The sequence below is a fragment of the Ovis aries genome, chromosome 1 (genome assembly GCF_016772045.2).
Source record: "Ovis aries strain OAR_USU_Benz2616 breed Rambouillet chromosome 1, ARS-UI_Ramb_v3.0, whole genome shotgun sequence".
NCBI lineage: Eukaryota > Metazoa > Chordata > Mammalia > Artiodactyla > Bovidae > Ovis > Ovis aries.
In genome coordinates this window covers 67,162,210-67,450,567 of record NC_056054.1, presented here as the reverse complement: position 1 = coordinate 67,450,567, position 288,358 = coordinate 67,162,210, and the positions used below count along the sequence as shown (strand labels likewise).

Here is a 288,358-nt window from a genome sequence, read left to right as displayed (position 1 = left end):
GTAAATATGACTGCAGCTGGAAAATAATTTTCTAGGAAGGCATTTGGCAAAACATTTTGCTTCCAACTATTGCTATCTCTGGGCTTCCCCAATAGTTCACCTGGTAAATAATCCTCCTGCAATGCAGGAGATGCAGGAGATGCAGGTTGGATCCATCAGTAGGAAGATCCCCTGGAGGAGGAAATGGCAACCCACTCCAGTATTCTTGCCCGAAAAATCTCACAGACAGAGGAGCCTGGTGGGCTACAGTCCAAAGGGTCACAAAGAGTCACTGAGCACACACACATCGTTTTATTGCACCCTTTACTTCTTGTGAACCTCAGGGAACACTTAGTGGTTTGGTTCCCCATGAATGACAGTCAGAAGACAGCGCCTCCACGCTCAAGCAGAGGGCAGTTTCCTCAAGCCCCCGGAGGTCGGTACAGAGACCCGAGATATGGTTGTTCACACCTCGTCTTGGAGAGAAGAAAACCTGTGGTCAGGGGTCTGGTTACACAGCAGCTTGGGTGGTGTTAAACTGGTCATTCACGCAGACACCTCCTTTACAGAACAAGCGGGTGCAGTAGCGGTTGAGAGGAATGAGCAGCACAGAGAGGATGAGGAGGCTGAGGTTCTGGTCTTGAATCTGTTACTAAATAGCCATGTGATGTTAAGTAAGCCATTTTAGCTCAACTAAATCTGGAGCCTTGTAGGCTGCAGTCCATGGGGTTGCTAAGAGTCGGGCACGACTGAGCAACTTCACTTTCACTTTTCACTTTCATGCATTGGAGAAGGAAATGGCAACCCACTCCAGTGTTCTTGTCTGGAGAATCCCAGGGACGACGGAGCCTGGTGGGCTGCCGTCTATGGGGTTGCACAGAGTCAGACACGACTGAAGTGACTTAGCAGCAGCAGCAGCATACATCTGCAGTGAGGGGTTTTGGATGTATGACCTCAAGTAGTCATACTGAGGTTCTAGTAGTAGCTTCTTCAGATTATATCTCCTTAGCCCTAATAAAAATATATTTCAAGGCTGAAGGTTTGAAGTTAAAGAAATAATGATCTCTTCATAGTCTGTTCTTTATGTTTGTGTTTCCACTGCTGCTTTGCAAATAGATTCATCAGTACCATCTTTCTAGGTTCCACATACATACATTAATATACGATATTTGTCTTTCTCTTTCTGATTTACTTCGCTCTGCATAATAGGCTCTAGGTTCATCCACCTCATTAGAATTGACTCAATGTGTTTTTATAGCAGAGTAATATTCCATTGTGTATATGTACCACAACATCTTTATCCATTCATCTGTTGATGGACATCTAGGTTGCTTCCATGTCCTAGGTATAGTAAATAGTGCTGTGATGAACACTGCAGAGGTGAGAGGGAGGTTCAAGCAGGAGGGGACATATGTATACCTATGACTGATTCATGTTGATATATGGCAGAAAACAGTATAATATTGTAAAGCAACTATCCTCCATTTGAAAATAAATAAATTTTTAAAAAGAAATAGTGATCTCTCTTTAAGCAACACAAAATCAAATTGTTTGATTCACAGTGGGAACTCTGTAGGTTGTAACCACTCTATTGTAGTTAAACAAAAAGTTGTACCTATTTGGCAGGGTTGTCAAGAGAAAAGTATGAGTTAATAAATGTAAAGTGCTATTGGAAGAAAAGTTATGACCAACCTAGATAGCATATTCAAAAGCAGAGACATTACTTTGCCGACTAAGGTCCGTCTAGTCAAGGCTATGGTTTTTTCAGTAGCCATGTATGGATGTGAGAGTTGGACTGTGAAGAAGGCTGAGCACCGAAGAATTGATGCTTTTGAACTGTGGTGTTGGAGAAGACTCTTGAGAGTCTCTTGGACTGCAGGGAGATCCAACCAGTCCATTCTGAAGGAGATCAACCCTGGGATTTCTTTGGAAGGAATGATACTAAAGCTGAAACTCCAGTACTTTAACCACCTCATGTGAAGAGTTGACTCACTGGAAAAGACACTTTGATGCTGGGAGGGATTGGGGGCAGGAGGAAAAGGGGACAACTGAGGATGAGATGGCTGGATGGCATCACTGACTCGATGGACACGAGTCTGAGTGAACTCCGGGAGTTGGTGATGGACAGGGAGGCCTGGGTGCTGCGATTCATGGGGTCGCAAAGAGTTGGACACGACTGAGCGACTGAACTGAACTGAACTGAAATGAGACTATAGTAAGTAAATTCTGGATATTATTAACACATTTTCAAATGTAATCTCTTAGAGCAGCAAAACAGCCTTAGGACAGATCTCTGAAGACCTGGGTTCTAGATCCAGGTCTGAAATTAACTCACTATATGACCTTCCACAAATCGCTTCATCTCTCTTTGGGTTAATTTCCTCACACATAAAATGAGACGGCTGGACTATAGTTTCTCTAGGTCCTTTCTAATTGTATGATTCTAATTGTATCATGTTCTTAATTCTACATGAAAGAAAAGTTAAAACTGACATGTATTAAATGGAAATCAAGTCTCTTGTTCCATAAGCATTTACCAAGGCAGTGTTCAAAGATAAATAAAGGACACACACACACAAAATAAAGGACATATTTCACTCTGGGGGAATTCACAAGACACTGAAAGACTAAGTGTTGTGAGTTGGTCTGGACATAGGTTTTGCCACAAAAGAGTAAAAGTTGGAAGCATAGTTTGTGGCCTAGAAAAGCTATACCATAGATTCTGCTTCCAAAAATACATTAATTACAATATACACTGTACAATTCTCTGTGAAAGAGGCAAATCCAGCCTTGGGCATCAGCCACAATGTACACTGGTCAATAGCTTCAAGTCTCTTTCACAATTTTACCTACAGTTGAGTCTTAACTGTCTTGTTTTTCAGTTGCTCAGTCATGTCCAACTCTTTGCAACCCCATGGACTGTAGCACACCAGGCTTCCCTGTCCTTCACCATCTCCCAGAGCTTGCTCAAACTCATGTCCATTGAATCAGTGATGCCACCCTCCATCATGTCCTCTGTCATCCCCTTCTCCTACTACCTTCAATCTTTCCCAGCATCAGGGTCTTTTCTAATCATTCAGCTCTTCGCATCAGGTGGCCAAAGTGTTGGAGCTTCAGTTCAGCATCAGTCCTTCTAATGAATATTCAGGATTGATTTCCTTTATGAGTGACAGGTTTGATCTCCATGCAGTCCAAGAGATCCTCAAGAGTCTTCTCCAACACCACAGTTCAAAAGCATTAATTCTTTCGTGCTCAGCTTTCTTTACGGTCCAACTTTCACATCCATACTTGACTACTGGAAAAACCACAGCTTGGACTATATGGACCTTTGTTGGCAAAGTAATGTCTCTGTTTTTTAATATGCTGTCCAGGTTTTTCATAGCTTTTCTTCCAAGGAGCAAGCGTCTTCTAATTTCATGGCTGCAGTCACCATCTGCAGTGATTTTGAAGACCAAAAAAATAAAGTCACCACTGTTTCCCCATCTATTTCCTATGAAGTGATGGGACCAGATGCCATGATCTTCATTTTCTGAATGTTGAGCTTTAAGCCAACTTTTTCACTCTCCTCTTTGACTTTCATCAAGAGGCTCCTTAGTTCTTCACTTTCTGCCCAAAGGGTGGTGTCATCTGCATATCTGAGGTTATTGATATTTCTCCCAGCAATCTTGATTCCAGCTTGTGCTTCATCCCACCCAGTGTTTCTCATGATGTACTCTGCATAGAAGTTAAATAAGCAGGATGACAATATACAGCCTTGACGTACTCCTTTTCCTATTTGGAACCAGTCTGTTGTTCCATGTCCAGTTCTAACTGTTGCTTCCTGACCTGCATACAGGTTTCTCAAGACACAGGTAAGGTGGTCTGGTATTCCCATCTCCTTCAGAATTTTCCACAGTTTATAGTGATCCACACAGTCAAAGGCTTTGGCATAGTCAAGAAAGCAGAAATCGATGTTTTCCTGAAACTCTTGCTTTTTTGATGATCCAGCGGATGTTGGCAATTTGATCTCTGGTTCCTCTGCCTTTTCTAAATCCAGCTTGAACATCTGGAAGTTCACGGATCACATACTGTTGAAGCCTGGCTTGGAGAATTTTGAGCATTACTTTACTAGCATTTGAGATGAGTGCAATTGTGCTTTGGTTGAGCATTCTTTGACATTGCCTTTCTTTGGGATTGGAATGAAAACTGACCTTTTCCAGTCCTGTGGCCACTGCTGAGTTTTCCAAATTTGCTGACATATTGAATGCAGCACTTTCACAGCATCCTCCTTCAGGATTTGAAACAGCTCAACTGGAATTCCATCACCTCCACTAACTTTGTTCGTAGTGATGCTTTCTAAGGCCCACTTGACTTCACATTCCAGGATGTCTGGCTCTAGGTGAGTGTGAGTGATCACACCATCATGATTATCTTGGTCATAAAGATCTTTTTTGTGCAGTTCTTCTGTGTATTCTTGCCACCTCTTCTTAATATCTTCTGTTTCTGTTAGGTCCATCTCATTTCTTTCCTTTATCGAGCCCATCTTTGCATGAAATGTTCCCTTGGTATCTCTAATTTTCTTGAAGAGATCTCTAGTCTTTCCCATTCTGTTGTTTTCCTCTATTTCTTTGCATTGATCACTGAGGAAGGCTTTCTTATCTCTCCTTGCTATTCTTTGGAACTCTGCATTCAGATGCTTATATCTTTCCTTTTCTCCTTTGCTTTTCACTTCTCTTCTTTTCACAGCTATTTGTAAGGCCTCCTCAGAGAGCCATTTTGCTTTTTTGCATTTCTTTTTCTTGGGGATGTCTTGATCCCTGTCTCCTGTACAGTGTCATGAACCTCCATCCATAATTCATCAGGCACTCTGTCTATCAGGGCTAGTCCCTTAAATCTATTTCTCACTTCCACTTCCACTGTTTAGTCATAAGGGATTTGATTTAGGTCATACCTGAATGGTCTAGTGGTTTTCCCTACTTTCTTCAATTTAAGTCTGAATTTGGCAATAAGGAGTTCATGATCTGAGCCACAGTCCCCTCCCAGTCTTATTTTTGCTGACTGTATAGAGCTTCTCCATCTTTGGCTGCAAAGAATATAATCAATCTGATTTCAGTGTTGACCATCTGGTGATGTCCATGTGTAGAGTCTTCTCTTGTGTTGTTGGAAGACGGTGTTTGCTATGACCAGTGCATTCTCTTGGCAAAACTCTATTAGCCTTTGCCCTGCTTCATTCCGTACTCCAAGGCCAAATTTGCCTGTTACTTCAGGTGTTTCTTGACTTCCTACTTTTGCATTCCAGTCCCAGACTTGGATTACTGTAATATTAAATGGTTTGCCTCAGAAACAAACAGAGATCATTCTGTCATTTTTGCGATTGCACCCAAGTACTGCATTTTGGACTCTTGTTGACTATGAGGGCTACTCCATTTCTTTTAAGGGATTCTTGCCCAGAGTAGTAGATTCAATGGTCATCTGAATTGAATTTGCCTATTCCAGTCCATTTTAGTTCACTGATTCCTAAAATGTCAATGCTCACACTTGCCATCTCCTGTTTGACCACTTCCAATTTGCCTTGATTCATGGACCTAACATTCCCTGTTCCTATGCAATATTGTTCTTTATAGCATCAGACTTTACTTTTACCACCAGATACATCCACAACTGGGTGTTGGTTCTGCTTTAGTTCAGCCTCTTCATTAGCATAGTGGGCACCTACCAACCTGGGACTTCCCATGTAGCTCAGTCAGTAAAGAATCTGCCTGCAGTGTAGGAGACCCAGGTTTGATCCCTGGGTTGGGAAGATCCCCTGGAGAAGGAAATGGCAACCCACCCCAGTATCCTTGCCTGGAAAATCCCATGGACAGAAGAGCCTGGTGGACTGCAGTCCATTGGGTCACAAAGAGTCAGGCATGACTGAGCGACTAACTAACTAAGTAACCAATCTGGGGAGTTCATCTTTCAGTGTTATATCTTTTTGCCTTTTCATACTGTTCATGGGGTTCTCAAGGCACTAAGGCTAGAGTGGTTTGCCACTCCCTTCTTCAGTGGACCACATTTTGTCAGAACTCTCCACCATGACCTGTCCATCTTGGGTGGCCCTACACGGCATGGCTCCTGGTTTCATTGAGTTAGACAAGGTTGTGATCCATGTGATCAGTTTGGTTAGTTTTCTGTAGCTGTAGTTTTCATTCTGTCTGCCCTCTGATGGATGAGGATCAGAGGCTTGTGGAAGCTTCCTGGTGGGAGTGACTGTGGTGGTGGTTTAGTCACTCAGTTGTGTCTGACTCTTTGCCATCCCATGAACTGTAGGCCACCAGGCTCCTCTGTCCATGGGATTCTCCAGGCAAGAATACTGGAGTGGATTGCCATTTCCCTCTCCAGGGGGATCTTCCCAACCCAGGGACTGAACCTGGGTCTCCTGCATTGCAGGCAGATTCTTTACCAACTGAGGTACATGGAAGGGACCTGCTATGGGCAAAACTGGGTCTTGCTCTGGTGGGCAGGGCCATGTTCAGTAAATCTTTAACCCAATTTTCTGCTGATGGGTGGGGCTGTATTCCCTCCCTGTAGTTTGGCCTAAGGCCAAATATGTAGAGGTAATGAGTGGTAAGTCAACCTCCTTCAAAAGGACTTAACTGTCTACTGTTACCAAACTCCCTCTGCTAATTCAGAAATCCAATCCAATACAAAACTCAAATAAGTCAGTGTCGTTAGAGTATTGAGCCACAGGCTATGGCAAGTACAGTTATTATGTGCTAAATGCGAGGGACTGTTAAATGCTTTATAGTTATTATCTTCTTTGGTCCTCAGCGCAAAATATGATTTGGGTATTTTTATTCCGAATTACACATGGGAAAACTGTGACATGGATAGGTTAAGTAGCAGAACAGCTGTGAAGAGGTATAGTCACAATTCAAACAGGAATTTGAATTGATTCTAATATCTAAGTTCCTTCATACTATATTTTGCTTAATTTTGTATACATGTTACTAGGAAATATTACCAACAACATATATGTGCCTATTGTTCACACTTGAGACTTTGTGGGACACTGAAAGTCAGGCCCTGTGCTCTGCATGGGGAAAGTGGACATGAATGAAGCCTTGCTCCTGGGTAAATGTGAAGCTAGTAAAGAATGAAGCCTAATCAGATCACCTGGGTTCAAATCCTAACTCTACTTCTAAATGGTGTGCAAACCTTGGGAAAGTCAGCTAATGTCGTGCTACCTCAATTTTCCTGCATTTAAAATACAATAAGAGTTCCTACCACAGAGGGTTGTCAGGTGGAATCATGGGACAGGTATATAGTGCCCAGAGACAGTTAGCAGAGTGTCCAGAAAATGATGAACACACGATAATATTAGCTAATCTGATTATCACTGACACTATGAGCAAGCAGGGCTCCTGGGAGGTAATCACAAAGCCTGACTTCACTGTTCCTTTAAAATTCTTGCAGAGGTGAAAGGACTGCCAATGGTCCTGGGTAAAGTCTCAGACATTATCACATTTCTGAAGATTCCCAAGTAATAAAAAGAGTATTCAGATTGTTCTAACTCATTAATGTGGCTGTGGCTCCAGTGCTCTGCTGCTGCTGCTGCTGCTAAGTCATTTCAGTCGTGTCCGACTCTGTGCGACCTCAGAGACGGCAGCCTACCAGGCTCCCCTGTCCCTGGGATTCTCCAGGCAAGAACACTGGAGTGGGTTGCCATTTCCTTCTCCAATGGGTGAAAGTGAAAAGTGAAAGTGAAGTCGCTCAGTCGTGTCCGACTCTTTGCGACCCCATGGACTGCAGGCTACCAGGCTCCTCCATCCACGGGGTTCTCCAGGCAAGAAAGAGCACTGGAGTGGTGTGCCATCACCTTCTCCAGGCTCCAGTGCTCGGTTGTCTCTCAATCCTTGTGAGCCCATGGACTATAGCCTGCCAGGCTTCCCTGTCCATGAGATTCTCCAGGCAAGAATACTTGAGTGGGTTGCCATGCCCTCCTCCAGGGAATCTTCTGAACCCAGGGATTGAACCAGCATCTCCTGCGTCTCCTGCTTGGCAGGCAGAGTCTCACTACTAGTGCCATGCGGGAGTCCCCAGTGAAATCATTAATAACTATCTTAATTCAGAAATCAGAATGTCCAGTCCCATGTAAGAAGTACAGCCTCTCAAAAACCACCACAATATTGTAAAGTAATTAGCCTCCAATTAAAATAAATAAATAAATTATTTTTTAAAGTACAACCTAGATGTCCATCAGCAGATGAATGGATAAAAAAGCTGTGGTACATATACACAATGGAGTATTACTCAGCCGTTAAAAAGAATACATTTGAATCAGTTCTGATGAGATGGATAAAACCGGAGCCGATTATACAGAGTGAAGTAAGCCAGAAAGAAAAACACCAATACAGTATACTAACACATATATATGGAATTTAGAAAGATGGCAATGATGACCCTGTATGCAAGACAGCAAAAAAGACACAGATGTGTATAGCGGACTTCTGGACTCAGAGGGAGAGGGAGAGGGTGGGATGATTTGGGAGAATGGCATTGAAACATTGTATACTATCATGTAAGAATCAAATCACCAGTCTATGTCCAATGCAGGATACAGCACGCTTGGGGCTGGTGCACGGGGATGACCCAGAGGGATGTTGTGGGGAGGGAGGTGGGAGGGGGGTTCATGTTTGGGATCGCATGTACACCCGTGGTGGATTCATGTCAATGTATGACAAAACCAATACAGTATTGTAAAGTAAAATAAAGTAAAATAAATAAATAAATAAAAATAAAGTACAGCCTCTAACCTGGTTTAATGTGAGAATGTTTCTGGGAGCGCTCTGCTGAAGGCTGACTGCGTTTAGGGAGAAAGACAGGCCTCACCCTTGCCCTCTTCTCCACGGTGCCCTCTCCCATTTTCAGCATTTCTACTTCTCCCCAGGTTGTCACTAGGTTTTCCACCCTGTCAGAGGCGAAAAACAAAGTGAGAAGGAGGAGAGGCAGAGGGCAGAAAGTTTTTATTTTTGACTGATTCTCTTTAGGGACAGTTTCTCACCTTTGGGGACAAACTTGCTTTTGGGTGTTTAAAGATGACCTTTTCTCTCTTAACAATGTCACAGATTCTTCAATATTCTTAGGAATATTAGACTGCTCTTCCTCTGACAAGGGTAAGGTAAATTTTGGCCTCTGACTGACCGCTTCCTTTCTTCATGGCTCTCTTGCAGGGGAACCTTCAGGCAGCAATCTTGGGAAAGATTTAAAGTAATGACTTCAGGGACATCCATGGCTGTCCAGTGGTTAAGACTCTGCTTCCAATGCAGGAGACGTGGGTTCAGTCACTGCTCAGAGAACTAGTATTGCACATGCTGTGTGGCAAAGGCAGAAAAATGAAAAAATTTAAACAAAATAAAATGATGACTCCAGACACAGCTCACATTTGCTCCAAGGGAACTCTTGACTCTCCCCAGCAGTCTCTAGGAGTGGCTCCTTGCTCCTGACACCAGAGCATCTGGCCAGCCAGCTTTTTGTTGTTGTTGTTCAGTCGCTCAGTCATGTCCAACTCTTTGCAACCCCACGGACAGCAGTACACCAGGCTTCCATGTCCTTCTCAAACTCATGTCCATTGAGTCAATGACACCATCCAACCATCTCATCTTCTGTCACCCTCTTCTCCTCCTGCCCTCAGTCTTTCCCAGCATCAGGGTCTTTTCCAGTGTGTCAGTTCCTCACATCAGGTGGCCAGACTATTAGAGCTTTAGCTTCAGCATCAGTCCTGATGCTGATTTCCTTTAGGAAGGTTGATTTCCTTTAGGACTAACTGATATGATCTCCTTGCTGTTCAAGGGACACTCAAGAGTCTTCTTCAGTGCAACAGTTCGAAAGCATCAAATTCTTTGGTCTTTTATAATTTCCAGGCAAGACTCAATGAACCACTCTGTCTCCCTAACAGCCAGGGACACATCTCCATTAGTCCTTTTGAAACCCTTCTTCTGAAGGAAGCATTCTCCATGCTCCTCTTGGTAGGGAGGGAAGACTCAGAGCACAGCTCTTGCAAAAGAAATCCCCCTCAAAAACCTCTTCACAATGTTACTCTCTTGATCCTTTAATATCATAGTGTGGGTGGGGTTTTTTTTTTTTAGTGAACTCATGGAAACTTGCATGAGAAACTCATGGAAATTTGCCTCTTTTGATGTTATCTCACTTTGAAATTTCATACTTATTGCATTCTTGTGCCTCAAACAAAACTCTCGATTTCATATTGTTACATTTTAATTTATCATTTTTAGTGAAATATAAAGCAACTATCATATACTGCGGTAAGTGGTATAATACAAGTATAATCTTTATGGTAATATAGAAGACAGATACATTTTATCCAGAGTTGGGAGTAGATGTCAGACATGGAAGTCTTCATGAGGGAATGACTTTCGAATTGAGCCTTTAAGGATTTATTTACTCATCTAGCAAATATTTATTGAGTTTGTATATGTTCCAAGCAGTATTCTAGTTGCTTGGGATTTATCAGTGAACAAAACAAAGATCCCCACACTCATGGAGCTTACATTCTAGTAGAAGAATGGGAGAATGGACAACAGACATAATAGATAAACTATATAACTTGATTTAAAAAGTGATAAATGCTATGAGGGAAAAAGAAAAAGCAGGACTAGAAAAGCCCATGAAACAGAAAAGAAAAAGGACCTTCTAAGGGGAAAAACAGTATGAACAAAAGACCTGGACGTATAAGAGGAATGGCATAATGAAATAATTGAAGACAGTGTGGAGTCTAGAACAACATCAGAGATACTCAGGGCAGATCCTTCCGCCAGCTCATCTCAATGTGACCATTAACACTGAGTACCAGTTATCTGCACACTGCCCCCTCCTTCCTCCTGGAACCAGGAGAGTTTTTCCTTTGTACTTATCCCCATGGACCCATATCTAATGCCTAAAAAGAGAGGAAGTACAAGTAGAAGAACTGGGGGGGAAACTGTTTTAATTTATTTAAGATTCTATAAGATAGTGGGCTGAAGAGGCTTTGGTGCTTCTCCAGCAACAAGAAAAAAAAGATCAAGCACATGCTCCATAGCAAGTATAGTGCTGGTGTTATAGATATGGTAATATGCAAGGCAGAGATGCTCCTTGTCTGTGTAACAAAGCAAAATGTAGAGGGAGAAGCAAGCCCCACAGCTCCGCATGGGGTCAGCATGACTGGCACACAGAAGGGCGACTAAGACCCACTGCTCAGGTGCCCAGTGGTGACACCACCTGGTGACAGACAGCGCAGCTCAGCACTAGAAACAAATGAGAGATCTCTGTGCCACCTGCTTCTCAGGCAAGCTAGACAGTAGACAGAGACTGAAAGGTTAAAAAAAAAAAAAAAAGTTTTTAATGGAGAGGACTACAAGGACTGCAATAGTGAGTCAGGTTACAAACCAAAGAAATATAAGTTCTATATAAGTTCTATTTCCCACACTTACCCCAGATCAATCTGACTAAAGAAAACCAGCCAACAGTAGCAACAAGGACTGTGGACTCTGCTTTTATAGACTGAAGCCATTACAGCAACTGCATCTTGAAAATGCTGCTGTTGTAGACCTTTCTTTTTTTTTTTTTTCTTTAGATACAAATCATTGTCTTCAGAATAGAGTTAGCTCTCAGGCTAAAACTCCCCCTTAAATATCTAACCCGAAGCCTTCTACTGACATAGCACAGGACCTTCACCAGTAAATGGTTTCCCTGTTGGCTCACACGGTAATCTGCCTGCAATGCAGCGACCCAGGTTCGATCCCTGGGTTGGGAAGATCCCCTGAAGAAGGGGATGACAACCCACTCCAGTATTCTTACCTAGAGAATCCCACAGACTGAGGAGCCTGGTGGGCTACAGTCCATATGGTCAGAAAGAGTCAGACACGACTGAGCGACTAACACTTCACCAGTAAGTAAGTTCTTGACTCCCTTCCTTAAAAAAGTTGACAATCACCTTGGAGACAGGCTCCCCCAATGTAAAGGTTCGGATTCATTTGCTACTCAAAGACAGCAACTTAAGAAACAAGCTATGTTCTCCGACTTGAAAGGAGGATGTGGTTTCATTAACAAAAAAAGATTCAAGGAAAAATCAGACAAAAAACCTTTCTTCTCAAGTTAGAGCCTGAGTTGCCTTTGAAAAGTGGGGCTCTGCTGCCCCCTGCCTTCCACTAAAAAAAATGCTGAGGATAGAACTGGAAATCACTAAAGGCCACTAAGCCTGATGGGCTGCCGTCTATGGGGTCGCACAGAGTCGCGATGGCACCCCACTCCAGTACTCTTGCCTGGAAAATCATATGGACGGAGGAGCCTGGTAGGCTGCAGTCCATGGGGTCATTGAGAGTCGGACACGACTGAGTGACTTCCCTTTCACTTTTCACTTTCATACATTGGAGAAGGAAATGGCAACCCACTCAGTGTTCTTGTCTGGAGAATCCCAGGGACGGGGAAGCCTGGTGGGCTGCCATCTATGGGGTTGCACAGAGTCAGACACGACTGAAGCGACTTAGCAGTAGCAGCATCAAAGGACACTTTTTTCTCTTTTTTTTAATTAATTTTTTTATTGGCGTATAATTGCTTTACAATTTCTGTTGTTCAGTTGTTCAGTTGTGTCCAACTCTTTGCGACCACATGGACTGCAGCACGCCAGGCCCCCCTGTCGATCACCATCACCCAGAGCTTGCTCAAACTCATGTCCACTGAGTCAGGGATGCTATCTGACCGACTTGTCCTCCACCGTCCCCTTCTCCTCCTGCCTTTAATCTTTCCCAGCTTCAGGGTCTTTTCTAATGAGTTGGCTTTTCACATCAGTTGGCCAAAGTGTAGGAGTTACTGTACAGCAAAATGAATCAGCTAAATCCCCTTTTTTTGGATTTCCTTCCCATTTAGGTCATCAGAGAGACTGAGTAGGGTTCCCTGTGATACTTTCTCTCACGCGTATATGCATGCATGTACACGTATATGCATGCTAAGTCGCTTCAGTTGTGTTTGACTCTTTGCGACCCCATGGACTGTAGTCCACCAGGCTCCACTGTCCATGAAATCCTCCAGGCAAGAATACTGGAGTGGGTAGCCATTCCCTTCTCCAGGGGATCTTCTCCACCCAGGGATCGAACCCGAATCTCTTTCATCTGCTGTGTTGGCAGGTGTCCCAGGACCACTAGTGTCCCCGGGAAGCCCAACACGTGCACATACCCCAGAACTTAGGGGTTCCGAAAACATCCTCCATCCTCTTAGCACCACTGTTACCTGAACAGAGGCTACCTGCTTGCGGTGATAAGCAGTATGAGGCCCCAGGTAGTGGCAGCTGGCTGAACAGACCTGACTCCCAGCACCTTCCCCTCTGTGCTCTTCCTGCCACAATCCTCTGACTTGAGCTCTTGCTTCAGGATGACTGAGAATCTCCTACCTTCACCAGCCATGCTTCACTCATACCTGGATATCCAACACCTTCAAACCCCAAATGACTAAAACTAGCTACATTTTCCCCTCACAAGTCAACCAACAGGAAGTTGTTTTATTTTTTTTTCAATGAGCTCAATTGTTTTAACAGCACTACTGCTATTGTCACTGAAGTAAAAAAAATCGCACAGTCTTTGACTTTCTTCCTCTCCCTAGGCCCCAGCATCACATGATCTGCAAGCTTGTTCATACCTACTGCTTCTCCATTGTTAGCCTGGTGAGGCTTCACTGGGCCCTTTACTCTGCATCTGGAATGTCCTACTAGCCCTCCATCTAGTCTTCACCTCCTGCCAGCTTTTCTCTACTCCAGTGCACCTTAAAACTGCAGAAGGGTTTATCTTTCTGAAGCGCAGCTTTGCCCATGTCACCCCACTATTTCCCTCTGGCCTGAGAATAAACTGCAAACACTTCACTCTGCATCGAGGCCTTCCAGGATCTGCCACCGTCCGATGCCACTGCCGTGGGCAAGTCCTGCACTGCAGCCACGTGGAGGATAATGCTGGTCCCCAGACAGTCCAAAATTTCCTCTGGGCCTCACTCTGGATGATACCTCTTCCTTCACTGGTTTTCTTCCACCACTTCCATTTCCCCAGTTCTTTACATCCAAGTCATTTGCATCTTTCAAGTTCTAGTTCAAATGCCACTTCTTCCACACAGCCTTCTCTATTTCTTCAGCTAGAACAAAAGCTTTGTCTGAAGTCCAATCACATTCTATCTATTCCTTTCTTCTGTTCAAGTGAGCAAATATTTATTGAGCTCTTACAGTGTAAGGGAATATACAGGCTCTGGGAACACTGAGAGAAACACAAACAGACATGCTCACCATCTTTGTGTATCTTACAGTCTAATATTTATACTTTCCAACTTATATTCTCTTCCTGTCTATATATTTCCCTTCTAGCCTGAAAAATTCATAAATGAGTTTCAATGCTTCAATCTCCCAGACACTTTTTAAGCCTTTCTCACACATAGCACCAAGCAGAGTGTATTACATGTGTTTATTATTCAGTAAGTATTTGAATAAACCAATAAATGTATTAAGGGTACCTAGACAGCTGAATGTTAGGGTCATTATTCACTTCCCAAATTTAAGGAACTGAATAACTCTTAAGCTCAGTTCAGCTCAGTCGCTTTCTCATGTCTGACTCTTTTCCATCCCATGGACTGCAGCACACCAGGCTTCCCTGTCCATTACCAACTCCTGCAGCTTGCTCAAACTCATGTCCATCGAGTCGGTGATGCCATCCAACCATCTCATCCTCTGTCGTCCCCTTCTCCTCCTGCCTTCAATTTTTCCCAGCATGAGGGTCTTTTCCAATGAGTCAGTTCTTTGCATCAGGTGGCCAAAGTATTGGAGTTTCAGCTTCAGCATCAGTCCTTCCAGTGAACATTCACAACTGATTTCCTTTGGGATTGTCTGGTTTGATCTCCTTGCAGTCCAAGTGACTCTCAAGAGTCTTCTCCAACACCACGTTCAAAATCATCAGTTCCTCGGTGCTTATCTTTCTTTATAGTCCAACTCTAACATTTGTACATGACTACTGGAAAAACCATAGCTTTGACTAGATGGACCTTTGTTGGCAGAGTAATGTCTCGGCTTTTTAACATGCTGTCTAGGTTGGTCATAGCTTTTCTTCCAAGGAGTAAGCTTCTTTTAACTTCATGGCTACAGTCACCACCTGCAGTGATTTTGGAGCCAAAAAAAAAAATAGTCTCTGACTGTTTCCATTGTTTCCCCATCTATTTGACATGAAGCAATGAGACCGGATGCCATGATCTTAGTTTTCTGAATGTTGAGTTTAAAGCCAACCTTCTCACTCTCCTCTTTCACTTTCATCAAGATGCTCTTTAGTTCCTCTTTGCTTTCTGCAATAAGGGTGGTGTCATCTGTGTATCTGAGGTTACTGATATTTCTCCTGGCAATCTTGATTTCAGCTTGTGCATATATCTAGCCCAGCATTTCACATGATGTACTCTGCACATAAGTTAAATAAGCATGGTGACAATATACAGCCTTGACATACTCCTTTCCCGATTTGGAACCAGTCTGTTGTTCCATGTCCAGTTCTAACTGTTGCTTCCTGACCTGCATACAGATTTCTCAGGAGGCTGGTAAGGTGGTCTGGTATTCCTATCTCTTGAAGAATTTTCCGCAGTCTGTTGTGATTCACACAGTCAGGGGCTTTGGCATAGTCAATAAAGCAGAAGTAGATGTTTTTCAAGAATCCTCTTGTTTCTCTATGATCGAACAGATGTTGGCAATTTGATCTCTGGTTTCTCTGCCTTTTCTAAATCCAGCTTGACTATCTTGGAATTTCACAGTTCACATACTGTTGAAGCCTGGCTTGGAAATTTTTGAGCATTACTTTGCTAGCGTGTGAGATGAGAACAATTGTGTGGTAGTTTGAGCATTCTTTGGCATTGCCCTTCTTTGGGATTGGAACGAAAATGGACCTTTTCTTTTAGTTTAAATTTATTTAATTGGAGGCTAATTACTTTACAATATTGTATTGGTTTTGCCACACATCAACATGAATCTGCCATGGGTGCACACGTGTTCCCAATCCTGAATCCCCTCCCACCTCCCTCCCCATACCATCTCTCTGGGTTATCCCAGTGCACCAGCCCCAAGCATCCTGTATCCTGCATCAAACCTAGACTGGTGATTCATTTCTTATATGATATTATACATGTTTCAATGTCATTCTCCCAAATCGTCCCACCCTCTTCCTCTCCCACAGAGTCCAAAAGACTGTTCTATACATCTGTGTCTCTTTCGCTGTCTCACAGGGTTATCGTTACCATTTTTCTAAATTCCATATATATGCATTAGTATACTGTATTGGTGTTTTTCTTTCTTGCTTACTGCACTCTGTATAATCAGCTCCAGTTTCATCCACCTCATCAAAACTGATTCAAATGTATTCTTCTTAATGGCTGAGTAATACTCCATTGTGTATATGTACCACAGCTTTTTTATCCATTCATCTGCTGATGGACATCTGAAAATGGACCTTTTCCAGTCTTCAGAATCAGATAGAACTGGCATGAATTACAGCTTTTCTATTTACCAGCTGTGTGTACTGCACTATGATGGATCTGGGGGAATTACTTAACCACTCTGAGCCTCAGTTTTCCTAAGCCAAGTTTGGATGAGGATTAAATAACAATAAATGCAAGGGAACTAACACAGTCCCTAACATGTCCATGTTTGACCAAGTGAGGCTATTACTATAGCTATTTGTTTATTGCTATTGCTTTCCTCTGAATCATAGCATATCAAAACCATTCCCCAAGGCTTGTTGGGAAACTGACTCAACTGTCTTTGCCAGTCATCTTCTTTCTTGCCATCTTCCACTCAGCAGAGCGAGAGATGGCCAGTGATCACTTCTGGCCAAAGAGACATAAGCAGACGTCTGCCAGAGAATTTCCAGAAAGATATTTGCCTTCCCACTAACAGAGATGGATATGTCTGGGAACTGCCTTCCTGCCATCTCTTCTTCCTGCCTTAAATGTAGATAACACATTGCTTGGAGCTGCAGAAGTGTCCTGAGTTGATGAGGGAAAGGCCAGAAGAATCGACAGGCTGACTCAGACAACACTGAGCAGCTGAGCCAACATCAGTAGTTGTCTGACTCCAGATTCCTCATGTGAGAAAAGTAAACCTTTTTTGTTTAAGCCAATGTAAGTCAGCTTTTATCATCTGCAATAAAACACAATCACAACGGATTCAACCTCCCAAAGTACTTTATGATATGTGTAAGAGAACATTATTAAAAGGCAAATTAGAGCTTCCCCAGTGGTCCAGTGGTTGAAAGTCTGCCTTGCAATGCAGAGCACATGAGTTCGATCCCTAGTCCCAGAAGACCCCACATCCTGTGGAGCAAATAAGCCCACAACTATTGAGCCTGTGCTTTAGAGACCAGAAACGGTAACTGCAGATGCCCTCACACCTTAGAGCCTGTGCAACGAAAGAAGCCACCACAATAAGAAGTCGAGCACTGCAACTACAGAGTAGCTCCCGCTCGCCACAACTAGAGGAAGCCCAGGCAGCAATGAAGACCTAGCACAGCCAACAATGATTAAGTAAATAAATCTCTCTCTTTTTAAAGCAAATTAATAATAGCTCTGTTCTTTAAAGACCCTCCGAAGGACAAATACTTTTATCAAAACTCTGTATAGGAGTGTTCTACCTTAAAGTCTAAGCCAGATTAAAATTGAACTAAGAGTCATCCTGAAATCAACTAATCCTGAGGGGAAAAGCTAGAAGGACTCCTCACTAAAATCTGAATTGTCAGGGAAAATTTCAGTGTGATTATCATGTAGATATGTCTCCTGCTCTCGTCTACTCTTCTATGTCTAAACAGAGAACTGTGAGTGAGACTGAAGGGTCTGTGTGAACCTTTGGGTTTCCATTCAGCAAATATTCAACCCCCTCCCCCTTCCCACTGCAGGTGTATTTCCCTGCCCTTTGACTTCGGTCTTAGCCATGTGCCTTGTTTTTTCAATTATATTTTTGAGAATGTGACAAAAGCAGAAGCTTGAAATATAGTAGCATGATTGGATTTCCCTTTTGGCACATCTGCTTTTCATCATGAATGGACTCAGCTGGCCACTGATCCAAAGAGAAGGAGAGATACTAGAAACAGACTGGATCAAATCATCAGCTTGAAGTCAAACCTTGTCCAGCCCAGCCAATATTATATCAAACCAAGCAAAACTGCAGACATGAGAAAAACAAAATGGAAAACAAAACATGGGTATTGCTGTACACCACTGAGTTTAGGGTACATTACTGAACGTTATCATAAAAATAACTGTAAAAAACTATGTCTCCAACAACTCTGTAAGATACAGATGTTCAAGGTTCCTGTTTGGATCACTTTAATAAAGTGGTTTTCAACCAGGAGCAATTTTGCCCCCAGACAGAGAAGCCTGGCGGGCTGCAGTCCATGGGATCACAATGTAAGAGTCAGACATTACAGAGCCACTAAGCACAGCAGAGACGTTTTTTGGGCTTCCCTGATGGCTCAGATGGTAAAGAATCCGTCTGCAATTCAGGAAACCTAGGTCGGGAAGATCCTCTGGAGGACAAACTGGCAACCCAATATTCTTGCCTAGAGAATCCCATGTAGAGAGGAGCCTGGCCGACTACAGTCCATGGAGTTGCAAAGAGTCGGACATGACTGAAGTGACTTAGCAAGTAGCCAGAGACATTTTAGCTTGTAGTAAATTGGGATGGGTAGCATCCAGTGGGTGGATCCCAGGGACACTGCTAAACATCCTACAATGCAAAGGACAGGCTCCCCAACAAGGAATTATCCTGCCCAGACTGTCAGTAGTTTTGAACTTGAGAAACCTTGTCCTAATAAAGTAAAATGCTAATAAGGATGACATATTCTTTCCCATTTTGCCACACACCTCTATTCAGCCAAAAGAACACCTGGGGGGGTGTATGTGTGTGGCAACATTGACTGATTAACTAGTTACATGAATAAATACTTAGTGAATGCCTGTCACCATTCCAGATGCCAAGGAACCAGGGTTGAATTAAAAGAAGCAATTTTTATTTCCATGGACCTTACGTTCTCCTGAAGCAGACAGGTGATAAATAAGTGAAACAGTTTTAGATCTCGTGCTGACATGCACCCATGCTCAGTTGTGTCTGACTCTTTTGCGACCCCATGAACTGTAGCCGGCCAGGCCCCACTCTCCATGGGATTTCCCAGTTAAGAATACTGGAGTGATTGCCATTTCCTTCTCCAGAGGATCTTCCTGATTCAGGAATCAAACCTGCGTCTCCTGTGTCTCCTGATCAGAAGGCAGATTCTTGACCACTGAGCCACCTGGGGAGCTGTGGTTTTAGATCTAATGAGTAGTAAAAGGGTAATGGGATAGAGGATGATTACATGGGAAGACCTCTCTGAGTTTAACGTCATGATGAGGAGACCCAGTCATGCCATGGTTTGGGCAAAGAGCATTCTGGGCAGAGAAAACACTAAACACAATGGCCATGAGACAGAAGCAAGTGTGATATCAGTGGAGCAGAAAGAAGGCCAGTGTACCTGCGGCATACTGGGTAAGGTAGAAGATGAGCTCAGAAAGACCTCTGCAGGATCCCATATTGCTGGCAAGATACCAAACACAGATTCAGATGAAGCCCTCAGAGATGCCATGCCATGGAGAGCTTGGTGTCTGGCGGTGACCACAAGCAGTGTGAGCAAATATTCATGAACACATGGGTAGAATGTTTCCCTGGTATTTGCGGAAAGCTGGAGTCAGGGTGAAGACTTTACACTGAACTAAAGAGAATAAGTTAATAAGCAGGTAAGGGTGAGAGCAGGAGAATTTGAATTATTTTTGTTACCGTAACCCACAGACAGCCAATTGATCCTAATGAAACTTAGGGAGGCATCCGAAACTAGAGGAGAAAGAAAACTATTCTGCACTTTCTTCTCTCACACAACATCTCGTGCTTCCTTGGACTGTGCCTCTTCATTCCTGGCAGGCACTGTGTTCCAAAGACCAGAGCACTGCCTCCTGACTACTTCCCAAAGATAACCCCACGGCTGTTGGCTCCAGATTTCCTCCTCTGGTGATCTGGAGAATGGGAAAAGCTAAAAGAAATCATTTAGGACCTCTTAAGCAGAAGGGAAACCCTGAAAGTCTAGAGGCCAAGTTTATAACGTGCCATGTATCCACAGGTGGTTTCTAGGCACACACAATTTTTTTTTTTTTTTAATGGAAACCAATACTGTCAAATAGACCTAAGTGAGCAGATCACTCCTGAATTGAAACTGCCCCACTTTCAGCCTCGGTAAGACTTCCAAGGATAAGGATTATATCCATTTATTTTTAACTGTATCCTCAGCTCCTAGTACTAGTGTCTGATATCTAATAAGCACTCAGGGTATGTGAGGTGAACAAATAATGCTTCATGGACTTCCCTAGTGGATAGGAATCTGTCTGCTGGTACAGGGGACATGGGTTTGATCCCTGGTCCAGAAGATTCCACATGCTGAGGAGCAAAACAAGCCTGTGTGCCACAACTACTGAGCCCACGATTTAAAGCCCCCAAGCTGCAACTACCGAGTCTGTGTGCTGCAACTAAACCCACATGCCTAGAGCCTGTGCTCCACAAGAGAAGTCACAGCAATGAGAAGGTCATGCACCACAATGAAGAGTAGCCCCACCTCCCCACAACTAGAGAAGGCCCATGCAAAGCAAACAAGATTCAGCCAAAAATTAATAAAATTATTTTTTTTAATGCTCCATGAAAATAGTCTCCAACTTATAAAAGTTAGATAATGCAAAACACAATAAAATAGCTGGATACATCTATTCTCAAAAGGTCTGTATATTTACAGATATATACTTCCAAGAGAAAAATAACTGTAACATTCAGTCATACGACCAGTTCATTTTTTTGAGCACCTACCATATACAATGTATTGTACTAGAAGCTGGAGACAGGGAAAAAAAAAAAGAGTAAGGCACAGATGCTTCTGGGATGCAGAGGCCTACAACACAGAGTGGAGAAAGAAATACCTACACTATGGTTTATTAATGAGTAGAGAGGGAAAAGGTCAAAAAAGCCTACACATGCTCCTTAGAACTGAATCTAAGGCTGCCTTTTTTTTTAATCCTAATATATTTAAGCAAAACATTTATTTAGAGTTCAAATTCCATACCCAGCTGTTTTTAATATATCTAGATCAGTGGTTCTTAACTAGGGAAGATTTTGCCTCCAAAAGGACATTTGCCAATGTCTAGAAACATCTTCAATTGTCACAACTGGCAGTATCCTACTGGAATATATGAAACAGAGGTCAAGCATGTTGCTAAATATTTTATAATGCACAGGACATTATGTTGTGGACAGCCTTCCACAACAAAGAATTATTCTGTCCAAAATGTCAACAGCGCCAAGATTAAGAATCCATGATCTCGAATGAGAGAAGAATTAGGAAGTACCATGGAGATGATGGAATTCCAGCTGAGCTATTTCAAATCCTAAAAGATGATGCTGTGAAAGTGTTGCACTCAATATGCCAGCAAATTTGGATAACTCAACAGTGGCCACAGGACTGGAAAAGGTGTTTTCATTCCAATCCCCCCAAAAAACGGCAATGCCAAAGAATGCTCAGACTACCACAGTTGCATGCATTTCACACACTAGCAAAATAAGGTTCCAAGTAATTCTCCAAGCTAGGCTTCAACAGTTCATGAACTGAGAACTCCCAGATGTCAAGACAGATTTAGAAAAGGCAAAGAAACCAGAGATCAAATTGCCAACATCTGTTGGATCATAGAAAAAGCTACAGAATTCCAGAAAAAATATCTACTTCTGCTTCATTGACTACGCCAAAGCCTTTGACTGCGTGGATCACAACAAACTGTGGTAAATTCTTCAAGAGATAGGAATACCAGATCATCTTACCTGCCTTCTGATAAACCTGTATGCAGGTCAAGAAGCAACAGTTAGAACTTAACATGGGACGACTGGTTCCAAATTGGGAAAGGAAACGTCAAGGCTGTTTATTGTCACCCTTCTTATTTAAATTACATGCAGAGTACATCATGTGAAATGCCAGGCTGGATAAAGCACAAGCTGGAATCAAGACTGCCAGGAGAAATATCAATAACCTCAGATATGTAGATAATACCACTCTTCTCACAGAAAGCGAAGAGGAAATAAAAAGTCTCTTGATGAAAGAGCAGAGTGAAAAAACTGGCAAAAAACTCAACATTCAGAAAACTAAGATCATGGCATCCAGTCCCATCACTCCATGGTAAATAGATAGGGAAATAATGGAGACAGTGACAGACCTTATTTTCTTGGGCTCTAAAATCACTGCAGATGGTGAGTGCAGTCATGAAATTAAAAGATGCTTGCTCCTTGGAAGAAAAGCTATGACAAAACTAGACAGCATATTAAAAAGCAAAGACATTACTTTGCCAACCTAGGCCCATGTAGTCAAAGCTATGGTTTTTCCAGTAGTCATGTACGGATGTGAAAGTTGGACCATAAGGCAAGCTGAGAGCTGAAGCATTGACGCTTTTGAACCGTCGTGTTGGAGAAGACTCTTGAGAGTCCCTTGGGCTGCAAGGAGATCAAATCAGTCAATCCTAAAGGAAATCAGTCCAAAATATTCATTGGAAGGACTGATGCTGAAGCTAAAGCTCCAATACTTTGGCCACTTGATGCAAAGAACTGACTCATTGGAAAAGACCCTGATGCTGGGGAAGATTGAAGGCAGGAGAAGAAGATGACAGAGGATTAGATGGTTGGATGGCATCACCAACTCAATGGACATGAGTTTGAGCAAGCTCTGGGAGATGGTGAAGGACAGGGAAGTTTGGTGTGCGGCAGTCCACAGGTGGCAAAAAGTCACACATAACTGAGGGACTGAACAACAATGACAACAACAATGGAAATAAATATACAAGTAAATCATTTAATCAAAATTTCTCTAATATAATTAATGTGATAATAGGATCATTTAATAGCCAACTCAAATGTAAGTCAATAAAACAATCTATTTTTTTGTAATAACTATGAATAAAGTCTCGAGATATGTACAGTTCAAATATTTATATTAATCAGCCATGTTCCTAGCACTGCGTATCAAACACAAGGTCTTAGGAAAACACTGCTTGATTAGAATTTCAAAGTGAAGAATGTCACACAAACAGAAATTGTGGGTTCTTTTATAGCTTTCAGCTTATAGGATGTAAAAGGCTTAGCACATTCCTTTTGAGTTTAAAATTACATTACATAGTCGTATGTTCAGCATCCTTTAGCTGGATACGTTTGTTCCCTGTAGGAAGTTTATAACTTGTAAAAGGAGTTTTATGCAGAATACAAATTGGGAGTATTACATGACTACCTCTTGAGGACACTGAGTTGTGCAAACAACATCGTTTTATCTGACGTAGTGGCTCTGGATTGGTCTGTCTGTTCACCCCAGGGCTGTCTGGAATTATAGATCAGGGACATCACTGTCATACCCCAGCTGCTGCAGAAAGCTACTGAAAGAGGAGGAGATTTATGAGTATTTTGGTTATACTGAACCAAGGATACAGGAGCTATACAACAGGGAGCCTGGTGCCTCTAAATTGTAGGCATTATGCAAAAAGAAACTGCAGAGTTGGGTGTCAAGGGAGCCCTCCAGGAGCAATAGGACATCTTTGTAAAATCTCTAAAGAATAAATTTAACAGTTATTAAAGAATACCACCCTGTTGTTCCAGGCACTGAACTTTATATCCCGTGAAGAGATACAAGGGATTTACAGGCAAACATCTGTCATTTAACAGTGAGATTGACCTCGGCTCTGACAAGCAATTCAAACCCCAGGTGAGGAGAGTTGTTTAACTCTTTGCGGTGGCTGAGTTTGGAGCTCCAATATTAGCAGGTTAATAATATCCTTGACAGCGGAGGACCTCTGATACTGAAGGAAAAAAATTATGAGGAACAACTATGATTGGTTCTATGAGCCATTTATCATTTCTCTTTATATCAAATTATCAGGTCATAATTAATTTTGCCCAAAGGCCTATGCAAATATTATGGAGAAACAAGTAGATGTGATATAATCTCCAAAACATATGATGAAAGATCAGGACTTGTTTAAAATAAATGTGAAAAAAAACCCAAATTTTTGTATTAATTTTACATAAAGATTTACCAAGCCAATACTTCCTTTTCTTTCTTTTTAAATTAGCAATTTTTTTATTATTTATTTTTTTAATCTTTTGGTCATACCACAGGGCATGTGGGAACTTAGTTCCCTGACCAGGGATCAAACCCAGGTCCCCTGCATTAGTAGCGTGAAGTCTTAACCACTGGACCGCCAGGGAAATCCCTTCTTTTTCTCTTTTATCTCTAAGTAAAAATAAATAAATAAACTCTGACATTTAGGTAACAGTAAGAAAAGTAAAATGTAAATGCTGAAAGCCAGATAAGTACCCCAGACAATACTAGGTGTTAACTTATACTAATTTAATCTTTGCTTCAGTCATACAAGGAAGATAGTAGTGTCTTTATTTTACATATGAGAAAACTGAAGCTTTTCTTAATTTAAATGTTTTTCTCAAGGTAGGCAAAACTAGAACATGGTACCACTGCCACAGGGGTGGGGAACAAAGACAAAAAAAGATCTGCTTCATTCCAAGGCTAAGAAGCTGTGTTTCACTATGCTGCCACAAGAAATTATATTTTTATTTTTGTCAGACACATGAATATTAAACTCATCACTTGAAAGAGAAAACATTAACACTATAAGTTGATTATAAGCTCCCCATAGCTCCACGCTCATGTATCCAGCTGCTTACTTGATATCACCATTTCAATATCCCACAGGGAATACCAACCTATCATGCCCCCAAATTCATTTATCATCCACCTCACCTAAACTTGTTCTTTTTGTATCTCCTATCTCAAGGAACAGTATTAACATGGTTATATCCTTGTTTAGAAAACAAACAAAAAACCAAATAGGTAGAGTTAAAAACTTACTGCTTTCCCAATGGAACTTCCCACTTTACAGTTAACACTATTCTTTCAGACTTTTTTCTGTGCAAACACATTTATGCATTTCTATACAAATATGTGCTTCCCTGGTGGCTCAGTGGTAAAGAATCCACTAGCCAATGCAGGAGACATGGGTTCGATTGTTGGATCGAGAAGATTCCCTGGAGAAGGAAATGGCAACCCACTCCAGTATTCTTGCCTGGAAAATCTCACGGACAGAGGAGCCTGGCAGGTTACCGTTCATGGGGTTGCAGAGTCAGACATGACTTAACAACTAAACACCAACAGCATACAAATATATAGTTTGGAGTTTATATATATATACATACACACACACACACACACACACACACACACACACACACACACGCAGTTTTCCCAAGTACAATTCTAATATATCATTATACTGTAACTTGCTTGTCTTTGGATATCATTCCATGTCAGAATGTACAGGTCTCTCCCATTCTTTCTAAGGACTATCTAGTATTCAACTGTCATGATTGTACTATAATTTAATTACTCCCCTTATTAAATATTTGTCTCCAATTTCTCATTATTACAAATATTGCAAAGACCATTTCTTTAGATATATTTTGCTTCAGTAATTTCCAGACACATTTTCCCTCTCCCCCATAGTTTATCATCTCTGGAACTGGAATGCATTTTACAATTGATGACTTTCTTATGATTGCTGTCAACCAAGTGGCATGTTTTTGACACCTTCTCATAAAAAAGCATCAACCTCAATACATTTTAGATTAGATGTAACAAGTTATCTTTGCATTCATGTGCATTTCAGATTTCAGGAAAATGAATAGCTATTTATGAAGAGGGCTGGATCAAATAATCCGTGCTTTTTAAATTTTGCAAGTTACTTTCAAACTGCCCTCCTAGATAAAGTGAAACAATTTATTCAGTCATCCACCATCTGAAAGAGGGCCCACTTTCCTCATCCAAAGTAGCTATGATATTTGAATATTTATCAACGTAACGGTTGATAAATTGGCGCTCTTTGACTTAGTCTTTGATCGCTTATACATATTGCAAATATTTTCTCCGCTTCTGTCGCTCCTTTCAATGTCGTTCAGGGTGTCTTTCACTCTGCAATAGTTTCTTTCGTGTCCCAAATTTCATGTCAGCATTTTTCTTAATGTCTTCTGGGGTTTATATCTTGCTTAGATTGACCTCCATCCCCAAATTGTGATTTTCCTACATTTTAGCTATGTCTGTTTTATCCATTTGAAATTTATGTATAAAGTGACATAGGTATTTACCTTCCTCCAGTGTGACTGTTCTATACTGCCTGTCTCCAAATCATTCAGTGTACTTTATCTTTTATCCTTGGCTCAAATTGGTATCTTCACTGTATACTATGTATCTACATATTATGTCTATTTCTTTAATCCATTTCATTGATCTACTGATCTATTTATCTTTAATGTATTACTGTAGTTTTGTTGTTCATCTCTAGTAAGAAACATAAGCCAAATTCTCCTCATTGTTGTATTTTCAAGTTTGTTTTTCTTGGTTATTTACTTTGTGTATGAATTTTAATACCAGTTTAAATGGCACATACTGCTAATAGTACACCAACCTCCATTTTCACCTTCCCTATAAAATCTGAATAAAAGGTCCCTGCTTTTTACCAGAAACATAACAATATAAAATATATACAATTCCCCACCTTTTTAACAGGTGTGTTCATGTGGGTGTTTCAAGCAATGGGATTAATGGAAGTAATATTCACATACTGAGGTGTGGGGAAATCACTCTAGCTGATACATAATTTAACTTGAACTTTAGGCTAATCAAAACAGCCAGTTTGTAGTCTATTAAACATGCATTGTACACGTGCTTCAACCATTTAAGAAAAGAATGCATTTAAAAATCAAAATGGAGTAACTATGGTTCAAGCATTCAAAATGGAGCTGGGTGGCCACTGTGGAAAACCCACTGGGGTGGTAAATTCATTAATTCACTTGAAGATAACTGACATCGGGACAATACTGAGCTTTTACCAACAAAAACATTAAATGCTTATTTTTTAGCTGTTTTACATCCTTCATTAAAGTGCAGTTTTCCTCATATGGATCTTATACTTTCCAATTGTTTATTTGTAAATAGTATATATAATACAGATTTTTACTGCAAATAGGATTTTTAAAATTACATTTCAAATTGGCCCTTACCAACCCATAGAAAGCTACAGGCTTTTGTATATTCAACTATTAAACAAAGCTACCTTTCATAATTTCTAATAGCTTTTCACTTGAATCTCTTGGAGGTACTATCTCCACAATCACATTACCTGAAATGACATTGTTGTCTCTCCCTGATATTTCTATCTCTTGTGGTTAAATGATTGTTGTGTAACCAACAGGCTTGATCCTGACTTGAATGTGGACATTTGCTGAAGGTTTTTGGTAGATGTCCTTAGCCAATTAAATTTTTTTTTAATCTATTCCTAGCCTGACAAGACTTAAATCTGCAGGGAGTGTTAAACTTCAGAAAATATTTTTCCAGCATCTGTTGAGATTATCATATGATTTTTTTCCTATTTAATCTGCCTTTTAAAAAAGTCATAGTATTGCATTACATTAACAGATTATTTAGTATTCTTTGGATAAATCCTACTTTCCCATGACCAAGTCTTTCAGACTTAAGTTGTTAATGTTTTTTTCAATGATTACATTTGTTCCTGAGATTGCTTTATAGTTATCTTTGACAGACAACATTCTGGAATAAAAGTAATGCTAGCCTCAGAGACCAAACTCAGAGGTGTTTCAGATTTCTGTATAATCTGGAATAGCTTAAATAAAATGGAAATTCTTGACATTTCCTTTTTATTTTAAAGCAAGCATCACAAGGAAAGTTTTCTGATTTGATTTTTATTGATTGTTATCCACCTGTCAATTTCTACTTTATTATACTGTGGTAATAGAATGGAACCTATATGACTTCTTTGTGGCCTGCTTTATGATTAGTTTTCATAGTATTTGAAAATAAATATAACTATTAAAGTTTTAGAATTTTATGATACAAAACCTGTGTCCTCAACTTTGAACTCTTCATCTAATAATTTTTGAAAGAGCTATGTTCAAATACTTAGCTATGGTAACAAATTTATTTCTGTCAATGGTTTTTTATCACATAATTAACTTGATTTCATGTTATTGAGACATCACTTTGTCAACAAAGGTCCATATAGCCAAAGCTATGATTTTTCCAGTAGTCATGTATGGATGGAAGAGTTGGACCATCAAGGATGAGTGTTGAAGAACTGATGCTTTCTAATTGTGGTGCTGTGGAAAACTCTTGAGAGTCCCTTGGACTTCAAGGAGATCAAACCAATCAATCCTAAAGGGAATCAACCCTGAATATTCACTGGAAAGACTGATGCTGAAGCCAAAGCTCCAATACTTTGGTCACCTGAATTGAAGAGCTGACTCACTGGAAAAGACCCTGAAGCTGGGAAAGACAGAAGACAGGAGGAGGAGGGGGCAAAGAGAAGGAGGAGGGGGCAAAGAGGACGAGATGGTTGGATGGCATCACTGGTTCAGTGGACATGAGTTTGAGCAAACTCTGGGAGACAGTGAAGGACAGGGAAGCCTGGCATGCTGCAGTCCATGGGGTTGCAAAGAGTTAGATACAACTGCACAACTCAACAACATGTTATTGAGTACATAGTATGACAGTTAATTCCCAAATCTTTCCATGTTCTAGAATTTCTAAAATGCATTCATTGTGTACTCTCTCAAAATAAAAGTTTAACTTGATAGAATTCTAAATTGAAAACAATTTGTCTTCATACCTTTAAAAGTAACAGTATCTTTTAGTATCTCGATGTACAGATAACAAGTCTGAGACTAGTGTTATTCTTTCCCCCTTATAAGTTTTCTTCAGATACTTTGAGATTGTCTTTTTATCCTGGAATTACATAAACTTTGTCAAGATTTATTTTTCAAATGTCTCCTTTTCCATTATTTTTTCTCAGTACTTTTTAAAAGGCTTTTTAATATGAGATCAATCTCTCATTAGAACTTTTTTTTACCTGAAAGAAAATTGTTTTACAATGCTGTGTTGGTTTTAGTTACACACCAATGCAGATCAGTCATAATTATGCATATATATCCCTTTCATCTTAAGCAATTAAAATTTTTTTCCAATTTTTTTTTCTGTTCCCACCTTCTGGAACTCATACCCATATACATGCATGAATCATTCATTTAAAAATACTGATCACTTACCAAACACCTGGCACTGTGATGTATGCATAGTGAATTCTCTCTATATATGGCTCCTAAGCTTCCCAGGCGGCCCAATGATAAAGAATTCAACTGTCAATGCAGGAGACTCAGAAGTGGGTTTAACTCCTGGGTCAGCCCATGGACAGAGGAGCCTGGCAGGGTACTGTCCATGGGGTCTCAAAGAGTCAGACAAGACAGCAACTGAGCACACACGGCCTCTAAAGTCATTAAGCTTTATTTTAAATGGATGGTATTTACCTGGATCTTCTATGTCTCTTTACTTTTCTATTTTTCACCTATTTGATTTTATCAGATTCTGTAATTATTTCTTAGGTCAAAATTCTAGGTCAGTAGTTTGATTTTCAGTCATGTTTATTCAACTACTTGGCCTAAAAGAGAAATTTTTATTTTAGCAACTATTTTTTATTTTCAAGTTATTTCCTTTTCATAGCAGTTTGCATTTTTAAAATTAGATCTCACAAATCTCTTTGAAGATTAAAATACGTAACACTGTCCAAGGATTATATATAAAGTTATTATAATTACTAATTATTATTTCATATAATACTAATTATACTTACTCTGAAGTTCTTTTTCCCTCCTGTTTTATTTTCCTAGAAATTATTTTTGCTTGTTAAGATCAGTTCAGTTCAGTTCAGCTCAGTTCAGTCGCTCAGTCGTGTCTGACTCTTTGCGACCCCATGAACTGAAGCCCACCAGGCTCCTCTGTCCTTGGGATTCTCCAGGCAAGAATACTGGAGTGGGTTGCCATTTCCTTCTCCAGGGGATCTTCCCGACCCAGGGATCAAACCCAGGTCTGCCACATTGCAGGCAGACGCTTTAACCTCTGAGCCACCTACTGCCTATCTTTCACATTGCTCTTTCCCTTCAATTTTTATTGCTTCTAGGTTGTTAATATGAAAACCTAGGAATCAGCAAAATTTTTGTAAAGGGCCAGTTAGCAAAGTATTTTAGGCTTTGAGGGGTATCTGTCATGTAGTCCGTTTTTGCTTCCTAAAGCCCTTTAAAAATGCAAAATTCATATGAAAACAGGCAGTGGGAGTCTTACAGACGGTAGTCTGCCAACTACTAGATTTTTCACTATTGTTACCTGGTTTATTTTTATTTCGAGGAAGCTAGCATTCTATATTTGTTGAGAAAGGAGGAAGTCAGAAGGAAAAATGGGAAAGGGACAGCCCCAGGTTTTTGTTTGCTGGTTTTCTAAGTATGAGGAATCAAAGCTCCTTGTGGTATCCACAGAACACATAAGGTGTTGCCACACTTTGATGGCCCTTAGATACAACCTCTAGGAGTCTCCTACATCAGAAGTTTCACTCCATTTAGCAAAAGCAAGCTGTAGCAATGGCTTTCACTTGAAGGATTCTATGAACCAAAGAGCTCTGAGCTTCCCTGTTCTTCACCATCTCCCAGAGCTTGCTCAAACTCATGTCCATTGAGTCAGTGATGCCATCCAACTATCTCATCCTCTGTCAAACCCTTCTCCTCCTGTCTTCAATCTTTCCGAGCAACAGGGTCTTTTCTATTGAGCCAGCTCTTCTCATCAGGTGGCCAATGTATTGGAGTTCAGGTCAACGTATTGGACTGAGCTTCAGCATCAGTCCTTCCAATGAATATTCAGGACTGATTTCCTTTAGGATTGACTGGTTTCATCTCCTTGCAGTCCAACGGACTCTCAAGTCTTCTCCAACACCACAGTTCAAAAGCATTAATTCTTCAGCGCTCAGCTTTCTTTATGGTCCAACTCACACACCCATACACGACTACTGGAAAAATCACAGCTTTGACTAGATGGACCTTTATCAACAAAGTAATGGCTCTGCTTTTTAATATGCTGTCCAGGTTGGTCATAGCTTTTCTTCCAAGGAGCAAGTGTCCTCTAATTTCATGGCTGTACTAACCATCTGCAGTGATTCTGAAGTCCAAGAAAATACTTTCTCACTGTTTCCATTGTTTCTCAGTCTATTTGCCATGAAGTGATGGGACCTAATGCCATGATCTTCACTTTGTGAATGTTGAGTTTTAAGCCAGCTTTTTCACAATCTTCTTTCACTTTCATCAACAGGCTCTTTAGTTCCTCTTCACTTTCTGCGATAAGGGTGGTGTCATCTGTGTATCTGAGGTTATTGGTATTTCTCCCAGCTGTCTTTGTTCCAGCTTGTGCTTCATCCAGCCTGGCATTTCTCATGATATACTCTGCATATAAGCTAAATAAGCAGGGTGACAACATAGAGACTTGACATCTCCTTTCCCAATTTGGAACCAGTCCGTTGTTCCACGTCCAGTTCTAACTGTTGCCTCTTGACCTGTATAGATTTCTTAGAAGGCAGGTAAGGTGATCTGGTATTCCCATCTCTTGAAGAATTCTCCACAGTTTGTTGTGATCCACACAGTCAAAGTCTTTGCCATAGTCAATGAAACAGATGTTTTTCAGGAATTCTCTTGTTCTATGACCCAACAAATGTTGGCAATTTGATCTCTGGTTCCTCTGCCTTTTCTAAATTCAGTTTGAATATCTGGGAGTTCTCAGTTCACATACTGTTGAAGCCTAGCTTGGAGAATTTTTAGCATTACATTGCTAGTGTGCAAAATGAGTGCAATTATGTGGTAGTATGAACATTCTTTGGCACTGCCTTTCTTTGGGATTGGAATGAAAACTGACCTTTTTCAGTCCTATGGCCACTTTTGAGCTTTCAGAATTTGCTGGCATATTGAGTGCAGCACTTTCACAGTATCGTTTTTCAGGATTTGAAATAGCTCAGCTGGAATTCCATCACCTCCACTAGCTTTGTTCATAGTGATGATTCCGAAGGCCCACTTGACTTTGCACTCCAGGATGTCTGGCTCTAGGTGAGTGATCCCATCATCATGATTATCTGGGACATGACTATCTTTTTTGTATGGTTCTCTTGTGTATTCTTGCCACCTCTTCTTAATATCTTCTGCTTCTGTTAGGTCCATACGATTTCTGTCCTTTATTGTGCCCATCTTTGCATGAAATGTTCCTTTGGTATCTCTAATTTTCTTGACGAGATCTCTAGACTTTCCCATTCAACTCTCTTCCTCTATTTCTTTGCATTGATCACTTAGGAAGGCTTTCTTATCTCTCCTTGCTATTCTTTGGAACTCTGCTTCAGATGGGTAAATCTTTCCTTTTCTCATTTTTACCTCAACCTCATTCTTAAGAGAGGACTATGTTACATGATTATATACTACTATAAAATATGATATAAATAAGTATGTTCTACAATAGTGTGATATTGTAAAATACACATAGAATATCCAGATGTTATGATATAGTCAGGTTATAGTCAAATCTTGGCTACTCTAAAATCCACTCCTGTCTTCTGAAGTAGGATCATAAATTCAAATGTTAATGGGGAGAGGCAGTTAATACAAATATGTTAAGATTGATATATAAGGCTGAAGAAACAGAAGAGGAACAAAACACAGAGCCACAGGTGCCACCCTAAAAAGATTTGGATATTAATTACACTGGCTGGTATTGAAAGCCAATGAAGGATTTTTAAGTAGGGGAATAACATAAGAGAAACCTCGTTATATGGAGAAACTACTCCTCCTATTATTATGACTTTATAAAATGCTTCTAAGAAATAATTCAGTAAGAGGAGAAAGAACAACATTTGTAACAGGTCATTCCAATGCTTTCATAAAATATCATGGAGACTCTCTTAAACTTGTAACAGTTTATTAAAGGACAAATGCCCCTGCTTTGATATGAGAGTTTCAGTAAATTCACTAAAATTTCTATAAAAGCACTACAAATATTCTCAAATGCAATCAATGACGACTACCCACAGAATCACCTGGGATACCTCTTAAAAACACACCAATGCCCAAGAATATGACCTAGGACATCTGGGGCACAGGTGCCCCTAAATTCTCACTTTAACAAAAATTAAGAACTACTATCCTTATCTTTCCTCAGAGCAACCTCTTCTAAAATTTAAGGATGAAGCGTCTACTAATGAAAGCTGACAGGTACAGGTTCCAGAAAATGCAAAGTTCTGAAGATATACAAGTTTCATTAAAAAACTAAAAAAAGGCCATCAGAACCGGTGGCAAGAATGATATAAAGTCAGAGATCTAAACAAGGCCTGACTGCCATGATAAGGAGTTTGGATTGTACAGGTACCAGAAAAGCCCCCAGAAAACTAACATTATCTGAATACATTTTTTAAAAGATTATACTTTTGTGTGGAAAACTGAATCCTAACAAGGTAAGAGTAGAAGCAAGATTAGTTAGTAAGCTATTTCAATAGTTCAGGAAGGAGATGATGGTGACTTGAACTGGAGTTGGTAGCAGCTGAGGTGAAGAATGAGCAGATAAATTCAGGAAGTAGAAAACACAGACCTTCTGATAGACTGGAGGCGGTGGTTATTGTTTAGTCACTAAGTCATGCTTGACTCTTTTGCAACCCCATGGACTGTAGCCCACCAGGCTCCTCTGTCCATGGGATTTCCCAGGTAAGGATACTGGACTGGGTTGTCATTTCCTTCAATTCCCTGGATCAGGAAGATCTTCCTGATTCTGATCTGAACCTGCATCTCCTGCTTTGGCAGGCAGATTCTTTACCACTGAGCCACCAGGGAAGCCCAAATGCAGAGTGCATCACACAAAATGCTGGGCTAGGTGAATCGCAAGTTGAAATCAAGACTGCCAGGAAAAGTATCAACTTCAGATATGCATATGATACCACTCTAACGGCAGAAAGTGAAGAGGAACTAAAGAGCCTCTTAATGAAGGTGAAAGAAGAAAGTGAAAAAGCTGGTTTGAAACTCAACATTCAAAAAAGTAAGATCATGGCATCCAGTCCCATCACTTCATGGCAAATAGAAGAGGGAAAACTGGAAGTAGTAACAGACTTTTTTATTTTCTTGGGCTCCAAAACCACTGCAGACGGTGACTGCAGCCATGAAATTAAAAGATCCTCTTTGGAAGGAAAGCTATGACAAACCTAGACAGCATATTAAAAACCAAAGACAGCACTTTGCCAGCAAAGGTCCATATAGTGAAAGCTATAGTTTTTCCAGTAGTCACGTACTGATGCGAGAGTGGACCATGAAGAATGCTAGGAGATGAAGAACTGATGCTTTCAAATTGCAGTGCTGGAGAAGACACTTGAGAGTCCCTCGGACTGCAAGGATTCAAACCAGTCAGTCCTAAAGGAAAACAACACTGAATATTCATTGGAAGGACACTGGAAGTAGACAGTGATAAAAAGAGACTACTACAGGATAGTCCCTAGGCATCTCGTTTAAACAACTGTGTATGCTGTATATAAATTTCTTTGGTTACAGAACTGTATGTTTAGCCTTTTGATAAAGAAAAAAAATAATACTTGGATAACAAGTTAAAAGTGTATTAAAGTGTTACATTTATGTAATATCACAAAAATATTGAAAATATTAACACTAAGGATCACAAAAATTAATCTGCCTGCAAACTAAACTGCCTCTCTACAAATCATCTGAAAAGATATACAAAATTTAAATCTCTGAATTAAACACACACAATATATTTTATTAATACTTTGCAAATAATCTGAATAAATGTTTTTACATGTTTCTGAACAAAATTACTACTTAGATGTTCTTTATCTCTCTTCTAAAATGTTTAGAAGTTGTTACAGAAACTCTTGTTAAACAGAAATCTTTTCAAAAGTTTCACATATCAAATTACCTGGGACCCTTTTTTTTAAAAAAGTACTCTACTGGTACACCAAAAGAATCCAATACAGTCATCCCTCAGTATCTGCAGGGGTTGGTTCTAGGACCCCCAGAGATACCAAAATCCACAGATGCTCAAGTCCCTTATACAGACTGGACATTTTGTTGTTGTTTAGTTGCTAAGTCAAGTCCTGCTCCTTTGAGACCCCATGGACTGCAGCCCACCACTCTCCTTTGTCCATGGGATTATCCAGGCAAGAATATTAGAGTGGGTGGCCATTTCCTTCTCCAGTGGATCTTCTTGACCCAAGGATGGAACCCACATCTCCTGCACTGGCAGGTGGGTTCTTTGCTACTGAACCACTTGAGAAGCCATAAAATGGGCACAGTATTTGCATATAACTTATGTACATTTTTCCCTACACTTTAAATCATCTTTGGGTTACTTATAATACCTAGTAAATGTTATATAAAATGTAAATGCCACATAATTGTTGCCAGTGCTTGGCAAATTCAAGTTTTACTTTTTGGAAATTTCTCAATTTTTTTTTCCCGAATATTTTTGATCTGCAGTGGGTTGAATCTGGAGATACAGAACCTGCGGATACAAAGGACCAGCTACAATTCTAATCTAAAGAGATCTGGTCTCCTTTTATCTTAATCTTTCCCCAAAATTTTAAAATAAGTGAGAAATAGGAAGATCTATCAAATCCGATAACTTTTGAGCACAAAGTCTCTCTGATGTCTCTTTAAGTAAATACAGACTCCTAGATAGGATCTAAATTCCTCTAATCTTCAACTAACCTTCTCTTATTTGACAGCCAATCCCAGCTTAAAGGAGATCAGTCCTGGGTGTTCTTTGGAAGGACTGATGCTGAAGCTGAAACTCCAATACTTTGGCCACCTCATGTGAAGAGCTGACTCATTGGAAAAGACCCTGATGCTGGGAGGGACTGGGGGCAGGAGGAGAAGGGGACGACAGAGGATGAGATGGCTAGATGGCATCACTGACTCAATGGACATGAGTTTGGGTGAACTCCGGGAGTTGGTGATAAGACAGGGAGCCTGGTGTGCTGCGATTCATGGGGTGGCAAAGAGTTGGACACAACTGAGCGACTGAACTGAACTGAATCTAGTCCACTACAATAAGCCCAAATTGACCTTAAAAAAATCTATTTTTAGAAGTCTGTTGTACACAAAAAGAGAGATTATCTGCGAAATCCTACAAATACCCATACATTCACCCACTTACTGCCTTAAAATTACATACCCATATGTTCATCTATCCAATGCCTCAAATTTTTCAGAAGCTAATTTCACTGGAAGAATCCCCCTCCCAAAAGATTCCTTACCAGAGTTAAGATTCAAATAAGAGCAATACTTTTTTCAGTGACACAGTCATCTGAAGATAAGACAATCTATCAATCTATCTTCCCCAGTGGCTCAGCGGTAAAGAATATGCCTGCAATGCAGCAGACCCGGGTTTGATCCCCCGGTCTGGAAGATACCCTGGAGGAGGGCATGGCAAACACTCCAGTATTCCTGCCCAGAGACTCCCATGGACCAAGGAGGTTGGTGGGCTACAGTCCGTGGGGTCACAAAAAGTCAGACATGACTGAAGTGACTGAAGTGACTGAGTACACAGTCTATCAATCTCATCTTCTCTTTTGAGTATGAAGCATACAAGTTATAGAAAGGAGAGAAATATTCAAGAGAGAAATAATTCTTTTTTTAAAAAGTGATTGTTTGCTTCTCGGTTCTTCAGCCAAAAGCAGCCATGACAAAAGAATTAACATCACTATGAAAAATTATTTGTATTCAAATGTATTTCCAAGAAGATTTCAAGATCTGACACAGGCACAGAGAAAATGAGTGAATTAAAACAAGTATAAACAGGTCAGTTACAGGTTGATCTCTAGTTGAATTAGGTTTAAAAATATTTTAATCATACTTTTAAAAAAGTGAAATTTTTTTTTCTTTAATTCAAGTCAATTTAATTATCTTAAAACACTCATATACCAAGATGAACTCATATATTAAGGCAAATTCCAATTTTATATAGTCATTTGATTAATTCTGTTTCATTTTAAATTGCTAGTCCAGGGAGAGAAATTTTGTAAAAAACATTTTATTGCTACAAAGGGAAACATGGTCACAAAAAGCCTTTAAGCGTATCTTAACGCAAATTACTATATTCAATGTCCAATGCAGTAAAAAAATACACAGAGCACAAAATACTTGCCCAACTTATCTCTTCTAGGGTAAGTATTCAAAACATTAATGCACACTTGAATATATACTCCCAAGAGCAGCATTTAAGTTCAAATGATTAGAACAGACATACTAACAATACACATCTGTTATCCTTAATACCAATAAAGTAATAAAAATTAAGCTTAAAAATTATACAAACAATTTCTTGAAACTAAGTTAGGTAGCTATAAAAACTAAACTAAAATAGTCTTACCTTCATTTTATTAAACAAATGCCAAACATTTAGAAATTATATAAAACAAATTGTAATGTGTGGAATGCATGCAACATGGGTGTTAACTCTCATATTTTAAACTACTGAAATTCTTACCCTTTTCCACATTGGGACAAAAATTTAAAGCTTCTTTTAAAACTGACTAATACCTTATATTTAATTTTCTTCTGCTTGGTCAACAGAAAAGCCGACAGGCTCTTCCTTTGCTTCTTCCTCTACTTCCCCTCCCCCCTCCCCCTCCCCCTCTCCTTCCCCTACTGCCCCCACATCCCCCTCTCCTCCTACGTCCCCTCCTTCCTCTGTGTCCCCCACTCCTTCCACTCCTCCGCCTTCCCCTCCTTCCTCTACTTCCTCCACTTCCCCCACTTCCTCCTCTTCTTCCTCCTCTTCCTCCTCTTCTTCCACAGGTTCATCAATCTTTTCCTCTTCTTCCTCATCACCTTCTATTTGTTGATCTTGAGAATGATCTTGAATTTCAAAGGGATTCTCACCCTAAAAACATGAAAAAAAAAAACCTTTTAAGAGCGCATTTTTTAATCAGTGAAATTTTTATTTGCTATATCATTAAAAATAAATACTATTTGAAACTTAATTTCAACTTATATTAAATCTACTTTTTTTGAGTATTTTAAATCTACTTAATATTTTTTGAGTATCTATTTCATACCAATGTGGGTATTTCTGTTCCTGAAGTCAGTACTTTATACTCCATAAAACAAAGCAGATGAAGATTTATATTCTACTTAATTGTATCAGTATTCAATGCACTACTGTTGCAAGTTCTCTTTAAAAAATCAAATGAAAATCAGTACGTTTGAAAACTCAAATGAAAATCAGAAACAAATTAGGTATCATACTTTACTTTTACTTTAAAAAAGATAAATCTGTAATTCACTAAACATTCACAGCTTTAGTATTTTAATTTACTTAAATAATTATGTATCTGGATTATGTCTCATAGAGCATATCAGAAGGCTATATTAATAATATAAGAAATGAAGAGACAATGAAGGTTATTAAAACAGGAAAGTATAAGACTAGTGCTACACTTTAAGATACACTAGGTAGGAAGATACAGGTTGAGTGGCTGTAGCAAAAGAAAAATTATTAGCATTGGGCTACTCTAATACCCCAGGAAATGAAAGGGTAAAAGTGACACCATTGACAGAATGGGTAAATTAAGATGGGGAAAAGAAGCAGGTATATACTATATATAATTTGAATTTAAGATGTCTAAATGTTTAAAGGACAACTATAAATTTGCAGCTCAGAAGAGGAAAGACTTCAAAGTCAGATATTTAGATCTGTGAATTGCTTGCACAGTAAATAGTGAAGCCAGGTCTTAAAAAGGATAGCCTAGGGCAGAGCTGAGAGAATGATGAAAAAAAAACAAATGGCTGAGAATAAAGCCTACTGAAAAAGCTTGTACATGGGGACAGAAGTTGGAAAAGGAATATTTAATGCAGAAACCTAGGATTATAAAATATCATCTAGCAAAACAAAGTTTCAAGAATGAAATAATAGATCAACACTGTTATATGATGCAAATAGGTAACAGTAGAAAACAACTGAAAAAGTTCACCAAAGCTGGTAATAACTAAAGCTAAGGAAAAGTACCTGAGGGATTTATTGTACTATCCCCTTAACTTCTGTATGTTTAAAATAACAAACAATAAAATGTTACAAATTTTTATTTGAAAATTAAATTAAGTCACTGGTAACCTTAGAAAGAACAGTTTCAAAAGTATAATGTAAATGGAAGTTGGACAGCAATGACTGCCCATGAATGAATCTTCATAATTCCCTCTTAAGATGAAACTCCAGTACTTTAGCCACCTCATGAGAAGAGATGACTCATTGGAAAAGACTCTGATGCTGGGAGGGATTGGGGGCAGGAGGAGAAGGGGATGACCGAGGATGAGATGGCTGGATGGCATCACAGACTCGATGGATGTGAGTCTGAGTGAACTCCGGGAGATGGGGACTGAGCGACTGAACTGAACTGAACTGAAGCTCTCAAAACACACTGGCCCAGAGTCCATTACTCTGAGATACTGATTTAATCAAGTACTGAAGCTCTTGCTAAAAGCACAAAATGAAATAATTTCAGACCTAAACCTCTTGAATCAAGTGTCCAGGAAAGAAGTTTGGTAATCTGCATATTTAAGAAGCATTTCAGTTCAGTTCAGTTCAGTCGTTCAGTCCTGTCCGACTCTTTGCAACCCCATGAATCGCAGCATGCCAGGCCTCCCTGTCCATCACCAACTCCTCGAGTTCACTCAGATTCACATCCATCGAGTCAGTGATGCCATCCAGCCATCTCATCCTCAGTCGTACCCTTCTCCTCCTGCCCCCAATCCCTCCCAGCATCAGAGTCTTTTCCAATGAGTCAACTCATCACATGAGGTGGCCAAAGTACTGGAGTTTCAGCTTTAGTTAGCATCAGTCCTTCTAAAGAAATCCCAGGGTTGATCTCCTTCAGAATGGACTGGTTGGATCTCCTTGTAGTCCAAGGGACTCTCAAGAGTCTTCTCCAACACCACAGTTCAAAAGCATCAATTCTTCGGCGCTCAGCCTTCTTCACAGTCCAACTCTCACATTCATACATGACCACTGGAAAAACCATAGCCTTGACTAGATGGACCTTAGTTGGCAAAGTAATATGTCTGCTTTTGAATATACTATCTAGGTTGGTCATAACTTTTCTTCCAAGGAGTAAGTGTCTTTTAATTTCATGGCTGCAGTCACCATCTGCAATGATTTTGGAGCCCCCAAAAATAAAGTCTGACACTGTTTCTACTGTTTCCCCATCAATTTGCCATGAAGTGATGGGACCAGATGCCATGATCTTCGTTTTCTGAATGTTGAGCTTTAAGCCAACTTTTTCGCTCTTCTCTTTCACTTTCATCAAGAGGCTTTTTAGTTCCTCTTCACTTTCTGCCACAAGGGTGGTGTCATCTGCATATCTGAGGTTATTGATATTTCTCCCGGCAATCTTGATTCCAGCTTGTGTTTCTTCCAGTCCAGCGTTTCTCATGATGTACTCTGCATATAATAAGCAGGGTGACAATATACAGCCTTGACGTACTCCTTTTCCTATTTGGAACCAGTCTGTTGTTCCATGTCCAGTTGTAACTATTGCTTCCTGGCCTGCATACAGATTTCTCAAGAGGCAGGTTAAGTGGTCTGGTATTCCCATCTCTTTCAGAATTTTCCAGTTTATTGTGATCCACACAGTCACAGGCTTTGGCATAGTCAATATTTAGAAATATCTTTATCAGAAAAGTTTGAGAAGCCCTAATTCAGAAGGTCTTATAAGGGGCCTGGGTAGCTTTTAATTGATTTTAACTTCACAGGGGATTCTAATCATACACCTCCTATTGGGAAATACTAAAGAGTGAATAATATATAGGAAGTAAAGAGCACAATGCAGGGTAAACCACCTTTTCAAGTATGATGATAAGAGAACAGATAAGAAGGGCTGAAGTCTAGGAAAAGTTGTCATTTTTAGTTTAAGAAACTCATAAACATGTCTCTTTGGGATAAAGTAGTAAGATAATAAATGGGTGGAGTAATCAGATGAAAATAAGGAGGTAACTGATGAAACAAGAACACAGATAAAGCACAAAGAAGAATATTTTCCTTCACATATAACAATGAGAAAAAAAATAAATAATTCTAAAGTAGAAAGCAGAAAAGTTAGAGTTCACATCCAGTGGTCTTCAATCTCCCTAGAGCAAGAGAAGAGATAATAATATGGTAAGTGGAGGAAGTAAATAAAATATGGATATGTGAAGAGTGAAAAGTTTGAAACAGTCACTGCAGGAAGCACATTACATTGATTGATAGCAAGTAAAATTATTGTGAACTGCAGTGAAATCTGGCAAACATAGTACTGGCACAATTCCATGATATTTTTAGCAGGAAAGAGAGTTAGTAAAGCTAACCATAAATGGCAGAGTTGAGAACTAGTAAGCAGTAGAAAAATTAAGAAAAGAGTTTTAGAATGGCAGCACTGCACTGTTATAAGGGCTGACCATGTGTGTCCAGGCCAGAGTGAAGGCAGAACATATATAAGTGGAGAACTGGGAGAAACTGATGAACTGGTTATTTCACAGGACAAAGATTTTAAAAGGTATTTTGTCATTCTAAGCACTTAAAGATCACAGTGTTTTCAAGCCATGACCAGAGCTGATTATGAGCAGAAGTTTTCTGTGGCCTCTAGAACAGCAAGAAACAGAGAAGACAGGACTGCTGGACAAAAAATGCCAGACAAAGAGCATCTCCGAATAATGAGACACCAGTGCTTCTTGAATTTTAACATGCATATAAATCAACTACGATCTTTTTTAAAATGAAGATTCTTATTCAATAGGCCTGGATATGAATTGATATTCTACATGTCTAAAGAGCCTCCAGGGTGATGTCAATGCTGCTGATCCCTGGATCACACAGAGTAACAAGGTTCTAGAAGATTCTCAGTTAAGTTACTTTCTCCACAGTATGCATGAGAGGCAAGATATTCCAACATCTCCCATTCCATGAAGTGACTCTAAAGTGTAGCTTGAAAACTTTACACAGAAATTCTACTTTGTATTCTTTTCTCATTACAAATTACCTTCATACATCATTAGAAACAATTAACCTCTCAAGTTTGTGATATAGCAAGGATAATAAAAATCTAATCTTTCCTAATTTAGCTATGATGCTTTAATGTTTTTGACACCATATCTCCAACAAAATATGATTTCAAACTAGGGCAGTATTCACCTTTTAAAAATGGTGTCAAGAGTGCAGTCAACAGTGCCAAATAGAATAATCAGAAAATAGGGCCTTCTGGAACAAGCGTAAAGAACTGAGATTTATTCGGCTTGGAAGTCATCTGGTTGAAGAATAATATGTAAAGAAGGATCACTGGAATAATATACGGCAAAAATCCTGAGAAGCAGTAGGCCAGGTATACCCACCTAATTGTTCACCTCTGAGTTTCCTAACTGAAGCAAACCTCCTTCCTTCTGGTCTTGTGATGCTATGAGCAGGAGCTTTGTTTCTGAAGCAAAGTATCTGAACTTCCTGCTTCCCATCCAAGTGTTATCTAGGAATGACTTATCCAACTGGCATGCTTAGAAGAAGAAATACCAATTGGATAGCTCATTCCTCTTAGGAATTTCCCTTCACTAGGAACACCCAAAAGAGGGGACAGACAGGATTCACTTGGGCATCAAGACCCTCTTTTGTGTCTTCTAAGCAACGGAAAGGGTGCATTCTAGTCTGCTCTGTAATGTGGTTGACTAAGCGAATCCTACTGCTGTTCAGCTGAAGCAGTCACAGAAGTTGGGGGGAGGTAAGTCTATCTAGGAGTGAAACATTAGAAAGTCCACAATAACTATCTAAGACATATTATCCAAGTCACCCTTTAAAAAAAAAAAAATCAAGGATAAAGCTGACATTTGAGTCTTCTATCAAGATTCTTATGTATCTCTCAAATGAACCAGAGCTAGAAAGGGAATAAGAAAGGAATGGTGTCTTGCTCCCACCCCCAACAAATCCCAACAATTAGGAAAAAAGACATTTTACCTGTATGTATGACATCAAGTAAAATTCTCCTAATTTTGTGCTATATTAAATATCACAGTTATCATGCTATATTTAACTGTTACAACATTACAATATAACCCAGTTTTTGCTCTCAAGCCTTACCTTAATAAAACGTTCATATCGTGCCTTCACTATTGGATTATTTAAAATGCTTGTAGCAGTCAAGACACTCTCTCTTTTTATTTGTTCCTTATAAGCCTATGAAAAACAGAACACACTGAGACACTTGGAAACGATGCCATGAAAAATATTTCCTTAATTAAAATGACTGCATGCTCAAACTCTTAGAATTAAATGACTTTAATTTCTGGCAAATAAAGCTATAGAACAACAAAAGCTATTGTAACTACAATCTAAATGATCTATAAATTAAAACAATGAAGATTCAAAAAGCCAGTGAACTTTAACAAAAAACACCTAGTCACTAAATACTCTTTAAGTCCAGGTCTACTAAACTCTTGCTTTCTCTCCTATCTATTCTGGAGCTACCTTCTCCAGCCCCAGCTATTCCAACTATTAATTTTCATGCGATCAAACGTAAGCCTTTAATACTTGAATTTTTAATTTGCTTTTCAAAAAAATTTCTCACAAAATAAATGTTTTCATTTGAAATAAATTTGACTAAATAAAACTAACCAACATAGGAACAAAATAATACTAACTAACCAACATAGGAACAAAATAATACTAATCAAGAAGAAAATAGTAAAAGTTTCCTAGAATTTCTGAATAAATTCTACTAAAAATGTAAGAATAGAAAGTAACTGGCTTTTTATTTTTCCTAATCATCAAAAAACAAGTCTTTCTTTTTTGTTCTAAAATACATGAATACACACTCATAAAACAATTTTGCACCACCTTTAAAAAATGTTAATAAAAAAAGCAGTTCAATAACAGCTATGATTTCATGAATACATACTATGTGCCAGGTACTACTTTAGATGCCTTTTACATTTTAATTAACCTAATCCTTAATCAATCACAGAAGATTTATCCATCCTCATTTTATAGATAAGGAAACTTAGACAAAGAAAAGTTTATTACTTGCTTAACATATGTATGTACTGAACCAGGATTCACAGAAGTCTTGCTCTGGAGCCCACAATACTATACTTAACCACTATACTACACTGCCTCTCTAAGTATCTTTACAGTAAGACACTCATGAGATTAATTGTATTGTACACAAGTAGGCAGGTGTGAAACAATAGCCTTTAAAGGGCAATAAGAGATCAAATAAATAACTCATTGACTTTATTAAGGTAGATTAAAACTGACCTGCTTTCCTTTGATATGATCAGGAGATTTTAAGTGCTGCTGAACTGAGCTGTGTAAAGCAGGGATATACACACTGCAAGCACTGCAGTGAACAGTCTCTACTTTCATCATGTGATCATCTGCAGTAACACCTACAAAAGAAATGCAACTATTAATAAGAACAGCAATGATTCACATGCTTCTGACGTATCAAGCTTTCACTGTTTCATTTCCATTATGATTTATACCCCTTCTTCCAAAAAAAAAGGATCAGAGTTTAGAGTTATTCTACTGTATCTCATAAATCTGCATAGATTAAAAATGAAAGGATAATTATGTTTTCATACTTTATTCAAGATTCCACATGGTATTCAGTTGCACTGAGCAGCTTCAGAATGCATGTAACAAAACCTGATAAATTCTCTCTTCATTTTTGTTACAAATAGTTTCCTTGTTATGGCTGCTTAGATACACACATCAATTAAAAGTGGACATTTAATTTCTAAATACATGAGGTTTCTAAAGTATCTTTGATATTAATCTCTCATTTGGATATTAATCTCTCATTTTGATATTAATCTCTCATTATGATATTAATTTCTCATTTAAATTCTTTCTTCTCTGCCGGGGTCCAGCCTCAGCAGGGTCCAGGGATACCCTCAGGATGGATGGCATTGGCAAAGAGAGAGAGAGAGACACAGGGAGACCAAGCTTCAGTAAGCGAGGCCCATAACTTTATTTTCAAAAGGGGGTTTTATACCCTTACTTGTACATAGAGGAAAATGAAAGATGCAAGGTCATGCAGTCAGCTCAAACACTGCAGCAGTTTTGCCCTTATCAAAACCAGGATTTTTTTCTGTATGCCTTTCCATAAACAAGGGTCTTATGTTATGTACATTATCTTCTGGCCTGGAGGCCTGTTGACATTTTATGACCTTTTTTTGATAAAGGTTGATCAACCAGAAAACTTGTTCTCCCTTGAAGTGTTTTTTTTCTTTATATTTCTAATCTGTGTCAGCCTCAGAAAGTACTAAACAGAGTTACATTCTCATGGAGCAAAGGTGCAGTGGGTCACAACAAAGAAAGAACTTATTAGCTCAAAGGTCTGATGTGGTTAATACCAAGGCTACTACTTGTTTTTCTTACATTCCAACTACATTAACTAATGCACTCCCGGGCACACAATGGATAAGGAATATGGGAACTTGGCAGCAAGCACTGGCTCAACAACGAAACCCTTCACCAGTATTATTTTAATAAAACTTTTCACCCCTCGAAGGGCTCTATATTTTTAGAATGCTTAGGCTTCCCGTGTCATGGTTGGGATGTTGTGAACAAGCATATGCGTAGTTGCAAGAGTCTGAATAAACCTGCAAAGCAAGCTAGAATGCTAACAGCGGGGTTTGAATTGAAATGCTCCTTTCATGCCCAGGAGACTTATCAACTAGAGCCCTAAGTTTATTTTCTCCAGAGAAAGGTGGTCGGGGATAGCCCCCTGTTAATGTCAGAAGAGTTGGTGAAAGGCATAATATAGTAAACAGTAGACAGATTTTGGTTTGGGGTAGATGCTCGAGCAGGTCCAGGGAACCCCTCGAGTCCTGATCCACCTTGCTTGTCAGGTCTCCTCCACAAACCTTGTCACGGGTGGGATCTCCCATGCTGGCTCCCGGCACTTCTCTACAATCATCATCCGTGTTTTTTCAGCTTGTGAACTTTATCAAGGCTTTCAATAGCTAAGTTAAAGATCTCTCTTGGTAAATGTCACATTGCACTTTAAAATATGTGGGTTATTTTAAAGTATCTTTTGATACTGATTTCTAACATAACTCCACAGTGACAGAACAGACTAGGATTTCAATACATGACATTTTTACACCTTGTTTTATGTTCTTGGCTTCGTTTCAGTGTCTCCCGGTTTACAGTCTACGGGCCGTTTAAAAACTATATGGATAAAAGATTAAAATTATAAACTATAATTACATTATATTTCCTACTCATCTTTTACAACGATTTTCTGAGGCCTGTAAGTTCAACCCCCAAAAATATAATATAAAAATGTTGCTTCTGTAGTAAAATAAGAATTTTCATGCTTATGAATGTGGGTGGGTAGAGACGGGAAAAAGTCAAAATTGGATTCATAAAAGACAAAAATGTATGTTAGATCTTAAAAACGGTGATTGAGAGTTATTACAAGTGAAGGCTACTTTATATGTTTTTAAAACCTATTTTATTTGTTGATTTCTACACATCTCAATAGAAAGAAAATAACAGCTTTGGCTCCCAGGCTTATCTCTGTATCTCTGGTTCCTTGGAACAGTGCCAGCCACATAATAGGACTTTAGTAAATATGTTAAATTAGTAAGTTATATGGCGAAGGCAATGACAACCCACTCCAGTACTCTTGCCTGGAAAATCCCATGGACGGAGGAGCCTGGTAGGCTGCAGTCCATGGGGTCGTGAAGAGTCAGACATGACTGAGCGACTTCACTTTCACTTTTCACTTTCCTGCACTGGAGGAAATGGCAACCCACTCCAGTGTTCTTGTCTGGAGAATTCCAGGGACGGAGGAGCCTGGTAGGCTGCCGTCTATGGGGTCTCAAAGAGTCGGACACAACTGAAGCAACATAGCAGCAGCAGCAGTAGTAGGTTATATGCACGTTCACAGGAATTTTCTTTAAATGCTGCATATGAAAAACTGTTAGGAACACACCAGTTTCCTTAGAATTATATCATTTTTAAAGAATCATGTATTTTTCTATGTTGAGAACAACTGATTTGGCTCTTCCTTGGGCAATTGAATTTATCATGACATTTGATTAAGAAAACAATAGATAACATGCAGCTTCAACTAAATAAAAAGGTCTGCATGATCTTTCACATTTCATTCTTGAAGTAATACTGTAAGGTATTATATGGTGACCATTTGTATCTGCTGGTTCCAACTCTGCAGATTGAACCAACCATGGACAGAAAATATTAAAAAGAAAAAAAAACTTCTAAGAAGTTCCAAAAAATCAAAACTCCACACCAACAATTATTTACATTAAGTATCATAAGTAATCTAGAGATGATATAAGAAATATGGCAGAAACAACACAATATTGTAATTATTCTCCAATCAAAAATAGATAAATTTAAAATAAAATTGAAGAAAATGTCCAAAAAATAAGAGTATATAAGAAGACATACATGGTTTATATGCAAATACTACACACATTTTGTATAAGGGATTTGAGCATGACAGATTTTGGTATCTGCAGGAAGGTCCTAGAACCAACCTCCGTCAGACCCAGAGAGACAGCTGTCTATGCAAAAGAAAGATCTAAGAGAAAATGGAACTTTCCGGGAACTGCAAGTAATTCATTATTGCTGGGGCACAGACTAAAGAAGGAACAAAAGGGAAAAAGAGCAGGGCCAAGATCATGAAGACCTTTGTATGCCATGCCTAGGAATTTGAACTTTATTCTGTGGAGGATGCAGAAGCCACTTTATTACTTAAATTCTTCAAGTAATAAAATCATGTAGTAGAATAAGAGATAAGACTGAAAGGAAGGAAACTAATTAGAAAAATAGAACACATAAAGATTTTAACAAATTCAGTATTTTAAAAAGACATAAAGAAAACAGACTTGGTACGTATTCAAAAGACAGAATCGAGAATCGACTGAACAAAAATACTACAGACACAGTAAAGCAAGTGTAAGTACTAAGATTAACTGCACAGTTCTGGCATTGATGGGGCCACTTCCCAAGATAAATGAAGGAGATACCTGTTAAGTTTTGTCTTGTTTTCTTCATGGGGTGGGGGATACTCAAGGGAAGGATAAATTTTTTTAGTATGTTCAACTTGTGAAGACTGCTAAAGAGAGATGTCAGTAGGCAGCTAGATGTAGGAGACTGGAGTTCAGAAGAGATATCTGTGCTGGAGATAATGATCTATAAGTAATCAACATATAGATGTTGATTTAAATTCTATATATAAATTAATTCATCAGGAAGAAAAATAAAGAGAAATGTTAACAGGACTGACAGAATACTGAAAAATATCAACTTCTAAAACCTTAGTAGAGAAAGAAAACCACAAAGAGTAAAAATGACAAGGGAGTAAAGAGAGGCAGTGAGTACCACAGAAACCAAGGGAGGAAACAGATTTATAAATAACAGTTATCAGTGGAAAATGTTGCCAAATAAAACTGAAGTTGGTGTTGGTGTCCTCCTTCATAGCAGTTTCAGTACACTAATGATAGCAGAAACTTGTCCACTGTGGGTAAAGTAGTAAGTGAGAATGAAGAAACAGAGACAGTGAGGACTATGCTTAAAGAAGGGTGGTTGTTAAAGAGAAAGGCAGGTTTTACAGGAATTAGTGTCTATGTTTTTCTATTTTCTTTAGGTCTTTTTTGTTTGTTTAAGTAAGTGTATAGGCTTCAGAGACAGAATCAAAAGACAAGGAAAGACTGAAACACAGAAGAAAAGAATTCAGGATTTGAGCAGAAGTCTTTAAGGAGATGAGAAGGAATAAGAGAGAGAGGTGACATATACAAGTACAGGCAGCCCTCTGTATCCATGGCTTCTGCATCTACAAATACTGGAAAACCAACTATGGGCCTTGGGTATCTGCATATTCTGATACCTCAAGCAGGTCCTGAAACCTCTCTCTCTCAAATACCTAGGGATGACTGTATCTTCCAGTAGAGGCAAAGCTGATACTTTCTCTATGAAGGAAAGGAAGTGAAAGACCTAAGAGAAGGTAGTGATAAACTTGTAAGCCTGAGAACAGGAATCAAAGGAGTTCATCTCTGATAACACACTCAGACCTACCATATATGACTATGTACTGTATCACTCTAATGGGCATCATTTACAATGAAATAGGTTATGGTATATAAAATATATATGTAAATTTCTAAATCAGTTTGTTAACTTACCTTCCATAACATCCTTTTCTATTATTTTGACTGCCTCTGTTTGATTATTTGTCTGTTGCTTACGAATAGATGTTTTCTTGAATTTATTTACCATACATTCCTAGAAAACAAAATAGAAAGAATCCAAAAAGTTTTTACTGAGTAAGTAGTATAGTATAGGCCCAGCACCATGCTTGGCCTATGAAAAGTAATAGTACCTGGTATATAAAACTGGTGAATGTTTTCAAGGAGCTTACAATCTAATTGAAAGGACTATAATGAAATACCAGGAAACTGCAAAAAGTATTTACTTTTCAAGATGTATTAATATTTTAGGCATATATATAGAGAGAGATCAAAGACAGCTGGAATAGGCAAGAGATCTCAGAGCAAGTGAATACTTAAGTCCTAAATGACAGGAATCAGTTGAACAAAATTACAGAAAGAAATTTAATTAAGCTAACACAATTCTCCAAGGATCACTGTACTTCTAACCTTCTAACAATTCCATCTCTTTTGCCCAAATTAATTTCAAGTACAGTTAGCAGCCCAGCTCCAGCCCTGATCCAAACTACCCTACCCTTCTCCAAGTCACTTCTACTTACACTATCACTCAGGGCTCTTCTACTTAATAGTGTCATCTGTGTGTGTGTGTCTGATTTCCAATTTCTGTTAGTTCACTAAAGGGAATGTCTGTGTCTTCAGTGTCTTCAGGTGCTGTGCCTGCATAGCACCTACTCTTAAGTATTCAAGAAAAACTGTTGACTGATGACCACACTCTGATAAAGGACTCCAAACAAACAGGCTCTCTGGCTCTGAATTCAATTCAGACTTCCATTTATTGAAAGTCACTAAACTGCTCTCAGCATAATCTTTTAGGATAAACACAAATTGGTATATTGAAGCAAAATATGAAGAAAAATACCCAGTACAATACCAGGTGCATAGAAGACTGTTAATAGATGACAGCTGATTTGGTATCAATAAACAGCTGTTAAAGGAATTTTCCTGACACCTCTGTCAGAAACTTCTGTAAAAAACGTAAAATGTACTCTCAAATCACAAATCTACAATCTATGAAAGAGGAATTCACATGTACTTCTAAACTAATTTTAACAAAACCTTTTTTAAGTGAACAGTAAATTGAATTCTTAGAAACATAAAACAGGAGAACTATGGGTAACGATGAAAATCTAAGAAATTCAAATGTCAGATCAAGTGCCTCTCACTTCAAAAATAACTACTTACATGCAAAAACTCCATAACCACTTTATCAAATTTGGTTTGTTTTTGAATATGATCTAACGTTTCCTGATGTGAAGGACTTTCCAGATGGAGTTCAATATCTTTTTCTTCAAATGTTCGAAATTTACAAAATGAACATGTGAATGCCATTCTGTCAAGGGAAAAAAAAGTGTTTGTTTAAATATTACCTTATTTACTTAGAAAGCATTCATAAGACTATCCCAATGAAATCAATTTTACCAGCATAAATGATTTCCTCTCTTCCAAGTAATGGTTGATTTAAATCAAGCTCAAGTCAGGAAAAAAAAAGCATTTAAGTACTTGTCTGGACAACACTGTGATCATACTAATTGGCATTTCTGGACCACACTGGAGTTACTGGGTATGAAAAACAGAATCAGTGGATCTATTTCATCTAATCCTAACTATCCACTTCAAGTCTAGATCAGAAAGCCAAAGCAAACTTCAAGCAGTATCAAGTTCCAAACTTCCACTAACATTACACTCTTCTATCTTCAACCTTCCAAATCACTGAAGTAGAAACAAACGTAGGTAGGACACCAGAAAACCATAATTCACTCTATTAGAGCTCCTAGATGATCAAAAATCAATTCAGGATGACTAACAGGCCTGGACTGGACATATGCACTCATTGAAAAGCTCAAGAGTCACTCCAGAATGAATTTTCCCTTTTCTCCCATTTAATTATTCTTACCTCATATATCCCTGTTACTTCCTTTTCTTCAAATTATGACAATAGTCTCTTAATGGGTTTCTTTATCTTGAGTCTCCATTTTCCACCTAATTCCTTAGAGTACTATTATATTTATTTTCCTGAGTAAGAGTACAGAATCTGAAATCTACTGCTGGGTTTATTTCTTAGCATCTTTATGTGACTTTAGGCAACTTAAATTCCCTGGGCCTTAGTTTTCTAACCTTAACGAGATGGGAACCCTCACAGAGCATCCTCACATTTTGGTCTTCCAAGGGGTTGGGGATATGGAGGCTGTATAGAAGAGGTGGTGATCTTAGAACCAATTCACTATGCATATCAAGGGATGACTGCAAATATCAAAAAGTCAAAATCATTCCTATATATCTTTAATCAATCCTTTTCATTTGACTCTCAGGAATTTTTTCACATCACAGTTAATCTATCTGCCTTTTCTAAGAAACACGTTTAGGTGTTTTTTTTGTTTTATTTGATGCTTAAACATAGTATTTTATTGATTCTAAGACATATTTTTTCTGACCGCATTTCTGAAATCAGTCTGTATCATAAAATTAATGAAACATCACAATCTCTTTTGGCCAGATAGATTATTGCTTGTGCACATAGAAAAACCAGGAATTCTAGCTGTAAAATCTATATAGAGTGATTGTCAGTGGCTTGAAAGTCTCAAGGACAGTGATAAAGCATTCTTTTAGACCTGGAGGAGCAAATCGTTATGGATGAGGTGGACAGTAGCAAACTAAACATATCTGTCAATATCCTTGAGACAGGTATCAAACACAGGCTAACTCTACATAACTATAGAGTAACTGTAATACCAGGTTAAAACACCAACAATAATACATTTTTTAAAAATACACTCTTTTTAAAAATTTGATTTTTAAAATCTTTTAAAATATATAACCTTGTATAAGTTTAGGATGTACAACATAATTTGATATATGTATATATTATGAAATGATGAGCACTATGAGTTTAGTTACTGTCCAGCACCTCACTAGTTGTAATTTTTTTCTTATGATGAGAACCTTGAAGATCTACTCTCTTAGCAATTTCAAATATATAACACAGTATTGTTAACAACAGTCATCATCTGTACAATATGTCCCCAGAACTTATTTATCATTTAATGGAAGTTTGTACCTTTTGGCCACCTTTACTCAATTTTCCCACCCTCAAATCCTAGAAACAGTTTTTTAATGAGTCCAATTTTCTGACTACTAAGCACAAACCTGTATCCATCTCCGTATTTCTCACTGTTTTTTTCTCTCCTGCGTCTTTGTTTCTCTCGCCGAGCTTCAATTCGCCGCTTTTCTTCTTCTTCATTTTTAGGATCAGTTTTTGCTAGGGGATCAGACAAAAAAGTTAAAACTAAAAATCACTTCTCCATTCTCCTTTTCCAGTCCCCAATTCATAAACTACAGACAGATGATTTATTTGGTGGTCATTATCTAAACTGAACTCACCAGAAAAATCAGAGTTTGAGATTACTCAATATTTCTGAAACTTCATTCACATGAATACCTTCATCATAAATTTTGTCTATTTACTTCTCACCTATGTTTATTATTTGCTACATTATTTTTCTCTAGATCCACTCATTTTTTATCTTAAGTAATAATATCCACATTACCTAAAATAATTTTGAATTATCACACCTTGGAAAACATTTGACAAATAACCAGACCTTGCATGAAAGTGGAAAAACAATGAGCACTAGAGACAGCACCTTGGATGCAAAAACTCAATATTATAGCAGCTTTCTTAAAATTTCTTAAAATGAATAAAAGCAGGTTCTTCCTCTTTTTCTCAAAATGTCTTAATGTGAATACACAAAATGTACTATTTTAGCCATTTCAAAGTGTACAACTTAGTGACATTAAGTTTATCACAAGGTCATGCAACCATCACCACTATTTAGTTCCAGAATTTTTTAATCAATCCAAAGAGAAGTCACTAAAGCACTTGGTAAAACTACTAATCTGCTTTCTGTCTCTACAGATTTTCCTATCCTGGATATTGCATATACAAGGAAGGATACAATATGTGGCCTTTTTTGTCTGGTTTCTTTTATTTAGCATAATGTCTTCAAGGCTCTTCCATGTGTTGTACCATGTATCAGTACCTCCATCCTTTTTAAAGCTCAATAATATTTCATTGTGCAAATACATCACATTGCCTTTTCATTCATTCATCTGCTGATGAACATCTGGATTGTTTCAACCTTTTGACAACTGTGAATAATGCTGCTATGAACATTTGTACACAAGTTTTTTGGCTGAATACTTCTTTTCAGTTCTTTTAAGTACATATCTAGAAATGGAATTGAACCACCAAACTGTTCCCCACAACAGCCACACCATTTTATATTTTCATAGTAATGTATAAGGATTCTAATTTCCCCACATTATCATCACTTGTTATTTTCTCTTTTTTTAAGACCATCAACTTCATATGTGATAGGAAGTGATATCTCGTATTAAAGGAAAAAAAGGTTCTTTCTTATAATATAGTTAATTTTAAACTTTAAAAAAAACTCATCTGCCCTCCAACTTTTCCTTTTATTCACTGTTTATCTGTTTGGATTACCTTTGGAAAAATATATAATACAAAATCATGAACACCTGGGGATTCATGAACTTAACAATCAACAAATATTAAGTATCTGCTATGCATACAGCAGGATGTCTCAAAACCATATAAACTCAATACCTTAAAATTCAGTATCTAGATTATTTTTCATCATTTTATAAAAGGTTAAACACACGTTCCTATTTTACTAATCATTTTCAATATCCTCTTTGTTTCTCTCAAACCCTCTATGGAAAAAAATTGGTTGTTATATGACCTTAAACTAGAAGCAATTTCATTTTCCTTTCACATGCTAAAGCTGATACACACTGTACCTCTATCCAAACGACTGAATATGATTCCTGTCCTACTGCATTTCAACAAATCATACAGTCTATATATTACAGCATAGTAAGACTTCTTATTCCTGAACACTCAGCGGTTACCATTCAGAATGCCCACCTCATGCCTGACAGTGAAAACCTGATTTGACTACAGAATTTTGGTTTCATTCTTAAGTTATATACTACACTACTCTCAAGTTTTGTTTAAAATAAAATAAAGAAGTCAAGTCACATGTATCTGCTTTAGTGACAAATAAGTATCTACATCAAACTGTGTAATATTTATTTAACTATACCTGCAAAATATACCTTTGAAATCTATCGGAAGAAGATCAACTGAATTGCCTATTCTGGTAATATTTAGAGTACGCAATTCAGTAAATAACAATCCATCAAGTAACAGTATAAAACTTATTCCTACTAACACACACTCTAATCAGGTTTCCAGAATTCCAGAATATTGTTATTTTTTATTAAATAATATAGATGTCCAATGCAAAGCATGGCAGGAAAGTAGATTTAAAAATAGTATTTAGAGTGCTACTGAGTTTTGGATTATAATTCATAATTTTGAGGAAAAAATCCAATATTTACAATTTCAAATATCATATTTTTGATATGATACATTAAAATGTCTGCAATGTTCTAATTATTTGAAAAAAGTTGTTTTAAATAAGGATAATATAATACAAAGTAATTTTCCATTACAATCACATGGATCTTTACCTGAAGGGTCTCTAGAGTAAGACTTGCCCTGAATAAACCCTGGCTTTGCCAGTTATTTGATCCAGGCAGCAAATTTATCTGTTCTGTTCCTGTTTTTTTCAGCTGTAGAGGGTTTGGTACACTACCTACACCTGAGCAGGCTGATGTGAGAATTACATAAGCAATGTCTGTTATGCCCTTTAACACACTGCTGCCTAGTATGCAGTAAGCATTCAGTTAAGTGCTAGTTTACTAACAGTTATATATACAATCTGTCAAACTGGATACATGTATTAATCCTGAAGCGATTTAAATAGAAATGAAATTCAAAGAACAAAATAAATATACTGTCAGTATCCAAAAATATACAAAAAACATGTTTTAAAGTAGGACTTATCTAGGCCTCCTTGCTTCTTTCCTTCCACTTTCTTTTTTAAATAATTATTTGAAGGCTATCATGACTTGTTTAGCACCTCCAACATCAAAGGAAGTAATAAATTCATCTTAACAATTAATGTATCTTATTTTTTAAACTGGATGCAAGGATGTTTTAAAAATTAGATCACAAAAATTTGAAATATTCATTCATTACAATGATCTTCACCTTGCCCAGTCCCAATAACAGGTAATCCAATGTTAAATCTAAAGAGGAGAGAAATTTTTAATCCCTTGTAATGTCACCTAATTTGGAAAGATAAAATACTTTTCAATCATCAAGGCAAAAATAAAATAAATATAAAAAACAAAACATAATTCAGTGTACAGTCAAAAATGGTAAAGTATCTATACGCATTTGCTATTATGTTTTCACGACGAATGCTGAAAAAGACATTTCCATACCTTTTATTTATGTATATTCTTGACAATCTATTTTGATCAAATGCACTTGATTTCATTTAGAGATATATTACAAAGTTAAATAAAATACAGTAACAGAGAAAGTAACAATAATCCAGCTCAAATGTTTCAGATTAAGACATAATTCATACCATATGAGTCACCCTTTTGAAGTATGTAATCAATGTTTTTCAGAACATTCACAGATATGCACAAACATCACCTTAATCAACTCTAGAACATTTTCATCACCTCACGAAGAAATCTGGTATCCTGTTATTTATTTCTCCTTATACACCCCACAGCCCAAAGCAACCACTAATCTACTTTCTAACCCTATAGATTTCTGTATTCTAGACTTCCAAATGAAAAGAATCATATATGTGGACTTTTGTGACTAGTTTCTTTCATTTTATTAACCTTTCCAAGGTTCATTTAAGTTCTAGCATATATCAGTAGTTCATCTTAAGGCTGGAAAATATTCTACTGTATGGACGAACCACATTTTGTTTAACCATTCACCCACTGATGAGCATCTGGGTTGTTTATACCTCTGGCTACTCTGAATAATGATGTTACGTGTATCTGTACATAAATTTTTGTGTAGACATATGTTTTCATATTTCTTGATACATACCTAACCGTGGAACTACTGAATCATATGGTAATTTGTTTAATCATTTGAGGAACTGTTTTCCAAAGTGCCTGGACCATTTTACATTCCCACCAATGGTATATGAAGATTTCTTCACATCCTTGCTAAGGCCTGTTATTATCTTTTTGATTCTAGTCATTCAGGTAAGTAAAAGTGGTCAATCTCACATGGTCTTGATTTTAGAATCCCAGAGATGGGGGAGCCTGGTGGGCTGCCGTCTATGGGGTCGCACAGTCGGACACGACTGAAGCGACTTAGAAGCAGCAGCAGCAACTAACTATTGAGCACTTTTTCATGGGCTTATTGGCTATCTGTATATCTTTTGGGGGAGAAAATGTCTGTTCAGATGCTTTTTTCAAATGGGCTATTTGTCTTTTTATTGAATTTAAAAATTCTATAAATGTTTTCTCCTTCTCTGTGAACTATCTTTTCACTTTCTTAATGTGTCCTCTGAAGCACAAAAGTTTTTAATTTTGATAAAATCCAGTTTCACTGTTGTTTGGTCAATAAGTTGTGTCCAACTCTTTTGCGACTGTGGACTATTGCCCACCAGGCTCTTTTGTTCATGGAATTTCCCAGGCAAGAATATTGGAGTGGGTTGCCATTTTTCTTCTCCAGGGGAGCTTCCTGACCTAGGGATCAAACCTGTGTCTCCTGCACTGGCAGGCAGATCCTTTACTGCTGAGCCACCAGTGAAGCCCAAAGTCCAATTTACCTGTTTATCATTTGGTTGCTCTTTTAGTGTCCAACAAGTTACTCTTGTTTTCTTCAGAGTTTTATAGTTCTAGCCCTTGCATTTAGGTGCTGTATGTTAGTTTGTGCATGTGGCGATCCAGTTGTTCCAGCAGCGTTTGTGGAATGCTCCTCACTAAATAATTTTGACATCTTGGCTAAAAAAAACCATTTTACCATAGATTTATGAGTTTATCTCTGGACTCTCGATTCTATTCCATTGATCTGTATGTCTGTCCTTGTGCCAGTACCACTCTGTCTTAATTACTGTGGCTTTGCAGTTAAGTTTTGAAATCATGAAGCAGTACTCTTTCTGTTTTCTTCTTTTTTTAGGATTGTTTGGCTATTGTAGGTTCCTTGCAATTCCCTATGAATTTCTGAATCAACTTGTCAATTTTTGCAAATAAGTCAGGTGACATTCTGACAGGAATTGGGCTGAATCAGTAGATCAGTCTGGGGAGTATTACCATCTTAACATTAAGTCTTCTGGTCTGTGAATATTTATTTAGTATCCCATTTATTTAGATCTTTAATTTCTTTTAACAATGTATTATAGTTTTCAAAGTATAAGTTTTGTACTTCTTTTGTTAAATTTATTCCTGAGTATTTACTTCTTGATGCTACCATGAATTGTTTTCTTAATTTCACTTTCAGACTAGCTCTTAATTTTTAACAATGTAAAAATGGAAGTATGATTATCTCTAGGAATAATGTCCAAAAGACAAAAGGCAAATTAATTTTCTAGAACATATAGCTTTTCCTGGCACCAAGGACAATGAAAAATTTCTTGCCTTTGACCTCATGAAAGAGACTCTATGTAATGTAACATACTACTTCCTCAATAATTATCCAACAATAAATATAACACCCAAGAAAGGAATCCAAATCAAAATCATGTGTAAGATCTTTTTAAAAATATAGATGTTCTGGTTCCACCCTAAGTCAAGATTTAGGGAAAAGGAGTGAATCAGGGCATGTGAATTTATAAGTATCTTTTGGTAATTTTGATATCCATGACTACAGATCTAATCTCTACAACTGTAATTATTGTACAATTTGTCTACATAAACATGAAAAAATTATTTAAATGCACTGAGTTAAAAAAAAAATAATGAAAACTGCCTTGAACCACAGCAATTATGTTTTCCAACTTACTGGGTGATTTGCTGAGGCTCATCTTCTCCACGGGTTTTGCTAGCTTGGGCTTCTTGATAAAGGTCCCACCAGGCTTATTAAACGGTTGCATCATTTTTCTCTTTATTCCTCTTGCAGCAGCAACTGTCACATTGGTGGGCTTGTTTTGATAGTCAACAACAATCCCAGGTCTATGAATGCTTCCAAAATCACTCATATGCTGCAAATTTGTGAAATCAAGAAACATTAGCACAATATCCAAAGAAAAAGTCATATATAAATTACATTTTATCTATCTAGAATTTTTCAAATGAAAATTCCTCAGAATGTAACTAAATTTTACAAGTCCACTCTAAATACACTGAAAAATTCTGTAAATTATTACAGGAACTCAAATCCAGTGAATCAGTATTTTTATCTCCACAAGAACAAATATGGCTATTTCCTATTGTTTGATTCTTAGGATTCAAAATTACTTGAGATCATAAACAACATTATGTGCCTGTCAGAATATTACCACTTGTACAACTCTCTGACAACTCCTCTTCAGAGTTCCTAATCGATGTTTTCCCATGAAAAGACCTTAAAAGAAATCTTTACTAAAACCTGGCTTAAAACTAAGATACACAAAGAAGACCATATCTGAAGTTTGAAGTTAAAAAAGATCCAGAAATGATTTAGGATTTCTCCCTGTTGAAAAAGGGATGAGAAGGCGAGATGGAACATTAGTATGAAATAGGAGAGTTAAAGCATAACCATGCATCAACTTCCAAGACACACTTCAGATAAAGAATTGCATCTGGCGTTCCATTCACATTCTTACCTAGAGAAACATATTCTCACCCAGAAGCCCAAGAAGCAAAAGTTTACAGACGAAGAGTCATGCAACCAAACGACTCTTTGTGTCCTTTCTTCTCGTCGTTAACAAAACCCACTATACCAAGAAGCCACATGTTCATACAAATTTACTCTACTAACCTTACTTTTAGAAGATAAAGATTGAGGAGTAATCTGAAGAGAAGGATCCAATGGGAATTGTACAAGTGAAGATTAAAAAGGAAAGACCTATTGGTTCATCTATTTCATTAACAGGAAGAAAGAAAGAAAAGTCGACTTCGACTAGAATGGTGGAAACAAAGTACAGGAATACCTGTTTTTCTATCATGAAAACAAAATTGGCATTTCAAGTGTCTTTGAGGAAAAAATCGTTTGCCTAAAGTAATATACAGCATGGAAAACAGTAAGAGTTTTCCAAATTTTCAAACTGGAGTAGATTTTCAATTTCAAAATCCAAAGCCTATTATCCCAACTATTTTCAATTAATCTACAACCATAAAGCATGGTAGAACAGCAACATACTAGTTGCTTACATTTGTATATTATGCTTAGGAATACCTATCTAACCTTGAATAAATTAAGTGTTTCCAGGTGATTTAAATAGTTACATCAGAAAAATCTTTATTAATTATCCATTAAAGGTGCAATGCATTTTACATAAGTAACGAGTAACTGTTAAAAATGCAAAATTTCTACACAAGTATGACAAACTATGCTGATGTACCAAAGATTAGTGAGCAGTCAAAAATATGTGCCCTACTACGTTTTCTTAATAGCAGCACTTTCCTCTGCAAAGAGAATATTAAGAGCAACTGACTTCCAAAAAAAAAAAAAAAACAATTCTTACATGATGGCAAAAATACAATATTCTTTATAAATCAAACTACATAATAACTCCACAATCTATGTACACTTCCTAGGTAAAATTTCTTGTCAGTCAAGTTACCTAAGAATGTAAAGGCATAACCTTTATACTACATATCCTGAAATTAAATATTTGAAGACTAGCATATTTATTCATTTAAGCAGTAATTTATAAAATATTACTTCCTGGGAAGAAGCCATAGACATGTTTCTACAGGGAGGAAATTATTTCTCAACAGTAAAACTAGTGACAGAGGTAAGACAGAACACCCAGCAAACAGAACATACTGTAAGAGAGTGAGTTAGCAAAATTATACTGACCACAACTCATCTACAATCTACTATACATATCAACTTCCTCACCACGTAAACCTGGCTAAAGTACCCTTAGCTATCACCAACTGTTAGTCTCTCTTGTGTTTAATGTGAAATATGAAGCTTTGAAGAATTTCTATGTGCTGGAGTTTAGCAGCAAAGTATATACGTGTTATCATACATTGCACCTTTAACCTACTCAGAAACTCCAAAAGGGTTCATTACCTTTAAAATAATCCAAGAACTGTCCCACTAGCAAAACTGCTAGTGTTTACAAGGAAAAATGCAACTCCTTTTAACCCCTTTTAGACCAAACCTAATATCCTCACCTTTTTAATAAAGGGAGATTTAGCAAAACTATATGAACAGTCATCTCACACTGCCATGTATTTTCTAAGGTACTGGGAAAACTTTTACAGGCAACCTAAAAATTATGCTTATGACTCAGCTTTTGCTTCAAAATACACTGGGATGAACAGTGTTTATTCTAGTTGAAAACCATGGTCTTGAAAGGGTTTAAAAGAGTGACTAGTGAAAAGAATCTGAAAAGATTCTGTTGTACTTACTCCTCGGCCTCGGCCTCTGCCTGTTGATGGTCCTCCAAAAGCATCATAGTTTCTGCTTCCAAACGTACTTTCAGGATAAGCAGGCGTTCCTCTCCCCCGAGAGCCTACAGGTGCAGGCTTCATATGGGGTGAAGAAAAACTGCTGTAGGAAGAGTAATTCTCTCTTCCTCTGTCCTCCATAAACCCAGGCCTCAATTTTGAACGGGAGTAAGGTGCTTCCCAGCTAGACCCGCCCTGGTTTCTACCTCCGAAAGAGTCAAGGCTATTCCGGTAGGAGCTCTCAAATCGACCACCATAACTACCTCCGAAGCGGCTTTGTTCGGGTTCATTAAAACCATAGCCAGATCTGTACAGATCTCGCCCACCCAGAGAAGACCTGGAGTCGTAAGACTCATAAGGTCCAAACCTGGAAGAGTTGCACAGTGAGGGAAAAAACAAAAGTAAGCTTACTAATGTTAGACAATTCAAAAGACAAATTATCAGATGACATTTATCAACTAAAATTCATTTATACCATACTGGTTTGCAGTTCTACTTTTATTCACACTTGATTAGGGCTGGGCAGTTCAACATGAGACCAGATAGAAAGCTATCTGAGTCAGTGTTTAAATATGAATTGAGTTAAGTAACCTTAGCTTAAATATCTGCTTTTTGGCAGCTATTTTATTAGAAAAGATTTGTCTGTCATTATTTAAGCCCAGCCCTAGTCTTGGAAAAAGTCATTTGTTAAAGTTCACAGACTACTCAAACTTTCTTTGAACCCATCTCTAATACTGTAAAATACAAAATATTTACAACATTTTGTCTTTCAATAGGGACACAAATTGAAGACTACAAAGATGCAGGCTACTTGTGACACAGAAGAGATCCTTTTGCACCCACAATAATCTATATGACAAAACTGCTTCAGTATGTCTACAGCAGTCAAAATTGGGAGAATTATCTGGTTACACAATTTAACAACCTGCTAAACTTTGGTTAACGTTAATAATCAATTCTTAGTCACTTTTCACTTGTATACTAATAAATCTACAAATCTAGAAGAATAAGCACATAAAACAGAACATAAAAGACCACCAATATATACCCTTTGCATATGAATTTTCAAGGCAGATTAGAAAGAATACATTTTATAATGTCTTCAATTATTTGAAAAATTATTCCCTATCTTCAATTATTTGAAAATTATTCCCTATTATCACATGAAATTATCACATAAAGCTACTCTAAAAAAGGGAGCACACAGTCTCCTTAAGGTTTTAATAGAGTCAACAGAAGAAACAAATCATACTTCTCACCAAAGCATGGATTACAAAAGTTGCTTATCTTACAACATAGTTTTATAAAGGCCCACAATTACATGAGATAAATTATAACATCTACATAGTTCACACACATTACATTTACAGTGTAACAGGGCAGCAACTGATAAAGTAAAATATTTAAACGTGTTACATTACTTCAATTATTTATCACTAAATAGAAGGCACTTTACTTCTGAATCCTAGTAACCATATAAAAATCATTCCTCTTTTCAACTACATTTTTCAAAACATCTATCACATAAGCAAAATTGTTGTATCTATTTTCCTGATTTTTCTCTACTATAAACCATAATGGCACACTTAAACAGAAAAAAGGAAAGTAAGCATCATTCAATCCATCTTAAGGAAACCAGATCCTTCAATTTATGAAGAAGGACAATACTTTCAAAAAGTTTCCTAACTAGTTTTACTTATATCAATGTTTAGTAGGAATCTCTGCACCTCCTTGGCCTAAAATGTGGTCAACCCTAAAGCCTAAAGCAGTTCAGCTAGGTTTAAGGTTTACACAGCATCAACAATGAAACATAAGTACAACCAAAACTGTACTGCATTAAAATAAACAAAGATATTGTATTCATTCATGGCTTTAATATAAAGCTCCTAGTCTAGACCACAAGTGTTTCTGGCACAAGTAGAACCTGCCAATAAATAACCTAAACATGATTTAAAGAATATTTTTATTATTACAATACGCTCTTATAACTCACATTAAAACTAAAACAATACGCTCTTGTAACTCACATTAAAACTAAAATTAAAAGAATAACTATCTTAAATGTTTCTTACAAACTGAGTGTTGCTAAACAGGTTCGGTTAACTTCATTTTAGTCAAAGACTGTTTGCTACTCTATAAAGCACTCCACATTAGTAAATACATTTTTGAAAAATCATAAGAAAAAGCTTCACAAATAATATTTCCAATAATATTTTTATATCATTTGTTTAGGGCATTTTGACTGACCAGGAGTTAAAAAAAAAATCACTGCTAAAGACATAAAATCTTACTCTAGCATAATGAAATAATGGTTTTCCTAAAGTAATGTCTGCCAATGATGTTGAGACAGTTTCTATAACCATTAACACCTTTAAACATTTAAGGTGATTATTCAGTTCTAAATATAGTTTAGGTATCATAACATGCCTAAAGAATACTTAAATCATCTAGAATCTTATAATCATCTACTTATTTGGCTAAGTGATGAAGCAATTTACCTGCTACCCCCACCACCACCACTGTGATTGTCCATGCCATATGACTGGTTTAGGTAGGAGTCCATGGATCTTTGACCCCCATAGGATCCATGGCCATAGTCACGATCCATCCCTATAAAGAGTTTAAAAAGAAAAAAAATTAAATGATGCTCACCTTTACTGGCACTCAAAAGAAGAATTTTTAGATAAACATCCTTGAATGCCAGACCTCCGTAAGATCCAGGGCCATAATCACGATCCATTCCTAAAAGATAGTTAATAACAAAAAGTCAGTAAAATACCATTCTCTTCAGGAATCTTTGTATAAAACACAAGATATTCATATCAGTCACCTGAAATGATAATTCATTGTTAACATTAGCTAAATTCACACTAGACACTGAGGGAAAAACCATACAGATTATAATCTAATGAAAAACCAGATCTGCTAATGAAATCTAATTTTTTTTAAAAAGCTATCAACTAAAAAGTTCTACATTAAAATTACCTTCAATTTAGCCAATATTTACACGACAAGGGTACTAACATAGGGTCCTATGTCATATAATCTACTGAAAAATCAGATTTGCCAATAAGACCTGATTAAAAAAAACCTATCAACTAAAAAGTTCTATAGTACAATTATCTTCAATTTAGCCAATATTTACGTGACTTCGGATACTACCATTGGGTCCTTTGTCAGGTGCTACAATAGTACATAGTTAATAATTCCTATTCTCAAGAAAATAAGGTATTTAATAATGTTAAAAGGAAAAAAAATTTATAGTATCGTTTTCTGCATCTGCTGCTGCTGAGTCACTTCAGTCGTGTCCGACTCTGTGCGACCCCATAAACGGCAGCCCACCAGGCTCCCCCGTCCCTGGGATCCTCCAGGCAAAAATACTGGAATGGGTTGCCATTTCCTTCTCCAACGCATGAAAGTGAAAAGTGAAAGTGAAGTCGCTCAGTCGTGTCGGACTCTTCTCGACCCCATGGACTGCAGCCTACCAGGCTCCATGGAATTTTCCAGGCAAGAATACTGGAGTGGGTTGTCACTGCCTTCTCCTTTCTGCATCTAACTCCTCTCAAAACATCTAAAAATCTGAGGCAGCCTCATTTTAAATATGCCCAATTGAAATAGTTCACACAGTAATTGAAATAGATATTTTTAAAAAGTAAAATCAGAGTGAGGCCATTATGTGATACTCTGCATATAAATAATGACTCAAATATTTAAATCCTCAAATACTTTGAATAAAAGGGATGAATGTGAATTCTAGCAATGTAAACACTAAAAAAATTATAGTCAAAGCACTAACTGTATTTAATTACAATTCCTATAATTCCACCTACATCCCCACCTCTGACATAAAAAACAAATACAACAAAAAAGGTAATAAAATGAATTTACTATGATCATAAAATTGAAAAAATTTAAAAACCGTTTACCTTGTATTTCCTATAAAATCCTTTAAAAGTCATTTATCACCCTCTCCAAGTTTTATGTATTAAGAGTATATACAAAGCAAGTACATTTATTTTTATTTTTTTAAAAACACTAAATTTTAATTATAATTACATAAATATTCTGGTCCTAACAACAAAATCTTGCAGCTTTAAACCTGAAAGCAACCTAAATAATCATATTTAACCTTTTCATTTGATAGATTATGGAACCAAAAAGATGAAATGATTTTCCCAAAGTCTATAAATATCCACCACTTTAGCTTCACACTGTTGCTTCTACATGAAACGCTCTATTGCCCAAATAATAGCTTATTGAAATTCTTTAATTTTTTAAAGTCCATTTCAAATACTAACCCTTTTAAGAACACCTTGCTGATGTTGTCTCAATTGATTATTGTCTCTTTCTTTTGAATATCTGCAGAAGTCTGTAGTTTTTACATGGTGTTTATGATACTCTGCCTTATACAGTATTCTGCTATCTGTGGCCTCATTTATCTAATCTTTTTGTTTTTGACTGCACCACGTGGCATGTGAGGTCTTAGTTCCACAACCAGGGATCAAATCCATGCACCCTGCAGTAGATGTGTGTAGTCTTAAGCCACTGGACCTCCAGGAAAGTCCTGTGACCTCACGTTAAATGTACACTAGTCTTGTGGTTAAGGTCTCTTTTTTACTAGTTTTTTATGTACCCCAGGCCTGTAGGTTTCAATAGCCCGTTGACCACTAGTTGCCAGGACCCTTTCAGGGGATCCACAAGGTCAAACTATTTTTATAAACATTATTGATACTAAAACATTTGCCTTTTTCACAGTGATGAAAATTTTTTTTGCACTGAAGATGCAAAACCACTGGTGGGTAAAACAGTTTTTGCTATAGCACAAATCAAGGCAGTGACACCAGACCACACTAGTATTGATAGCTGTATTGCACACCTGCAGTAAAAAAATAAAATACCAAAGATAATAAAAATAATAAAATAATCTTCACTTAAAGAACGTCCTTGATGAAGAAGTGAAAATTTGCAATTTTATTAAATCATGACCTTTGTGTATACTTTACGATATTCTGGATAGTAAAATGGAAAGTATACATAAAACAATTTTGCTGCATATCACTGCATAAAGTTTCATTAAGTGCCATCGTTCTCTTTAGGAAAAGCCACTGAATTAGCCATTTTTTTTACAAGGAATACTGTTTTTACTAAAAGGAAAGACTGACATTCAAAAACTATGGCTTTCAGATTTGAGCATCTGGCAGACACTTTCTCAAAAATGAAGCAGGACTGTCACTTCAAAGAACAATTGATAGTATTTGTTGCCAAAGATAAAATTCAAGCACTCATGTGAAAATTAAAATTTAAAACTTGAGTTTGACAGTTTCCCAATACTTAAAAGGCTTTTCTGATGAAATTGACACTGGTATTACTGAATACAACTTTTTAATTTCTACAATAAAATCTGCCAACTAATACCTGATATTACAGGATTACACATCATAAAAAGATCCATTCAAAGCACAAGGCATACCAATGGATTTTAATGACAAAAAGTTTGTCATACCAATATACAAAAAGTATTAATGAGCTATTCTAAATGTTTTTTGTCTATACTAAGACTTCAAATCAAGTTCATATTAAGACAGCACACCTCAATTCAGACTATCCACACTGAAGGTACTCAACAGTCATACATGGTTAGTGTCTATTAGCGTCTACCACATCAGATAACACAGTTCCAGACTAATAAAAGTCATTGGTCTTTAGAGTTGATAAGTATACAATATAAGTCGCTCATCTCTCTCAAACAGGACAATTTTGACATTAAGATGAAGACTTCAAAATAAAAAGCTTTCCTCTAAAAAGTATTAAAAAGTAATTTTAGAGTTAGGTTCAGTTAGGTACACAAAACAAAAAAACTTAAATTGCTACTTCTGCTAATTTCTATTTTCAGTCAGCAGAGGTTGCCTTTGGATACTAATCCTTCAGTTTTTTGATTCTGTATATTTTTACTTCACTACAGAGTCATAAATTACTAACATTTATTGAACACTCACCTTTTCCCAGGCACTAGAGAGTACACAAAGATTAATAGAGCTCTCTTTACACAGCAATGTCTTTTGGTTTATTGCTCATAGTACTATCACTAATCAGTTAGTTAAAAAGGAGAAGACTAAAAGTCTTTATAGGTACTGCATATAATCAGTGTTGATTATAGGGATAGAGTCTATAAGAGGACCATGACCATTTACATATCTTCCAGGTTATTGAATGAATTTAAAAATCACTTTAAAAATAAAGTTATTAAGACTATAACATATCTTTACTGTTAACAGTAAATGAGAACAAGGATATACTGTACAACACAAGGAATACTGCGGTATTTTATAATAACTATATTATATATAACCTTCAAAAATTGTGAGACACTGTTATACATCTGACATATTTAGCATTCCATCAATTATCCCTGAATAAAATATATATTAAATAAGAAAACTATTCACTCAACATTAATCTGACATATTTTAAATCAAATCTATCCTACTGATTTGATTACACCCTTCTGGCTCTGCTGGTAAAGAATCACAATGCGATAGACCTGGAATCAATCCCTGGGTTGGGAAGATTCCCTGGAGAACGGAAAGGCTACCCACTCCAGTATTCTGGCCTGGAGAATTCCATGCACTACAGTCCATGGGGTTGCAAAGAGTCAGACATGACTGAGTGACTTTCACTTTTCATAAATGATAAGCTCAACAAATGTTACATTCACTTATAATTAAATCACAAGAGGTGTGGAGTAGTATGAAAAAAAAACTGACATGATCAAAATAACTAACAAGTTGTGTAACACTAAGTCGTGAATGAGACCACTTTTTATCACCTCCACACTACTATCAGCCCAGTACAGGCCACCAGCATATCTCACCTACATTACTGCAACAGCCCCCCAGCTGATTTTCCTGTTTTCATTTCTGCAACCTTTCTGTTCATTCTCAAGAAAATAGCTAGAAGAATTCTGTTAAAGTGTAAGTTAAATTATATTCAATGCCCAGTACCTTCCAGTGGCTTCCCAACTTACTCCAAGTAAACAAGCCTTTAGATGATCTATAAGACCTGTATCAGTGGTTCTTAACCATGGGCAATTTTGACCCCCCCGAGGGGGTCAAACAATGAAAACATTGTTGGCTGTCACCAAAATGAGTAATGGGTGCTGCCTGCATCAAATGACAAGAGACCAAGAATGCTCCTAAAACATTCTACAGTGCACAGGACACTCCCCCACAACAAAGAATTACCTAGTCCAAAATGTCGACAGAGACAAAGTGGAGAAATCTTTCCCATTACCTCTTAACTTGATCTATTTCCACTTAATTTCATCATCTGTGATCTCGCCTTATTCACTCCACTCTAGCTATACTAGGTCCCTTGCCGTTCCTAGAGTACAACAGGTATACACCCATTTTTGCATCTACTATTCCCTCTGCCTGGAATGTTCTTCCTCTGTGTCTGTGTTGCTCACACCCTCAATTCTTTAAGGTCTTCACTTTCTATTACTTCTTGTGTGTTAAGCAAATTGTCTTTGACTTTCACTGACTTCTGGCTACACACACCTCCCTATTCTAACCTTGTTTTAAGATCACTCAGCAAAAATCACCTGCTGTAGTCAAGCCCATCTTCCTAAGTCACTCTGAAGCACAATGCACTCAGCCCTACCTGTGTTCCTGCTTTCCCTCTATCAGAAATGCTTTCCCTTTTTGTCTATTTACATAAGAAGAAGGAAATATGGAGACAATGGCATGGCTTGCATCTTCATCTCCCTCAACTCTGTGCTCCAGTTACCCTGTTAGCGATTCTTACCCTTGCTAATCTCTTTAAAATTTTAACACACACACACACACAGCTGTCCTGTGTTATTATTCTCCCAAGCAACTGCTGCAATACAATAAATATTACTTCTTGTTTACTATTTCACCCGACTAGACTGTACACTTCAAAGGCAGGAATATTTGTCCATTTCGTTCACTACTGTATTGCCAGCTCCAATAACACTATCTAATATAAAACACTCAGTAAATTTCTGTTGAATGAAGTCAAATTACATCCCTGAAAATTAAGTTCCTCATTTATAAAATGTAGATAACTCAGGCCTCAGTGTTGTCAAGCAGTGTTCTTTAACCAGAGGTGCATTCTAAAATGATTCAAAGTATCAATAGTTCTTAAAGCTGACACAGTTGGGACCATTTACCCTAAAAATTAAGATTCAAGAGGACTAGAGTATGACCTAAATAGATACATTTTGAAAAAGCTCCACAGGGGAGTCTAACAATCACCCTTAAATGAAAACCACTAATGGAACTAAAATTAAGAGGAAAAAAAAGTCTAACATTTAACTGCTAGAAAAAAAATCTAACTTGAAAAGATACATGCATCCCAATTTTCACAGCAGCATTATTTACAATAGCCAAGATACAGAATAATCTAAGTGTCCATCAATAGATGAATTGATAAAGTTGATGCAATGTGATATATATGTATGCATATACATGGAATACTACTTTTGCCATGAAAAAGAATGGAATCGTGCCATGTGCAACAACATGGACAGGCCTTGAGGGTATATGCTAAGTGAAACAAGTGAAGTAAGAATGATAAAAACTGTATGACTTCATTTACATGTAGAATTTAAAAAAAAATCAAAACAAAACAAAGCAAAAAAATCCAAGCTTGCAGACATAATGAACAGATTGGTGATTGCCAGAGAAGGGGGTGGGAGTCGTTGAAATGGGTGAAGGGAGTTGAAAGGTAACAACTTCCAGTTATAAATAAATCAGGGGGATGTAATATACAGCATAGTGACTATAGTTAATAATAGTGTATTGCATATTTGAAAGTTGCTAAGAAAAGTAAATCTTAAAAGTTCTCATTGCAGGAAACTATATGTGGTGATCAAGGGTTACCAGACTCACTATTGTGATCATTTCACAGCATATATAAATATGGGATCATTATGCTGTATACCTGAAACTAGTATGTTAGATGTCTACTACACCTCAATGTGCCTGTTTTCAAAAGAAGGTCCTAACGTCAGTGACAGAAATATTTTAAGCTTTTTCTTTTTTTCCCCCACAATCCTGTATGTTAAGAAAATAAACTTCTGACCCTCTATGATTCTGTATTTCAAAGTCCTATATTTAGGCATAAACTCAACTCTCTGGAAATCATGGAAATAGTGGAAATCATGGCCTTCTATCATTCCAGATCTCTTTGGTAAAAGTACTAGTCCTGTTCACTCCAGTTTCCAATCCTGGATTCATTGTTATGCATCCCTCTCAATTTTCTACTCACTACTAGGCAGCCTGAAAGTTCTGCTAACTTTCTCAAGAAATGGCTTAATATTTTAAAAATTACTGTCATTACCTCCCAAGGTGTAAAATTCTTACACCTGAATTTATGAAACTTGATAATCTTCCTTCTTGATAATTTTCCAGTTTTCAAAATAACCTACACGTGGATGAAAATTAAACTTCTTTTGGTAACTTTATTATATCACTCTCCTGCTCAAAAATATGTTTTTCAGCACTTAATAAATATTGACTTTTCCTATATGTTTAACCTTTTTAGCTGACATCAGATTTGAAGTTTCTCTAAATTCCTAGAGATGATAAGTAGCAATTAACTGTATGGTAATTATTCTCATGAAATGACACAGTCTTCTTTGTTTAGTAGTACATTTGCTTCAGTTTTATTTTGTGAATAGATTACATTCTGTACAACAGTTGAAAGTTGTATTTTTCTGGCAATCAGGGAATTTAATTCCACTCTCTGGGGTCCTTCATATAATGCTTTTATAACCTCTTGAACTGTTTCATGCTCTTCTTTATGTTCTTATCCGTCTGGCAAAGCCTTAACTCTAATTTAAACTATCAAAACTCTACCCCAATTGTATTCTGCATATGTCATGATTTTATCTAGCTCTTTAGTCACTCTGATGTCATACTTATATTGATAAGGCTTCTTTATATGCTCTAGACAGTTCTTAATATACTAACACGTTTGGACACATTAAAGCAAATGACCTCAAAAACAGGTCAAAATGAATTATGAAAGCAGCAACATAAAACCAAGCCAATAATCCACTTAATCTACATTACTCAATACCAAAGCCTCTAACTCAACAAAAATAACTCAGCTAGTTTCTTATAAGTCATCACTCAATACAGTCAGAGCCTTCTGGAATTAAGAACTCAGAATTCAAATAAAGAGTCAAACTACTCTGAATAGCCCTAAGGTTTTCTGAATCCAAATTTCCTAACTCAAATACTATACATAGTATGACAACATTAACACTAACACATCCAAAGACTAAACAATGACTGAAACAAGGCAGAATTTCCTTCTTACATTGGTACTTTAGATGGGTGACAAAAAAACTGAGATGCATTCCCTTAATGTATTTTAGATCAAATGAAAGAGGATACTCACCATTAAAGCTCTGATAAGTATTTCTGCAAGCAGAGTGTGTATAATCTATGAAGACACATTTAACAGAAAGGAATTAGTGCATTATTAACAAAAATCTTGAATGATATACCCACTTACTAAAAACAAACACAATTTTTAAACTGCCATTAACTCAACTATCTACAAAAACAGGGTGTTAATAATTATATATACTTCATATAGGAAAATATATATCCCTTTCTTTTCACTATCTCCCCAAATGGCAGGTTTATCATCCAAATCATGGCAATGTAAAAATTAGTTAATAAAACCTGATATATAATTAAGGCCAAAAAGGGAGATCTAGTACTGATTTATACAGCATAACAAAAGGGAAGGCTGATAAATTATATATCCAACAATGCAAAAAACAGGGACATGTGAGAATTGATTCTATATATATATATTTTTCCCAATGCACTATTTCTCTTAGCGCTTAATTTGCTCTCTATAAAGATTTCAAGATCTTATTTGAGAAATGCACATTCATGTGTGCATACCTGTGTGTGCTATTTCTAGTCAGGACGTGGCATCATTATCAAAGATCATAATTTCTTTGTCAAAACTAATTTGGCAATTGTTAAATCCTTTAGTTAATTCTACTAACAAATAGGAATTTAATAGAGCAGTCCTTTGGATACAATAGACTCCAACTACACTATACAGGATTAGAGTTCAACATATTGTCAGGCAAATTCCATCCCCCAAATAAAGCAGTAGGGGAAGGGAGGAAGCAGGAGGGAGGGAACATTTTATCAGTGACATTGTTTAGAATTTTATGCTTCACACTGTTTAGAACTGTGGGCAGATGGTGATAATAAAAAGTAAACATCCTAAGACAATGGGTTCCTTCATGGGGGGAGGGGACCATTCCCATCACTCCCTCCTCCCACACTGGTAGTTTCTGCTGCACCTTGGGTGTTGGTACTGTCACCAAAGTTTGGTGTGAACACACAGCAACATATTTTTTAAATTCATTCCCAACTCTGGCATTTCAAATATTCAGTTTAAAGGTAACGATATCAAAATGAGTCAAAGTTCAACTAAAACAAACACTAGAGTGTGCTACTGTTAATATCTGAACTTCCTATTTCAAAGTAACTTAAAAGTATCCACAAAAGGTTATTCCAGTCCCTTTTCATATACTTAGCTTCCCTGGTAGCTCAGACGGTAAAGCCTCTGCCTACAATGAGGGAGACCCAGGTTCGATCCCTGGGTCGCGAAGATCTCCTGGAGAAGGAAATGGCTACCCACTCAGGTAGAGCCTGGAAAATCCCATGGACTGAGGATCCTGGTAGGCTACAGTCCATGGCGTCGCAAAGAGTCGGACACGACTGAGTGACTTCACTTTCATACACTTAGACTTGGCAGCTTTAATTCTTTGTGGCATGAAATCAAATCAAAGATCAAAAGATCATTTAATCAGGCTCAGCATATTCAAAGTTGGTTGGGTTAGAGGCTCACGACTAATTAGTGAAGCCATTTTATTCAGAAACGCCCGGTAACTCAGGAGTAAATTCAGTATATTCACATCCCTTTTCATGTCTCCCTAATGCTGTCATTACGTACTCATCTTACCCTGACACCAATCACTATAAAAGTTGAGCAAGATTTGAAGACAATATGAAGACCAAATTAATTTTATTTCGTGAGCGTATGAAACGGTTTAAAGAACTGGTGTTTAAGAGACGACCGAAAGGTACTGCTCATTTAATTAAACAGCAGTCCATCCCAGGCGGCTGTGTGTAGGTCTGAATTTGAAGGGCACGTGATGCTGTGCCAAAATTTTGACTAACTTAACACAATGTCCAGAGAAAACGCTTTGGTTCACAGAAGCATTTTAAATTTAGGGATTAACGCCCGGACACTCTTTGTTGGCGGATAAACATCCACTTTGCTAACCAGAAATACCTTAACGTTCCATTCTGGATGGAGATCTACTATACTTAATCACTTACAGACGCCCTTTAAACTCATCTTAAAAACTAAGACAACCAAGGAACACGATCATGAACAAGCCTCAGAAAACCCTATCTGGCAAGAAGTAACCTGGAGTTGGGGATTTACTAAAAGGACGATCTGGGTCGCTGCCCACCGGGCGAGCGCGAGCCGCGGCGGGGGAGGCCCGCTCGCCCTCTTGCCCAGAACGGGAAGTTGGAGGCTTCCTGGCAATTTGCTCGCAGCGGGGCGGGGGCCGATCTGGGGACTCCGGAGGCCGCGGCGCTCTGGGAGCCTCCTTCCCCGCGCCGAGGCCGGAGCGGAATTCAGGGTCGCGGGCCGCAGCGGGCGCCGGGCGGGGCGATCCGGGCGCGCGGGTCCCCACCGAGGCCGACTCCAGGCACTGGGCCCGAGGCGGGCAGGCGGGCCGACGGCCTCTAGGCCCGCAGAACAAAGCCCACACGGCCATCTTGAGACGGTAAACAGACCCCGGGGGCAGGCCACCCCGCCTGCCGCCCGCCGCGGTGACCAGCCAGAGGCCGCGCTTACCGTCCTCGAAGTCCATGGCGGAGGCTCGGGGCCGACAGCGTCGGCGGCGCTTGGCTAATCTGTGGCCGGAGAAGAGCACCCGCGACCCGCGGTTCCACACTACGAGTCAGCGCGACCAAGAGCGGCGCTACCGGCCCGGGAGCCGCAGGCCACAGCGAGGCTGGGGGGCGGGCCCGGCCGGCGCTGCCAGCCGCCGCAGCGCAGCCCGCGACTGGCTGGCGCGGGCTGGTGGGCGGGCCCTCGGATGGGGGCGGGAAGCAGGTCCGCGGTCGCGCTCCCAGGTGCTGACCCTCTCGGAGCCGCCAAGGGGCAAGGAAGGTTAAAAAGGAGCCCCAAAGATTGGCCAGGCTCAAGGGAAAGAAAGCCGGGTTTTCCGGAAGGTCGGGCTGAAGCCCGCCATGTTTGATTCTGGCAAGAGCGAAAGGATCTGCTTGGAATACCTTCCCTCTTCCCGAACTAATATACCACGTGCCGACCTTTCCCTTTTTATTGGCTGATAATGACTGATCGGAAAATGTAAAAAAAAAAAGAAAAAAAAAAAAACCCTTATGGAGTTAATGCCGTGGAGATTCAGAAGGCCAGGATATTTTTAGACCTCTGTGAGCAGAGGCCAGGGAGGCCTGGCGTGCTGCAATTCCTGGGGTCGCAAAGAGTCGGACACTACTTAGCGACTGAACTGACTGACTGAGCAGAGAACAGATTGCTAAATAGGGAACAGTTACGAGTGTGATCCAAGACCGACCACGGTCGAGTTCTGAATTTCAAGGTGCAAAATGAAAGTGTTGTAAAAGTTAACAGAGGGAAGATTTTTGGAAGGAGTCGTCCAGATCTTGAAGAACAACCACGGGCAAACACATATCAACATATTTTGGTACATATTAACACTGCATTTGGAGAAGGAAATGGCAACCCACTCCAGTATTCTTGCCTGGAGAATTCCGTGGACAGAGGAGCCTGGCAGGCTACAGTACATAGGGTCACAAAGACTCGGACACGACTGAGCAAGTTATCACTCAGCATTGTATTATTGTCACTTTGGAAATAGTGTTGAGGACAGTGGGCAAAGTCACTCGCCAATAAGACAATGTGGGAAAAGACAACTGTGTGGTCATTCTAATCCTGGAGCAGCGTGAACTCCAGGTTAGATAATATTTTTTCATAGAGCAAATCGTGTCAATGATGAGTTGATCACAGGATAGGAAATCATGAATAAAGCCGTTTGCCCTTCTTTGAAGTCCATTGAGTTTCCAGAACCAAGTGCCAAGAAACAGTCTCTGGAAACATAACTAAAGGAAAAACTCACAGGTATACTAAGGAAGGTGTAAGACTGTAGCCCCAGTGGCGCAGAGGTAAATAATCCACCTGTCAGTGCAGGAATCACAAGCAATGTGGGTTTGATCCCTGGGTTGGGAAGATCCCCTGGAGTAGGAAATGGCAATGCACTGCAGTATTCTTGTCTGGAAAGTTCCATGGACAGAGGAGCCTGGCGGGCTACAGTTCCTGGACACGGCTGAGCACAGCCCCAGATCTGGGTAGGGTACTGTTCCTTCCTCCTCACTTTCCTTCTCCACCCTCACTGATTCACCCAGTTCTCCACCCTTACAGTGTTTTCTTCTTTTTTTCCCTCCTATGCATGTTTTCTACTCACCAGAGCAGAACATGTTGAAAACTGAGCTCATAATTTCCTTCCTCAAACCTGTTCATCTTCTTTTATTCTTTCATCTGTGAATAATGCTGTGTGAGTGGCATCATGAGCAACCACCCACTACTAATGCAGTCAAGACTCAGCCCTCTCCCATTCTCTCATCCTCAATCCATACTGAAGTCGTTCATCTGCTTATTACCTCCTAAAATGTCTTAATAAGTTTGCCCTTGATCTCCAATTCACTGCACTACCTGAGTTAGACTCTCATTATCTTTCTCCTAAACTGTTGCGATGGCTTCCTGAGTAATTTCTCTGCCTTTCCACCTTGACCTTCTCAGGCTCCTCAGGGCCTCAGTGATATAAAGGCAAATCTGAACGCATCATGCATCTCTATCACCGATTCAGTTCAGTTCAGTTCAGTCGCTCAGTCGTGTCCGACTCTTTGCGACCCCATGAATCACAGCACGCCAGGCCTCCCTGTCCATCACCAACTCCCGGAGTTCATTCAGACTCACGTCCATCGAGTTAGTGATGCCATCCAGCCGTCTCATCCTCTGCCGTCCCCTTCTCCTCCTGCCCCTGATCCCTTCCAGTATCAAAGTCTTTTCCAATGAGTCAACTCCTCATGAGGTGGCCAAAGTATTGGAGTTTCAGCTTTAGCATCATTCCTTACAAAGAAATCCCAGGGTTGATCTCCTTCAGAATGGACTGGTTGGATCTCCATGCAGTCCAAGGGACTCTCAAGAGTCTTCTCCAACACCACAGTTCAAAAGCATCAATTCTTCGGCTCTCAGCCTTCTTCACAGTCCAACTCTCACATCCATACATGACTACTGGAAAAACCATAGCCTTGACTAGACGGACCTTAGTCGGCAAAGTAATGTCTCTGCTTTTGAATATGCTATCTAGGTTGGTCATAACTTTTCTTCCAAGGAGTAAGCATCTTTTAATTTCATGGCTGCAATCACCATCTGCAGTGATTTTGGAGCCCCCCAAAAAATAAAGTCTGACACTGTTTCCACTGTTTCCCCATCTATTTCCCATGAAGTGATGGGACCAGATGCCATGATCTTCATTTTCTGAGTGTTGAGCTTTAAGCCAACTTTTTCACTCTCCTCTTTCACTTTCATCAAGAGGCTTTTTAGTTCCTCTTCACTTTCTGCCATAAGGGTGGTGTCATCTGCATATCTGAGGTTATTGATATTTCTCCCGGCAATCTTAATTCCAGCTTGTGCTTCTTCCAGCCCAGCGTTTCTCATGATGTACTCTGCATAGAAGTTAAATAAGCAGGATGACAATATACAGCCTTGATGTACCCCTTTTCCTATTTGAAACCAATCTGTTGTTCCATGTCCAGTTCTAAGTGTTGCTTCCTGACCTGCATATAGGTTTCTCAAGAGGCAGGTCAGGTGGTCTGGTATTCCCATCTCTTTCAGAATTTTCCACAGTTTATTGTGATCCACACAGTCAAAGGCTTTGGCAAAGTCAAGAAAGCAGAAATAGATGTTTATTCTGGAACTCTCTTGCTTTTTCCATGATCCAGCAGGTGTTGGCAATTTGATCTCTGGTTCTTCTGCCTTTTCTAAAACCAGCTTGAACATCAGGAAGTTCATGGTTCATGTATTGCTGAAGCCTGGCTTGGAGAATTTTAAGCATTACTTTACTACCATGTGAGATGAGTGCAATTGTGGGGTAGTTTGAGCATTCTTTGGCATTGCCTTTCTTTGGTATTGGAATGAAAACTGAGCTTTTCCAAGTCCTGTGGCCACTGCTGAGTTTTCCAAATTTGCTGGCATATTGAGTGCAGCACTTTCAAAGCATCCTCTTTCAGGATTTGAAATAGCTCAACTGGAATTTCATCACCTCCACTAGCTTTGTTCATAGTGATGCTTTCTAAAGCCCACTTGACTTCACATTCCAGGATGTCTGGCTCTAGATGAGTGATCACACCATCATGATAATCTGGGTCGTGAAGATCTTTTTTGTACCGTTTTTCTGTGTATTCTTGCCACTTTTTCTTAATATCTTCTGCTTCTTTTAGATCCATACCATTTCTTTCCTTTATTGAGCCCATCTTTGAATGAAATGTTCCCTTGGTATCTCTAATTTTCTTGAAGAGATCTCTAGTCTTTCCCATTCTGTTCTTTTCCTCTATTTCTTTGCATTGATCGCTGAAGAAGGCTTTCTTATCTCTTCTTGCTATTCTTTGCAACTCTGCATTCAGATGCTTTAGGTGAAGTCAAAACTTCTAACATAAAGCACAACTAGCAGGGTCTGGCCTCTGCCTACCCTGCCACCTTCCTGCATTTCTCCATTCTCCTCTCTCCCCTACTCTTTCCCTATTGATTGGCAATTTTAAGCTACATACAGTTCCCAAAACACCCCAATAGTTTTTCATGACTCTGAACTTTTGCTTACGGTTTTCTCTGTGCCACTCAGTCATTTCTGACTCTTTGTGATCCCATGGACTATATAGCCTGCCACCTCCTCTGTCCATTGGCTTTCCCAGGCAAGAATACTGGAGTGGGTTGCCTGCCGTCTCCTCCAGGGGATCTTCCTGACTCAGGGATCAAACCTGCATCTCCTGCTTTGACTGGCAGATTCTTTACCACTGAGCCACCTGGGAAGCCCCCTGGTTAACCCTACTCATGCTCAAAACAGTTCAAAACTTATTTCCTCTAAGAACACTCTCACATCCCACCCTCGCCCCTAGACCAGTGCTTCTCAGATATTAATGTGCATATGATTCACATTCAGTCAGTCTGGGTCAAAGCTGGAGAGTCTGCATTTCTCACAATTTTCCAGGAGATGCTGCTGCTGGCAGTCAAACTGTACTTGGAATAAGAAGCAAGGCCCTGGGCTCTATTAAAAGCCCCTCCTCTAAGTTTCCTGGGACAGGCTCTGCTCTAGCACCTTCTCCTTTGCATCAAATAGTATATCTCTCCATGTTAAAAGCCCTTTGAGATTAGATCCAAGTCTTGTTGGTATCCTAAGTGCCAAGCACATAAGTTTTATGATTAGAACTGAGCTCTCTCTGAGACTTTTAAATTTTTTTCTTGTTCTCAGAGTAAAGAAGTGATTTTATAATTCAAGGTATTCAGGTCTTGGCATGAGTGGAAGAAAATAAATATTGGGTCACTTTGTGAATCGTGCACATGTGTGCGCGTGCACACACACACACACACACACGCATCCCTTATTTCCCTGAAAGAGAAAACTGCCAGGTCAGAAACTCATAACTCCAGGAAATACCAGAAGACATGGATCTTTTCCCTCCTTCCTTCTTCCTTCCCTAATACAAAGCATTCTTGCAGAGGCAGGTGACAATACCTGAGGTACTCCATAATACTCAGGAGACTATCAAGTCATTCCCTAATTCATTTATTTGGGCTTCCCTAGCAATTAGGTGGTAAACAATCGCCTGCCAATGCAGGAGACACAGTTCGATCCCTAGATTGCGAGGAGCCCTAGAGAAGGAAATAGCAACCCACCCCAATACTCATGCCTGGGAAATCCCATGGACAGAGGGGTCTGCATGTTACAATCCATGGTAGCACAAAGAGCTGGACACAACTTAGCAACTAAATGACAACATCACCAATTATTTGTTGTACAAATCTTGGTTAAGCACCAACTGTGTGCCAAACATAGTTTTCCCCATTTGTTATCTCTTTCCTACTCCCCAGAGTCTAGCTAGGCTACCTGGTCTTTTCCGGCTTTGCTAGGCTCAGATTTTTACCCTGAGGGACCAATGTTTTATGCAAAGTCTTACATCATTTCATCATCCATCTATTTTGCAAGAGATACAAGGTTAATAAAGACCAGACCAGCAGAGTCCCTTGGAGAAAAAAAAAAGAGAGAGAGAATAGGGGTTTTTAAATGCAGAGGTTAAAGGATGTGTAGGCTGAGACTAAGGAAAGACTTCAGGGAGAAGGAGGAGATGAGGGGCTGCACCTAAGACTTGATCCTGAGGGAGCTGTCAGAGAAGCCCCACCATCCCACACTCCCCAGAACCTGAGAAGAGCCAGGTGAGTGAACTTCCTGAGAACCCAGGGACCTTTGTTCTTCATCTCCTAACCCTCCACCTACATACCTTCGGCTCCAACAACATAGGATCATCTGCTGTCCCTCATGAGAGTCATGTATTTTCACATTTCTATGCCTTTGCTTATCTTGTTCTCTCTGCATCTATTATGTTTCCTCTCCTCCCCCATTCTAAAGGTTCAGTATCCATGTTCTCTCTTTTTAAATCCCTCCTTCTTAGTAGAATCCCCTTCCCTCTATGTTACCTTAAGAGCAGTTAGTAACATTGAATTTTAGTTGGAATTCGTTAGTTACTTCTTTGTCTAGCTACTTTTTCATACTCTTAGATGTCAGTTCAGTTCAGTCACTAAGCCATGTCTGACTCTGCAACCCCATGGACTGCAGCATGCCAGGCTTCCCTGTCCATCACCAACGCCCAGAGTTTGTTCAAACTCATGTCCAGAGTTGGTGATGCAATCAAAGCATCTCATCCACTGTCATCCCCTTCTCCTCCCACCTTCAGTATTTCCCAGAATTAGGGTCTTTTCCAATGAGTCAGTTCTTCCCATCAGGTGGCCAAAGTATTGGAGTTTCAGCTTCAGCATCAGTCCTTCCAATGAATATTCATGACTGATTTCCTTTAGAATTGACCGGTTTGATCTCCTTGAAGTCCAAGGGACTCTCAAGAGTCTTCTCTATACCACAGTTCAAAAGCATCGATTTTTCAGCACCTCAGCTTTATTTCTAGTCCAGCTCTCACATCCATACATGATTACTGGAAAAACCATAACTTTGACTAGAAAGACCTTTGTTGGCAAAGTAATGTCTCTGCTTTTTAATATACTATCTAGGTTGGTTATAACTTTTCTTCTAAGGAGCAAGCGTCTTTTAATTTCATGGCTGCAATCACCATCTGCAGTGATTTTGGAGCCCCCCAAAATAAAGTCTGACACTGTCTCCATTGTTTCCCCATCTATTTGACATGAAGTGATGGGACTGGATGCCATGATCTTAGTTTTGTGAATGTTGAGCTTTAAACCTACTCTTTCACTCTCATCTTTCATTTCCATCAAGAGGCCATTTAGTTCCTCTTCACTTTCCACCATAAGGGCAGTGTCATCTGCATATCTGAGGTTATTGATATTTCTCCTGGCAATTTTGATTCCAGCTTGTGTTTCGTCCAGCCTGGCATTTCACATGATGTGCTCTGCATATAAGTTAAATAAGCAAGGTGACAATATACAGCCTTGATAAACTCCTTGGTTTGGAACCAAGCTGTTGTTCCACGTCCAGTTCTAACTCTTGTTTCTTGACCTGCATACAGATTTCTCAGGAGGCAGCTAGGGTGGTCTGGTAATCCCATCTCTCGAAAAATTTTCCACAGTTTGTTGTGATCCGCAGAGTCAAAGTCTTTGGCGTAGTCAATCAAGCAGAAGTAGATGTTTTTCTGGAGAAGGCAATGGCAACGCACTCCAGTACTCTTGCCTGGAAAACCCCATGGACGGAGGAGCCTGGTAGGCTGCCGTCTATGGGGTCGCAGAGAGTCGGACACGACTGAAGCGACTTAGCAGCAGCAGCAGCAGCAGATGTTTTTCTGGAACCCTCTTGCTTTTTTGATGATCCAACATATGTTGGCAATTTGATCTCTGGTTCCTCTGCCTTGTTTAAATCCAGCTTGAATATCTGGAAGTTCATGGTTCACTTACTGTTGAAGCCTGGCTTGGCGAATTTTAAGCATTAATTACCTTGCTAGCCTGTGAGATGAGTGCAGTTGTGTAGTAGTCTGAGCATTCTTTGGCATTGCCTTTCTTTGGGATTGGAATGAAAAATGACGTTTTCCAGTCCTATGGCCACTGCTGAGTTTTCCAAATTTGCTGACATATTGAGTGCAGCACTTTCACAGCATCATCTTTCAGGATTTGAAACAGGTGAACTGGAATTCCATCACCTCCACTACCTTTGTTTGTGGTGATGTTTCCTAAGGCCCACTTGACTTTGCACTCCAGGATGTCTGGCACTTTATATTGTATATACATATATATTACATAATATATGTAATATGTGTACATAATATATATATATATATATAATATAAACTTGTTTAATATTCATCATAAATATTTTATAGGCGTGCTTGTGTCCATTGGTGTATGGAGTCAACTTTGTAGGCCCAATGTCATCATCCGGGTTCTCAGGTTAAAAAGAGAGGAGAGGAGTTTGCTAATGTATCATCTGCATCATTGTACATAGTGTGGTCAAAGAAACTACAAATCAAAAGAGGTGATCATGAGTATTTTAGAAATTCCTCACTTTGTTCTATGCTTTTGGCTTTCCTCAGATTAGAAAAACTCCATTCTTTTCATAGGCATTTCCTTCTCCCCAGATGGAGGTAAAATTTTAAATGCAAAAGTGCTTTCAAAATGTGATAATTACCTCCCTTCGCTTGGGTACATATTACATGAAGTTTACATTTCTAGAAAATGAGGTTTATACCCTTACAGAGGCTCAATTAAGCCTCTGAATTATTACTATTCACTTTATCTATTAATGGTCCATCATAAATTTTAATTCCCTAAGTAAGTCAAGAACAAGCTGTCTGTGACATCTGTTTATCTGGCAATCAGTTGCCAGAATTGACTTGGTAGATCTGCCTTGTTGGAAAGGTTTCCTCTTTCTTCCTGGCTGTGCCACACCTGTCTCTCCCAAAACTGTGCATGCCATTTAAGAGGCTGATTTTCGACAGAGCAGGGACAAGGGTCCTTAAGGAGGCAGCTTCTTCTGCTGGAATAGCCAAAGCATGTTAGATCGTGATCCTGCCTAGGATAGACAATGAGCCACTTGAAGGAGGAGATTTCAGCTCGTCTCCAGACCACTGGTACAATACCCCTGGTAGACTCGAAAATGTTTGTGGAATAAATAAAAATGAAACAGACCCACAGTCAAATCCAGAATTTAGATAGCTTCAATTCTACACTAAGGCAACACATATTAATAAAAATACAGACATGCAAAAATCAAACATGCACACATACAATTTAACACCCTTCTTTAGAGTCGTTGAAAAAGTAGTAAAAGTGGTAGTTGCTCAGCTGTGTCTGATTCTTTGTGACCCCATGGACTATAGCCTGCCAGGCTCCTCTGTCCACGGAGTTCTCTAGCCAAGAATACTGGAGTGGATAGCCATTCCCTCCTCCAGAGGATTTTTCCAACCCAAGGATCATACCCAGGTCTCCTGCATTACAGGCAGATTCTTTACCATCTGAGGCACCTAGGACCCAAACACAAAGTTTACGAATAGAAAAAAAAAAAAGGGACAACCCTGAAAGAGCCAGTAGAGGGCACCACACACCAAATATAGTCAAAATTCAGCTGCAGAAAGTCAGCACATGCTCTTCAGGGCTGGTCTGAGTGTTCTAAATAGACATAGAGACTGTTCCTCTGGGCCTGTGCTCTACAGGTACCTGAATTTCTATTTCGGTTTAATTGTGGATATAAATTTCCCTGTTTGCCTCATTTCACTGCATTTCAGTTTTAGAGACGATTTTTGAAGGATGAATCAAGAAAAAGCTTACATTGGTATATTTCAAAACCAAGATACAAAATTGTAGGTGGAATTACAAGAGAAACATCAATATTTCTTAAAAAGACAAAACATGAAAATAAAATGGAAAGAAAAATCCCAAAACATAAACAATGATTCTTTTTGTGATGACTTTTCATATGCACATAGACAAAGATATTTACTCTTCTATCCAAATTTCTTAAGCACTTCTATCATGTAAAACATAAATTTTATACAAGAGGAAATATGTATTAATAATTAGTGTTTTTAATAAATTTTCTCCCTAGCCAAATATTGTATTTGATTCTCATTGTAGATTTAGTTACTGTTGGGGGTAGGAAAAGAAGCAGCTATTTTCCACTGAAGTCAGTAGTCCTCAAGCCTGGCTTTACTCTAGAATAATCTGGGTACTTTTAATAAATTCCATAATCCAGGCCTCACTTTGAAGATTCTGATTTAATGATGAATCTAAAACTGTTATCAATGTTTATTTTCAAGACACTTATAAAAGATGATGTCAGAATCAGTTTTCTGTTTCAGTAACTTGTATTTCTCAAGGAGATGCTGAGTCTAGGAAAAAAATTTTATAGATTGAATAGCCACACATTAACTGATCGATCCCTGTGTGTGAAACTGTATAACAAGTACACCCTGAATCAGGGCTGGTACAGACACATACACATCTTTCAGCTCTAAAATCTGGCTTGGTTCCAGTATTCCCTCTAACTACCCTGCAGCCCTTGGGAGGTAATTAGCTAATGACTGTACAGAGCTTTTAAACTGAAACATGTTGTATAATGCTAAACACAGGAAGCACACAAAGGATTCCACTGTCTGCCAATACTTTTCAACCAGAAGCAGTTGATGTATCTTTCAGAAAGTTTCTCTTGCAACTGAAACCTTCCTAATCTGTTTCTAAACAACAGGAGTTCTTTTTTCAAAAGTGCCTTTCCTACAAATCAAAGACCTAAGAAAATTACCCCTTTGCTCTCTCAGAAGTAAGGTTCCTGCCTCAACAAAACATGATACAGCAGTATGGTTTGTGTGAATGATGTTTAGGCAGTTGATAGGTTTGCTTGGATCATTGAAGGCAAAAGGAACCATACCAGGTAATCTGGTATTAGTCCTGACACCATCCTACACACTGTCTTTGGCTTTAAAGCAAATAATTTGTGCACATGGTAATAAGGTAGTATAAAAAAAATTCCAGTGAAAAACTATAACCTTTTCTTTTCTTGCTTCAGCTCAGTTCAGTTCAGTTGCTCAGTCGTGTCCGACTCTTTGCCACCCCATGTATCACAGCACGCCAGGCCTCCCTGTCCATCACCAACTCCCGGAGTTCACTCAGACTCACGTCCATCGAGTCAGTGATGCCACCCGGCCATCTCACCCTCTGTCGTCCCCTTCTCCTCCTACCTCCAATCCCTCCCAGCATCAGAGTCTTTTCCAATGAGTCAACTCTTCGCATGAGGTGGCCGAAGTACTGGAGCTTCATCTTCAGCATCATTCCCTCCAAAGAACACCCAGGACCAATCTCCTTCAGAATGGATTGGTTGGATCTCCTTGCAGTCCAAGGGACTCTCAGGAGTCCTCCAACACCACAGTTTAAAAGCATCAATTCTTTGGCGCTCAGCTTTCTTCACAGTCCAACTCTCGCATCCATACGTGACCACTGGAAAAACCATAGCCTTGACTAGACGGACCTTTGTTGGCAAAGTAATGTCTCTGCTTTTCAATATGCTATCTAGGTTGGTCATAACTTTTCTTCCAAGGAGCAAGCATCTTTTAATTTCATGGCTGCAGTCACCATCTGCAGTGATTTTGTTAGTTTCAATTCTCTCTACAGAGGAAAACTGGTTTTACCTGGAGTTAGATCACTCAGTCTTTACTTTCGCTGCATTCTTTCTCTCTCTTCTTGGATTACCAACTTTGTGTGTGTGTGTCCAACTCTTTGCGACCCTGTGGACTGTAGCCTGCCAGGCTCCTCTGTCCTTGGGATTCTCCAGGCCAGAGTACTGGAGTGGGTTGCCATGCCCTTCTTCTGGGGATCATCCCAACCCAGGGATCAAATCCATGTCTCCCGTGTATCCTGCACTGACAGGTGGATTCTTTACTTCTGAACAATGGGGAAGGCCACCAACTTTAGTCAATATCAATCAATTTCGCAGTATGAAAATCAGCATGTGTCTTATACTACTCTTCTCTTCACAATGTTTAACAACAGTGATAGTGTTTTATATCCTCTACTGGAACTAAATGTTTACATTTTTAAACAAAGACTCAAATTTCTATTTTTTATAGTGTATCTATGAATTTCCTCTGGTACTATCACTTCATGGCAAATAGATGGAGAAACAATGGAGACAGTGACAAACTTTATTTTCTTGGGCCCCAAAATCACTGCAGATGGTGAGTGCAGCCATGAAATTAAAAGATGCTTGTTCCTTGGAAGAAAAACTATGACAAACCTAGACAGCATATTAAAAACCAGAACCATCATTTTGCTGACAAAGTTCCATATGGTCAAAGCTATAGCTTTTCCAGTAGTCATGTACAGATGTGAGAATTGGACCATAAGGAAGCCTGAGCGCCAAAGAACTGATGCTTTCAAACTGTGGTGTGATTCTTGAGAGTCTCTTGGACTGCAACAAAATCAAACCAATCAATGCTAAAGGAAATCAACCCTGAATATTCATCGGAAGGACTTATCCTGAAGCTGAAGCTCCAATACTCTGGCCACCTGATTGAAGAGTCAAATTATTGGAAAAGACTGAATCTGGGAAAGATTGAGGGCAAGAGGAGAAGCAGGCAACAGAGGATGAGATGGTTGGATGACATCACTGACTCAATGAACCTGAGTTTGAGCAAGCTCTGGGAGACAGTGAAGGACAGAGAAGCCTGGCATGCTGCAGTCCTTGAGGTTGCAAACAGTTGACCATGACTGAGCAACTGAACAACAATAACAAAATGGATTTCCTCTATAAAAATGCAGGTACGAGACTTCCCTGGTGGTCCCAAGTGGTTAACAATCCACTTGCCAGTGCAGGGGACATGGGTTCAATCCCTGATCCAGGAGGATTCTACATGCCATGGGGCAGCTAAGCCCACGCAATGCACTACTGAAGCCTGTGCTCTGCAGCAAGAGAAGCCACCGCAATGAGAAGCTTGTGCACCACAAGGAAGAACAGCCCCTGCTTGCTGCAACTAGAGAAAGCCTGTGCACAGCAACAAAGATCCAGGGCAGCCGTAAGTAAATAATTTCTTCATGCGAGTATTGATCCTCCATCCCGTTCCTCCATTTTTCTTCTCCCTTTTATTTTTGTCAGCAACACTTTACCAACAAAACTGTTAATATTTATAGTCCTTACTTCAACCACAAAAAATTCTTTCTTACTTTATCTATAGGTTGACTTTAGAAGTTAATAGTCTATATTCTTCCTTTCCAAGGGGACGGCATGAAACAGTGGGGGCAAGGGGAAATTTTACATTGGAGAAACCTGGCCAACATTACCTCAAACAGGTCATCAAGGTCAGTAATAGTGATGTCATGTTGATAGTATATACCATTGATGTGATGTGACAGAAATGGCACTTGGCCTTTGTGGTCTTCACTACAAAGCCCATAACCCCAGTCTAATCATAAGAAGAACACAACACAAATCCTAAATGAGGGACATTGTACAAAATACCTGTCCAGTATTTTTCAGACTTGTCAAGGTCATCGAGAGTAAGGAAAGTCTGAGAAACTATTACAGCCACAAGGAGCCTAAGGAGACTTGATGACTAAATGTAATGTGGCATCCTAGATTGGATCTTGGAACAGAAGAAGATGGTAGATCAAAACTAAAGAAATCTGCACAAGATATGGATTTTAGTTAATGATAATGTATCAATACTCATTAATTGTTAACAAATTGATGGTATATAAGATATTTGATAATAGGGGAACTCTGAAGTGTCTTTACAATTTTTCTGTAAATCTAAAACTGTTCTGAAACATAAATTTTATTAAAATATAATAAACAATGGAAGCAAGCCAATATACTGCATATATTTTATTATAATCAGTATAAACATTGTTCAATGTTAATATGCTAGGATGATATTTTCCATGGACCCAATGTTATAACCCTTGGGTCGCTCAAATGAAGCTTATTTCCAGCATCAAGGGCAAATAGATTGCTTTTTCTTACAGTCTATCAACTGCTTAGATTCATGCCTAGTTGCAGTTTACTTCATATGTGGTCTTGACTTTGTTGTTCTGAATTTCCTTACCTCTCAAGTTTCTAATTGTCATTTTATCTTATATATTCTAGACTGGGATTTTCAGCCAATTCAACCATTAATCTTCCCCCTTTCTCTTTTTATCTTTTAGAAATTTGTTGAAATCTCCAGTCCATGAGTTTCTACTGATTTTAAACACCTACTTTGGGGTAGTACTTTTTACTTTTATTTCAGGAGAGTAATGGTGGGAAGTAGGTACATGTAGGCTTACTCTCCTGTCTTTAGAAAGAAACTTACATTTCATACAGTTTCATCAATCCTTACTAAGAGCATACTAGCTAAGCTCTGGCTCAAAGAAATGAAAAGCCTATGGAATGGTACTCTGGCCAATATGCAGTCTTTTAGAAGAAATAAGTAACCTTCCCTTCACAAGATATTTCTAGAAGAATATTGCTATGATCAATCCAGTCCTCTTATATTTGTTTTTAAAGAAACACATGACTGTAGGAAAATGCCAGGGTCTTTTTTTAAGAAGACCCCTAGAAAAAGCACATGCTGCTTTGCATTGTCTTAAATGGGGCAAGCATTACTAAAAGAATTACAGAAGAGACTCACAGCGGTCAAATCCTGAAAGGCATTGGAGATCATCTAGCTCCAATCCAAACCCCTGATTTTTCAGATGAGAACAAGGAGGCCTAATGAAGTTCAGGTACTTACCCAAGGTCACTCATCTAATAAATAGAAGCAACAAGACTAGAAAACGAGTAAGTCTAATCCAAGGAGCTTTCTGACACACCCCTTACCCTGAGTCTTGAATAGCTGTTTTCCGATTGTTTCTCTACGGTCTCCCCACCTCCAACCACATCCTTTCAGGAACTCTAAAAAGAGGTACAGGGAGAAGGGCAGGATGGAGTGGGAGGAGAAGAGGATTACAGCTGGGAAGGGGATCTGTTCCTACTTTTTTCCCAGAAATCTACTTGCCCTGGCTGGGATCAGTGAACAAAACTCTGGGTATATGTTCTTTTCTTACCCCAGAGCTGCCTGGGAGAGAGAAAGTACAAGATGGCATGATCTGGCTCTAACTGTTTTAACAAAATATGTGCTCTAGGCCTGAGAATGAATGATCACTCTCACAGAGGTAATGGGTGTTCTATTTACATAGTACACCATTCTCCCCAAAGTTTTCTTATTGTCTATGTTCCTGCCGATATGAATGACTAAGGGAAGGTCACAATGTTATGACATTTAGTTTGGTAATTAATATGAGGTAAAAGGAATTTTTTCGTACCCTTTCATTTCTTTGATGTTTTTTGATTCAGGAAACTGGAGAGGAGAAAAAAATGTTCATAGTACATTCGAGTGTTTACTTAGTTTTTAAAGCACAAAGTGCTGAGAAAGAGGTCCTACAGCTGTCTGCTGTAACTCTACTCAGACACTTTCCCCCAGGGCAACTCTTAGAGAGGCTCAGGAGGATGGACCTGGAGAGTCTAATAGCAAAGCCATATTGGGCCATCAAAAACCATGACACTGATGTACTATCACCACCCCTCTGAATTCCACAGTGAAAATGCATTGCTCCTCAGTCGGAGCCAGCTCTGTGGGGCACTGAGACCTCACCTCCACATGCCTCCCCTGATTCTCATTAACTTATCTGAAAATGAAGAACAACAGCTGTGACTCAGCAAACTCTCTTATTTATGAGGTACGGCCCTCGTCTCCCATAGCAACTTCTCTTTCCTTCCAGATTCTTGTCTTTTGAGCTGTACCTTGCCAGAGACGTAGAACGGTCAATACTAGAATCTTCTAATTTTTTACTTAAGAATATTAGCAAATGTGACTTCAAAAATTAAGTTTCTACATTGAAAAAATTATTTTTGAGGTTGAAATGAAATATTTGAAAATCTCAAAAGTTTCCCCTCAAAACTAATGAATACCAAAATAAGGATGATGATACAGGTCATTGTCATATATAAAAGCTTTTATATGACATTATATAAAAGCTATTTAAAAATAAAGACTGTATGTTTGAGATGCAATAGCTGGTTATTATAAACCCATAAATAGCATGGAACATTAATGTTCTATGTGTTAAATATTGGCATTAAAAATATTGGGTGACGTATTAGGAAACCAGAGCATAGATTGGGTAGTGAATAATATTAGGGTGCAACAGTTTAGACACACGGTAAAATCAGTGTTATTGATGGTGTACAATACATCTCTTAATGCGCAGAAGGAAACACAGAGAATGAACGAAATGTGGGCAGTAGTCAAGGTATACAGGAACATATCATCTGGGATTTGGATCTGTAGTAAGTTGAACTTGAATTGTTTCTTCATCTATAAAAAGGGAATAAAAATTATGACCAATTCATAGGGTCATGGTTGTATTAAATGAAATAAGCCATTTAGCACAGTGACTGACATAGTAAGTACTCATTATATGTTTTCATTATTGCTCTTGACGTACTTTTGTAGGTTACTCATTGAGGGAAAAAAATAATTCTGATATAAATGTTCATCAGATATCTGATATATTCCCTTTTCCTTGCATTTCTCAAATAAGTCCCTTTTTTCAAAAAAGAATTTAAGATGGCATTTAAATTTCAGAGTCACTACATGAGGGCACCTAAACACAGCAAATTCTGTTACCCAAAGCAATAAGAAAAAGGGATGTTTTGATTAATACAATACTCTAATTAACATAGTTAACCATTTCCAAGGAATTGAAATATTATACGCACTCAGTACCAAAAACAACACTAACCACTATTTAATTTCTCTCACTCTCTCTGTCTCTGATGCTAAAAAAATAATTTGTAATTTGTGAACTTTATGTACAGTTAAAAACTTTTGCTCTTGGACAACACCATTAAGAAAATTTAAAAAGGCAAGCCACAGGCTGGGAGTAAAAAAATTTCTGAAGCACACATCTAACAAAGGACATGTATTTAGAATACATAAGTAACTCTTACAATGAAGTAAGAAGATAACCTAGTTATTTTAAATGGGCAACATATTTCAAGAGTTGCAACATAAAATAAGATCTATAAATGATTAATGCTTGTGAAAAGATACTCAAAACCATTAGAAACCAGAGAAATGCAAATGACGACCATAATGATATACTAAGACACTTCCAGTAGAATGGCTAAAATTAGAAAAAAAAATAACAGGTCAAATATAGGCAAAAATATAGCTAGCTGAAACTCTACCACACTGCTGGTAAGAATCTAAAACGGTACAACCACTTTGAAAAAATTTGCAGTTTTTTTTTTTATAAAGTTCGTACCCTAAAAAAATGAAAACAAATGTCTACACTTGGACTTTTACATAGTTCATATAACTTTATTTATAATATCCAAACATTGGAAGCAATTTGTTCATCAGCAAATAAATGGCTAAGCAGATTGTGGTATATTCATATAATGAAATAATACTCAGCAATATAAAGAAAATAACTCATGATGCAGGCAACTACATGAATGAAACTCAAAAATATTATGCTAAGTGAAAGAAGCCAGATTCAAAAAAATACATAGTACACAAGCCCATCTATATAAAACTCTAGAGAATATAAGCTAATCTATAGCAACAGAAGGCAGAGCAACAATTGCCCAGAGCCAGGGGTAGAGGTAGAATGTGAGGAAGTTTTTTGAGGTGATAGAAGTGCTCCATAGTTTGGTTGTAGTTTTGGTTACATAGGTGGATTCTTTCATAAAAATTCATGGAATTGTCCACTTTTAATGAGTTTATTGTATACAAATTGTATTTCAATAAAGTTAATTTTAGAAAGAAATGTTAATATAGTTTATCTCTAAAAAATAATCAGAGAACTACTAAGATGTCATTGCAGACTTTATAATCACAAAGAAAAGGAAGAAACTAAACATTAATAGATATTTAGTAAAATCAAATGAAACTATAGTATAGGAACTGTGCAAGCATTAAAATATTGAGATAGTGCTGTATTTTTGATATGGACATTTATGACTAGATGTGAAAAGGTAGGCTACGCAACAGTATGCAGAGTATGATCTAATTTCATTTCAGTTCAGTCGCTCAGTCATGTCTGACTCTTTGCTACCCCATGAATCGCAGCATGCCAGGCCTCCCTGTCCATCACCAACTCCTCGAGTTCACTCAGATTCACGTCCATCGAGTCAGTGATGCCATCCAGCCATCTCATCCTCTGTCGTCCCCTTTTCCTCCTGCCCCATCCCTCCCAAAATCAGAGTCTTTTCCAATGAATCAACTCTTCGCATGAGGTGGCTGAAGTACTGGCGTTTCAGCTTTAGCATCATTCTTTCCAAAGAAATCCCAGGGCTGATCTCCTTCAGAATTACATAAATATATTCTATATACACACATGTATTTGTATGTACGAAAATTTCCTAGGGAGTTACACTATTGAGTGTTTTACTAGGAGGTTAACTATGGGATGAGACATTTACAAAGGGATTTTCCACTTTCCCATTTTTCAATGTTGAATCTTTATAGTAAGCTAGTTTTACATGCATAATCAGCAGAAACAATAGTGATACTTCCATTGCGAAAAGCAAAAGGCATTTGGGGATGGCCTGGAACTTTCAGGGCATCGTTATGAACACCAATCATATTGTCTCCTCCAAGTAAGGAAATGCTGGCTAAAGGGGAATTTCTAGTTAACCGGATACCAATAAGCATGGATTTTACTATATGTTTAGGAAGCAAAATATTCTGCTCTGTTCTTCCACCAATAAGCCAAATAAAACATGTCATTGAAATTGTGGAAGGGAAAATATGATGCCCAAACCTGGCAAAGTAAAATGTTTCCATCCTAATCACTTTCCTATTGCTCCAAAGGAATCAATCAGCTATGAGAGCCTCTGCCTCTGCCATCCCTCATGATGACTCGCCCTAACAGCAAAACTGAAAAAGAGCTGAACACTGAGGCACAACTTTCTCTGCCGATCCTTGGACTCCTCTTGAGAAAATGAACATTTTAACAACTCTAAATGCTCAGACAAAACATCCAAGATTCCCCTTACATAACAGACAATGTCACGGCAATCCCGAAAAACACAGCTCAGCATAGCAGTGTTCTCAGAACAGGATTTCAAAACACTACCGTCTTCATGTATCTTCTCAGCTCTGCAATTAAATATATTCTTGCTGCTCCCCATAGTTCCCCAAGTCTAGACACTATAATTATCATGACAATTTCTCCAATGTCCTAATTAACGGAGAATGAAAAACCCTGGAAGAAGAAAGCCAGGACCCCCGATTCAGCAGTCATATCCCCAATGCCAGTGAGGGAATTAGTCAAGTAGAGAACAGAATGATTCATCTGTTTCTTCTCTTCCATATCTCCCCTTGATTATCCTCCCTGTGTTCTTCTCGAAAGAGCATGTCAAAACTTTGCTTCTGCTTTTGCTGCCCCCCTGTATAATCTTCTTACTCCCCGTGGCTTTGCACATACTACAGAATTCCACTGGACCAAAACATTCCACTTTGAGGTATGTTTTGGAAAACTGTCTTTATGACTATCTTATGTGTTTTTTTCAGTATGCTTCAGGACATTTCTTTCTTGACAACCTAAATGTGAGCAACCTGAGCCTACTCAAATAGGGCCCCCAGTGTCCAGTCTAGGACAGAAGGCCCAGGAAAAGAGGCCTCTGTGCAGCTACTCTTCCCCTCTCCTCCTGTGCTCCAGTGGGGCACCTGGTGAGCTCAGCAGCAGATTGCTGTCCTTGGCCCAGCGCCCCGCCCCTCATTCAGCTACCTCCGAAGTGAGTCAGGGAGTTCCAGGAGTGCCCTCATGAGGCTCTGCCAAGGTCAGGGCCATGTTTCACACAAAGAGCCTGATATTTGCCCACAGCCACAGGATGTTTAGTTAGGAGCCGAAATTCCCAGCAGTTCAGTTTTGTTGCCTGAACTGTCCAGCCCTTCTAGGCAACTCACACCCAATATCTCATTACTTCTGCTTACTCACTGCCACCTTTCTCTTTTCAACTCTTTTTTTTTTTTTTAATTTATTTTTACTTATCATTGTATTATGTTTTGGGCTTCCCCGGTGGCTCAGTGGTAAAGAATCCGCCTGTAATGCAGGAGACGCTGGTTCAATCCATGGATCAGGAAGATCCCCTGAAGAAGGGCATGGCAACCCACTCCAGTATTCTTGACTGGAAAATCCCATGGACAGAGGAGCCTGGAGGGCTATAGTCCATGGGGTCACAAAGAGTTAGAGAGGACAGAAGTGACTGAGCACTCACACATGCGGGTTATGTTTTGTCTTTTTTTAACTTTTTATATTGTACTGGGATCTAGCTGATTACCCATGTTACGATAGTTTCAGGTGAACAGCAAAGTGACTCAGCCATAAGCAAACACGTATCCGTTTTTCCCCAAACTCCCCTCCCATACAGGCTGATGCAGAACATTGAGCAGATCAACATTTCTTCTAAAAAAAGGTTCCTGTCTACTTTTCTCTTTGTCTTTAAAGAAAGGTAAAGAGGTTAGTGGCAAAAGGGGGCCATCAGTAGAGGGGAGGAGCGATTCTGAACATGTAGAAGAGGGTTCCTGTGCTCTCGGTTACTCGTTTTACACATATGCACGCACGTGCACACACACACACAAACACACCCATGAGGCACCCAGAGCCTTATGTTTACAAAGCCCTTTCACGTGCACATTATCCTGGTTAAGCCTCCCCACAACCCTATGAAATAGGTTTAAGTATTATCCTGTTTACAGGTAAGGAAACCTAAGTACTGCTGGTCCGGCTAAGTATTCACATGATGAGACTGGACTCAGTCTAAATGCAAGTCCCAGAGTCTATGTTACTAACACATGATTCTGGTATAAACTACCCTGTCCATAGCCCCCCTGGATCAGACAGATTGTATTAGGCTGGTGTCTGTGCGTCTGTAGCCACTGAGTGGACTGAGGTGGGCACCTGGCCTGAGGCAGCCTGTCCATTAGCTGCCCAATGGCTTGTGACGATGCCTTTGGCAAAGAACTCTACCCAAAGGGGCGATGTCAATGAGCAAAGTCATTTGGACTGCTCTTTCTGGCATTTGGATTGAGGAATTGGCCTGTTAATAAAGAGAGAAAAATAGAGCAGACATATCTTGGAAGAAAGGCAGAGAAATCACGAGAGATGGATGGGACAAATCATGAGAGAGACAAAAAGAACAGCCAGTTCCTGTAGCTGACTCGACCCTTGATCAGCTTTCTGGTTCCAGTTTCACATACATGATAAATCCTCTCTTTCCAAGTTGGCCTCCATGTTTCTCTGCTCCTTGAAACCAAGGGAGCCTTTCCACTTTGCACCCTGCACTGATTTTTGCTGTCTTATCCCAAAGCAGTGACCCCTGTCAGGTACCCAAAAGGAGGAGAAGAGGGGAAATTGGGTCCTTCAAATCCCCCTGTTGAAGGTTGCTGTCCTTATGTCCAGACTGTCTGCCGTTCACAAGTCCAGGATCTGGCCAAACAAATAAACTCAGTTCACTGCAGTCTCTCCGGTCCAGCTGGTGAGGCAGGCAACACACAGAACAGATACTGAATCCAGGCTAGTCTGGTTCTTTGAAGATCACCTTCACAGAGATCGACATTTCTGAATCAGAGAAAGTAATCTATGATAAAGTCGATATGTAGCTTTGATGTACAAACTCTGGGATTGTATTCCAGCTGGCAAATAAAAGGGCAGATTTTTTCCAGGACGAAAATCCTTTTGAAATTATACTGCAGAGGAATGCGAGTGCCTTAAAAAATCTGCTTTGTAAATAGCTCCCTGTTAAAAAGATTTAAAAAAAAAAAAAAAAGCTCCCTGTAATTAAAAGACGTAATATTTGGACAAAGGGAAATATCTGGAGGAGTTTTCTATCTTAAAGAAAGAATTCCCTCAGAAGGACACGATTCCCACCTATGGAGATCTTACAAAAGAAGTATAATCTGACGCAATACCTAAAACTTGTTTTTGCACTCTCACCTTTGTATCCTCACTTTTTTTCCCCTACTTTTCCTTCAGCTATTATTTTTTAAAGTTAATCTGCATTGTCTTTATTGTGTTCAGACCTCGGGGTGGAGCCACCACTCCCTGAATACTTTTTGCCTGTTTTAACCTGAAGCCCCGGAATTCCAGAGCCCTAGGTGCTTAAATTGACATTTCAAAAGGCAGCTGGCTCTGCAATCCCAAGTACCATAGTCTAAACTGTGATTCAGCTTGAATCACAGCTTAAACACATTGCAAGGATGTGGTTAGTAGCACAATAAAAAGGAGAAATACCCGAAACACCTTAGTCTGAGAGAATCCCTAGCTTCTCAGAACAGTTAAGTCAGGGCACCGGCAGGGCCAATATAACAGCCTGACTTGAGCCACGAGAGGAAACAGGCCCTTGCTTTACAATTCTGCATCCCTAGCAAGTGACTGGGATTTCCCAGGTGGCTCAGATGGTAAAGAATTTGCCTGCAATGCAGGAGACCTCTGTTCAATCCCTGGATTGGGAAGTTTCCTTTCAGAAAGGAATGGCAACTCACTCCAGTGTTCTTGCCTGTAGAATTCCAAGAACAGAGGAGCCTGGCAGGCTACAGTCCATGGAGTTGCAAAGAGCTGGACACAACTAAGTGACTAACACAAGTACAAGGAAGTGACTGGGGGTTTCCAGGTGGCACTAGTGGGAAAAAACCCACCTGCCAATGTAGGAGACACAGGAGAGGAAGGTTCAGTCCCTGGGTTGGGAAGATTCCCTGGAGAAGGGCATGGCAACTCACTCCAGTATTCCTGCCTGAAGAATCCCATGGACCAAAGAACCTGGCTGGCTATAGTCTGACAAAGAGTCAGACGCAATTGAAGTGACTTAGCAGGCACACATGAAACAGATGACTTTCCTCCCTATACTCACAAGATTGCTGCTGTGCTTCCAGTTCATTCATTTTGATTCAAGGCAAGAAAGAAGAGGACGTGGGGAAAGGGGGAGAAAAAAAAAACAATCTGTCCCTTTTAAAATGTTCTTCGGGAAAGCCCACCCAGTGATGTCTGCTTATTGGCCAGAACTGGACCATGTGACCAACCATTCCTGCAAAGGAGTCTGGGTGAAAACATATTGTGATTTTTATGGCGTTAGTAGTAGAAGGCAATAAGGAAAGAGGCTTTGAATAAGCCAACCTGCAGTGTCTGCCACAGAGTAGCAGGGAAGAGGAAGTGCCCTAAATCACCCACTGAGATAGGAAATTTTCAGGCTTATCCTCTCAAACATACAAGTCCCATTCTAGATGAGAAAGTGTCGAAATGACTCTCCAGTTAGTGCTCAGAGTTCTAGCAAACAATTTGTTTATGACCGGACAGAGAAAATATGCCTTCAGAGAAAGAATCTACAAGGAAGAAGGCATTATCTGAACTGGAGATGGCCTGACTGAAGAGAGCTTTGCATACCTCTGCTCAGATGACGGCTACCTGATTCTTCAAGTCTCAGTAAGTATAGCAATTTCTCCAGAGGCCTACCCTAATTTCTTATACTAAATCATATCATTTAGATTTTTCTAAACGCTCCCAGGTAACCTTGAAGTTATCTCTCATAGTATCTTTCTCTCTCATTTGCAAGGCTTGTTTGAGACCTTTTCCCACTAGACATGGAAGTTTTAAGAGGGTAAAGTCCATATCTCTCTTGTTTGCCAATATTTCCTAAGCACTGAGCACAATGTCTAGCATGCAACAAGTGCTCAATAAAATTGTATTAAATGAAATTAAACTGATTTGGCTCTCCTACAAATATTATGCTCCTTCATAAGTTATCACATTTATGAGTATATAGTTATTTGTGTGGTTATCTGTTTAAAATTTGTTTTCCTCACTAAACTATTAGCCCCACGGGAGTAGTGAATGAGTCAGTTTGGTTCACTGATTTGTTGCCAACATCTTTTATACTACCTGTTATATAGGTGTGGTTTTGGATGTTTAATAAATTGTTGAATGAACAATTAGTTTTGTTAAGAAAGGTAACCTCTCTGACCCTCAGTTTCTTAATCTGTAATGATAACCCCTGTAAATTACCATGATGATTAATGGTATCTACAGGTACCATGCCTGGTATTTGTAGAACTCAAAAGTAATCATTCCTTTCCTCCCCATTTTGAATCCATAGACTGAATCTCTGGGGTTTGCCAGAGGGATGAAAAAGTAGAACAGGGAATTCAAGGAACTTAACTGGGATTTGGGCCTAGTGACTTTAATCTGCAAAAGGTCAGTGAAAGAAATAAGGAGGTGTATTAGTTTGCTAGGACTGCCGACCATAGACTGGGTGACTTAAATGCAGGAATTTATTTTCTCACAGTTCGAGAGGTTAGAATTCCAAGATCAAGGTGTCAGCAGCATTTGTTTCTTCTGAAGCTTCTCTCCTCAGCTTCTTTCTCTGTCTTCACATAGTTTTCTCTGTGTGCGTGTCTCTGACCTAACCTCCTCTTCTCACATGACACCAATTATATTCAACTAGGGCTCCACTCCAGTACTTCTGCCTAGTAAATCCCGTGGAGAGAGGAGCCTGGTAGGCTGCGGTCCATGGGGTCGCTGAGTCAGAGACGACTGAGTGACTTCCCTTTCACTTTTCACTTTCATGCATTGGAGAAGGAAATGGCAACCCACTGCAGTGTTCTTGCCTGGAGAACCCCAGGGACGGGGGAGCCTGGTGGGCTGCAGTCTATGGGGTTGCACAGAGTCGGACACGACTGAAGCAATTTAGCAGCAGCAGCAGTAGCAGGGCTTACCTCAATGACCTCATTTAATTATCAGTTCTAAGACCCTATATGCAAGCACATTCACATTCTGAGGTACTAAGGCTTTGGGCTTTAACATATGTATTTTGGGAGGACACAATTGGTCCATAACAGGGGACACTGGAAAATCTGCTACCACTCTTCTCTCAGTTCATAAAATATCTTAGGCACAACCCTCTGGTGGAGGTTGGTGGTGGTGGTTTAGTCACTAAGTTGTACCCAACTCTTGCGACCCTATGGACTCTAGCCTGCCAGGCTCCTCTGTCCATGGGATTTTCTAGGTAAGAATATGTAATGGGTTGCCATTTCCTTCTCCGGAGGATCCTCCTGACCCAGGGATTGAATCCAGGTCTCCTGCATTAGCAGGCGGATTCTTTACCTCTGAGCCACCAGGGAAGCGCTCTGGTGAAGGATAATAAGCTTTAAAATGCAGGCAGCCTGCTAAAAGAGTGGTCTACTGATCATTCACACCTTAACATGAATTCCTTCATTAAGTAGAATGGTTCCCTACTAACAATAAGAAATCAGCAACACAGGTGAGAGAGGAGGTGCCAGTAATTTTGATTCATGCATCTCTACTAGGAAGGGCAGAACTGGGTGGGAAGCGCAGAGCTGGGGAGTCCTAGGAATAGTGATAAATAAAACTTATTAGACATACACCATGTGTCGTGCTAAGAATTAGTGATGTTAGCCCATTTCTTCTATTTCTTCCTGACGTTAACTCTGTGAAGCAGATGGATTATTATCATCATCTCTTTACAGTGAAGGAAGCTTAGACACAGAATGATGAGGTCAGAACAAGGATCTGAATCCAAGTCTGCTGAGGTCAAAACCTACACTTCTGTCCTTAGACTGGGGAAAATTTTCAGCAGAAGAATATAGGGAACAAGAGAATAGGAGTGCCAAGAAAAGGTAAGAGTAAGTACAGCAAAAACAGGGTTCTCCTGCCTTATGATTTTCCAAAAATAAAAATTATAATTGAATGCATCAATTAGGCCTTTGTACTAGAAGCTGCTTGGGCTGGGAATAGAGGTGTCAAATGCCCTGTGATTTACTGCCCTGCCCCAGGACACTAGCCCAGCTTCACAGGTGCAACTCTTATCTATGCAGGAAGGGCTGGACTCGCTGGGTGTTTCCCATTTTGGACAGCTTGTGGAACAAATCCTATACTTAAATTACTCTGTGAGTCAGGACTTTCTCTAGGGCAGTGTTTCTCCACCCAGTCAGACCCCACACTTCTTTCTTACAATAAATATTTTGTAACATGTCCTTTGTGAACATGGAATTAAATTCTTACCTGATAAAACCCACCTACACATAATTTCAGAAAAAAAATAAAATAACACTCCCTAGGGTGACCAGCAATCCTGATTGGGATTGGGGTTTTCTAGGACACTAGATTTTTAGCACTAAGCCTTGTTTATGATATATAAGAAAAATAAAAGGTGAGGAATTAAAAATAAATTAACGTGCATTAGAAACCTCTGCCTGGACCACGTTACATTAGAAGACATACTGAAGTTGTCATTTGCTTTCACTTACTTACAGTGAATGAATTGAGCAACAAGAGAATGCATTTCCTATGTCTCCGCTAGGTTAGAAATGCTGGATTTTAAGTCTGCTGATAGGAATATCCAATCTCTTACATGTATGCCCATGACAGTTACAAAGGCAGATTGATACAGCTGTGTCATTCCAGTGACTCAAATACCACGAGTAGCAAGCGTTACAGTAGCTATTATAATTTTTCTGAAATGGTGAACATCTCTTGATAAAGTTCCAAATAAAACAGAATATGATATTCCCTCCATTTAGTTGGTGATTGAATTTCTAGTTGCTTCCCCATATCAATAAATTCTCTGACACCACCTGAGTACCTTGCAATTCAGCTCAATTCTGGCACTAACTGAAGTTAGCACAGACCCCACAGGTAAACAGCTCAGTCTGACAACACTGTCCTGACCCCAACTTGAGATGCCAGTTGGAAGTATTGGGTCCCAAGGTTGCAATAGAAGGTCCCAAGTTTACCCATACTTCTGTGTGACTTGGTTGCAAATCAGAGGTTCTCAAGATCCTTTCCTTGGATTAGATCATCTGCTAGAACTGTTCACAGAATTTAGGAAAATACTTATGTTTACTGGTTTACTTTATAATAAAGGATATGATAAAGGATATTGTTGAACATCTAGATGAAGAGATACAGGGCAAGGTGTGTGAGAAGCGGTGTGGAGTATTCCATGCACTCTTGGGGTACATCACTCTACATGGCCCCTTCATGTGTTCACCAGCCTAGATGTTCTCCAAACCCTGTACACTGGGGATTTTTATGGAGGTTTAATCACATGTGTCTCATCACTCATTAATTCAATCTCCATTTTCTCTTCCCTTCTCGAAGGATGGGGGATGTGGTCAAAAGTTCTAAGTCTTTAAACATGGCTCAATCTTTCTAGTGACCAGTCACCATCCTGAAACTATCCAGAAGCCCACCAAGAGTCACCACATTAGAACAAAAGACACTCCTAGGACCTAGGAAATCCTAAAGGATTTGAGAGCTCTGTGTCAGGAATCATCAGGGTCAGTGACCAACTATTAGAACCAAGAATGCTCCTAGTGCTTTTATCATTTAGGAAATTACAAGGGTCTTAGTCCCTTGGACTGCAAGGAGATCCAACCAGTCCATTCTGAAGGAGATCAGCCCTGGGATTTCTTTGGAAGGAATGATGCTAAAGCTGAAACTCCAGTACTTTGGCCACCTCATGCGAAGAGTTGACTCATTGGAAAAGACTCTGATGCTGGGAGTGATTAGGGGCAGGAGGAGAAGGGGACGACAGAGGATGAGATGGCTGGATGGCATCACTGACTCGATGGACGTGGGCTTGAGTAAACTCTGGGAGCTGGTGATGGACAGGGAGCCCTGGTGTGCTGCAATTCATGGGGTCGCAAAGAGTCAGACACGACTGAGAGACTGAACCGAACTGAACTGAACTAGGAGCTCTGTGCCAGGAGCTAAAACCAATTATATATTTGCTATTATTTCATGGCTTCATATGCATTTGTAAATAGAATTAAGTATTAGGTTCAGAGGTTATAAACAGCTTTTCACCACATAAACCTTGATCTGGTAGGACATTTGAGAATTACCCATGATGAGGGATGGTTCTTTGTAGTGTGAGACATCTCACCTATTGAAGCTTGTCTCTCCTCCTTGGTCCCCACCCACTGAATACCAGTAGAGCCCAATCATAAATTTCCAAAAAGCCCTAGTTGAGACCACTTCCCCTAGGGCATCAACACAGAGATGAGGGATCCCCAAGTGCTAACAAAACTGATGACCTACATGTTGTTATTCAGTCGCTAAGTCATATCCAAGTCTTTGTGACCCCAGGAACTGCAGCGTGCCAGCCTTCTCTGTCCTTCACTATCTCCTGGAGTTTGTTCAAACCCATGTCCATTGAGTTGGTGATGCCATTCAACTGTCTCATCCTCTGTTGCCTCCTTCTCCCCCTGCCCTAAATCTTTCCCACCATCAGGGTCTTTTCCAAAGAGTTGCCTCTTCTCATCAGGTGGCCGAATAATTGAAGCTTCAGCATCAGTCCTTCCAATGAATATTCAGGGTTGATTTCCTTTAGTATTGACTGTTTGATCTCTTTGCTGTCCAAAGGACTCTCTAGAGTTTTCTCTAGCACCACAGTTCAAAAGCATCAATTCTTTGGTGCTCAGCCTTCTTTATGGTCCAACTCTCACATTCATACATGACTACCAGAAAAACCATAGCTTTGACTAGACAGATCTTTGTTGGAAAAGTGATGACTCTGCTTTTTAAGGTGCTGTCTAGGTTTGTCATAGCTTTTCTTCCAAGAAGTGGCGATAACAACTTCCTTGTAGGGTATTGTAATTAATTAATATGAAATAACATATGAAAATATCTAACAAGGCCCATAGTAATCAAATCAATGAATGGTAATATTGCAACTTTATTATGGTGCTTGTATATCCCCAAACCTACCCAATTCTGAGAACCAATGAGGCTTTCTATTCCCTCTGCCTGGAATGATCTTTCTCAGTCTGGTTCCTTATTATTGAAGTCTTACCTCAGAATGTCTCTTATTAGAGAAGACTTTCATCACCACCAATCTATAGTAACAGATCCCATCCCTTCTTGTACCCTGTCACATGACCTAGTTTATTTCATTCACAGTGATGATCACAGTGAAATTACCATGTTCACTTGTTTCTCATCTCTTTCTTCCCACTCCAGTATAGATTTGGTCAGACCAGGGACTTGTCTGTCTCACTCACCACTTTATCACCAACATCTAGAGGAGGGCAAGGCTCAAAGCAAAGCCTTCAGTAAATACTGACTGAATGAGTGACCAGTGTAATTGTTAAGCTAACACAGATATGGCTTCAGGTTGAAACTGATCTAGTTGAAAAGACCTTAGAAGTAAAAGGTGGCCCTCAAGATCTTTGGTTTAGTCTCTGGAATCTCCCCTTGATACAGAAGAGGCAAGAAAGGAGAGTCCTTCATAGCATGGACAACTTAAGACCTGATCACATCAAATCAACCTATGAGCAGCTGAGCATAAGGAGTATGGTAAACAACTCCTCACATATTTAGCGTTGGATACTGGATGAACTATGGACGGAGGTTCGTGACATTGTACAGGAGACAGGGATCAAGACCATTCCATTGGAAAAGAAATACAAAAATGCAAAATGGCTGTCTGGGGAGGCCTTACAAATAGCTGTGAAAAGAAGAGAAGCAAAAAGCAAAGGAGAAAAGGAAAGATATAAGCATCTGAATGTAGAGTTCCAAAGAATAGCAAGAAGAGATAAGAAAGCCTTCCTCAGCGATCAGTGCAAAGAAATAGAGGAAAAGAACAGAATGGGAAAGACTAGAGATCTCTTCAAGAAAATTAGAGATATCAAGGGAACATTTTATGCAAAGATGGGCTCGATAAAGGACAGAAATGGGATGGACCTAACAGAAGTAGAAGATATTAAGAAGAGGTGGCAAGAATACACAGAAGAACTGTACAAAAAAGATCTTCATGACCAAGATAATCATGATGGTGTGATCACTCACCTAGAGCCAGACATCCTGGAATGTGAAGTCAAGTGGGCCTTAGAAAGCATCACTACAAACAAAGCTAGGGGAGGTGATGGAATTCCAGTTGAGCTATTTCAAATCCTGAAGGAGGATGCTGTGAAAGTGCTGCACTCAATATGCCAGCAAATTTGGAAAACTCAGCAGTGGCCACAGGACTGGAAAAGGTCAGTTTTCATTCCAATCCCAAAGAAAGGCAATGCCAAAGAATGCTCAAACTACCGCACAATTGCACTCATCTCACACGCTAGTAAAGTAATGCTCAAAATTCTCCAAGCCAGGCTTCAGCAATACGTGAACCGTGAACTTCCAGATGTTCAAGCTGGATTTAGAAAAGGCAGAGGAACCAGAGATCAAATTGCCAACATCCCCTGGATCATCAAAAAAGGAAGAGAGTTCCAGAAAAACATCTATTTCTGCTTTCTTGACTATGCCAAAGCCTTTGACTGTGTGGATCACAACAAACTGGAAAATTCTGAAAGAGATGGGAATACAGACCACCTGACCTGCCTCTTGAAAAATCTATATGCAGGTCAGGAAGCAACAGTTAGAACTGGACATGGAACAGACTGGTTCCAAATAGGAAAAGGAGTACGTCAAGGCTGTATATTGTCACCCTGCTTATTTAACTTCTATGCAGAGTACATCATGAGAAACGCTGAACTGGAAGAAACACAAGCTGGAATCAAGATTGCCAGGAGAAATATCAATAACCTGGGATATGCAGATGATACCAACCTTATGGTAGAAAGTGAAGAGGAGCTAAAAAGCCTCTTGATGAAAGTGAAAGAGGAGAGTGAAAAAGTTGGCTTAAAGCTCAACATTCAGAAAACGAAGATCATGGCATCTGGTCTCATCACTTCATGGGAAATAGATGGGGAAACAGTGGAAACAGGGTCAGACTTTATTTTGAGGGGCTCCAAAATCACTGCAGATGGTGATTGCAGCCATGAAATTAAAAGACGCTTACTCCTTGGAAGGAAAATTATGACCAACCTAGATAGTATATTCAAAAGCAGAGACATTACTTTGCCAACAAAGGTCCATCTAGTCAAGGCTATGGTTTTTCCAGTGTTCATGTATGGATGTGAGAATTGGACTGTCAAGAAAGCTGACTGCTGAAGAACTGATGCTTTTGAACTTTGGTGTTGGAGAAGACTCTTGAGAGTCCCTTGGACTACAAGGAGATCCAACCAGTCCATTCTAAAGGAGATCAGTGCTGGGTGTTCTTTGGAAGGACTGATGCTAAAGCTGAAACTCCAATACTTTGGCCACCTCATGCAAAGAGTTGACTCATTGGAAAGACCCTGATGCTGGGAGGGATCGAGGGCAGGAAGAGGAGGGGGCGACAGAGGATGAGATGTTTGGACGGCATCACCGACTCAATGGACATGAGTTTGAGTGAACTCCGGGAGTTGGTGATGGACAGGGAGGCCTGGCGTGTTGCAGTTCATGGGGTCGCAAAGTGTTGGACACAACTGAGCAACTGAACTGAACTGAACTGAACCTAGGAACATAACATCTTTTCATTCCTTACAGGAATCTGAGTAATTAATGTACAGGGAAGTGAAACAGGAGCAGAACTGGACCAAGGGCTAAGAAGTTGGTACCTAGTTTATGGTAGTGCAATAAGTAAAAAAGTGTTAAAAAGCTGACGGGAAAAGGCATAGGCTGGAAATGCCCATTTAGAGGACCAATTAAAACCCTGAGGCTGCCAGAGGTAAAACAAGCCTGATTTGTCTACCATTAACTTTGACAAACCCCTGGAGAATTGAAATTTATGAACAAATACATAAAAGGGCAGTTTCTATATGCAAATCAAAGAATGGAAATTAACTGTTTCCAGCCGCTCTTATTCTTGGATTTACCCTGAGGTGCTTGGAGGGCCATGTTCTTTCATAATGGTAGGATCTCTGGATCTTTGCAGACTCTGGGCTACCAAAAAGCTACTTCTTCTAGAGAAAAGCCCAACCAAACAGGAAGCTGCTACTTCTGCTGCTAAGTCACTTCAGTCGTGTCCAACTCTGTGGGACCCCATAGACGGCAGCCCACCAGGCTCCCCCGTCCCTGGGGTTCTCCAGGCAAGAACACTGGAGTGGGTTGCCATTTCCTTCTCCAGTGCGTGAAAGTGAAAAGTGAAAGTGAAGTTGCTCAGTTGTGTCTGACTCCTCGCAACCCCATGGACTGCAGCCTACCAGGCTCCTCCGCCCATGGGATTTTCCAGGCAAGAGTATTGGAGTGGGGTGCCATTGCCTTCTCTGAAACAGTAAGCAGGAATTCTTAATCCTCTGCAATTCTGTTTTTATTTTTTTCCCTTAAAGATTTAGATACAGGGAATATTACTATGGGAAAAGACATGGGAATGAACAAGAAGTTTGGAGTCAGGGGGACAAAGATTTGAAATCTACCCACCAATGATTATTAACTAAAACCTTAGACCATTTCCATAACATGCCTGTACTCACTTGTCCATCAGACTCAATACTACTGAGAGAGAGTTCAGATAAGGACTAAAAAAAAAATTGCAAGGTATATAAAATGCTTAGCATACTTTTCAGGGGCTGCACACCAAGGATTTATTTCCTCACCATTTAGTGGGAGGGTGACAATTACCTCTAAGTGAGGGAACATGATGAAGGAAAGCTTCCCACAGCTCAGCTTCCAAAGGAAGATAGAAAAGCAAAGACAAGGGGGAGGATGCAAAAGTGACTAACACAGGAAGAGGTCACAGCTGAGCTATAAAGTAAGCGAAAATTACCTTGGTTCATAATCAGTAAGAGGAGGCCCCAGTAGAGCTTAGTGAGGCTGCTTGGGTTTTATATTCAGAAAACCAGACTTCCTCTCCCAGCTCTGCTGCTTGCTGGGGAGCTGGGGCAAGTCATTTCCCTTCTCACTTCTTATAGGGAAAATGTAGTTAATAATACCTGCCTTTTAGGTTTATTATGAGAATGTACTGAGATGCAAGAGTTCCAGTAAGACTCAAACATAGTAGCTCTTCTCAACCGGTTGAGAGCAGCTGAGTCAGCAACTGATGAGCAGGACTGATGAACAGGAACTTCAGTTACTTAGCATTTCAGTCAGCACAGGTTACATTAGGCTGTGTTACAAGAAGCTCTGTATTTTCAGTGACTTAAATTTTAAGATTTATTTCTTCATTCACCCTACTTTTTATCATAGCCAGAAGCTCTATCCCACACCACTGCATCTTCACTCCAGTTCCCAGGCTAACAGAGCAACCACCAGCAGGAATATGCTGGTGGTTGTGACAGGAAAAAAGATAAAATGGCAAAGCATCCTGACTTTCAAAGCTTCTGCTCAACGTCATCGGTCAAAGCAAGTCACATAGTGATACCTTCAAGTGGGTGGGAAAGTACAACCCATCATATGTCAGGAAGGAAAGAGAAGAGGAATATTTGTGAACAGCCCTAATGACTACCATAGTTAGAAAGCAAAAACTTCAGAAAGATTTAATTATCTCTTTTCCCAAAGAAAGACTTGCCACAAATTAGCTTGTTGAGAATTGGCACGTTTCCAAAGGTATGTTTCTCTTTTCTTGATGAAAATAAATTATCAGCAAATAGTCTTGCTGAGTTGTTGCACTTTTTACAAAATTTTCTGTTGCTATGCCTACCGCTGAATTTAACTGCCCTAAATTAATAGCTATAGTCTTTTTTACTGTAATGGAGAAGACTATCTTTTCTTCACCCATGCATCTCTCTTCTGTCCCATTAATAAAAGTATATCTATATTATACTCTTCCTAATCATGTTTTGAAACCCCAGATTTCTGGTGGCACCAAAAACATGGAACACTATCAGAAACCATGAGTTTGAAACAGTCAGTGTTTGTAGGTGCCTTTCCCACTATGAGTTTGTTCTGTTTTCTTGTGACTCAGAAGTGCAGGAAAATGTTGCTTCCTTTCCAATTTACAATATACAGGTATGTATAAGATCTTTTTTCTGTAGGGAGCCTTCCTAAAACTCGGGAAGTGTATTCGTTTCTTATTGCTGCATAATAAATTACCCCAATACATACTGTGGAAAATTCTGAGAGAGATGGGAATACAGACCACCTGACCTGCCTCTTGAAACATATATGCAGGTCAGGAAGCAACAATTAGAACTGGACATGAAACAAAAAACTGGTTCCAAATAGGAAAAGGAGTACGTCAAAGCTGTATATTGTCACCCTGCTTATTTAACTTCTATGCAGAGTACATCATGAGAAACACTGGACTGGAAGAAGCACAAGCTGGAATCAAGATTGCTGGGAGAAATATCAATAACCTCAGATATGCAGATGACACCACCCTTATGGCAGAAAATGAAGAGGAACTAAAAGCCTCTTGATGAAAGTGAAAGAGGAGAGTGAAAAAGTTGGCTTAAAGCTCAACATTCAGAAAACGAAGATCATGGCATCTGGTCCCATCACTTCATGGCAAATTGACGGGGAAACAGTGGAAACAGTGCCAGAGTTTATTTTTGGGGGCTCCAAAATCACTGCAGATGGTGATTGCAGCCATGAAATTAAAAGACGCTTACTCCTTGGAGGAAAAGTTGTGACCAACCTAGACAGCCTATTCAAAAGTAGAGACATTACTTTGCCGACTAAGGTCCATCTAGTCAAGGCTATGGTTTTTCCAGTGGTCATGTATGGATGTGAGAGTTGGACTGTGAAGAAGGCTGAGCACTGAAGAACTGATGCTTTTGAACTGTGGTGTTGGAGAAGACTCTTGAGAGTCCCTTGGGCTGCAAGGAGATCCAACCAGTCCATTCTAAAGGAGATCAGTGCTGGGTGTTCTTTGGAAGGACTGATGCTAAAGCTGAAACTTCAATATTTTGGCCACCTCATGCAAAGAGTTGACTCGTTGGAGAAGACTCTGATGCTGGGAAGGGATTGGGGGCAGGAGGAGAAGGGGACGACAGAGGATAAGATGGCTGAATGACATCACCAACTCGATGGACATGAGTCTGAGTGAACTCCAGGAGTTGGTGATGGACAGGGAGGCCTGGCATGCTGCAATTCATGAGGTCGCAAAGAGTCAGACACGACTGAGTAACTGACCTGAACTGAATACATAGTGATGTCAGAGAACAATGACATCTATATTTTCACAGTCTCTATGAGTCTGAAATTTTGGAGCAACTTAGTTGGCAGTTTGGGCTAAAAGTCTTTCATGAGGCTGCAATCATCTGAAGACTTGACAGAGGTTGGCTGGTCTGCTTCCAAGATAGCACCAATGACTCACTTCCAAGTTACTTCCAAGACTCACTTATATGGCTAAAAAGTTGGTGGTGGCTCTTAATAGGAGGCCTTAATTCCTTCCTACGTATGGCTTCTCCACATGACCCCCCTGAGCAAGTGATCCAAGGGAGATGAAGACAGAGGCTACCATGTTTTTTACGACTGAAAATCAAAGTCACTCACTGCCACTTCTGCAGTATTCTATTGTGCATACAGGACAGCAGAGAGGGCATTATACACAGGAGCAAATACTGGTAGACAGGAGTCACTGGAGGCTGGCTTGGAGGCTGGCTGCCACAGGAAGCAAGGCAAGCACTCTCTCAATTTACTTGAAGTCCACCACAAATATAAAAATAAAATTACAGGGTAAATGCTATGAAGATAAAGATTTTTTTTTCTACTTGTTTTGTTTATACCTTTAGATATTATCTAACACAATATACTCTCAATAAAGATTTGTATAATGAATGCTTGTGTAAGACAAAAAATTAGGGAAACTTTTTTTTTAAGTGTCTTGGTAAACATTACAAACACTCTATTTTCCTAGTTTCAATTAAGGTAGACAAATGCCTTGCATATGTGATCTGTGGTGCTTATCACAGTATCAATATGAAACATTGAAAGAAGAAAAAATCTCATCAAATCCACTACAAGATGGCTCAAACGCATCAGCTTTTAGAAGCATGATTTCATCAGAGAAACCATGTAGCCCAGTGAATAGATTCTGGGTTAAAATCAGGAAAGCTCAGATGTTGTCTAGGTCCTGCCACTGTCTAGGTCCTGGTACTCTGGGCAAATCACTTCATGTCTCTGGGTCACTGTCTCCTTACTTAATAAGAGCAAAGGTTTGGACTAAATGATATAAAAGATACTTCTAGGATCAACATTCTGACTCTCAGTTCAGTTCAGTTCAGTTCAGTCACTCAGTCATGTCCGATTCTTTGCGACCCCATGAATTGCAGCACGCCAGGCCTCCCTGTCCATCACCAACTCCCGGAGTTCACTCAAACTCATGTCCATCAAGTCGGTGATGCCGTCCAAACATCTCATCCTCTGTCGCCCCCTTCTCCTCCTGCCCTCAATCCCTCCCAGCATCAGAGTCTTCTCCAATGAGTCAACTCTTCCCATGAGGTGGCCAAAGTACTGGAGTTTCAGCTTTAGCATCAGTTCTTCCAAAGAACACCCAGCACTGATCTCCTTTAGAATGGACTGGTTGGATCTCCTTGCAGTCCAAGGGACTCTCAAGAGTCTTCTCCAGCACCACAGTTCAAAAGCATCAATTCTTCAGCACTCAGCTTTCCAAGGAAGGAAACTAAAATCTTTTAATTTCATGGCTGCAGTCACCATCTGTAGTGATTTTGGAGCCCCCAAAAATAAAGTCTGACACTGTTTCCCCATCTATTTCCCATGAAGTGATGGGACCAGATGCCATGATCTTCGTTTTCTGAATGTTGAACTTTGAGCCAACTTTTTCACTCTCCTCTTTCACTTTCATCAATAGGTTTTTTAGTTCCTCTTCACTTTCTGCCATAAGGGTGGTGTCATCTGCATATCTGAGGTTATTGATATTTCTCCCAGCAATCTTGATTCCAGCTTGTGTTTCTTCCAGTCCAGCGTTTCTCATGATGTACTCTGCATAGAAGTTAAATAAGCAGGGTGACAATATACAGCCTTGACGTACTCCTCTTCCTATTTGGAACCAGTCTGTTGTTCCATGTCCAGTTCTAACTGTTGCTTCCTGACCTGCATATAGGTTTCTCAAGAGGCAGGTCTTGCCATCTGGTATTCCCATCTCTTTCAGAATTTTCCAGTTTGTTGTGATCCACACAGTCAAAGGCTTTGGCATAGTCAAGAAAGCAGAAATAGATGTTTTTCTGAAACTCTCTTGCTTTTTCCATGATCCAGCAGATGTTGGCAATTTGACCTCAACTTGAATTTCATCTTACATTTAAAACCAGGCCTTTAAGAAATTATTTCTGGTCAAATGTATTGATTAGATTGTTCTTCCATATGCACCAGGTTTGTCTCCTGGAGGAGGGCATGGCAACCTACTCCAGTATTCTTGCCTGGAAAATGCCATGGACAGAGGAGCCTGGAAGGTTACAGTTCATAGCGTCGCACAGAGTCAAACACTACTGATATGACTTAGCATGCATACATACATGAGGCCAAAATGTATACACAGGTCTGGGTTGGCTTAACGTCTGTAGGATGAGTTAAGTTTATTTGTGTAAAGATTCCAGAAGCCTCCTGGGAAAGAGTTTACTCTAGTGGAAGTGAGAGTTTGGTTTAAAAACAATGTCTTAAGAATTGGAAAGGGAAGGCAATTTTAAAGCAGCCCCATGTTTACCCATCAAATTATTTCCCAGTTCCTGTTTCCTCATGTCTGAGTACCCAAAAGATGGAGCTGGAAATAAAATGGATGCGTTAAAGCCTGCAGTAGTTTGACACAGAGAGTTTTTTCATGTGTCACCTGGAACTGAACACAGGACTCCAAAAGTGGTCTGACCACAAAGGAAGTGAATGTAAACATCCCTTTATCTGGAGCACTCCGAAGTGAGAATTTCATCATGGAAGAGTACATCAGGTCAACCCCTGATTCACAGTGAGTTGACAGTAATCACAACTTCACATTGTGTTGTAGTAACCACATCCTCACTTGAACTTCATATTAAACATGATCTTGCTAGAATCACTCCATTGTTCTTCCGGCCCAGGTCCTGTTGGATCCTGCTTTATGTTGCTTATTCACTGGTGGTATTTCAGTTAGCATCCAAAAACTCCTCACTCTTCCTTCTCCTTGGTCTCCTGCTAGAGCTCCCCATGGCCAGACTCAAACATAAGTCATAGGAGTCTATTGGAAAGTCCACACAAATCAGCCTCTACTGAGAGTAGAATGGAGGGTGGAGAGTGGATCTAGAGAAGCAAGGGCAAGATATCTAGCACAAGTGGTCTTCTACTGGGTCACCCACGAAATGTAGACCATCCGAGGAGCACGAATTTCCATTTTGTACAGCCACTGGAAATTTCCCACTGCATGTGAATCTATTAGTCTGGTAGCTCACACAGTAAAGAGTCTGCCTGCAATGCAGGAGACCCAAGTTTGGTCCCGGGTTGGGAAGATCCCCTGGAGAAGGGAATGGCTATCCACTACAGTGTTCTTGCCTGGAGATATATTCTTACCGTGGACAGAGGAATCTGGCGGGCTATAGTCCATGGGGCCACAAAGAGTCAGACACAACTGACTGACTAACACATTAGTCTGAAACATGCCATCCAAGTGATATATCTTAACCAGGAAAATGCCTGGTGGTGGTGATTTAGTTGCTAAGTCATGTCCAACTCTTGCGACCCCATGGACTGTAGCCTGCCAGGCTCCTCTGTCCATGGGATTCTCCAGGCAAGAATGGTGGAACAGATTGCCATTTCCTTCTCCAGGGGCTCTCCCTGACCCAGGGATCGAACCCAGGTCTCCTGCACGGCAGGCAGATTCTTTACTGACTAAGCTACCAGGGAAGCCCAGGAAAATGCTTAATATACTGGTTTTTTTGCATGTGTTTTATTGAGATACAATTCATACATCACACAATTCTCCCATTTACAGTGTATAAAATAAATAGATTTTGGTATATTCACAGAATTATACAACCATCACAATAATTGATTTTAGAACATTTCTACCACCCCAGAGGAACTCCATATTCAGTATCCTTCACACTTCATACCTCCTCAAACATCTCTGGAGCCTGGAAATCACTAATCTACCTTCTGTCACTATGGATTTGCCTATTCTGGATATTTCATATAAGTGGAATTATACACAATTTTTTAAATGTTTCGCTTCTTTCACCAAGTAGAATATTTTCAAGGCTCATCCATGTTGAGCATGTATCAGTGCTTCATCTCTTTTTTATTGCCAAATGATATTTCACTGTAGAGACAGATCGTGTTCTCTTTACCCATTAATCACTGGATGGATATTTGGGATGTTTGGGACTTTTTGACTGTGTTATATAATGTGGCTATGAATATTCATGTATGAGTTTTTGTGTGGACATAAATTTTCATTTCTCTTGCATATATAACAGAAATATATTTGCTGGGTCATATGGTAACTCTATGTTTGAGCTTCTCAGGAACTTCTAGACCATTTTCCAAAGTGGCTGCACCATTTTATATTCCCATAGGCAGTGTTTGTTTCAATTTCTCCATGTCCTCACCAGCACTCGCTGTTTATCATTTTCACTATAGTTTTCCTAGTGTGTGTGTGAAGTAGTATCTCATTGTAGTTTTGATTTGCAAGTTTGCATAAGATGTTGAATATCTTTTCATGTGTTTGTTAGTCATTGGTGTATCCTTTGCCCATTAAAAGAATTAGATTATATGTCATTTTATTATTGAATTATAAATATTCTTTATAATTTTTTAGATGTATGCCTCTTACTGGATATACATGGTTTGCCAAGTTTTTCTCCCATTCTGTGTGATGTCTTTTCACTTTCTGGATGCTATCCTTTGAAGCACAAGTTTTAAATTTTGATGCTTTCCAATTTATCTATTTTCTTCCTCTGTTGCTTGTGCTCTGGAGTTATATTCTAGTGCCATTTTTGAAAGCTATTTTTTCCTAGCTTCCTGGTCATGTTTCCTTTCCTGCCCTGAATTACTTAGAAGAGTAGAAGCTAATATTTGCTAAGCACTTGCTATGTGCCAGACTTTTGCTAAGAGTTCAGACACCTTGGGTAATGAGCCCAGAGCCTCCTCAACCCAGCCTGTCTGACTGAGGAGCCCATACTCTCAACCACTTCGCTGTCCTCCTGAATGTGTCTTCCTCGTTTCGATGGTGTTTCATTTTTCCAAGGGGAAAGTGGTGTGTCTGCTGTTGGTGTTGGACAAGTTTACTCTGCCCGTGTTCTTTGTTCTCTTCCCTTCTCAGAGGTTAGTCCCCTGCCCTACCCCTTCCAGCACTGCCAGGATCTGAAAACTCTCCAACACACACACACACACACACACACACACACACACACACACACACACACACACACACTTATCCAAAAAGGCAAAACAACCTTTCATGACACAGCATACTTAATGTCTTGATGCCATAACTGCAGTGACTCCCTGACCCCAACTATGCAGAGTCTTCTCTTTGGTTGTGATACTCTAAGGTTTGACATCCCCCCCCTTTCCTACTGTCTCCAATTTGTCTATCAAATCTACTTGCAACAACTTCAGAAACATCTCTCACACTCAGCCTCCCTCTCCTGTTTCATCCTTCTTGCCACTGCATCTGTTCAGATCCTTGTCATCTCTTAGGTGAATGAACTGGACTCTCTTTGCAGTGTTTTCTTCAACCTAATTGAATTGAAATGAATCATCTCTTCATGGTTGTCTTCCCCAGTAGATTATGAGATCACTAAGGTCAGAGACCAAAGAGAATTGATTAGCCTGGAACATAGATTAGAGTCTGCCATCTAAAGGGATTAAATTAGCATTTGTGAAGCAATATTCAGTGTCATACTATGCCTAGTATCTACAAATCCTTTAGGAGGGGGGAAAAAAACCCTTTGTAATAATAACAATTAAATGTTATGTGACCCAGATATCCCATGAACCCTTTCTGTCCAGCTATGTACCTGAACTGCTAGCACTTGTAGGGGGATCAAGACAAAGTAGGCATGTTGTCTTCCATTTTAGGGAGTCACCTGCTGGTCTATAAATTTCTCTTTATTTTAATCATGAAAGAGAGTCTGACCCATGTGTCTCTTAGACCTTATCTCCATCAGGACACACCAAGTGATCAGGGAGTTTGCTGTCTTTCTCAAACCCACCCACACCTGTTTCCCTGAGTCCCCTGAACACTGATGGATTAACCGAGACAGGGTGGAACCTGAGACCCTTTATTGCCAAATACAAAGGAACTATCGTTGTCGTTTCTGTCGTTCAGTCGTTTCTGATTCTGTGACCCCATGGATTGCAGCATTCCAGGCTTCCCTGTCCTCCACTATCTCCTGGAGTTTGCTCAGACTCATATCCATTGAGTCAGTGATGCCATCCAACCATCTCATCCCCTGTTGTCCCCTTCTCCTCTTGCCCTCAATCTTTCCCCACATTAGGGTCATTTGCAGTGAGTCAGCTCTTCGCATCAGGTGGTCAAATTGTTGGAGCTTCAGCTTTAGCATCAGTCCTTCCAATGAATATTCAGGATTGATATCCTTTAGGATTTACTGGTTTGATCTCCTTGCTGTCCAAGGGACTCTCAAGAGTCTTCTCCAGCACCACAATTTGAAAGCAACAATTCTTCAGCTCTCAGCCTTCTTTATGATTCAACTCTCACATCCACACATGATGATTGGAAAAACCACAGCTTTGACTATATGGACCTTTGTTGGCAAAGTGATATCTTTGCTTTTTAATATGCTGACTAGGTATACGGCACCAAAAATACCACAAGCATGGGCAGTTGGGACAAATTATGAAAAATAAGATACAAAAAGACCCAAAACTACCACTTCTGAGGAGCTGGGAGCAAAAACAGGGGACTACACATAAACACAACACCACCAAAGGGGTGGGCAAACCACCTCAGCCACCACTCCTTCCTGAGCCTTGGACTTTCCCCTACCCTCACCCCATAGGATCCAGCTCACCCTACCTGGGGAGTGAGTAAGGCAAGCTGACTTGTTTTCACTCCCCCCTGCTGCAGCAAGAGCTCTAATAAATACTTGCCTGAATTTCTTGTCTGGCTTCTTGTCAATTTCTATTGATTAAGGAGGCCAAGAACCCAGGCCCATAACATAACCAAAAAATGATAAGTTAGGTAAGTACTGTGGGCTTCCCTGGTAGCTCCGTTGGTGAAGAATCCACCTGCAATGCAGGAGACCTCGGTCCAATTGCTGGGTTGGGAAGATTCCCCTAGAGAGGGGATAGGTTACCCACTCCAGTATTCTTGGGCTTCCCTGGTGGCTCAGAGAGTAAAGAATCCACCTGTAATGTGGGAGACCGTGTTCAACCCCTGGGTTGGGAAGATCCCCTGAAGGAGGGCATGGTAACCCACTCCAGTATTCTTGCCTGGAGAACCCCCATGGACAAAGGTGCCTGGTGGGTCCATTGGGTCACAAAGAGTTGGACATGACTGAGCGACTAAGCACAGGTATTACAAAATCATTCCTATTAGGAGAACTAGTAGTTACAATCCTACCTTCATAACCTGCTCCCTACTAGCATCTGGGAATAGGTAGAGATGAGCAGTCGGGACAAGGATTCACAACTGAGGTCTTGGGCAGCTATCCCAAATGGATGCTACGTCACTCTCTAGTTCTCTCTCCTCAGACCCCTTCTATCCTCCTTGTTATGTGCTCCCCTCAAGTTTCCCAGATAACATGTCCATCCTTCTGCCACAGAAAATGGCCCCATTCTGCCCTATTCTCCACTAGAGGAAGTGGCTGCATGTCGCTGCTGTCCCTTCTTTCTAAAGGCAAAAATTAATGCCGTGGGCTTCAGCTGGATGTTGATGGAAGTTTGCTCTGCCTGCAGCTCTCTCTGAAGCGGGAGGAACCTGGGCTGGTTTTGTAGCAGAACACAGACGTACCTTCCCTCTCAGGCAGTGGAGGCCGCTGGTGGGGGGCAAGTTTATTCATGAATTACCTAAGGACAAATATCTCCCCATGGTCAGAATTACTTTTCTTCCAAAGACAATGCCAGTCAGGAACAGAGGAGCAAAGTATTTTTCAGTGTATTAACGTGTTTTGGGCCTGACCCTTTTATTAAAATTTTGGCATTGTTGTGATAAACTAGTTTTTGTTTCCTTCCTGAATCTATTTCATTAGAAAGGTCCTTCATTAGTCGAGTATGTTTACTTCCTAGGATAGAATTTTTTGATCCCTAAGCTCTCCCCAGATGGAGTGGGAGGTGGGAAGGATCTCTGCTTACCCTGCCACAGCAGTAAATAGAAACTTTAAAGTTCATGTGTACAATTGGCAAGATCATTGTAAATGGAATGTTTACGGATTCAGGGCCTTGATCTATAAAGTGTCCTTAAGAAACTGAAGGTTTCGATTTCAAAGGAAACAGTGACGTTCCTAACCAACATGTGTCTTTTTGCCTAGAAGCTAGACTCTCCACTCCTCCCCCTCTACTTCCAGCTCCCTATCTGCAAGATGAAAGGGACCAATCTAAGATTTCTAGAAGATTCTTGGAACCCAGATGTAATTCAATTAACATCTTCTGAATGTCTGCATCTGCTATGTGCAGTACGGTGTGATAAAAATGCAATTTCGTATTATCCAGGGAGGTGTTCCCATGGTTTCTACAATCTCGCTTTGAGAAATCAAGCTAAAACAAAGGCTGACACAAAGAGTATTATTTCTTTTGCTGTGTCTACCTAATGGCAAAGGAAGAAAACATTTGTCCAAAATGATTTAGCCTAAAAACCCTGAGCCCTACCGGGAATTCTTGAGGACTAGGTCACTGAGGTTCAGAGTTTATGGAAAGGCATTCCTTCTTCAGTGCTTTTCTTCAGTACTGACTTCACTTAAACTTTCCAGTGACAAAGAAACCAATTAAAGGAAAAACAACTTTAAAATAAAAAAGGACTTGAACAATAATACTGAATTATTACTGAACCATCCCTCCTATTGGAAATATAATCATATTAGTGGTACTAGAAAAATGTGTTAGAGGCTCAACTGGAGAAAAAAATGTAACTTTTTCTTAAACTCTTTCAAATGACAGAAATCATTTGTAGAAATCCAAAAGGAAGCAATCTTGAAACACTACGGTTTTTACTAGTGGGTCTTCAGAAATACCCTAACTTTCCATCCATCCCTGTTCTAAGAAATCATCTCCTTTCACTGGAAATTCCAGGCTTAGGCAAAAGAGTCCATTAAACTTGCATCATAATTAAAAATATTGTTTGCCAGAGAACTTCCATCATTTATAACACTTATCAGGATAGCTTCTTTTTTAATGATAATTACCAAATTATTCTAAATTCTCAGATACATTTTCCCTTCTACCTCTATTCTAATGTCAGCTTCTAAATGAAATTGCCTCAGCACACTTACAAACAGACACTTTAGAAGGAAGAGTCATTCTTGATAATTTTCTTTTTCTCATTTATCAAAAATACAAGTTTGGGTTTTTCTTGTTGTTTTTAGTTTCGTATCTTAGGAAATGGTGTTACCTGCTACTTATTGATCAAAACATAAGTCTAGTTGACATCCTTGAGATCTCTTTCCGCTATAGCCAATCCATCCATTTGTTCTGCTGGCTCTGCTGTTAAATCATAACCAAAGTCTTCTTCTCTTATCTCTATTGGTCCAAGCCACTGACATCTTGCACAAGGAGTACTACTGTGGTCTCCTAAAACTTCTTCTCCTTCCACTCTTGTTCCTCGAACATTCATTCTTCTCAGTTGGCAGTTTGGTCTTCAAGATCTTAAATTTGATCATGTTACTCCTTGTCCCAGGAAGCCGCATAGGTATTTGATAGATGAATGAATGTTAAAACACATACTACATCTTAGTGATCAGTGAGATGGTGGAATAGAACAAGGTTTTGATTTCTGATTATCTGGATTTGCTGACCTAACTACCAGCCCGAAAAACTATGAGTCAAATCAGTTATTTCAGCATAAATCACTTGCCATGCCCTAAATGAAGGAAGGCAGGAAAGAAAGAGAGAAGGCTGGCCTTGAAAGATGACATGGTAATGAATGAAATGGCACTGCACAGGAATGCCCAGGACAGGCTTGCACAGACAAGGGAAAGAAGATCACATTTGGCTCCTTACATGGTATAGCTCAGTTGGTAAAGAAACTGCCTGTTGATAGTTGATTCACAATGTTGTATTAGTCTGTGTACAGCAAAGTAATTCAGTTACACATACACAAGTGTCTATTCTTTTCCCATTTAGGCTATTACAGAACATTATGGAGCTCAGTATTTCTTATCATTCTGTCTAGAATACATTACCAATTAGTTGGCCATTCAGAAGGAAAAGGTATTTTAACAATATCTGTGTAGTGACAAACCGCAATTCTGGTTTCTTCTTTACTCCAAACTACTGCTGTGCTCACAACAATTCTGATACAAGATGTGTGAGATTTGTGTGCTGGCTTTTCTCATCCCATGAATTCTGTGACATCAGCTGGGTATCCTACAGTTTTATCCAATTTTGACAGTATCACCTGGAGATAGTATCAGAGTCCACAGGTTAAGGCCTCAGTCCCATGAGACCCTACTTCAAATACCAATTGCAAGTTCTAGGTCACCAGGTAACTCACAACTTCTGTTCGACTTGGCTACAAATTGGAGGTTCTCATGATCTCTGGGAGAAGGCAATGGCATCCCACTCCAGTACTCTTCCTGGAAAATCCTGTGGATGGAGGGGCCTGGTAGGCTGCAGTCCCTGGGGTCCCTGCAAGTTGGACACAACTGAGCGGCTTCGCTTTCACTTTTCACTTTCATGCATTGGAGAGGGAAATGGCAACCCACTCCAGTGTTCTTGCCTGGAGAATCCCAGAGACGGGGGAGCCTGGTGGGCTGCCGTCTATGGGGTTGCACAGAGTTGGACACGACTGAAGCGACTTAGCAGCAGCAGCATGATCTCTGCCCTCTTGGATTCAATTATTTGCTGGAATAGCTCGTAGACTTCAGGGGAATACTTAATACATTTACCAGTTTATGAAAAGATATGATAAAGAATACTGATCAACAGCCAGATGAAGAGGTACATAGGGCAAGTTCTGGGAGGATCCTGAGCATAGGGAGCTTCTGTCCCAATGGATTTGGGGTGCATTATCTTCCCTGTAGCTTCCCTTGTAGCTCGGGTGGTAAAGAATCTGCCTGCAGTGCAGGAGACCCGGGTTTGATCCCTGGGTTGGTAAGATCCCCTGAGAAGGAAATGGCAACCCACTCTAGTATCCTTGCCTGGAAAATCTCATGGACAGAGGAACCTGGAGGGCTGCAGTCCAAGGGGTCACAAAGAGTCAGGCACGACTGAGCGACTAACTCTTACTATCTTCCCTGTAGGTGGATGTGTTGATCAACTGGAAGCTCCCCAAACCTGATGCTACTGGGATTTTATGGAGACTTTCTCAAGTACATGTGCATGCTCAGTAGCTCAGCTCTTTGCGGCCCCATGGACTGTAGCCTGCCAGACTTCTCTGCCCATGGAATTTTCCAGGCAAGAATACTGGAGTGGGTTGCCATTCCCTTCTCCAGGGGATCTTCCGGAACCAGGGGTTGAGCCTAGGTCTCCAGCATCACAGGCAGATTCTATACTGTCTGAGCTACCATGGATTAACTCCATTTCCAGCCCTTCTCTCTTCTCTGGAGAATGGAAGGTTGAGCTGAAAATTCCAAACTTCTTACCATGGCTTGGTCTTTCTGGTGATTGGCCCCCATCCAGGAGCCTACCCAGAGCCCACCCAGAGTCATTAGATTAAAAGATGCTCCTATTGGTCTTATCACTTAAGAGTTGATAAGGGATTTAGGAGACCTGTGTCAGGGACCAGAGGCAGAGACCAATATCTTTTCTATTATCATACAATACCCCATGAAGAAAGACAACTTAATGTAATACATGACACTTGATTAGATCCTGGGTCAAAATAAAGCACATTTTAGGGACATTTGGGGAAAGTTTGAGTACAAATTGTCTATTAATTATTGCTGTGTAACCAGTCATTTCAAAACGTGGTGGCTTAACAGACCAATAATCATTTAATTTCTCACACTTTCTTTGCTTAGGCATTTGGGAGTGGGTTGGTTGGACAGATCGGGCTCAGGCTCTATTTTGAGGTTGTATTAAGAGGTTTAACTTGGGTTGCAGGATCCACTTACAAGGTGATTCACTCAAACGGTGTAAGTTAGTGCTGGCAAATTGGCTCCTCTTCATGTGGCTGCTTGGGCATCCTCATTATATGGTAAGTAGCTTCCCCCAGAATGAGCAAGCCAAGAGACCAAGGTGGAAATTGTAATATCCCTAGATTTAGAAATCACAAACCATCACCTCCATCATGTTGTATTCTATCTGTTACAAGAACCAGCCCTGATTCAAAGTATGAGAGAACTGCTACTGCTGCTACTGCTGCTAAGTTGCTTTAGTCGTGTCCGACTCTGTGCGACTCCATAGACGGCAGCCCACCAGGCTCCCCTGTCCCTGGGATTCTCCAGGCAAGAACGCTGGAGTGGGTTGCCATCTCCTTCTCCAATGCATGAAAGTGAAAAGTGAAAGTGAAGTCGCTCAGAATACCGAGAGATGAAGATTGGGTGCCATCTTGGAGGCTGGCTGGTACAGATTTTATATTAGATGAAGCATTATATTAATTTAAATTTCCTGCATATTATCACTGTAATGTCCTTGTTCTTAAGAGAAATGTGCTAAGGTATTTAAGCTGAAATATCAAAATGTGAGCAATTCTCTCTCAAATGGTTGAGCAAAAGTAATCATAAATAAAAACAACTGAAAACACCCTATTTGGGCTTCCCTGGTGGCTCAGTGGTAAAGAATTTGCAGGAAGATGCAGGAGGCACAGGATTGATCCCTGACCTGGGAAGATCCCACGTTCATTTACGAACCACAGAAGACCAACAAACTCTACAACTAGGACTCCTCCTCCCGACCTTGCCCGAGAGCCAGTTGTCAAACTTTTATCAGCACACACACACATTTACACACACACACATACATATGTTTGCACACATACAGATAGAAAGACAGAGACAAAGAGAGAAAAAGAGGGAAGAAACAAACGAGGCAAACAACAAAAACTGGGCAACCTAGGGGAAGAATACATGGGTGGATTCTTACACTATTACACTATTCTTGCAACTTTTCTATAGATTTAAATTTTTTTCAGATAAAAAGCTGGGGAAAAATTAAAAATATAATCAGGGAAGATACATAGAAATATATCATAGATGAAAAAATATTGGTCATTAGTTGATTTAGTTAAGTTGGATGAAGTGCTTTTATGATTTATTATAATATTCTTCCTGCTTTGGTATATTCTTAAAATTTTTCATGATAAAATATTACCAAAGTGTATACAAAACAAATTAATATACAAAGGCAGTTAACCAGCAAGAAACACTGCCAATACATGACAAATGTTGAGGGCAAAAATGTTCATTGAAATCTGCTAATTATGCTTAGGTGAAGCACTAACAAGAGAAAGTACATATTCAAAGGACAAATGTTTGCAAGAAAATCTGAATGTTCAATAATCATAGTAGGGATAGGTTGCCTCTACTTTTATAAGGCCTGAACCTTAATCCTTCATTCTACTTGACTTCTTTTGAGAGTCAAATTGAACAACTGAACATCAGGAATTTTTGTTTTGTACACAGTAAGCAATCAACATCTATGCATTGCATGAATTAAGAGAAGAATGGGTCCCTGTCCTGCTCTCTTTCTAGATAGGTAACTCCATAAACAAGCACGAACACTCTCCCGGCCTAAGACAGAGAGAGACCAGGTAAAGAGAACTGTTGCTCAGTAGCTCAATCATGTCCGACTCTTTGCGACCCAAGGGACTGCAGCACACCAGGCTTCCCTGTCCTTCACATTCTCTTAGAGCTTGCTCAAACTCATGTCCTTTGAGTCAGCGATGTTATCCAACCATCTCATCCTCTGTCATCCCTTCTCCTTCTGCCTTCAATCTTTCCCAAAACAAGGGTCTTTTCTAATAAGTCAGCTCTACACATCAGGTGGCCAAAGTATTGGAGCTTCAGCTTCATCATCAGTCCTTCCAATGAATATTCAGGATTGATTTCTTTTAGGATTGACTGGTTTGATCTCCTTGCAGTTCAAGGGACCCTCAAGAGTCTACTCCAATACCACAGTTTGAAAGTATCAATTCTTTGGCGCTTAGCCCTTTTTAATGGTTCAGCTCTCACATCCATACATGACTACTGGAAAAACCATAGCTTTGACTATATGGAGCTTTGTCAGCAAAGTTTCTGCTCTTTAATATGCTATTTAGGTTTGTCATAAGTTTTCTTCCAAGGGCTGTCTTTTAATTTCATCACTGCAGTCACTGTCTGCAGTGATTCTGAAGCCCAAGAAAATGAAGAGAAAATAATGAGAACCATGGAGAGCCCAATTGGAAGGATGGGTATTACAGGTCCTGAAGAAACTCTCCTTTCCCACAGAGATGGAGCAAGGAGCAAGGAGCAAGTCCTGCTTTAAAGTCATGGGACCTGTATGGTCATACCACACTTGATTTAATGCTTTGTTGTTGCCATTCTGAAATTTTTAAACTGCTATTTATTATTATTCTTTCTTTTTGCCTGAGCTGTGCAGCATGTGGGATTTTCTTTCCCTGATCAGGGATCTAACTCATATCCTCTGCATTGGAAATGGAATCTTAACAGCTTCCATTAGACTGCCAGGGAAGTCCCCATTCTGAAAGTTTTAATCATTTTATCTTTGGACTTGGATTTTGCAAGTCACACTGATGGAACAAGGGAACTTGTATGAGCAGAGGAGAGAGGTATAATATGAGTTTCTACTCTCTCTTGCTATTCTGTTTGCATAAAACATTCTGGATGTCCCATGAGCACAGAGCTCCCACAGATTCTGTGATGCCTGGGAACCCAGCAAGACCAAGGCAAGAATAAGGTAATTGAGTTCCACCTATTGGAAGGGGAGGGAGAGACAGGGCACTCACAGTCTTGAGAGGCCCTGCTGCGTGAAGCAGAACTTGATTTGAATGCAGAAAGAAAGAAATGGTGCTCTAGATATCTAGATATAGAGCAATGGTGCTCCCTGTCTTTATCTATATGTGCATATAGATATCTGTGAAGAAAAATGTTTGCTTGGCGACGGCTGGCTCAATCAATGGACGGACAGTTGGACATACATATTGCAAAGGGAAAGAATAGAGTCTGTGAATATATATATACACACACACATACATATATTGTTACTGTTCAGTCACTCAGTCATGTCCAACTATTTGATACCCCATGGACTGCAGCACACCAGGCTTCCCTGTCCTTCACCATCTCCTGGAGCTTGCTCAAACTCATGTCCATCAATTAGTGATACAATCCAACCATCTCATCCTCTGTTGTTCCCTTCTCCTCCTGCCTTCAATCTTGCCCATCATTAGGGTGTTTTCCAATGAGTTGACTCTTCACATCAGGTGACCAGAGTATTGGAGCTTCAGGTTTAGCATCAGTTCTTCCAGGGAATATTCAGAGTTGATTTCCTTTAGGATTGACTGGTTTGATCTCCTTGCAATCCAAGGGATTTTCAAGAGTCTTTTCCAGCACCAATTCCAAATCATCAGTTCTTCAGTACTCGGCCTTTTTTCATGGTGCTTTAGATGTAAATGTAATTTAAACATTGAGTAAAGAACCCTATGGATCCTTTCTTATTCATGTTACTTCCCTGAATTAGCTAACCACTATCGTGGAAAGCTATGACAGAGAAGGAAAGGGCAGAATGGCAACCCACAGTTTCTTTTCAAGTGTTTGCTTATTCACCGGTAAACTAAAGGTAGAGAGTCGGGAGAATGTGTGTGCATCGACACAGGAAATAAAAGCAGTTGAGCTAGTTTTATGCAGTGTTTCTACTGTTTTATTTAGTAAGCACAAAATCTGTATGTATCTTTGAGCTACAAAATACAAACTGTGTAATTTCACTGTTCTCCATACACATTTAATGCTCTCAAATTTGTATTTAAAATGGACAATGCACAATAAAAAGATGAATGGTAAAATTGATGATAAGAATCTAAAACTTTTTTATTTACTTAGAATGATATTAAATAGCAAATTAAAAATACTGTTAAGTTGAAAGAATGAGTCAGAAAGCATAAAACTTCCTATTTTAAAAATGATCTCTTTCACCCCTAACTTGCTTCTAGCCCCAGTCAGCAAGCGATATCTCAAGGGGCTTTTCTGCAAGGGGACAAGTCTTTCAACACATTTTTAACATACAGAGTTGTATACTTGCTCCATCTGGTATCATTTCCCTGTGATATTAAGATTTGCTTATTAATCAAACCTCTCAGTGGAACAGCCACTCATTGCTTGAGAGGAGATTGTTTTCTGCTCCCTACAGGCTCAAGCCAAGGCTTATCCAGACCAGAACAGCCTGGCAACCGTGAGTTGGACATGTGGCTTTAAAGTTTAACTTTACACAAACAGTGCATGCAGCCCAGGGCAAGGTCCATAAAGACAGGTCCTGACAGCCTTCCCTTTTAGTGCCTTGATGGCTCTGGGTCATCGAGGCCTTTAAGTTTTGGTTTCTACAGGAGGGATTTCGGAGAGAGTGCTGCTTCTCTTGGCCCTGTGGCTTGTAGCCAGTTGGGTAACTGAAATTATTTACTCTTCATGCTCTCCAAGCATGAAGCCCTGAGGAGGGAAATAGAAGAGGCAGAAAGTACCTTTCACCTGAAAGTTTGCATGACAGTTTGCATGAAAGCCTGGGACTTGATGTCAGAAGCTCTGTTCGTCTCAGCTGTGACTTTGGGCAAGGCTCTCTTTCTGTCTATGCCTCAGATTCCTGATTTGCAAGGTGAGAGCAATGATACTGATCCTGGCTGTTTCTTGAAGTTGTTGTGAAAAGTAAAATGGGATAATTTTATCAGAAAGTTATTTTTAACAGCAAAAGCACAACCAAAGTTATAAAAGCATTAAGGATGAAGGGTTCCAGAAAACAGCTTCAAATTAATGTCTTCAATGAACTCAACCAATGTTTATCAAGTTCCCACCATGCTAGGTTCCATTCTAAGTGATGGAGATACATCAGTGAACAAACACTTTTTGTGGAGAATTTGTAGTTTGTTATCCAAAGATAATAACTGTGCAAAAGAGGAAGAGTGGAATTGCAATTTTAAATCAGATCATGTGGCAGTTTGCAATAATTATGAGCACTGACAAATCAGGCTGTCCTGGGTCCGCATCCCCTTGCAATGGACTCTGCCGTTCCTGACTTGCTCATCAGGAGCCCATGCCCTAAGGAGTCGGGAAGCTTCCACTCTTGCCTTTTTGAAATCTTCATGCTGTCGTGTGAGGAAGCCTGGACTAGACCATAAAAGAATAAGATCCTCCATGAAGAGCGAAACCCTGCCTTCAGCAGCACTGAGCCCCAGCTGCACGGGTGAGGCAATTTATATGTTCTGGTCCTATTTGAGCTGCCAGATGATTGCACCTCAGGATTATCCTGATGAACCCAGCTGATCTACACAGTTGAGAGAAATAACAAATCAGTGTTTTTACGAGGAGGCCAGAGAAAGGAGACACTTCTCAGAGAAAGCATCTCTGAGATTAGGTGAAATGTACATAGGAAGAAAAGAAGGAAGAAGCTGTTATGGCCTGAATGTATGTGTCCTCCCCAAATCCCTATGTTGAGGCCCTAACCCTTGTGTGGCTGTACTCAAAGATGGGACCTTTCAGGGCGTATCTGAGGTTAAACCAGGTCATGAGGTTGCATGGAGGAAAGGCCATGCGTGGACATAGCAAGAAGATGGTTGTCTGCGAGCCAGGCAGAGAGTTCTCACCAGAAATCAAATCGGCTCAAATCTTGATGTGTGCTTCTGTCTTCCAGGCCTGTCAGAAAATAAATGTCTGTTGTTTAAACTGTCCTGTCTGGGGTATTCTGTCATGGTAACCCGAGTAGACTAAGACAGAAGCCAGGCAGGTATCTGGGGGAGAGCAGGGCCACAGAAGGAACGGCTGGTGCAAAGGCCCTGATGTGACGGCCCGCTCAAGTGTTGATGCTGAGCACAGGAAATGGGCAGAGCCAGTGGACATGAGATCAGAGAGCAAGGCGTGCAAATCAGCAGACCATTGCAAAGCTTGGCCTTTTACCCTTGGTTAAAAGGAAAGTCTGTGCAGTTTTTTTGGGGGGGTGTGATATGTTTTCAAAGGACATGCATTTCTGAAATATTTGACTTTTATGTAATGATGAACACATGCTACTTTTGTAATCAGAAAAAAAAAGACATTAGAACACTTAGAAGGCTACAGAAGAATAAACAAACAAGTACGAGCTATGTCCTTTAATGCCAACTTATGGGTACAGAGGAAAGAGGGGAGGGAGAAAGAGGAAGAAAATGGTAGGAGGAGAGATTGCAGCTGATTAAAATGCTTGTCTTGCTGTACCACTGCCCTTGGATTCTCTGAGGACCTGTGTGTTCTTTGTCTTCCCACTGGCAATTGCTGCCTGGCAAGAGATGGGGGCAGAAGGTGGGGCAAGAAGAGAAAACAAAGCCTGGGTTGAATTTTTCTTGAGAGGAATCAAGTACATCTGATTATCCCAGCATTGCGCATACTGCCCAGCCTATGGGGTAGGAGCGAGGTTATTTCTTGAAGAAATGAATGAACAAACCTGAGAAGACTCCCTAAATTATTCCCCATTCTCCCCCCTTCTTTGTTGGTAAAACTGAATTATAAAAGGGATCTTTAAAACAAAGAATGGATGTAGTGGAGGGTTGATCTTTAACATAATAAAACAATATATAAGTCCTGTATACTTCATGACTGTTTCTGGTTTTAAAAATGTAATAAATTGGGCTGAACTTTCAGGATCTCAGAGGTTCTCAGATAACTCTTTACATTAAATCATTTATTTCTAAGTGTGGATTGAGACTGGTAGTGTTAAAAGTACAGTCATCAAATATAAAAATAAGTTACACACATACATATGTTGAAATGAATTCTTTAAAGGAAGCAATGACCAGCTATTTGTGATCACAGAGATGATTTTTTCACCCTCTTGAATACATTAGAAAAGGTTGAATAGTTTCAGCCCCAGTGACCAGTCTTAGGTACAAGTTTTAAATTAATGAAAAGAAATACAAAATACTGATCAGCTTAGTGAAGGGTGACAGAATATGCCATCCCCAAATATGCTACTTTGGCCTGAGGATTATTTTGAGCTAAAGGAAACTGAGAAGAAGCAAATACAAGAAAAGTTCTCTGTCCACCCCTATTTGCCTAAAAGCGAGACTACACTTACAAAGGTTCCCTGTCCCTCCTCTCTACTGATAAGGACAGAAGTTAATCCCTGGGGACAACTCTAGACCTCTACCAGCTCAGAGATAGCACCAGATGATCCACACAAGTCTGGCCTAACCTAGCCCTTCTGTCATGGGCTTCCCAGGTGGTTCAGTGGTAAAGAATCTGCCTGCCAATGCAGGGAGATTCGGGTTTGATCCCTGGGTGGGGAAGATCCCCTGGAGGAGGAAACGGCAACCCACTCCAGTATTCTTGCTGGGATAATCCCATGGACAGAGGAGCCTGGTGGGCTAGAGTCCATGGGGTTCCAAAGAGTTGGACATGACTAAGTACGCACGCAGTAGCACACTCGCCCTTATTTATCATTAGATTCCCCATATATTTGCCTTCCCACAATTTGCCACCTTAGGAGCTCAAAGTCTTTTTCCATTGTCCAAGACTGTCGCCTCTCTAAAACTTTATTGTTCTTTTGTTAAAATGCTATATAAGCCCAAGCTCTAACCACTCCTTTGAATTACTCATCTTTAGGTGTATCCATGATGCACTTATTAATAAACTTCTGTTTGATTATCTCTTGTTGATATCTTTTCTCAGTCTGATTTACAGGGCCCTGCCAATGAACTTAAGATAAGTAGAGGGAAAAAACATTTTTTCCTCCCTTATGCTGCTGCTGCTGCTGCTGCTAAGTCGCTTCAGTTGTGTCCCACTCTGTGCAACCCCATAGACGGCAGCCTACCAGGCTCCCCTGTCCCTGGGATTCTCCAGGCAAGAACACTGGAGTGAGTTGCCATTTCCTTCTCCAATGCATGAAAGTGAAAAGTGAAAGTGAAGTTGCTCAGTTGTGTCTGACTCCTAGCAACCACATGGACTGCAGCCTACCAGGCTCCTCCGTCCATGGGATTTTCCAGGGAAGAGTACTGGAGTGGGGTGCCATTGCCTTCTCCGTTCCTCCCTTATACCAGCAACCAATTCCACATCCCCTGTACACATAAAATAGTCAATATGCCTTACAAGGACCCAACAAATTAGCCCAAGACAGAGTTCCTTGCAGCTGTTCTTTGGAAGTCAGTCTTCAGGCCTTTGGCCAGATGGGTCATTGGGTCTGACCCAAGTTTAGAGAACTACTTAGAAACATTCATAACTAACCAAAGAGGGTTCTTATTAATACAAAGTCTGGTTCCTCTGACTTGCTAAGTAAAATAAACAGATTAATAAATGTATGAAAAGCTTCTTGTGAGACATAAAGTCCCCAGTGACTTGTCTTTGTTGGCTTTTGAAAGGAGAGAAAGGCATGATTAGTTCCTACTTGGGAAGTGTCCACTTCCTGAACTCTAGTATAATTCAAATAGCTTTATTTTCCAGATTTTTTTTTTTTTTTTTTGCTTATGGACAGATCCTCCAAGTATTTTAGAAACATTATTAATAAAAACCACTAAAATATATTAAGCATTCAACATGCTAGACATTGTCCTAAGTGCTTAATGTGTGTTAACTCATTGATTCTTCCACACAAATATGCTATGAGATAAATATATCATTAACCCCATTTCACAGATGAGGAAGCAAAAGCACACCCATGTCAAGTAACTTGCCTGTGAGACAGTTCCAGGCGCTTGAACCCTGGCCACTGGGCTGCAGTTTTCCCATTTCAGTGACAAAGAGCAGATCATTGAACTGTTGGCATGAGGCTCTGTCTGAGGCCAAGAAAATTAAACTCACACAATGAGATTTTAGCAACTAAGAAGTCAGTATCAGTAGGGTTAACTGACTCTGTAAGCTTCCCTAAAGCATCTGCAACAGGTCTGATTCACTGCAATTGAGCACACATGTTATTTACTATGTCTTTAGCTCTGGCTGGTGGAAGAACTGAGGCCATACTTAGACTGTGTCATTGGGCTAATTTTATTCTGTAAATAATAGAATAACTGTTTACAATATTTTAGAACATCCCCACCTTTTCCCAGGCCCACAGACTTATTGCTCCAGACACAGAGTTTCTTGGTTGCTACAGACTTGAAATTTAGTCCTAGAAATGACAAGATTCTTCTGCTTGTATTGGTTGTCTGGGAGTTATGTTAGCTCGTAAAAGCTCTACTCACTTTTTACAAGGGGTCCAAGTTATAAAACATACATTAGTGTTTCTTAAATGGCAGTTCATGTTTTGGTGAAAATTTGTTCCATCAAACTGAGCTGACTTTAAGATATAAGAACAAATTTAAATGGATAAGGAAGGCCAAAAAAAAAAAAAATCAAAATACAAATCTGGAGGTGGCAGTTGTAGATACAGGGATATCAGCAGTGGAGTCGCGCGGGAGGGCGGTACCTGCTTTCTTCTCATTAGATTCTTCCATGTGAAACTGGGTTCTTTCTCTACATGGACCACAGATATCCCATTTCTCTTCCAGCCCAGATAGTGGAGTATAGTGACTAACAGAAGAAATCCAGTAAAACTACATGTCAGGAGGATACAGGCACTGGGTGCCTCCTGGGTTAGTAACAGCTTGAGAATCTGGGTCTGAAATGCCAGGCTGCACAGGAAAGTCACATCTGCCCAGAGAGCCTGGCACCTGTTACTGTTTTTGTGCATCCACCTTTCTGGACCTATCGAATGTCTCTTTCTACCACATTTACTCTGCGTCACATAGCCCAGACAGAGCTTTCTCATTTCAGAGTAAATGACCATGAGTAAAGACAGTCATGCCTTGAACATTTAGTGAAGGTAACTAATTCCATTGCCTTGGGTGGAGCGCCCTTTCACAACTGCCAGGCAGCCTAACAGAGGAAAACAAGTCATAACGCTAAGGGCAGATGCTGAGACACATCAAAAACTTTTCTCTAGTACTAAAGAATGAAGGAAAATCCTAGCCTGGGGCAGATTTATGTAACCGGATGTCAACACAGATATCAAAACCTCTTTTGGAATTGCTGACAGAGCCCTAGACATCCGCCGTGTAGTTGGGTGGAAGAGCCGAGCTCTGGTTTGTGACCAGTTATCTGCCACTTACAAGTGGGACCAGAGACAAATCAGCCTCTCTGATACACAGTCTCTTCACCTCCTAAATGGGGATAATGCCTTTGCTGTAGTGGTCTTGTGAGGCTTAAATGAGATCAGGTAAGTCACTGTCTGACTTAGCAGAGCTCCTGTCACCTGCTGGCGAGGTGACCTTGGGCAGATCACCTGTCTTCACCGTTCCTTCATCTCCTGTTACTGTTGTTTAGTTCAGTCACTGTCATGTCTTTGCGACCCCATGGACTGCAGCACGCCAGGCTTCCCTGACGTTCACTACCTCTTGGATTTGCTCGAACTCATGTCCATTGAGTCAGTGATGCCATCCAACCATCTTATTCTCTGTCGCCTCCTTCTCCTCCTGCCCTCAATCTTTTCCTAGCACCAGGGTCTTCTTCATCTCTATCATAGGGATAATCCATACCTCCCAGGTCTGCATGACAAGTAGGCAATAAATCAGAGTGCGTTGTGTTCATCTAGCATAGAATCTGAGCTACGATTATTCCTACTTATGTTGTCCAATCTACTTCCTGTCTTCTTCCACTTTCAGAAATGGAAACTTGAAACACATAATCTCCCAAACAATCTCCTAAAATAACCGCAGTTACTTAGAATTGAGAAGTGGAAGGTAGAAGCCTGATTATGCATCAGCTACTTGTTAGGCAGAGATGAAAGCACTGTCTTCAACTGAATTTCCTGCCGACCGTGATGATAAATTAATAGCGAACTATTTAGGCATTGTTTATCTCTAGGGAGCTCTAGTCATTGTGCTGACACAATCTTCACAACATCCTGGGGAAGAGAGGATGAGTGATTTAATCACCATCTTCAAGAAGATGGAGGGTTATCATCTGGCTGGTGACCAGCTGTTTTCACCACAACCAATGCCAGATAAAGAGCCAGCAGGCTTAAATTGCTGTAAAGATCTGAGTTAAACCCTTCAAGATATGTCTTAAAGAGCGTTCCACTCAGGCAGTACTTCATTTCAAAGTACTGAATCATGAGGCTACTATTTAGTTTTCCAGTGGCAAAGAGAAAAATGTATTTCTTTACAGTATCTACACAGTTTGGCTTAACACCTGGGTGATTCCTTTGGGCAGGTCTACCCTTGAAACTACTCCAGCCAATTTTCATGACAGGCTCCTTGGCAGTTTCCCAGGGACATTCAGAAAAGGCTCTGAGCAGGTTATCCCATGGCTGGGTGAGCTTCAAGCAGCTAAACCAGACCCAGTCTGAAGGTTAAACAATGAAATGGTTTTAGCTACCTGAGCCTGTGAAGGGTGTCCACGTGTTGAGCACGAGTGTGTATGTCACTAGCGTGGCTGTAGGACCTTCAAAACCTCAGGTTCTTGGGAGAATGATATGTAATTAATTATAATTATAAGCAGTCAACTATCACCCTTCCTCTCTCTGGTTGCCATGGTGAATGAAAGGTATGGTTGCCTTTCTTCTTAAGGGACTGATTCAGAAATTGCCTGTTCCACTTTCATTCCCACCTTCTGGGCTAGAATTAAGTCATTTGGCCACATCTAGTCTCAAGTAAGGTTCGGAAATAATTTATTTTACACATATTTTATGTTTCCAGGTGTTCACTGAAAATCCCATGACTAAGGAAGTCGAGAATGTATATTAAGGAAGGCTAATTGTCTCTGTCACAGTTAGGGATAAAAATAATGCTAGCTGAATGTTATTGAGTATTTACTCTCTGCCAGGCAGAGTCCCTTAAATCATTGTCTTCACAAAAAAATGCCATTGGAAGGCATTATTATTTCCAGGCTTCCCAGGTGGCGCTAGAACCCCCCTGCCAATGCAGGAGATGCAAGATGCTCAGGTTCCATCCCTGGGTCGGGAAGATCCCCTGAAGGAGGACATGGTAACTCACTCCAGTATTCTTGCCTGGAGAATCCCATGAACAGAGGAGCCTGGCGGGCTACAATCCAAGGGGTTGCAATACTTGACTCTGAGTCACGACTGAAGCGATTGAGCACACATGGACACACATTATTATTCCTATTTACAGATACAGCAACTGAGGCTTAGAGAGGTTAAGTTACTTGCTATGGTCACACAGCTGAGGCCGAGGCAGGATTCAAATCCAGACACTCTCACTCCAGAGCTTGACATCTTGGGAGTAAAGAAAGAACTAATTATAGAGACAGCAAGCAGGATGGGGGCAGTTTTTATCAGAGGTCCTGCACTGTGGGAGGGTGGTGAGTCACGAGTCAGAGATGAAGCCCTGTAGGATTGACCAAGCAAAACAGCTTGCTCATTTCCACCAGCAACTTGTGGCTTACCTGGGGCAATTTAGCTACTGTATTTCCAGAAGTACGGGACCACTATTCCTCTTTGGAGTTTTAAGACTGGTGAGTTAAGGAGATTTTTCCCCTGATGTTGGTGGTATGACCACCTCCCCAGCCTAGGCCAGACTTGAGGGGCGAGTGCTCTGGCCGTCTGCCTCCTCCCCACCTGCAGACACCGCTCTAAATATCTCATGTGCTGTCCCAGAGGGGCCATAGCTGGCTAGGCCAGATGGGGCCACTTCTTTGTGTCACAGTCACAAGTTAGAGGATGTTTGAAAACTGTTTTCCAGGGTTTTTTTTCTTTCTTCTTTTCATGAAAGGGGCTTTTTGTTAGTACAGTCTTTGTTTAAGGATGATAAAGGGACCATTTTATTAGAATGAATTACTGACGCAAGCGCTGCCAGAGGTCTGAGGGAGAGGACAGCCCTCTGGCTTCACTTCAGCAGGTGAATGAAAACAGCCAGTGGGCGCTGGTCTCAAGGGCACTTGGGAGCTTGCTCCATCAGCAACTTTGAGCTGAGCTGCTGGCTGAAGCTGAGTCCAGGAGAGGCAGTCAGAGAAAGTACTAGCAATAATACTAATAAGTCTTTTTCCTTTGCACATGAAAAATGTCAAACGATCAGGAATGTTGTCCAGGGCTTAGAGAGAATGAACTCTTTCTACCTATTATCAAATTGCTAAGAATCACCTGCAGTGCAGCAGACCCAGGAGATGTGGGTTCAATCCCTGGGTCAGGAAAATCCCCTGGAGGAGGAAATGGCAACCCACTCCAGTATTCTCCCCTGCAGAATCCCATGGACAAAGGAGCCTGGTGGGCTATGGTCCATGGCGTTGCAAAGAGTCAGATGCAACTTATGGACTAAACAACAAATCACTACTACGAATGGGGCCCCAGTAACAGTCTTAGCTCGTCTTTCTGAACCCCTGAAAAAGCCAATCCTCTCTGCTAAGCCAAAACTGAATATTGATGGGGAAAAAGTCAAACAGCTGAAAATAAGCCAGGTTCTCAGGGATTCGCATATACGTGGAACATTTAAAGATACTTCAAAATAATTTTCTTCAAGTGGTGCTCAAGGAACTTTAGAAGATACAAAAATGCTAGTAAGCCAAACTTGTACATTTTAACTTGTGTTTTCCCCATGTCTAGAGCATGCAGTGCCAACATAAATTTGTGAAGACATATGGGTTGATGGTATATTTGGGCCCATAATCTCATCTGCTGTTTTATTGAGACTCCAAGACCCAGTGCATTTAAAATCTGTTGGATGAATCAGCATTTCTTAGGAAGCCTCTTTTAAAATATGCCTATTTGCAAACAGTGGCAAGGAATGCGGCATTTAAATCAATTGACCGTGAACTCTTCAGAGTTCAAGGAAATCATTAAGGGCTGATAAAGTCAATAGCAGTTTGGGTAAGAGCAAAGATACCCCTTGATATTGTTTGAAGGCATGTAATACTAATCAGTTCTAAGTGACTGAACCCCAAGTATTGATAGAGAAACAGGTGCCTAAGGGCAGCTGCCAGTGGTCAAGCTGTGAGAGGGTCAGATTCTGGGTTCCTCCAGGCCTCTCCTCTGACAAGCATGGTGAGCTGGGGGAAGGCTGTCACCTGCGCCTACAAGAACAACATGCACTTTTTAGAGAGGAAGACAAGCTTCCTAGTCCATAAAGCAAGGATCCTAAGATCTGGCCTGTTTATCTCACAAGTGAGGCGTCCTTCTAAAGATGTTGTACCAATTTTGGGTGGTGGCCTTACTCTTTAGGGAGAACAGCGCCCTGCGGGGCTGGTGGGGAAGAAATGTCCAGGAGTGTTGACAGGCAGAGTTTCTAAGTGCAAACTTCCCTGAACCTCCACTTGAACCAAACGTGCTCCCTCCCAGCTGCTATTCATGCACAGATTCTGTATGCCTTCTACATGACAACTATAACCAATTATTTGTATTAGCTGCCTAACTGATATGATCTCACAGTCTGTTATAAACACAAGGCTGTGACTTATTCCAACAGTGAATCCTCAGTTCCTTGAATTTCCAAGGCACAAAGGAGGTACATGATCAATACCAGTGACTATATCAGTGAATGCTGAGAGAAATGGAAGATGCCTGCACCAGAGAGAACTTGCTTATACCAAAACTCAGTCACGGTCCTCTGATTTTCTAAACCTGGCCTTTTATGTTACTCTTCTACCTCAAGTCTTCTAGGAAGAGAGGGAGCAGCCAGGATGCTGACGCTGGGGTCGGTTGCTCACTCAGCCACGGTGGCCACCCTTCTCCTATCAGTGCTAACGCCTCTGAAGGTAAATATTCAGAAGCTATATCGTAGGCAAAGACCACCACCACTTGCAACAGGCCAGCAGCCCCAGAGATCAATTTAGGGAAGGAAAAGCATGCATGCAAGTCCATCTTTGCACATTCTCTGCAAAATCTTTCAAGCCATGCTAAGGTGTGATGAGACAGTATCCGAGTGTACAAAAGCCTATGAAATACCTGCCAACCTATACACAGACAGGTAGCAGGAAATTTTTTTGATTTTCTGAGATCGATTTAACTACTTTCTAAGTTAGATAAAGAAGGAAAAATCATCACCCAAAAAGTACATTCTGCTAGCATTTCCCTGAACATGACCCTTCCTAGCTGCAGACAAACACAGGAAGTACAGCCTGTCATTAAAATGAATAGAAATAGTTTTCCAACTCAGTGAACTACAAATCTTACTTTTTCCCCCACAACAGTGCAAAGGGTAAGTAATTTAATGATATTTGCTTTGAATTTCTGTTATCTTCCAAATGGTGATAAATTGGGAAGATGTTAGTCATTAAAACATTAAAATTTTATTTTGGTTGTAATTAAGTTTATTTTAAACTAACATTTTCTATTTATTGGCAGCTCTATAGTAGTGATAGAAAAGCATATCATATAATAAGAACTCCAGACTGTGAAAAACAACTATTAGTAAGGAGAGAGTTCTTTTTTCTTTGATATTTATTCTTAAAAAACAAACCGAACTCCCTCAACGATCTACACTCTTTTGCTGCATTTCACGCCTTCAAGAGTATACAATCTATAAAATGGGATTCTCAGAAGTGGTAGCACCAGTTAAATATTATAAGAAGTGCTTATTTTAGGTGCTTGAAATTAAAACAAAAAAAGAAATCAGTATTTCAGCAAATCTAAATTTACCTGACGTGCCTTCAGTGGTCTGAATTAAAGCCTTATTATACCAATTAAACAAAGTAAATCAAGACACCTCAAAAAAGGTGGTATAGTAAGAAAATGTCAATTTAATCATTTACTTTAGCAGGCAAGCAATTTGTAAACATTCAGTAGCGGCAGCATCCAAGTTACAAACAATTTAAAAAGAAACCAAGATTAGTGATTATAATTTTTCCTTCCCTTTCCCCAGGAAAAAAGAAAAAGAGAGAAAAGATTTGGAAGTAAATGACTTAAAACACTACAAACGCTGAACATTCAGTTATGTCTTCTATCGGCCTTCTATGCGTCCTCTCTCTGCGTTGTATTTTTAGAGGTGTATCTACTCCTAAAATGCATCATCTTGCAATAACTGGTACGTGAACATCTGCAATCTAGGAAGTGGTTCCTGCACACATATGTGCATGCAGGATCTCAGTTTAAATCCCATTTGCAAAGGGAATATTTATATCTTGATTCAACGCTTCTTTGACTTCGAGGGGAAGGGTGTCAAAAAGGTGATCTTCCACCACAAGCCCACTTTTCTTGAGCAGGCGACACTGGCCCAGCTGGGCTGGCAGGCGGTCCAAGCAGTTCCCCTTTAGCTCCAGCTGGGTGAGCTGTGACAGCTGACCGATCTTCTCTGGGAGGGATGTGATGCAGTTCTGCCCCAGATTCAAAGTCCTCAACTTAACACACTTAAACAGCTGTTTCGGCAGAACGTCCACTTTGTTCCCTGTGATATGCAAATGCTGCAGGTTCTGAAGCAATCCTATTTCTATTGGGATCATGGAAATGTTGTTGTAACTCACATCTAAGCATCTGAGTTTCTGTAAACTAAACACTGCCACCGGTAGGGATTCCAGCTTGTTGTTAGAGAAATAAAGTGACTCCAAGTTTTTGACGTGAGTGATGGAGGGTGGAATGGTGACAATTTTATTATGCCATAGTTTTAAACAAGTAAGTCGTTTTAAATGCTGGAAACTGATGATTTCTTCAATTGTGCGGATGTTATTTGACTTTAAATCCAGTTCCTGTAAGTTAGAGAGGCTGAAAATAGCATGTGGAATTCTCTCTAGCTCACAGTTTTGGAGTTCAAGCTCGGCAACATTCATCATTTTCTTAAGGCTGTTCAGTACCAGGAGTTTAGTGCCGTCATTATGAATGACTAACTTGGTGAGATGTGGGGCCACATCAGTAATGTTGGAGGGGACTTTGGTCAAATTGCTCTTCACGTGGAGGATCTTAAGGTGCCGCAACTCTCGGAGAGATTCGAGGCCTATCATCTTATTGTTTTCAGAGTTCAAATTGCCTATCAAGTACAGTTCGCGAAGGTTTTTGAGCAGATACACCCAGGCAGGAATTTCTGCCACATCAGTGAACTTCACGTGAAGGCATCTCAAGTGATCGCGGAGAAAGCTGAAAGCAGTCTGCTCCACTTTTGCAGGGCAGTGGCACAGGTGAAGCTCTTGGAGATTAGTCATCTGAGAAATCTTAGCAGGAAGTTTAGCTTCTGGAATCAGCTCAAGTTTTAGCACATCCAGGTCTGTGAGGTCAAAGACAGCATCGGGCACGCCTGACAGCATAAACAAATGGAGCTCCTGCTTGTCCTGGGCGTTGCGTGACACGTGCTGCCTCAGTTTTTCAAATGTCCACTCGTGGTTCAAACTAATTTCCCGAAGCTTGTTTTCACTGACTTCTGACAAGAACACCCCAAAACGCTTGGAATAGAGCTGGTCATACTGGTCTACCATGTGGAGAAGGAACGCAAAGTCATTTTTGACATCTGGAATGTCACTGAAACTGCTCTCTTCTCTGACTTTTTCAAAAGAATATTCCTTCAAAGGAATCCTGAATAACCAGAAGAGAGTGTAGAGGCAGATAAAACCATACACACAAATAATGGATATGTAACTGATGAGCAGCTTTTTCAGCATGTACGCCATGTTGTGGGTGCACTCGAACACCTCGTAACCAGTCAGGTGTTCCACTTTGGGCTTGCAGACGTGCTCAAAGCTGATTGCGTTGACAAAGTTTGCTGTGTAGCAGAGAATAAAAATGAATTTGGCCGTTTTGATAACTGTTTGGACCACATAGAGTTTATAGATCAGGTCACTGTCTTCCACGTGAGCACGGAACTTCCGCACTTTCTCGAACAGGGCTTTGGCCTGTTCCCCGTCCTTTTTATCCAGGATAGTCATGCTGGGGACTTCGATCACAGGCTTCTCGGCTGAAAATTTGAACCCAGTCTTGTTGATCATCGGGGTGCTGGCGCTGGGGCTCCCTTCATCACTGCTGGTAGACACATGCTTTGGTAGAGTCTGGGCACCTGTTATTCTTTGCTTGTTTTCCTCCGAGTCTTCACATGCTGTCTCAGACAACGCTTTAGTAGTCCAAGGAGATTCAAAGCACTTTCCTAAGATCGAAACGAAATGCTCTACTTTTGAGCATGTTTTAGGATATTTGAACCAAAAGTTGCTACTGACCATGAGAATAATAGTATGTATAAGAGCAAGGTATGGAAAGTACTTGGAATACCACGGAAGGGCCAGATGGTAACACATCTGATTAATAAATACATATTGCTGGAAATCCAAGTTTGTTTTTCGGCCTGTTGGGTCTTTCTTCTCTTTCTTGGCCTCCTGATTTGGAGCCGTGGAATCTGCATGAGGATATGTGGCTCTGAGAGGTATGTCAGGTGTCACAGCAGATGCGCCAAAGGAAATCTCATTTGTCATCCGCCCATCTTGGTCTTGGTCTGTGGCTGATTCCGTCTTCGGGACGTTGGTGGTAATGTCGGCGTTTCCTGGTGTAGCGTGTGCCTTTGAATTTACAGGAGCTGGCAATACTGGCAAGCAGACCACCTGATCTTTGGTAAGTTGCATGGTTCCTGCAAAGATGGCTACCATCAGCATAACTACAGCCAGGTAATCCATAAACACGTCCCACCATGGTTTCAGGATTCGGTAAGTTGGCTGAATGTCATTAAGTGAAGCAACTTCCGCAAGGGTAAACATTCCTAGAAAACAGGCAAACAAAAGACATTATGACACAGATGCCAATGAAAACATGAAGTGGCAAAATGCTTTCTATTTCTAGCCTCTTCTTCCAGCTTCTCCAATCAGCCAACCTCCCTGGCACTCTACTCCTCCTACAGTTTGCTCTGCCTGGAATACTTCCTCCCCACCTCCCTTCACGAGGCTATCAGTTTATGTTGCCTTTCCCAGGAAGCCCTCCCTGATTCCTAGTCTGGGTGAGGTGCTTCTCTGATGTGCTCTCACACAACTGTGTACCTCTATCCATCACAGCCCTTATTATATTAGTAGAACCAACTGTTTACTTGTCTGATCCTCCCTAAGATTCTAAGTTCCATGGGATAGGGATCGTGTCCATCTTCCTTACTGTTATACAGCCAATGCTTGACACACAGTTGATGCTCAATTAATGAGACATTGTATTAGTTCTTGATCATCACCCTTATCGCCATCATCACAATCATCAAAATTCCTCAAGAACATTTATTCATGGTCTACATATGGCACTGGCAGAAGAGCATTTTATTAAACTTAACTGCCACCACAAGCAACCTGGACCCACACGAGAATAAAAACTATTAGCCAGTCCTCAACATAAACATAGTTAAAGGAACACACAGCAAAGAAGCTGTGGGATCCTTGTAACCACTGACATTTTGCAGCTATCAAAGCTTCAGCGGTGGTTTTCAAGCACCTTGTACTCGGCACAGGTTTTGATCCCAAGAGAGAGAAGAGAAGGCTGATTGAGGAAGAAAATAAAAGATGTAGGGTGGAGAACACAGCAGCAGGGTACTGTAATGTCACACGGACCCCGAATGGTCACCAGCTCTGCCCCATGCATCCTAGCAAGGGTGACAACCCCTGAAAAACCAACACCAGCACACAATGATTCCAGCCTCAGATGGCTCTTCTCTTCTAGCATGCTGCCCATAGCAGCGACTCCCCACCAAGGGTTTTGTGCCCCTGCCATTTCCTTTTTTTTTTCCTGTTGAACTCTGACTACTTCAAGTCCCAGCTCAAGCACTACCTCTTTCTCAAGTTCCTATTGTACCCTGTAAAAATAATCTATTTCCAGTGTTGGCCTCTTCAACTAGCTCTTGAGCTCCTACTGGGTAGAGACTATGTCTTATTCACCCTTGGATCTATCGTGTCCTACTCTCTCCTCTTAAGAGCAAAGAAGGCAGTGAGTAGTGATGATGATGATGTCAAGGAGGATGATAATGATAGCAGCTATCATTTGTCATCTTCCTTCCGTATACCAAGCACCATAGCAGGAGCTTTGTATCTTCACAATCCCCTGCTTCTGTACACAGCACATTCCTGAAAATGAACGTATTAAATTTGAAGCTTTGGGGGCCGAGGGAATGATTCCACTTCCAAAATGCTACACAGTCTGGTAAAATCCACCAGAACTCCTAAAATTAAAAATACAGATAATACTGAAGATATGAGGATGTGGAGCAGTTAGAACTCAAACACTTCTGGTGGGAGTATGAATTTATACAAACATGCTGGGAAATTTTTTTAAATATCTACCCAAACTGAATATATGCACACTCTATGGCCCAGCATTCCCACTACTAAGAATACACCCGTGAGAAATACATATACCCCTCAAAAGACATGAATAAGCAATCACAAGAGCAGTCCACAACACCCCTAAACTGTAGGTTATCCAAACGTCCATCAGCACTAGAACAGAAAAATCAAATGTGGTGCATTTACAAAGTGGAACATTGGGCAGTAATGAGAATGAATGATCTGGTTACATGGGTGTGTTCAGTTTATAAAATGTGATCTATACACTTAGGCTATGTACCTTTTTTGGTATGCATGCTTTAAATTCAATAAGGAGCTTCAAAAAGAAATGGTAAAAGAAGCTGCAGTAGAAACAGCTGCCCTAGGAATGTGCTGGGACACCACACTGAGGCTTTGCCTCATCCCTGTCCCAAGGCACACCCAGGCCAGCTGGGGTCACAGGCCGGGAGAGTAACTTCCTCCAGCAGCCTGCCCTTACTGTCCTCTCCCTGGCCTGAGAGGAAGGCCCTGCTCTCCCTGGGGTAAAATCTGCCACAGAAAAGAGGGTGCAGAGGTATGAATATACAATGTGCAAAAGCGCTGGTTGCTAACTGTTGAACATACACAGATGGACTATAAATGGAGCGTTGCCTGGATTCCATCTAACCTTCACAGCTTTACTCTAAGCTGCCTAAGTGTTACTGCTTTCCTTTGACAAGCAAAGACATAGGCTCTCAGGAGTTAAGTTGTGCAAGTCAAATCATTAGTGGTGGAGTCTGGGCTTAAAATCTGATTTAAGGCCAAACCACCTGTTCTTTCTACCAGATTTGAAGGTCTCTTCTCATGTTTGCAAGCTACTTTTCCATAAAATGTCTCAACTGATTCTCACAATAACCCAGTGAACTAGGCATTACTATTGCCCAAGGATATGAGGAAACCTGAGGCACAAAAATCTTAAGCGACCTTTCTGAGCCACTTAAGTGACAGAGCTAACAGAATCTTTCATCTTGAAATCTCTTTCTCTATCACACTGTTATCCAGTGACTGTGCTCTTGGTTAAGCCTTGGCTGTTGAAGGAAGGACCTTCTCACTGTTGTCCTTGGCTTTGAGGAGACAGAGGAATGAAATTATGTAATCAACACCTTCCCTAGAACAACCTTTCATGACGTTCACTCAGAATTCAAAATAAAACATGCGTCAGGCACCATGGAGGAACAGATAGAAATGGTCCTTCAAGGAGCTCCTGCTCAAATGGTAGATGGCAAGCAGTAAGTGTATTATTATGACATGGTAAGAAAATCACTCTTGCCTGGTTAATGCAAAGTATAGGGGAGGCACAGAACAGGGCAAACTTACAGCCACACTGGGCAAATGGGAGGACTGCAGAGATCTGGTTTTTCAGATGAGACCGGAAGGATGAGAACTTCCATGGGGTTGTGGGGAGTAGAGGAATATAATTTTGGCAGAACAAATAGCAAGTCAATGGCATAGACACATGGGAGAAATTATGTTACAGAAACTATAAGGGATTCTTGTTGTTCAGTCACTAAGTCGTGTCCGACTCTTTGGGACCCTATAAACAGCCAGCACGCCAGGCTTCTCTGTTCTTCACTATCTCCCTGAGTTTGCTCAAACTCATGTCCACTGAGTCAGTGATGCCATCCAACCATCTCATTCTCTGTTGCCCTCTTCTCTTGCCCTCAATCTTTCCCAGCATCAGGGCCTTTCCCAGTCAGCTCTCATCAGGTGGGCAAATAATTGGAGCTTCAGCGTCAGTCCTTCCAATGAATATTCAGGGTTGATTTCCTTTAGGATTCACTGGTTTGATCTCCTTGCTGTCCAAGGGGCTCTCAAGAATCTTCTCTACCACCGCAGTTCAAAAGCATCAACTCTTTGGTGCTAAGCCTTCTTTATGGTGCAGTTCTCACATCTGTACATTCTAATGTTATTCTGTTATTAGTCTAGTATGTCTCTGTATAGATATCACATTTAATGGGTAAGTCAAGAGATGGAAACCAAGGATGGTTTCAATGAAGTTATAAGGAAGTGCCTGGGCCATAGGCAGGAAACCAGTACTTTTTTGCAATGTCGACCATTGACTAGGTCTTATCTTGAACACAGGACTTAATTAATGTGCCCATTCTCCAATTTTACCTACCAAAAACTGGGTGGAAAACTGGAAGTGTTTCAACCACTACCCGAATTAAAGATGCAGTGGCACTTTGAAAATAAAAATTGCTCTTCATATATAGTATACATGAGTGTGTACAAGGTACATTAACTACATATTCATATAACATAGTTTATTAAGTCTCTTATGATCCTCAGGTGACTTTTTTCTAATCTAAAAGTCAAGTTAACGAGGGAAGAGACTGTATCTAGATATCTTGAGGCTTGATCTCCTTAGCCATTAGTCAGAAATGGCTATCAATGGTTATTAGAGGATTTTTTTTGAAAACCTGAAGAAGGCACATTAATAAATACTAATTACATACATGCTTTGGGTTCCCTTCTATATGTCTTCAAGAATTACATTATGAGGAAGTAGATGTCACATTCTAAGACTTCTCTATGGCACATATGAAAATCAGCTTAATATCCTATAAGCAAATATTTCTCATGGATGGTGACAAAGCTTTTTGTACTAAAGTTGAAAGGGGGAAGTTACTGGACTTTGGTTGGACAAAGATGAATCAGAAAATTATAGAGACTGGGTCTACATTATTTTATGATATATGATTCTATTTCTTATCTTACGGCCAATGATAGTAGAATAAACCAACAACTAACAAACAGTCAGATTCAGAAATTAGAAATTATGATGGTTTGACCACCCTGTGACTACACTAAATTAAGCACTGAACTGTACACCTTAAAGGGCTTCCCTGTTGCCTCAGACAGTAAATAACTTGCCTGCAATGTAAGAGACCTGGGTTCGATCCCTGGGTTGGGAAGATCCCCTGGAGAAAGAAATGGTAACCCACTCTAGTATTCTTGCCTGGGAAATTCCATGGACTGAGGAGCCTGGTGGGCTACAGTCCCTGGGGTCACAAAGAGTTGGACATGGCTGAGTGAATATCACTGTACACCTTAAATGGGTAAATTTTATAGTATATGAACTATATCCCAGTAAAACTATTAAAATTTAGAAGCTAAACCTCAATCTTTGTTATTTTACTGCCTAAGCAGCAAACCAACTCTCAACAGAAAAAGGAAAGTGAAAGTAAATAGGAGTATAGCCTCATTGTTGGCTGCTGCTGCTGCTGCTGCTAAGTTGCTTCAGTTGTGTCCGACTCTGTGCGACCCCATAGACGGCAGCCCACCAGGCTCCCCCATTGCTGGGATTCTCTAGGCAAGAACACTGAGTGGGTTGCCATTTCCTTCTCCAATGCATGAAAGTGAAAAGTGGAAGTGGAGCCGCTCAGTCGTGTCTGACCCTCAGCGACCCATGGACTGCAGCCTTCTAGGCTCCTCCGTCCATGGGATTTTCCAGGCAAGAGTACTGGAGTGGGGTGCCATTGCCTTCTCTGCATTGTTGGCTGGACTACATATATTCTAAGTGCAAATATGTTGTTAAATGACTGCTAAGCTATTATGATTGAACAGAATTGGTTCTGGAGAAATATCTTTAGCATTTTACTCATCTTCTCTGAGCATCCATGCCTCACATATAAAATCTTGATATCAACATCTGCCTCTCAGGGTCATGTGGGCCAGGTATTAGAAATGCCTAATTCAGGGTCTGACACAAAGTAAGACCCAAAGACACCAGCTGAATCAGAATGCAGAGCAGAAAGCAAGGCCACCTTAGTCAGTCTTTAATGAAAATGATTAGGCCAAATTTTTGAATTTTGAACTTAGCATGTAGCACTATGTTCACAGAATTCATTCTAAAAAAAAGACAAAATTTTGCATTCAATTTCATTTAGTCATTCAAAAAAATTTCATTTAAAATTATTTATATTGGGAGGTGGCAAATTATCCTAGAAAGAACACAACTTTTATTATCCAAAGAGACCAGGGTTGAAATCCTGCTCTTTTCCCCTGTTAATTAGCATGTAAATGTGGCAGAATTTGCTGGAAAACTTATATTAATGAGATTATTCTTACTAGCATAATAAGAAAAAGTCTAGCATTAAAACAGAAAAATATAATCATCTACCCTTATTAAAAAGAAAAAAGTGGGAGAACAAGATGGCGGAGGAGTAGGTGGACATGGAGTACATCTCTCTCCACGGATACATCAGGAATACACCTTCAGATACAGAAGTGCATGCAGAACATCAGCTGGGAGCGGACAGGAGGACCTGACCAGTGGAAAAGAATATATAGATCCACGCAAAACTCAGTAGGAGGAAGGAACTAGGGGGAAAAACAGGAGTATTAACAGGACTGGACCTACCCTCAGCTGGTGGGGGAACTGAAGCAGGGGTCCGATCCACACAGCAGGGCGATTGTCTGAGTCAGAGGAAAGCCATTTAAGGCTGATATTGAAACAGTTGATCTGTGGCAGCCTAAATGGAATGAGAATCAGACTGTACTTGCTGCAATCATATATATGCCAGGCAGAAACGCAGGTGTCCTGGAAGGGGCAGTGGCTGGGAGCTGGAGTTTAGGGATTGTGGAGCAATCCCAGTGCGAGGGCTGCTGCTGACTGAGGAGAGACCGATCAAGGGGATGTGAGGGAGGAGACCATGGTGGGAAATGCCTGTGGAGGAAAGCCAGGCAGCCATGGAAGCAAGGCGATACTGCTGAGTCATGCGTAGTGGGTGAAACCATTACCATAGCCTCTCTCCCTCCACAGGCCAGCATCAACAGCTGAGCAATAGAGAGGCTGGGGCATCAAACAGCTGACACACTGAATCACAGAGTAGGACCCCACCCAGGGGGCCCCTTTAAGTGCCTGATGTACCGATCTACAGGGTAAAAAGAAAGAACGAACTTTGTGACCTCACAGACTGTAGCCTAACAGGCTCCTCTGTTCATGGGATTTTCTAGGCAAGAATACTGGAGTGGGTTGCCATTTCCTTCTCCAGGAGATCTTCCCAACCCAGGGATTGAACCCAGGTCTCCCACATTGTAGGCAGATGCTTTACTGTCTGAGCCACCAGAGAAGTCTTCAGGATCTACAGGGTGGGGCCCTCTATATGCCTGATGTGCCGAACAGCAGAGAAGGACCCCATGCAAAGGATCCCTCTAAGTGCCTGAACTGGCGGAGCTATGGAGAAAGACTAGCCAAATGGCCTTCTGATCACCAGGTACAAGAGGCTCGGAAAAAAAGACTCTGATAGGGCCATAACTCCTGCCGTGGAGGCAGTTTGTGTCCCTGAACACTTAGCGCCGCCAGGGTCCCTGCAAGCCAAGCAGCTGCACCACCTTCACACTCAACTATCACTGGGGCAGAGCTGCCACAGGCAAAAAACCCCCAAAAACGTCTTGTGTTTATGCATGCAGGCTCGCATCAGTCCTGTCCAACTCTTCGTGACCCTGTAGATTGTGGCCTGCCAGGCTTCTCTGTTAGAGAGGGGGTTCTCCAGGCAAGAATACTGGAGCATATTGGCCAATACTGGTTGCCATACCCTTCTAGAGCACTCTATTTTCTGCTGCTCTAGCCAACCCCCTGAGTACCTGGTGCTGCCAGAACCCCTGCGACCCAAGCAGCCGCACCACTTCCACAGCTGGCCCTCACAGGGGCAAACCTAAGTGCTCCAGGGCAGCCTTAGGAACTAAACCCCAGGGGACAACCCACATGTAAATGTGGAAATAAAACCACAATTGAAACCCAGGGGCAGTGTGGCTAAGGAAGAAGACCCAAAACCTTCCTACAAGCTGTACAAGCTGTAGATTAAAATCACATGATCAACTAAGCAGATTCTGTGTCTATGGAATATATAAAAGGCCATTGAGAGCTCCCACAAAAGAAAACGCACTAGCTCTGATAGCTGTGGACACTGGAGGCAAGAACACACAGATGTAGGACCAGATTAGAATCTGAGCTGTCCAGAAATCAGTAGTGTTGGAGGGCATCCGAGGGAGGTAAGTCTCAGCACAGGAAAGGACTCTGACAGCAGAGGCTCAGGAAAAACATTTATTATTCTTATTTTTTGACTTGTTCTGCAGATTCTTTTGGATTTATTTTTTCTTTTTTTCCCTCTCTCTGTTGTACTTGTCGATTTTATTGGCACTAAGAAATCCAATTAAACTTTTGAGTTTTTTTTTTTCTTTTTCCGCAGTCACATTTTTAATTGTTGTCATAAACCTCTACGTTGGGCTTTTGCAGTTCTGTGGAGTTTTCCTTTTTTTCTTTTCTCCTTTTTAATTTTTTAAACCTATTGTTATTTTTTCTACATTTATTTCTTTGTTTGCTTTTCCTACTGTTCTTTTCCCCTTGCAGTTAATCTTTAACTGATATACATCTTTTTTATCTACATCTGTTTAATTTTGCATATCTATTCTTTCTTTCTTTTCTTTCTCTCCTTTCCTCTCAACATATTTGTTAGTTTTATTTCCATTGCTTTATTCCCCAGTTGGCACCTTGCTTTGTTTTCCAGTTTGTGCTTTAATTAGTTTTGTTCTGGTAGATATAATTTTTGTTTTCCTTTGTTTGCTGGGTCAATCTATTGTACTTAATTCTTGTTGGAGTGTTTTGATTTTGCTTATGGGTGTATATGTATATGTGTTTATTCAGCCACACTTTCTACTGTTGTTATAAACCTCTGCCTCTACACTGGGCTTTTGCAGTTCTGTGGAGTTTTCCTTTTTTCTCCCCCTTTTTCTTTCTTTCTTCATTTTTTTTTCTTTTCTCTTTTTTAAAATTTTAATTTTTAATTTTTTAAACCTATTATATTTTTTTGACATTTATTCCTTCATTTGCCTTTACTACTGTTCTTTTCCCTTGCAGTTAATGTTAAATGTATATAAATCTTCTTCATTTACCTCTATTTAACTTTGCATATCTATTCTTTCTTTCTTTCCTTTCCTCTCAACATATTTGTTAGTTTTGTTTTCACTGCTTTATTCCCCACTTGGCACTTGGCTTTAGTTTTGTTTTCCAATTTGTGCTTAAGTTAGTTTTGTTCTTAACTGGTAAATATAATTTTTGATTTTCTTCGTTCACTGGATCAACCTACTGTACTTTATTTTTGTTGGACTGTTTTCACTTTGCTCATGGGGGTATATGTATATGTGTATATTCCATTATTTTAATTATTATTTACCTGATTTTGCAACTGCCATTTGTCTGGGGTTCATCTTTGGTTTCTCATTTTTGGATATTGGTTTTTCTCTCCCTTAATGCCATAACAAACCACTTGTGGAATCTTGATTCCTGACCAGAGATCAAACTCTGAGCCTTTGGAGTAGGAACACTGACTCCAAGACCCTAGACTACCAGAGAACTAACTCTAGGGAGTATCAAATAGTGAGAACTCACATAAAGGACACCACTTGGATACAAGACCCGGCATCACCCAACCACCAGTAGCACCCTGTGCAGGACACCTCATCTAAACAACAAACAAAACAAAAATACAAACCCAATCATCAACAGACAGGAGTACCACCTCACTCAGCCTTCCCATCAGAGGAAAAACAAAGAAAAACTCAGCACAAATCTCACCCTATACAAAGCTCACACAAACCACTGGACCAACCTTAGGAGGGCAGAAACCAAAAGGAAGAAAGAATTCAACCTTCTTCAAGGAAAGAATTCAACTTTCCTTGAAGCATGGGAAAAGGAGACCTCAAATACAATAACTTAAAAAAAAAAATGAAAAGGCAGAGAAATACTGCACAAATGAAGGAAGAAACTAGAAACACAGAGGTCCAAATAAATGAAGAGGAAATAGGACAGTTACCTGAAAAAGAATTCAGAATAATGATAGTATAGATGATCAAAAACCTTGAAAACAAATAGAGAAAATGCAAGAACCAATTAGCTAAGACCTAAACGAATTAAAGAATAAGCACACAGAGACAACACAATTACAACATGAAACAACACAATTACTGAAATTAAAAATACTCTAAAGGAATCAATAGTAGAATATCTGAAGCAGAAGAACAAATCAATAAGCAGGAAGATAAAATGGTGGAAATAACTTCTGAAGAGCAGAATAAAGTAAAAAGAATGAAAAGAGCTGAGGACAGTCTCAGAGACCTCTGGGACCACATCAAATGCACCAACATTCAAATTATAGGGGTCCCAGAAGAAGAAGAGAAAAAGAAAGGGTATGAGAAAATTTTTGAAGCGATTATAGTTGAAAATTTCCCCAACATGGAAAAGGAAATAGCCAATCAAGTCCAAGAGGCACAAAGAGTCCCATACAGAATAAACCCAAGGAGAAACACGCCAAGACTCATACTAATCAAACTAATAAAGACTAAACACAAAGAAAGAATATTAAAAGCAGCAAGGGAGAAGCAAGAAGTAACATACAAGGGAAACCCCTGATGATTAACAGCTGATCTTTCAGCAGAAGCTCTGCAGGCCAGAAGGGCATGGCAGGATATATTTAAAGTACTGAAAGGGAAAAATCTACAACCAAGATTACAGTACCCAACAATGACCTCATTCAAAATTGATGGAGAAATAAAAAGCTTTTCAGACAAGCAAAAGTTAAAGAGAATTCAGTACCACTAAACTAGCTTTACAACAAATGTTAAACAGACTTATATAGTCAAGAAATACAACAGAAGAAAAAAGATCTACAAAATCAACCCCAAACAATTAGAAAATGGCAATAGGAACACATATATCAGTAGTTACTTTAAATGTACATGGATTAAATGCTCCAACCAAAAGACACAGACTGGTTGAATGGATACAAAAACAAGACTCATATATATGCTGTCTGCAAGAAACCCACTTCAGAACTCAAAACACATAAAGACTGAAAGTGAGAGGATGGAAAAATATATTCCATGCAAATGGGAAGCAAAAAAAAGCTGGAGTAGCAATCCTCATATCAGACAACATAGACCTTAAAATAAAGAAGATTATAAGAGAAAAGGAAGGACACTACATAATGATCAAGGGATCAATCCAAGAGGAAGACATAACAATTGTAAATGTCTATGCACCCAACATAGGAGCAACTCAATACATAAGACAAAACTAAAAGACATAAAACAAGAAACTGACAGTAACATAATAATAGTAGGAGACATTAACACCCCACTCACACCAATGGACAGAGCATCAAAAGAGAAAATCAATAAGGAAACACAAGTCGTAAATAGTACATTAGATGAGACGGATCTCATTGATATCTTCAGGACATTCAATCCAAATACAGAATACACAATCTTCTCAAGTGCATATGGAACATTCTCCAGGACAGACCACATGTTGGGTCACAAATCAAACCTCAGTAAATTTAAGAAAATTGAAACTGTATCAAGCATCTTCTCCGACCACAATGCTATGAGACTAGATATCAATTACAAGAAAAAAACTATAAGAAACACAAACACATGGAGATTAAACAACATGTTTCTAAATAACCAACAGGTTACTGAAGAAATCAAAGGGAAATAAAAAAATTTCTAGAAACAAATGACAATGAAAACATGACAACTCAAAACCTATGGGATGCAGCAAAAGCAGTTCTAAGAGGGAGGTTTATAACAACATAATCCTACCTCAAGAAACGAGAAAAACATCAAATAGACAACCTAACTTTACACCTAAAACAACTGGAAGAAGAAGAAGAAAAAAAAACCCCAAAATTAGTAGAAGGAAAGAAATCAAAGATCTGAACAGAAATAAATGAAAAAGAAATAAAAGAAACAATAGTAAAGATTGATAAAACTAAAAGCTGGTTCTTTGAGAAGACAAGCAAAATTGACAAACCCTTAGCCAGACTCATCAAGAAAAAAAGAGAGAAGAATCAAGTCAACAAAATTAGAAGTGAAAAGGAGAGGTTACAATAGACAATGCAGAAATACAAAGGATTATAAGAGACTATTATGAACAACTATATGGCAATAAAATAGATAACCTGGAAGAAATGGACAGACTCTTAGAAAAGTTCAATCTACCAAGACTGAACCAGGAAGAAATAGAAATTATGAACAACCCAATAACAAGCACCGAAACTGAAATTGTGATCAAAAATCTGCCAAAAATACAAAAGCTTAGGACCAAATGGCTTCGCAGGAGAATTCTATCAAACATTCAGAGAAGAGCTAATGCCTATCCTTATAAAACTCTTTCAAAAAATTGCAGAGGAAGGATCACTTCCAAACTCATTCTACGAGGCCACCATCACCCTGATACCAAAACCAGACAAAGACAACACAAAAAAAGAAAACTACAGGCCAATATCACTGATGAACATAGATGAAAAAATCCTCAACAAAATTTCAGCAGACAGAATTCAGCAACACATCAAAAAGCTCATACACCATGATCAAATTGAGTTCATTCCAGGGATGCAAGGATTCTTCAGTATGCCCAAATCAATCAATGTGATACACCATATTAACAAGTTGAAAGATAAAAACCACATGATCATGTCAATAGATGCAAAAAAAGCCTTTGACAAAATTCAGCACTCATTTGTGATTAAAACTCTTCAAAAAAAGGGCACAGAAGGAACCTACCTCAACATAGTAAAAGCCATATATGATAAGCCTACAGCAAACATAATTCTCAATGGTGAAAAACTGAAAGCATTCCCCCTAAGATCAGGAACAAGACAAGGGTGTCCACTTTTGCAACTATTATTCAACATAGTTCTAGAAGTCCTAGCTACAGCAGTCAGAGAAGAAAAAAGAAATAAAGGAATCCAGATCGGATAAGAAGAAGTAAAGTTCTCATTGTTTACAGATGACATGATACTGTACATAGAAAACTCTAAAGATAGTATCAGAAAATTACTAGAGCTAATCAGTGAATTTAGCAAAGTTGCAGGATACAAAATCAATACACAGAAATCACTTGCATTTCTGTATACTAACAATGAAAAATTAGAAAGAGAAATGAAGGAATCAATTCCATTCATCATTGCAACAAAAAGAACTAAATATCTAGGAGTAAACTTACCTAAGGAGACAAAAGGACTGTACACAGAAAATTATAAGACGCTAATGAAAAAAATCAAAGATGACATAAACAGATGGAGACATATTCCTTGTTCCTGGGTAGGAAGAATGAATACTGTGAAAATGACTATACTACCAAATGCAGTCTACAGATTTAATGCAATCCCTATCAAATTACCAATGGCATTTTTCACAGAACTAGAACAAAAAATTTCACAATTCATATGGAAACACAAAAGACGCCAAATAGCCAAAGCAGTCTTGAGAAAGAATGGAGCTGCAGGAATCAAGCTTCCTGACTTCAGATTATACTACAGAGCTATAGCTATCAAGGCAGCATTGTACTGGCACAAAAACAGAAATATAGACCAATGCAACAAGATAGAAAGCCCAGAAATAAACCCATGCACCTAAGGGTACCTTATTTTTGACAAAGGAGGCAAGAATATACAATGCGGCAAAGATAGCCTCTTCAATAAATGGTGCTGGGAAAACTGGACAGCTACATGTAAAAGAATGAAATTAGAATACTTCCTAACACCATACACAAAGATAAACTCAACATAGATTAAAGACCTAAATGTAAGACCAGAAACTATAAAACTCTTAGAGGAAAACAGGCAGAACACCCAATAACATAAACCAAAGCAAGATCCTCTATGACCCACCTCCTAGAATAATGGAAATAAAAACAAAAGTAAACAAGTGGGACTTGATTAAACTTAAAAGATTTTGCACAGCAAAGGAAACTATAAGCAAGGTGAAAAGACAAACTTCAGAATGGGAGAAAATAATAGCAAATGAAACAACTGACAAAGGATTAACTTCCAAAATATATAAGCAGCTCATATAACTCAATACCAGAAAAACAAACAACCCGATCAAAAAGTGGGAAAAAGACCTCAACAGACATTTCTCCAAAGAAGAAATACAGATGGCTAACAAACACATGAAAAGATGTTCCACATTGTTCACAATTAGAGAAACGCAAATCAAAACTACAATGAGCTATCACCTCACACTGGTCAGAATGGCTCTCATCAAAAAGTCTACAAACAATAAATGCTGGAAAGAGTGTGGAGAAAAGAGAACACTCTTACACTGTTGGTGGGAATGTAAATTGACAGAGCCACTATGGAAGAAGGTATGGGAATTCCTTAAAAAACTAGGACTAAAGCCACCATATGACCCAGCAATCCCAATCCTAGGCATATGCCCTGAGGAAACCAAAATTGAAAGAGACACATGTACCCCATTGTTCACTGCAGCAGTATTTACAATAACTACAACATGGAAGCAACCTAGATGCCCATCAACAGATGAATGGATAAAGAAGTTGTGGTACATATACACAGTGGAATATTACTCAGCCATAAAAAGGAACACATTTGAGTCAGTTCTAATGAGGTAGATGAACCTAGAACCTATTATATCGAGTGAAGTGAGTCAGAAAGAGAAAGATAAACCATATTCTAAGACATATATATGGAATCTAGAAAAATGGTACTGAAGAATTTACTTACAGGGCAACAATGGAGAAACAGACATAGAAAATAGACTTATGGACATGGGGAGAGGGAAGGAGAGTGTGAGATGTATGGAAAGAGTAACATGGAAACTTACATTAGCATACGTAAAATAGACAGCCAACGGGAATTTGATGTATGGCTCAGGAAACTCAAACAGCCGCTCTGTATCAACCTAGAGGGGTGGGATGCGGAGGGAGATGGGAGGCAGTTTCAAAAGGGAGGGGATATATGTATACCTATGGCTGATTCATGTTGAGGTTTGACAGAAAACAGCAAAATTCTGTAAAGCAATTATCTTTCAATACAAAATAAATTTTAAAAAAAGAAAGAGCTTATCAAAATAAGAAAAAAGTCAAATAGCCTTGATATGTCATTTAATTAAAGAGTTTAATGTATGAAGAAGCAAATAGCTTAATTACTCAACCTAATACATATACTTTTCACTTAGGCATGAGTGCACTACCCAATCAAATACCAACTTTCATTTTCTTTCTACAGTGTTCTAGGAGGCTCCCCTTGTGGCTCAGCTGGGATTCATGGTGAGGTTTGATAGAAAACAACAGAATTCTGTAAACCAATTATCCTTCATTTAAAAAATAAATTAATTAGAAAAAAATGAAATTACAAAAAAATAAATAAATAAAAAGTGGGACATGAATAAAAAGAAAAACAATCAGCCTTCTTAGTCAAACTGGGAAAATGGGAGAATACTCGAGACTGGTGAGGATAAAATTCTCAAACCTTTCACTGAAACAAGTCAAAGGAGAACAAATTAAAGTTCACAAGAGGTAATAAACTATCACTATCATTACTAATTACCCTTCTTCAACACCCAATATATACATGTGCATGGACGCACACATACCATACCCAATTCAGATCCCTAAAATTCATACGGTTAAAGAAAATAAATGCTTCAGATACAGAATGAGAAAGAATGATTCAGTTTTTTTTCCAACAGAGCTCTGTTTGACTGGTATGACATAAATGTTGCTTGAAATTTTATTTATTTTATTTTTTAAATTTATTTTTTAATTGAAAGATAATTGCTTTACAGAAATTTGTTGTTTTCTTTACAAAGAATGTTTTCTGTCAAACCATCCCCCTGCCCCATCCCACCCCTCTAGGTTGATACAGAGCCTCTGTTTGAGTTCCCTGAGTCATACAGCAAATTCCCATTGGCTATCTATTTTACATATGGTAATGTAAGTTTCCATGTTACTGTCTCCGCACATCTCACCCTCTCCTCCCCTCTCCCCATGTCCATAAGTCTGTTTTCTATGTCTGTTTCTCCACTGCTGCCCTGCAAATAAATTCTTTGGTACCATCTTTCAAGATTACATAAGTGTTAAGAGATATAGATTATAATGATACGAGATACTCTATAGCTGATATAATTCTATATATAAATAAAACAAATCACTAGTGTTACTCCCTCAAAGATTATGAAAAGAAATTATGCTTTTAAGAATATTTTTCTTCTAATACTACCTTGGATTAGATGCCTCAAAAATAACTGAAAAGAGTATTCAAAAGAAAAAAATTCCAGATTTTTCAGAAAACTTCCTTTATAAACCCTATCAAAATCAGATTCCACATTGGGCAAAACCCATCCATTGAATACCTGAAAGAAGAGGATTAGAGAAAATTCAGAACTTGTGAACTATAAAAAAACTTTACACAAAGCATATTTTAGTATCTACTGGAATTTTTCTCTAGAGTACTGCTATTCACAGAGAAAATTTACTTCAAAGCTCTTAAGCTGAGAAATATAACTCTAAATAGATTTTAGCAGATCTAAAGCAAAATTTTTAAAAAAGTGTTAATACACTGTTGTGAATTGTTTTGCTTTCTCTTTCAGCTTTTAATTCTAAAAGTCAAGGTCCATGTTTGTGATCTTATTCATGAGATCTTATTCATGGAACAATTGAAAAAAAAAAGCCTCTAAACCAATGGCTTTCACATTTTATTCCACACAGCATCGGAGTCTCTTCTACAAGTTATCACTTGTGTTCCCTAAACCACAAACTCAGGCTAAAGGATTTCAGAAATGCTTCAGGACCTACAGGACTCCCTTAATGTACTTTCTACTAGAAGCTTCATTTCATTCAACAAATATTTTTGGAATACATTCTGCATGCTGGATATAAGTCCTAGAGATAAAAAGGGAAATAATCAAGCAGCTGTCCTGCCTGAGAAAGCAGCCTGGAGAAACACAAACAGAAAAAGAAATAATGGAAAAATGGTCTGATTAGCCCCTAAAAAAAAGAGCCAGCAGGACATTAATAACTTATTGACCAGAGACACATTAATACATCTTGTTACCTGATCACTATTGACCAGATATTTCAACATACACTTACATAACAAATTGCCTGCCACAGGCGTCAGCTTGGGCAAAAACCTCCCAGATAATAATGTGCATAAGGGATCCAGAGAAAGCTATCCCAAGTTCAGAACTAAGCGTTTGGTCAAACCTCGATAATCATAACCCCATCCAGTTTACTAGGCAGCCAGTGGGACTCCTAAAGAGAGCTTTATTTGCACTTCCGCTGCTTCTTTCCATCTGTAAGATGGAAACTTAGACCCAAAATGATCTTTTTTCCTTTTAAGGTCACTAACTTTCAATCTTGTTTCTCTAGAGTATGGCTGGCACATGCCTGAAACTGGGCTACGTAAAGTGAACTAGGAGTTCCCTGAAGCCCTAGCAGCTTTCCATGGTGCTGGGAAATCTGCCACATTCTCTTCTAGCTGTGACTGAGACAGAAAGCCCTGATGATGACAAACCCATGGATATCTGCTCTGGATGTGGACACCTAGGAGCCTAGCGGTTTTTAATTCCTGGTTTGGTAATAAGAAACCATCTGAGTACCTCACTCTACTTACTTCAAACACTTCTCAAAGTCAGGAAAAGATATTCAGATGTTGATACAGTGTACCTTGGATAGGATAGGTAACTTATTTAGTTGAAAAAGGCTACTCTGCAGTTTATTAGGTGATCTCAACCATCAGTACTAAAAATATACACAGAATTAAGACAATGGTTGCTCATGGAGACATTTCAGTATACACTCAAACCTTTTAACCTGTGAGCTCCATCTGTCTGTCCAGCTCCCTTTCTTCCTCCATCTGGGTTTGAATCCCTAACCTAAAGGGAGGAGAGTTTCTTTCATCTGCATTCCCCCAGGGGCATGGCACAGGACAGCCACCTGATAAAGGTCTGTAACTGAATGAATCATACAGCCCGTAACAGCATTCTAAGAGGCGGCTCAGAAGGCCCTGAACCTGGGAGCCAATGCTGCCACTATTAATTACAGAGACATAGAAGGTCACTATTAAGGATGCCAAAGTCAAAGTGATCAGCTCTGACAGGCGTTCTTCAATGTCTAGATGGATGGCATGACCCAATTCTTTGGAACAAGTTATTTTGAAGGTAATTCACTCTGATAGACCATCTGCAGGCAGTTTGGTTCATAATTAAACATTTTACAGGAAAACAAAAAGACAAAGGTAAGTCTGGGCACACCCTGAGCAGGACAGAATCTGATTCCTGATGGAGTGTGACAAGTCAGTGTGAACTCTGGGCAGAGGCAAAGGAGCACCAGTTAAACACTCAGCCAGGTGATGTAAAAGGTCAGGAAGGAAGAAGCACAAGAGAGGCAGACTCCCTGAGATAATGAATCTGCCAGAGCCTCAGGCCTTCCTTCTCCTTGTCTTTATGGGAGTTCGCTGTCCTTCCCCACAGGCAATGGACGCAGAAGTTCTGACTGTGTGTGCACAGTTTACTAGGTCAATAAACATTTAAATAAAAAAACTGTGTCACAGCACTAAGCAAGTGCCCAGAACAGAGTAATAAGTGCTTAATAAAATTAGCCTTTGTTATTATTCACTGTATTGAATAAGCTGCTTTATAGAAAGAACCCTATAAAAATATATCTTCGCTACTAGGTGTGAAAAGATTGTCTCTCATGATTACTGATATAAAGAGCTATGGAGGGACTTCCAAGATGATCCAGTGACTAAGACTCTGCATTCCCAATGCAGGGGCCCTGGGTTCGATCCCTGATCAGGGAACTAGATTCCACATGCCACAGTGAATATTGAAGATCCCACGTGCTGCAATTAAGACCCAGCGCAGCTCCCCCAAAAAGAAAGAGAGCTGTGGAATCCATATGTTCTCCACTTAGCTTTGGCTTCCAAATAATTCGGCTAAATTTTATATATGCATTATACACATTAACTCTTAGCCTGAGCTTTTACTTACATTTACTCATACCTCCATCCATTAAAAACACACTGTAAACTCAACTGTTAACATGATGCACATTCCTGGAGAAACCTTAGTGAGAAAATTCAGACCTACTTCCTTTGATAACATAATCTGTGTTATAGTGGAATTCATTATCAACACTAGAAACCATCTTAGAGTTGACTAAAAATTACCCCAAAGGGTTAGCCTTTTAGAGAAATGCAAACAAAGCCTTATTTTAGAATTAGTCGTGATAAACTGATAAGTTTGGCAGAATACCACTTTTTTCCTCTTTCAAAGAAATGCTTTAGTCGTCTTCAGTTTGCTAAATCTTGTTTCTAAGATTTAGTCCTGTTTCTAAGGACTTACCATCTATTTGTGCAGCTCTTGTGAAAATTATAACAATATTTAGAAAAGCAGATAGGTAGGACATTTAACTGGAAAGTCCTTTCACTAGCCAAAATGTGCATGGAGTTCATGCTCCTCTCCTTTGCCCCCAATTATACAAACTAGTGGAGCTTTAACAGAGAGCCACAGTCATGAGGTTATGAAAGTGAAAGTGTTAGCTGCTCAGTCGTGTCCAACTCTTTGCAACCCTGTGGACTGTAGCCTGTCAGGCTATCTCCATGGAATTCTCCAGGCAGGAATGCTAAAGTGGGTTGCCATTCCCTTCTCCAGAGGACCTTCCCAACCCAGGGGTTGAATCTAGATATCCCATATTGCAAGCAGAATCTTTACCATCTGAGCTACTAGGGAAGCCCTATGATGTTATAATATTTATTTCCCCAGTCATAAAAAATTAGTGGAGCTATAAAATGAAATCACAATTGAGTAGCCCACCATCTGTAAAAATCCCTAAATGTTTTGAATTGGGAAGGTACATAGTTACTTTACTTATACATAATCTCTTTAATTATAAAAAAATAATTTCTAATTCTGTATGCTGTAAGTTACCTCAGATGAGATGCTTCTTACCTAGTTAATGTCATGAGCCAAGAGAAGACGTTTTTACATGCCTTTGGGTAAACTAAGAGGATGAACACAATCAGGCCCAAGGCTTTTGGCTCTGCCTGAATGAACTTACGTTTAACCCATCTGGTACCCATTCCTAGAACACCCACTGGGAATTCCAGACTAAAGTATCAACCCGTCTGGTACCCATTCCTAGAACACCCACTGGGAATTCCAGACTAAAGTATCAGATATTGGATGTAAACTAAGGTCTAAATCTTTTAAGTGATAGAATTTATCCTTCTGAGGTATGGTCATTTTGGGAGTGATTAAGTATCATTTCCCTTTCTTTTCTCATGAGAGGCCAGAACAGTAAAAACAAATCATTATAACCAAGAAACAATTGGATCATTTGTGTAATTTACATGCAACACATCAGAACTATAATCATAATGCCTCCTGTCTTGATGGGCCAATATCATGAGGTAGACCGTGTCAGTGTTAAGACCGAGAGTAACTGTCAATCATTCAGCGATTCATTCTCAAACACCAGACATTGTGTTAGGTAATAGGGATTTGTAGTTGAAGATAACTGATCTTACCCATCAGAGACCTTAGGAAACCTCTGTTGTAAGTCATCAAGTCTGTACCATTTATATTTTCAATAAATATTTGGCTTAGGTGATGTGACAGTTGCTGAGAATATATACATCATGGAATAAGATAGATACAGTCCTGTGTTCCTAGAGCTTAAAGGTCTGTTGATGCCTACCTTACGTATTCTGCAAAAGATGAACCATGAACCACTACACCATTCTGTCCACAATTATTTAGGGTAAACAGTCCTAAAAATGACATCAAAGTTAAGTACATGACCATCAAGGAAACTGCCAATAACTCAGACCAACTATAGGCAACAAAAGCAAACATATAATACACTCTCTAAACTGGACAACTCTTGATAGTGACAGATGCTAAACAAGGTGAGATGCCAGGATAGGTATAACTGGGATTTTTCCAAGAAAACCAGAAGTTGTTGTCATCCTAAGTACAGGCCACACGGCTAGAAATACATGATGCCACTTTGTAAGGTTGATGTATAAATAAATCTAGATCTTTTAGTCAAATAATCTGTAGATACATTCTATCTTAGGTATTTCACACTACAGCTAATTCAAAGTAGTTGATGTCTCACAGTAGTCTTTACTGCTTCATGAATGGAGACACCTTTTATCACAGGAGCATGTCACATATTACAATTACTGAGTTGGCCAAAAAGTTAGTTTGAATTTTTCTAAAGACCCAAATGAATTTTCTGGCCGACGTGATATTTTGTAGTAAGAAATCTAGAAACAAAAAAAAATTTTTAAGGGCAGAAATAGTCTGAAACTATCTAAACAGCATTTCTTACACTTTGCCCCAACAGGATATACAAAGAAAATGATAATATTTGTACTGTACAAAGTGGAAAAGTGCTGAAGTTGCTCCTCGCTGGAGTGCCCCGAACTGTGGGCTAAGAGGATTTGTATTTTGACCAACAGGTACTTAGGCTGTTACCTGTGTGCTATGTCATACCAGGTGAGAAGCTGATCCAATGTTGCAACACACTGATAGGGGACGTTTATAGACAGATCTGAGAGTGAAGAATACAAGACGGCAGGACAAACGATAACTCCACTGAGAAAGAGAACTTGTCAACATTACCTTTCAGAAAATGTTTTGAAGATAATGATAAAATGCTACCAAAAGCTGTACTGAATGCAGAAATAAAAATGGAGAGGGTAGAAAGAGAGCCCAAGCCACGAACATTACTTTGTATGTACGCTCATGTTACCAAGTGCCACAAATTTTTACCACAAATGCATTAGTTGAAGTATTAGTTGAAGATATGAGCAGCTGACATCTGCTCTTTTTGTTCATATATTCTTAACTTAGAGAAATACACTTTTTTTGGAAAGGGAAGGAAAAAAAAGTAAAAAGTGTTGAATGAATCCTGTAACTTGTATACTGCAGCTGCTGAAACCTTCCAGATAGATCTAACTGAGCTTTTTAAAAAACCATTCATTTTCTGCCCATTTGACTTTTTAATCAACTTAGTTTTTTTTTTTGTTCCTGTGATAGAGGCAACTAAGTATCTTCCAGAAAAACCATTCTCCCTTTCCACTTTTTGGCAGTAGACCTCAGGCAGCTTAGCTGGGTGCACTCCTGCCCAGCTAGAACATTTCCTAACCTCATCTGCAACCAGCGATGGCCAAGTGACTAAGCAGGGCAAACAGGCTTGGAGAAGTGACTGTGCACTTCCTGGTCACCTCCACAAAGACAAGGCTACTGGACTTGGCCTTCCTTTTCCCCATTCCTGCAGGCTAGGAAACGGGGAACTGGGCACAATCTTAGAACCCACATAATTTCATGGCAGAGCTGTCCTGCCAGCCTTGGGCAGCTGGCACCTGGGCTGTTACATGAGAAGGAAATATGTTATCTTACTTAAGCCATTCTATTTGGGGTCTCTGTTACAGCAATTTAACAGGTAACACAATTAAATTTCAAATTATTAAAAAATACCTCTTAAATAAAAGCATCTAGAAAGATCTGGATAGACTCACTTGTGAGCACTCCACTTTGTTGTTGCCCAGATCACAAAAGTGTGGGGGATTCTGCAGGACAAGGGCTCAGGGAAAGTGTTATCAGATCCAAATTAGAAAGGGACAATAAGGAACCCCTGAAGGGTTTGAACAAGGCGAGCAATGAGATCAGCACTCAAGTTGAGAAAGAGTTCTATCCAGAGTAAGGAAGGGGGACCAGAGGGAGGAAAGACTCAGGAAGGAAATGTATTAGAAAATTTACTAGTCAAGATGATTTCCAGATAAATTCAATTTTCCAGCTTGAAGAGTTTGTCGTCGTTCAGTTGCTCAGTCATGTCTGATTCTTTGTGACCCCATGGAATACAGCTCACCAGGCTTTCCTGTCCTTCACTATCTCCCAGAGTTCACTCAAACTCATGTCCGTTGAGTCAATGATGCCATTCAACCATCTCATTCTCTGTTGTCCCCTTCTCCTGCCCTCAATCTTTCCCAGCATCAGAGTCTTTTCCAATGAATGGGCACCTCACATAAGGTGGCCAAAGTATTGGAGTTTCAGCTTCAGCATCAGTCCTTCCAATGAATATTCAGGGTTGATTTTCTTTAGGATTGACTGATTTGATCTCCGTGCTGTCCAAGGGACACTCAAGAGTCTTCTCCATCACTACAGTTCAAAAGCATCAATTCTTCAGTGCTCAGCCTTATTTATGGTCCAACTCTCACATCCATACATGACTGCTGGAAAAACCACAGCTTTGACTATATAGACCTTTGTCGGCAAAGTGATGTCTCAGCTTTTTAATATGTCTTCTAGGTTTGTCATAGCTTCTCTTCCAAGAAGCAAGCATCTTTTAATTTTATGAAGAATTTCACTGACGAGTTAGAATTGGTATAATATATTTAAGTAGAGATGACTAGCAGTCAGTGGGCCTGCATGTCAAGAGAAGGACCTGGGATGAAATTATATTTTATGATTAATTAGTATATGGTAGATGAGACTACCTTAGCAGAGTCCATTTAGAGCAAAAGGTCAAAGAACATTGGAGATGAATAATATTGAGACAACAGGTAGAAGAAAAGAATTTAGCAAAGGAGTGTGAGAAGAAAGGCTCAGAGAAGGAGGAAGAGAACTCTGTCCTGGAAGCGGAAGGAGGCAAACACTCAGAGAATGAGAAGCAGTATCACTTATCACAAGCTAGTAAGGAAGTTCAGGAGTAGATAAAGAATGACTATTGGATCTGGCAGCTCTGAGTCCCCTGAGACCTCGGCCCAAGCACTCTCCATGAAGTCTGGCCCACTGCAAGCAAGCAGTAAGTGGGAAAGGAACGTTCACCTCTCAAAAGCTGGGGAGAAAAACAACAGGCTGGGAAAACAGCAAGAAGGGGAGGCTGGCTCGATGGAAGCATGTATTTTTTAGGATGACAAGGAACAGGGAGATAGAAGTTAAAAATAACAAAGCAAGAAAGTACAGAGATATTTTCACATGTCTGTTTCTAATTTCAAGCATAAAGTTAAATCATATACAGTAAACACATTTCCACTTGGGAGCTCTCACCCAAGTTGGTAGCATGCTGTTATGACTACATAAGGGTGTCAAGATAAAAGAATTCATAATTCTATGGACATTCTTAAACAGAGTTTGGATATATATTGTTTGCTTTTCCCTTCAGCAAGCTGGTAAACATTAACCTTGCTAACCACCCTATTACTTATCCGGTCATAAAACTCTAAAAGGTCCTTTTTGGGGAAAGTCTAAAGGGAAAAAAAAAAAAAGGTGTCTCACAAAAATAATTCCACAACTCATATAACTCTGAAAGGAAAATACAACCTGTGGACATAGGACTGAGTAGCTCTGTATATGTTCAAGGAAGCCAAACAGTGTCAAGCTTTCTCACCCACTGAAACTCTCTTTGAAGGTCAAGCATTGAAAGAACCCAAGTCAGATTACACTGAAAAGAAGAAGGTGGGAAAATAAATATTTATTATTCCTAAGGAGAGTGTCAGTGACCTAAAGTGGCTTTATTTTCTTCTCCTTTCCCTGGCCACAATATGGAGGGGAAAATATGAGGTGAGGGGGCCGCCTGGAGGTGGGACCCTTGGGCCACATCTCATCATGCAACACTGAGGCTTGTGCAAACATCTGAGAGGAGATGAGAACACCATCCTGGCTGAACGACCAAGCACTTGCACACCAGACCTCGTGAAACTGTCACATCCTTTCTGAGCAGTTGCATTACTGCTCTAGTTTTATTGAGAGAAAACTGAGGTTTAGAAAAGCAGAGCTTGACCAACAACGTGCAGTTAAAATACTGTCAGTCAGGATTCAAACCTGGACCTGACTGACTCTACCAAGCCCACACCTGCCCACTTCAGCTTGCTTTAAATTCAAGATTGTTGCCTTTCACAGTCGCTAAGTTGTGTCTGACTCTTTTGATCCCATGAGCTATAGCCCGTCAGGCTCCTCTGTCCATGGAATTTCCCAGGCAAGTATACTGGAGTGGGTTGCCATTTCCTTCTCCAGGGAATCTTCCCAACCCAGGGATCAAACTCAAGTCCTGCATTGCAGGTGGACTCTATACCACTGAGCCACCAAAGAAGAAATTCGATATTAGCTCAAATTAAATTGACTCCTTTCCCCCCCCATTCACAAATTATTAGAAGGAACTCTAAAGCAAAGGAGACAAAACCCTGGTGTTCAAAGGCTGTCTCAGAATACAAGGAGCAAAGTCTGAAATGTGAAATTACAATTTACAACCCAAGTGACATTTATTAAGAGTATTACCTCATGTCCTTATCATCAACTCAGTTTTTAAAAGCATTTGCATGGATTCTAACTAATCTGATCTTTACAAACTACTAAGAGATGAAGAAATACTGTCAATTTCACTTTTGGGGCCAAGAAACTGCTGCAACAAGGAAACAGCATAGCTGAGATTAGAACTGGAGGGTTCCATAGCATCAAGTGTACTCGAATGGGCCTCTAGCAAGTGTTGTGGGCTTCCCTGATGGCTCAGACGTAAGAGTCTGCCTGCAATGCAGGAGACCCAGGTTCGATCCCTGAGTTGGGAAGATCCCCTGGAAAAGAGAATGGCAACCCACTCTAGTATTCTTGCCTGGAGAATTCCATGGACAGAGAAGCTTGGAGGGCTCCAGTCCATGAGGTCACAAAGAGTCAGATATGACTGAGCAACTAACAGCTTAACAGTTTTTTCTCACAATTTATCTTCAGAAGGAGATGTTAACAAAGCCAGACCAAATATCCTGTATAAACTTACCTTTAAATTTAACTCATGAAGATTTTTTATTTCTAAATTCAATTAATATGAACTGTGACTCTAAAGGCATAAAGAGGTGACTTGGCCAGCTGGTTCCTAAAACGCAATATGTAGTAATTACCCATCATGAACACAGTACAGCCACAGCTAGGATTTTAGGACTATTAATGGAAGTGGGGGCTAAGGGCTTAAATAAGTGGTAATATCCTTACTCAATAAGGGGACTGGTTATATTTATTTATTCTTATAATTCTACTTTGCCAAATAAATTTCCTTCTCAAAAGATGTACCACAGTTGCTCCTATACACATTCTCTTTCTCTTAAAAAAAGAGACATTCGGGAAAATATTTCTATCTATTATTTTTAGTTATGGAGTCACTAGTTACACAATCAAATCCACCAAGTTGCAGCCTGGTAATCTATACCAATCTAATGTCAACTTTCCATAAACTATGGCATGTGAAGAGGCAGTATATTTCTTAAATGACTCAAGTCTTCATTCTCTAATGATACAACCACAAGCAGAAGAAAAACAAGACCTAAATTGCACAAGCATGACTGAGAGATAGTAATACCACTGATACAAATTACAGGCCTCCTCTAAATCAGACTGTCATCATTCTCACATTGAGCTTCCTGCCCAGTAAAATCTGCCTTAATTGGTTTTCTTTCTGTTGTTGTTGAGAAACAGAGTGAGCCAGCTGTATCATGGGAATTTCAGACACACACACACACACACACACACACACAAATACACACACAAGCATACCCTTTAAAGCTCAAGTGAGTAAATCTAGTTTTTAAGGAAATACTAACAAGGAATAGGTTGAGGGTATTTTCCACTGGTTTAAAAATAAAGCATTCTACCCATAAATAAATAAATAAATAAATCTCAGAATTATAGAAACAGGAAGCAGCAGCTGGATTTATCACGCTTCACTTCCTGAGAGTGGTAGTAAGGAGCTCCCCCTCGAGACCGAAGCGATGGCAGGGTTTAGCCTCCTCCTGCCCAACCCACCCGCCTATGCCACTGGCTCCAGGACTGGCTGATCATTTCGGAATCACCCCGCTCACTGCATCTCACAAAGCTTTCTCTGCCCCAGCCCTGCATTTGAGACAACAAGAAATCTGACGAATTTAAGCACACATAGATAACTGTCCTAATTCTAGAACAGTCTGGCTCTCATCTCTCTAGGGCTCACTCACGGAGGCTTTCGTGGGCTTGTGGGGGTGGGGCACGCCACCCTCTGAGGGACTCTGAGCCTTCTGCAGGTGGCTGTGCTGGAAAGAGCAAGAGGGCTGGGTTCAGGCATCCTCCAGCCCCTCGTGATTGTAGCCCCAGGACTTCACTTTTCTCAGCTTCATTGTCTCACGTGAGAAACGAGACACCACCTGCTGTATTTCACAGGGGTGTGGTGAACAGTAAAGGAGACTATGCGTGTGAAGGTACTTTGTAAATTGCCTATGCATAATAATAGAGTCCTCACTCCTCTAAGTCCCTGTAGGAACGGTTGTGGGAGGGGGTTTAGGGGTTCCAAAGCTTTCACAGACATTACCGTTTTGTTTCATCCTCAGAATGATACACGAAGATACAGCGGCAGTGGAGGCATCCTCCTTGACACTGCCACTATTGTCTTATACGTGAGCTAGCCCAGAGAAGCACAATGGGAAGACTGTGTCCTCCCTCAGTCTGCACGTGAGCATGCGAATCATCTGAAAACATTTCTGGCAGCACGTGAGTGGTAAGGCCTAGATGAGGAGTCACGCAAGGCCTTCACATTTCAGGTCGACTGGGCAAGTCCCTTAGCCTCTCCAGGCAACATGATTCATCCATTTGTCACCAGGCTGATGGGAGATCAAAACTAATTAGACCTGGTTCCAGCACTTGAAGCACTCACTTGGATACAAGGGCGGGGGGTGGAAAGAAGTGACATATAAACAGATTAATTACAAAATAGGATTTACTTAAAATATAGAGCATGAACAAAGTGCCTCAGGATCACAAAGCAGGAAATGACTAACTTTGTCTGGAGGGATCATGGAAGAATTCCTCTCATTTATAAACTGGGAAAAGAAGGAAATCAGATGACATATTTATCAAGGTCCCTTTTGTGGCTGAAACTCTGAAAAAACTAGGCCTAGAGAGATTGTCTGTAAAATTAATACAAAGCACAACTCCTGTCTGTTTTTGTATTGGAATGCTTTACAAAGTTGCATTAGCTTCTGCTGTAACCAAGTGGACACAGTGTAGAAGGGGAGGTTAGGACAAATTGGGAGACTGCCATATATACACAGCACGACTCCTCTTACACGTTCACTCAGCCAACACATCAGTGAAAATAAGTTGGACAGCTTAAGCGCTAGATAACTGTATCCTAGAAAATGCTGAAAAACAAGGTTTTTCAGAATATTACTTAAACACAAATCACACTTGTAAGTCTGTGGACACTTGTGAAAGCTGGGTCTACAGTAGGCCCTACATGTAGTAATTAGATTAGATCCTAGAGTCAGACTATGTGGGTTAAACTCTTGACTTTATTAGGTACTAGTTGTGCTCTATGGGGTCGCAAAGAGTCGGACGTGACCGAGCGACTGAACCGATACGGACAGCTGTGCCACAAGGCAAGTTACTGGATTTCTGTGTGCTTCAGTTTTCTCGGTTAAGAAATGGTAGTGCTGGCAGAAGTAGTGTGCTGAGAGGAGAAGGGAGAGGAACGTGATGCTGATGACGGTGATGACAGTGATGACGCCACTGCCTTCCTCACTGTTGTGAGGATTAAATGAGCTAATACACATAAGTACTCAGAATGGTTCTTGGCACAAAATAAGGGCTGCTTGAGTTAGCCGCTATTGTGATTTGCAAAAGCGTAATAACCAGCATTTTTGAACCGTTTCTCTAAAAACATTCTCTTAGGCCCGAAAATTTCCAATTTGATTTCAATCCACAATTTTCATTTTTTAGAACTGTATGGAAGATTCAATGAATCAGTGATGAAATGTATCAGTGATGAAATGCAGGCTGTCTGCTTCAGAAACAGACTTAAGCAGAATTTGGGGAGATGTACAGTAAGTATGATTTTGAATGATATTTTGGAAAGTACAGAAAAGCAGAAATAAAGAAGGAGGAAAGCTCACATTTTCACAAAATTTTTCCTATTGTTTTAGATTTATATTTAAAATATAATTTATGGTACTTTAAAATTATCAGCAATTGAAGTAATATTAAAGATGCAAACTTAGTCACCCACTGAAAATCATAAGCATTTAAACAACAAAATTATTTTTACTTATCTCACTGAATTCCCATAGAATTTTAGGAAATGATTTGGTTTGTTAACAGTATTTTAGAATCATCCTATAGTAACAGTCAAGTGAAATGGATTGTATCCAGATAAAATTAAACTTTGTAAACCAAATTGTATGTTTTAATTGGTAGCATTAGCAACACTCACCAAACCCAAAGATTCTGCCTTTAATATTTAATATATTAAACATCATTCATCCATTGGCTCTCAACCAACATCAATACGTACTGACTCTTGTGACCTATGGTTTTTATCTCAGTCATTAATGCTTAGGGGTTCAGGCCTTAAAATTAGTCATTAAAATCTGCTGCGAAAAAAAAAAATGTTCCCCAGAAATCCAAAAGAATAGAGAAAGGCAGGACATTTATCATATTCTTATTAATGTTCTGAAAAGAGTAGGACAATTTTTCTTAATACAAAACAAGTTTGCTCTGTTATAGTCATAGGAAATGAAGCAAAATAATTGAGCCATAGTTTAACGAGATTCAAGTATGTGCCAGGCACACTGGGGGAGGTGTTTTACAAAAACCACTTAATTTCATTAATACAACTCCTTGAGACAAATTATTTCCCTAATCTTACAGGTTAAAAAGAAAAGTTTAGAAACATTAGTTAACATCCATCATAAAGTTCATGAAGTCACAGATTTAAAAACCAGGAGGCAAAACTAAACACATACACCCTCTTACGCAGGTTGTCCAGGTAGTCATTTTAGAGAAATACAAGGAAGGAAGGTGTTCAAATGATTCTTCATGAGGGTATTATACTAGACTATTTAATTCTACTAGTCAGGAATTGCAAATGATGTGAAAAATAAACTTATAAGTGCTTTGTGGATATATGGTCTAAAATTTAGAAATCAACTTTACAGGAACAGAAATTTTAAGCAGCCCTGAAGGTCAAAAAGCCACTCTAACTCTCATCTAATCAATCCTTATAATCAGAATCAGTTAAGAACAAAAAGAAAAATAGTGGTATTTTAATAATTTTATAGAAATGGTTTATTTAAGATAGGATTCAACAGCCAAATAACTTGTTTAATTTATTAAATTTCTGGTATATTTGGTGCAGTGATTTATAGCTCCTAGATTACCTGGGGGCCACAGACTATCCCTATTAGAAAGTTTCCAGACTTCCTTGCTTTTTACTGTTTTTGTAATAGAATATTAAAATAATGCACCTGTACCAGGAAAACTGTTATTTTAGATTCATACAAATAGTTACTTAATCAATCCTTCTAAGACAGCTTTTTGATACATGTGACTTTAAAAACAATCGGTTGTTCCAGGAGAAACTATACTAAAAATCAATCCCATTTTCCCAAAACAATTATTTCCCTGGATACCTTGAGTTCTATTTCTAGAAGAAATAGTAAAGTCCTGGTGAAACTCTAGACACTGACTAGCTATTGTACCATGCTGCTGCTGCTGCTAAGTTGCTTCTGTTGTGTCTGACTCTGTGCGACCCCATAGACGGCAGCCCACCAGGCTCCCCCATCCCTGGGATTCTCCAGGCAAGAACACTGGAGTGGGTTGCCATTTCCTTCTCCAATGCATGAAAGTGAAAAGTGAAAGTGAAGTCGCTCAGTCGTATCCAACTTTTAGCGACCCCAAGGACTGCAGCCTACCAGGCTCCTCCGTCCATGGGATTTTCCAGGCAAGAGTACTGGAGTGGGGTGCCATTGCCTTCTCTGCTATTGTACCATAGCTATGGCAATTTGAATCTCTAGGTCTCCAGTTCCTTATTTGTAAAATGAGAAGATGGTACTAGATTGTCTCTTCCATCCTGATGTAAAATTCTAAGATTCAGTTCACACTTAAAATCCAAACTCCATTACATCCTTCAGTGCAGGTCATTTGTCTCCCATCTGTACTCCAAGGCTGAGTAAGCTACTCAGAGTAGCTGAGTCCCCACGCAACTTTATTTGCAGTTATTACAGTAATCATTAGGATATAATTATATGTCTACCTAATAGACTGTACTGTTCATACTGTTCATGGGGTTCTCAAGGCAAGAATACTGAAGTGGTTTGCCATTCCCTTCTCCAGTGGACCATGTTTTGTCAGAACCCTCCACCATGACCCATCCATCTTGGGTGGCCCTACAAGACATGGTTCATGGTTTCATTGAGTTAGATCAGGCTGTGGGTCCATGTGTTCAGTTTGATTGGTTTTCTGTGATTGTGGTTTTCATTCTGTCGCCCTCTGACAGATAAGGATAAGAGGCTTATGGAAGCGTCCTGATGGGAGAGACTGACTGGCAGGGTTGGGGGGCGGGGGTGTGGCGGTGGGGACTGGGTCTTATTCTGATGGGCAGGGCCATGCTCAGTAAATATTTAATCTAATTTTCTGTTGATGGCCAGGGCTGTGTTCCCTCCCTGTTGTTTGACCTGAGACCAAACTATGATAGAGGTAATGAAGATAATGGTGACCTCTTTAAAAAGGTCCCATGCACTCACTGTGGCACTCAGTACCCCTGACCCTGAAGTAGGCCACTGCCGACTCATGCCTCTACCAGAGACTCCTGGACACTCACAGGCAAGTCTAGGTCAGTCTCTTGCGGGGTCACAACTCCTTTCTTCTGGGTCTTGGTGCATACGAGGTTTTTTTGTGCCCTCCAAGAATTTGTTTCCCCAGTCCTGTGTAAGTTCTGTAATCAAATCCCACATAGGTCAAGGCTGTATATTGTCACCCTGCTTATTTAACTTATATGCAGAGTGCATCATGCGAAATGCCAGGCTGGATGAAGCACAAGCTGGAATCAAGATTGCCAGGAGAAATATCAATAACCTCAGATACGCAGATGATAGAAAGTAAAGAGGAACTAAAGAGCCTCTTGATGAAAGTGAAAGTGAGAGGACAGTGAAAAAGCTGGCTTAAAACTCAACATTCAGAATACTAAGATCATGGCATCTGGTCCCATCACTCCATGGCAAATAGATGGAGAAACAATGGAAACAGTGACAGACTTTATTTTTTTAGGCTCCAAAATCACTGCAGATGGTGATTGCAGCCATGAAATTAAAAGACACATGCTCCTTGGAAGAAAAGCTATGACCAACCTAGACAGCGTATTAAAAAGCAGAGACAAAGGTCTTTACCGACAAAGGTCCATCTAGTCAAAGCTATGGTTTTTCCAGTAGTCATGTATGGATGTGAGAGCTGGACTCTAAAGAAAGCTGAGTGTCGAAGAATTGATGCTTTTGAACTGTGGTGTTGGAGAAGACTCTTGAGAGTGCCTTGGACTGCAGGGAGATCCGACCAGTCAATCCTAAAGGAAATCAGTCCTGAATATTCATTGCAAGGACTGATGCTGAAGCTGAAACTCCAATACTTTGAAAAACTGACTAACTCATTGGAAAAGACCCTGATGCTGGGAGGGATTGGGGGCAGGAGGAGAAGGGGACAACAGAGGATGAGATGGTTGGATGGCATCACTCACTCGATGGACATGAGTTTGAGCAAGCTCTGGGAGTCAGTGATGGACAGGGAAGCCTGGCATACTGCAGTCCATGGGGTCACAAAGAGTTGGAGATGACTGAGCATCTGAACTGAACTGATCTGAATAGACTGTAAGTTATTTCAGAGGACAGACTGTCTTAATGATCTTTCTATATTTGTCATTTAACAGATAGATTCTAATTGCCTACTATACAAAAGAAATACAATAAATGTTTTTAGAATAAATTTTTTGAATTATCCTATCAAACAGTCATTGGATACTCTGCTTGCACCTAAAGCACATTCTGCAGATATACCAAAGTTCCCTCCCTTTTAAAGTATTTGCAATTTAGAAACAGGTCAATCACATGTGATGATAAATAATAACACAAATTTAGTGCATTTTAATTCATTTTTGAGCTCTACAGGAAAAAAACATTCTTGTGGCATTTAAGAACTCTAATATCTTTGAGGCTTTACCATTTTGTGACTGGCTTGCAGGGCTTTACAACTTTTCCTCCCTCATGTTAGCAGCATGAATCTGTTCCATGCTTATTTTTAATGACTCAGTTTACGGAGAAGAAAGTGATCTCAAAAGAAGAAAGGCTGATTCAGAGGTAGAAAAGGCTAAAACTCTTAAAGATCAGCAAGAGGAAAAACCGGTTAACAAAAATTTTTCATGGGGTGGTTTAAGTTAAGAGTGAGGTTACATCAGGCCAGGGCAAGAGGGAAAAAAAAGAAAGACATATATTTTTTGGCCTGAGAGTGTTTAGCTTTCAAGTTCCAAGAGAAAATTTCATGCAGTACTTGTCTGTTCTTTGGTATTTATTTTTCTTGTTCATGCACATCCCTGGCGATCAGTAACAAAGGGAGTGAAGGCTGTTGGCACCTGTGCATAAAGGCTCAGTGGAAGACAGGAAGTCCAACACATGAATGGTGGCCAAGAAGCCCTTGGGGACCCTTTGTGTTCTGAATAACCAATCACAGTAGCCTATCTGCATGAGTAAATGCTGATAGGTTTGTATGGAGGAACTGGAATTACCCTCTTCTCTGTGTTTCTTCTAAAGTAACACCTGAATCAAGATGAACTATTATAAATTTAGATTCCTTACACTCTACCTGGGGCTTCCCTGGTGGCTCAGAGGTTAAAGTGTCTGCCTGCAATGTGGGAGACCTGGGTTCGATCCCTGGGTTGGGAAGATTCCCTGGAGAAGGAAATGGCAACCCACTCCAGTATTCTTGCCTGGAGAATCCCATGGATGGAGGAGCCTGGTAGGCTGCAGTCCATGGGGTCACAAAGAGTTGGACACGACTGAGCGACTTCACTTCACTTCACACTCCACCTGGGGCTTCCCTGGTGGCTCAGCGGTAAAGAACCTGCCTCCTAATGCAGGAGAAGCAGGTTTGATGCCTGTATTGAGAAGATCCCCTGGAGAAGGATATGGCAGCCCACTCCAGTATTCCTGCCTGGGAAAACTCTCAGACAGAAAGAGCCTGGCGGGCTAAAGTCCACAGGGTCACAAGAGTCAGACATGACCTAGCAACTAAACAACAACAAAGATCCACCTGAACCTAATCTTTCTAAGGAGCCCCCGCTGATCAGAAAAGAATTCTTGGCAGCTTGGAATGCAGTGAGCAGTAAAGCAAACCAATGCAGCCGGGGAGCCCTTGCCAGCCAGGCTGAGCCGAGATGACTCAGCAGGCTAGAGCCACGACCCTTGTCTTCTGGACTCATTATTTGGCTCTTATTCAGTGGTTGCTACAAATGCACATGCATGGATCGGTCTTACTCCAGAGCCCATCTGAGAACGTCATGCAGTGACTACCACAGCTGGGCACAATCCACAGGCAGGTTTTTTCACAGGAAGTCAGTCCCAAGTTCTGGTTGACAACTGGGTTTGGCTGATAACACCAACAAAAAAATCCTGGTCTACCTTAAATTCTGTAAAACTCAGTTCTTTAGAAAGGGCACCGAAGTTGGGGAAAGGAGAAAAGAAAAGCTGGTTGTGATTGTGGGGTTCCGTTCAGTTCAGTACTACAAATTCAATTCCCAAGCTAGGAAAAGAATCATGGTAATAATAACGATGATGATGAATTCCCTTCAGCAATAATAGTGACTTCTTTTTTCTGTTCTTCAGCAGATTTAACACACTTGCTTCCGTTTAAGCCTAGTGTCATCAGGCAGACTCTCTATCCTGCTTACATTTAGGGTAAAATTAACCTTTGGGCTAAGTTATATATACCACCAGATGTTCGAAAGGCAGTACCTTATAAAGAGGATCTGTTCCTCTCATCATTTTTCAGTCAAGTAATGGATTTAATTTTTTTTAATCCTAAAGTGGTGACTGAAAGAAGCCTCAGATGTCAAAAGGGGGCCGGTTAACATGCCAGGGAGAAAGGCAGCAGCCACATAAAACAAGCTCTTACTCCACATGTAAAACTTCAGCCAGAGCTGTGCAGAATGGCAAAGAAGAGCCATCTCGGGTTCAATCACAGCTGAACCGATGCCCTGTCTCCCCTTCCAATCCCAAAGAAAGAGGAGAGAAATGAGAGAAAGACCAGGACCAATCCACCTTTGAAGACCCCACTGCCGGTGTTACGAGAAGACTTTTTATTCCCTTTCTTCCAACCATCCCCTGGCGAGAATCCCCTACAATAACAGACCTGGCCTCTCTCTCCGCCTCCTCCTCCCTCCCTCTGCCTGCCTGCAGAAATGATGCATTCTAGACTTTTCTCCTGCTGGGTGCCAACTTCCATTGCTCTGAAGTGCCAGAGAAAGAGTGGGTAAACCTATCTAATTCAAGGATGAAATTTCAGAAGGCTCACTTGGCTGCAGATCCAAAGTCACATTCTCCAAAAAGCATTTTCAGTAATAAAGATGGCATTTTGCTGTCCATTTGCCTGGCTCCTTTAGCTCTCTCAAATGCTTTTTAATTCAGGCATGGAGGAGGGCTTATTTATGGGCCTCCTCAAATCTCAAGACAGGGTGGGTCTCCTTGCCTTGGATGTCTATGACAGTTTTTAATAACTATTTACTGAATGCAAAAATGTGGTGAGAAGGAAACTATATAATCTGATTAATTTTACTTGTTCCTGGGTGGGTACGGGACTATACCCCAAACCACCAAAAGCTGGGCTGCTGCTGCTGCTAAGTCGCTTCAGTTGTGTCCGACTCTGTGCGACCCCATAGATGGCAGCCCACCAGGCTCCCCCGTCCCTGGGATTCTCCAGGCAAGAACACCGAAGTGGGTTGCCATTTCCTTCTCCAATGCATAAAAGTGAAAAGTGAAAGTGAAGTCGCTCAGTCGTGTTGGACTCTTAGCGACCCCATGGACTGCAGCCTACCAGGCTCCTCCATCTATGGGGTTTTCCAGGCGAGAGTGCTGGAGTGGGGTGCCATTGCCTTCTACAAAAGCTGGGCAAGATAGTTTAAAACATGGTAGCCAATTTCTGTGTGAATTCTGAGAGGGAGATAATTCATCTGAAATATACTCAAAAGAGAAACAGTCCTATCTAAATATTGCAGGCAGACTCTTTACCATCTGAGCCACTAGGGAAGCTTATTGATGGCTTAGCACATGGAAATACTTTCCTGGCCTATGAAAAGTGTTAACCACCCGGGAAGTTTCTTTCAAATTTCTTGTAAGCCAAATGACATAGGTGAACACTTAACCCTTGGGATGATTTCTTTGCGTGTGATGAAATAAATCTGAAGAGCACCATGAAATGTCTTCACAAGTTCTTCCTCATTTTCCAGGCAGGTATTTTACACTATCCATCCTTTATAAAAGTGTTATTTAAAACCTTCAAAATAAATGTTTCCATGTAAACATTCACGTAGTGAGGCACTGCCTGCAACTAGAAAAGGCAGTTATGGGTAGGAAACATAACAGCAAGGATCAACAATTCGGTTGTTCAGTCGTGTCCAACTCTTTGTGACCCCATGGACTGCAGCTTGCCAGGCCTCCCTGTCCATCACCAACTCCCAGAGTTTACTCAAATTAATGTCCATTGAGTCGGTGATGCCATCCAACCACCTCATCCTCTGTCATCCCCATTTCCTCCCGCCTTCAATCTTTCCCCAGCATCAGGGTCTCTTCCAATGAGTTGGCTCTTCACATCAGGTGGCCAAAGTATTGGAGTTTCAGCTTCAGCATCAGTCCTTGCAATGAATATTCAGGACTGATTTCCTTTGGAATAACTGGTTTAATCTCCTTGCTGTCCAAGGGACTCTCAAGAGTCTTCTCCAACAACCAAAAGCATCCATTCTTTGGTGATCAGCTTCCGTTATAGTCCAAGTCTCACATCCATATATGACTACTAGAAAAATCATAGCTTTGACCAATAGACAGACCTTCGTTGGCAAAGTAATGTCTCTGCTTTTTAATATGCTGTCTAGGTTGGTCATAACTTTTCTTTTAAAGAGCAAGCGTCTTTTAATTTCATGCCTGCAGTCACCATCTGCAGTGATTTTGGAGACCCCAAAAATAAAGTCTACCACTGTTTCCATTGTTTCCCCATCTATTTACCATGAAGTGATGGGCCAGATGGCATGATCTCAAGTTTTCTGAATGTTGAGTTTTAAGCCAACTTTTTTACTCTCCTCTTTCACTGTCATCAAGAGTCTCTTTAGTTTTTCTTCGCTTTCTGCCATAAGGGTGGTGTCATCTGCATATCTGAGATTATTGATATATCTCCCAGCAATCTTGATTCCAGTTTGTGCTTCATCTAGTCCAGCATTTCTCATGATATACTCTGCAGGTAAGTTAAATAAGGGTGACAATATACAGCCTTTACGTACTCCTTTCCTGATTTGGAACCAGTCTGTTGTTCCATGTCCAGGTATAACTGTTGCTTCTTGACCTGTGTACAGATTTCTCAGGACACAGGTTAGGTGTTCTGGTATTCCCATCTCTTGAAGAATTTTCCATATTTGTGGTGATTAACACAGTCAAAGGCTTTGGCATAGTCAATAAAGCAGAAATAGATGTTTTTCTTAAATTCTCTTGCTTTTTCGATGATCCGACGGATGCTGGCAATTTGATCTCTGGTTCCTCCGCCTTTTCTAAAACCAGCTTGAACATCTGGAAGTTCACAGAAAGCTTGGCTTGGAGAATTTTGAGCATCACTTTGCTAGCATGTGAGATGAGTGCAATTGTGTGGTAGTTTGAGCATTCTTTGGCATTGTCTTTCTTTGGGACTGGAATGAAAACTGACATTTTCCAGTCCTGTGGCCACTGCTGCGTTTTCCAAATTTTCTGGCATACTGAGTGCAGTACTTTCACAGCATCATCTTTTAGGATTTGAAATAGCTCAACTGGAATTTCATCACCTCTACTAGCTTTGTTCATCGTGATGCTTCCTAAGGCCCACGTGACTTTGCATTCCAGGATGTCTGGCTCTATATGAGTGATGACATGATAGGTGCCCAATATGCTACTGCAGGTCAGTGGAGAAATAACTCCAGAAAGGATGAAGAGATGGAGCCAAAGCAAAAACAACACCCAGTTGTGGATGTGACTGGTGATGGAAGTAAAGTCTGATACTGTAAAGAGCAATACTGCATAGGAACCTGGAATGTTAGGTCTATGAATCAAGGCAAATTGGAAGTGGTCAAACAGGAGATGGCAAGAGTGAACATTGACATTTTAGTATTCAGTGAACTAAAATGGACAGGATGGGTGAATTTAACAGCAAGGATACCAGGCAGCTAACAAAATGACTTTAATATATTTCATCATTTTAATTTATCCTGAGGCTACCCTGGGAAATAAGTGCTATTATCAACCTCAAATAGGGGAGAAAACTGTATTCAAGAGGTTCAACTCCTTGTCCAAGTTTACTCGGCCACTTAACAGTGGTAGCACTGGGACTCAAACCCAGGTCTTGTGATAAAACAATACAAGTGCCTTCCATGCAATCTTGATTAGAACTGGGATGGGCACTGCAGTATGGTAAATAAAGCTCTAGTAGAGCATGCCAGCAAAAACAAAATAGAGAGAAGGGCAAGCTAGCTCACTGAGTTCAGATTCCCCTTTTGCATCCCTGCAGAGTCCTTTTAAGAAAGAAAAGGGAATGAATTTGTTTCATTTTATTTCCTTCCTTCCTTCCTTCCCAGGGGCCTGACCCACAGACACAGCCTAGGAACTAGCCCAGTGGCAGCTGACATCTCTAAAAACAGTTTCACATCTGTTAAACTATAGATGCTCCATTAACTCCGAAGAGAACCTGAAGGTCCAACTTCCCTGAATCCCCGGTGGTCAGATGTCATTTACAGCTTCAATGCACAGCTGAGGCTGGAGACTCCTAAGGGACCCAAAGTAAGGGTGAAAGGTCTTTGGCTTTGATGGAAACGGGAGGTGGGTGGGTAGTAGAGATCTTTCCAGAGTGCTCAGAACGATGTCTTTATTGTTAAGTTTTCATCCCACCTCTTCATTTTAATTCTTTAAACTCTACTTTCTCTGGTTTGTCCTTGGAGTACAGCAATAGTCTTGAGGTCTGAGTAGGGGGAATTTGGGTGGTCTCAGAATAAATTGGGAATTCCATAATGATTATTATTCTTTGGGGTGAAAACAATAAGTAACTGGACTCCCTCAAGCCACTAAAACCATTAAAAAAAAAGTGACAAGTGGGCGGTGGGTATCAGAACTATGAGAAGAATCTTAGAAGTGTACTTATGCTTTGGAAGAAATAAATTCAAAGCTAAATATAAGGTTTCTGGGCTCAACTCAAGGCATCAAATTAGCCTTAAGAACTCTATTCAAGGGAAGCAGTAGCTGACTGAAATGTCCATAAAATGAGAGACACACTTTTTTATGAACCATGGTTATCACTGCATTTAGGAACATCAGTAAACACCCCCCAAAATCAATGTGCTAAAAAAGCAGAGGCATCATTCTACAATTAGCCAAACACAGAAAGAGAAACACATGGTATCACAATATGCAGGATCTAACTAAAAGTTGAACTCATAGAAAAATGGTTACCAGGGTCTGGGGGATGGAAGAAATAGGGAGATATTGGTAAAAAGGTACAAAAGGTGAATATGTTCTGAGTTCTCTATTGTATAACATGGTAAGGATGGTTCATAACACTGTATAGTATAACTGCAATTTGCTGAGAGAAAAGTTAAATATTCTCACTAAAAAGAAAAACTAAATATATGAGGAAATGGATGTGTTCATTAATTGGATGGGAAGAATCCCTTCACTATCTAACATATATGAAGTCATCACATTGCACACTTTAAATATCTTACAATGTTGCCAATTATATGTTAGGAAATAAATAAATCAAAATGTATTATGAAAATAAAGGAGCAAAGGAAATAATGTTTAACTTTCTGAAGGACCCCCTCCTTCTTAAACAAACCAGTCAACATCACCAGGATCCTGAAAAGACACATGTCCATGTACAAAACTGTGCTTGCTTGTTCAAGGAGAGATAAGACACCTAACGCCACTCTTTCTGACTAAAGATGCTGTTTCTCTCAGTGGTGAGAAAAGTGTCACCTGAATGGAAATTATGCTTGGCAATGTGATCCTCTGGACCTCATTAAAAAGGCATCCATATCAGATAACTTTTATTTTGATCAAATACTAGGAAAAAAAAAAAGAAAAAGATGAGGAGAATCAAAAAGATGGCATTACAGATACTAAAGATATCTAACATATTTAGAGGAGGCACTTTCTGGAATTTCCTCTTTTTGAACAATTCAAATGCCTTTCAATTTGCTGGAGAGAAACTCATGAGTTTCTCCTCCTTCATCCAAACATTCCCCAGCCCACCCTGCTGCCCAGTTCCTTGTCCCCTGAACACGTAGCACAACGTAATGGCTGAGAGCAGGGGCTCAGAATCATAGTGCTAGAATAAGAATCCTGGCTCTGCCATCAGCTATGACCTGCAGGTATATCAACAGCATCCCTTTCTTTCCAAATCAGTAAGACAGACAAAGCAGCACTCATTTAAGAGGCTGTGATGAGGGTTTAATGAATCCACATGTGGACTGCCTTGAGCATGGTGCCTGGCAAACAGTCCCACGAAACAATGAACAATGACAATGACCGTGACATGGGCTTAATCAGACTGTGGTAAAAATAAGGGACTGGGGGCCACTTACTAAACTGAAAGTCTTTCAGTCCTGTCTGACTCTCTGCAACCCCGTGGACTATAGAGTCCATGGAATTCTCTAGGCCAGAATACTGGAGTGGGTAGCCTTTCCCTCCTCCAGGGGATCTTCCCAACCCAGGGATCGAACACAGGTCTCCTGCACTGCAGGCAGATTCTTTACCAGCTGAGCCACAAGGGAAGCCTGAGGATCACTTAGGGTCTATGAAAAAGCCAAATGTTCTCCTAAGCAATGACACAGAGTCTACTAGAAAAAAAGCTCTCTCACCCTGTGGGCCCAAGGGACTCAGCTTGGCTATTCTTTTCAGTGGCTACAGAAGCTTATCTGAAGGGACAGGCTCAAAGGACCAAAGACAGGCCAGGAGAGATATGATGAAGGGACAGAGACAGACAGTCCGAGTCTGGGAGAAACCAGTTTGGAGCAGTTCTAAGAATGGGTAGCAGCCAACAGTCCACAAGCATGGGATTCAGAATTTAGAAATAAAGTAACAGGCCATTCAGATAGGCACATGTTGGTATTATGGTAAAACTCTCCACCACTTTTCCTTCAAGGTCCCTCCAGCAGGGAACATCTTTCAAAAACTGCTCTGCCTTTGCATTTCTGTAGCATTCCTTCAAATATTTACAAGCACATGTGGCATTTAATTGTTGCAGAGAATAACTTAGGTCTCAATTTGATGGAAAATTTTGGAGGGTGTGTCTTACAGTCAGATGTCTCTCTTCCTGGCCCATCTCTGTCCCAGAGCTGAACTCCCCCCGTGGAAATGTTCAACCAGAAAATACACAATAAAATGGAAAGCTCTGAGTAAGCCAGGGCTATAGAAATATTAATACACGCCACTGTACTAAAATAAGTGCACATGGCTTGTACAGAGAAGAGGGCACAAAGCAAAGCAACGTGCTTGTCCCTGTCTCTGCAAGGCTGTAATGAAAAGGCCGAGCCCAAGAAGTCTGCAGGCAGAAGATGAAGCCTTGGGCAGCCCTAAGTACTGACTAGTTGATACCATTCCTCTGAACAGAAATTAAATTAACAACCCATTAAATAATAAGGAAGTCCAGTAAAAGTCTGCAATTTTTTTTTCCCCCATGGTGACTGTTTGGATATTTTCTAAAGCAGTGAAGATTAAATTCTCTTGAAACCATTTTCTCGGGGTGCCTTTGCTTTGCAGGTGCCCTAAGCACACATTTAATCTGTCTATCTGGTAATTTAGCCCTACTTGGGCACCAAAGGATTCCCTCTCGGTAGAAACAGGCAAGCATGAAAGAATGGAGTCAGGAGGGGGCAGCAGGTGGAGAGGGAAGTGAAGGAGGTGGTGGGAACCAAGGGGAGGGGCCAAGATGAGCAGAGCTGGAGGCCAGGCAGTGACGCAGTTAGAGTAAGGTTAGTGCCTTTGATTCCTGCCAGCTGAAGTCCAGAGAGAACTTCAGAGATGATCTAAACCCAATCTTCTCCTTTCACAGGGGAGAAATTATAACTCATGGATGATGACTCACTCAAGGCCAAAACTGCTGCTCTGAGGCCAGAACTGAAATCTGGGTCTCGTGACTGCCCGCTTAGAGCTCTTTCTACTCAGCACATCCCTGTTTTACACTCCCAGGGCCTGGGGAGATCAGGGTTCAGCAGATAGCTCAGAACTCAAGTAGCCATGACAAAGCCCTCGCAGGCTCCCCAGCCTCAACACCACATGCTGGCAAAGTCAACAGAAGAGACGGGAGAGGTTAGGCCCCTCGTCATCACACTGCCTGCAATGAAGCCGCTTGCCCTTCTCGGAGGAGTCACTGGGCTAGGAATGCACAGGGACAGTCTGTTTCCCAGCCAGGAGGAAGTCTGGCTGGATCAGGCTTGACAGTTTGTGGCATAAAAGCGTACAAGAATTACGTACCTCTTACCTTCCCTGCCCCCCCTTGCCCCCACCAACGGCTGCAGGAGAAAAGAAATCCCCCCTGGGGAGCTGACTTTCTTGCTTTCTGTGATTTCTTGATTCTGAAGAGAGCACAACTGTGGAGAACACAAAGGGTGGAGATAAGACACGTAACTAACTGAGGTGGCTACTGTAAGACCACTCTTGAGGGGATGACACTGCGATTTTGCTGGCTGTAAAATCAGGGCAAACACGGTATTACTCAACAGAAGCCCCTGCTCAGCACTCTGCATGGTTTGGGGACCATCTCTGGGTTTAATTACAATTCAGATCTCCTGAGCTATAAAGGCTTTCTTTATGAAAGAAAGTCTTCTAGCCCGCTGAGCTTCAACGCTTACCTCGAGTGTTCAGCATATACTATGCCTGACCTGAGCGAAATGTTCTTTTTAATCATGGGATTTTGGCGATGTATACAAATCACTCATCCTCCTTCCTGTTCCATATCCCTAACGCCTACACAAAATCAGGCAAATAAAGAGGAAAACAGATGAGTGTTTTAACCTATAACCTTTGCCTCTCCTTCTCTGAATACTTGCCAATGCACCCTACTCAATGACAAGTCATTTCTCTCAAGGGAAAGCAAGCGAGCATTGAATAAAACACCTCTTAGCATGAGCGTCACAATATCCCTCCTCGGGGTTCTTACCCACAAGCCTTTGCCCACTGTGTTCCCTCACTCTCCAATTCGCCCTGTTAACCTCCACTTTGTCCTCCACTAGGATCCATAGGAAGCCCTTCCTGAAATCCCCATCTCAATAACCCAGTCCCTCTAGTCCTTCTTTAATGGCCCTAGAGTAAGTATCCTGGGCATTTCTGCCCCTCCATACTCTTTTTAAACAGTCATCTGGTTTTGAGTCTATTCTAATAAGCTGTCAAGTTCTCCAGGGCAGGAATCAAAACTTACTCATGTCAAGTTTCCCCAGGGTCAGTACAACACTTGGCACACAGCAGGAGTGCAACACTTATAAGTTGTAAGGCATAATCACACACGTTTCTCAAGCGGATTCTTAAACGGACACTTAGGCAGGAACTATCAGTCTCGTTTTACAATGAGGCTCAGAGAGGTGCCAAGGCTCTCCAAGGCCACCAATTTCCATACCGTCTGGCTCCCTGAATAGACTTTCACTGGACCACATTATAATCAGTTAACTATACAAGCTCCATATAGAAGATAAAACAGAAAGCACTGATGTTCTGATAGAGGCATATATGCAGTGACCCATATATATATGGGGTCATAAACAACTGAAGAAAAGATACACAAAAACTTTCAAATATAGGTAAAAAACACTATTCTGAAAGCAGAGCCCCTGATCAGATTTTGGGATGCAGCTGACGCTGATTCTTTCCTCAAGGACCTTTCCATTCTAAAGGTCTGCAGAAATGTCTATGGACATGACTTTAGATACAAACAAAGGTTTCGCTGGGCTGGTGACAGGTCATGAAACAAACCGCCTCCGGTTAAACTGCCAGCACTGCCTTGGATGTCTTGAAAGAGCTGGACGTGGGACAGCAGCAGCTGTTGCCCAACAAGAAGTGACTCGGATGTGGCTGATTCACCATCAGGGCGCAGAGAAGGAACAACATGCAGAAACCAAGGGCAGCTGGCAGGATGGGGTTGGTTTGGGTCTTTGACTCTTCATGACCCTCTGGGAGCGCTTGAGGCTCTCCACTGAGGAAGCAGCTTTCAGCACAGCTGCCTCTAGCAGATATCTGACGCCGAGCCACACCCCGCAGGTGCTCACTTAGCTGGTTCTGGGGTGTGGCCCTCCAATCTGCCCCTGGAGTGTTCAAAATCTCCCTGTAATTCTAGCGTGCAGCCAAAGTTACAGTGACAGGCACAACTGGAGCATCTTCTGAGCCCTTCCACTGCCATGTATTCATCAAAGTTTAAAACACCTAAGTGAACAGCTGCTCAGCACTCTGGGGGTAGTGGCACCACTTTTAAGTTATTTAAAACCAGCTTTTCTAGAGATGAAAGCAGGACGTTCCTCTTACTCTATCCTTGACTAAGAGATTTTCCAGCCTCTTCTACTTACGCAATTTCAACAATAGGAAACTGGCAACCTTAAAAGGCACTTTGGAATTGTTACTTAGAATATATGAATGTTATAGTTTATAAATTATATCTCAGTAAAGTTCTTTGTGTGTGTGTTTAAGGCACTTTGTTTTATTTGGGGAAGGAACAGTGCTTGTTATGAGAAAGTGTTTTGGATTAACCTGTGAAATTAACCTCATGCGTGCATGCCAAGTCACTTCAGTCACGTCTGACTTTTTGTGACCCCATAGGCTGTAGCCCTCCAGGCTCCTCTGTCCATTGGATTCTCCAGGCAAGAATACTGGAGTGGGTTGCCATGCCCTCCTTCAAGGGATCTTCCCAACCCTTGAATCAAACCCACATCTCTTGCATCTCCTGCATGGGCAAGTGGGTTCTTTGCCATTAGCACCACCTGGGAAGCCCACAAAATTGACCACATTATGGTATATACCTACTAGTTCCAGCTTTGTTGCTGAGGCCACTCAGGTTTAGTCTAACTCCTCTTTCACTTGGAGCGGGAAATGGCAACCCACTCCAGTATTATTCTTGCCTGGAGAATCCCATGGACAGAGGAGTCTGGAGGGCTGTGGTCCATAGGGCCACAAAGAGCTGGACATGACTGAAGTGACTTAGCATGTACACACACCTCTTCCACTTGACTTTGGATTCAAGGACAACAGGGTTTGAATTCATTACTAGCTGAGTGGGGCTTCCTAGGTGGCTCAGTGGTAAAGAACTGCCTGCAATGCAGGAGACACAGGCTCAATCCCTGGGTCGGGAAGATCCCCTGGAGAAGGAAATGGCAACCCACTCCAGTATTCATGCCTGGAAAATCTCATGGACAGAAGAGCCTGGTAGGCTACAGTCCTAGCTTCACAAAAGAATCAGATACGACTTAGTGACTAAACAACAACAGCAATTAGCTAGGTGACCCACAGCAAATGATCTCCCTCCAAGCTTCAATTTCCTTATTTACAGGAAATGGGAGTGTTACCTCTGTGGGACTAGTGAGGATCAGAAAGCACCTAATATCTGGATCACTGTAAGATGCTCAGTGAATTCTTTCCTTCCCTTCCCCATAAAAGGAGACTACAGGTCTTCCCCCAAAGATCTCCTTTTTCAGGCTAAACATCCATGAGGTGTAGCAACCCACAAATATTTAGTGAGTCCTCATCAGGGTAGGGTTTTTCCATTCTTCACCATCTCAGCTCTCCTCCTCTGAACAATTTAAAATTTAGCAATGTTTGTGGTCACCTTGCTTCCATAGCACCAGCGGATTCTGGTACAGTGAATGTGGTATACCATAAACTGCTTACTGGCTCATGTGAAATGTTTTACAAGTTCTAGGAGCCCAAGATTTTCCCTCCCAATTAACAGTTGCCTATGGGCACTAAACCATATAGAGAGGTTCAGTCACATTTCGGAGGCAATGAGTCATTTTTATTTAGTTCCTCAGGGGTAAGTGTGAGAATTAGGTAGGAACTCCTTCTGTTAGCCACTGTGCAAGGAAAGGTGACCTTCATTTATTACAGCCCAGAAATGCTGTTCCTTTGCTGTAAGCCTTCAGGACTGGGCACACACCATGCTGTACTTCCGCCATGTCTAACCTGTCACGTTTGCCAAACCCTTCTTTGAAAAATCATTTACTTATTCATTTTTGGCTGTGCTGGGTCTTCAATGCTGCCATGTTTTCCTCTAGCTGTGGCGAGTGGGGGCTACTCTTTAGCTGCAGTGTGCAGGCTTCTCATTGTAGGGGCTTCTCTTGTTGCAGAGCACTGGCTCGAGGGCACACGGGCTTCAGTAGCAACACATGGGCTCAACAGTTGCGGCTCCTGGGCTCTGGAGCACAGGCTCAATAGCTGTGGCACATGAGCTCAGCTGCTCCACTGCATGTGGAATCTTCCCAGATCAGGGATTGAACCCGTGTCTCCGACATGGGCAGGAGGATTCTTTACCACTGAGCCATCAGGGAAGCCCCATCCAGCCCTTTTTTATTTGTGATTCTGGCTTACCAGAATTAAACTGCAGAAATCCAAGTGATCTGGCTAAGGTAGACAGGTTCAAATCATGGCATTCTCTCCCAGATGAGTTATGTGACCTTGCGCATGCCATTTAACTCTGAGTATCAGCACCCTCCTCTGTGAAAATGGGAACATACTGCCTTTCTACAGAAGTTACTATGAAAAATAATATGTTACAATAAAATGCATAGCCCAACATCTAGCGCATAATAGATATCCAAAAAGTAAATGAGTAATTATTATCACTACCATGGTATGGCAATTTTCCGTTCCTAGACTGGACTCAGTCCTATATGCTGATCTATTAATACCTGGTGAGGGTCCTGACCACCCTGCTTAGTTCCTGCCATCTCTGGCCTCCTGGAGAGGTAAAACCTGATCCTCATACAGGAGCTTGCCCCACCCCGTGTCCTTCTTCATAGCTCTCTCTCTCCAAGCCCCAGGGTGTGACTTTTCTATCAGCCTGCATGAAACAAGGGGGGAATTAGGAGACCTGGGCTTTAGGTCCTGCTCGGCCACTAGCCATGTGACTCAGGCTAGTCACACACATCTTCTGGATCTCTCCTTTCCCTTCTAATGATGGCATTAGACAACCTGATCTAAGATTATGCAGCTCAAACCTGTGTACATCAAAGTAAAATACAAGATAGAAACTCAAGATAAGTCAAAGAAACAATGAAGAGATACAGCTTTATATAAAAATGTCAAGTCAGCAGATACGCTTCTTAGAAGATACATGTACTACATAAAAAAACTTTCTATTTAATACATATATTTATATATAGTCTTCTGAGCTTGCTCATGGCTAACCTAAGCTGCCTTGGAAATTTAAAAGATATCTGGGATAAAACCATGTGGCTATAAATTTTTTCTAAGCTGTCTGCCTGTAATAATCACTTGAAGAAAATACACCAAGTCTGTCAAGTGGGTAAATACTCAGAGATTTAAAACTCTTGTCAAGTAAGAAAACAAAAAAAAATGAAATTATCATCTAACAGACTTTATAACTTATGGATATAGTAGGCTTAGCTTTCAGGAGTAGGAATGTAAAAAGTCTACATATGCTCCCGAAGTATTTGGCTATCATTTTAGGTACATGTAATAATTCGGTTTCTTAAACATTTTCACTATACTATCACACATGTAGCTATTAATTATCCAGCATGCCTATCTGTCCTCAGACAAAGCAGGTGCAGGAGTCAGTTGATGCTGTTCACTGAAAACCCACCTGTGCGCTCACTGAGGATGGGTGGGCAGCGAGGAGGACATATTCGGGTCCTGGGGCTCACAGAGAAAGAACATGAGCTTGTAGCAGGGAATACGGCTGCTGTTTTTGCCAATGCAGGGTTCTTTTTTTTTTTTTTGGTTGTGCTACACAGCATGTGGGATCTTAGTTCATGGACCAGGGATCCAACCCACAATCCCTGCATTGGAAGCACGCTGTCTTAAACCACTGAACCACCAGGGAAGTCCTTGCAGGGTTCTTTCTGAGCTCGACAGAACCTTCCCTAACATGTAATCAAAGAGCTTCCTCAGCTATAATATAATACAATACACAGAACACCTTGTGTCCTGGAGAAAGGTAAGAGACAACTTTTTAAGCAGTGACTTGTGACTGCCTTTGTGAAAATACACTTAAGTCACTCGCATCCAAATAATGATTAAGTGTAAACCATGTTTCTCTCATTCAGCTTACTTAATATTGTACTGAGGATGCACCTGAACTTTTTCAACTTGGCTTACCTTGTTCTCAATTCACTTTCAGCCCATCTATGCCATGTGCTTAGCTGCTCAGTTGTATCCTACTCTTTGTGACCCCCATGGACTGTAGCCCGCCAGGCTCCTCTGTCCATGGGGATTCTCCAGGCAAGAATACTGGAGTGGATTGCCATTTTCTTCTCCAGTGGATCTTCCCAACCCAGGGATCAAACCCGGGTCTCCCACACTGCAGGTGGATTCTTTACTGTCTGAGCCACCAGGGAAGCATCATTAATTATACTAACTACCTCTGAACCCCAAAGAATCTGACTCTGTCCAATTGACTAAAAGCAATTAACTAACATCTCTTTAAATTTCTATCTAAAAGAATGTTCAAGATAAGGGATAAGGGACTATTTGAATTTCCTATGTTCTGAAAGCTAACACTCAGATAAACAAGACCCAGACATTTTGGACTCCACATTCCATTCATCGTCTCAGTGTTTCCTCTCATACTTTTGGCCATCAGTGCTGAGAATGCTATATACTTGGCTTACTCTGGGACAAAGAGCGGATAAGTAGTGAGATGACATGGAGATATGGAACCCTCTGCTCCCCGCAAATACTGCTCTGCTGAGAGTTATGAAGGAACATTAAGCACATATTAATCTGAAGTTCATTTGGAAAGAATTTATCAAAAACTCAAAAAACCAATTATTTGCAAATATCAAAACACAACAATCCAAACCAAGAAAGTACTCCAGATATATATCCAATAAATTTTTTTTTCCATTATGCTCTACTGAAAAGACTAAGAAAACAACTTATATTACTTGATTTATATCAAGCCTGCAATCATCAAAACATCCACAGTCTAAAAGCCAAGTGCATATTTCTATGCAGTATTTTACAACAGATATTAATACATTCAAAACAATAACCCATTATAGTCCAGTGGGTTTTCTGTTTAGGAAATGTCATTGTACCTACCCTAGGGAGAAATGTGCATTTGGAAAGATAGGAGCATTCTTCCCAACTCTCAAACATCTATAATTTCCAACATTTTGTTGTGTTTTTATTTTCAGATGATACACTGTTCCTGGGGAAAGGCACTAATTCTCTTCTTGCAATTCTGTTCAAACTTTTTTCCAGTCTAGCTGAGCAAACAAGATCAAATTTTAAGCACAAAATTAGATGATTTCTAGGGGAAAAAAGGAGTAAATCCATCTTTCAAGTAACTGGAAGTTATAACATTGTTCTAGCTTACTGACTGACCTTCTATGCTTCGAGTATGACAAAATCATCCATGCCTCAGGACTTCTACACTTGCTTTTCCCTCTACAGAACTATTCTTCCCCCAGATCTTCTCGTAGCTCCTTTCTCACCATTTAGATCCTGGCTCAACTCTCAGCTCTTCACTGAGGCCTTTCCTGACAAGCTCCCAGTCTACTCTATCATCTTCATAGCTTTGACAACTATTTGAAATGTGTTCTTGCTTACATTTCTGTTTGCTTTTTATCCATAAACCAGGAACTCATATATTTTGTTCACATCAAAGTCTTATAAGTTAGAGCAGTGTCTGTCATATAGTAGATGTTCAATAAGTATATGTTTCATTAATGAATGAATGAAAAAAAAATTAAACAGACATCATGGAAAGATCATAAAAGACACGTACTTAAAATCAACTTGGTTTCATCAAATTTTACCTTTCTGTAGTAAGGAACACCAGAGACAGTCTACTTTATTTTCAGAGAAGTCTTCCACTGTACCTGAAGAGTGTTATGTCAATGTCTCTGTATACCTGGTCCTATCTTATCTCACACTCTATCAATCATTCAGAAGGAGAAAAATGCTTAGACTGCACAAAGCTGAAAAGATAGCAAATGGGCTAGAGAACAGAATCAGGTATTAGAAAGATCTCCAGTGTTGAAAAGACAGGCTAAACAAACAAGATGGTATTTATAGGGATCAGCCCAAAGCCTTGAACTTAATTTAAAAATTCAAGAGTAGAGCGATGGAGTTCAGTATACCTGGCTTGACAGCAGCAGTGCCTGTAGAAAAAAGGTCCAATTTTTAATGGATTGTGAACTTTATATGGCTTAGCTACCAGTCACTACAAGCATGTGAAACAGAACAATGCAACATGCCAGGGAGGATGAACCAGGGTTATAAAGGCTCTAAAACCACATTATTTCATTCAAGTTTCTGAGCACTTATGATGTGACTGGTATTACACACAGAACTGGGGATGCAAGGATAAGAGACCAAAGGTCTAGTGCTGGAGAGAGAAAGCCCAGAATTAGCACAGAGGGTGGGGAAGGATGGTGGCAGATGGGCAAACTGTTAAGTTATAGGAAAAAGAGAGTTATTCAGTCTACACAGAGAGGCTGGATAAGATTCTGCAGAAAAGACAACACTTGGGGACAAACTATCTAATCCAGAGGGTATTGTGAAAAGGTGAACTTAAGAGCTTAGCACAGCACCAGGCATATAGCAATTCATAACAAGACTGGGCACTATGACTAACCCTACCTAATTAACAGTTGCAGGCAAGATCATGGACTGGATGGCAAATATGCAAAAGTATGATGAGAAACAGAATATCTGCATGGTGTCAAAGTATCTATAAGACACTTATTACAAAGAGAAAAGTAGTAATTTTACAGTGGAGAATCCTGGTAGACACCACTCTGACGAAGAGATCGAAGTTAACATTTGCAGTGATGACATGTATCAACATCACGTAGCCCCTGGGTATGATAGGCTGGGAAGAACACACTGGCCAACAATGCATAACCTCAATCCAATCATAAGAGCTGAAAACCCAACTGAAGGGTAACATACGAAATAACATAGCCAATATGCTTCAAAAGTGTCAAGGTCATGAAAGACAACGGAAAACTGAGAAGCTATCACAGAAGGAGGGTAAGGAGTGCCATGTGGGATACAGGGTTAGATCCTGAAGCAGACAAAGAACATCAACAGAAAAACTGGCAACACTCAAATAGGTTTATAGATTAACCGTATTGCATGAGTGCTAATTTCCTGGCTTCTTCAATTGTTCTGCATTCCATGAGACTGACATTAGGGGAAGCGGGGTGCAGGGTATTTGGGAAATTTCTGTATTATTTTTGTGACCTTCTCTTTTTTTTTTAAATTTTCTTGGCCATACCATGTGGCATTTGGGATCCTAGTTCCCTAATCAGGGATGGAGCCCATGTCCCCTGCAATGGAAGCTCAGAGTCCTAACCATTGGACCGCCCCGGAAGTCCCTGCGAGTTTCTTAACTCTAAAAATGCCTCACAATAAAATGTTAAGAAAAAGTGGATAAACCAGAGATTCTTCCAGGAGATAAAAGAAGTGAGGAAAGGCTGCCTCAGATCTGAATTTTGACTATGGGGACTACTAGGCCAAACTACTGGAGAAGGCAATGGCACCCCACTCCAGGAGCCTGGTGGGCTGCAGTCCATGGGGTCGCAGGGAGTCGGACGCGACTGAGCGACTTCACTTCCAATTTTCACTTTCATGCACTGGAGAAGGAAATGGCAACCCACTCCAGTGTTCTTGCCTGGAGAATCCTGGGGACGGGGGAGCCTGGTGGGCTGCCGTCTATGGGGTTGCACAGAGCTGGACACGACTGAAGCGACTTAGCAGCAGCCGCAGGCCAAACTACATCACAGAAAGATCGAATGGATAACAGACTGAATACAGAACCCAGGGCTAGAAATATCAGAAAGTTGGTTCTGACCAGGAAAATGTAGTGAGAACCACTCTGAGTTACAGTGGTATGTGGAGAACAGTTAAACCTGTGCTTGGTGATTCAGCTCTAACATAAAGAACATCAATCAACAGGGGGATTTTGTAACAGGAAGGCCCCAGGGCTCATGGGGTGTGGTGTGCAAGAACTCTAGCAATGCTTCTGCAGTCCTGCCACCTTTTTCTTTCTTTAAATAAACCCTTTATTTTAAATTAGTTTCAGATCTGCAGAAATGTTGTGAGGCTGCTACCAGAGTGAGAATATAACTCACACTTAGTTTTCCCCATTATTAATATCTTACATTAGTATTACATTTGTCAGAACTAATGAACCAACATTAATACATTATTATTCATTAAAGGTTATGCTTTTTGCAGATTCCCTGTTTTTTTACGTAATGTTCTTTCTCTGACCCAGGATACAGCATTATGTCCTTAGGCTCCTCTTGGTTGTAACTGTTGCTCAGACTTCCCTGGTTTTTAGTGCCTTGACAGTTTTGAGGAGTGCTGGTCACAGATTTGCAGAATACCCCTCAGTTGGGATTTATCTCCTTTTTCTCAGGATTACAGGATTATACTAGAACTGTGGGCCTGGGGGAGGAACACCCCAGAGGTAAAGTGCCATTTTCGTGACGTCATATCAAGTAGAAATACTACAGTGACTTGTTACTGTGTTGTTATCAACTGTGACCAACTGGCTGAGATGGTGTTTGTGAGTTCTCTCCCTCTTTCCCACACTGTACTCTTTGGAGGAAGTTACCCTGCAAATCCCACACTGGGGGAGTGGCAAGGATGATCCACCTCCTTGAGGGTGGAGAACATCTACCCACTCCAGCATTCTTGCTTGGCAAATCCCACAGACAGAGGAGTCTGGTGGGTTACGGTCCATGGGGTCACAAAGCATTGGACATGATTGAGCGCCTAACACTTCCCTCCCCATACACACACATATATATATAATATACATATAGTGGTTTCAGATTCATTAACCTTACCCTCACTCTCATGGGTAATGTTCTTCAAGTTGAGTTGATAAAGTGCTTTCACGCATCTCCTTTGCCTTTAGTCTTGCAATCCCCACTCAGATCCAAACCAGTGTAGATCAGTACCCTTTTCATCTACTCCCTTCACTTGACTTGCAGCGACTTCACTGCATAATGTGTAACACAGTTGGATCCTTCTGTCATACGTTAACTTCCATCCTGAGATCCTCCAACCCCCTGAATGTCATGTATCCCTCAGGCCTCCTCTTTCTGTCTCCTCTGGAGGCATCAGACCATTATTTCAGGCTACGGTCTATACACTCATCTCTAAGAACTCTCTCTCCCTCTTCAACTTGTGGCTCCTTATCTGTCATTAGCCAAAAAACTAAACAGATGAATTTTGTTAGCATCAAAAGTAATATAAGAAAAAGCCAGCACAGAATGAGAGGCTTAGATGTTCATCTATGCCAACCTACACTTTTTCTACAGGGAAGTCTTGAATGCTGGTGCCCAGGGCTCTATGTCCTATTCCTGTCCTGTCCCACATTTTAAATCAATAATATAGTTGCAGAGAAAGTTTTGATTGCACAAAGCTAAAGAGGATAGAGAATGGAACAGAATAAGAATTAGTAACAAAAACATATCAACAGTCTGAACCTTGGGTCAAAATAAAATAGGTTAGATTTAGCAGGGATCAAGTTAAATATTTAATTCAAGAGCATGGATTAGGGTTAGAGAACTGGCTTAATAGCTACTGCATCCATAAGAAACACTGAGATGTTTTCATAAATGGGCTCAATATGATCAAAGATGAGACATGGCCCCAAACAAACATTACCAGAAGGACAATGATCAGGACAGAGGAGGAGACGGACCCTCTAATCTTTGCACTTGTCAGATCACATCTGCCATGCCATGTTCTGCCAAACTGGCAAAACTATTAGATGAACCAGGGTTGTGAAAGGTCTTGGAAAATTAACCCAACAATCATTTAGTGAGTACTGGTGGCTCAGACAGTAAAGAATCCACCTGCAATGCGGGAGACCTGCGTTCAACCCCTGGGTCGGGAAGATTCCCTAGAGAAGGGAATGGCAACCCACTCCAGTATTCTTGCCTGGAGAATCCCATGGACAGAGTAGCCTGGCAGGCTACAGTCCATGAGGTTGCAAAGAGTCAGACATGACTGAGCTACTAAGCACGGGAACAGTGACTTATTCAAGGGCTTCCCTGGTAGCTCAGTGGTAAAGAATCCACCTGCAATGCAGAAGACGCAGGTATGATCCCTGGGTCAAGAAGATCCCCTAGACAGGAAATGGCAACCCACACCAATATTCTTGCTTGGGAAATCCCATGGACAGAGGAGCCTGGGAGCCTACAGTCCATGGAGTCGCAAAAGAGTCAGATACAACTTAGCAACTAAACAATGACAATAACTTATTCGAGCTGTTATAAGATGTGCTAATGTTCAGGGGTGATTATGATGAAAATAATAACAGGAAAATAACCATATTCCAAGAATTGCTCTAAGCCCTTTTTATATATTGATTAATTTACCCAGATGACTGACTTTGCTTCTTGGTAACTTGTCCAGGTAACTGAGACTTTTAAATCTGGCCCCGTGAACAATCACTATATCCAACAGGTTGTATTTAATCCCTTATTCTCCCACATTTTATGCCACGTTTCCCTTCATTTTTCTTCTTTTAAAAAATTTAATTAAATACCAAATTGGTACATAGCTGTCACTGTTTAGCATAATCTTTAAAAAGTGACTTTATAAAGTTAATAACACTCACCAAAGAGAAGCTGGACAATACAGACACAGAAAAAGAAGTAAAAGAAATGAAACAAATCATAATGTTCTGACCACTGTATACATCTGTGGTGTTCCCCTCTGCTTTTTGCTATAAATACATGTATGGTTTTCATTTTACACTGAAGCTATACTGTATATGCATATTTATATTTGACCTGGTTAACCTGATAAGCATTTTCCCTTTTACTAAATGAGCTGTGTTACTGTGAATTTATGGGCTGTGAATATACCATATGTTCTGAGATAAAAACTAGAGAAAATGTTTCCTCCTACGCCCCATTTTAAATCACTTATTACCAAGTGATGACTTTACAGTTTCTAAAAAGATGTCCTTAGAAATGAATGCAGTCTCTTAATTGTTACTATGACTTAAGCCCACTTACCTAACTGGACAAAGGGCAATTTTACTGAGTGGGCGACACTACGAGAGCTACTAGATCCTACCCCCATTTCTTATACCTTTAAGAAGAAATTTGGACCAAAAAAAAAAAGAAAATTCTAACTGCAACTGCTATTTCTTAGGCAGTTACAAATTATTACTTGGCCTGTGCCTCTCAAGAACAGTGTTTTCCATCTTAAGGTGTCTCTTCCACTCTTCACAGATGAATTGGCAAAAGGAGAAAATCTTGGGATATTTAATTTCCTATCACCTGCCATGGATAAGGCACTAGACTCTAGAAGATGGGGGAGAGAATTTCAAAGATCAATGGAATTCATCACGGATGAGGTGTGACATGGGAGAGATTCTCCCATTAATGCCCCTCTCAGCTTCTCCTTATAAAGTGAGGTAAAGTGTCTTAACAAACCAGAATAATAATTTCAATTGTAAAGACCAAGCAAAATAGCACTTGTCTCCAGGGAAGATTCCCTAGAGAACGAAATGGCAACCCACTCCAGTATTCTTTCCTGGAGAATCCTACGGACAGAGGATCCTGGTGGGCTACCGTCCACGGGGTGGCAAAAGAATCAGACACAACTTAGGGACTAAACAAAAACAACAACAGAAAAAGAAGACAGTAAATACTAACAATAGCAAAATAAGGATTCTCTGAGGAGTTTAGAAAAAAAATTTTTTTAGTGCATATAAACCAGAAGCTTACTGTCTTTTTGCTCTTTCCAATGCCCTAACTCAAAGACATCAAGCAGTTCAATACTCTCATACTAACCTTACAAGGATGTAGTGATACCATTATGAAGCTAATGTATCCCAATGCTGTCAGAAAATTATCAAGGCCCAGGAAAGCTGAGGGATGTGTGTCAAGATACGAAGTTCCTCATGAGGTTTTAGATGAAAGATAAGTTTCTAAGCCCTCATGTTTCTTTCATGACTAATGATACACGCATACATACACACAGGCTTTAAAATGCAGACAATGCTATATGCAGCTTTTCAGGCAGGAGAAATGGCCTGAGCAAAGGCACCTGAGCAAAGGTCTGAGTTCACTGAACGTTTAAGCTTAGGCCGCCTGATGTGACTGTAGCAAAAAGTTCGTACTCAATAGTCCTGCAAAATAAAGTCAAATGTTACGGTTGAGCTACATTTCCAAGGACGCTGAATTCCACAGGGAATTTGGTTTTACTTAGCAGGCAGTGGAGAGAGAACACAAATTCACAGTAAGATGAAACAGAGCTTTAGGAAGCAATCACACCATAGTACATGAGATACGAGGTGAGGACATCGTGGTGGGGGGGATGGGAAGAACGAGAGGCACTGGAGATAGGCTGGGAGGTGGCTGCCATCACTCGGCTGGAGATGAGGTCAAATATAGTACCAAGGGGACCCAGGCAGAAAGGGCACACAGGTGAGAGAGATGAAGGACCTAGGTGGGAACTGTGACCGTGTGAATAGAGAGGACAAAGGTGAGGGATGTTCAGTAACGCCCAGCTGTAACAGCATATACAGTCTAAGTAAGGGGTTCTTGGTGTTTATTATCCGTCTAGGCACCTCTCTGGTTCAGGCTGTGTTTGCAAGCTTTATAAACCCAACTCCTTAACACTGTGATACCAACTCTAAGAGGAATTCTCATTCTAGTTTACCAAGAAGTTGGGATTTAGAGACACTCAGTAGCTTCAGATTTGAACTCTTGTTTGTCTAATTTCATGATTCTTATCCACACTACTACTTCCCCTGTCAAGGCATGAAAAAAAAGAAAGAAAACAGAAGCAGCCTGCCCTCCACCAAAATTCTTACTTCAATTAACACAGTCCCCTATATATCCAGTTCCTCTCTTTTCTTTCTTCAATTTACAGTAGAACATCACGTATATGATTTCTGATATTTGGATGTGAATATACACAGCATCAGGGAGCTCTCAAGTGCTGAACAGATGTTAGGTATTATTTTTATTATTATGTGGGTGTTTTCCTTCAGTGACTAATGGCAGGAAATAGAAAGGGCTCCATTACACAGAGTCTACCTCATCTACAGCCCACCCTGAAGACTAACTTATTAAGGCTTACTGTGAGATCATTTTCCTTTATAGCAAGATATATAGAACACACAAGAATATGCATTCACGGGTTTGAGAATCTTGCAGAAAGGTCCACCTGCAAATTTAGGTACAGGCTGCGGCACAACCAGCTGCTGTTCAGACAGCATGCCCTACTTTCTTCAACACTGACAGAGGGAAAAGCGTTAGCATGAAACACTCTACACTAGCTGATGCGCTTCCTTATAAACTTTACCTACAAAGCATTAATAACAATGAATAAGCAAGCAATAGATCAAAGTAGCCACACTCTGCCAGGCCCAGATGTCCTCTCTGAGCTGCATGCTGGCGGAGGGTGGCTGGCCCGGCTTTCAGAAGGCACCCAGGTCTTCTCGAGTCCCTGATGTCTCCAGTGACGGATTCACAGACTGCTAGTGCTGACCAGGATCTGACGGGTTAATCTGACAAAGGAGGTAATTGAAGCCCTAAGAGATGAATGCTCAGTGTCCCACATGTTCTGCCCAGGTGTCAGTATCCCAGTTATACTACTGGTGCAACAGGTTAGGACACCTTGAAACATACAAGGGCACGGGATGGTGGGGATGGAGGGTAAGGTAGCATGAGCTCTTCTGGCTTCCCTCTCTTATCCCTGTGCCCAGCTAAAACCCCAAGGTGAACCATTTTAACAGTGGCCCTGAAGGCCCAGAGTCTGCAGCCTTGGCCAGCTTCGCCAGGAGCATCTCTCTCCAGCAGGGGCTTTGCTGAGGGTGTCCCACCCCTGCAGTGACCACGTTTCCAAAAGGCATGCTACTCATCTCACCCTCTCAGACTGACCGTGCACCTCAGAAAGCCTTCCCCTTCTCCTATTGGTCCCTTTTCCCTACCCTCCAGTCATGTTTAGGTCTCTCCATTATTTAAAAAAAAAAACAGCAACAACAAAAAACTCATATCTCAGTGACGCCTGGAAAAAAAAAATCCCTATTTTGTTCCTGTGAAAGTGAAAGTGAAGTCACTCAGTCGTGTCCGACTCTTTGCGACCCCATAGACTGTAGCCTTCCAGGCTCCTCCGTCCATGGGATTTTCCAGGCAAGAATACTGGAGTGGGTTGCTATTTCCTTCTCCAGGCCCGACCCAGGGATTGAACCCAGGTCTCCTGCATTGTACGCAGACGCTTTACTGTCTGAGCCACCACGGAAGTCCTGTTATGCCCCATCCCCCAATCCAAATCCACCCACCCATCCCACTGCCATCAAAGCTAATTTGTGAAAGTACCCACTGGAACATCTTAAAGAGAGTTCTCTTTAAGAACTCTGTTGCTTACTAACTGAAGTCTAAATTTACCTGACATAGCCCCTCCACCTTTTCTCACAACCCCACATTTCCCCACAAGCCTGGTGCTCATCACCAAACAGAATTCCCTGTGGTTTCCCGGGTTTATTGAGTGGCTTGGGCCATTTTTGGTGTTTGGAATGCCTTTGACCATCTCCTTTTTTCTTCTGTGGAACTGCCACCTACTGTCCCAGGCCTGGTTCAAATGAATTTGCTCTCTGCTAAAGTGACATTAATTTCTGTCTTGCAACACACTTTGTTGTTTGTTAATTCAACCAACATTTATTCAGCACTTAAGCACCTGGTACTCTGCTGGGAATACAAAGATACCTGGAGTCTGAGATACAAATGATCAAACACTGAAAAACTTAAATAGCGGTATGTGCTTCTAGAAGTACAATACAGTGGCTTCTCTTCTCCTGAGTTGACTGTACACTGCCTGAGGGCAGGGGATGTGCCCTTCTCTTCAGCACCTTCCTCATGACTGGACACCATGTGTGATGCACAGAACTCTCAAGCTATCTCAATCACAGAGTACATGTAAATGTACCATCATTTGTCTGCTTACCCTTGAGCAGACTGACATTAATATTTTTACATTCCCAATAGCCAACTCAGTGCCTGGCATGCAGCAGTCACTCAGTAATTCTGAGGATGAATGAGTGAAGAGAAAGAAAGAAGCAAGAGACAAACCACCATGACAGCAGGGATGTCTGCCCTGTTCACCTCTGTGTCCCTGGGGCTCAGGACCGAACTTGGCACATCATGGGAATATAACACACACTGAGCAAATGACCACAGCCACTATCCTCGAGGAACCTGTCTCTCAACCAACTGTTGGGTTTCTATTCTCTCCCACTGCACCGTCAGAGAAAACACTACAGACAGGCTTAGGACAAAAAACAAAAGTCCTGGTCCCAACTCCAATGGGAGCGAGACCTCAGCCTCGCTTTGTCCTCCCTGGCAGCTCCTCTGTTGGGCAGAACTTAGCACCCAACCCTCCCAAGACATCACTCTACCACCTAAGCAGGGCATGGACTAAGACTTGAGAACAGCTCATGGAGAAGCTTGAAGTGACCAGACAGTTCACAGCCGGGGGTACCCCTGCGTGGCCTTGCCTCTCTTAAGGCTCATTAAGGCCAATGACCAGTCTGTTCAGTTATCAGTTTGGAAATGAAAAGCAGAAGCTAAATATAATGTTTAGAGGAACTGTTCAAGGTTAATGGGATGGAAACCACAAAGAATTCATGCCTGAGGGCAAGGCCTGTGGCCTGGGGCGATAGCACACAATCAGCAAGAGGCTGGTCGGCCCCTGCAACCTCCCCAGGCCCCTTCTTGGAACTGCACTAGTGGCCGGGGCCTGCAGGGCACAACTCACGGCTTCATTTGCCTCCACTCACTGTGGCTTCAAATTCTTTCTTGAATAAGGTGAAGTACAGATACAATTCCATGTGTAAAAACTTTATTTCCCTGACAAGAATATCCTCAAGGGAAAAAGTGGTGGTCTGGAGGTCTAACTACAATTTACCACTGTTGTTTAGTTAACAACAACAAACAGTAGTCAGCATTTATAAATTGGGAAATGGCAGAGCAAAATTCTGACTCTACCTTTTCGAAACTGAAAGGTCTAGTAGTCTGGGATCCACACACCTAGGGTAATAACTACAGCTGAGCTGCCCCCCTTCAGAAGGACCACGTGCCTGCTGGGTGCCCACTCCTTATTTTTTGCTATTCTTACCTGCCTGGCCTTGTGAACACCTGAGCTTGGAAACCACAATTATCAAGTCAACCCAAGCTAAGCTCTGAGCATCATCTCTGACTTCACTCTTTACCTTACTCCCCACATTGTATCAATCACAAGGTTCTACTCAGCTTTTACACTTCGGAAACTCTGAATTTTCCAAATCATTCCCTTCGATTTCACTCTAATAATCTGTTAATCCCACTGGGACTAAATTCCATGGATCCTACACTTTCTCACGGTCACTCAGCCACTCATAGCCTCTCTTTCCACACATCTGCTATTTATAAACACTGCCTTTTTTCCTCATTTCCACCTCTGCTCCCCTCACCCCTCTTTCATCCTGCCCATCTGAAAACCCACAGCTCTCATTACAAATCTTAATCTCTGCTCATTCTGCACCTGTACCCAGGCTGCTAAATGTGGCTGGAGAAAGATACTCATGGAGACCAACAGTATCTATTTTATACTCATGACCACTTATCTCAGGTGCCTTGGGTCAGCCTTGGCAATCTGACTAGATGTACCAGTCCATCCCGCTTCCCCATCCTAGGTGACTGTTCCATACATGTGCTGCCCTCTCTTTAGTAGCCTCCTGCCCACCCGCAGCTGAAAAACCATGTGCCTTGTGTTTCACCAAGAAACAGAAGTTTCCACACACTTCCACTTTCCCCAACCTCCCTGCACTGATGCCCCAGCTCTCAGTCTTTCTGTTTCTGTGGAGGAACTATCTGCCCCTATTTACAGCAACTCCTACATCTGTCTTCTAGACCCCACTTTGTCTAACTTCTGCACCACCATCCCTCCAGCAGCGGTCTCTTCCTCTCCTTCATCACCCGGCTTCCCCTCAACACTGGGTACCATCTGTCAGCAAACGGCACACTAGAGTTTGCTTATATTAAAAAAAAAAACAACAACCTTCCTTCACCCCACATCCTCCTCTGGGTTCTATTTTACTCCTCTGATCCCCTTTGCAAGAAAACTCCCCAAAGAGATGTCTGCACTCATTCCTTTGTGGTTGTTCAGTTGCTCAGTCGTGTCTGACTCTTTGCGACCCCATGAACTGCAGCACGTCAGGCTTCCCTGTCCTTCACTATCTCCTGGAGTTTGCTCAAACTCATATTCATTGAGTCCATGATGCCATCCAACCATCTTATCCTCTGTTGTCCCCTTCTCCTCCTGCCCTTAATCTTTCCCAGCATCAGTGTTTTTTTCCAATGAGTCAGCTCTTTGCATTAGGTAGCCAAAATACTGGAGCTTCAGCTTCAGCACCAGTCCTTCCAATGAATATTCAGGGTTGATTTCCTTTAGGATTGACTGGCTTGATCTCCTTTCAGTCCAAGTTACTCTGAGAGTCTTCTCCAGCACCACAGTTTGAAGGCATCAGTTCTTCAGCACTCAGCCTTCTTTACAGTCCAACTCTCATATCTGTGCATGACTACCGGAAAAACCATAGCTTTGACTAGATGGACCTTTGTCGCCAAAGTAGTATCTCTGCTTTTTAATATGCTGTCTAGGTTTGCCCACTCATTCCTACTGTCTGTAAAAGCCATATTATCAGGCTTTCATCTCTTCCACTTCATCAGAAACAACAGGCCAGCTCCCCAGCCCCCAAACGTTCTTCTGCACTAGAGGCTCGGCCCAGGGTGGCCTTCTGCTTGGCTCACTCCTGCTCCAGATGTAGCCACACGGCTCCTGCGTTCACTTCCTCCAGGCTTTCTTGACTGCTGCCCTCTCACACACACATCTTGACACTGTTTAGCCACCCCTCCCCGACCCCTTTCCTGGGTTTTGTTTTTCTCCACGGCCCTTACTGCCACACGACATATTCTAAAATTTGTTCAGTATGACGTTTGCAGGCTTTTATTCTATATGACCTGTGGATATTCTGAGATCACAGAATGCTCCTTGGGTTATCTGGAGTCTAGTAATTCAAAGCACATAATGTACCCTCTTCAGCAGTGTCCCTTCCTCAGGGAAACACGTCTGCATCTCTCGGATGGGTGCCTAGGAAGACTGCTAGGAAACACTTAAGGTGCGTCATCCAACGGTAAAAAGCTATAACTCACCGTGAGGCTTTAGACATCCTGATGGGATGGGTTACGCATAAACTTGCCACTTACTAAATCACATACAAGTATGTACTGAGCGTAAAACTCTATTCAATCATATGCCTGTCAACAGTGTTTTCGAGATTATTCCATAATCCTTCAGAGGCTAAAGTCACTCAGCATAAAACTTTTATAGGTGTAAAACTTCTTTTGTCCGAATCACTCAAAGCTGGGATCAGTGTAATATGTTCAAACTAATGTTTGGTTAAAAAGATGCCATGATTTATTCATATTCAGGGAGAGGACAAGTAAAACAAGGACACACTGTACTTTGAAAAACTATTCCATCAAATGGTTCTGCTCTTACTTTTAATATTAGAAAGACAAGAAGAGCCATTTTGGAAATCTCACCTAAGGAAATAGGCTCAAATCTAGGAAAAACTACAGGCACACAATAATCAGCAATATAGATTATGTAGCATTTGGCATTACAGTAAAACACTGCAAAGAACCTGATTTTGGACCACAGTGACATTCAGTCATAGAATAGCAATGACTCTATATTAATATGGAAAAAGGTATCTCAAATGCTCTGTATACCACAACTCCATGTTTTTAGAAATACTGACAGGAAAGACAGGGAGATATTAAGAGTGATTGTGTGAAGGTTCCTTTTTGCTTTTCTCTATATCCCCCAATCTATCATATTACTTTTTAATTTAAAAGTGTAACTAAATTTTAAAATTTAGAAAATATAGGCATTTTTGACACACATGTATTAACCCGAAAAAGCTCAAGTGCATGTTATTTTCTGACTACTGGGTCTTGAGACTTGAGTTCACATCCTGTTTCAAGTCCCCACTCATTCCTAACTTCCTCGTTAAATAGTTTCAGACAATCTTCTCTACTTGATAGTGCTGTTTTAATTTCTACGTAGTTTAGACCTCTATAAAAGTTACAACTTAAAAAAATATAGAACAGAAAGTCGTGTCTGACCCTGTGCGACCCCACAGACAGCTCACCAGGCTCCGCCATCCCTGGGATTCTCCAGGCAAGAAAGAACACTGGAGTGGGTCACCATTTCCTTCTTCAATGCATGAAAGTGAAAAGGGAAAGTGAAGTCACTCAGTCGTGTCCCGACTCTTCGCGACCCCATGGATTGAAGCCTACCAGGCTTCTCCATCCATGGGATTTTCCAGGCAAGAGTACTGGAGTGGGCTGCCATTGCCTTCTCCACAGAAAGTAACAGATACCTTAAACTGTTATCTCTCTTAACAGACTGAGTTATATAATATACAAGTACCTATCAATATCACTTTTTTTGAAATAACTATTTCCTTTACTACCCATATTTTTAATTATGAAGGAATGATATACTCATTTTATAAATGCTAAGATGAAGAAACAAAGTAAGCAGTTATTGTCCCATTAAAAATTCCACAGTCAGTGCCTTGAGAATTTTATACAAGAAGTTGGAATAATTTTGTTAAACTAATCTTTAATAATTTATACAATCAATATTTAGATGTCTCTAATGTTAGTTGCCTAGTGCTATATAGAAATGTAAAAACATGTAGTTCAAGTTTTCAGGGTGCTTATGGTTTGGAAAGTGATATGCACCCTTGATACCATCACTAGGTGATGAAATTGGGATGTAACTCCATCTTATTTATCCACCGGGTGATGAAAACACAAAGTGTGTCACCATTATCAGGTGCTCAATAAATGCTGGCTGAATTGATGACTGAATGGAAAATGTCACAAGAAATAATAAAGAGCAATAAAGGAAGAAAAAAAATCACTGAACCAGCAGAACTAGGGACAGAATTAGAGGCAGAAATGAGAAGAGGCCTAAGATAGGCAGGTGAGAAGGTGAGATTAATGTTGGAACAGTTGGAGCCAGTAGGTAAGAACCTGCTTTTCATGCTTCGTGATGTGGAGTGTGATTGAGGACCTTTAAACAGGAAAGTCACATGATATATACAATACTTGAAAAAGTGAATCTGACCTTCTACATTTAGGATAGCAAGTATGGAACTTGGTTCAGAGGCTATTGCTGGCTACTGCAACAGTCCAGGCAAGAAAAAATAAGGTGCTAAACTCAGGAGGTTGAGGAGGATAGAAAGGAAATAGGTGCAGGGTATGTGGCTAACCAGGCAAGAGCTGCTGCTTTAAATACCACTTTATATTTAGATTCAACTAATACTAAGTTCCTCCTGTACACAAGTGACAGGCTTCCCAGGCGGCCCTAGTGGTAAAGAACCCGCCTGCCAATGCAGCAAACATAAGAGATATGGGTTTGATCCTGGGTCAGGAAGACCCCCTAGAGAAGGGAATGGCAACCCACTCCATTAGTATTCTTGCCTGGAGAATCCCATGGACAAAGGAGCCTGGCAGGCTACAGTCCATGGGGTCATACAGAGTCGGACACGACTGAAGTGACTTAGCATGCCCACATACACATGTGACACCCAGACCAGGACTGTCATATACTCAAGGAACAGTACTTTTGCCCTCCATATAATGGATGAAGAGACTCAGTCTCCACAAGATACTCAGCAAGTAAGTGGTGAGAGGGAAAAAAAAAAAAAAATCAAAGCCAGCTCTCTTAACTACAGTGTTCTTGGTTTATGATGAATGTTCAACCTAATGAGATTTCTGTGCATTATACAATCTAGTATTGGAATCTAATGCTCTTCACTCCAAAGCCAATACATCAGCCTGGAACACTTTGCCTCTTACGGTCCTAGACATGACTCTGGAGAATTAGTTAGCTTTTCATTAGGATTAGTTAATTTGACCCAATATACCTTTCCCCTCTCTTATCTGGGCTTCCCTGATAGCTCAGTTGGTAAAGAATCTGCCTGCAATGCAGAGGCCCCGGTTTGATTCCTGGGTCAGGAAGATCCACAAGGGAAGGGATAGGCTACCCACTCCAGTATTCTTGGGTTCAGCTGGTAAAGAATCCACCTGTAATGCGGGAGACCTGGGTTCAATCCCTAGGCTGAGAAGATCCCCTGGAGAAGGGAAAGGCTACCCACTCCCATATTCTGGCCTGGACAATTCCATGGACTGTATATTCCATGGGGTCACAAAGAGCTGGACACGACTGAGCAACTTTCACTTTTTCTCTCACCCAGTTCTCTGTCCTCACACACCCTACTTTCAGCTACTCGACACCTCCTCCTTCACAGACCCTAAATAACTCTCTCCTTGCCCCTAAGCAACATCTCCATCTATAGAACGACGGTTAATAGCACAAAACAATATAGAGACAAGAAAAGTACATAGAATAATGTCTCACAGCAGATACCAAACAAATGTTAATTAACTGCACCCACTCCTTCCAATCTTACTTGTCTTTTAAAGTTCAGTCCACTTCAACTCCCTGGATTACTCCAGAAGAGTTAATGGCTTTCTCTTCAACTTTGGTGATTTAAATATTCTTCACAGTCTCAGTTTTGAAATTTATGTCTTGACTCAAGTACACATGCCTATTTCTCCAATTAGAATGCAAAGGCAGTGTCTCATTTATATTTTTATCCTCAATGAGGCTAGCACAGTGTGATGGGTAGAGACGGTCCCAAATAAGTAACTGCTGAATTTTTTCATGTATACTCTCATTAATGGATGGCTAATTAATTTTAAAATAAATCTGCACAGAAGACGATTATACAACACACATAATTAGAACAAATATATCTATTAGTGCCACATTCAGTAAGCTAGTCTCATTCACCTACAACTTTGGAAAAAAGAAATAATTCTTTGAACATAACATTATAAATTAAGCGTTAATAACATCAAGGGTTTAATGCAATTTGTTTTCATTAAAATATCTTTGAAATATATGACATCATGGCATACAACACTATCTCATCCAGTTTCTTACCCATGTGCACATCCTAACAGAATCCTAGCAGACTGCTGGTCAGCTCTAGTGCTTAACAAACGTTCCCTTATACTGAGCTTAAGTCAGTTTTTTCATAACTTCTACTCATTAATTCTAGCTCTGCAATTTATATTAATAAGGTTTCTACCCCGAGGAAATCTATAATTGGAACCACAGCCTTTTAAATTGCAAGCTGTACCCTTTCTCTACAGTTCAAACAAAAGAAGAAGAAAAACTATCAAACTTAGGACAGCAGGAAGAAAACTTTCATTGCTTACTGGACAACCTAACCCATTATGGGCCACACCCCATCAGACTTCAATGCTTCCAATCCTCCCATCCTACAGTGACCACAGTTTGAAGCTGTACAAGCTAGAGGATATAAAGAGATAAGCATTTCCTCATTCTTTCTGCTCTGTCCAGTGAGCCCAGGAAAACTCTCAGCAGGTTCAATGCATCTCAGACACATCCAAATGCAATCTAGAATTTGAAAATAGAAAACAAGCAGAATATTATGGCCTAATACTCTGTGCATAATGAAACAGCCCCTGCAGTCTGGATCTAGCTTCCTTCTCATGTTATTTGCTTATCAAGCGGTATTGCAACATGATCTTACAGATCAAAAAGGCAGCCTTGAGGAGCAACTGCTGAGCACATAAACTCTGCTGAACACTCTGTTGTTCCATCCTTGGAGGACAGATTTAAGGACTGCCGCATCATTACTATCTCAGAAAACCTAAAAGTTGATTTTCAAGAGGCCACATTCATTGCTCTCTGAGAAGTTTTACAAAGTGATATTGTTTAGTCACGGCAAGTACATAGCACTGGATTATCAGCAGATGACACTGAAGATGAGAAAGTTAATAAATGAACACGCAATTTAAAAACGTACAGCGCTATCATTCTAAATACTTTTTTCACTTATGGATTCCTGCTACTGTTGTCATTTACACAAAAGATACTCCCACCTCCCAATGTGTTCCTGCCAGCCCTGCTCACACTTCTATAAAAGCGGTGATGTCAAGCTTACTCATGTGAGGAGACTCCCACATGTCTTAAGATAAAATGGAAACATATTTCCTTTCAAATAGTACTAAGATTTCTTCAGCCTAGGAACAAGCACTAAACGTCCTGCTTCTAATTAAGTATTCCTCATTTACTTGTGAAAAGTTTCTACAAAATAATGTGGCCATCTTTCAACGTTTGCAGTGACTACCTGTAAAACTCTGGCAACAGCATGTCACATATGCCACGTGCTGGACCCAATCAGCTTAACTGTAGTGAAACTACTGATACACGGAAGGATATGAAGCAGAGCTGGTTTCCAAGTTAGGAACAGACTACCCTAGCCAGGTTAGTGTCATGTTATCCTGGAATTCAGAATCTATTTTCCTTAAACAAAAAAAAAAAAAGGTGGGTGGTGGTGGGGGGTGGGTGGCAGCGGGGGAATAGTAAAAATTACTTTCCTAGACTAAGCTGTAAAAATGCATGAAGTAGTGATAAAAGCAGAAAACATTTACAACGTTTTTACTCTATACAAGGCACTGTTAAAGCCTTTAAACTGCACAACAATCTTGCAAGTTAGGTACTGTCACTCTCCATTTACAAATGCAGAAACTGAGGCAGAGAGAAGCCAAGAAACTTGACCAAGGTCAAAAAGCTGATAAGCAGCAGAGGGGAATCCTCCCACAGGTAACACTTAAAACTCACGATGGAAAAAAAAATTGAAAAGTTCTAAAATACACTCTTTTGGCATGATCCTTTCTCCAGACTCCCTCTTCCCAGGGGCCTGAAGTAAACAGTACCTAAGACACCTCACAGCCAACTCCAGTCTGAAACCTTTGCACTCATCCTGCAAAATCTGTTATAGTAGCTATTAGCTAAATTAAAACTAAATAAAATGAAAATCTCCATTACTTGATCACATGAGCTACTCTTTAAGTTCTAGTGGCGATCCTACTGGAGAGCAAATAAAATGCTTCTATCTTTCCAGGAAGTTCTAATGGGTATTCAGTTGCCTGACAAACTTTTTCCATAAAGGGCCAAATAGTAAATATTTTAGGCTTTGCAGGCTGTATAGTCTTTGCAGCCGTTACTCAACTCCACCAGTATAGCGTAGTCATAGACAAAACATAAACAAATAGATGTGGCTGTTTCCCAAAAGTAGACAGCTGCCCCGTGGGTCACAATTTACCAACCCTTCTTCTAGATAACTGGAGCATACAAGTATATTTCCTCTTAGTTTTGTTTTGTTTTGTTTTGTTTTAATTGGAATGTAATTGTATTACAATGCTGTGTTGGTTTCTGCTGCACAATGAGCTGAAAAAGCTATACTTATACATCCATCCCCTCCCTCTTGGATCTCTATCCCACCCCACCCTCCTTTTTGATCTGCAACTTCTCTTCCCTAACCAAGGGAAAAAAGAATGGTCGTAGGATTATAGATCTGCCTTCTCTCTCTGCGGAGAGAAGCATGCATCACACTGTCTCCTTGTCAATCTCATCTCTTTCCCCTCACAAGGTACAACTGCATGTTCTCCAGCCCAATAGTTCTTAAGAAGCTGAAAATCAGATTTGGGGGCCCCATCTGTGAAGGTTGATTTAGCAGATTTAAGGTGAAAACGGCTGTCTGAGGAGACCTTACAAATAGCTCTGAAAAGAGGAGAAGTGAAAAGCAAAGGAGAAAAGGAAAGATCTACCCATTTGAATGCAGAGTTCCAAAGAATAGCAAGAAGAGATAAGAAAGCCTTCCTCAGTGATCAGTGCAAAGAAATAGAGGAAAATAATATAATAGGAGGAGAAGCCAATGGCACCCCACTTCAGTACTCGAAAAGACTAGAGATCTCTTCAAGAAAATTAGAGATACCAAGGGAACATTTCATGCAAAGGACAGAAATGGGACGGACCTGACAGAAGCAGAAGATATTAAGAAGAGGTGGCAAGAATACACACAAGAACTGTACAAAAAGATCTTCACAACCCAGATAATCACGATGGTGTGATCACTCACCTAGAGCCAGACATCCTGGAATGTGAAGTCAAGTGGGCCTTAGGAAGCATCACTATGAACAAAACTAGTGGAGGTGATGGAATTCCAGTTGAGTGATTTCAATTCCTAAAAGATGATGCTGTGAAAGTGCTGCACTCAATATGCCAGCAAATTTGGAAAACTCAGCAGTGGCCACAGGACCAGAAAAGGTCAGTTTTCATTTCAATCGGCAATGCCAAAGAATGCTCAAACTACCGCACAATTGCACTCATCTCACAGCTAGCAAAGTAATGCTCAAAATTCTCCAAGCCAGGCTTCAGGAACATGTGAACCGTGAACTTCCAGATGTTCAAGCTGGTTTTAGAAAAGGCAGAGGAACCAGGGATCAAATTGCCAACATCCGCTGGATCATCAAAAAAGCAAGAGAGTTCCAGAAAAACATCTATTTCTGCTTTATTGACTATGCCAAAGCCTTTGACTGTGTGGATCACAATAAACTGTGGAAAGTTCTGAAAGAGATGGGAATACCAGACCACCTGACCTGCCTCTTGAGAAACCTGTATGCAGGTCAGGAAGCAACAGTTACAACTGGACATGGAACAACATACTAGTTAGTTCCAAATAGGAAAAGGGGTACATCAAGGTCGTATATTGTCACTGTGCTTATTTAACTTATATGCAGAGGACATCCGGAGAAGGCAATGGCACCCCACTCCAGTACTCTTGCCTGGAAAATCCCAGGGATGGGGGAGCCTGGTGGGAGGCCATCTATGGGGTCGCACAGCGTCAGATACAACTGAAGCGACGCAGCAGCAGCAGCAGCAGCAGCAGAGGACATCATGAGAAACCCTGGGCTGGATGAAGCACAAGGTGGAATCAAGATTGCTGGGAGAAATATCAGTAACCTCAGATATAAATACCACCCTTATAGCAGAAAGTGAAGAAGAACTAAAGAGCTTCTTGATGAAAGACAGTGAAAAAGTTGGCTTAAAGCTCAACATTCAGAAAACTAAGATCATGGCATCTGGTCCCATCACTTCACAGCAAATAGATGGGGAAACAGTGGAAACAGTGGCTGACATAATTTTTTTGGACTCCAAAATCACCACAGATGGTGATTGCAGCCATGTTATGACGAACCTAGACAGCATATTAAAAAGCAGAGACATCACTTTGCCAGCAAAGGTCCATCTGGTCAAGGCTATGGTTTTTCCAGTAGTCATGTATGGGTGTGAGAGTTGGACTATAAAGAAAGCTGACTACCAAAGAATTGGTGCTTTTGAACTGTGGTGTTGGAGAAGACTCTTGAAAGTCCCTTGGACTGCAAGGAGAACCAACCAGTCCATTCTGAAGGAGATCAGTCCTGGGTGTTCATTGGTAGGACTGATGTTGAAGCTGAAACTCCAATACTTTGGCTACCTGATGCAAAGAACTGACTCATTTGAAAAGACCCTGATGCTGGGAAAGATTGAGGGCAGGCGGAGAAGGGGATGACAGAGGATGAGATAGTTTGGTGCCATCACTGACTCAAGGGACATGAGTTTGGGTAGACTCCGGGAGTTGGTGATGGACAAGGAGGCCTGGCGTGCTGCAGTCCATGGGGTCGCAAAGAGTCAGACACAACTGAGCGACTAAACTGAACTGAACTGAAGGTGGAGCCCAGAGAGTGGCATGTTAAATGAGACCCCGTGGTGGTTTTAATCTTGGTTGTCTATGGACCACAATCTGAAAAGCCCTGCTGTTTTTTCAAACACTAGGTGGGAGAAGGGATGCGGATTAGCTGCTAAATTCCCCTCCGGGAGGCGTAACCACCAATCACAGACAGAAATCTATCATTTAACCGAGCAGTTTCAGGAGTGTCCAAGAGTCACTTGAGCAGATTAGAGGGCAAAGGAGGCCTCAAGTATCTCTGGCAGGAAAGAGCTCGGGGTAGGAGGAGGCATTCGGAAGACAGGTGTCTGCCTGGTTTGGAAGGCAGGGGACAAAGAAGCTTTTCAAAAGGACCTCAGGCACCGACACGCTCCATGCCACCATGCTCCCAGCCGCTGGAGACCAACCCTGTCTGCTGTTCCTAGAGGCCATAGGGAGCACAAGTAATCTTCAAGAACCTGTCTTTATTTTTTCTTCCTTTATAAATGGATTCATTCACTATTAGCTGTAACCATGTGCAAGTTTCTCAACATCTTGGTGCTTCAGTTTTCTTATAAAATGAAACAAAGCATACAAAGGGTTCTTGTGAAAATCAAACGAACCAACACCTGCAAAGCACTCAGAACACAGCTTGGCAGAGTTAAGTGGCTTTATAAGTGTTCATTAAAGAAATACAAATGCCATTTAACATTTAATTATCACTTCCTGTGTGTCAGGTATAGGGTTAGATGTACAGATACAAAAATAAAGAGCACCTCAGAGGAGATGGAAGTGATGGTCTGACACCATGTTTATAAAGCACACAGTGCTGTGGGGACTTGAAAGATACAGTTCTAGAGCTCTGCTTCGCTACTGTACATAGTTCAGGGGATTCCCAGGTAGTGCAGTGGTAAAGAATCTGCCTGCCAATGAGGGACCTGCAGAAGATGTGGGTTTGATCCCTGAGTCAGAAAGATCCCCTGGAGGAGGAAATGGCAACCCACTCCAATACTCTTGCCTGGAAAATCACATGAACAGAGGAGCCTGGCGGGGTACAGTCCATGGGGTCGCAGAGAACTGGGACACAGGACTGGGCACGCATGCACTGCACTGTGCATGGGATTAAAATGGCAAATTCACATCATGTGTTTTTTACCACAGCAGTAAAAACATCACAAAAGGAAATTAAGGAGAGAATGTGAGGAGACAGGGGAAAGGAAGCCGACTGGGGTAGCTCAGGGCTGCACAGAAGCAGGAGGATGCACTGGGGGTGGAACAGAAGACCCAGTTTCTAAGCGGAAGACTGAATTTCATGCACTGAGGATGGCGCCCAGAGATGTGACTGGGAGTTGGGCTAGTGATCTGAGATAGTGTGTGTGTGTGTGTATATATATATATATATATATATATGTAAAAAACTACTTGCTTTTGTTTAGTCATTGTGTTTGACTCTTTGCAATCCCAAGCATTGCAACAAGTCAGGCTTCCCTGTTCTGCACTATCTCCTGGAGTTTGTTTAAATTCATGTCCATTGAGTCGGTGATGCTATCTAATCATCTCATCCTCTGCTGCCCCCTTCTCCTCTTGCCTTCAAACTTTCCCAGCATCAGGATCTTTTCCAATGAGTTGGCTCTTCACATTAGGTGGCCAAAGTATTAGAACTTCAGCATCAGTCCTTCCAATGAATATTCAGGGTTGATTTCCTTTAGGATTGACTGGTTTGATCTCCTTGCAGTCCAAGGGATTCTTAAGAGTCTTCTCCAGCACAATTTGAAAACATCAATTCTTTGTCACATAGCCTTCTTTATATATAATTAGTAATACACTACTGTATATTTGAAACTTGTTAAGAGAAGATCTTAAAAGTTCTCATCACAAGGAAAACAAATGTAACTATGTGTGACGAGGAATGTTAACTAAACTGATTGAGGTGACAATTTTGAATATATACAAATATCGAATCATTATGTTTCACACATGAAACTAATATAATATCATGTCGATTATATCTCAATATAAAAATACTATCAATCAGAAAACCGGTGCCTTTCTTTTTCTTAAAAGGAAATTGAATGTTTGGCCTTCCCGTTTTGTTTCCAGGATAAAATGATTTCAGAAACACTTTTTAGTAATGACTTTCACTGTAGATTTATACGACTGGTATATTTTGTGATATGTGGTAGTATCTTCCTAGAAGTGAGAATTTGTCATCTTATGGAAAAATAAAAATCTCATCACTATTCTAACAAACAAACCACCACCACCTAAATGTCAAGAATGTAGTCAGCAGCCCAGAAGGCCTGAGGCCACCTGCACATCGGCCTGCACCCTCCTCTGAACTGCATCCTCTCTCTGCCCCATAGCTGACTCGGCTCCACCAGGGTGCCCTTCTCCAACTACACAGCTGCTGCACAGCTTCTACACCTGTGCTTCCTCTAACCAGAATGTTCCCAATATCCCACCTGGCTTGTACCTTCACTTCCTCCAGGTGTCTGCTCCAGTGTCATCTAAACAGAAGGGCCCTCCATGACCACCAGCACCCACTTCTCCCCCTTCTCCGTCTCCTTATCATGCCTAATTTTTCTTGTTAGCACTTACTAGAGGAGACCTAACAGGTTTCCACACTCTATGGTCTCTGGAAGGATCAGGACTTTGTTATACTCACTACATTTCTTCAGCTTCCCAAAACAGTGTGTGGTGTTCAGCAGATGATCAAAAACTATTTATGACATGAAATAATAAGAATATGAAAAACACTTAATGACCCTTACACTATGATAGTTTTTGTAAAAGCCAGGTACTCACATGTTTTGCAGTCTCTCACTTTTAATCACTAGCATATTTTAAAAATTATAATCTAGCAAACTCCTCTCATATTGAAGAAATCAAATAGCAATATCTAACACTCAAAATGGAGAAGGAAATGGCAACCCACTTCAGTATTCTTGCCTGGGGAATCCCATGAACAGAGGAGCCTGGCGGGCCACAGTCCATGGGGTCCCAAGAGTCGGACACAACTTAGCAACTCAACCACTACCACCACCACCACCACCACTCAAAAGGACGTTTGAATTTTGAATCAAGTCCAAAAGATTCTACCTGGTTATTAACACACAAACGAACACTGGTTTATAGCTTTATTTAGGTATTTCAGTTATCTTTATAATGTTCTGAAGGGATAAAGATGGGATAGATATTTCCACCACTTAATAATGGGAAAATAGCCAAGAGAAGTTGCCTTGTCACACACACCCAGATCAGCAACAGAGCTGGAAATAAAGATAACTTTTCCTCCTCACAGAGTCTGCTGAGTCATTAGGAGCAAATGATTCAAATTCCAGTTATGAGATAACCCAGTAGTTTTATGGAAACTACTGAAATGACAATCATGGCAAAGTCTTAGTAGAACCAGGAATTAAATGGCTATGTGAAAAAACACTCTCATTAACTAATTCAGCCAGCCTCCTCTTCTACCAACCTCTTAACATCTTCAGCCTATTTCTTAAGGCATTATCCTTATGTTTATCTGTGGACATCATAGATTCTCTTTTGCCATCTTTTGGCTATAAGACAAATTAAACTTCCACGATCAGATTGCTGCATACTTCATCACTACTAGACGATACTGACATCCCATGTCAGTACATACTGAATGGAGAGGGAGGCAGGATCCATAAACAAATGGTAACATGTAGACATGTGGCCCCAATGCTGGTAATAAAGTTACCAGCATTGGGGTAATAATTTTTTCAGGCAATAAAGTTACTGCTGTAGAAAAATGACCCTCAGTACTCTTGATATACTGAGGCATACCCAAGCAGAACACCTCTTCTCAATACAAAAAAGTTTTGTACTTCTAGAGGAACAACAAAAGAAAACAGATTAATCACTGAGGGGCATATGGCCCAACTTCATCTTGTTACAGGTAAGAAAACAGAGATCCAAGTAAGTTAAAAGAGTTGCCCGAACCCACACAGCTACTTTTTGAAAGAGCCATAGCTAAAACCCTAGCCCCCCTAACTCCCAATCCAGAGTTTTACATTTACAAGCTAGGTAATCCATACAAACTGGACTTTTTCCTCTTATTTCCCCCTTGAATGATCTTTTAGATTTTGTGCAGAGGAAAATTAGTCACGAAACAAAGTTCCCCAGACTTTCTGATCATTAAATCCCTTATAAATATTTGAGTGAATTGAACCCAGTCTGGATATGACTTATCCTCATAAGATGCAGAATGTTTGTGATTTAAAGGCTATACCCATTTGTGATTTTTGGTTTCCATAGTGCTAAGTAACATTTACTGCTCCATGTGGTCTGTCTTGCATCTATGAGCAAGTATTTCCTGATGAATGGCAACTCCCACATGATATAGTTTCCCAAATATTTTAGACAGCTGATGAAGGGAAAACGTTCCCCATAGAAAAGATTAATAACTGATTAGGTCATCTGACATTGAAAGGTGTTCTAAATCTGCTATGATATAGCTGGTACTCTGTCCTCATAAGTTAGTTTTAAGAATGTAAGGGTAAACATTTGGCCTTTATTAGCAAACTTAACAGACAGGATTATAAAATTTAGGACTACAAGAATCACACCATAAATTCAATAGTTTTCAATCCTATACAATGACAAAGATGTATTTCATATTTTAGTGGTTCAATCATCAGTTTCAGCTTTATAGAGGGTTCTATTATACATAATGGTGACATCCTTCTTCTGCTATATCTGGCATATTTAGAACATAACAATGTGGTCAGTCCATTCTGGATGTAAATATGGGATGATATTCAAAGGAGAAGCCATGGAAAGAAGCCATGAGCTTCAGTTGAATCCTTCACTGCCCTCAGCTGCCTATTACGAGGGGTAGTTCTGCAAGAACTAAACTTATCAAAAATGTTCCAGGTATTAGGTCATTAAAAATACAAGAGGAACCTAAAAATGGTATATGTGTAATTATACTCCCCCCCCCCCCCACCAACATCATCTTCCAGAAGGCTGTAATACACAAACTGATTCTATTTCCTTATTTGGCAACTTTGTGTTGACAGCTTTCAGGGGTGCTGAGTTAGAGGGAAGGGGTCAAACATTCCCCAAAGAGGACAGGTTGAATCAGTATCTTGATGTTCCCTGCCCCTCTATGATCTCTCCCCTGTGCAGTTACAGAAGCCTATACACACTGTTTCTAAGAACATTTCAACAAAATTGCCTTTGGTGAGAACAAGACAACTGTTCACAGTCTGGAAAGAATAAGCAAATCTTCTGCACTAGGAGCCTCATTTTAATATGGCTAAAAAAAAACATCTTTACTCATCTAAGGTCACAAACTATTTCCACCTAAAATTTCCAAGATTTGACCCCAATTTTAACTCTACACTAATCCTCTCCCAACTTGTGGAAATTAACAAGCAAAATGTTACTTAAGAGTAAAGCCCGCTTGAAGTTTTCATTCATGCAAGCTTTGAGTAGGCATCATAAGCACTTATTATATACCCGGCATAGTGCAGAAGGTAGAGTGATGGGGGCCTTTAGTTATTTACATTCACCTGAGAGGGGAAGCTCAAAGTTGGGGAAGATGACAAAACAGACCAATATTCACTTCAGGGAAACCCAGTTGTATTAAATAGGCAGACAGAACCCAGAGAAAAGTTAAATAGTTAAATACAGTTTCTCCAAAGGCGAACAGAGAAGTCTTTCAATATCAATTTCTAACAATATGGCCATCCTTACAGAAATTATCTTGAAAATGCGGAATGAAGAAATTAAAGCTGGGGAAAGCAGAACAGACCGTGAACGTGTTTGGTACAGAATATGTTTGGGTTGACTCATGTCTTGCCTCTTCTATAACAAACAACTGAACAAAGTTCTGATCACTATCATAGAAGGACCCCCATAAAGAATAGAGAAAGGAGACTGACTGCCTCTGGGCAGTTTCAGACCTCATGTCTTAGTTATGAGTCATTTGGCCTGGTAAGGATATGCAGCATCTCCGAAAGCAGCTAGCAGAATACTCTGTGTTCTCCTTCCAGGTAATAAGCCATTCATTGTGCACCCAGGGCAACTCCATTCAACCAGGTATTACCAGGAAAGTACCACATGGTTAGCAACATACTCGTTGCTGTCAGTAGTAATCTATATTTCAATTAGAGTCCTTGTCACTAAACAACTATCATTTAAACTGGAGACAATATACTCCTAGAAGAATGATTGTGTATACCTTATGTTTGTGATTACCTAAGCCGCCTTCTAATTTATAAAATATAAATTTGAAACTCTACAAGAGATTGTCACATACTGAGGAAGAGATCACTCAAGGAACTGAGCTATACTAGGTAAAGAGAGGTATAATGTTCCCAAAGCCAAATGAATGTAAAAGCTACAGATGCCCAAGAGCAAAACTGGACAAATATGAGATAGCATCCAAAGCAAATAAGCAAAAGTAAATAAATAAATGAAACCATATTAAAAAAACAACCTCATAATAGTTTTCAATGGATTTTTACTACAGAAAAGAACCACTGAGGGTACTGAAATAAATCTGCCCACCAACTGTACCAAGCCACAGGTAACCAGATATTATGAATCACTGACATGTTCCAACTGCAAGTCACCAGAAAACTTTAAAGTAAAGCCAACTGACATAAACCATTAACTCTCAAGATGATAGCTAAGGTGTCTTGTTAGTATTCCTGTAAGTAGCAGAAAGAAGCAAGAGAGTTAATGAAAACTAGAATTCCAGTGCTATTAGAAACTTAAATTACTAAAGGTAATTATGCCTTATGTAAATTAATACAAATAGCCTAACTCTGTTCAAAGAGACTTTAAGTCTAAAAGTCAATATATTTTTCAGGAGTGGTAAGAGGATCTCTTCTGAGGATCTCTCAGCCGCTAAAGACCATTATGTATAGGCACTCAGAAAAAAAGTGTACTTCTGTGTATTTTTATGGGTTCCCTGATGGCCCAGACAGTAAGGAATCCGGCTGCAGTACAGGAGACTTGGGTTTGATTCCTGGGTCAAGAAGATCCCCTGGAGAAGAAAACTGCAACCCACTCCAATATTCTTACCTGGAGAATCCCATGAACAGAGGAGCCTGGTGGGCTATACAGTCCATGGGGTCCCAAAAGTCAGACACGACTGAGTGACTAACACTTTGTGTGTATTTTCAATTAATCGTTAATAAGGCTCTAAATACCAATTCAACCTCAAGCAATCATCTACTCACTTTCTTAAACAAAATACAAAATAGAAACTTTGTTTTACTGTATAACCCATGAAACTGCGACACTTAACCCTAGGCACATAAGATAATTTAACTCTGTAAACATAGGACAGCTGCAAGAGAAGACTAGACATTCACCATACTAAATGTTTGGGGTTTGTACTTCTGGCAGCAGCAAATGAACTTTTCTTTACTAGCATTTTATCTGTAAACAACTTATAAAACTTTGCAACCTTGAGGCACTAAACACCAGAAGCAACTTCATCCTCTACCACTATAATACAATAATACCAAGTATCTCATCTCAGAAATAGATTTTGAAGTAAACTACTGAGGTTCAATTCTACGCTTTAACTGAAGGCACAAGTCTGAATTTAATTGTACTAAGAATAAAACGCTGCAACTACTACTGGTTCACTTAAAAATGATCAAATATTCATAAGGCTGATTTGGAAAGGGTACCTAGTTCCACCTTGTCCCTACTCCATACAGGGTCTATTTCCCTTAAACTCAAGATTTATCTGAGGAATCTTGTAGCTAAGGATGGGATGGATGTAGGACCTACAACTGGGAAAACACCCCCATTATCAGATGGAATTCCTCTGGGGCGGAGCACAGTTTAAAATGCCTTTCACCAGGTTAGTTACAAAATGTTGTTTCTTGAGTTTCCTTCTAAATACTTCTACTTAAAAGAAAATTTTGCAAAAACCTAGGAAAAACTTTGGTAGGAGCACTAATAGTTTAACTAAATGCTTTTCTTCCCTTAAAGAACTATTTGATACCAGGAGAAATGCTAATGTTGATCAATCTTCTAGATAAACTAAAAGGCAAACAAACACAATTGAACTTCTATCTTCTAATTAAGTTGACTAAAGTACCCAACAGTCAACAAAAACAAGACCAGGGAGCTGACTGTGGCTCAGATCATGAACTCCTTATTGCCAAATTCAGACTCAAATTGAAGAAAGTAGGGAAAACCACTAGACCATTCAGGTATGACCTAAATCAAATCCCTTATGATTATACTGGAGAAGGAAATGGCAATCCACTCCAGTACTATTGCCTGGAAAATCCCACGGACAGAGGAGCCTGGTAGGCTACAGTCCATGGGGTCGTGAAAAGTTGGACGCGACTGAGCGACTTCACTTCACTAATGATTATACAGTGGAAGTGAGAAATAGATTTAAGGGACTAGATCTGATAGATAGAGTGCCTGATGATGGACTGAGGTTCGTGACATTGTACAGGAGACAGGGATTAAGACCATCCCCATGGAAAAGAAATGCGAAAAAGCAAAATGACCGTCTGGGGAGGCCTTAAACATAGCTGTGAAAAGAAGAGAAGCAAAAAGCAAAGGAGAAAAGGAAAGATATAGGCATCTGAATGCAGAGTTCCAAAGAATAGCAAGGAGAGATAAGAAAGCCTTCCTCAGCCATCAATGCAAAGAAATAGAGGAAAACAACAGAATGGGAAAGACTAGAGATCTCTTCAAGAAAATTAGAGATACCAAGGGAAAATTTCATGCAAAGATGGGCTTGATAAAGGACAGAAATGGGATGGACCTAACAGAAGCAGAAGATATTAAGAAGAGGTGGCAAGAATACACACAAGCACTGTACAAAAAAGATCTTCATGACCCAGATAATCACAAAGGTGTGATCACTCACCTAGAGCCAGACATCCTGGAATGTGAAGTCAAGTGGGCCTTAGAAAGCATCACTACAAACAAAGCTAGTGGAGGTGATGGAATTCCAGTTGAGTGATTTCAAATCCTGGAATATGATGCTGTTAAAGTGTTGCACTCAATATGCCAGCAAATTTGGAAAACTCAGCAGTGGCCACAGGACTGGGAAAGGTCAGTTTTCGTTCCAATCCCAAAGAAAGGCAATGCCAAAGAATGCTCAAACTACCGCATAATTGCACTCATCTCACACGCTAGTAAAGTAATGCTCAAAATTCTCCAAGCCAGGCGTCAGCAACACGTGAACAGTGAATTTCCAGATGTTCAAGCTGGTTTTAGAAAAGGCAGAGGAACCAGAGATCAAATTGCCAACATCCGCTGGATCATCCAAAAAGGAAGAGAGTTCCAGAAAAACATCTATTTCTGCTTTATTGACTATGCCAGAGCCTTTGACTGTGTGGATCACAATAAACTGTGGAAAATTCTGAAAGAGATGGGAATACCAGACCACCTGACCTGCCTCTTGGCCTGCTTCCTGCAGGTCAGGAAGCAACCATTAGAACTGGACATGGAAAAACAGACTGGTTCCAAATAGGAAAAGGAGTACGTCAAGGCTGTATATTGTCACCCTGCTTATTTAACTTCTATGCAGAGTACATCATGAGAAACGCTGGACTGGAAGAAACACAAGCTGGAATTAAGATTGCCAGGAGAAATATCAATAACCTCAGATATGCAGATGACACCACCCTTACAGCAGAAAGTGAAGAGGAACTAAAAAGCCTCTTGATGAAAGTGAAAGTGGAGAGTGAAAAAGTTGGCTTAAAGCTCAATATTCAGAAAACAAAGATCATGGCATCTGGTCCCGTCACTTCATGAGACATAGATGGGGAAACAGTGGAAACAGTGTCAGACTTTATTTTGGGGGGCTCCAATATCACTGCAGATGGTGATTGCAGCCATGAAATTAAAAGATGCTTACTCCTTGGAAGAAAAGTTCTGACCAACCTAGATAGCATATTCAAAAGCAGAAACACTACTTTGCTAAGGTTCGTCTAGTCAAGGCTATGGTTTTTCCTGTGGTCACGTATGGATGTGAGAGTTGGACTGTGAAGAAGAGTGAGTGCTGAAGAATTGATGCTTTTGAACTGTGGTGTTTGAGAAGACTCTTGAGAGTCCCTTGGACTGCAAGGAGATCCAACCAGTCCATTCTGAAGGAGATCAGCCCTGGGATTTCTTTTGGAAGGAATGATGCCAAAGCTGAAACTCCAGTACTTTGGCCACCTCATGCGAAGAGTTGACTCATTGGAAACGACTCTGATGCTGGGAGGGATTGGGGGCAAGAGAAGAAGGGGACGACAGAGGATGAGATGGCTGGATGGCATCACTGACTCGATAGACGTGAGTCTGAGTGAACTCCGGGAGTTGGTGATGGACAGGGAGGCCTGGTGTGCTGCGATTCATGAGGTTGCAAAGAGTTGGACACAACTGAGCGACTGAACTGAAAGTACCCAAGATCAAGAGAACCACAGAGATTCTCAGACCATCGAGAGTGGAGCCTTGAACTTAAGTCTACCACTGGCTTTGATATTCCTGACCTCATCAATCACCCATTCCTACAAGTCTGCATCAATATGATACCTTTCCCAGGTTTTGTAAGCTAGAATTCTTGAAGCATCTTCAAGGCCTCTATCTCTCAACTCTCACATCCACCAAGTTACCAGGTACTAATGGTTTCACCTTAGAAGACTTTCACATTGGTCCTCTCTTCCTCATGGCCTACATTTAAGCTTTAACCCAAGGTCCCCGCCACTCATCTCCACCTTCTTCAGCCTATCCTCCACAATGCCACCAGTTACATTTCCTTAGAAAAGAAAAGAGAAACCTAATCATTACTCTCCCAGGTAAAAATCCCCTGCTGGCTCAAGAATCAAATCCAAATTTCTTAAGTGTGCGCAAAGCCGCAATATCTGCCTCAGGTGCAGCCGTGGCAGCACACCCTGCAAGGTTCCTGCCACACTCAACTGCACCTGCAGTGAGCAGCCAGCGAAGCAATGATAAATCTCCTTCCAAATAACATGGCGTAGGTATGTACATAAAATTCTCATTCCACATCTTGCCAATTCCTGCTGCAAAGACTCAGCGGGGTAAGGAAGACTTTTATATGGAGTTGAACATTCTGTGACTTGTGAACATACCAGACTTGCCTGTGAGGGTCCACGAGTCTCCGGCAGAGGCGTGGGTCGGTGCTGGCTTGCTGCAGGGTTGGGGGCACCGAGTGTAGGGGTGCATGCATGGGATCTTTTGAAAGAGGTTGCCATTATCTTCATGACCTCCACCATAGTTTGACCCCAGGTAAATAGCAGGGAGGAAACACAGGTCCACCCATTTACAGAAAATTGGATGAAAGATTTACTGAGCACGGCCCCGCCCATCAGAACAAGATCCTGTTTCCCCCTCAGTCAGTCTCTCCCATCAGGAAGCTTCCATGAGCCTCTTATCCTTCTCTGCGGCTACTGCTGCTGCTGCTAAGACGCTTCAGTCGTGTCCAACTCTGTGCGATCCCAGAGATGGCAGCCCACCAGGCTCCTCCATCCCTGGGATTCTCCAGGCAAGAACACTGGAGTGGGTTGCCATTTCCTTCTCCAATGCATGAAAGTGAAAAGTGAAAGTGAAGTCGTTCAGTTGTGTTCGACTCTTAGCGACCCCATAGACTGCAGCCTACCGGGCTCCTCTGCCCATGGGATTTTCCAGGCAAGAGTACTGGAGTGGGGTACCATTGCCTTCTCCGTATCCTTCTCTATCAGAGGGTAACAGAATGAAAACCACAATCACAGAAAACTAACAAATCTAATCACATGGACCACAGACTTGTCTAAGTCAATGAAACTATGAGCCATGCCGTGTAGAGCCACCCAAGATGAACAGGTCATGGTGGAGAGGTCTGACAGAATGTGGTCCACTGGAGAAGGGAATGGCAAACCGCTTCAGTATTCTTGCCTTGAGAACCCCATGAACAGTATGAAAAGGCAAAAAGACAGGACACTGAAAGATGAATTCCCCAGGTTGGCAGGTGCCCAACATGCTACTGGAGATCAGCAGAGAAATAACTTCAAAATGAAGAGACGGAGCCAAAACAAAAACAACACCCAGTTGTGGATGTGACTGGTGATGAAGCAAGCTCCGATGCTATAAAGAGCAATATCGCCTAGGAACCTGGAATGTTAGGTCCATGAATCAAGGCAAATTGGAAGTGGTCAAACATGAGATGGTAAGAGTGAACGTCAACATTCTAGGAATCAGTGAACTTAAATGGACTGGAATGGGTGAATTTAACTCGGATGACCATTATAGCTACTACCGTAGGCAAGAATCCCTTAGAAGAAATGGAGTAGGCATCATAGTCAACAAAAGAGTCCAAAATGCAGTACTTGGATGAAATCTCAAAAACAACAGAATGATCTCTGTTCGTTTCCAAGGCAAACCCTTCAATATCATGGTAATCCAAGCCTATGCCCCAACCAGTAACGCTGAAGAAGCTGAAGCTGAATGGTTCTATGAAGCCCTACAAGACCTTCTAGAACTAACACCCAAAGAAGTTGCCCTTTTCATTATAGGGGACTGGAATGCAAAAGTAGGAAGTCAAGAAACACCTGGAGTAACAGGCAAATTTGGCCTTGGAGTATGGAATGAAGTAGGGCAAAGGCTAATATTTTGCCAAGAGAATGCACCATGGTTATTATTAGCTCTTTATTTCTGCAAGAATTGATGTGCTTTATGTGGGGGGGTGGGGAATAAAGTGAGACATAGAGACATACATTAATCTCATTGGTATCATCGACTCCATAAATACTTTCAAGTCTGTGTGGTAATAGTCATGGAAGATATTAGGCGGGTATTTTTGCAGGAATCTGTGTAATCTGAGGAGACCTAGTAGAATTTACTCTATGGTTACTTCACATCACAACCCCACTTTATGCTGTATAAAACTTCCATTTCTCATATTTTATAATTCTAAACTCTTGGTCTGTCTGCTATACTTAAGGATAAATCTTCTCCAGTGCCAAGAATAATATTTTGCGCCAAACACCAAACAAGATACTGGAGAATATAAAGATGACTTCTGTATTTTCCCACAATTTGAAGGCCATTCTTTGGCTCAGGTGTGTGGGTAACTTAGGAGCTTAAAAGAGACTCTCCCACACTTGGGCCCATTTTACAACTTCTCTTTCCTTTGCTTGTTATGGACAAGGATTCCATATGAAGGTCCCTGACAATGTGACGGTTCAATTGCTTCTACTTAAGTTCTGAATAGTCAGTCCTTAACACTAAGGGCAGTTATTTTCTCTCAATCTTCAAATCCCCAGAGGTGTATTTGCTTCTTAAATTGTAACCCCAGGAATAGAGGGAAACTTTAAGAAAAAAATGCTTTAACTAAATTTTTTAAACTTCACATGAAAAGATGTTCTACATCATTAATCATAGGAGAAATACAAAGATCACAATGGGATACTATTTCACACCTACTAAGATGGTTCTAATCCAAAGACAGAAAATAAGTGCTGGCCAGAATGTGGAGGACTTGAATCTTCACATGTCGCTGATGGAGATGTAAAATGGTGCAGCCACTCTGGAGAACAGCTGGGCATTTCCTCAAAATGTTAAACACAGAATTACAATATCACATCAATTCTGCTCCTAAGGATACACCAAGAAAAATGAAAACATACGTCCACACAAAAACTTGTACACAAATAGGCAAAGTGGAAAAAAATGCAAATGTCCATCAACAAATAAGAATGAATAAATAAAACGATGAAGTATACCTGGTTTCAGTTTCGCAAGATGAAAAAGTTCTGGGTCTCTGATTCACAACAATGTGAATATAACACTACCGAACAATACATTTGAAATTTTGCTGGCAAATCTACATAATGAAATATTTGGTGATGAAAAGAAATGAAATACTGACACATGCTATAATATGGCTGACCTTGAAAACATTATAGTCCGTGAAAGAAGCCAGAAACAAAGGACCTGATAATATATGACACTATTTATATTAAATGTCCAGAATAGGCAAATCTACAGAGACAGAAAGTAGACTGGTGGTTGCCAGGGGCTAGGGAACTTGGCAAGAATGGGAGTGACTTATAATGGATACACGGTTTCTCTCGGGGTGATGAAATATTCTAAAATTGTCTGTGATGATGGTTTGCACAAATCCGTGAATGTACTTAACACCAGTGAATAGGCCACTTTTATTGGGCCAACTGTATGTATATGAATGTTATCTCAATAATGCTATTAAAATTATATATGCAAAAAAGTTACTTCTAGGTCCTTAGGCTAAAGCCGTAATGTAATAAAGTGCCTTCAACTTTGGGGTCTGTATCAGCAAGCTCAGCATCAATTTTTCCTTTTCATATTAAGAATAAGAATCTGATTTACTTGAAATCCTCATTGCCTTCCCTACCTGCTCTGCTATGTTCTTCTATGCTCTCTCAACAAGTGCTCGGTGCTTCTGAGTGATAGGCCTGCAGAGTTACCTAGGGAACCACAAAGAGCCAGAGAGAGACTCCAACAGAGAGCCTCTGAGGCCTCAGAGAGACCACAAAATAAGGCTTCTCCATCGTTCATCAAGAAGGGGCTTGGTTAAGATGCAGGGACAGGGTAACAGGCTAGAGAGACGTAGAGAACCAAGGGGATGACCCCCATGAACCAGAACATTTTCATAAACACAGTGATCTGGCTATGGTTTGTACATGGTCTGCTGCAAATGCTCTCAGCAAATATCCTCAATTGGGGGTCTCAGGATCTCTAGAGACCCACAGATACACTCAAGAATCTGCGACTTCTCCAAAATAATCTTTCAATTCTGTGCTTTCATCCTAGTGTTCATCCAAAAGAAAGTGATATAAATCCAGACCAGATCATTTTAACCACCCCTTTACCAACACAGTGCCCAGGTGTGCATTTATTATTCCATTGGCGCTGAGTGATCCTCATCACAAAAACACAGTCTGCAGGCAGGCACACACATGACAGTGACCAAGGCCAATTTTGAGACGTTTACTGACCACTAAGACTTTGATTTCACGACGCCAGAATGACAGGCACTGGAGTTCTGGGTTCACTACTTCACCTAATAAGGAAAGGACAGAGGCAGACTGGATACATAATCAATGGAGACACACCAAACGAAGGTCAAATGACATTAAGGCATTCATAACAGTATCTTCATAATGGCATGAAGGTATTGTAGAACAAAGGTTTTGTTTTGGTGGTTCGAAAATTTACAAAGAGAAGGCAATAATAAGAAAAGGATTTATTATGTTCAAGTTGTTTTCAAAACAGTGTAAATGAGTCATTTCCCTATCTATTGACTTCCTTCAACAGTCTGACACTTGTCTGTATGCTGAAACTGTAAAAATCTGTAAGAACCAAATTTCACAAACATTGTGCTCCTTTTCCTGACTCTAGTAATCACTGAATTGGATGTATGTTTGATGTCAATTTCAGTACCTCTGAATACTAGTCTTTGAATGTACAAGACACTAACTACACTAGCAAAGAAATTGGAAATCATTAAAATCATTAAAACTGTAATTCAAAGACTGCTCACTGACACAGCTGCAGTCTGATGGTCCTGAGATAGCAAGGCCTTCAAGTCCATAATGTGATTTTGAATAATATATTTATTGCCAACAGGTATTTTCTGAATTACTATTATCAAAATCAAAAGGCTGTTATGCATTAAGCATTTATTAGGACCCAAGGCAACAACTTTTTATTATTTAAAATAAATAAACATAAGTGATTAAGACTCAGCAAAAAAAAATTCATTAATTTAAATTTTAATTGTTTAATAGTGTTTGCATTTATTGGTGATTTTTAAAAATGTTTTAACAGCTATATAAACACTATAAGCATAAGGAGTATATATTTTATTTCATGTTTATATATAGTTAGTACAATTAAGCAAAGCTAATTTAAGTCAACAAAAGGGGATGGCTGAAATGCATGTGTGGCTGGCAAACACTAATATGGGGTTGATCTGAACATGTTCATTCATTCAAAAAACATTCAAGATCCTACTGTGGGCCTGGTAATTACGATACAGTGTAGAACAAGACAGGCACATCTATGCCTTCATGGGGCTTAGAGTTTATTTAAAAAGGCATGAGAATGTAACAAGTGAAATGCCAAAGAGACAGGAAGTATTACAGAAAAAAATAGCAAGGGGACTTTACTTAGTTTATGGGGTAAAGAGGACTCCCTGAGAGGAAATTACATTTAAGCTAAGAAAAAAAGAAGAAATAGGAGCTAGCAGTAGCTGAGACAGTAAAGAGTCTGCCTGCAATACAGGAGACCCAGGTTCAATCGCTGGGTTGGGAAGACTCCCTGGAAAAGGGGATGGCAACCCACTCCCGTATTCTTGCCTGGAGAATCCTATGGGCAGAGGAACCTGGTGGGCTACAGTCCATGGGGGTCACAAAGAGTCGGACACGAATGAGTGACTAACACAACTTCAGAGAAAAGTGAAGCAACAGAGGGGGAGAGTAATCTCGGCATCAGACTTGTCAGGAAAGCACAGAAGATTAGAGGAACAGAAAGAAGTCCTGGTAAGTGGAGTGTGAGTCTGGTGTACGCTGGTGGGGGTGGAGGGCTGGTCATGGTGGGGGTAGGGTAAGAGCTGGTGATTCTACATAGAGGCAGGGACTTCCTCTTGCAAGGTCCTGAAGACTTCTTAAAGGGTCTGACTTTTAATTCCTTAGGGAGGACTTCTGAGGGTGATGAGAAGTCACTGGAGGGTTTTACACAGGTCACACACACTGAATTTTATTTTGTAAAAACCCCTCAGACTTCAGGTGTACAGAGCACTGGAGGTCAAGGTCAGAAAGGACGGCTGAGGGCAGCTTCAGCAGGCCGGGCAAGACAGGAAGGCGGGCGCCTGGGACTCCTGCACTAGAGCAGCATATGGGAGAGTTTTAAGACATATCGGATAAATTTAGGAACTTAGGTCTAAGACAGAATTGAGACAGTTTGATAACTCATTGCAGGTGGAAGTTAAATGAGAAGGATATATTGGGTTGACCAAAAAGTTCATTCTGGTTTTTCGGTAAGCTGTTACAGAAAAATCTGAATGAACTTTCTGGCCAACTCAATATTATGGAAAATGGCCAAGTGGTGGATGGTGTCTTTCACCAGATGGAGGAAGAATCCCAAATCCTTGTAAGTTGAGGACCACCTGCATTCAAAGGCTGCTTTGTACAAGCTGTTGGAAAAAAATACTTTTGTTTTTCTTGCAATTTCATACCTCTGTATCCATTATGAATATTTTTAAAAAATACTACTGACTTGCATAATCACTCACACCCAGAGGTGGCAATATTCAAAACAAGCCTGTGTTCTTTTGGGAAAGTCTTGGTTCAAAGACAAAATCTGAAAACAGACAAATCTTTTGATCCTTACTATTGACACGGTGTTTCAATGCAAACCCGAACTACTTAAAACCTTCCTTTGATGGGACAAAGAGCAACAGCTCAACATAGGCACTTAGGTTTAAGAGGCCCCCACTCTCCACTTCATGCCTGAGAAACATGGATTTAAATATCAAAAGAACTGGGAATTCAAGTTCAAATGACCACTGCACCTGGCAGAATTTAACCCGGCATTAAACCGCTCCATGCAAATTCACAATTTGCTAAGAACAAACAACTCTGGGAAAAGTTTTCCCATGACCCACTCCCTCATGAACATTTTTAATATTTCAAAAATGCTTAGAAACTGGAACAAAGCAATTTAAGACTCTCAAAAGGTCAGAGCAACTAGAATTAGCTGAAGATTGCATTATACATGAAAGACACCAAGGTTCTATAAACAGGGCATCTTCTTCACACCAAAGCACAAGAAAACAAAGGAAAAACTAAACTAACACAGACCACAGAAAACATCACATGAAAGGAAATTCACGTCTGGCCTAGCCTACAAAAGAAGAAACTCAATAAACAGGCTTGGTTTCTGTGGGCTCCCTGAAAGCAAGGAACAGAAAGAGGAGAATCATTTCAGTCTTGAAGGTGAGACTTCCAAGGATTTCTAAGATTATTAAGGAGGCAAATAGAGGCAGAGGATCCCCTGCCTCCATCTCCACACGTCTCAGTCCATTATCCGTTCACCGCAATGCACGATCTACACTCTGTGTCTGCCTCTAGTTCTTTCTCCAGGGGCCAAAGATGGGAAGACTATTGACATGGATGATCATTTATTTCATCAACACTTGTATCACACTTATGTGTCAGGCACTAATCTAAATGCCTCACAAATAAGAACCCACTTAATCATAACTACTGCACAAATAAGGCACCCTGAGTTTTCTTGCTTTACACACAGGAAACTGAGGCGTGGAAATGTCAGCTATAAAATTTGCTCAAAGTCAAACAGCACTAGTAAGTGATACAGCTGAAATCTGAACCCACTTTTAATCATCTGAGCTACAAAAAGCTATAAAGACTATGGCAATTTTCTTCTTTATTTCTTATATTTTCACATTTTCCTACAATGAGGATCTACTACTTTTATACTAATAAAAAACTAAAATATCATTTTTACTTTGAAGTATCAAATCAAAAAAATAAATAAAAACAAGGCTTTGAATATCTCATGTATGAAATCATACCTCATCTATCAGAAGCCAAGAGGTTAGGTCAGATGATCCTCTTTGGATCATCTGCCACAAGATTTCGATTCTATGCCCTGTTTTCCATTACACAGGCAGTAAGGGCTGCAGAAAATGTAGACAAGGCAGCGATTATGAACACATGGTCTGGAAAAGTGATCTGAGATCTAGTTCCAGTTTGCAAACTATAGAATCCGGAATAAATGCTTAAGCCCTATAAACTTCAGTTTTCTGATAACTGAGTATAGATAATTATACCTGTCTGCCAGAGTTAGCTCATGTAAACTACTTAAAAATGAAATGTGCCTGGCATGGAGTAAGAGATCAAAAAATTGTCAAATACAAGAAAACTAAACTGTCCAGATACTTGCCTATGATAGATTATTCCTGGGCCAGAGCAATCAAATAAACCAAATAAAGTGAAAGTCGCTCAGTTGTGTCTGACTCTTTGCAACACCATGGACTATACAGTCCATGGAATTTTCGAGGCCGGAATACTGGAGTGGGTAGCCTTTCCCTTCTCCAGGGAATCTTCCCAACCCAGGGATCGAACCTGACTCTTCCGCATCACAGGCAGATGCTTTACCCTCTGAGCCCTAGTAACCTGTATTTTTTTAAGGGCATAGCCACATCTCTTTTAGTCAAGATGTACTAAAGAGTTTCCACCACATTTCTAAGGGCTATCACTCTGTCAAGCAAGTGGTCTTCAAATAGCACATAATATATTAAATTTTTATATTGCCCCTTTACTACCCACAGCAATTCCCTAAGGTTATGTTAAATGTTCCTGTTAAAAAGAATGCTTCTGGCTCTGTGGTCCTGATATTCTTCTTCTCTCTAAAATATAATACTCACAATTAGGAGCCTGACTCCCTAAAAGAGACTTAAATAAAGGAAAAATTAAATGCTGCCAGCGCATTTTTACTTCATAATGCTTTATATAAAAATTTTTTCTCTGTCCATATCCAACTCCATTCAGGGCTTTCGTGGCCATCAACTGTGAAGCTGCAAGTGCCGCAGTGAAAGCTAACGCAGCAGTGTGTCTTGGCTTTATTAAGATCTCCAGTGCTGTCCCCCATGCCAAATCTAAAGGACACAGAGGAGCACCAGTTGTTCACTGAGTCGCCTAGGAATCGGACACCGATGGTAAAGTTGCCGAAGGAGCTCAGGGCATCCCTGGCACCATGGGCAGGCCCGAGGACACAGGCAGAGAACTGGAGAGAGAAAACAGAGACTGCAAAAGAGTGAATGTGAGGGCAGAAAAAGAACAGAAAGGGGCAGAGAGTGAAAAGCTACAGAATCCGAAGGAATGACTACACCAAGTGCTTTACATTCATTATGTTCACATGAGCCTCGCATCATTTTGTTCTCATTTTAAGGGCAAACTGAGGCTTAGAGAAAGTAATCTAGATTACTTTCCTAGAGTTGCACAGCTAGCACACAGCAGAGCTGGTACTTGAACAAAGTTCTTCCAGCACAAAGCTTATGACTGAAGATGCACTTTGTGACCTTGGAGGACATCTCTGATCCCCCTCCTCCCATGGGAGGTTTCAGGTCTCTCTACACCCTCGGCCAAGGATGGGCAGCCCCTACAAGGCGCCCTCAGGGCTGGGCCCTCGACAGTGCCAGGCAGCTGAGTCTGGCTCTGCATTGTTTAAAGGAGATCTGTCCTCTTTATTAAGCTGAAATCTGTCTCCCACCAATTTCCACCTGTCTTTTTCCCAGGAGATAATCATATCTGCAACAAACACGAGGCTTCCTGTCAAAGCCCCCATCCATAACTAAATGGAGGGAGGGAAAATGTTAGAAAACTTTCAAGGAAAATCTCAAAAAATTATATAATTTTTTTAATCTCAAAAAATTCTGTAATTTTTTTTTCTAAAAATAGCCCTTTTAAGGTAAGGGTAACAAGTTCTGGGATTAGTAAACTTATTATAGAGAAGTAAAATTATGACAGTTGAAAGTGGGCTTATCTTTGGTTAGTTATCTTCACATTCACAGAGGAAGACGTAAATTTATTTCTGTTATAGAAATTAGTTGCCTTAAGTTTTACCATAATATTTAGCTTAAAATATGATGAATTTGAATGAGATTAGAGTACAGAGGTGTTTATTTCTTCCAGAAAAGCTGAAAATGTACATTCCCTTAATTTTGTATGGTTCTGATAAATCTACTTACTCCTTAAGTTGGAGATTTAGAAGCTCTCTTTCCCAGCACTGATGAAAGCTTACTTAGGAAAGAACAGCTCATCTACTGTGTGGCCTTCAACTTCAACTTACTGCTTGGTTTTTAGGTTCCATCCAGAAAGTGAGAATACTACTTGGTAAACTATATTTTAAGACTGTTGTAAAAATGTTGCTCGATGGACATGAGTTTGGGTGAACTCCGGGAGCTGGTGATGGACAGGGAGGCCTGCCATGCTGCAGTTCATGGGGTCACAGAGTCAGACACGACTGAGCGACTGAACTGAGCTGAGCTGAGAAATGTTGCTTTGTTACTATGTCCTAAAATGTAAGAATCACTCATCTAGAATTAAACACTAAAAAAGGCGGGGAACTTCATTTTAGCAAATAGGTAAAATATTTTCATATATTTTATTCATTATATGTATTTATAAAATGTGTATCAATCTGGCAATTATATAAGGATTATTTTAATGCTCAGTATTTTTGCAGGTTACAGCCACAGTCATTTTTGCAATTTTTACATCTTCACTTTGCTGTTTACAACCACCTCCTGAAAGCACAAAATGGGAGTCGGCCTCTTTGTCAATGCACTGCTCTAGCATCTAGATCCCATACTGGGCATCTGTGGCAGGGCTGATTACAAGCTCATACTTCTTTCAAAAAGCAAATAATTTAGGAATCATACAGAGGAATTGTCACAAAGTAAAAGGATGAAAAGGTACCTCAAAATTAGTGCCTCTTGACTTTTTCCTAAGAGTAGTTATTAAAGCATTACGGTTTACATTTATAAAAGCTAAGACGACCTATTTATACTATCAGTTCTTCTGGGGTAAAAGCTCAGGATTGCAGATAATCCTCTTTCCTTGTATTTAAATAATGAGCGGATTATTTCTTTTCTCCATTCACAGTTCTTACCCCCAAACCATTTCTCACTTAAGTAATTTTCACAGCTGTACAAGAGGAACAAAAAGGCAGAAAAATTGTTACAACACAGACTTTGACAAATTAAAACCAGAGTGAAGGGACCAGCAGCAGCAGATCAAAGGCACCAAGCCAACACAGGTAATGCTTAGATAAATGAGCTAACCTAGTAACAAGCCCTGGATTTGTCATTGTTGTTTCTCCATTAATATTTCCATTTATCAAGTCTTTCATTCAGAATTGAGTTTTAAAAAGAGGCAAATTACTTCTCTACTCCACACATCTATTAAATAGTTTGCTAATATACTTTATACTGCAAACATTAAAACTCAACAACTTTTCCAACTAATCTTAGTAAGCACCCCAGAAACTTGACTTCTGACTTCTCTACTTCCTGTAAAATATCTAACATAAGAATATTACACAGAAAGTTTGTTAAATTTTACTCATAATTTCTTAAATAGCAATATTCAGTTAAACAGCAAAAGATAATAGTCCCAATTACACAGACTAACAAACTGCAGTCTTTACAAAATTTATGACTTTCTTGAAAATACCCGGCAGGTTCAGTTCAGTTCAGTTCAGTCACTCAGCCGTGTCCAACTTTGCGACCCCATGAACCGCAGCACGCCAGGCCTCCCCGTACATCATCAACTCCCGGAGTTTACCCAAACTCATGTCCATTGAGTCAGTGATGCCATCCAGCTTGGTACTAAAAACCATTAAAAAAAAAAATCTACATTGTATCTGTTTGCACTGAGCCATGCAACCTTAATTGCGTTTGGTTCACATGCAGAGGTAAATTCAGAGGATATAATTAACATTTCTAAAACCATATGATAATTTTCTCTAAAACTTCACTAGTGGGACTGAGTGCCCCCCCAAATCCAGACAGAACATCAGCCTCACATTAGTTACACTATCTTCACCTATTACTACAGATACCAGAACCAAAGAACTATTACAAGCTTTACATAGAAAGCTGTACTTTAGTTTTCGAGTGCTCTTACTCTCCTCATTATTTTTTGAAACACAGTTAAGAGGCATAAAGACATTCCAAGTAGAAGAAAACTTAATTACGTAGAAACAGAGGTTTTTGGTTCACTGTGTATTAAATGGAAACCTGTCTTATGCCACACTACAGGGGGAACTGATGCTAAGGAATTCGGAGGCTTTGATCTCACTGTATAAGCACAGAAGGTGCAGACCAGGAATTGACAACCTTCCCAGGGCAAGGTCTTTCCCATTTCCTACCCAAGGAGTGCTGGTGCAGTGGGGCAGTGTGCTTGCCTCAAGTCAGAAGCAGAGAAAGGGTATAAATTTCAGAACCATGGGAGATTTTTCAGCTTGTTTTGCTGTGATTTGCCTTTTCCTTTTCTTCAAAATGAAAAGAGCCCTGTTGCTTCTGATTATAACAATACCTACTTGTTACTGAAAAGAAAATCAGATAATACATAAAACTATAAAAAAGAAAGAAGGAAATCATCTATAATCCTACCACTCAGAGATTGTTGTTATTGTTTAGCTGCTAAGTCGTGTCTGACTTTTTGCTACCCTGTGGACTGTAACCCACCAGGCTCCACGTCCATGGGATTTTCTAGGCAAGAATACTGGAGAGGGTAGCCATTTCCTCCTTCAGGAGATCTTTCCAACCCAGGGACCAAACCTGTGTCTCCTGTAGGTGGATTTTTTAAATCACTGAACCACTGGGGAAGCCTACCACTCAGAGATAACTACTCTTAATGTCTGGGTATAGATGTTTCCAAATTGTTTCCTACCTATACACACAAAAATGGGGGTTTTGTTGTTGTTGCTATTGTGTTTTGTTTTTGTTTTTAAGAAAGTGAGATAAATTGTAAGCTCCAGGGTCAGGACTAAAACAATTTTGCAAAGGAAATATATGCTTAAAGAGGAGATAAAACAGAACTATATAAAGTGTTTACTTAAAACCACAGAAAGCAAAAGAAGGGTAAAAAACAAAGAAGAAATGCAATGAGCAAAAAACAGCTGGACATTAGTAGCAGATTCCTTCTTCAGACATTAATCCAACCTTATCAATAATCACATGTGAATCATCTAAACATACCAACTAGAAGACAGATTGTCAGAGAAGATTTTTAAAAAGACCCCGTATTTGTCATCTACAAGAGATTCGCTGTAAATGTAAAGACTTAGGTCAAAAATAAAGAAACAGTCCTTCCAATGAACATTCCCGACTGATTTCCTTAACGTGAATAAAAATTGAGTAAAATTTAAAAAAAAAAAAAAAAAGAAAAGAAAAAATAAAGAAACAGAAAGAAACTGAGATCATGGGTTGTCTACTACTTTGAGATTTACCTTTTTACCATTTTTTTTGGAGTATAGTTGACTTACAATGCTGTGTTAGTTTCAAGTGTACAACACAATCAGTTACAAAAATACATGTGTCTACTCTATTAGGTTATTTTCTCATATAGGCTACAGAGTACTGAGTAAATTACTACTTTTTCTTGAAAGACAAAGGAAAAAAAAAACTAGTCTATTGAGAAATTCTATAAAGTTCTCCACGTAAACACAATTTCTCCTATATAAACTGTTCAATATTTCAAAATGTTAACCTATTTTTAACCTATTTTATACTATTTGAGAAATATAAAATTCTTTCAGCTCAGAAATGAACGGTACATGAATACTTAACACATATATTTCTCCCTAATCTTGCTTATAGCTCAGAAAGAAAAATCTGGCAACATAACACAACTAATTTCCTCTCTTTATAATGTGCTCTCACTCCTTGTTTCTAGAAGTAGAGAAATACTAATAAATGTCCCTATTCCTGCCTGAGAATTCAGATTACTAGCAGATTCCTTCTTCAGTGTAGTTCCATGTTCAACATAAGCTGCTAAACTTTTCTTACTAGCAAAGCTATGAAATAATTCACTGACCGAGCAAGTTTTAAGTTCAAGTGTAGATGCTATATGGATATATAGAAACTCAGTTGGTTGTTGTCTATTCTAAGTTTAATGCTGAAGGACACTTTCTGTTGTTGCAGGTCTAACATGCCCATACTGATCAAATACATCTTGGAAATAGACTCTCCTAGACATATGAGATAGTCACTTTAGAGTACCACAACTTCGTATACGCCAAAGGTATATTCCCAAATGGTACATACACATCTTGGTTCCTTGTGTTTCAACAAAAAGTATTAGACTTGATTTTCTGAGGTTAGAAAAAAATGACTGAAAACTTCCCATTGTATGATGCTGCTGGAATCTCTGATCTCTACTACTCTGAGTTCACAGTCAGGCTACTTGGTTTATTTTGAGAGAGCAAATCCTTCCTGCTGTTTCGCAGGAAATGGAAGAACACATTTATAGACTATGTTTTAATTTTATGTTTCAATGGTTTTAGTTTTTTAACTATGTCTCACTTTGAAGAATATTTAATTATGTGGAGATATTAACACTTTCAAAAAGAAGCTAAAGCAGGGTGAGGGGAGGGTGGGCGGTGGAGAGAAGAGTATTCTCAGAAACGTGAGCTAAAAGAGTGACTTTTCAAAAAATGTCTCATACAAGCTGTTACACCCTGTTTCTTCCTGTGAAGAATTTTCCAAGCATTAAGTTGTGCAATAGCTTAACGAAGAAAAAAGGAAATGCCCAAGTTTCTCTCAAATATGTAATATCATAGAGAAATTAGAGGCTTAATTTTAAAGTGCCCTATCACCTGCTTAGGCTTGTGAAATCACTACAATAATCTCTGAGTCACTCAACTCATCTGGACTCACCTTTTCATGCTAGCCATATCCTCCTGGGCTTTCGGAGGCCATCACTGCTCTTAACAGGGGGCAGAAACAGTTAACGGCCTTGAAGAATAAATCTTTCAGGGGATTAACACAGCTAACCGAGAAGAATGATGAAATGCTTCCAATTGTTTCTGACTTCTCTACGGGCAAAGACAAGCAAGGCACAGTGAAGGAGATGGAAAGGAGACAGGCTGTGTAAGCTAAGATGCTACAAATAATGCTCAGCCTTCTGAAACGGTTGAATTCTCCCCTACGTAGAGCATTTTCAAGGAAGAAGGAGACACAAACGCTGTGAAAATAAAATGCAATCATAAAGGGAAAGAAACAACATAGACAAATGCAAAGACTAGGAGCACCCTTATGAAGTGACCTGTCATGTTTCAGGGAGCTGTGGCACACAGCAAACCCACCTTCCTGTCCAGCCCTCGCCCAGCTCCCCCCAGGCTCTGTTCCCCCTTTCCTGACTTGCTACCTCTCTCCCATTGCCAAGCGCAGCCCAGTCAGAGGCCTGGGCGCAGTCACCTGGCAGCTGTCCTGCTTTCCTGCTGTCAATACCCCAAAGGCACCGGCACCCGAGCCGTCATCAGAAGGACTCATGAATGATAACTACTCTGATTTTGTCCAACGATGTACAAGTCTCACAGAAGCTCTGAGAGTTACAAGAGACGTGGGGGACATGAAGAATAACTTCCTCCAATGAAAGACGAGGAAACTGAGGCTCAGGGGGATTAGCAGACTTCCCTAAGCCCATCCTCTGTTAATGGAAGAACTAAGACTAGGACACAAGTTCCCTAAAGTCAATTTTTGTTCCCTCTCTTATTTTTCCTTCCCCCTACAACATCCTTAAGCTTCCTTAAATCACCACCTAAACTTAACATTTCAGGCAAGGCCTGTGTGTTTTATTTTTGAAGGTCATTCATGGTATTCATTTTAGGGTATCAACCAAAAGAAAAAATAAAACAAAATTCACTACTGGCATTTAATCCCCACTAACAAAATCCCAGCAAGGCCCTCAGTGATACAGGACTATTATTATACTTGTCCTAAATCAATGAGTTCCTTTTTCCAAGTTAACTATTACTAACTTTCAACTGTCTTCTCAAGGCCTCCTCACTTTCAGATTTCATTTGCTCCTACCTCTCTGTGAAAACCTAAGCCATCAGGAAGGAACTTTCTCAACTTCCTCCCTGCCTCCACCTGCCCGCTCATCCACAGTGGCACGTATCTTTCCCACCTCCTCTCCTGTCTCCAAGGTATGAATGTCCTTATTCCCTCCTTAGACAAACTTGTGCTCCAGACCCTGGCCACCCTATCTTTTCTGGAACTTTACTCCATTCTACCTCAGTCACTTCTCCACTCTTCTCAACAAAAATATAAGCTCTAGCTATCATGCCACACAAAAAATATTCTCATGGGCAAATGTGCACACAGACACACATGGACACGCACACTCCCCGCAGCGCCCCCGCTTCTCAACTCCTACTCTTATCCATGACTAGATTTAGACTTCAGAACAGCTAGATTTAGACTTTAGAACCTCTACCTGTGAAATACCTGATCGCCAAACCCAATCTCCCATTTTCAATCTTTACCTGACCTTCCTGTGGCCTTGGTCACACCTGACCGTTTTCCCTGCTTAACACATGGGCGATTTGGTAAGCTGCTCAGCCGAGCTTTCAAAATAATTAATCTGTAAAGGATAATAACAATAATTATTTCAGGGGGTACTACAAGGATTCTCTGACATAACATATGGAAACAACACCAAAAAATCCTGGTGCTTAATATTACTACCGTCTGTACTTGTGGATTTTCCTGGTCCTTTTTCCCTCTCCCCTTTTGTCTGTTCAGTCTTTGGTCCTTGCATGGGGATCTCAACTGTATGTGTGGTTAGAACCATCAGTTCCAGTCACTCCCCAACACACATCTCCAGCCCTGACTTCTCTCCGGGGGTCTAGGCTTCTCAAGATCAGCTGAATGCCCCAGAGACACCCTAACTTTACTTCAAACTGAACTCACTATTCTCTCTCCAAACTTCCTTCCTTTCTGTTTTCCATCCTGATGAATGACATCTTGAGCCAGTGAATTTTCCCAACCAGAAACACTGAGCTATTTTCTTCTTCTTTTTTCTTACTCTTCTCCCATTTTTCATCAACTTGGCAACCAATTTTTCCTCCTAAATGATTCTCAAATCCATCCTCTCCTTTCCTTTCCCACCATCATTACCTTTGTTCTGGTCCTCATTATTTCTACCTGGACTATTTTAACAGCCGTGGGACTTCTCTCTGCTTTCTTTTCACACACCTTAGGGCATTGATTTAAGCATTTACTTCACTTTTGATGATTCCACAATGCTGGTATGCATGATCCTAGACAGGGCTGGACCAAGAATCCGAACCAAGATGCAACTTCTGCTCTCCTCCCCTCTGCACCATGACCTCTCTGTTTCACTCCCACAGACTTGGTGTTCCTCACAAACTGAGCTCTTCTGGGTTCTGAGCCTGGGCTTTCTTCTGGTTGTTTTTTTTTTTTTTCCCTCCTGTTTAGCCCAGTAAATAATCCTGTCCCTCCAATATTCAGCACCAAAATCACCTCCTGCATGAATTCTTTCCTCCCAAACAAGAAAGAAAAAAAGAGAGAGAGAGAAAGAAGAAAGAACAAATTACTCCCTCCTTGGTTCCCCACTCTCTACTATTATTTATCACAATGGACTGCTGTAAAGTGTTTCATATTCTAGGTTCTGATTAATGATTTGTGTATCTTTCTGAGGTCAGGCACTGTGTCATACTCCACATTGTAACCTATTTGCAGAGCAGAAATAGAGACACAGATACAGAGAACAGACCTGTGGACACAGGGCGGGCAGGGAGAGGGTGGGACGAACTGAGAGAAGCACTGACATATAAGAAAAGGATCGGCAGCGAGAAGCTGCCGTGCAGCGCAGGGAGCTCAGCTCAGGGCTCTGTGACGACCCAGAGGGCTGGGATGGGGGGTGGGGAGGAGACTCAAGAGGGATAAGGTATGTACACTATGGGTGATTCACACTGTTGCACAGCAGAACACAACACAACGCTGCAAAAGAAATCATGCTCCAATTAAAACATTGAAAAATTTAAAAAAAAAAATTACCATGAAGACTGGTATACAGCAGAAACCTTTCCCCATCTATTTGCCATGAAGTGATGGGACCAGATGCCATGATCTTAGTTTTCTGAATGTTGAGCTTTAAGCCAACTTTTTCACTCTCCTCTCTCCTATATACATAAAGCACCTTCAGAAGAGCAGGCAAAAGAAAAATACACCTGTCGCCCATTCGTGGACCAGAGGGCCTAGATGAACCACGTCATATACTGAGACCACAGCTTGTCCCCTACAATAATTTCCAACTTATTTATAATAAGCCGTGTTATGCACAACACGGTTTCATCCCATGTATACTAAGGAAAAAGTACACTTTACTCTTCAAAGGCATGTAAATACCCACTTATCAAACACAGCAACCTAGCATTTGGTGTGACATATATAGGAAACTGGAGGAGGAATGAGACCCCATGAACTGGGAACAGAGTGAAGCAAAGCAAACTTGGAGAAAACCTGAGCTGCAACTGGCAGTGTCTTCCCAATAATAAAGGCACATCTATAATTAACGCTTTCAAGAGTGTTCAGCCATGTATTACGGCATCACATCTCATAAAACATTCATTCAAAAGCCAGATCGGTAATGCACATCCCAGCTCCATGAGCATGCGCAGGGCACTGAAGAAGAAAGAGGGGACTTGCAAGTGAGACACCCATTGCCCCACAAAGATGACCAAGCATGAACAGCCGCCATCAGTGCTAAACAATAACAATAAAACTGAAAAGAAATTGGAATGTTGGGAACGTTAGGATTAAATTAAATTGTTACTAAATAAATAATGTTCCCAAAAGAGTAAACGTATTTCTAGAAAATGTTTGTAGATGTAAAGGGTTACGGTGAAATTGCTAGTCGCTCAGTCCTGTACCAAGTCTTCGCAACCACATGGTCTGTAGCCTGCCAGGCTCCTCTGTCCACGGGATTCTCCAGGCAAGAATACTGGAGTGGGAAGCCATTCCCTTCTCCAGAGGATCCTTCTGACCCAGGGATCAAACCCAGATCTCCTGCACTACAGGCAGATTCTTTACCTTCTGAGCCACCGGGTAATACACATGCGAATACAGGCAAGAAAGATACCTAAAATAATTCAACTACTTTTGAACTTTCAAAGTTATATCAGTTATGCTAATAAGATCAAGTCATAAATGTACATATAACAAGATAAGGCCTATTTCAAAGCCCTAGTAATTTAAAAATCAATGACCCAGGAACACACAAATAAGCCACCTGAACAAGATATAGATCTTAGAAAGTGATCCGTATAAATGTACATGTTCATGCTAGAGGTGGCATCAAAAATGTGGAGAAAGAGTGGAGTATTTGGTAAGTAGTGTTGAGGAAACTGATTAGCCCACAATATGAACATTTTTTAAAGAATGAATTTACACCTCATATCTTAAGCTCCAAATTATTTAAAAACCCAAGAGTAAACCTATAAAGCTAAAAAAGTGAAAAGATGCCATGTGAGCCCAGAATACAGAAGGGTTTCTTAAATGACTCAAAATGTATAATCACAACTAGTACTAAAAATTGTGAGTTCAACTACATTATAATTAAAGATTCTGTAGTCGATGTTAATAAAGGGCACCACAGACAAAGTTATCGGACAATGACTTACTAGAATAGAAGTATTCACAACATCCATAGCTAACAAGGGATTCATCTCTAGAATCTACAAGGAACTCCACAAGAATTCTTTCAAGGAACTTCTTACAAGAAAAGGGCAAGAGACCCAATTCACAGAAAAGGGAAATTAAATTAAGTAAATGAAGAGATACGCAACCTCACTTATAATCAAAACAAGGCAGAAATGAACCACGGGCCACAATGAACAGCTAATGGATAGCAAATTCAGGAAATTAGTTAATAAAAAAAGGAGTCACATGTAGTACTGGCGGAGATATAAAACTGACAATATTCTGTGCAGTTCACTGTAAAATTAGTACATTTATGTCCTAATACTCCTTGTGGACAATACTGCCTCAAGAAACACTCACTGATAGATTTAATGTACTGATGTTCCTTGGGGGGAAAATAGCACATACATATTGCATGGAAGCCAAAAACATTTATAAAAATGTTGACCCTTTCATGTCCCTATTTCTACAGTCTGCATATGTGGTAGGATTTTAATGGAACCTTTGCGAAAAAGGTCAGTCAGTTCAGTCACTCAGTCATGTCCGACTCTTTGCGACCCCATGGACTGCAGCACGTCAGGCCTCCCTGTCCATCCCCAGCTCCTGAAGTTTACTCAAACTCATGTCCATTGAGTCAGGGATGCCATCCAACAATCTCATCCTCTGTCATCCCCTTCTCCTCTCGCCTTCAATCTTTCCCAGCATCAGGGTCTTTTCAAATGAGTCAGCTCTTCACATCAGGTGGCCAAAGTATTGGAGTTTCAGTTTCAACATCAGTCCTTCCAATGAACATTCAGGACTGATTTCCTTTAGGATGGACTGGTTGGATCTCCTTGCGGTCCAAGGGACTCTCAAGAGTCTTCTCCAACAGCACAGTTCAAAAGCATAAATTCTTCGGCGCTCAGCTTTCTTTATAGCTAAAACGGTGGGTAAGACTAAATAAAATGTTCTCATTTCTCTTCACAGATGAGGATAAGGACAGAGAAAGAAGCAGATCTAATGTCACAGATGTTTCAGCGTGTACATATGTATGTGTGTGACTTGCTCAGTCATGCCTGACTCTTTGCGACCCCATGGACAAACCTGGATCCAAGGCTGGGCCTAAGCTTGTCCATGAGACCTGGTTAAGTTACAGTCTCCACTTGCCTCAGTTTCTTTACATAAAAGACATCAGTAATACCTACCCTGCACCACACTAGGATGATTAGAGATAATCCATGTAAAGCATTCAACAAATAGAAAGTGATTTTTTTTTAAACCAGAAAAAAGTGTATCATGCACTAACCTTAATAGATTGCGGTGTCCTGCCTAATCCATCTTAGAACACCAAAACCTCAGCAACAGGCGTGAAAACCAGAGAGACAGATTCAATATGAACTTACATGTCAGCTTTTCCCACTACAGAACAGGGTAAATTATCTCTCTTCTTCCATATACTTATTGAAAACTGTAAAGGTTAAGGTTCACTTCAGTTGCTCAGTTGTATCTGACTCTGTGACCCCATCAATCGCAGCACGCCAGACCTCCTTGTCCATCACCAACTCCCGGAGTTTACCCAAACTCATGTTCATCGAGTCGGTGATGCCATCCAGCCATCTCATCCTCTGTCATCCCCTTCTCCTCCTGCTCCCAATCCCTCCCAGCATCAAGGTCTTTTCCAATGAGTCAACTCTTCGCATGAGGTGGCCAAAGTACTGGAGTTTCAGCTTCAACATCAGTCCTTCCAGTGAACAGCCAGGACTGATCTCCTTTAGGATGGACTGGTTAGATCTCCTTGCAGTCCAAAGGTTAAGGTTAGGAAGTCTCTTTTAGCTCCTGGGAAATGAATATAAGGCTGCTTCTGATGGCAGCTATGACAGTGATGACCCTGGGACTGGTGTCAGAGTCCTAACTCCACAAACACAAGGAAGTCCACTCCAATATTCCTGCTTGGAGCATCCCATGGACAAAGGAGCCTGGCGGGCTACAGTCCATGGAGTTGCAGAGTCAGACGTGAGGAAGCAACTTAGTACGCACGCACACACATGTTGGACAATGTCGGAGAACGCTTAGAAGAACTCTAGCTATCCATGACTGAGTAACTGCAGGACCTCAAAGCTTGACCATGAAAACAATTAACCTGGAAACAAGATCAGATCGAAAGTCAGGATTTTACACATCAGCTCCTGAACGTTCAACAAAGAGGAAAACTCTACTTGGGAATCTTTATAACCTGATGGCTAACATGCTATATACGTCACCATTTTGGCATTTTCAGCCTGGAGCAGTTGTTTCACTTTGGTCCTCAGGTCCCAACCTATGGACTCTAGGATCCTGGCAGAGGTCTGTATACTGAACCCTTGTCTCACTCATACATGAATTGCTGCTGCTGCTAAGTCACTTCAGTCGTGTCCAACTCTGTGTGACCCCATAGAACGCACCCCACCAGGCTCCCCCATCCCTGGGATTCTCCAGGCAAGAACACTGGAGTGGGTTGCCATTTCCTTCTCTAATGCATGAAGGTGAAAAGTGAAAGTGAAGTCGCTCAGTCGTGTCCGACTCTTCGCGACCCCATGGCCTGCAGCCTACCAGGTTTCTCCATCCATGGGATTTTCCAGGCAAGAGCACTGCAGTGGGGTGCCATCGCCTTTTCTGCATACATGGACTACTATTTTACAAATATGGAAGATGCTGTGGTCGTTCTTTATAATACATATCCAGTTAAGTAATACTAAATAGTAACATTGTCACTAAAAATTAGCAATTATCAGAAATGAGAAGAAAACTCTAAAGAAGCAAAAATCTTTAAAACCTTTTAGTATTAAATAAAAGTGTCCCAATTTTTATAAGGGTTGAGAACCACTGCTTTAAAGTTTACGATTTCTAACTGAAGACAGTTTGTATTTATAATAGACATGAAGGAAAAAGAGAGAGGGTTTCAAAAAACTGAAAATCCTAATGTACATTTATCTCCATTCCCAGTCCTCTCCTGACCATAAACTTTCCCTTGGCATTTAACATCAAAGGTAGTTACCCTTTCATTCTTAGTTCACAAGCCGTTGCAACCGTTCAAAGACAGAAAAGGCACTGCATTGTGTATTAAGAAAATATACATGTATCATTCCATTCCTTCCTTAAAACAGAAAAGATCACTCAGTTTATTTCTTCTCCCCCCCCCCCTTCCAGCTTCTCTTCCTTCTCCTGACGCTCTGACACAACTCTACAAAGGGGAAGTTATAGATCACTACAGATACTCAAAATGTTCAAGAGAAAAAAAAGAAATATTTTATCCAGCATTTCCCAGTGAAAACGTACTCCAGATTTTAATTTATATTCTTCTCAGTGTAACATAAAAATCCCAGCTAAAGACAGCCTCAACATTAAACACAGCAAAAATAAGAAAAATAAACATTTCTGTCTAGGGAGTATTATAAAAATATTTAATACATAAGGTGTATATGGATTTGGCCATGTCTTTCTATAATATAAGCTTTTCAGTAACTTATTGTGAACTGGGGTAGGGAGGTTAGGGGGCTATGTAAGGTAGTCATACTGTATGTAGGGTAATGGGGTGTGGAGAGAGTCATATACATTGTTTATTAATTTATCATTTCTTTTCTGGGATGTAAACTGTGTCCTAAGGGTAAACCAGAAGTGTCTTTTTATTCTAAGAAGTTAAAATATGCTAATCTGACCTTTCAAACTAGGACCTGACAAGATATCTGTAAATTAAAACCTGCCATTAGAATTATGGCAGCATAAAGCAAGTCACAAAGATGCAAACACAGCTAAATCTAGTCACCAACACAGAGGAAGTGTCAATGTAAAAGATGGAAAAAACCAAAACAATAAAACCTCTTAAATTCTGGGTAGAGAGCAATGGGAAAAGACCTAAAGATTTAGAGAAAGTTAATCTCAAGTCAGTGTTTATCAGCTCTCCTTTAGAAAGGTGAAAGGTCATCTGAATCATCACCGCCACCTCTGCCTTAGGCAGCAACTTTCCAGATTTCAAGGGAGCCAAGCGTTACAAATCGTTAAGACCCCTGTTCAAGTCCCAGCATGTCCGTTTACTACTATGACCATTGACAAGTCACATTTTATCAGCCTCAGTTTCTTCTCTCCATGGAATAAATGAATCCTGTTTCAGACTGTCAAAAGAAAAAATACATTACAAATGAAATAGAGAAAAATGCTCTCTGTAAACAGAAAATAGGGGGCTTCCCTGGTGACTCAGCGGTAAAGAATCCACCTGCCAATGCAAGAGACCTGGGTTTGATTCCTGGGTCAGGAAGATCCTCTGGAGAAGGAAATGGCAACCCACTCCAGTATTCTTGCCTGGGAAATCCCATGGACAGAGGAGCCTGGTGGGCTACGGTCCATAGGGTCACAACAATCAGATACGACTTACTGACTAAACAACAACAGAAAATAAGAATCTAAAGGCCATGTATTATTATTCCTGGGTTATTATTTAGTTATTATTAAATTCCACTAGAGTGGAAATAAATCCTGTTCCTAAGTAGGGGATAAGTTTGAGAGTTCACAAAGGCTGTTCTATTTTACCTGAAACGGAATGACAGATGCTGAGGAAAGTCCTCAAGTAAATTAATGAACCAGAGGGCCAAGAATATACCTGGGTATAAAAAATAGAGACAAATGGTTGAACAGGTCTTCCCTTTCAAGAGTCTCTCTTAATGACTTGTTTTCACTTTTAATTTCATGATGCATTTGGCAAGAAGAGGCACAAACTCAGACATATGAAAATCAAATTTAAGAAGTCCACATCTATCTAGAAAAAGATAAAATTAATTGCTCAGTGCTCATAGTGTATCTTGGTTACTTAATGCTAACACAGTTATACCAATTACTGATAATATCACAATGCTCAAAGCAGCTGTATTTTAAGAGATTAAAGTTCTGAAGGATTATTGGAATAATGGGATCTTATCATTCAAATTACCTCCATGTTGCTAAAAAGAAAAAGTAAGGGGAAGGGAGGGGAAAGTACAAATTTACCAGGCTGAGAAACTACCAAAGATTTCTTTTCAAAGCAAAATCAATTATGTAATAAATATGTTTTGCTATAAAAAATTCAGCATTGGGGGGCAGGTATGATGAACACAGAACATCATGAATTTAGGCTCTGCTTCCCGAGGAAGCTCAAGTGCCCAATATGATGAAGGAGCTAAGTGTACACAGTACTGCGATTGTGCATTTTCCCTCCCTGCCACAAAAAGAGACCCCTCTTTGCGTGCGGAATCTCCTTTTTCTCCCTCCAGTCATTTGCTTGGATCCCTTCTTCCAAAAGAAAGTGAAAGACGATGTCACTGGCTTAACATCATTCAAACATTTAATTTGAGGCTACAATCTTCCTACCAAACTGACTCTCCTCAACCATCACACCTCCCCTGGTGTCCCTCTGCAAGGCTGGAATTCAACCAGACAGATAAATAAAGGCAGGAAAACACGGCTGGGCTTTCACTCGGGGAGGGGTGGGGAGAAGTTCATCTGATTTAGTCCCTGGAGAGAGGAGCTGCCAGAGAAATGAAGAAGCAGAAAGTCTGTGCAGAAAACCAACCTTTGCTCTAGCATTTTGTTCTTCACCTCTGCACTTCTGAGATGGAGCAAGACAAGCATGTGAATTGTAATCTACCTAGTGAATTTGAGAAAACTCATTCTCAGTTTTACTCTGATGAAAAATGGCATTTAATGAATAAAGATGTCAGGCTCCTACCTTTAAAAGTACCTCTGTCTCAGTAAGGGAGCCTGGCTAAGAAACCACGACTGGAGTTAACAAACCAGACACCAGACTAAACATCTCACAACTAGCTGCCCCTCATTCTTGGTCACTACCTTTCCGGTGTGTGTGTTTGCATCACCAATTCCCTTAGGTCCTGACGTTCTGGCTCTCCCAGAATGGAAAGCAAAGAGCCTGAACGCCTCTGTTACACCGGCTGAAGAAGTAGGATTTCAGAGTCTGGACACCAGGGCTCTTGCTTCCCTCTCCACCTTACACATCACCCTCAACTCATCCTCTTTCTCCCTTAGGTCCCCACCCCATCCACTCACAATACTGTTTATAACCCCCGGCCCAGGGAACAAAGTGAAGAACAAAGAGCCGCTGCTTCAGGCAGCAGGAGGAAGACAGGCAAGGGAGGAGAGGGCAGCTGAGGACTCAGGAAGCCTCCCAAGCACAGTCAGTCCTGCCTGGAAAGCTCCCGCCTAGAGCGAGTGGGTGAGGAAGCAGGGCAGGTCCCCGGGCGCCGCGTGCTGCCGCGCGCGTTTACGCCCGTGTCCATTGCACCCCGCCGGCAGCACAGCCACAGAGTTTGGAGAGACCCTCCGAGAAAGCAAGCAGCCAGGGGCGCACAATGTAGAAAATGCACGCGAGTGAGGCTGCAGCACGGAGCTGCAGATCGGCTGAGTGACAGCCCAGCGCCCAGCCCGCGGGCTCACGACCCGGCCTCGCACCTGGACCAGGCGGCCACCCTGCACCCTCAGGGCGCTCTCCTCTCCGGGGACTGGCTGCTGGCGGGCTCCGAGAGCTGGGACCGGCGCGATGCGGCGGGGGCTTCACTCCTCCATCCTGGGACCCGGCAGCACGTTACAGACGGCCGTGCACTTCCTGTATGAAACACACAGGGGAGAGAAAGAACGAGAGAGATCCGAGCGCCCGCCGAGCGGAGGCAGGGAGGGAGGCAGGCCGGCGGGGAGGGCGGCCGAGGGGGCTGCGGGTTGCATAACCGCTGCCGCCCGCCTCGCACGGTCGGCGGCCCCCAGCACTCTCCTCGGCGGGCGACCCGCCACCCCGGCGGCCCGCGAGGTGGCCGCCCCGCGGCCCGGCCTCCCCCTGCCGGCCGCCTCGCCCGCGGCGCGCTGGCAGCCCTTCCGTTTCCAGCCCCCGCCTGGGTTCCCCTCCCCGCGCTACCTAAGTCAACTCCACGCTGTCCGCCTGCCTGCCTGCCTAGGGGTTCCTCCTTTCCTCTCCTCTCCTTCCCGCCCCCGGGGCGGGAGTGGGGGTTGGGGGTGGAAATCTGACGAGGGGACGGTATAAAGACCAGACAATCCTTACCAGGGAGAGGAAGCTGGATTTTAAAGTTTAAGAGTCACATTCCCGTATATCCATTCCACTCAGCAGCCTAAAGAGCTTCAGGATGGGAAAAGACTTGTCTTGCGCCTGGCTGACTCAAACGGGAGAACGTGCCCGCAGCAGACACGAACTGCCAGAAAAAGAAGTAAAAAAAAAAAAGTATTCTGGGTTCCTAGGCTCCCTCTCTACTGAGACCCTTAGGTGCACGGTGTCCTAATGTTTATATATACCAATTCCACATGAAAGATCATCTGAAGAATGCATATAGTGCATTCTTCCAAAAAACAAGGATTTCTGTGGGCGTACAAATCACTAAGCAGTTCCCAAATTCTGGGTTTATGTCCATTTCATTACCCTCCGACTTAGGTGAACCTCAGGGTCCTGCTAACAAATGGTTTAAGAATCTGCCATAAGCAGAGTGTGCCAGCGCTAGGAGTGTTCAGTGCCCAGCTTCTGGGCTTGCAAGTGAGAACAATTTCATCCCTACCGTGCCTGCCCTTGCCCAAGAATCTATCAGGTTGCCAGGCACTTAAAGCACTGTCTCTGATCAACAGCTTCTTTTATCATCAAGGTGATGGCTTAAATAAAAGTTATTCTCGCTTCAAAACTCAACATGGAGAATAGTATATAATGAATGATTATTCTACATGAAAAGTTCAATTTTGACTGAAGTAGAAAGAAACTGATGGACATTAAGCTCCTGCTCAGTGTTAGCATCTCATTTTAAACTCCCTTAAATCTTAACATTTCCCAATAGATCTGCAAAAGTCCTATTCTCACATTCCCAATTGAGGAAACTGGGTCAGAAAAGTTAAGTATCTATCCCGATGTCTTAGCTAAAAAGTAAAGTGGAGAGGTCTTTTCTAAGTATAAAGTCTGCACCACTTCCTCTATACTCTAATTCTCAAAACAATCATGAATTCTCAGGGAATAATCAAGCCCAGTGACTATCCATGATCCGTCCCTTTGTCTCCCACTGAGCCTGCAAGTCCATACCGTCACTCCATCACACTAGCTGGGCTCCTTACCCACCTGAATTATATGTACCTTGATAACTCGAGCAGAGGACACTGTGCTCTTTGCCATTATCTACCACTGGCTCTGTCAGCCTTTTCAGAATCATTCAGTGGCAAAAGTTCAGAAGGTTATGGGACAGCCACTTATATGCCAAGGTACAAAGTCTGTTCAGTTCAGAACCTAATCTGCTGACTAATATTTGTTCCCTGAATTCTTTTACTCTAACTGGGCTCTTTTAAGAAGAAGGCAAACAAACAAACACACAAACAAAAACCACACCCACACAAAAGGAACGAAACACGCATGGACTCCACTCTTGATGAAATTTGAAATTCTCTCACTTTTCATTTCCTTCTGTTTTAGCACTTAGTTCACACTCACCATCAATAGCATGCTGCTATTAGCCTCTTGACAAGCCAAGAAAGAGTATGTATTAAAAGGAGATCAAGAATCGTGGCAACAGTGAGACCCCAGACATTTGAGGGGGAGAGTGAGGGAGAAAGTGAGTGCCCTTCCCTGCCACCTTACTCAGCAGCACAGACTCTGGGAACTCTAGAGCGGGTAAGTCAAGGCCAAGGGCAGTTCAAGTGTGCCAGTAGGAGTTGAGCAGAAGCAGATGCATTCCCATCCTTCAGGTCCGCACAGTGGCACGAGGGCTAATACTCAAAAATCTCCTGAGGGCTCTTAGCATCCTTTTAGGGTCCAGCTCCGCCTCTGCTGCTGTCATTTTCCTTCTTGAAGTCCTTGTTTATCCTGGACCTATCCACTTTTCATTTCCTTTCACAAACTTAATGCTTCGTCCCAAAGCCCTGCCATTTCTTTCCCACAAAGTACCCGCTGGGAGAGAAGGGGGACAGAGAGCAGTTAACTCAACATTTCTCTCAATTCTCTCTCATTAAAAAAAAAAAAATCATAATTACCATGTTTGGGATACAATTCTATTTTGAAATACTTTTTGGTATCCCTGCCTTCATTGCTGTTACTTATTAATCCAAGACCTTGAAGGAAAAACCTCTAAAGAAAAATTAAATTCTTGAGACAAAGCAAAGGAAACATGATCAAGTTAAGCTGTATGGATCCCAAAGTTCATAGTCTGGATAATGCAAGACTCCTAAGATTGCATCTGTTACCAACGTATATGTATCCTAACCATCACAAGGCCTAAGCATCATATCGCACATTCCCATGGCTCAGCTATTCTCCTGCCCCTTCTGTATTTCATGGAAATTGTTTCTTGCTTGACACTGTTGAGTAGGGAAAAAAATATTAAAATAACAACCTCATAAAAAGAGGGAAAAAATGCTCCTGGGTAGGTACAAATGACACCACAAAAAATATAACTGATTCTGGAAGAATACTGGAGGTTAATTTTTCAAGCCTCCACTCCCTAAGTACCACAATCCATGGATGAATACAGCAAGGGTGTGAAAGCCATTTTTGAAGCTCCAAATTAAGTGACAAGAGACCGCCTTCCTCAGGACTAACAGGTGTGGAGGAGGAGATGATAAGCTCACATCCAAAAATGATGTTCCTTATCTTTCTTCATCTTCAAAGAGAAAGTCCTTACTTTGACGATTAAAAATGTCTGCTATGCGATTTCTCTGTGTGAGGATTCCTGGCCATTATTACAGGATTTTCTGCAAACAAAAAAAGAAACATGACAAGCCATCTGGTTACCTAAGAGACTGCCTCTCTGTAGCAGCAGTCTTCAAGTGGCATCCCTGCCTCTGACTCCACTTCCAGGGTAGCACATGCAACAGGCTCTTCTGGGAAGGAGTTCTTTGGCACTCACACTCACTTCCCGGCCTCTGCAAGACCAGCACCATGGTTTACAAGAAAGATGTCTTCAGAGCCAACTGGCTGGCTTGATTGGCATTTACCCACAGAGGGTTATTAGTCATTTTCAAGGAGCCAGAGTATCATTTCCCGTGGCAAAAATGTGGCAAAAAAAAAAAAGTCTGCCTGCAAGATAGTTTAGGCTCCCTTTTGGGCACAGAGTTCCCTGGTTTTAAGAAAGCTGAGAAGGAAAGCATTACTTAGAACACCTGCAGCCTGACTTGGGAGACCCAGCTGCAAGTCAGAAACACAGGCCAGGATGGCTACGGGCCTGAGCTGGTATGTGTACTTCAACACACACACATTTTGAGCAGAATTAGTACTGTTTACATAGGACCCACAGGTGTACCGCCTCACTGGATTCTCAAAACTGCCTTTGCAGGGAGGACTCATTACCACCGAGTAAAAAGCAGCAGAGCTCATACGTGTTAAGTCATTTTCTCAAAGCAGTAGGTAATGGAGCTAAAATTCACCCTGGGTCTGTTCTTCCTCTTGAGGAGACATGAGTAGGTGCATTTTGGCTGTGGGATTTATTATTCTGTGCTACACATCCTTTCCTCAGAAGACTCTCACTTTTAAAACACAACGTGGAATGTTCTCTCTCAACTACATCCTGTGACTGCATCCTCTTGCCAAGTTTTTTGAAAGTGTAAACTATAAATGTATTCTGCAATGGGCAACTGATTTTTAGCAATATGTCAATATAAATTAGGTTCAATCTGATCTTAGGTTGCAGCTGACAAGTGTTTAATAAAATAATAAAACAGATCCACTGGTCAGTCAAATTGTGATGGACAAAATCTTCATACATTTTTTCCAACTTAGAATGCAAATATATATGTAAAGTGGGTCACAATGACTGATGTATTGTGATTTAGTGAGTATAAATACGAAAGATTAGCAAGGGCCCATGAAGGCTTAGCTTAGATGCAAATACTTGTACATAAGTTAAAGTATTCAAACTGCTCCTGGCACAGACTGTGAGCAGGAACAGCCTTGAGTTATTTACTGACTGTTGACCATGATGTGCATTGTGTAGACTAAACAGTGTCCTGTAAGATATTTTTCTTTGGAAGGCATGTTTTGTCTATTCATCTTTTGTAGTGGGTATTTCTGCCTCCTTATTAAAAATTTTTTTTAAATTCTCTTTTAAAAAATAATATATTAAAGAATCCACCAACTTAAAATAATTTGTCTTAACAGGTCAAATGAATATAGTACTTATTACTAATAACGTTCTTAAAAGGATTTTAAAAATACCTAAATATCTGCACAATTACACATTGGGAAGTTGCATTAGGTGAGTTGATAGGGAAGAAGTCACACACATCACTGTCCACTGATATATCAGTTCTCAACTACCTATTAAAATGGAGCCTTACAAGGTGGCAAAGTTGGACAGCTTCATCTTCATTTCCCTTTCTTTGCCTGTAGTGGCGTGACGAAGGCCAACAGCAGGGAAGAGAAACAAAGTGCCTGGAAAATCCAGAAATGTTATTATAAACTTTTGAAAGATTATTCATCAAGTTTTAAACTAAACCTAGCTAAACAAATTCCGACCACTTTACATGTACTGACTCAATTATTCCTGACAACACCACTCTGAGGCAAGAACTACCATTTCCTCCATATTACAAACCAGGAAACAGACACAGAGCTATTAAATAATTTGCCTAAAGTAATACTACCTAGCAAATACCAGACCATGGGCGGCCTAGCCAGCCAGAGAATCTACCTTTAACCAACACATTTTACTACCAAGGAGACACAATTGGCTTGGACTTGCCTTCTCCAGCATTAAAGTTCATGGGGTATACTCCCATGATAAGGCAGAAGGAGAGAAGTGAAAGGCGCAGAGGTTTCCTTTTCTGCAGCAAGAATGTAACCAGTAGTTATACAGGGTCAGGGATAGAGCACCTGCTACATGTTGCTGAATAAATGAATCCCGGAAAGAAAGGAAAATACATTTGCAGAACAGTAAAGTTGGGAAGATCAGCCCTGGGATTTCTTTGGAAGGAATGATGCTAAAGCTGAAACTCCAGTACTTTGGCCACCTCATGCGAAGAGTTGACTCATTGGAAAAGACTCTGATGCTGGGAGGGATTGGGGGCAGGAGGAGAAGGGGACAACAGAGGATGAGATGGCTGGATGATATCACTGACTCAATGGACATGAGTCTGAGTGAACTCCGGGAGCTGGTGATGGACAGGGAGGCCTGGCGTGCTACGATTCATGAGTCAGACACGACTGAGCGACTGAACTGAACTGAACTGAAAGTTGGGAAGAAGGGCTGCTTCCTTACCTTGACCAGAATCCTGGATTTTAAGGCTCCAGGATTGCCTGCCTCCAACAAAACTGAATGAGCAAGGGGAGGGAATGAAGTGCACTCCCCCTGCTTTGATCTTGATGAAGCATTTGATACAGTGTCCCATACAATCAGGATCGCCAAATCAACTGAAACTTCAGTGGCTACAAGATCCACACAGGAGTTAAGCAGGCTGGAAAGAAAAACACCCGATATATCTACCAGTGTGATGAAGAAAAGAACCACAAGGAACAGCATTCAATTTGTATTCAAAAGTAACCTAGGAATTGTCCACACTGTTATAATCAAATTTGCACATACCATTAATTTGGGAGCTGTGAAAAGGGCAAATGAGGGCAAGCCAACTGACTCAGTTAAATTAACAGAGAGGTGAAGAAAAACAAGAAGTTTGGTTTTATTTTTGTGCTCCCTTTAATTTTCAGGGAGGGGCTGAGAGTGCCCATTGGGTAGTAACCGCCTCTAGACCTGAAATGCCAAGACTGAACTAAGTAAAGTAAGCAACAGTAAATTGGATATGTTTAAGATTTTAGGGCCTTCCATCTGAACTTCAAAAAGCATGATCCTATTATTGCACGGACCATCAGTAAGGTTCCATGGGAAATGATATTCCTTTCAACAAGAAGACTTTGTTAGCAAAACTCAAAGAAATGAAGGGGCTCAGAGGCTGAATTTAGAGGTCAGATGAAAAAGTCAGTAGTGTATGTATAATCTGGCCCTGCTACAAATATGCCGCTCCGGCAGAAGGTCATGAGAATGGTTTGCAAACACACGGCAGAATAAAGAACAGTGGAGAAGGAAGAGGGAAGAGAGCAAAAAACTTGGACTAACATTATTTTTTTAAGCATAAATTATCATTTCTAATTTTTTTAACGTTGAGAAATTGCTTTTCCCTTGGTAGAACTGTTTGCCTTCCTGGTAGATTTAGAAATCAAGAAACGGAAGTAGGAGAGGTCCAAGACATTTGGGGGGGCGGGCGGCAAGGCCTAATTCACGCTAAGTCCCAGGAAATGTACAAGTGAGCATCATTTCATTTAACTCCTAAGAGACTGAAGAACTGAACCATTAGCTCTGTAGAAACCATGCCCCACACAGTGGACTCCACAGCTCATGAGAAACTGTTGATGAAGGGACAGTCACCAAGGAAATGCTACACAATCCATTTCCTTCGAAATTAAAGAAGAGGTGGGGAAGGGTGGGGTAGGGTAAGGGTAGGGTATGCCTTAACACAAAGGCATAAAGATTAAAGCCATAGTGCATTCTCGACATGGGTGGGAAATTCATGTGAAAATGCTGATATTCTGAGATTATTTAATAGAATAACAAGCAAATGATAAAACCGAAATAGATCTTCTCCAAGGTTTGATTGCTGGCCCCGTCCTAAGGTTTAAAAAGCAGATTGATGACACATGATAATATGATGACAGACTCACAACTGGCCCCAGAATAGCTAAAGGCTGCTGCTGCTGCTGCTGCTAAGTCACTTCCATTGTGTCCGACTCTGTGCAACCCCACAGGCGGCAGCCCACGAGGCTCCCCCGTCCCTGGGATTCTCCAGGCAAGAACACTGGAGTGGGTTGCCATTTCCTTCTCCAATGAATCAAAGTGAAAAGTGAAAGGGAAGTTGCTCAGTCCTGTCCGACTCCTAGAGACCCCATGAACTGCAGCCTACCAGGCTCCTCCGTCCATGGGATTTTCCAGGCATGAGTACTGGAGTAGGTTGCCACTGCCTTCTCCGAGCTAAAGGCTGCTGCTGCTGCTGCTAAGTCGCTTCAGTCATGTCCGACCCTGTGCGAGCCCATAGACGGGGGCCCACTGTCTCTGGGATCCTCCAGGCGACAACACTGGAGTGGGTTGCCATTTCCTTCTCCAATGCATGAAAGTGAAAAGTGAAAGTGAAGTAGCTCAGTCGTGTTGGACTCTTAGCGACCCCATAGACTGCAGCCTACCAGGCTCCTCCGTCCATGGGATTTTCCAGGCAAGAGTACTGGAGTGCGGTGCCATTGCCTTCTCTGGAGCTAAAGGTAGAGGTGCCTTATCTGACTGCATTCAGAATCAGCTGCAGGCTTTTAAATACTATGTCTAGGGCAGGGGGCATTGGCAGTAGCATGGGGTATTCCCATTATCTGTACATTTAAGAAACTCACAAGCGACCCTATATTGCAGTCTGGTTGGGGAACTTTTGCTGCAGACATTCTACTCCCTTCTAGACTCGACCACCAGAACCAGTCACGATAGAGACTAAATGATTTCCTTTCTCAAGAACCTTTAATGGAATAACCTTCAAAGGCAACGGAATGAAGTCCAAATTCCTCAGCAGGACACTCGAGGCCCTCTGTGACGTGTCCCGAACTACTTTTCTGCCTCCTTGGCCCCCACACCCCTCACTCTGTCGCTGCCCCGTTCCCCAAGCACGCCACATGCTTCTTTTATGTCTTCGGCACTCACTGCCCTAATGCTCCCTCAGCTCGCCCACCCTTTCCCTACCAGTCACCATCTTCCTCATCGTTCAAGTCTGGGCTGCTCAAGCTATTTTTCTCCCTGTGAAACCTTTTCTGATCTTTCCAGCCAAAATCAGTCTCCCCTTCCTCTGAGCAAATGTCCCCAAAATGAGCTCGTGCAGAACTGACAGCATCTACTGTGTGCTGCGCTGACACTGAACTGCCTGTGGGCTGGTCTCCCCCAGAGAGCAGGGCCCCGGATCTCACTCGCGTTTCATGCCATGGCTGAGAGTCAGACAGCTTCAAAGTTTACTTTCTCAGTTACTCACAAGCACGGTAACCCTTGGTAGGTTATTTAGACACTACGAGCCTCAACCTTATGATCTTTGAAATGGGACCTACAAAGAAGGAGCCCTACCTTCATGACTGATTTGAGCATAAAACAGGAAATGTGTTCAGCCCAATGCAGACCACATAAAATGTACCAAGATGATAGCTGTTAGTATTCTCTATCAACTTTTGTTTCCCTCCCTACTAGAACACATCACAGACACATCACAGAAGTAAGAGCTCCAAAAGCATGTGCTTCCACTCAAAAATAAATAAATAAAAAGAATTTGTTTTCAAAGTGATAAGAGTGATTTCTTAAAATTCCTTAAAGCCCTTTCTCCCTGCCCAATTTTGTTCTGTTATGAAGGGCATTTCATAATATTTCTATTGAGAAGTCATCTCTTAATCTCCTTTCTTTCCTTCAAAAATCAATGTACAAAATTCTAACGAACAAGCCCTGTCTGTCCCTCCTACTCCAGCTTGGCTTTCTGCTTTGAACTACAGTAACGGTCTGCAGCCGCAGTGTCGCTGCCCAGAGAAATGCCTGCTTCACCCTCACAACAAACAGCACTTTGTAGGCAAACTGGAGGCGAGCCCAAAGTAGGAGGGGGGAAAACCAAGGCAAAGGAGTTTGGGCCAGAAACTGAGTCGACACCCACATTATCGTCACTCTGGACACAGGTAAGGAGGGAACAGGAAAGGAGAGAAGCTCAGATCAACACCAACCTTCCCAATAACTCCCAGGCATCCCGCTCATCACCACCCACCCATGAGAGAGACTCCAAGACACAAAGAACACACTGGTTCCCAAATGCCCAACACACACAGCCACTGCTGTCGGTAAAATATCATCACATGTAGTATGCAGCTTATCCCACACAATCAATCCTGTTGCTGTTATCAACCTCATCCACCAGTTACTGGGGATGAAACCCAAGTCCCGAGAAGTCCAGTCAGTAGAGAAGCGTGACAGGACCAATACTCAAGTCCTCTAAGCTCCAAACCCTTGGCCCTTCCCACTGTCCTTTATGAAGTGTGAAAAACAATTTTTAAAACATTCTCAGAAGCTCACCAAATCCCTAAGTTGTAAAGGTAAGGTAGTTTTTGTCCTCTTAAAAACAATTCTGGTGCAAAGAGTGAGGACTGTCACAGCAAGGAGGCCCCACCTGCAGCCCTTAGAGGGATCGATCCAGTGTCTCAGGACAGTGCTCCAGGAAGACCCTTTAGTTTTTGTGCCGAGATGGAAAATGTCTCCTGACAATGCTGTTTGCTCACTTGGTGTGGCAATGAAGTGTTAGGGAAGGAGTATAATTTTTTTGCCTTTTGTTTTCATCAAACCCTGATCTTGATAAAGGTGAAGTGAGGGGGAAAGCAAAAGAAGATTCTAAGGCCTATTTGTGATCCTTGATGAGAGAAGAGTACTAGAGTGGGTAGCCTTTCCCTTCTCCAGGGGATCTTCCCAACCCAGGGATTGAACCCAGGTCTCCCACATTGCAGGTGGATTCTTTACCATCTGAGCCACCAGAAAAGCCCAAGAATACTGGAGTGGGTAGCCTATCCCTTCTCCAGCAGATCTTCCCGACCCAGGGATCAAACTGGGGTCTCCTGTATTGCAGGCAGATTCTTTACCAGCTGAGCTACCAGGGAAGCCCACGAGAAGAGTACAAGAGGCTGTAATGCAGTCCTCAGACCATGAATGCCTGGGTGCCAATCACAGCTCTGCTCTGAGGTCTTGAGTCCCTTGGCTGCTCCCAGAGATGGGGAAGCGCAGCCAGATGGGGAACTGGGCCTTGCTGTCCTCTGCTACAAAATGGGCTGCTGTGAGCAGTACATGAGCTAAAAACACATAAAGTGCTCCAACAGTGCCAGGCACGTGTAAGTACAAGGCAAGTGCTTCCTATTATTATTTCCAGAATAGATTAGTCTCCATGATTGTATTCTTAAGTGTGTTTCAGAAGGTTAAAGAAGATTTCTTAGACAAGTTGTTAATCCATAATGCCCCAAAACAGCACAAAGATTTATACACAAGTTTCACTTCCTGACAGGATCCTCCAGGATTTCCATCTGTGGACTAGAGTCCCTGGAAGAACAAACAGTGGAATCTGAAGAATTTTCCTTCTTCCCAACAACAGTGCAAGTAAATCTGCACCCATTTTCTCAACACTACAAACGGGCTTCCACACTGAGGAAAAAAAAGACACTTATAGCACTAAGCTAACTAACACGGGAAAATTTTAAAGTTCACTTTATATCTGAAAGCAACCAAAGTGTTAAAAATTTAAAGTTATACCAGTTGAGAAAGACATGGTCCAGGTCACTTTGGGATGACAATCCTAAGGACTGGGATAAAACCTGATGAACCAAAAGATTATCTTCCCCATAAAATACTGGAATTCCTGGAACAATGGGCTATCCCTGGGATGATTGAGAGAAAAAATGATTTTAAAAATCCCCTCTCAGGCTAAGTCTAGACTCAGCTAGACACAGAGCTCTGCTAAAAATCACCTCTTCTCTTTCAGAGAGGGCGTTATGTACAACAGATTAAACAATGGAAGGATTTTTCCCCAAAAGAGCAGATAAAACTAAAGACAGCAGCACTAGAAGGAAGGGTCACAACACTGGTCTGGGGTTGTGTCCTGCCCAGGGGAAGAGAGGCTAAAACTCAGCCCTCACTGGTCTCCAAGCAGCGTGACTTGTGGAGCAGAAGTGGCCCCCGCTGCCACTAACTTCACAAGGAAGGGTTGTGGGGGCAGTGTCAAGCGGTGCCAAGCACACCAACTCCCCACGAGCAAAGCAAGCTGGTGTCCAGAGCCATCCGGGAGCTGGAGGCCATCTCTCTGGAGAGGGGCAGCGAAGAGTCTTGGCTTGTCAATGGAAACATTTTCAATTTTCCTGGTTTACTTGATGATGGCAGCTGTTCTATATCCCCCTTCCTTTCCTCACTCTATATTCTCCTTTCATTTACACTCCAATTCTCCTTCTGCAGAAACCACAAGTTGACGTGCACACTAGGAATGGCAAGACAATAGCCCCCGCCTACCCACAGAGGTTTCGCACTACTTCTAAATGTGTATCAGACCACAATTTTCCCTTCTCAGGTAAGGACTCCTCTTTATCGTTTCTCTCTTATTAACCCCCAAATCAATTTTAAGATATAAAGAAATCTTCCTCTTCTCTTCTGGGATAGGTGATCTTTCTTCACCTCCAGCGGCTCTTACCCTGTGCTCTGTATTTCTGGGGCTGCTTGCCTCCCACAGTCGTATCTTCTACCTGCTTCGCTCCCGTACTCTACATATTTCTCCCTCAATCATTACTCCTTAGGAAGGAAAACCCCGTCAAACACATCTACTCTGGACATAATAAATCAAATTTAAAGAGTAGAAATTATTACATTGACAAGTATGGGGATTTTGGTTTGCTTTGTTCTGCTTTCTGTGTGTATGTGGCGGGGGCAGGGGCGTGTTATACAAAACAATGACATCAAGTTTTCATTTGTTTCAACTTTTTAAAAGTGTATTATGCTTTTTGTTGAATTCTCTACTTCCATGTACCCGGTCACTAAAGAGCTATCTAAGGGCCTAAAATCACAGGCTCTATCCAACCCACAAAGCTATTTTATTGGGTCTGTAGGAAGTTCTTTTTCAAATGTTGAGCTTAGCCAATCTTTCAAAATCAGGAGATTTTTAAGTAATCCAGATTTCTGGCTTATAGTGAAGATCTGTCAAGACTGGCCCACATTCCCATATGGCAACAGTTGGCTGCTGAATAGACTGGCTGAACAGGACCCCCTTTACAGGACATGCATTTTCTGGTTCAGTCCAGGCCTGCCCCCCACTCCCCCACCCCCATCACTCTTCCCTGAGGTGAGTACCGGGTGCTATAAGTCACCTCACATGAGGCCCACTTCAGGCAGTGTTTGGTATATGCCTAAGACCATAGCTAATATCCAACTCCAACTCTCTCTCTGGTTAGTGCAGAACTTACAGGGGTAATCAGAAAGTTTCTCCTTGGTACAGAATTTTCCAGATACAATTCATAAGGAAAAGAACTCACAACTAAGTCAAAAGGAAAATGTCCCAAAGTAAAGAAATATTTGAAAAGCACTAAGTTAAAGAGAAAGCTGTATGTGTGGTGTGTGCATGTAGGAAGAGGATTCGTTGCATAAGCTGTGTAACACTGCAGACCATTTTACAATTTGCACTTTATTATTGGCTAAACATTAATATGAAAAATAAAACCATTAAAGTAGAAACTGAGTGAATTCACTCCACTGAAATGACTGTACTTGAACATAATTGATCTATAAATGAAACAGACTATATATATATCTCACATAAATATATGGATATTTATTGATTCATTATTAACTCAGAGGATATGGGTATGATTGTCTTTAATTGCATATACTTGTGATAGCATTTATTCAGCAAACATTTGCACAAAACACCTTCCAAACAGTAGCTACATCCTTTTATGTTAATGTACAGTAGTGTAGAGTCAGATCTAATTAGGAGGAGGGCACTTAGTGTGTGCTATTACAAGTGCATTCTATTACCAATATTGATGATAAAAGAGAACAGGGCTAGAGAAAGGACCAAAACAAGTGATTTTAAATTACCCTCTCCATTCCAGGATCAACTTTCATTCAAGTGATTTTACTGACAGGCTGGTATTTCTAAAACCACTGTGTTGATGAGAGCTCTGGCCTGCAGAGCAGGGTAGCCCACAGCTCCCCTCTTCTCAGCTGTGTGCCCACGCTTCAGATATGGTCCATAAACAAGGAGCAAGAACCAGACGAGCTGTAAGGTCTCTTTACGACTCAAAATCAGATTCTCTTTTTTAACAGAAACATTAATAGTATTATAAAATGAAGAAAAACGAACCTAAGAGAAATGAGAGGAACGCTGTGCGTAAGAGAATGAGCTTGGAAATAAAGACTAGTTTCAAATTCCACTTCCTTGTGATTTTTTTTTTTTGGAAAATCACATAACCTCTCAGGCCTCAGTTACCTCATCTCTCAAGTGGAAACAAGTCCATCTTCCACTCAGGACTGTTTTGCAAATTAAATGAGAATGCATGTAAATTCCAGGGCACGGGTTTGGAATTATCAGTAAATGCCTAATAAATGATGGTTGTTATTACCTATGAGTATTCCATAAACTGTCCAATTACTTCTTGACCTAAGTTTAAAAAACTAGTTATAGTTGATAATAAAATGATCTTAAAAGCTTATGAAGTAGGGTATTATTGCAAGAATCACGGGGGTCATTTTTGAAAGAATTTGAATATCCAAACATTTCTTAGAACTGGATTGGGAACAACCTGTAAAGAGAATGTGACTGATGGTACTTCACACCCAATGTGAAGGGCATGAATCTGTCTGGTCTTCGTTGAGTGAGCTCGGCAGAGGCAGCTTCCTGGAGGCTGACACCCTTGAGGGAAGGGCTGTCTTACACTTCTTCCTCCTCCCAGATTTGTAGACTTCACTGCAGTCTTGGTGATCTGTTGATGCTGAGATTTAGCAATGGGATTTATGAGTTGCTGTGGAACTGTAGTCTTCTCTGGCAAAGTTCCTAACTCTTACCAGCAAGCACAGAAGGAAAGTAAAAAAGCTCCTTAAGAAAAGAAATGTTTACGATAGAACTGAACATCAGTACGTGTGCTCTCTTCCCAACAGCAGGTGTCAAGAGGAGGAGATGGACATCTCAAACATCTCAGAAAGGCAGTAATTCCCAGACTTTTGCTATCACAGACTAGTAAAATTTCAAAAGAAGACTGTCCTAAAATTGCCAGATTTTAGAAGAAATAATACCAAAGACAAACCATCACCAGTCTTTCATAACATATCAAAGTAAGCAAGATATCCCAACCAAGATTTTTTTAAAAATCCTTTCAACCAAATAAACTTAGCACTAAAATTAAAACTGAAAAGCCTGCTGCACTGTCTTTATTCTTATTTTTCCACAGGCTGGTGTAACTGTCACTATGCATTCAGGATGGACCACAGGATGGTCCCCTCATGCCATCCAGTCCAGGATACAGTGTCTCATGCAGCACCAAGGGCCACACAGTGGACCATCTGCTGTCTTGGTCATCATCTTCCAAGGACACAAATGTATCCTTAAAGCTCCTTGTTTGTCTTAAATACCAAGTGTGTGCTTGTCAGCCACTAATGTCTCAAAGCTTCTCTAAGGTGTCAATACCCACCCTTTCTGTACAACTATGCAAGACGGTGGCTCTCAGTCTTGGCTACACACCAGAATCACTTTGGAGTGATTTGGAGTATGTCATTGGTATAGTGTCACACTTAGCAGATTTCACATATCTGCAACAAAAAGACATTAGGAAATCACCATTCTTGGATGTCTTTTGGAGCAGATAGGACAGAAATCCTAGGTAACTTAATGCCAGGTTATGCAAATGAAACTTCACTCCCAGAGACTCTGACCCAAAAGATGTGGGGAAAGATCTGGGCTCATTTAACTTTAAAACATTTCCCAGACTGATTCTGATGCCAGCCAGGGCTAAGCAAAACTTTTTACATTATTTCCTAAATTCATGTCTTGTAAGGCTTTAAGGAATGCACCTCTTCATGTACTCCTTCAGGCGTCAAATATCAACGCAGGGCCTGCTGTGTGTTGGGCGGTGGGGGGGGAGGCACCAGGAAATCAGTGGTGCACAAGACAGATAAATCTCTGCCTTCAACACACTGACAGCACTGGAGCAGGCAGACAAGGAAGCCGGCGACTGAAACAGTAGTACATGGGACGAGGGGGAACAATCCAAGTTTCCTCTGTCTCTCTCCTAGCGGTTTCATGGGCATCAGAATCATCTCCTCCTGGCTGTCTTCTGTCTTCTTTCCAGACACTAGAAACTATATTTTTATCAGAAAAGCAGATGGGCAAGGCTCTGTCCTCTTGGAGCTTACGTTCTGGCAGGACTGTCTACTCTTTCTAGGTACATTACATTGGTCATTCCAGCTCTGCTGTCTCACCTAAAGTCAGAGGCCCATGCTTTGAACAAAGCGCAGTAGAACCTCAATTATGACTATGCTTTCTGTTTTGTTGCCAAATCTTTTTGATGAAGCTTAGCATTTCCTGTTCTTTTTAATCTGCAACAAGTTGGGAAAACACTGTAAAAATATTTTTGAAGCCCTTTCCTGGATCTTCCCACCAAAAACCATCTTATGACAACTCTGTAATTCCCCCCTTAATATCTGACCTCATATTTGCCCACAAAGAAACACACCTGCAAATCTTCTGATGACTAACATATCCTGGTGCAGTTTCCCTGGAATAAATCCCCGTTGGTTAGCTATTTCATAATTCAGAAGAGCGCACTGTCATCTATAAACCTAGAAATTCCGCTGTGTATTCCTTCTTTTGGATCAATTATGTAAATAAGTCCTAAGAGACCCCACTGTTTACTCACCTCCAAGTAGAGTAATCTTTATCCTTAGCCTGTATCTGTGGTCTTTCATACAGGTAGATTCTAATGCCTGCTCCAAGACTACGTGTGTAGGCTGCCACTAACCACACCACCTCCTTAGGCCTCAATTTCCTCTTGTACCAAATTCAAGCGCTGATCATTCCCATCTATTAAAAATTCTCTCCTTCTACTCAAAAATGATATACTGCACACTTAATTCCAAGGTGACTTCAACTTTGATACAGCCTTTGAAAGTGTAAAAGGACAATTTCTAAGGATTTTCAAATATGTCCCCACTCAAGAAATCTCTTAAATTCACAAAACACTAGTTCTTATAGGAACAGTTTCATCTCCAGAGAATACAGACAGGTTTCCCACGTGGGCCACGCACAGAAGTGAGAGCAAGCAGACTGTACCATCTGGATAGGCACGACACCTGCAATGGACTGGGCACAATGGACATTCCTAACGAAAGAGGTTACATGTGTTGGCTACGAGATCTGGAATTTTGTTCTAGCACTCTCAACACTACTGGATGGTGACCACCTGAACCAAGTAATTTACTTAAATCTAGTGTGCTGGGCAGATCTAGAACATTTGGATAACCTGGCATTAGGTTACCTAGGATTTCTGTCCTATCTGCTTCAAAAGACATCCAAGAATGGTGATTTCCTAATGTCTTCTCGTTGAAGATATGTGAAATCTGCCAAGTGTGACGCTACACCACTGACATACTAAAGCTCAGTTCTAGGAGAAAGGCCTGTCTCTAAGACCCCACCTCTCTCTCCTTCCCCAAAACTAAATCTGTCACTAATTAAGTTATTTCAGGCGTTCTAGCACCAAAAAAAAAAAAAAAAGAAGAAGGAAAAAAAAAAACTTAGCTTGAGTGGGAACAAACCTCATACATGGTTTTTGCCAATACCAGTTATTACCCTATTTACCTCTTCACAAATTTCAAAAGCAACTCTGATTTGGCAAGCTTCAGATTTGCAAAGAACATTAGCAATTCTCTTCCAGATGTCTAAATAGAATTACAAAGACCCCAGAGGATGAAGTACGGATTTCAGAAGCTTGCAACAGACTCAAATAATATCAAAAGGGCACTTCAGGTGCAAACATTAGCAACAACTGAACTCACTGTAGCTTGGTCACAAACACAAATTTCTCCAGACGCCCTAAGCTCGGGGTTCATCAATCCCTGGAATTCCCCTCCACCACCCAGAACTCCCAGCTTTCAAATAGGACAAGCAGCGCCAAACAAAGTACTGGGTTTCATGAAGTATTAATATTAAGTGACTACAAAGCTTTTGGCAGAGTCATCCTCCACTCCTCTCTCATATGATTAGAAAGCAGAATTAAAATTTTAAAATCTCAAAAGACTTGAAGACTGGACCAAAATAAATAGGACAGTACTGAACAGGAACAAAAACAAAACAATAAACACCCACTCAGCTTCTCTCTCTTTCTCTCTCTCTCTCTCTCACACACACACACACACACACACACACACACACACACACACACACACACTTGCACAATGAACACAGGATGCAACAGCTAATATGACAAATACCTGGAGTTCTGACTGTCCAGACCCTAAACACAAGTCTGTGCTGGGCCGTTTTGTAAGCTTAAGCTGCAAAAAGTAGATGTTTGTGCCTTGATCTCAGGAAACAGCTGTCCTACTATACTCTTTGTGGACCAGGTCAGGTCTCCATTACCATATTTAATTTCAGTCACCATAACTCTCCATAAAAGATGCTGACAAACTCAGGAGGCAGAAACCATGTCCCATGTAGAACTGTGAAAAGAATTAGGACTATTTTGCTTTGAGAAAAGTTAACCAGCTGGAGTGGCAAGAAGGAAACATTATTCTGTCTTTACGCCTTCGCAGGACTGTCTGAGGAGGTAGGTCATTCCAGAGGAGGAATGGAATCAACAGAACAAAGTTTCAGGGAGGCAGTCATCAGCTAATGAGCATACACACAGTCCAAAGGTATGATGGCATGTCATTGTAAGTAGAGAGGTCCCTGTATCTGGGGGTGTTTAAACAGATGCTGTCTCACAAGTGTAAGAATTTACTAAAGAAGTTGGACCAAGACTTCTCTAAAATGCCTAGTCTAATTCTGTGACTTCCCCATCTGCCAGGATCTCTCAAAAATGCCTTTTTCTCTGATTAGAATTTGCCCAGATTCTAATCCCTTCAGGCCTGAGTGTAGCAGAAGTCCCCTCGACTGGCTTCCCAACTCACGGTCCTTCCTCACCTTTCAAAACCACTTTCCTCCGAGGCCTGTTCTGAGATGTAACCTCACAGTGGCTTCTACCTTCCCTATCTAGGCAGAGTTTCTCAACTTTGGCACTACTGACGTTTTGGACGGGATTGTTCTTTGTAGTGGGGAACATCCTGCACACTGCAGGATGTTTAGCAAGATTCAGGGTCTCTGCTCACTAGCTGTCAGCAATGCCTGCCTCCTAGCTAGGACAAGCAAAAATACAACTGTGTCCAGATATCCCAAATGGCTGCTGGGAGGCAAAGTAACCCCCTGTTGAGAACCACGCTTCTTGAAGCAAATAATTAACACCACTGACTTGTGGTTCAAGTCTTCCACTAACTACATCCTCTCTACCTCCCTTCATCAGACATGGTCTCTGTCCCAGCCAGGCAAACCTATTTTTGACCCATGACACACCTCAAAGCTTCCCCTAACACATGTGCTCTCCCTCTTCCACAATACACAAACACTCCCAGCTGGCTCCAAACACCCTTTCCATCCCCGTATTCCTTGGCCTCCTAGACAAATGCAATCCCTTGCTTCTGGTGGTGGTCTCACATGGACTGTCTTACTTGCTTTCTATTAGTACAAGAATCCTCTCCTTCTTGACTAAGGCACCCCAACACCCACTCAAGTTCTCTGCTTCCTGCTGGTACTCAATAAATACTGGCTGGACTTTTCAGAATGTCAGTATCAGCCCCAATGATACATGAAAAACAGGTGAAATCCCTTACCAACTGCCATTTCAAGAACACATGTGATCAGGAGCACACCGGTTTGACAAAACTTTCATGCTTTCACAGTTAGTGCCAATTTAATACCTACAGTACTGAGACTGAATCAAGTCTGACTTCCAAAATACAGCTATCAAAATAATTTTACTATTGGGACATAAAAGACACAGCAAACTTTTTAAAAATCAAAAAAAGTTCTGAACAAGGTAAAAACTAGGGGGGAAGGTCAAGTTTTGACCAAGTTTTTAAAATTCTGTAAACCTTGGCCGAAAGAGAAAGATAGGAATATGGCTCAATACTCTAACGGTTGCATCATACACCACTCCACAGGATCATTAAGAGAATGGGGGACTGGGTCATGTAAGGACAGCTTCCTCTCCAACTTTCTAATGTGTCAGGTTTTAATCAACAAAGTACACACTCAGATGCCCTCAATAGAAATGAGACAAATCTAAGATAAAATGTTCAAATATATAAATAAACCATGCCAATTCAAGACTTTGGATTGCTTTTTTCCCAGCTCCATGGGTTACCTAATCATTTCATGAGCAGCTCCGTTACTAACCTACAGACAGAGACCAAAGACTTTGTCGGCACCTTATTCTACCTGATTTTATCTCTGGATCCTTCCTATCTTGTTCTTGTATTTTAACAGGGTTTTAGTCAGTGGGTGTAGAAGACAGGAAAAGAGGATTCTCACCCTGCACTAGCTGATGGGAGGTGTCTGGTCAGTCTTAACGAGATGTAAAAATAAATGCTGCCTGAAGACCCCATTTATTGGGTATGGTGAGAGTTCTTCCCACAGGTCTGTACCATGAAGAGGCCCCAGAGCCCAGGAGGGGAAGGTCTGAATCACAGTCATTCTTGGCACTTGGAAGCGCCCTTTGGTTGTTTATGCGGTAAACAGCCCTCCCCAGAACTGCAGCCGGGAATTCCCTGGCTGCCCAGACTCTTCCGACCTCCAGCGCAGAACACGTAATAGGTGCTCAACAAACGCAGCCGGACTGGAATTTTATTAGCAAAGCTGCTAAAGAAAGTTTCCAGAAGTCAGCTCCCTCTTTACTCCTGAATCTCTTTCAAAATATGTCCTCAAAGCTTTCTTTGCCCAACAAGAAATTTTTTTTTTCGTAAGTCAAGGAGAAGGAAAGGAGGAAATCTGCGAAACAGAAGTCCAAGGGGCTCAAGTTGGGCCCCATGGTCGGCTAGGACTCCCCAGTATCTATTCGCCCTCCTTCTGCCCACCTCCTGAGTACTCCACCCCTCTCACCTTTGCACTTTTTCTTTCCTGAAACCCCACCTCCCCACCTTCTGACACAGACACCCCAACTGCGTATCCAAGTGGGGCCGCACACCCCACCTCTCCAGCAGGGACCTACCTCTCCTCCCCTCGACCTGGGGCAGCTCTTCTTTACTGCAGCTGGCTTTTTAAGAAACTAAAAAAACTCATCTCTTTATCCGTGAGGGATACCCCCAAATAAAGGGGGAGAGAAACAGGAAGGCCCCTATGAACCCTCCAGTCAGCGGAGGTGTGATTCTCTGAGCAGCCACCCCCAATCCTCCTCCTTTCCAAGCCCCTGGAAGGGATTCGCGCAGAAGTCCGGCTCCCAAGTGCCCACGCTTCCAAACAAGCTAGAAGCGGATTATACCGGTACCCAACCCGGAGATGGCCCGCGGCGGGCTGGGTGCACCTGCGGGCCCCCGGCTCCCTCCCCCTCGCGCTGGGGGCGGGGCGCGCCCTCACTTCCCAGCCCAGCCCACCCCGCGCGGGAAGGAGGCGGGAGGGGAGGCGTTTCTGGAGAAGTTGAAGGGCTCACCTTCTGGGCAGCGGGCCAGCGAGGCCAGACACCAAACACCCACCTCCGGGAAGAATCAGCGGAGCCGTAACCGGGTCTCCCCGCCCTTCCGATGGGGCGGAGGGAGGCGAGAGGAGGGAGCGCGCGTGGCGGGGAGCCGGAGAGAGGCGGTCGCAGGCCGGCACGGTCCTCTCACGGGGCCCACCCCGCGGCCCCGGCGCCCGCCGCTCAAATTGCCGAAAGCGGAACGATCTTCGGGGACCGAGGCTAGCGCTCGGCCAGGCCCGCTTGCCGCCCGCGTCCCCCAGCCCGCGAGGTCCCAGCCACAGCCTCCGCTCGGGCCGCGGCGCCGCGGGGCAGGTCGCCGGCGCCGGGGTGGCGCGTGTCGGCTGCGGCGCGGCTCCACTGGCACAATCCCCGGCCCCTGCCCGGGAGAGGCGCGCACCAACCTTGGGGGGCAGCCCGGGCAGCTTTGGCCGCCTAGCCCCGGCTTAGGCGGAGGCGGGAGGTGGCGGCATCACCTGCGGCGTGCGGCTACTGCTGCTCCCGGACGCGCCGGGGCGGCGGAGGCGCGCGGCGCCCTGCACCCTGCTCCCGCGGCCCCGCCCGCGGCTGCCACCTCGAAGCGCGGCGGAGGAGCCGGGGCACCACGGGCGGCGGCAGCGGCGGCGACGGGAGCAGCAGCACATGACTCTGTAACGGGGGGAATTAGACAAAGCGTAACATGGACTCCGGGCCCGTGCAGGCGCTGCAGCTTCGGGACCAACCGCAGCCGGCGAGCGCCGCCACTGGCTCGGCCGCAGCCAATGGGGGCGGGCCCGGGCCTCCATGTGATGGCGAGCTCTCTTCCCCCGCGGCTCTCCGGTGCCTGCCGGGGGTCGGGGCGCTTCCGCCGCCGTGCGGGCTGACTGGAGGGGCGGGGTGGCGAGTTCGGTGGCCCGGGGTCGGGCACTGGCGGCGGGAGGCGGCGGCACCGCGCGCAGGTGCACCCGGCGGGGTCGGGGCGGCTGCCGGAGCTCGCCGTCCCTACAGCTGCTCATCAGTGAAATGCCCACCTGGGCCGGGCACGGTGCCCGGCGGCCAGTGTCGCCAGGCTGGCGAGAGTCTATCTCAGGAACCTTCACCCTTCCTGGGGCTATCCTGTCAACTGGAACTCTGATAGTAAGACGGGTGTGGGGCTGGGGTATGCCATGAAATGGTAGGGGGAAATTTGCCGAAAAGTCATTTCAGCGGCTTCCAACTGTACTTACCTGGGATATAGGGCACACACAACTTTATCTTGGCGCGAATAGCTTCCCTGCCTAATTTGTTCTGTCTCTGCTATTAAAGATGCAAGAGAGAGTCACTTATTGTTTTTATCTGAGTCTGCTCTCCCCGATTCCCCCGACCCCATTCTTTTTTGCCAAAGATGTCTTGCGTCTGAAGCAGGCAGATGAAAGTTTGTCCTCCACTAAACCGTGTTTCCCAACCTGATAGTTTTCCCTCTTGTTTTTGTTGCAAGATCAAAGTATATTTGAAGTCTTTTTCATGGGTGGGGAGAAGCAGGAATCAAGAAATAAGGTCACGAGGGATGTTTGGAAGTGTTGGTTTTTAACATGGCAGATGGTTCCAGCCCAGTATTACAGTATCTCCTTTTATCTGAAGCTACCTGTTTCCATGAATAATGAGTCTATGTGCTCAGTCGTGTTTGACTCTGTGCACCACAGTGGACTGTAGCCCACCAGGCTCCTCTTGTCTATGGACTTCTACAGGCAAGAATACTAGAGTGGATTGCTATTTCCTTCTCCAGGGGATCTTCCTGACCCAGGGATCACACCTGTGTCTCCCACACTGCAGGCAGATTCTTTACCCGCTGAGCCCCATGAAAAATGGGAAATCTCATCTCTTCTACCAAGATGTCTCCATGTCAGTGAATGTTCAATCAACATTTCCTAAGCATCTAAACGTTCTTCATGAGCATGTTGCAAAAATGTTACAGGTACTCAGGAAGGTGGGAGTTCAGATACAGTGAGAAAGTAGAGATTCGTTTTTAGGGTTTCAGGGAAGACTTCAGAGACAAGGGAGTAGAACTGACCCTCAGAGAGTGAACACCTGTTCCCCTGACCCTGGAAGTAAAGAAGAGCAGCCCTGAGGTTGAGTATAAGCAGAGCTCCAGCACACACTCAAGGGACAGTCCTAGACTGCTTGCAGGATGACACTAGCCTTTGAGCCCTTCTCACCTCTTGCTCTCTCACTCTCCGTGTCCTGGCCTTGGTGCCAGTAGCCTCTCCTGTCCACACACTGAGCCAAGAAGGAGGTGTGTAGGCAGGAGCTGTGTGTCCCGTGGTCTAATTACAGTACCAGATTCGCTGATCTGGGAGGTTGGTGCTGTTTTAAAACTGTTAACATCTAGTGGTGTGATATTTTGATGGAAAACACCTCACTACTATGATTAATTTGGAATGTTTTGCTGTTTGTAAAAACACTGTTCCACGTTTTGATCTTCCCTGAGTTTTAAAGTATGATTTTAGACTTGAGAGAACTGTGATTTCAAGAATGGTATAAATTGAGAAAGGAAAAAAGTAGTGCTCAAAAAACAAATGTAGAGAAACCGGCACATATTCTCATAAATGTGAGTGTTAATTTAGTAAATCCATTTGGAGGACAATTTAGCAATTTTGGATGAAATTAATATGTGAGGGATTTTGTTTCACCTCTGGGAATTTCTACTTTGGCCATATGTGTGCAAAAATCATATATCGCAGAAGCATTTACAAGCATGTAGAAAGCTGTATGTACAGGTATATTTATTGCAGTATTGTTTATGACAGGAAACAGAGAAGGGTGTGTAAGTTTAATAACAAAATCCCAGTAGGGGACTGGTTAAGAAAATGTAACCTGTTTTATAAAAATTAGAGACCTATTTGTACTAAAATGAAAGAATGTCCAAAATCTATACATGAAAAAAGCAAGTTGCAGAACAATATGAAAAGTATGATACCATTTATAAGCATATTTTGTCAAAAATAGACATGTTATTAAATGTATGCTTAGGGCAAATCTGGTAGCATATATAACAAGCAGTTAACAGTGGTTATCTCTGGATGTGAGATTATCAGGGTCATTGCTTTCTGTTACAAGTTTCTGTATGCTTGAATTGTTTTTATGTTGAGTACCTATTACTCTGTTAAGAAAATAATAAAAAAATTTAAAATTGCTAAGTCCTGTACCAATGACAAATAATGAGGACCACTCTGAGGATCTAGGAAGCAAAAATGTCAGCTTCCCCTAATCCCTAAGAAAAACAAACAAGTAGGAGGCAGCAAAGGAGGGTAACTAACTTGACTTTGGATTGCAAATGAAGAAATATGATAGAAGAGGCATCTGAGGCTGGTCAAGGCCTGTCAACAGGGATCAAGTGGGAGAAACACAATAAGGCCTCAAGGAAGTTCTAGTAAACAGAGACTTAACACTTACTGTCCTTTGTTGAGTTATGGTCACAAATTGGCAACTCTTTCAATAACTTGTTAAATCTGTATCACACAGATCATGACTACAGCCAACACAGTGCTTGTGATGGGCCAGGCTCTGCTCTGAGTACTGTACATATGTCCACTTTTAGTCCTTGCAGAAACCTTATGAGAGAAATACTATCCTCTTTTTTTTTTTTTTTTTTTGGAAGGGGGACTTCCCAGGTGGCATTAGTGGTAAAGAACCTGCCTGTCAATGCAGGTAGACATAAGAGATGTGGGTTCGATCCCTGGGTTGGGAAGATCCCCTGGAGGAGTGCACAGCAACCCACTTTAGTATTCTTGCCTGGAGAATCCCGTGAACAGTCCATAGGGTCGCACAGAGTCCAGCACAACTGAAGTGACTAAGCACGCATCCTCATTTCTTAGAGAGGCCTGGAGGAGTTTATAAGCAGTGCAAGATCACACAGCCTTCAAGTGGCTTTACTAGATTTTTAAGCCCACCGGTCTGGCTCTAGAGATACAAACACAATACTGAAGACCATGTAAGATAAAGGTATTTATATGTGCACCTTATTCTACCAAGTGTTGTAATTCCAAGTTGATTTGTGTTTAGTAGCATTTGGAAAAGGAAATGGCAACCCACTCCAGTGTTCTTGCCCGGAGAATCCCAGGGATGGGGAAGCCTGGCGGGCTGCCGTCTATGGGGTCGCACAGAGTCGGACACGACTGAATCGACTTAGCAGCAGCAGCAGGAGCATTTGGAATGCCCTAAGGCACTCAACAATACTGATTGAATGAGTGAATGAATAATTGAGTTTCCTCCTAAAGAAGAATGAGAACTCCTTGGAGGAGTGTGTTTTGCTCATGTGTGTCACCTAGTGGTGTGCCCAGCATGTGGTAAGCAATGTGAATTTCAGTAATCTGTAAACATGGTTTTGAAACGTCGTGCCGAAATCAACCTTTATAAATTGATCCCAAATACACCAGAACAGCTTCTGAATCTTATCATGATGAATTCCTCATAGAGTGAAGAATAGCCCCGAAGGGATGGAGCTAAATCTGCTTGTACCTGTATAACCATACACAAATAAATGGGGAATGTATTTGCTTGGAAAGTGGCAGTAACGCTGGAGAGCTGCGGAATTTCAAATTATGTGAGTCTCTCTCTCTTTCTCTTGCCTCTCTTAGTTTCTGAAGGAGATAATAACACCTACATCCAGATAGTGTGAGACCAAGGATTCATTCACATATGGAAAGGGCTTAGCCAAGTGCTTAGAACATAGGTATTGTTCAGCAGATGTTACCTACTGTAAGTATGTCCACATATTGTAAGTGTGATCAGATTTCTGAGTCTATGGTGATTCTGTGAATACTACAGCTTATATAACCTGTGACACCTGGGAGCTCACATACATATAAGGCTTAGAAATTACATAGAGGACATTCCTGATGGTCCAGTGATTAAGAATGTGCTTTGCATTGCAGGGGATTTGGGTTCCATCCCTGGTCAGGTAACAAATCCCACATGCCTGGGAGCAACTAAGCCCACAGGGCCACAACTAGGAAACATCTAGGCCGCTGCAACAAGAGATCCCGCATGATGCAATGTGTGGCATCTAAGACCTGAAGTAACCAAATAAATAATAATAAAATAAAATTGAAAAAGTACATAGTCTGTGCTCAACCTAAGCACTTTGCTACCTCCCACTAGCCTCTTCTATGTTTTACATGGGTTAAAACCATTTCACTTCTTGGACTTATTTAAACTCTCAGCCTATTTGAAGGTAGGAGGCAAACTGTCTCCCTTCTTCACAGCTAAGGAAATGGAAATGCTGGAGACCAGACTAGAAACCAGCAGGTAAAGGGTGTAGAACAGTATAGAGAAAATGGAACCAGTTAGGGTGTGTGAGGTAACTCTCCATGGGTCCTGACGTAACATAAGGTCCAAAGGGGACGGGGGATTGCCAGACTGCTATAGTTAGAAATAACATGGTGAAATTGAAACTAGAAAAACTCAGGGTACATGTCTTAATCAACCGCAATGAGAAGAAAGAAATGGACCTCTGCCTTTTAAAATGGACTCATAGGCAGATTGAATCAGGAGTGCCTATCTGGTAAGCCAGTTTCTTAATTAGCAGCCCAGGACTAAGTGCTCCCTTCACTGGGGAAAAAAATTTTTTAAAGCAGAAAGAAACACCAAAATCAACCACTTGAGAATCTGTGCCCATATCCTCTGCCTTTCTGCCTGCTACTATTACAGATGAACTTACCCATGTGTTTTCAGAAAGCCAGTCCCTTCTTTTTGCACTAGGTCTCATTCAATCTCAAATGATAACAGTAGCAATTGACCCCTGTCTGCTATAGCCTTGACTTTGCCTCGCTACTGAATGACTGCCATCACCATTTCTACCATCATTAGGAATAAAATTTCTCTTGACCCTTTCCCCACTCCAATTCTTGTTTCTCTTTTGCATCTAAACATCTCAAAAGAATTATTTATACTTATGATCTCTAATTCAATTCTTTCCATTTTCTCTTCAACTCAATCTAATCAGGAGTTTACTCCCATTATTGCATCACTGAAATTGATTTTGCAAAGGACACTGACAACTGTCATTTTGCTAAATACAGTGATCAATTCTTGGTCCTTAATTGACCTCTCAGCATCACTGGACACCATTGACTACTCCATCCTCTTTGGTAAGCTACCTCCTCCTTCCTCCCAAAACACTGCACTCCCTCCAGGGAGTTCATCCAGTTTTAGAGCTTTGGATTCCCTCTCTATGCCAAGACCTTCACATTTACACATCCAGTATAGTTCTCTCTCCTTCACACCACGTTGTGTTTCTAACTGCTTACTTGATTTTCCCATTAGACCTCTAATAGAGCTTAAATTTGAGTTCAAAACCAAACTCTGATTTCCCCCTAAAACCTGTGAAACCCACACAGATTTCCCAGTCTGAGTAAGAGGCAAATCCAACGTTCCACTTCCTCAGGCTAAAAGCCTCTAAGTCATCTTTGACTCATCTCTCATAAACAATATCAAAACTGTAGGAAGTCCTGTTGACTTTACCTTCTAAATACACACCCTTCAATGCTGCACTTTGGTTTCATCCACCATCCTCTCTCTCCTGGCCTAACTCAAGAGCCACTTCACTAGTCTTAGTGCTTCCATTTCACTTTCCTGTCCCATCCCTCCCTTACAGGCTATTCTCCATGGCGGCCAAAGTAATCCTTTTACCATGTAAGTCTAGTCACCTCATTCCTTTGCCCTATGGTAGATAGCTCTCCATTTTACTCACTGCTGCTGCTCAGTCGTGTCCGGCTCTGTGCGACCCCATAGACAGCAGCCCACCAGGCTCCCCCATCCCTGGGATTCTCCAGGCAAGAACACTGGAGTGGGTTGCCATTTCCTTCTCCAATGCATGAAAGTGAAGAGTGAGTGAAGTCGCTCAGTTGTGTCTGACCCTCAGCAACCCCAGGGACTGCAGCCTACCAGGCTCCTCCGTCCATGGGATTTTCCAGGCAAGAGTACTGGAGTGGGTTGCCATTGCCTTCTCCAATTTTACTCACAGTAAAGCCCAAATCCTTACAGTGGTTTGCAAGGTTCTTACTTGATCTGCATCCCCTAAACACAACCACATCTAAAAATTAAAATTCCCTTCCTACTTCATTCCTCTTACCTTGCTTTATTACTTTCCTCTGAGTATTCATCATGTATATATATCATATATACATATATATATATATATATTTAGTATCTGTCTCTTCTAGACTATAAGCCCTTTTTATGATCAACTTTATTTGCTAGTGTATTTTTAGTTGGTTGTGTTTCATGGCAGGTGGGATCTTAGTTCTTCCAACAGGGGTTGAACCTGTGCTCTTGCAATGGAAGCATGGAGACCCAACCACTGAACCACCAGGGAATTTTCAGAATATAAGCCCCTTAAAGACAGAAAATTTTTTGTATTGTGCTCACTGCCATATCCCAGATATTTAGAATAGTGTCTGACACATAGTAGGTAATGGTTTAATAAATGAATGAATTTATTACAGATTTTTAATCAATATAAGTATGGGGAAAATTTTCCTAGGAAGAGAGTTTTTTCATATCATGCTGTTCTCTAAGTATTTGTCAATTTGTTAATATGAACGAAAGGCATTAATATTCAGAGTCTCCAAATCCAAATCATTTACTAAAACTGAACCTTGTAGTGTGTGTGGCAAAATATTCGTAGAAAATATTACCTTTTTGTTAGTTCTCTAGCAAACAGGAAGAGGAAAACAAGCTGATCTGATTCAACAACAACAAAGAATTGCAAAATAATAATTCCAAAGTCCTAAATTACAGTCTTACTAAGGAAAATATTTAAGCGAAGTAACACAGTAGTGAAAAGAATGTTAGAGAAGATTAAACATTCACTTCCTCCTAACGTATTACTTACTTCATCTCTATCCTGTTGTGTAGGAAAGTGGCTGTGTAGTCTAATCTGGCTAAGAGAAAAAGTTTAAGTGAAAGAAAAGAGCATTGATGTGACATAAAATAACAAGTGGGGGCCTTCGTGACAGTTTTGGCAGTTGAAAGTTGAAATGACACAAAAATCCTGAGAAAGAGCCCTGTGAAAAGGAATCAGGCAAGACTGCAAAACAAAACAGAACGAGTTCCCAGAGCAAACTGATTTATATGGTCATTTGAAAAGAAGAAGGAAGAATGATTGCCATTTCCAAGTGGTGAGTTGAATGTTTAAAAACCCACACGGAAACTACCCCACCAGGACCAGGACCCCATGTGGGATGTCTGCTTAGAGCTGTGTCGCAGGAAGAGACAATGAACATAGCAAGAGACCTAGCCTGTCAAGATGAGGCTGAGCAGGGCTCGGGCTAGAGAGAGGAATGTGAGCTCAGGAATAGAGAAGCCAGCCTGGGGGTTTTCTTACTCAAGGGTGAAATGCTAACATTCTGGGTTTGAAAGATTATTATGTCCGATTACATCTGAAACTTCATCTTACAGCTCTTCAAAACAGTATGGCCCCGGAATAACTTAAAGTAGAGGATGGAGGTAGTCACAAAACTAAAAGTCCCCTCTATCCTGTGTTGAGGGGCTCCCTGGCAGTGTGGCAGAGGAGGCAACCATCCTGGCTTCTGTCCTGATCACTCTCCCAGCCCAGGCAGGACACATGAGCCAAAGGCAAGCTAAGAGCTTGAGCCTAAGTCTAAATCTGTGTCTGAATCCCTGAGACTAGGTGACTAGGGACCTCTCATTCCCTCATCTCCCCTGGAAGTCTATCTCCAGGTTGCTAATAGTTCCTCTTGCCACTTCCCTCCCTGATTTTCGCCTCATCTCCTAAAATCTCTGGGCTTCCTTGGTGGGTTAGTGGTAAAGAATCCATCTGCAATGCAGGAGACTCAGGTTCCATCCCTAGGTCGAGAAGATCCCCTGGAGGAGGAAATTACAACCCACTCCAGTATTCTTGCCTAGGAAAGCCCATGGACAGAGGAGCCTGGTGGAATACAGCCCATGGGGTCACGAGGAGTTGGACATGACTTAGTGACTGAACTACCACCACCACCACCTAAAATCTCTCTTTCTCATGCACTGAGAGTTCTGTGGGTAACCATGTTTTTCCCCCTTCTATTTTTGTGATGCCTGGGTGGTAACCTATGGACCCATAGCCTGCAGATGTTTTAACTGCAGAATGCTTTCTAAATTTTTTTTCAATTGTCAATATTTAATAACCAGGAAATATCACATAAATATCCAGATTTCCAACACTTTTGACAACTAGAACAACCAAACCTTGCTTGATTCCTGCACAGCAAGCTTGTGCTGGGCTGAGCTGCTGCTGTCCCCTTCCAGCTGCTTCTCTGCAGTTCACAAGCAGCCAGGCCACTCCTGATAGTCTTGGGTGATGGCATGGGGATGGGAAGTGGGGGAAGGGTGCTGTTGCCCTTTATTATTTTGTGCGTGTTGTTTTATCTATAACAGAGGGAAAGATCTCTGTGTGTATGCGCCTGCTAAATTGCTTCAGTCATGTCCAACTCTTTGTGACCCTATGGACTGTAGCCCACCAGGCTCCCCCTGTCCATGGGATTCTCCAGGCAAGAATACTGGAACGGATGGATTGTCATACCCTCCTCTAGGGGATCTTCCTGACCCAGGGATCGAACCAGAGTCTCTTGCATTGGCAGGCAGGTTCTTTACCACTAGTGCCACCTGGAAAGCCCAAAGTTCTCTGTACCACATCTTAATGTTTCCTCCAAAAGTGCTTCATGTACCTTATACCAGACCTACATTTAAAGTACCTATCTAGTTGCTCTAGTCTCTCGAGGCTATGATCCATGGTTTACATTATCTGGCTATACGCCCAGGTATTCAACTAGGAAACCTCTAAATAGAATTCAACAATGAGGTGATGGCATGCTTTATGCCCCAAACAATCCAAGGCAGTATGTAATCATTGGGTGGCTAGGCTAAGGACATGCTTTCAACCAGTTCTCTGAGAGGCGTACCTTATAAATCACTATAAAGCTATTTTTCATAGGAGTGTGGTCCTAAGGCAGTTCTGTGAGGTATGAATCACTATCCCCCTTTTAATAAATGCAAAAATCAAGACAGAAAAGTAAAGGGGTTTTCCCTAACCACACAGCTCCTAAGCGCTAGGAGCCCAGCCCGGATTTGTCAGGCAGGCCCAGTGCCCTTTACAGCTGCTGCCTCACGGCTGCTGCACATCACCGTGGAAGATCAGTGTGCTCTGATTGGGAGAAATCTCTAGGATGCTCTTTGCCATCAACTCAATAACATCTTTCAATGCCTTACAGCCCAGCTAGCGAGGAGAAATCGTGGAATCATCTTTGACTTATACCCCTCCTATATCTTTCCAGGTAAATGGCCTTGTCTATTTTGCTTTTAAAATAAGTATTCTACCAAAATGTTTCTTTCTATTCTTTCTACACCATCCCTAACCCAAATCCACTGACTCACTCTTGAATGAATATAGCGGTCTCCAGCTCAGGCCTTCACATAGCACTCTCTGTTCCATGAGTCCCTCCGACCCTCACTGTTCCCACCAATCTGTATTTACAAGCAAAGAAGATGGCCTTGTAACACAGCTTTTGGTGCCATTGCCTGCCTCAGAAACTTGCAGTGGTTTCCTCTGCATTAGCTAGAAACCACTGGGATGATGTGCAAGGCCCACGGTTGGGGTAGCTGGGACATTGTTTCCAATATCTGCTATTCTCCTCTGTGGGAAATGTATGCTTTCCCAACCAGCAACCCCAGGCTTGGCCACATGACTTGCTTTGCCAATGAAATGTGAGTGAAAGTGGCATAGACCATTTCTGAGCAAGAGCTTTAATAGCCGTTGTGGCTGCTCACCATCTCTCTCTTTGTTGTTTCTGGAGAATATTAACACGCCAGATTAGAGCTGCTCTTTCAGCCTGGCTCTTCGACTTAAAAAAACATGGTACAGAGTTACCACCAGCATGAAGGCTGAGCCTGGGGCAGTGCATTGCACACTTACCGGAAGACTCCTGTTTATGTAACATATTCACCTAACGTGAGCAAGAAATCAACCTCTGCTGTTGTCTGAGAGTTTGAAGCTGTTTTTCACAGGGTAGCCAGAGAAAGAAAATGATACAGCCTCCATGAGCAGTCTGTTTTCTTGACCCCACACACTAAGAGCTGCTTTCCCAGGGCTTTTACTGGGGTGGTTCATAGCTTTTCTAGTTCTCACTGAATTAGAGCCACTTAACTGGAACTATCATTTTCCTTGGTATCAACTTGGTCCCCAAAGATGTGCTTAAGATAGAGATTGCTGAATTAGTCCAAGTTCTCTAGAGCAGGGCAAGAGGAAATTAGAACCTGGTAGATATTCTGCTAATATACACAATAGAATGATCATACAGTCTGACCCTTAATACCAAATGGATGGTACACGAATCAAACAGAGTTCTTAAATGTCTGGCTATTTGAGATTGCACATAAGGTTGCAAGCTTCAGAATCCACAGCTTCTTTCTTAGAGATGTATAAAGAAAGTGACCAACGACTTGCTCAAACTTAGATGGTTTCTGTGATTTCTTGTACTCTAGCTGCTGCCTTGATGGCTGGTTTTCGCACACTGTAGTGCCCTTAGTTTGGTAACAGCATTCTCAGGTTGCCTGAATAGATGTTGGGAAAGGTCCTGGGGAGACATACTATAGCAATGTGGAGCCAAAGGTCTGGTGAAACCCTGAGGTAATTGTCTTAGGAGTGCTGTATCCCAAGGCTGCATCAAGGTGGCAAGGGGATGTTCAGACATTTCCAGAGACAAATTAGGGTCAGAAGCCAGGGACACAAAATTGAGCATCAGAAAGCCAACAATAGGGCTTCCCTGGTGGCTCAGACAGTGAAGAATCTGCCTACAATATGGGAGACCTAGGCTCAATCCCTGGGTTGGGAAGATCCACTGGAGAAGGGAATGGCCACTCACTCCAGCATTTTTGTCTGGAAAATCCCCTTGGATAAAGGAGCCTGGTGGGCTACAGTCCATGTGGTCGCAAATAGTCAGACCCAAATGAGCAACTAACACACCCTTAAGCCAACAGTGACATTAAGCTATGGGCATCAAGCGTAATAACTGGCCAGAAAAGGACAGAAGAAAAGTGAGAGCAGGGATGAAGCGATGATTAGCAATTGAAGTGCCAGGTCTGCAAATTCTGGGTTTGAGGCAGAACCTTTCCCTGTGTGGAACCTAGAGAGCATGGTGGGGTGGGGCAGCTCCTTTTTCAAAGATCTTCCATAACCTCTTTGGTCCCTATAGAAGATCTCTAGTGCCAAGGAAAGGCTGCACACTAGGCACTGGGCCAACCCCTTCAGGTCTGCCCTGACTCAAGAGAGGGCTCTGGTGGGTGTCAGTCTGAGCAAGGGCAGCCAGGAAGGAGGAGAGAAGTCACAGGCTAGGAGTTGGTGAGGGGGGTTGGATTTGCAGACTATTCAAGGGCAAAAACAGGAAGTGGGGTGGAGGCTGGGGAGATGAGAAAGGGGGTGGACTGTTCAGAAAAGCAAAGTAGAACAAGGTGTGAGTGTAAAGTGGGGTCAGGAACAACCCAGAAAAGGGACTCAGAGAGCTATTTGACTTGTAAACATTGGTTTGGGGTAATTCTCTTGGGTAGGGGAGTACCTTGATATTATCAAGCTCTGAAAGCCCCCTCCTGCCTGCTCTGAACCATTGACTGTGAGATAAAATCACAGATTGTGTCATGATTCCCCTGCTGTTTCAAGGGTGTTTCTGAGTCTCAACCAGGGTCTAGCCTCTGTCTTCTGTTTCTTCTGTCTCTCCCCCATCTTGCACAGTGATGAGCCAATAGTTATTAATTTATGAATTATTACCTATCATCAGTCCTTTTTATTATCTGTTCTTCTTGCCATTGCCAGACATGCATTCCTTCAACAGGCATTTATTTTTATACATTATAAATAATAACAATATTTATTGCGTGCTTATTAGCTGTGAATCAAACATTGTGCTCATACATCAATGGGACACGGGACAGATTCTGGATCCCTGAAGAGCTCACAGTCTGATGGGGCAGAGAAAGAAATGCAAACAGAAACATTTTACACTGCCTAGTGTATCAGGGGAGGCTTCATAGTAGAGGTGATCATTTTGCTGGGTCCCAAAGAATGGATAAAAGTTCTCTTGATAGACAGGGCAGGGAGACTTCCACGGGCAGAGGGAATAGTTGAGCATGGACAGAGGTGTACTCTTCATCTTCACTCTATTCTGTAGCAATAGGACAAGTCCTTCAACACCTAAGTTCAAGTCCTTGAATAAGAAAAAACACACAATTTATTCTTATACTATGCCTGAAGTGAATACTGTGGCTTTAGTCTTCGGCCTCGTTAGCAAACATGCGACTGAAGTCCTCAGCCAATTACTTTTCTGATGGGGCTGTTGAGTTTTTAAAATTGCTCATCAATTTTAAACACACAATTTAAAGGCTAAACACAAGATTCTTAGCCTTTTTCATTATAAGCACTAGACTTGAGTGGCAACTCAAAAGATGCACTCTTTTCCTCTTGTCTGCTTTTGATTAATTAATTGATGTTGTATACAGCATGAATAAATAGTCTATGTTCATTTTGACTACAAACATTCAGTAATAAATTTTAAAGTGACTCCCATTATCTACAAATTTCTCCTTTATTTCTCAGCATCCTAAAAATCTTTTCATTTAGCTAAGATGGTCCAACAGAACTTTACTCAGCTCTGAGGGGACACTTTTATCTTCTGAGATTCCATGGAATGCTTGAAATAACCTGGATTCTAAAGACTGGTCCATTGTAACACTAACACAGTTCAGGGAGGGTGGGCTCTTTACCCAAGGAGAAAGTTCTTTCTCTGCTGAAGGCAAGTATTTCCCTCTCTTCTCCCCAGGCTTTCAAATCACCAGCAGCAATTACAGACTCAACTTATTATGCATATAACAGCGTACAGAAAGTTCTGGCCACTAGGCCACTTACTGTGAGTCCACTCAATAAAGCCATGGCTGAACGAATTAAGAATGCAAGTGCTGGGACTGAGAGGGTCATCAGTGGACTTTGGATCAGCTGCATGACTAGTTGTGAGCATCCAGGAGATGGGAACTGTCTTCACATGCCTGGAAAGGCCTCCATGATACTTTAACTTGAAAGTCCAAAGAGCAAATGTCCCGACTTTGTTGACCCTGCTGGTGGCAACACTGTAATTTGTGAGTTATTTGTAACTTCATCCTGCAGAACAGCTGAGAACCTTTGCCAAAAATCAGCTTTGACCCAGATGGACTCCTGGGTTTGGGTGGTTGGACGGCTGAGATGTTTATTGCCATAGTGTCTAAGGCTCTGAAAGAACACCTGCGTTCTTTTTTGTTGTTTTAATTGTTGTTTTAAAAAATAATTGTATTTATTTATTTTTGGCTGTGTCGGGTTTTTGTTGCTGCCTTGTTTTTCCTCTGGTTACAATGTGAGGGCTTCTCGTTGTGGTGGCTGCTCTTGTTGTGGAGCACAGCCCCCATGGCACGCAGGCTTCAGTAGTTGCAGGCTCCAGAGCACAGCTTCAGTAGTTGCGGTGCATGCGCTTCGTTGCTCTGCAGCATGTGGGATCTTCCTGGACCAAGGATCGAACCCATGTCTCCTGCATTGGCAGGCAAATTCTTTACCACTGAGCTGCTAGGGAAACCCTAGTTGGTGGTGGTGGTGGTGTGGGGGGTGGTGTGTGTATTGGTTTTACATGTTCAGGAACAAAGATCTGAAATCTCACTGTGCTTCCTATCCTTTGTACTGCTGGCTGTTAGAAGCACAGAGTCATGTCTGCGAGAGGTGCTGAAAGCAGCTTTAAGCAGCAGGACTTCCCATCCCTCAGGAACTCTTCCCTCCTTCCCCCAGCCCATCCTCTGCAGCCCTGAAGTCTTTTCCTGAACCTCTCACCCAAATCTCCACTTCTTTTAAGTTCGTGATGAACCCTATGTGGCATGTTTGTGATGTCATGTGGAGGCTGCTGTCCAAATATAAACTCCTGTATTCAGGAGAGGAGAGGCTGGTTTGAAGAGGCAGGCCAGCCAGCCACGGTGTTCAGTAGCACTCATTGGTTAATGTCTGCAAATTTTCTTTTCCGACAAGAAGCTAAATGGGGCTTATTAAGCTCCTCTTGGTGTAATTTTTTTTTAAAAGGACAAGTTAAAAATATCCTAGGAACAAGTCTCAGAGACAATGAAAGCTTTGGTTGTTAGGAAGAACTGGTGATGAGGTCCAGGGAAGGTTTTCACATTTGAAATTCAAATCTCTGCAGGGGCCGCGCCCCCACCCCTCAGGAGGGAAAGGCTAGAGGGCTGAGTGAGAGAGGCCTGGCTCACTTCTTGCTTGCATGCTAAGTCAGGTCACTTGTGTCCCAACTCTGCGACCCCATGGACTGTAGCCCGCTAGGCTCCTCTGTCCATGGAATTCTCCAGGCAAGAATACTGGAGTGGGTTGCCATTCTTGTCTCCAGTGGATCTTCCTGACCCCAGGATCATACCTGGGTTTCCTGCATTGCAGGCAGATTCTTTACCATCTGAGTCACCACGGAAGCCCAGGCTCACCCTCAGATTCAATTCGATTTCACATTTTCCAGCACCTGTAAACATACCGGTTACCAAATGGTAATAATCATAATTCCTGACTCATGTCTGCCTATGAGGTCAGGATCCTGGTACAGTTTCATGAGAGAGTTGGGACCCGAAAACTGAAGGACTGCCCCAGCCCTTTGAGGAAGACAGCTGTCCTGATTCATAAAGGCTGACGAGGCCTAGCATTGCCTACTGTAAGCCAAGAGCAAGCAGACAAACAGGTAAGTGGTGGGTGAGTATGGTCAGAAGTGGGGTTTCAGTTACTGCTCCTCACTGACGAGCCCCGGTGCTGACAGCTGAGTGAGGGGGCTTCCAGGGGCAGCACATTCTGTCCTGACACCACCCTCCCCAGGCTTTCTTGTCGGTGAAAGGAAAGGTGAGGAGAGCCTTTCAATGAAAATTGGAGTAGTCAATGGAATCTGAGGGTGAGCCTGGGCTTCCCTGGTGACTCAGCTGGTAAAGAAAATGCCTGCAATGCAGGGGACCTGGGTTTGATTACTGGGTTGGGAAGATCTCCTGGAGAAGGGACGCCCAACAGCTTTAAAAGGGGCCTGTGAGTGCTGGCTTGTGTGGTCCTGCCCTTCTGAGTACTGGAGTCCGAGCCACTCTCCTCTGCCAAAGCCTGCCAGCTCTCAGCCTGGTGCCCACCTCCCATTTACCCAGGACTGAAGAACTCTCTAGCCTGTACCATTTAAAAAAAAAATTTTTTTTTTAAATTGAAGTCTAGCTGATTTATAAGGTTGTGCTGATTTCCGCTCTGCTGTGAAAAGACTCAGTTATATATCTCTAGATATTCTTGTTTATATTCTTTTCCATTATGGTTTATCACAGGATACTGAATGGAGTCCCCTGTACTAGACAGTAGGACCTTGTTGCTGACCAGCGTTAATCTGGACTCACGCACACACGAGCTCCCTGCCTCCTGGAGGGACAAGGGCGGAAGTGGGAGGCAGCAAAGCATGACTCATCCTGCAGGAGGGAGCCCGGAGCTCCAGACTCTTTTAAGGTTCTGTCCCTTCCGGTCCCCACTCCAGGCAGGGCATAGGCGGGACACCCAGGGTTGACTAAGAAGATTCTGAAAGTGTTGTCCTGCGATGACTTCTGGTGCTGGGGCTTTGTGCCCTGTCGTCCTTGCTGGAGAGCAATGAAAAGGTGGCATTCAGAAGAGGGGTAAGGCTGAGACAGCGATGGAAGTAGAGACAGCCATTTAGTGATAGGGGGTAGAGGGAGGCATGTACCAGATGGGGACCCTGACTGGGTGACCCACGAGGTCTCTGTAATCCTAAGATGCAGTGGCTCCCCAGGAATGGGGATGGCACCTGAGTCGGGAGTTGCAGCAGCCCTGGGAGGCCTTTTTTTGTCTCCAGTTTGTGCCATGTACGCAGGAGCCCAGGCCTCTTCCCTAAATGCTGAATCGTCCACATACTAATTCACCCTGGAGGCAATAATTCTGTGGGCCTGGACTTCTTGATTGTGTAATAGGTATATTGGAAGCCTTTGATTGAAGGCTTATCATCTGCCAGGAACCACACCAGGCTTATTCCTACATTATCTTACTTATTCATCAGCCAGTCCCAGATTCAAGTCCCAACTAGGCCATTTGTTATTAGATGTCACTTTAGGCAAACTACTTAGCCTCTCTGAGCTAGTTTTTCAAGTAGCAAAATGTGACTAATGAAAACACTGAGATAACTGAGAAGATTAAATAAGTCAGTGTACGCAAAGAGCTTAGCAGAGTGCCTGACACAGTGCTCAGTAATGTTATTATTTGCCAGGAGTGTCATTATTATTATCAGATCTATTTTATACATGCAGCCAAGGCTCTCCAACCTGGGCTCACTGGACTTTAAAGCTTGGCTTTTTTCCCAGTCTGCCTCATTGCTTTTTAAGACTTCTCTTAAATGTTGTGGCAATTATAAGACTCAGAGTCATTTGAACTCTCTTGCGAGTGGAACAGTGTCATTTCTGGTTTCTGACATATAGATCACAAGATGATTTCACTTTAAATATTACACCTGCAAGTTCCGGAGCTGTGTCTCACACATTTTTGCTTATCTAGTGTTTAGCAGAGTGCCTGTCACATCAAAGGCACCTGCTACATATGTACTGTGGTGAACTGGCTTGGATCCAGAGGGAAAATGAAGCTGGTGAAGTAACTAGGGAATCACAGCTCCACTTGACCATTCCCTAGGTGCCCTGTTTGGCCCCAAAGGTTATTGTCTCCATATTTCCCAGTCTGTTGTGAAGTAAGGTGTATATATTTTTAAGTTTCTTCTCCTATGTTTCTTTCTTCTTAGTCATTCTTGTCAGTTTATTCATTCACTTATCTACAAATAATCATGAAGTGCCTAGTATATATGAGGCTTTGTTCTTAGTGCTGAGATATAATAATGAGCAAGAAAACTAAAGTTCCTGCCCTCACACAGGGATCCAGGAGGTATTCAGTGGGTGAGGTTGGAATAAAATTAGTAATGAAACGCATAATAACGTGTACCTGAAATAGAAAGAGGTGTGCCCTGTATCCATGCCCTGGTGGGAGAGCTGCGGGCTCCCATGAGAATATGTGGCCGGAGCATCTCACCTGGACTTGTGGTCAGTTCCTGAGGAGCAGTGGGAACTGAGCCTTGAAGGGGAGTGGGTGCTGCCGCAGGTAAGGGAAACAAGGGGAAGTTGTGTTTTTGGCAGGGAGAAGTGCTGGGAAACCCAATAGGGACCTGGTGGGTATGAAAGGAGGGAATAGAGCTTTTACTCTTGAGAAACAAAATGTATAGAAATGAGGCAACCTGGGAAAATGTCTAAAGTAATCGCAACAAATGGCAAATCACACCTGATGAATATATGAGTGTGAATTCATCCAGAAGAATACAGTAAGAGCTGTTTTGTCAAAGTGAAATTCACAGGCTACCTGCTTCAGCATCACCTGGGATGCTTGTCAATCATGCAAGGACACTATCTCGGACCTCAGGAATCACAGTGTCTGAGGTAGGGATGGGGTCTCTGCAAGTTGAACAAGCACCATGGTGCCTCTTAAGGTTTGAGAATGACTCTGAACCAGCATTTGCTGGGCAACTCTTCAGCCTCAACAAACCCCAGTAGTCAGGATCAGAGAACAGGGATCTAAGGGCCAGAGGAGATGCTCTGAAAGCATGGTGGTCTCAGAGCTGAATAAAGAAAAGGGAGGATGTAGTAGATGAGGTTGGAAGAAAGTCACTGGAGAGTCCAAAAAGATGTGTACACGGGACAGCAAAAATATTGGACCGCCTGGAGTGAAAGAGCGAGGCTGTAGAGTAACCAAGATTTCACAAAACAATTCCTAAAGAATTCTGCAAATGAAAGATATTTAATTAGAATGTAGGACATTATTAAACTGTCTTCAGCAGGAAAACACCCTATGAGGTGGAAATGCTACTTCAAAGGTGGTTAATAGTGAAATACTTTTGCATTTATGACCTTGATTTCTTCACCTTTAAAGTGGAGAAAATAATACCTACTTTTCAGAGTTATGAGGACTGAATGGTATACATGTGAAAAGTTAAATTTATTCTGGACCAGGGGTATACTGAAACAATAACAAAAACTAAAATACAAACTTTTCTTAATACATTGTTGTCACTTGTGATGTCTGCTCCCATGATAATGACTGTACCTGTTCACTGTTTATGGACTTCCCAGGTGGCACAGTGGTAAAGAATCCACCTGCCAAGCAGGAGGCCCAGGAGACACAGGTTTGACCCCTGAGTAGGGAAGATCCCTTGGAGGAGGAAATGGCAAACCCAGTCCAATACTCTTGCCTGGGAAATCCCATGGACAGAGGAGCCTGGTGGGCCCCAGTCCGTGGGGTTGCAAAGTGTCAGACACAACCGAGCTACTGAGCATGCAGGCAGGTTAACTTATCTCCTCTCTTTGCTGTATGCTTGTGTCTAGCCGCTCAGCGCTTCCTGGGAGTCCCTAGAGCCAGCCTTCTCATGGTGCGCCCTCTAGTGCCAGACACTGTAATGACTCATTCAGTCTTGGAATTGAGGATCAAGTTTTCTAATCTCACAAGAAATTGTCCTTTAAAGCTAATGTAACCCTGGTGGCTCAAATGGTAAAAAAATCTGCCTGCAATGCGGGAGACCTAGGTTTGATACCTCGGTTGGGAAGATCCCCTGGAGGAGGGCATGGCAACTCACTCCAGTATTCTTGCCTAGAGAATCCCCATGGACAGAGGAGCCTGGCAGGCTACAGTTCATGGGGTCGCAAAGAGTCAGACACAACTGAGCGACTAAGCACAGCACAGCAACCTAAATCAGGAGTTTAAGATTTTCAGATACAAACTACTGTATAGAGTGGATAAACAACAAAGTCCTGCTGTATAGCACTGGTAACTATATTCAATCTTCTTTGATAAAAGGAAAGAATGAAAAAGAATATCTATATAACTGTATCACTTTTCTGTACAATAGAAAAGTTTTTTAAAATTTTATTGGAGTATAGTTGATTTACATGTACAGTAGAAATTAACACAACATTGTAAATCAACTATATTTCAATAAAATAATTTTTTTTAAAGCTAATATAACCTACATAAAAATACATCTTTAGTAGGATGCTGTACACTGACACCAAAGAAAAATTACTTTGTAATTTTATAGCTATAACATCAATCACCGATTAAGGATTTTTCTACTCAAAATCTCTTAGTAAATACTGAGGATTTGAACTAAAGAGACAAAGTTTCTTAATTCTGAGGCTTTCCTAGCATGCTTCCAGCCATCTTGGGTAGAGAAGGATTTTGTAAACAGTCCAGGAAAATGCCACATGGGAGCTGGCTGGATTTATTTGTCAACAGTATTCTGAGGGCCGAAGGGAGAGAAGCCCCTTCCACAACAACGAGGCAGCTTCATATCAGCAATATTTCCCTGTTTTTTGAAAAACAACTTCTGTTTTCAGGCTGTGTGACTGAAAGGGAGACGGCAGGTTGCAAAACAATAATGATAAAAGAGGCTAGGCGCCTCCTTCCACTTCCTTTGGAGCCCAGTCTCCCTGACTACGGAGGAGTCGGAGGAGGGCAGCGGGGACGGAGCACATGGGCAGACAGGTGCGGAGAGTCTGGGAGTGCTGAGGAAGCCGGCTCCTTCCTCCCCGCTCTCATTTTAAGAAGACTCCTGCCAGCAGCGTAGTTAGTTAGCGTGATGGGCATTCATCTCAGAATCAGTGACAGTGATGTTTTATAACCACGCGGCTATAAAGCTGACATCCGTGGGCGTGAGGAAGCGGAAAAGCCATGGCTAGGTTTCCCCCGCCCTCCTTCCACAAAGGAAATCAGGGCTTCCTTGCACACTGCCCCAAATCAGTCAATGAAGTGGGTTTGTCTGCTTTCTGCAACGCTCCTCACTTAGTTTGCAACATCCCAGGAGATGGGTTGCGGAGAATGGGGGAAAGGAGACTGTCACTGAAAGGGCCCACACTCTGCATTTCTAAGTCCCTTGCTCATATAATTATGAAATCAAACACTTTATAACAATTCATGCCAAACTCTTATGTCTAAGGAATAAGAAAGAAGCCCCTTCATTAAGGAGTACATCTTTTCTGAGAGACAGACTGAAATCATAAAACCTAGATTAAATGCCAACTCAGTCACTTATCCTCAAGGACTATAAATAAAGAGAATGTACCCTATCTTCTCTATCTAGCTCAGAGTGGTTATAAGAATGAAAATTAAAATGTGATAAGGTTTATGCAAAGCCTCTGGCAATGAGAAGGGGTATTTAGACATGCCTGCCTGGCCGCTGGATCATACCCAGCAAGCATCCGCTGGAAAGAGCTGTGTGGGATGTCTGGCATGAAACAAGCAAAACTGATGGGAAGGTATCTGGGCCTTTGTCTTGGCTACTCCCTTCAATCATTTGGGCTTCCCTGTGGCTCACCTGGTAAAGAATCCACCTGTAATGCGGGAGAACTGGGTTAAATCCCTGGGCTGGGAAAGGCTACCCATTCCAGTATTCTGGCCTGGAGAATTCCATGAACTGTATAGGCCATGGGGTCACAAAGAGTAGGACATGACTGAGTGACTTTCACTTTCACTGTCTTTTCACTTTCAATTTTTTATTTCATCTGTCCATACATGGAAATGGCTTCAGTTCTCTTCGGCCACACTATCCCCACCAAACCGCTATCCGAAAAGGGTACACAGTGGGCCTGATTCTCCAATACCATCACAGCATCCTGGGCCCACCCACATGTGACTGACCGTGTGCCCG

General features: G+C 41.1%; 2 protein-coding genes and 2 long non-coding RNA genes across 26 annotated transcripts; 2 read left to right on the top strand and 2 right to left on the bottom strand.

Moving 5' to 3' along the window:
* Nucleotides 1–36,732: 36,732 nt before the first annotated feature.
* ZNF326 (zinc finger protein 326) lies at nucleotides 36,733–73,834 on the bottom strand. 3 transcript variants are annotated; one of them, XM_015092093.3, is made up of 12 exons: nucleotides 73,682–73,834; nucleotides 71,177–71,221; nucleotides 63,455–63,490; nucleotides 63,247–63,358; nucleotides 60,710–61,115; nucleotides 58,149–58,347; nucleotides 52,382–52,493; nucleotides 50,420–50,567; nucleotides 49,193–49,292; nucleotides 44,289–44,419; nucleotides 43,113–43,208; nucleotides 36,733–37,904 (listed from the first exon to the last, which is right to left on the bottom strand). In XM_015092093.3, exons 1-12 carry the CDS (start codon nucleotides 73,695–73,697, stop codon nucleotides 37,569–37,571), a joined length of 1,737 nt encoding a protein of 578 aa, XP_014947579.1. In that variant the 5' UTR covers nucleotides 73,698–73,834; the 3' UTR covers nucleotides 36,733–37,568. The 3 variants fall into 3 exon arrangements, with proteins under 3 accessions (XP_014947579.1, XP_014947580.1, XP_027827724.1); XM_015092094.3 differs by lacking the exon at nucleotides 63,455–63,490; XM_027971923.2 differs by lacking the exons at nucleotides 60,710–61,115; nucleotides 63,455–63,490; nucleotides 71,177–71,221; nucleotides 73,682–73,834 and having other exon boundaries at nucleotides 63,247–63,323.
* A 22,451-nt stretch (nucleotides 73,835–96,285) lies between these two features.
* Nucleotides 96,286–120,717, top strand: LOC121819678 (uncharacterized). Its single transcript, XR_009596914.1, has 2 exons — nucleotides 96,286–96,589; nucleotides 120,071–120,717. It is a non-coding gene; the product is annotated as an uncharacterized LOC121819678 (long non-coding RNA).
* Nucleotides 120,718–129,090: 8,373 nt separating this feature from the next.
* LRRC8D (leucine rich repeat containing 8 VRAC subunit D) lies at nucleotides 129,091–267,253 on the bottom strand. 21 transcript variants are annotated; one of them, XM_060400759.1, is made up of 8 exons: nucleotides 266,127–266,387; nucleotides 251,524–251,719; nucleotides 250,604–250,697; nucleotides 248,953–249,022; nucleotides 246,351–246,498; nucleotides 245,750–245,903; nucleotides 165,446–204,920; nucleotides 129,091–138,725 (listed from the first exon to the last, which is right to left on the bottom strand). In XM_060400759.1, the coding sequence occupies exons 7-8, from the start codon at nucleotides 165,456–165,458 to the stop codon at nucleotides 136,147–136,149; spliced, it is 2,592 nt and encodes an 863-aa protein (XP_060256742.1). In that variant the 5' UTR covers nucleotides 165,459–204,920; nucleotides 245,750–245,903; nucleotides 246,351–246,498; nucleotides 248,953–249,022; nucleotides 250,604–250,697; nucleotides 251,524–251,719; nucleotides 266,127–266,387; the 3' UTR covers nucleotides 129,091–136,146. The 21 variants fall into 21 exon arrangements, 16 of the variants coding, with proteins under 16 accessions (XP_060256742.1, XP_060256752.1, XP_060256748.1 ...); XM_060400769.1 differs by lacking the exons at nucleotides 251,524–251,719; nucleotides 266,127–266,387 and adding an exon at nucleotides 266,565–266,636; XM_060400765.1 differs by lacking the exons at nucleotides 246,351–246,498; nucleotides 248,953–249,022; nucleotides 250,604–250,697; nucleotides 251,524–251,719; nucleotides 266,127–266,387 and adding an exon at nucleotides 266,993–267,253.
* A 7,014-nt stretch (nucleotides 267,254–274,267) lies between these two features.
* Nucleotides 274,268–280,922, top strand: LOC105611344 (uncharacterized). Its single transcript, XR_001433759.4, has 3 exons — nucleotides 274,268–274,726; nucleotides 276,815–276,877; nucleotides 280,412–280,922. It is a non-coding gene; the product is annotated as an uncharacterized LOC105611344 (long non-coding RNA).
* The last annotated feature ends 7,436 nt before the right edge of the window (nucleotides 280,923–288,358 follow it).

Excerpts from the sequence above, each read along its gene's own strand:
- ZNF326 (XM_015092093.3), bottom strand. Across the intron at positions 50,568-52,381 it reads AAATACGGAGATGGATACAG|AATGGCATTCACATGTTCAT; the intron begins GTTTGTGCTTAG and ends TTCCCTTGACAG. Across the intron at positions 49,293-50,419 it reads TGGTTATGGAGTTTTTGCAT|GAATGTATGGTAAATAAATT; the intron begins GTAAGTAGTTAT and ends TTTGTTTTCTAG.